The sequence below is a fragment of the Phyllostomus discolor genome, chromosome 1, assembly GCF_004126475.2.
Source record: "Phyllostomus discolor isolate MPI-MPIP mPhyDis1 chromosome 1, mPhyDis1.pri.v3, whole genome shotgun sequence".
Taxonomy (NCBI): domain Eukaryota; kingdom Metazoa; phylum Chordata; class Mammalia; order Chiroptera; family Phyllostomidae; genus Phyllostomus; species Phyllostomus discolor.
In genome coordinates, this window is record NC_040903.2 from 168672669 (window position 1) to 168916461 (window position 243793).

General features: G+C 44.7%; 1 protein-coding gene, 1 non-coding gene and 1 pseudogene across 2 annotated transcripts; 2 read left to right on the forward strand and 1 right to left on the reverse strand.

Annotated features, from left to right (window-relative positions):
- The first annotated feature begins 99305 nt into the window (after positions 1-99305).
- LOC114493601 lies at positions 99306-99412 on the forward strand. Its single transcript, XR_003684233.1, has one exon. It is a non-coding gene; the product is annotated as a U6 spliceosomal RNA (small nuclear RNA).
- A 20952-nt stretch (positions 99413-120364) lies between these two features.
- On the forward strand, positions 120365-243150 carry LIPC (lipase C, hepatic type). The gene is made up of 10 exons (XM_028507032.2): positions 120365-120470; positions 120682-120814; positions 217243-217430; positions 220461-220643; positions 221191-221308; positions 223537-223770; positions 226103-226348; positions 236435-236552; positions 238124-238342; positions 242986-243150. The coding sequence occupies exons 2-10, from the start codon at positions 120730-120732 to the stop codon at positions 243095-243097; spliced, it is 1503 nt and encodes a 500-aa protein (XP_028362833.1). The 5' UTR covers positions 120365-120470; positions 120682-120729; the 3' UTR covers positions 243098-243150.
- Positions 201423-202973, reverse strand: LOC114491505 (annotated as a pseudogene).
- Positions 243151-243793: the final 643 nt, after the last annotated feature.

Sequence of the window (243793 nt, forward strand, 5' to 3'; positions counted from 1 at the left end):
CTGTGTTTGCTCCCCACTCCCCCAGCTCTCCTCTCTAAATACTAAATACAACTGCACAATGAACGTCTTCTGTGACCTCCTCTTACCCTAGAATGAGGGTTGCTCGAATTAGAACAAAATTTCTTCAGAAAATACTACTTTGTAAAAGTCTCGGGTGAAAAAAATCTTCTGCCATTGCATCTGCAGAGGTCTTGGTTGCAAGAAGCAGACTCCAAGGCCAGGAAAACCAGGCCTGCACAGGGCAAAATTCGAGGGGAAAAAGCCAAGCCCAAGACCCCTGCCTGTCCCCACCCCACAAACATACCCTTAGGTTATGGCTTTTTTTCAGAGACTGCCTGTGGGGCCATCACCACCAGCAGGGTTCTCACCTGGCTGCAGCATCACCAAGAATTCCTCAGCTGATGAAACGTCCTCTGTGTGTCACGTCATTGAGAGTTCTGGGTGTGGGCACCCAGTGAGCTGAGCCTCGGTCCCCAGTCCATTCTCTAGCTGCCAGGAGCTTCTTGAAAGGGAACCCGAGCCTCACATTTCAATGACACTTACACAGGGAAGGGTTCTCCCCCATCGCAGAGAGAATTCAGCGCCAGGAAGCAGAACAAGCAGGAGCTGTCTACCCTAGTGGATTTCTGTAGGCTTCCTGATACCTACCTGTGCCCATCTCTCCTTACCCTTCCCTCACTGCTCTGCCCCCACCCCTTGTGCTCCCACCTTAAACCATTGCACCTCTTTGGTGCAACCAAAAAAATATTCACCCCTCTCCAAAAAAACACCACAATCCTGGCTTCTTTGAAAGTCCTGATTCTACTCTTAACCTCTGTCACATCCCCACCAGCAACCAGATGACCCTTTTAAAGCCTACACTTGATCTTATCACACCAGTGCCTGAGCCCCCCAACGGCTCCCATGTCACTCAGAGAGAAAGCAGAATCTTCACAATGGCCGTGGGGACCCTTTATTATCCTCCTCTCCACCTGCTTGATCCGGACTCCCATCCTGCGCCCTCTCATTCTGCTCCAGCACCTGCCCCTCCCTGCTTCTCACAGACACCTGCTTGTTTACTCCTCCTTCCCTTAGATTAACACGTAACTTGTTCCTTGTACAAATAGTCTTCTCTCTGACTCCCCCTCAGTAAAATAGCACCCATAATTCTCTCCCACCCCATACCACACTTAATTTTTCTTTACATTATTACAGCCAGTGGCATTCTCTGTGGGCATTTGTTTATTGTCCATCTATCTTCTACTAGAATATGAACCGCATGAGTCAGGGCTTTGTTTTCTTGTCATGGCCTCCCCTGAGCCTAGCTCAGGGCCTGGTGGAGGGTAGATACTCAGGAAGCATTAGCTCTCACTGAACTGGGAGGTGAAGAAGGCTCTGCTGACAATAAAGGGCAAGGGGAGGTGTCTTTGATTGACGAGGAGCGTGGATGGGGTTTGTGAAGTGGAGAGAGTTCTCCAGGAAAGGAGAGGTTTGTCCTGACCATGATGAATTCATGGCTGAGGCTGGAGATCATGTCACAGGGCAAGGACCTGTGGGAGAGTCATCGTTTTTCTTTCCAGCCCCACTCAGCCACCGAGAGGCAGGTGCAGAGAAGCAAGGTTACATTTTCCAGCGATAGGGGTTGAGTGGTCTGCATAGGGCACAGGGGAAGGAGGAAGGAAATTGAAATTCACCAGCAAAAAAGTATTGAGGGAATGGGCTTTGGACTCTAGCTGCATCAGGAGAGACAGAAAGACAAGTGGCCCAGAACACAGATGCCTGCCAGCAGGTGAGGGATGGCATGCTGTCCGATGGAGGCTAATGGATGGAACCATGCAGCAGGGTTGCTCCTGCGGAGTGGACAGCCAGGTCAGCAGGCTGTGAGGAATGGGTGAGTTAACAGGCAGGGACGGGAGGGAGGGAGGGCACATCGAGCCTGAGATCTCGGTGAATCAGTCTTGGGTGATGTGAGTGGCCAAGCTAAGGAGAAGCAGATGGACAATAGGGTGTGATCTTTCTGAATTTTTTAGGAACTATAAGCCTTTTGGTGGCCAGAATACTGTTTCATTTTTTATTATTGTTACATATAATCTAAGCTGAAATGATTAATTTCCCAATGATACCTGAAGATTCTTTTTATTATCAAATCACTCAGGTATTGATATATGAGAGGATCTAATGTAAAACATGTTGACTATAGTTAATAACATTGTATTGTATAACTGAAATTTGCTAAGAGAGTAGAACTTAAATATTCTCACCAAAAATGATAAGTATGCCAGGTGATGGATATGTTTATTAACTAGATGGGAGGACCCTTTCACAATGTATATGTATATCAAATCACCATGACATATGTGTTTTTTATATCTTATAATTCTGTCAATTATACCTCAATAAAGTTAAAGTTTAAAATATATAGATATTTTAACAAAATGCTTTAAATTTTTATTCTAATTATGTTCCTTTTCCCAAGACCGAAACTAGACCTGACTCCTTTGAGTAGAACCATTGGCAGGATACTGGGCAGCTCTGGACTGATGGAAAAGCTGAGAAGCCAGACTCAGAAGCCAGAGAGGTGGGCAGCAGGGAATGCACCCAGGAAGCCGAACATGGTGTGATGCCATCCTATTAGCAGTTGTTAACAGGGCAGCAAAGATGATCCAGTGAAGGGTTGAATCTCTCCACAGTGGCTACAGCCATCTTGTACGACCCACTACATTTCTGTTGCCTACAAAATCTGTGTCAAGGCCACGAACCCGGCCTGCCAGGTCCTCCACCATCTGGTGGCAGCCTACTCTACATTCTCACCTCCCATAGGTCTGTGCTCCCTCTTTTGTACATCTTGTCCTGCTGCAGTCCTCACCAATCCCCAAACAAACCACGGCCTCATGCTCCAAAGCCTTGGCACAGGGGCTGTTCCCCTGTCTTAAAATGCCTTTCCCTCCTCTAGTACCTTAATCAAGCTAATCAGCTCCTATACACACTTCATGGCCCTGCTAAACGTGACCTCTTGTGTGAAGCCTGTCCCTGTCCTCCAGGTGCATTCCGTTCCCATGGCACCCAGGTAATATCTCTAGGACAGCCCTGATTATGTTGTTTTTAAATTATCTGTTTTCATGTCTGTATCTTTCCTGGACTGTTACCTAGCAGATGGTAAAGGTCCATGTCTAACTAATCTTAATTAGTTAATTAATTGGGTTACTCTAATTAAACTAAAGGGTAGGGCCTACTTATTTGCCCCAATGCAGAATACAGTGCCTTGCACAACTGCATGGTTAATAAATGTTGAATAAACAACTTAAGTAATTAATAAAGACGAAGGAAGCTGGAAATTATCTCACAATAACACTTCATGGATTCCTCTACCCTCAGGCATGATCTACTGAAATCAGCTTCATTTTTTCCTTAAATATAAATATAAACCTTTGAGCAGACATAATGCTTCATCTTATCCACTTGACGAAATGTTTATATGCTTAATATAAATTCTTTCTAGTGCATTTTACCAATTCTTTTCAATTCTCCAATCAGCAGATAGAGCAAAGCCCTTCATCACCACTCCTACGACAACCTTACTACACACAAAAGTAGGGAGGGGCAAGCGCCCTGGACCAGCCTGTCGAGTCTTCATTAGTCTGCTTGGGCTACCATAACAATACTGCAGACTGGGCAGCTTAAACAATAATGATTTATTTTCTCACATTTCTGGAAGCTGGAATGTTAAGATCAACATGTCACTAGAGTTGGCTTCCTCCGAGGCCTCTCTCTTTGGCTTGCAGATGGCCGTCTTCTTGCTGCCTCTTCACACCGTTGTCCAGGTGTGCATGCCCGTGTGCACCGAGGCCTTTCCCAGTGTCCTACTCTCCTTTTTTGTAAGGGCCTGAGTCAGATTGGATTGGGGCCCACCCTGATGTCCTTATTTTAACTTAATTGCATTTTTGAAGGCCTTATCTCCAAATATAGTCACATTCTGAGGTTCTGAGCATTAAGTTTTCAAGGTAGGAACTTTGGGGGGGGGGGCAGGGAAGAGATGCAATCCAGCCCATGACACCTTCCCAGCAAGCATTCTGTCTCAGATAGTAAAGACAAATGACAACTTGCTTGTAGAAAACCTTGGGACACCTCCCCAATTCAGTCTTTCATCCATTCTCATTCCACCAATATTTAACGAGAGCCATTCATGTAATGGCATGGTCTATATAAGACCAACAGAGTGATACTTTCAAAATGCATGTCTGGTTATATCTCCCTTCAGACAGCAACTACTGAATGTCTTCCTGTGCCCTTAGGAAGATTCCCTAATCCTTGTGTGTTTTACAAGACCTGATTCCAACACCTGATTCTGCTTGTCGGCACAGCTGCGATTTCCTCATGTGCCTTTTGCTCCTGCTAAACTACTTGAATATAACTGTTCTCCAAATAAATTATGCTAAGTTACTCCTAACTGTATGATTCCAGGAAAATAATGTGCTTATTCAACAAAGATTTAATTATCACCTCCTTTCTGAAGTTGTGCCATAGGCCCTGGAGCACATAACAAAATCCCATCCTCAAAGATGTCTTCATATGGAGGAAATGTCACAAGTAAACAAAACTTACAATACCTACATAAAAGTACAATTGTAGTCTAGATGTGTGAGAAAAATGTGTCAGAATCTCGGAGGAGCATCCCTTTAAATTTACAGAGTGTTCGTTTGTCTGGTAAAGTAATGTGCCCACCTCCAAAATTAGGCCAAGTTATAGTGCAGCCTCTATGTTGTGTTCATACACTGCTGAAATGAACCAGGAATGTGGTGCTAGTTATTAAGGATGAGATAAGTGATGTCTTACATAACTAATGAAGTGAAAATTGATTGCACACCCACCGAAATATGCAGAGTCCTCGGGTGGAAATGAAAATCCCTCTTGCTAGGGTGAATCTGTCTCCAGAGTGTTTTCAAGCTGCACACGTGAAAGGCACATGGGACAGCCACTGCGCCCGCCCTTCCGCCAGCCCGAGGCGTTCTAGCTCACTAACCACCTGAAATTCGCAGCCAGGGCCTGCTGATGCACAACGACAGAATCATGCAATTGATTGGTGGTGAGGGTTATTTTATTTACGTTTAAAACCTTATAGCATGGCTCTCAAGAAGTTACCAGATCCAGAAAGTTGTAAAAGAAAACTAAGGAGCGAATAAGAACAGGCATTGTTAAGCTGCCAGAATAATGTAGAATGAAACCCCCAAACCCACTTAGCAATGCTAGTGTCACATGCGCCTCTTTGGTCTAGTGCACCAGTGAGTTCTCAGTCAGAAAGGGAAATTCCAAGTGATTATAACAAAGAGAGAACATTAAAAAATATAGTAAGCAATGAGCAGTGACCCAACTGGGTGAGGTAATATTGGTGCCAGATTCCAAGGAGGTCGGGTTTGAATACCATGTGGAAACAGGAAAGGAGTCCTTGAGTGCACCTGAGGTAGCAAGTGGGAAGCAAACCCCTGCATGAAGCCAGGGATCTCAAAAGGCCGCACCTTCAGAGAAAGGTAGACTAACAATAATGAGACCACAGGCACACAGATCAAGAATGTGTGTCTTCACTTACATTCTGGGTAAGGAAGACAGTCAATCCCGATGGGGCATTTATCAATAGGTGATCATTGCTTCTCAGTTACAATTTCACCTCTGTACCTGGTCTGTGACAATGGATTGGACACAAGTTTCTTCACAGTAAGTGTGATGCAATGCTTTGTCAGCAGAGGGCGCTAGAGTGACACTGCAGTAGAAGGGGGGCTTCTATTCCTGGTTCCTGTGTGCTGGGTTTGGCTTTTTCTTGCTCTTGTTGCATGTTTGGTCAGCAGTATGGGTGTATAGGGACATCCAGTTCTTCACAGTCCCTCAGGGACCTCAAGGCCCAGACCAGGCCTGGCGACCACCTTTCCAATGGCCCTCCTGACACAGATACCATATGCTCCAGACTTCATGCCTGCAAAGGCATCCCAGTTCCTGTGGGCACCCACATGACAGCCTTGGCGTGACTGCACCCCAGGGAGTTGTTTTCTGCCTGCCCAACAACTGTGGATTTGCTCAAGTCTGGGCAGCCCAGTAAGCTAGGGAAGCTTACTTGAGAGCTCCTTCCTGTGAAGGAAGCTGAATCATCTCTTCACGTCTGAACCCCAGGCTCGGGGAAGGCCCCCGCTCCAAGTTTCTCCTTCCTTTCAGCATTGTCTTCATACCTTTTCAGTTACTCTCTTATCATAGCTTAATCATTTCCTTAAGCTGACCTATTCAAACTCCTGTGTAGTTTCTGTCTCCTGATCAGACCCAGGTGAGTATAACTGAGAACTCAAACGCCCCAGCCTGTGCCTTATGAAGAGTTCACCTTCACATTACCTAGCGTGAGTAAACACAAAAACATAGTGAAGGAAAATTTCCTCGGCTGAGCGTGCACGGCATTCCCACAGAAAAAGCAGGCTGAATGTGAATTCAGAATCCAAAATCTTAACACTCACAAAGAAGTAATGCTTCATGAAAAAGTGTCATCAAACATAATACTTACGGGACTTAGAACTACAATAACTTCTAATAATAAAACAACTTAAAAGAAAAGATTATAAATATGCTTAAAAGAAAATTGGCAATTTAGAAGAAATTACCTTAAATGTAAAGGGACTAAACAATTCGATTAAAAGACGAAGGTGATATAATCTTTTTTATTTCCTCATTTGGGTAGCGTTTATATGAATATACTCATTCTATCAACATTTATGTAGGTATCCATTTATGATTATTCACTTTTATGAATGTACATACATTTATAATACATATGTACATTTATACATAATTTGTAGGTAAAAGAAACTGGAAATGTTTTAGAAAGAAATCACAACAAAAGACTATATCAAAGCTTTTGGGCTATAGATAAAGCAGTACTAATAGAGAGGAAATGTATTACTTTAAATCAGCAATTTTCAACCAGTGAGCCACAAGAACTTTTATGCAATACCTGACTATTTAGTCAGGGGCACTGACCTCTTTTCCCTTGGATTGTCAGGTAAAAAAAAAAAAAATTACAACACAACAATAGCCAGTGGCGTGAAGAAATCAAAATTATATCTATTTCTTGTCAGATCAGCAAAAAATATATATTTTTGGTGTGCTGCAGAATTTTTGTAATTAGTTTATATGTGCCATGAGATGAAAAAGGTTGAAAATCACTACTTCAAGTAATTATATTAATAAAGAAAAATCAATGAGCTAAGAAATTAGACAAAGAAAAGAGTAAATTCAAAAAAACATAGAAGGAAGGAGATGATGAGGTTAGGAAAAACATGCCTGAGAAATTGAGAATATTAATAGCTTCCTGTGTTAATGTGCCCTTGCCTTCATGGATAGTCCATCTGCGCAAGTAGGACACCTGAGCCTTGAAAGGGCTTTTGTCCTGAGGGCTTCTGTTCATCTGAGCAAACTTAGACTTCAACTTTGGTAGCCTCATTAGGTGAGAAAAAAAGAAGTCACGGCTCAGGGTTCACCCTGAAACGGGGAATCTAATAGGAAGCCCTGTTCCATACCAAGCTGGTCCCCAGAGACCACACACTTCGGGTAAGGTTAACCCAACCCCAGGGCACTACCATGAGGGCTGCCTGGGTGCTGAGGGCAGCTGGTGTTCAACTTACCTCCCTAGTCCTCCTGTCCTTCAAGTCGGGCCTGATAGTTCTTGATGACCTTGTCATTTCAATAACACTTTTATTAGATTTTAAAAAATAGTTCAAGAAAAATTATATATCAAATTATATATATAAACTATATATATATAAACTATATATAGTTTATACTATATATAGTTTATACTATATATACTATATATAGTTTATACTATACTATATATACTATATAGTTTATATATATATAGTTTAGATAGCATTTAGATGTATTTAGCACAAAGAAGGGTTTGATTCCTAGCCCAGTGTTATCTGAAACCAAACCTCTACATGTGGTAAAACTATAAATAAACATCTATCTGGGGGTTACACACCCCAACTTAAGGATAATGGTTACCTCTGGGGTGGAAGGTAGGAAAAAAAGAAATGGAGATGGGCCTGTAGCTTTACTTGTAATGTTTTGTGTCTTAAAAAAAAGATCTGAAACAAATTTGCAAAAAAAGTACCTTTGTTAAATTCTGGGAGTAGGTGGCAGCAGATATTGATGGACTGCTTACCCAATATCCATGCTCTCTTATCACTGGGACCCTGATTTTGAAACCAGAGAGAAACTTGTTAGCTAAGCATTGGCCTTAGGCTTTCTTGTCTGCTTCCAGGGTGTGGATTTGAAGACTAAGAGGAACAGAGCCTTTAGATTCTGAAAGGAAGCGCATGCCCCCAAGCTGTCACCTCTCTGCACGTACTTAAGTCTTAATGCTCTAAAAGTGTTCGGGCCACCATACCGAAGGGGTCTGGGTGCTGGGCAGCTGGGACGACGACAACTATCTATGGCTGAAGTGCATGTGCTGAAAGAAAGTTGTTTTTTTATCCTAGAGATTCCCTTAACCACTGTTTTTCTACAGTATTGAAGTATACAAATACCACTAGTGGAAAAATCTTACTTTTGCAGACAGTTTTAAAAGTGTATTTCTAAATGTTCGTGTCAAATGAATGCATAGGTATTATTACCGACTGAAGAGTACACTGCTCAGAATGGGGGCTTGTTAGACATTAAGTCAGTTAAACATTAAAAGCAGAAAAGAGAAACCGTTAAACTTATTTTTAAGAAGGCTTTTTTAATGACGTCCATGTGAGTGACCCATTGCCTCTGTGAATAAGAGTTATTAATATTATAAAAATCCAAAGATCATTCCAAGGCAAAGTGTTACTTTATAATATCACTTATTTAAACAAGCTACCTTAAATCATAAATATGTAGACATTGACCTCTATAAACAATAAGCTAGATTACATTTGAGAAAAGCCTTGAAAACCTTTGTAATTACTTTCTGAAAGTGTTCAGCATTTTTTTTTCATTATTTTGAAGCTTATTAACTAAACAGCAATTTTGTTTTCCTTAGAACTCAGGTTGACATTTATATTTATTTTTAATCTGTCTTTTCGGTGTGCAATCAAAATCATTGAACAGTGTATTTAAGTCTAGGGTATGAAAGAACCGTTCTGGTTTGTGGTTCAGAACAATGCGTAAACACACACTGGTCTCCTCTTTCTCCAGAGACTACATTAACGGGAAACTAAAGGAATACAAAAGGACAGAGTCAATGATAGAGAGAATCGAAGGGACTAGGGATAGACAAGAGATCTCGATGTATTTTGCAAGACGAACAGGGGTGAGGACTTTCACTTCTGGGTGAGCTGAATACTCTGAAGGGCTCTGCTGCTAAACACTGAGTCTGGCAGAAATGACAACAAACATGGCTTTAAATGCAATATTGAGATCACAGTAAAGAGAAATCTCTAACAGTCAAAAAAAGACAAATAGAGGAGGAGGTGAGGGAGAGAAAAAGGGAGGGGAGGAATCAAAGAAAAAAGATAAATGGTCCACACACAAAGGGGAGCAGTCACAGTACAAGGCAGGTTCATCCTTCACGCAGCGTATGTGTTCCTGAACCATCAAGCTATGAAATGTTGTGTAATAAAAACCCCAGGACATATAGTAAAGCTAGGACTGGGGAAAGCATTGCAAACCTGTAAGGTCTCATAAAAATTACTGGAATACAATAATAAAAGTAAAGAAATACATAATGCTACTAACACTTCAGTTTTCTAATAAACAAATGTGATAGTAGTCATAGACAAAACATATGTTTGCTTGCTGCGCTGCAACGTCGTAGCCTCTGGGTTGTGGAGAAGAGCTTGAAGGAAGGACAACATGCTTAGGCTGAAATTCTGTGGCACCAGAAGTGGTGTCCGTTTTTCTTTGTTGAAAAGACTCATTTTTTTCTTTCTGTTTTTCTGTCTTTTGCTGTGACTTAAAACAGAAACCCTACTGTGGTTGTGTCCCCTTTTCATAAAGAAACGGTAAAGGCAGCTTCAGACAGGGCCAGACACAGGGTGCCATCCCAGTGCTCCGAGCCCTGGAGCCCTTAGCTCCAACCCCAGCAAAGGCTCCCCAGGCAGCACAGATGGTAAGTAACTGTGATGCACCCGCCTCTCCCTTCTCTGTGCTCTTTCACGGTGCTGTCTCTGATGGAATGCAGTGCGGACCCCTGTGTTTCTTGGACAGCTCATGTCCACATGTTTCTTTGAAATTTATAATTCTAAGCTTCTCCTTAATACCTCGTTTTGTTTGCTGCTTGGATTCATATAACCAGAGTGTTTACTTGTGTTTGGAATGCAGTTTTAAATATTTATATGAAGAAGAATATACAAGTTTTAGAGGTGCAATACATGTTCCTAGGTTATACGGGTAAACTGAGGAAAGAGAAAAGTCGAAGGGTGTGTGTGTCTGTGTGTGCTGCATGGTCTTTCTCGAGGCAGTGTTCAACAGAGGGACTTTTTAAAATCTGATATTGGGCTCAAACACAAAGCATAGTCAAATTGTGGATAGGCAAACAATTTCTAGTTTGGGTGATTTAATTCCTTTGCTTAATTATTGTAAATATGTAAATTTGCCCATTACAGACAAAACTGAAGAGACTGTAATGATGTAAACACCAAGGTTGTCCCAGAGGCAAACGTTGATAACAGCTCTGCTATCTGAAGATGAGCCCTTTGGGCTTGGCAAAGTACAGGAGCTCAATCTGCGATTCATTCATTGGCTAAGACCCTTAAAGGTGCATGAAGTATTCTTGGCTGTGAGTCTAGGTCCTGGAGGAGACAAATGTCCAGTCCCTCTGGATGATATTAACCAAATTTAGGCTCTCAGGATTCCCACAAGCCAATCTCCTGCATGAACATACAGACATAAATTATAAACAAAGTATTAACAAATCAAATCCTATGATATATAAAAGGACCATACGTCACAAACAAGTAGGAATTATTCTAGCAATTCGAGGGTGGTTTGATATTTGTGAATTGGTTCATGTAATTCACCATAGTAACAACAAAAAAGGTATAAGAAAGCATATGAGAATCACATTAGCAAATTAGGAATAAAGGTAAACTTCCTTAATCTGATCATATAAAAATCTACAGCAAACATGTTACTTCATGGTGAAATCATGAGAGCATTTCCCTGGAGATGGGGAATGAAACAAGGATGCCCTCTGTTTTTACTTTCATTTAACATTGTGCGGGTTCTAGCCGATGCAGTAAGGCAAGAAAAGAAATCATAAGGATTGAGAAAAAAGAAATCATACTATTGTACTCATAGGTGATATGGTTGTGTATGTAAAAACCTTAAAACATCAAAGATAAAAGGTAATTTCAGAAATATTAAGTACATTTAGCAAGGTCCTTAGATCCAAAGTCAACATACATAAAACACTGATCTTTTATATGTCAGAATACACAAATAGAATATGAAATATTTTAATTGATGGCACTATAAGAGCATAAAAAATTCAAGCCATCAGGGAAATGCAAATGAAAACACAATACCACACCTCTACCCACCACCCGAATGGTCGGAACAGAAAAGTCGGGTGATAGAAAGTGATGACAGAGATGAGGGGCAAGAGTGGCTCTCCCACACTGCGGGCAGGAGTGCGGCTCTGTACAACTGCTTGGGAAAACTGTTTGGCACCACCTTGCACAGCTGAACATCTATGTGTCCTGTGACCTAGTGATTCTACATCTAGGCATATACACAATTAAAGTGTGCGCTTTAGTTCACAAAAAAATGTGTAATATTGCTTATTACAGTGCTGTTCCAGTGTCCAAATATTGGAAAGACTGTTAAGTGTTCATCAACATTATCCAAGACTGGATAAGTAGAGTGTGATATTTTCATACAATAAAATACTACAGAGAAACAAGAAGAAATCAAATATTAGTACATCACCAACAGGGATAAACCTCACTAACATAATGTTGAGCAAAGAAATCCAGATACAATAGAGGACCTACTAAATAGTTATATTCATATAAAGTTGAAGAGCAGGCTAAAGTTATCTATAGTGCTAGAAGTCAGGATAAAGGGTGCATCTGGTACAAGGTGGTAAGTGAGAGGGAGAACGGGGGACTTCTGGGTGGTGATAAAGTTAATTCTACTTCTAGATAGAGGTGCTGGTTACAGAGGTGTGTTCACTTGGTGAAAACTTACAAATTGTATATTTATAATTTCTGTACTTTGAGGAGTATAACTAAACTTCAATGAAAAGTTGCTGTTTTGGTTTGGGGTTGTTTTTTTGTCTTGAAAGAAAAGGTAGAGCCTAAGCCCTGGCTGGCGTAGCTCAGTGGATTGAGCGTGGGCTGCGAACCAAAGTGTCACAGGTTCAATTCCCAGTCAGGGTACATGCCTGGGTTGCAGGTCATGACCCCCAGCAACTGCACATTGATGTTTCTCTTTCTCTCTCTTTCTCCCTCCCTTCCCTCTCTAAAAATAAATAAATAAAATCTTAAAAAAAAAAAAAAAAGAAAAGGTAGAGCCTAAAGAAACTGGGAAGGGGAAGGGGATGATTGAGGCAGGAAGAAGGGAGGAAGCAATAATGTTTTTGTCTTAAAAAGTGAAGGAGTCAATAGATATTATTCATGGAACAAGTTATTTAGGTTTAACTATTTTGAGGCTGCAAAGCTGATGAAAAGAGAAACCATGACTAGTGATAAAATTACAAAATGGGAGTGTGTAGTAGAAGGGGGCGAAGGAATGAACTAACCCCTTATTTGTCATAGCAGGAAATTAATGGACAATGCTGAAACTAGACAGACTAAGTTTCTCAAAACAACAACCATTTGTCATAATACCATGGATTTGCTGGGCAGTTCCTCAGCTGATTTTGCTTGGGCTCACCCATGGGCTGCATTCCCCTGGAAAGATGGCTGGGCTGAACCTTGGTAACCCTGGCTGTCAATTGGGCTACTTCAGTTCTCCATGTGGTCTCTCACTCTTCTGCACACTGGGCCAGCTTCCTTAAGTGACAGTCTCAGGACAGCATTCCAAAAAGTCCAAGGCAGAAGCTGTAAGACCTACCAAGGCCTCCTCTCAGAGTTTGCAAAATGTCACTTCTGCCCATGCTACAGGTCAAAAGAAGTTCCAGGGCCAATCCAGATTCAAGGGGTGGGGCAGCCAACTCTGCCTCTTGGCGGAAGGAGCTGCAAGGTCACGTAGCAAAGGGGATAGGAGGAATTTGTGGCCATATTTGCCAGCTACTACCATCAGCCCTGTGCTTGCAATTATCTATATTTTTCTCACATGAAAAGGAAACAAAAACAGAAAGTTAAAACTGATTGTCTCTGGAAAGTAGAACAGGAGGTAAGGAAGAATGGGAAGCAGGGTTTTTGTTTTGTTTTGTTTTGTTTTGTTTTGTTTTGTTCTCCTTTGCCCGTACATGTTATTCTTTTTAAACACATGCATTTCTAGTGTTATATAAGGTATAGTATGTATGAATCCCTTGTACTGAACAGAAAAACCGAAAAGGCAGTTTCCTCTATCTTCATTTCATAAACCCTGAGCGACATTCACTGAACATGGATTTTAGGCTCTGTAAGATCATCAAACAACTCAGGAGCAGCATTCTTCAGTTGTGCCCTGTCTGCCCCATGGGACTAGTGATTCAATTTAAAAATGGGATTGTATATGTGACACATGCTTCTTAAACTGTAAATATTTTATCGCTCACTATATATTATCCATTGCTGCTATTTCTGTGTTGTACTCAGTACTATATTAAGCTGTGTAGGGGCCACAGAAGAGCCAGAGAGTAAGGTTCCTGCTAGCAAGAAATTAGCAGTCTAGGTGAGGATGCAGGATGGCACTCACAAACCAATTATAGTACATTATGCTCAACCGGAGAGGCCCATGCAGACAGGGACAATTACTCTCTGTTCATTGCAGCCTCATCAGGACCCGGCAGATAATAAGACCTTGATAAATATGCATCAGTGAAGGGACGGATCAATTACCTGGCAGCCCATATATCAGAGCCTGGGCACTGGACCCATTGTGAGTGTTGGAGGCATCTAAGAAGCCACGAGAAGAAGAGCTGGTTGTACTTGGTCAGCCAAGGCACCAAGACTGGGCTTTATTTCCAGTTAGGATATGGCAAAGTCACAGTGCCACAACAGGAGAAGATGCATATTCAAGCCCAGAAGGGCCCAGGGCAAGAACCCAGGAAAGGTGGAAAGGAGTTCAAAGCAGCTTGAGTGGAGGTGGAGAGGTGGCATGAGGACTATGGGGTCTCCCTGAGCACCCACCTTCTGCATCTGGAGCAGCTTGGAAGACGGAGGAAGTAGGGGGTAAGTGGAGTGAGCAGGATGGAGTGGTGAGGGACAGGATGCATGGGCACCTGAGAAGCAAGCAAATCCCACCACCCAATAGGCCACAGGGCAGCCCCAGGCACAAGGGCTGCTGTCTCTCTGTAAAGAAAAACTCCCGGCCCCTGCCATTTCCTTACACTTTTATTCAGGACCCAGTCCATACAGGAATCATCCAGGAAAACAAATTGGACATTCTCCCACTCATGAGGACATTAGAGCCTTTTAGGGTAGGAAAGTCCCCACTTACATGAACAGCTAAAGGCCAGGAGCATCCCAGAATGGTGGAAGGCCAGCATTGAGCTCAGGCACACTTGGGTTTCTCTCCTGCTTCCTGCACTCATAGCTTGAAATGTTGAAGCAAGTTAACCTTTTCTAGCCTCAGTTTTGTCATCTGAGACCAGCTCCTGCCTCCCAGATTGTGAGGATGAAATGAGGTCCTCAGGTAAATCTCTCAGAGGGTGCCTGGCTCTCCATGAGCCTTCATATTGTTAGAGAGAGACCCAGCTGTCAGACCAGGGAGGTTGGGTGGAGGTGCTGACTTTTGATCTGGGCTTGGAAATGAGGAGAATTTAGGTACTCAGAAATGGGTAGGCCTCAAAGCAGAAAAACTGTGAAGAGAGCTGAGAAGATTTCCTTTTGACTGTCTGCAAAAGGCACAAGAGCTACGCCTGGAAGGGCAGACAGGGCAAGAACCTAGACCTTGCTCTGGAGTCAATAGAGAGCCATGCAGGATTTTAGCAGGGAAGTGATGGGGGCAGAGGTGGCCGAGGGGCAAGAGGCTGGTGCAGATGGAGTAGATAGAGAGAGGGCAGACATGTGGTGCCTTTCACATAGATCCACTCTGACACATTCTGGGAAAGACCTGAGGTTCAAATGTAATTGTTAGGACTTTATCTCTTTCACAACTGGCTTCAAAGTGGAGAAGATTGGGTGACAAGAGACAAGATAAAAGGCCACGTTAATGATTGGAGAGTTAACGTGGTTTGGGAAAAACATCGATACACCTCATCTAATCATTCACTAGGAAAGCGTCTGCAACTCTGACTCATTCGTCAGAGTCCAGGCATGGGGAAAATGAAAAATGGATGTCTCTCTAGATCTCCCTCAAAACTCTTTAGGGTCCTATTGCCCTATTAACACCACCCCTTCCCTCAATTGCCCAGACCCATGGCCACACCCATGGCCACACCCACTGCCTCCACGTATGCTGTGGGGTAGACCTTTTAAGTCCCTACTACTGTGGGACCTTGGGCAGGTCACTTAACTTGGTCGCCTGAGTCAATTGAAATAAAAGTGAATCCTTAATCCTTCAGCCATGGACTCACTACCTACAAGCTTTAGTCTCTTCCTCCAGCGCAGAGGGAAAGCTGTTGAAATCCTGCAGGCATTGGGCCGGGAGTCCCTGCTTGACCCTGACCTTGAGAACTGCTGAGTGTTTGTTCGGAGAGCTCCTGCGCTTGCCCGTCAGACTGATCCAGATACACAGACCCTGTTTGCTCACAACAGCAAAGACATGTCCCAATCTGTGAGCACATCTGAACTTGCAATAAGCCTAGAGGCAGCACTGGGGTAAATGTTCCAGAGACTTGCAGGTGTTCTCAGTCCAAATTATTATTTTTTTCCTGAAGAAATTAGGTGAAGTATTAACATTGGTAAAGCAATTCCCAAATGAAATCTGCGTCAGTGCCTCTTTCTGCTGGTTTTGAAGTAAAACAGATTTATATAATGTTATTTTGCTTTTGGATCTGGCAATGATCTAATAAGAATGTTATTGTCAGTTGATATGTCTCCACTGAATATTAAGCTGTCTATATCTTGTGTGTGAGTATAAAAATGGACCATCTCATGCTTTCTCATTGGGAATACAAGGTCCATGACAACTATTATTTTCGCTACATCTAATTTGATTAGGTGTAGTGAATTTTGCATCTCCGTGTTAAAGAAGTGTGCCTATTCAGTAATAAATGCAAATGTTGTAAGACTATGGAACTCAAGTTCTTCCCACATGAAACACTAAAGAATGAACAAGTGCATTAGAGGCAGCATTTAAATAGAATATATGAGGTCTGTCTGGAAAAAGTCCAGCCGTTGTTAATATAATGAGACCAGCTTAAATGACATCGATATAACCTGGCAGCCAAGGAGAGTGGGCTGGAATGTGCATGTGTGAACAATGATGACTTTGCTATACTAGTCAGTGAGGGCAGTAAATGTTGTTGAGTGAGCTTACATACTGTGTGGCCATCGTACTTAAAATGACTGAGCAAGTAGAGCAATGAATCTGCATGAAATTTTGCGTTAAGCTTGAACATTCCTCCATGGAAACTATTTGGATGATTCAGAAGGTTGAGCTATGGGCAACTGGTGATTGGCAGCTTCATCATGACAATGCATCCACTCGTGCACCACATCTCATGCAGGGATTTTTGGCAGAACATCAAATCACCCAGGTGACTCAGCTGCCCTACAGCCCAGATTTGGTGTCCTGTGACTTCTGGCTTTTCCCAAAACTGAAATCACCTTTGAAAGGGAAGAGATTTCAGAACTTTGATGCGATTCAGGAAATACGACAGGGCAGCTGTTGGCAATTGGGAGAACAGTGTGAGTTCCCAAGGTGCCTACTTTGAAGGGGACTTAAGTATCATTATCCTATGTACAATGTTTCTTGTATCTTGTATCTTCTTCAATAAATGTCTCTATTTTCATATTACATGGCTGGATACCTTCTGGACAGACCTCATATTCTTACCTTTTCAATCTCTTGGCTCAGGTAAAGATCTTCATAAAAATTGAAAATAATAAATATATGTATTTTAAAACATCTATGAGTAATCTATACTAGTCTTTCTTCTATCTAGTCTGAACATGTAAAGTTCCACCTGCTAGCATTAAGAATAACTTTGAGAGCAGCCTTGCAGTTACTTTCAAACCATTCAGGTCTTCCTCCTCATCATAATCACCTCATAATAATCACAGTTCTTTCTTGCCCAGAACTAGGCTGACTCATGTATTTGAGTAGAAAGGAACTGTATTGGAAGCACATCAGAAAGCCAGAAGAATCAACAGCAATACCTATAAGAAAAACAACAGCATGAAAAAAATGAAAAACAACATAAAACTAAAAGAAAATTTGATTTGAGGAAATAGAGATAACTCAAGAAATAAAAAGTATCAAACCACAAGCAAGCAAGAACACTGACAATCAGACAAAACCATCTAGTATCTAGTGGGAAATATAAAAACCTAGGGGGAACCACGTGGCTGTGGGTGCTCCCTTTGCCACGCTTCTTAGAAAACTGGAAAGCAAGATGTAGCAGCGATGCAGAGCTCTCTCTTAGTAGTTTGGAAGACTGCAAGAGAAACCTCGCAGGGAAGGAAAGGGGTGAAAGGACTGTCGCTGGTGGGCCATGAGAAGGCGCTACATGGGTTTGGATTAAGAACTAGAGATCCAGGCCGCAACATAGCTGATGGTGCTGGGAACCGCGGGAGGCCTGCCTGCCAAGCAGGAATTACTGGGAAGAACCAGGGGCTACCTGAGCCACAGACTTCTATTTTTTTTTTCCTGAGGTATGGTACCCTAGACTGGGCAAAAGTGGGGAAGGAAAAACTGTGTGTGTTTGTGAATGTCTTAAGAGACTTTGGAATTTTAACGAAGATGTTAAGTTTGTATAACTTTTAAATAAATAGTTCTTTTCCTTTTCATCCCCCCAAAATATATATATTATACACGTGTGTTTTATGTACAATATATATTAGTTACAATAACATAACTAATATTTACATAAGTTCAGGATTTTGTCTTATGTTATTGTTCATATATATAGTTATGTTATTCTTTAGGAAGAGTCAAAATACAAGAAGGTTTAAAATGATAAAAATATAGTTTAAAAATTTAATAGCAGGGCTAAAGATAAAGTATAAGTAAGGCTTTTACATTAGAAACTAAAACACAACTAAATAATAAATATAACAGAAAAGATGAGATGTAGAAATAACGTATCCGTCAATCCAGGAGGTCATGCTCCAATTAATAGGTATTACAGAAAAGTGAAGAAAATGGAGAGAAGGCACTTATTAAAAATAATGGGAAAAAATTTTCCAAATGAAAGTTATGTCACCAGAGAATGGCTTTGCCCAGTACAATAAAATTTCCAAAAGATTCACAACTGAACACATGATATCAAGAGTGAGAAAAATAAAAAGCTCCTGTGGTACAGGGTCGGAGCAGAACACCTACCTACAAAGGACAAGAAACAAGCTGACTTCTCGTAAGCAGTACTGAATTTCAGAGAAAAAAATGATTTGGAGATAAAATTGTATACCCATCCAAGCTATCAATCAAATTCGAATGATCCAAATAAAGACATTTTCAGACAAACAACGCCTCAATACTTCTGACTTACTTAAGAAGTTCCTTACAGATGTACTTTAGCAAAAATGAATTAGAATGACCCAGAAAGAGAAAGATGTGGGATGCAGGAAACAGTGGATCCAACCTGGCAAGGTTGTATAGAAAAATCTCAGAAGAACAGTTCTACCAAAGAAAGCAGCAGGTCCAAACCTGAGGAAGGAAGAGCACATAAGACCAGGAGAAAAACAGAGCCTGTCCCAGAGCTGCTGTGTCTGAAAGACTCCCTAAACCTGAGGCTGTAATGAAGGCACATTCTTGTGTGGCACAAAGGAAAGAAAGAAGGAAGGGAGGGAGGAGGAAAGATAATGGTGAGAAATGTCAGAAAGGCCTAGGGTATATGAAAAAGTAGTAATCCAAATACAAAGCAAAGTAACATGTGACATAATTTTAAACAAATGATAGAATGAAAGAAACCAAAAAGCATGTGACCTTGAAAGTATTGTGCCTCGCTGTCCCTTTCAAGTAGCCCGTAGCTGCTGATTTTGGACCCTGAGAGAAGGACATGTACTCCTAGCATATTGTCCTCCCTTGTGGCAGGCAATCCTTAACTGATTATAACAACACAAATGCTTTTATGGGGGGTTTTAACTTTTTAACTCGGCAATAGAGAAAGCAGGGAAGCCATTACTACAGTGATAGAACTGAATGCAAATCTTATGAATATGGACAACATAAAAGCAAAGGTGTAGCTGACCAAAGGGGGTTAGAGCAATTCAAAGGCTGGCTTACAGCCTCCATAAAATGAAATTGCTAAGGAGGAACCCCAAACAGTCACACCAACATGAAATGCCCAAATCCTAAATTTCATAAATTCAGGAAATTTATTCAAATCAAAGTGTATTTTAGAGAATTGGGCTGCACCTCACAGGGGGAGGAGATGAAAGACAGTGATAACTATGGGAGGGGGTAAAATGCCAACGGAATGTGATAGAACAAGAAATGGAAATGTGAGCGTAGTATTTAAAGTTAAAAATGTCAGCAATTGAGGAATTTTTAGAGAACACGGTCACTATCAAACACCAGGAACAGAAGACGTAGGACAAGCACAGGGCCTTTTGACCCAGAGCCTCATCTTGTTATCATACCAGGAGTCAGGGGAATGTCCTAGAGCTGATGGAATCATAAGAGAGTGATACAAATTTATTAGTTTGCATTATGGAATAAAGCACAGAAGAATGAAAAAGGGAAACAGCTAATACAGGTTGCCTTAGGAGAATGGAACTAGGGCTTAGGAAAGGCAGACCAGGAGAATGTTGCTTTTCTGTACAAGTGTATTTTTGCTATTTATTTTTTACAAAGTGCAATTAGGTCAAAAATGTGTTGAGGTGTGTGTGTGTGTGTGTGTGTGTGTGGTGTGTTTTCCTTACAGGCAGGGACCATACCTTAGCCATCTTTGTTTCCCTGGACCTCTCCTCTAACAGGTTTGTCCCAGTAGTTGGCACAATAGCAATGGAAGAGCAAATATAATTGGAAAACTGTCTATTTGTTAAGCACCTACCAGGCCCCGGGCGCTCTGCCAAGTGCCTCACCTAAACACTGTTATTCTTCACAAAACCATGTAAAGTAAATGCTTTATCTTCCCAACAAGAAATGGATGTAAAGGAGTTCAAAACAAGAACTTGTGCAAGAACACACCACTGGTTGATGGCAGCATTTGAACCTAGGATGTGAAAACCAGCAGTGTTTAAATCTAAGTCTGATGGTCTCTAAGACCTTGGGCTTTATTTTTTTTAACTAAATCAGTATTTGAATGAATGATTGTGAATAAATGAATGCTTGCAAAACTTAAAAGAAATGTCAGTTATGTCGTTCCGTGCCTCAAAGCATACCAGGTCATCTTGTGGCAAGTATCACCATCTAGATCCGAGAAGCTTTAGACTCATTATTCCTGAAATAACTTGAAGAAGCTATTGTGAAGAATAAATAAGGTCTGGAGGAAGCCAGAGGCAAAATTTAGAGGCACAAATGTAAGCGGAGAGGTTTTCTCTGGTAACAAAACAAATTGAAATAATCCAGGATGAAGGAACAGTGGGGAGTAAGTATACATTGAATCAACCTGAACATTTTCAGCTTTAGGGACTAAAATTATATTTCCACACAGATATAAATAGTTTATGCATTAGGGCTTCATGCAAAATTAGTTTGCCTAATTGTCTGTGTCTTTGAGCCCAAAGAAGGTCACACAGATGCAAGAGCGTGCCCTGCCTCAGAGCACAGCTCTGGTCCCTATGTATTTTTGATGATTTAACTCTGTCTGTGAAAAGGTGATGTGCACCCTTATATATGGATCTATAAATTATATTCTGATATAATGGACTAAATTGTGCATTACAACACACACGCGAAAATTAAAAATGTAAAAGTATGAAATAAATGCAGCATGTAATGACAAGTCCTACTCTTTCTGCTCACCCTCCAATGAGGAGTCTTGTACAACACTAGCTATACTTTACTTAACACAACTCCCCCCGCCACCCCCCGCCAGCCAGGGGCATGGATTACCAGACACTGAGCAAGTAGCCATGGAGAACAAGTTGTGTGTAAAAGAAAACAAAAATATTATAATTAGAGCCAGCACTTATTAAGTAATTTCCTTGTGCCAGGCATCATTGAAAGCATTTTGTGTGTATTATCTTATTTAATCCTTACAACAACACTGGGGGCCGGTTGTACTATTAACCCTGTTTTACAAAAGATGAGACTGAGGCACTGAAAGATAAATAACTTCCCTGAGGTCATACAGCTGTTAAGTGTTAGATTCAGACTACCTCTTCAAATTATTTTATTTCAGAATAATGTTTAATTTACAGAAAATTTGCAAAGATAGTACCCAGAGTTCCCACACACCATCATACAGCTTTCTCCATTGTTAATACCCTCTGTAATCTTGGTACATCTGGCAAAACTAAAAAACCAACATTGGTACATTACCATTAATTAAACTCCAGGCTTAATTTGGGTTTCACCAGTTTTCCCACTAATACCCTCTTTCTGCTAGAGAATCAGTTCCCGGTCCATCCAGAAGTGGTCTCTCTTCCAGTACTGTGCTTCACTCAGGGTTCAACCAGTCACAACAGGATGTGAAGATAAATACATCTGTGGCATTCCTTCACCCATAGCTGACTGTCTTCTTCCTGAGTCTACACATCCTCTTCACGCTATGCATGTTTTTCTCTGTGTCCAAATTTCACCCTCTACAAGGACATGGTCATAGTGGATTAGGGGCCACCATCAAGGCCTCATTTCCACTTAATTACCTCCAAAGATTCCATTTCTAAAAAAGGTCACATTAATAGGTTCTAAGAGTGAGAACTCCAACATCTTTGAGGGAAGGGGTCACAATTCAATCCATAACAGGACACGTCTGAAATCCACATGGCAGGCCACAGGGAAGGGCAGAATCTCTTTCACGTCAGAGAAGCCTCAGCTCTGCTCTAGGGTTTTTCAACAGGTTAAATCAGGCCCAGCCAGATTATCTAGGATGAATTTTTCATCTAAAGTAAACTGATTATACACAACCAAATCAAAGTTACAACTAAAATATAGAACAACCATCACTCAGAAGTGTCAGAGATAGAGTTGAATGGAAGTCTGACAACTATGGCATTAGAGGAATCATATCCATCCATCCCCATAACTTCTGGTTGCAAAAACCAGGGGGGACTGAGCCAGTGGAAGAAACTTCTCATGTTTCAAGCAGTTCCTCTTCAAGAACCCAGATGGATTTGTTTAGACTCACTCCCTCTGAGCTCCAGCACCCGGGTAGCAGATTGAAAGGCACCAGTGGCATACAGGGAGAAACTGAAGTGTCTAGCATCAAGACAAGAGCCGGAAGAGAGCTTTCTCCCAGAGAGAAAGGCAAGCAAAAGCCATTGTCTCTTTTCTGAATTCTCCCCCACAGAGCCACAGAGCCAGAAGGCTGGTGCCATATCTGAGACTCCCTCAACCTGGCTAACACTGTTTGCCCCACCCTGGAGATCCCCAGAGACTCTGCGCCACCCAACTTATGGGCCCACCCAAGCTGTTTTTCCATAAAAATGGCTGGTCTTGGCTCGTGCTTAACAACTTCCTAAATCCTCTCAAACAATCAACTGCCAGCCTCAGTGAGCTCCCTGCCCCCATGTCCCTTGCTAAGTAGCCCCAGGCATGGCACTAGCAGCAGTCAGTCTACATTCACAGCTTGGCTTTGCCTTGGAATCTCCAAGCCCAGCACAAGTAGTAGCCATTTCAGGTTGCTTTATAGCTCAGGCAGGGTGACCCTGGGTAAAACACAGGTGGGGGCTGACCTTGGCCTGCACCATGCAGGAAACCCCAGGGTCTGCACACCCAGTGGACAACTACAGACCATGCCAGAGCACCACCACCCTGCCCCTGCCCAGCTGATCCTCCATGGAGGGTGGAGGTTGGTGGTCAGTGGTCACAGCCATCCTTGCAGCTGACTGGCCTGGATAAATCCCTCCCATTGATCTGCCAATAGTAATCAAGGCTCAACTACAACAGGAGGGTGTACTCAGCCCACATGAAGGGCACACCTTGAGTACCCAGCTTGGATGATAAAGGAGGCTGTGCCACTGGACCCTATAGGACACCTACTATATTAGGCCACACTACCAAGACATGGAGTCAAAGCAACTCTACCTAATACAGAGAAACAAACACAGGGAGGCTGCCAAAATGAGTATACAAAGAAACATGGCCCAAATGAAAGAACAGATCAAAACTTCAGAAAAAGAAGCAAACAAAATGGAGATAAGCAATCTGTCAGATACAGAGTTCAAAACACGGGTTATAAGGATGCTCTAGGAACTTAATGAGTACCTCAGCAGCATAAAAAAGATCCAGTCAGAAATGAAACATACACTAATTGAAATAAAGAACAATTTACAGTGAAACAACAGTAGAGTGGATGAAGCCAAGAATCAAACTGATGATTTGGAACATAAGAATGCAAAAAACAACCAATAAGAACAACAAGAAGAGGAAGGAATCCAAAAATAATGAGTATAATGTAAGCAGCCTTTGGGACAGCTTCAAGTGGTTCAACATTTGCATCATAGGGGTTTCAGAAGGAGAAGAAAAAGAGAAGAAATGGGAAATCTATTTCAAAATGTACTGAAAGAAAACTTCCCTAATTTGGTGAAGGCAATAGACATGCTAGTCCAGGAAGCGCAGAGAGTCCCAAACAACATGAGTGCAAAGGGGCCACTCTGAGACACATCATAATTAAAGAGCCAAAGGTTAAAGATAAAGATGGAATCTTAAAAGCAACAAAAGAAAAGCAGTTAGTTACCTACAGAGGTGTTCCCATAAGACTGTCAGTTGATTTCTCAAAAGAAACTTTGCAGGCTAGAAGGGACTGGCAAGAAATATTCAAAGTCTTGAAAAGCAGCGACCTACAGCCAAGATTGCTCTACATAGCAAAGCCATCATTTAGAATTGAAGGGTGGACAAAGAGCTTCCCAGATAAGAAAAAATTAAGGAGTTCATCATCACAAAACACTTATTATATGAAATGTTAAAGGGACTTATTTAAGAAAAAGGAGAAGATCAAAACTATGAACAATAAAGTGACAAAAATACATATCTATCAACAACTGGGCCAAGAAACAAGAGGAACAGAGACAGAATCATGGATACAGAGAGCATTTTGATGGTTGCTAGATGGGAGGGGGACACAGGGGAATGGGTGAAGAGGTGAGGGGATTAAGAAGAACATGTAGGTAGTCAGAGAATAGTCATGGGGATGTAAAGTACAGCATAGGAAATGGAGTAGCCAAAGAACTGACATGCACAACCATGGACATGAACAATGGTATGAGGATTACCGAGGGAGTGGGGAATGCTGGGTGGAAGTGGACAAAGTGGGAAATAATTGGGACAACTGTAATAGCATAATCAATAAAATATAGTTTAAAAAAAAAGAAGAAAAGAACTAAAAATAAAAAATAAACTGATTATGGACTTTAATCACATCTCGAGAATACCTTCACAACCACATTTAGATTAGTGATTGGTTGAATAATGAGGCATGGCAGCCTAGCCAGAGTGGCACATAAAACTGATGGTGATGCATTGTAATAGATTCACCTACTACAGTCTGCATTCCACAGGATGCCTTGTGAGGGCAGAGAATAGCCACCCAAACCCAGCAACTTCTATAAATATGGACATCAACTGGCAAATCTTAAACATGTGCTCACCAATGCCAGAAATGCTCCACATGTCTATCCCCTTTAACCCTCAGAGGAGCCCTGTGAGTTAAGGTCTCCAGCCTCACCTGACAGAGGAAAGAGGGGAAGGGGCCTGTGGTGGCAGAGTCAGGATCTGAATGAAGGCAGGTCTGCTGGCCCCAAAACTCTGGGGCCCCAAACCTTCACCTCAATGCTGCAGTGCCTCCCTGAGCCCCAAATGAGTCTTTTCAAACATAACCAAGAAACACTCCAGGGGAATGGTTAAGCATTTTCAAGTCATATGATTTTCATTTACCAAAAATGGTTTCTTTTATTATTTCAGTGTGTCAACAGTTCCCTTTGCCATTGTTTTCCATTCTTTTTATTGTGGAAAAATACACATCACATAAAATTTACTCTCTTAACCATTTTTAAAAGTATGGTTTCCGTTGTCTTTTGAGGTTAAACAGGCATAGGTCCTCTACAAAGGCCTGGTGCTCCTTTAAAATCAGGTAGTTTATTATTCAGGCTGTGATAACACTCTCCCTGGCTAATCACAGAAAGGAAAGAGCCGGAATAAGAAACAGGCAAAGAGCAATAGGCTTTGCGAGGCGATGTTGCCAGAGGTCCAGTCTGCCAGGGCTGTGTCTGCAATGAAAGCAGGTCCAGTGGCCAGAGGGGCAGCTCTTAGCTGCGTGGCAGAGATTGAGGATCCAAGAGGGCCTAAGCAAACCTCTGCAAGGTTTTGTCAAGATATAGTATAGGTACCATACAATTTTCTCATCCTACCTTCCTGATCTTTCAATTGCTATCAAGTTCTCAACTGAAGATCTTGATAATCAACCAAAGGAAAGCACAAACAATCTCTGGTTGGATGTGGATCACTTCAATAACAGTTAGGGAAAACCAGTCCCCACCCCCTTCAACCCCCACAGGCAACAAACAATCATCAGTCCAGAAGCCTCACTGTGAAGCAGCCTGGTAATCCCCAGCAAGGGCCGAGACCCCGGCCGGGTTACATGTTATACCTCTCACTTATTTACACATGTTTGAACAGAAAGGAACTATTTTTTAGAAAGGAACACAAGATGGTTTCCCTAAAATAGCTGCAGAGACAGGATGATAGGGTCTCAGGGCAGTGAAAGGAGCCCCCAGATGCACAGCTGCCCACCTGCAGCTCTCACCTGCTCCTCTGCAGCTCACCTGTAGCTCTGCTCGGCAGGTCAGAGCCAGACATCAAGAAACAGGCAAAACTTACAGGAAAGAAGGAACAATTTTACCATCCCTGAAATCTGTCCAGTCTGCTCCATTTGCCCACACAACCTACCCCCTGCATGGATAAGACCTAATGCTTTGCCCTTCTTGAGACCCACAGTTACTGCTCAAAGACCACTGGGAACAGCAGTGACCTAAATGGACCCCAGACACCCTTCAGCATCTTCGAAAAATCCTCTTCTGCTTTCCAGCCAGAATCTCAGAGCTGCCTGAAAAGGGCAGAATTAAACTTCCCTTATCTGCTGAAGGAGGTAGCCTGGAGTCAAGGGTGTTACAATGTGAGGCTAATTACTGTAGCCTTTTAATATTCTCTCTCTGACGCCCTCCTGGGAAGGATAAAATAAAACGCTGCATAGTAATAGGAGAAATGAACGGTAGACTGGGAACCTTCAGTAGCTGCGTGACCTTGGACAGAGTAGTTGACCCAGACTTGCAATCTCATTAACACAACGGGAGACAGAGAGAGAACAGTCCCCTTTGTTTTCCTTGCCAGGGTGAGGAGGATCGGGCTGGAGCCACCGTGTGTGGCGTGTCGGTTCATCGCAGAGGGCGAGCCTACCCAGGGAGTTGGCGCTGCCTTTTTTGGAGACTCAACACTGGCTGTTCAGCCTGGGGTTCTCCGTTAGATTTCCCCACAATTTTTGTTCAGCTGACAGTTCAGACTTATTTGCCCAAGGTTTTGTTTTGTTTTAATTGTGAACTGTTTCATACACACAGAAGGGTATTGTGGACACTGGTGCAGTCACCATTCGGGAACAGAAATGGAATCTTACCATACCTTAGCATTCCCGTGTGCCCCGTCCAGACGGCCCCTCCCCCTTCCCGCGGAGCTGACCGTACTAGCTGATTTTTGCGTGAATGGTTCTCTCTCACTGTTTTTTTTTTTTATCACCCATGAGGGTGCCTCTAAAAATATATGGATTAATTTTGTTTTTGACATTTATATCAGTGCAGTCATACTGTTATGAGGTCATCTGTGACTTGCTTCTTGTGTTCAATTTCATGTTTTTAAGATTTCTTCACGTTATTGAGGGCAGCCATGTATAGTTCATTCGTTTTCACTGCTATATCATATTTTTCCATACATTGAATTGAATAGACCACAATTTACACATTCATTCTACTGCGGATGGGCATTGGGTTGTTCCTAGTGTGGAGGCACTAAGGACATGGCAACTATGAATGTTCTTTCCTGTGTGTTCTTTTCCTGTGTGAGTGTTCTTTCCTGTGTGGCACGTGTGTAGAAGCGCTTCTTCAGGCGGGAGTGGAATTGCGGGTCACAGAGTGGGTGGATGTTCAGGTTTACTAGATAATACGAGGTAATGCTACCCTATTTTTCAAAGTGTTTGATCAATTTCTGGTTCCACTCGCAGTAAGAGTTCCTCATGCACTCTTACCAACACTGTAAATCACCAAATTTGTTGTTTTTGCCAGTTTTTTTAATTAATTTTCAACCCCTTGGTTAATAATGGTTTTGGCATCTTTTCATATGATTATGAGTAAAGTGTGTATTCCTCTTCTGTAAAATACCTGTTTATGTTTTTGCCCCTATATTCTACTGAGCCATTTGTTTTGTCCTTTTCGCTTCATAAAAATTGTTCTATATTCCAAGGTTTTGTATGGTTATATATTGCAAATATCTCTCTCCATTTGTATCATCTGTTCATTCTCTAAAAGGTAACTTAAGATTTAAAACAAAAGTTCCTAATGTACCATAGTTGAATTTGCAGTGATTTACACAGAAGTTTTGGTCTGTAGCAGGGACAGTCCTACCTAAGGCCTGCTGCTGCTGCTTCTAGATTGTTCGGCTGTCCTCAGCCCTTGGAGTTTATGTATCAGTTTAAGAATCTGCTTGTCATATTCTGCCAAAAAAAAAAGCCCTCTACTGAGATTTTACTAAATTTAGTAAAAGAGAGGAATATACATATCTATAATATTATCTTTTCGTTCAAAAATGTGGTAAATATGGTGTATGTTTACATGATTTTATGACAAATTTAAAGTCTTTAAGTTTTAGAGCTTTATCTACAAAGATTTACATCTTTTATAAACTTATTACTAAGCACTTTATATTTTTTATTGCTAAAGTAAATGGTATATTGTAAAATTACATTTTTAAAACTAATTGCCTCTGGTGTGTGGAAATACAACTGATTTTTATATTAATTTTATATGCAGGCATCTTGCTAAATTCTTATTAACTCTAATAATCCATATAGAGATTATTTTTGGATTTCTACATCTGCCATTAATGACGGTTTTGTTTGTTTCTTCCTAATTCATATACCTTCACTTCTTTTTCTTGTTGTACTCTCCTAGCTACAGCCTCCAATACATTGTCGAGTAGGAATATTGGAAGTGGGCATCTTTATCTTATTCCTTGAATTTAAGTTTTTGACTGTAATAATGATGCTTATTATAGGTTTTCAGACTAATGAATATCTCTTCTCTTCCTAGTTTGCTTTAGCTGCATTTCAGAATTTTAAAAATACAGTGTTTTTGTCATATTTATTTCTATGTATTTTTTAATTTTCATTATATTTTCTTTGATCTATGAGTTGTTTAAAGCGTGTTTTTCATCTTCCAATGTATCAGGTCTTTTTCATTCTACTTTTGGTTATTGATTTCTAACTTAATTACATTTGAAATGTATTCACAGAAAACTCCATTTGTGCTTAAAAAGAAGCAATAATCTCCAACTGCATGGTGCATTTTATCAAGTTTATTAATGTGTTCTTTGAATCTCCTATCGTCTGACTGATTTTCATCTGCTAACTTACAAATCACTGAGCGAACTGTGTTACAATCTCAGGAGCCCAGAGCACATGTCTGTCTTCCCTTGCGATGCTGTTGTTTCTAGTGTATTTTGAGAACATAAATATGACCTTATAAGTTGAGAATTGTTATATATTTGGGTGGTCTCTTTATCATTCATAAAGCTGTTTGCCTTAAAGTCTTTTTTTCTGATATTAATATATCCTCCAGCTTTCTTTTGATTAGTATTTGCCTTTTGTATCTTTTGTCATCCCTTAACTTTCAATATTTCCACAATATTATGTTTGAAGTATGTCTCTTATAAATAGCATATGCTACATTATAGTTCTTTATTCAGGATATTGATTTTTGTCTATTACTTGGGGAGTTTAGTTCTGTTATATTTATACTATGTTTCAATTTATTTCTTCCATCCTATTATGTGTTTTACATTTGTCTCACTTTTCCTGTTCTCCCACACCTCACTGATTGTAAATTAAGTGAGGTTTGCTGTTGTTTGTATTTTATTATTTCCCACACCCCCACTGGATTCTATTTGTTGGGAAGTTATATTTTCCATGTCTTTTCTGTTTGTGGTGGCCCTAAAAATTTTAAGAGGCATTTTTAATTATCTAAAATAAATATCTTTAACCTCCTGAAAAATTCAAGGTTCTTAATTTTATTTTCAATTTCAATTATACACCTCACCTAATCCAATGCTTTTTTTCTTATATTTTACTGCAAATATGATTTCATCTCTGGAAAATTTGACATTATTATCACATTATGAAATTTTGACATTATTATCATGTTATAATTTATTTAGATTTCAGTCAAGGTTTTTTCAGATTTATCCACACGTTTATAACACATTGGCTCACCATTCCTTTTTATATCTCTGGTCTTCCCTGTTGGACCATTTTCTCCTTCCTGAAGTATATCATGTAGAATTTTATTTAGTGGGGACCATCTAGTGATAAATTATCTGTTTTATTTATTTCTCTTATTTGAAATATCTTTACTTTGCTCTAATTTTTGAAAAATCATGTGGCTGGATATAAAATTTTGTTACCAATTATTTTCTCTTGGCACATTAAAGATATTCCATTGTCCTCTGACTTCTGTTATTATGGATGAGAAGTTAGCATTTTTTTATAAGATCCATTTCTCTTGGCACATTAAAGATATTCCATTGTCCTCTGACTTCTGTTATTATGGATGAGAAGTTGGCATTTTTTTATAAGATCCATTTTTCTTCTTTAGCTGCTTTTAAGATCCTCTTTTTTGTTTATTCCATAATTAATGTAATCTAATCTAGTATGTTTCCTTTTATTCATCCTCCTTTGGATTTATTGAAGATTAGTCTCTGATAGTTCTGAAAAATTGTCAACCTTTATCTGTTAGAATAGAACTGCCTCCCCATATGACTGAAACTTTTCACTTAGTCCTCTTTTTTCATATTTTGTAACTTCTCAAATTTAGATCCATGATCATATAATTGCATCCAACTTGATTATTTTTTCTAACTATATACAATTTTCTGGTTACTCCACTCATTAAGGTTTTTGTTGGTTTGTTTTCTTGTTTGCTTGTTTTTAATTCTTACTAGAGGACAGGTTCACTGACTTTTAGAGAGAAGGGAAGGGGGAGAGAAAAAATCAATGTGAGAGGGAACATCCATAGGTTGCCTCCTGTATGACCTGGGATCGAACCCACAATGTAGGTATTTGCTTCACCAGAAATTGAACCAGTGACCTATCAGTGTACAGGATGATGCTCCAACCAATGGAGCCACACTGGCCAGGGCAAGGTTTTAATTTTAATTTTCACTTTTTGAAGTTATGTTTGGTTGGCACTTTTCAAGCCTACCTGCTCTCTGTTCAAATTTTCACACTTCTCTCTTATATCTTTAAAATAATTTGTATTGCAGCTTATCTGGTTGGAGCATCATTCCTTACACCAAAAGGTTGTAGTTTCAACTCTTGGTTAGGACACATACGGTAGGCAGCCAATAGATGTTTCTCTCTCACATCCATCTCTCTATCTTTCTCTCTCCCTCTCTTCCCCTGCCCTATCCCCTTTCTCTTTCTCAAATCAATGAACATATTTTTGGGTGAGGATTTTAAAAATATTTTACTTCCAGTGTTCAGAAATTTTAGTATCTGGGGCTCTTGTGGATCTGTATCTACTATGAGTTTATTTATTTGCTTTTCTCAATCATAATGCTTTGTTTTCTTCTGTGTTTTGTTATTTTTGACTAAAAGCTGTTCATTTTCCTTGGAAATGAGCTGGGTTGCAGCAGGATTCTTCTAGAATGTATTTGCATTTATGCAGCTGTGAGCACTTAGTACCAAACTGAGAACACTTAAAATTTTCATGCTTAGATACTTAAGACCACACATGTGGCATGAGTTTGAACTGCAAACATAAGGAGACTCAACTGCTTGCCAAGCCAAAGTGTCAGAGTTGACAAAACAAGTTTTCTTGCTTCTCTTTACCATAAAACATGTGTTCTTTGAGATCTCAGCTTTATTTAAAGATCTTTTATGAGGTACCTCCACCTTACTCAAGCCCTGGACTTAAAGTCCTGTCTGCCATTCCTATACAATCTCTAAGGAAGTAGCCCCAGGCTCCAGTATTTGGCAGAAATGGTCAGGGTAAAAGCAAGTATTGGTATATTTTTACCTCCCAGAGTTCTTGATTTTAGCTTGTTTGGGAGCTGAGATTTCTTATTCCTTCTTAGCTCAGAGGTGCATTTCTATAGATTTCAAAATATTCTTTATCCAATATTTCAGTTGTTTTGGATGGGAAAATTGTTCTGGTTATCTAATCCACTCTATTGCTGGAAACAGAAATGATCAAGTCGGTTTATTTTTAGCAAAGGCTAATTTCCAGATCACTCTGCACCTGTGAACCTGAACCAATTTGCATGAATGTGCCTTCCTTATCTAGCTACAAAGAATTTCCAAAGAGGATAACCAGTGGACTTCTATTGGAGAAAAATAAGCAGCATGTCTGTCTACCTGTCCCAGAGACTCTCAGAAATGACAACCCTAACTTGCAGTTGAAAGGAACATGTCAAATTACCACTATAAAAATAGCTTATGTTCAATAGGGCAAACACTGAGCATATTATATATATTACCCCAGTTTCTACAACAGCTCTCTGAGGTATGTATCATTGTTAATTCCATTTTACAGATAAGGAAACTGAAGCTAAAAATGGTTAAGTAATTTACCCAAAAAGTGCGGTGGAAGTTGGAGGCAGCTGGGCTCCAGAGCATCCACTCCTAGTCTCTTCATCACTCTGTCTTGGTTAGAAGATAAGCCATCAGTGAATGACAAACTGCCTGAGAAAAACAGTCCCATCTGAGACTGTTCAGGGGAGATTATTACTCTTGCACCATGGTCTTAACCTGAGAAACCCATCAGAAGCACTCAGGGAAGGGCTTTCAAAGTACACTCGGCACCTCCCAAGAAGAGATTCTAATTTAGTCGGTCTTGGGCGGGGCCCCAACATCTTTGTCTGTCTGTCAAGGCTCCCCAGGCAGTTCTGGAGAGCCCTTTTGGAGAGGACCGCACCTCTGTGGGTTACCCAGGGCTGCCACACTGCATAGCTTCCTCCCTTCCTTTGTTCACATGTTAGAGCACGTTACCAGGTCTCAGCTTCTGAGAAAACTGGGCATTGGGCAAGAGAAAAGTTGTCATCTCACTAGTCACCATCTGCATGTCCTCGGGCAATTCACCTCCCTACAACGGAGCCTCGGGTTCTTTCTGTGTAAAACGAGTCTGATTTAGTGCTAACATTTAAGATTCTCAGGTTTCTGAGCGGCCATTGAATAAGCCAACTCTCTTTTGGATCCGCACAGTGTATCAGCAGGTCAGAACTGGGAGGAGGGCAGCTCCGGCTTCATTTAGGCATGAGTGTTATTTAAGGATTTCACACATCCATCACTCCATATACATGGATATTTGAGAGTGAGAGCTATCACAGGATGCTGCGACTGAAACAATGCTGAATGGGCCCTAACACAGAGGACCCTCGCTGAAAGCCCATGATTTCTCTTTCCTAGTTAAGTGCTTTAAAAAGGCAAAAAGTACAATTTAATTAGGGAAGAGGCACTAAGGGACAAAGTCCTAAAAAAAGAAGGGGAGGCTCAGACTGAGAATGCCACCCACCTCCACACACACACCCCACCCTTCTGTCAAGGCTGCTGAAGCCATCTGGACAGAAAGAAGCTGCTTTTAAGGAATTTGACTTTGTTGGGCCTGCACACAACATTCCCACACATATTCCTTGGCAACCAAGCACCTGACTTCTCTGGACCAACATGGCAACAAGCTCTCCCTCCCTGGCTGATATTGGCCCCTAGTTTGCATCATCAACTTAGTCCTTCCACTCGGCACTCTTAGTGTGACTCCAGACTATAATGACTGTCCCCCTAGCCCCCACCCCCAGGGCTGAGCAGGGGTATCATCCTCAGTACTTTCTGCCATGTGCTTTGTAGGGCTTCACGGTTCTGCTCTGTTGGCTCATAGTACCCCCAATCCTTAGAAGACAGAGCAGAAGTCACTCCATGTGTAGTTAGAAAGGTGCCAGAATGCACTGAATTTTCTGAGGACCTCTGACCAACCATGGGCCCTGATTCATGACTCAGCCTCATCCATTTCTGGTGGGGCCCCCTTGAGAGGTGACCTGGCTTCCCCACAGCCACTGGCCTGTCTCTAGATCCTCAACTAGCCTGGCCCTGTCTCCTAGACACCCCAGGCTCCTGTGGCTGCCTCTGTAAAGCTCTGGTAAGGCCTCAGGCAGGTCATCAGTTCCTACGGGGAGAGGTTAGGCCTGTATTCTGCTTCTCTCACAGCAGTGGTTCTAAACCCCATAGGTTTCTTAGGCCTCTGGGCAGGGGCTGGGGGGAGTGTGGTGAGAGAATGGAGGCCAAGAGCACCTGGTGTTGTATCAAAGAAGCTAATGTGCCAGTGCATTAGCTGGAGCATCCTAAGGGCGCACTGCTCCTCGGCTGTTTTTCAGTGTACAAAGAAGTGCTGTGGCAGATTTTTCAGATACCATGTGAAGTATTCTACATATATTCTCCATGAATTCTAATTAAGTTCCTGCAGGGTAGCTACTATTATTATCACAATATTATAGATAAAGAAGCAGAAATTCAGAGAGGTTAGGTAACTTGTTCAATGTTGCACAGCCAGTAGCAGAGTCTGAATTAAAATACAAATGAGTCTCACTTCAAAACCCAGACTCTTTCCACTGTTCAGCCTCTCCTATTTCCCCTACAAAACAGCAAAATTCTCAAAGCATTTGTTTCTTAAAGTGACTAATAAAGCAATATTTTAAAAAAGGATTAATGAGAGCTATGAGGGGGGAAAAGTCAAATGCCAATCACAATTAATGTGGTTATTGTATTGAACATAGAACTGTAGTCTGGTCTCTTGAAAGCGTAAAGAGGGACATAAAATGGTAAAATTCGTCTTCCTGGGCCCCCCCTTTCTGACGGCTCCACTACTCCTGCTTCCACCTGTACCTCTTTACCAAAAGGCTCCATACCTGATGCTGGATCCCCACCCAGGGTAGCATCCTGTGCCCTGCCCTGTCCCCATTCCCTCAGCCTGCCATCAGCGATAATTTCTTCCTGCATTCTGTGCATGCATAAAAGTCAGAGAATAAATCATGTGCAATGAAGTACTGATCTGGGCCGCACAGCCAATTACAGATCCAGGCAGAGTACAGTGAAGGGCAGAGTCTGAGGTTTAGACAAGAAGGGCAGTGGGCATGTCTCCAATGGCCGAAGCAGCTCCCATGGGCAACGAGGGTATACGAAGAAAACTGAGAACAGAAGTATCTTTGGGGACCCTGCATATTAAACCACAGAGTTTTCTGTGTGCTCTGCCACTGGTTGGGTTGTACATTCACTTAACAAGTCAGTACCAGGTCAAGCAAGTTTTTCTAAATAAGCCTGAAAGATCAGGACTGCTTCCCTGAACACTGTATCCATTTCCTGCTCTCCCGGTGTGCATCTACTGAAAGCCTAGGGTAGGTCAACCTGTGCTTCCCGATCCCGGAGCTGGCAGCTGTTCTGAGACGGAGCAGTCACACGTGCATCAGGCGTTTACCGCAGACCAGATGGCCTTGTCTCCCACGACCATGCAGCACCATTTCACAAAGGTACCAGGTCCTATTGAGTTCACTTGCCTTTGGTCTTTTGATTTTTCAGGAACAAATTCAGAGGAAGTATTTTCTGGTAGCAGCGCTGGAGTGATGAAGGCAGCCAGCTCTCATGGTGTATCAGTCAGGGTTCTGCGGAGAAACAGAACCAACAGAGGCAGAGCTTCTGGACCTGCCACTGCCCCGACGTTACTGTGACTCAGCCACCACCTCACAGTCTCTTCTACTCCCAATGCACATTCTTTCTGTACATTCAGCTCAAAATTTTTGAGAAAATTGTATTGATTAAGGCCATTTTTTCATACCAGCCCACATTAAGGCCACATGGGGATTGTTGTTCTAGAGTCAGGTGATCTCTCAGCAGCTCAGGCAGGGCTTTGCCTGTGCAAAGACCAGCTGAGGGCTCCGTCTCAGGGCGGAGGGCTGCAGGCCAAGGACATGAGGCTCGACGAGAAGGTGAAATGCTGCAGGCTGAAGATTGCACACCTGCAGCTCGTCCTTCCATCTTCACAGCTCCAGCCCACCGTGTCCTAATCATCCAGGCACTGGAGCACGCAGAGCTGCTCACAGCGCACCTGCTCTCAGCAAGGGGACAGCCAAAGACATTGTCCTGTGTGCAGCGGCTACTGCATGTTTCTCAGCATCAAGCCCATGATCTCTTGCTGACACTTGCTCCTCCCGTGTTTCTTCTGCAACCCTTTCTCGGGGTTAGTTCTCATCACTCTGCAAACCAGGCGCACATGGTGACTGAAACCATAACTAACACACCTGATGTGATGGAAGGGAAACGGAACATTCTTAATCTAGCAATAGCTAAAATAATGACAGCTATCTTGTTTTTTTAAAATGAGGAGTGGCGGGATAGAATGTAATTGCTCCATTTTCAGATACTTGAGCAGAAAGAGGAAAATAAACCTGAAAAAATGTCAGGATCGTGCCCTTAATCCTAAAACTGGTCCTAAGGCTGTACCTGACATTCATAGCTCTCATCCCCCTCTCTCCCAGCTTCCCTTTGTTTCTCGCCCAATGAGGTGACTCTGACTTTTGCTGTCAGGAAACCTTGTGGCTGCCAGTAATGGAAAATACAGCTAACAGTGGTTTAAATAAGTAGGAATTCATTTTTCTCACATGGCGAGAAGTAGAAAGCAATCTACGGTGTTGATTTAGCTAGAATCCCCAGTCACATCTCTGTTTTACTCCCACCCTTTGCCTCATGATCACGGGATGCCACCGTGGGCTCCTGGCCACGTTCAAGGCAGGAAGACTAGAGAGTGATCGACAGTGACCACACCTGGACTTTTATCAGCAAAGCTTCCCTGGGAGCAAGCTTCCCCTTCTGTCTAGGCCAGAACTTTGTCAACTGACCACTTCAGTCTACATTGGAGGCTGTGAAGTCAAATATCTGGCATACAGAAAGGAATGTCATTACTGGCTTCAACCAAACGTAATTCCTTCCCTAGGTCATGGCAGATTACCTTCCTCCAAACAAGACGAGCAAGAAAGAGATGGAGAAAAGGCTGGGAGGTTGGTTCCTGTGTGATACAGTCACAGTTTTCTGCTGACTTCTCTAGTCCCTTGCAACCTCTCGATAGTAGCACCTTCCCTAGATAATCAATGTCAAGCCCTGTAGCCCCAGCACTTATCAAATAGCCAGAGGCAGTCCTAGTTCTCTAGAATTTTTTTTATTACAAAGCCTTTTTTTTAAAGATTCTATCTATTTATTTTTAGACAAAGGGGAAGGGAGGGAGAAAGAGAGGGAGAGAAACATTAGTGTGTGGTTGCCTCTCATACACCCTCTACTGGGGACCTGCAACTTAGGCATGTGCCTTGTCTGGGAATTGAACCAGCGACCCTTTGGTTCACAGGCTGATGCTCAATCCACTGCCCACACCAGCCAGGGCTAGTTCGGTAGAATTTTGATCATGTCCCTCAGTAGAAGTTTCTTTCTCTCCACTGAAGTTAAACTCCCAGACCAGCAGAGTACAGTCTCAGTGGTAAGAATGCCTCATGAGACATAAGTATGTGAATTCACAGTTGCTTTTCTCATTGTATCTTTTCTCTGCTGGTTTGTTGCCAAACAGGAGTTATATAAGTGTCTGTGAAATGAGAACCTTTTTGTGTTAAGCCTGGTTCTGCTTCTGACTCTGCAACCTTGGAGAAACCAGCTCCCCACTCACGACCTCAGCTGCATGCTCCGTGAGATCAGCAGGGTGGACTAGATACAGCGGTCCCCAACCTTTTTGGCACCGTGGTCCAGTGTCATGGAAGACAATTTTTCCCAGGCAGGGGTGGGGAAGTGCGGGGCAGGACAGGAGGCAGAGTTCAGGCACTAATGCAAGGGAAGCTTTGCCTGCTCACCTGCTGCTCACCTCCCACTGTTGCTGCGCGCCTGATTCCTAACAGGCCGTGGACCAGTGCCAGTCAAAACCCTGGGGCTTGGCAACCCCTGGAGGTCCTGAAGGTCCCTTCCAGCTTGCAACATTTTCCACTAATTTGTTAGGATCTTGCAATACTAAAATCCAGTGATTCTGGCTTTCAGTGTGAACTTTCTTGCTCTTCTTAGTTTGCTTTCATTTCAGACCCTGAAGATAGACACTTTCTCATTTCCCCTAAAGGAAATAGGCTTCTCTCAAGATTAATGATCTCAAATGTTATAGTAGCACATAAAAGACTCCCAGAGGTCTGTGGTATTAGTCACAACTTCGATTTTCAAAAATAAAAAGAAAGGAAAAGAGGAGTTTGATTCAAAAAATCTTAAATCCCCCAAGAGAAATTGAGACTGTCTGGCTATTATTGGGCCTTTCACCTTGTAGGCTAATTGGAAGTTCATCAAAAGTATCACAAGGTTCTAACAGAATTCATAAATGCCAAAGTTCATCTAGATACACATGGTGCAAAAATGATGGTGTACCATACAAAGTAAATCTTCATTTAAATAATAAATGCCAAGGCTATTGAAGAGTTTTTTTAAGTAATTGGGTTTTTACGTCTTTTTTTTTGCACTCAATATTTTGTATTGGTTTCAGGAATACAGCATAGTGGTTAGACAATCACATGCTTTATAAAGTGTTCCCCCCCCCCAAGAATATTTCAAGTACCCCCCTGGCACCACACATAGTCATTAGAATATCACTGACTACATTCCCTGTGCTGTACTTCACACCCCCATGACTATTCCGTAACTACCCATTAGTACACAGTCCTTTCACCTTTCTCACCCAGGCCCGAACCCCCTCTCCTCAGGCACCAATCAGTCTCTTCTCTGTGTAAGTCTGTTTTTATTTTGTTAGTTTATTTTGTTCTTTAGAGTCCACATATAAGTGAAATCATACAGTATTTGTCTTTCGCTGTCTGCCCTAGTCTGCTTAGCCTAATACCCTCTAGGTCCATTCATGCTTTCACAAATGGTAAAATTTCATTTTTGTTTAAGGTAAAGCAATATTCCATTGTATACATGTACTACCACTTTTTTCATCCACTAGTCCGTTGATGGACACTTGGGTGCTTCCATATCTGGACTGTTGTAAATAACACTGCAATGAACATAGGGGTACATATATTCTTTTGAATTAGAGTCTTGGGTTTCTTCGGATATATACCCAGAAGTGGAATCTCTGTGTCATAAGGCAATTCCATTTTTAATTTTTTGAGAAACATCCACACTATTTTCCATAGTGCCTGCACCGACCTGCATTCCCACCAACGGTGCACCTTTTCTCCATGTGCTTGCCAACATTTGTTGTTTACTGATTTATTGATGATCACTTTTCTGACAGGTACGAGGTGATATCCAATTCTGGTTTTAATTTGCATTTCTCTGATAATTAGTGATATTGAGCATCTTCTCATATGTCTATTGGCCATGTGTAGGTCCTCTTTGCAGAAGTGTTTCTTCAGGTCCTCTGCCTACTTTTTAATTTGCTTGAGTTTGTGTGTGTGTGGCGGGGGGGGGGGGGGTTGTTGTTGTTGTTGTTGAGTCATCTGAGTTCTTTATAAAGTTTGGATATTAACCTCTAATCAGATGTGTCATTAAAAAAACTTTTTAGTTTGATGTAGTCCCATTTGTTTATTTCTTCTTTTGTTACCCTTAACCAAGGAGTTACATCAGTAAAAATGTTGCTAAGAGAAATGTCAGAGACTTTACTGCCTATGTTTTCTTCTAGGAATTTTATGATTTCAAGTCTTACATTTAAATCTTTAATCCATTTTGAGTTTACTCTTGTCAGAAGGTGGTGTAGAAAAAAGAAGTTTTCTTTTTTTTTTTTCATCTATCTGTCCTATTTTCCCAACACCATTTATTGAATAGACTGTCTTTACCCCATTGTATGTTTTTGCCTCCTTTGTCATAGATTAATTGACCATATAGGTGTGGGTTTATTTCTGGGCTTTCTATTCTGTTCCATTGATCTAAGTGTTTTTATGATAGTACCGTGCTGTTTTGATTACTGTGGCCTTGAGTATTGTTTGATATCAGGTAGCATGATACCTCCAAATTTTTTCTTTTTTCTTTTTTAAAGATTGCTGTTATTATTCAGGGTCTAGACAAAATCTTGGATTATTTGTTCTAGGCCTGTAAAAAACACCATTAGTATTTTGATAGACATTGTGTGGCATCTGTACATTGCTGTGAGTGGGATGGACATTTCAACAATGTTAATTCTCCCTGTCTGTGAGCACAGCATGTGCTTTTATTTATTTTTATCTTCCTTGTATGTCTTTCCTTTTTACCCACAAATGATTACATGGTGTGCTGCAAAGAACAGTAAGCTGGAAGTCAAATTATCAAACACCATGGACCGCATTAACTGTGTGACCCTAGCCAAGTCTTTTCACATCCTTTAGCTTTAAAATAGAAATGATACCAATTAACACTCAGGGCTTTGGTGAGAGTAAAATCACACCAGAAGAAATGTGATAATACTCAAGATTTATAGGCCATAAAAATAATCTAATTTAAAGATGCTATGAGTTCATAGGAACATAATGAAAAAATAATGGTTTCTAAAATATATGATTTGTAGTTCATAATTTGGTTTGAGATTCAGAAGGTCTCCCACATCTGAGACTTTTGTAGATATATTTGCCTAAATCCAAAGCAACTAAACCAAGCTTTCTGGAAGCCGAAGACCAGAAGAAGTGTCCATGCCCTGGCCAGGTGGCTCAGCCGGCTGGGCCATCGTCCTGCACACCAAGTCTGTCTGCTCCTCAGGTCCTGGGCTCAGCACTGGTCAGAGTGCCTACGGGAGGCAACCATTTAATGTTTGTTTCTCTCTCTCCTTCCTCTCTAAAGTCAATAAACATATCCTTGGGTGAGCATTTTTTAAAAAGAAGAAGAAAAAAGTGTCCATAGAATTAAAACAACTTGCCAGTGGCTTGGATGAAGTTTCTCTCATTGTCCATTCAGGAATGCACACAGAGAATTGTAATCCACGATCAGCAGTAGTCTTATTACAAGTGAAGTGTTTCAGGGTTTATTCCTTCTGTTGTTCTTCAATATGCTTACGTATCATGGAAAAGAGCAATTCGGCAGAACCACTCCAGAGAGGCCCACTTAGTGGGGGCAAGCTCAGGGGGGCTGCTTCCTCTGGGAAAATGGGAAAGCAACAATTCTTAAATTTGGGGGGGCAGGTGGGGTGTTGAGATTCCCTTCAAGAACCTGAAGAAAGCTACGCAATGTCTCCCTGGGAGGAAACGGATACTTCACACAATCACATAAAATGCTGCATAGGATTTCAGTTTCCACACCATGGGCCCCTGTCTCAGACTTGCCAGAAGGCCTAACCCAGAGGAATGGGTGGAGGGCACGCCCTTCGGACCACCCTTCATAAATGGTTTTCTCAGCTGGGCTCTGGAAAAGATGAGGCAGCCATGACTTTCATGTCATGTTCTCAACAAGAAGCTGAAGCAGCTGCTACTCTACAGTGATGTCATGAACACAGGACCTCGTCATGGCATCTCAGGCTCATCGAATTCCTGCAATTAAAATCCACGCCTCCTTAGTTCACCTCATGCCAGCTAGTTTTGAAGAGGCATCATCTTAAATAACCCACACTCATTTATAGATGACTAATGGCCCCACACCCTCCCAGGGATATTTCCATTTCAAAAAGTGGCTCAGTATTTATCCAAATGGAGACATTTCAGTACAAGTGGCAAAAGAAAATAAAAACTCCAGAAGAAAAAGAAAAGGAAAATAATTAGCAAGCACCTCTTACATGTCAAGCACTGCCTGGATTCATTCGATTTTCCCACAAGCTGATGAATTGGGTATTATTGTCCATTTTTTTTTACCAAAAAAGAAGCCAATGACCAAAGGACAAAATAACTTAATGTCACAGAGCAGGGTTGTCAACTTGTGTGCACTTTGGAATCACCCAAGGACCTTTAATCCCATCACAGAGACTGAAGCCTGCACTTCAGTATTTTTAAAAGATCCTTAGGGATTCCATTAATGTGGAGAGTTGGGGAACCACTGTCAGAGAGTAGATAGTGGAGATGTTAATTGATCCAGTTCTTTCTTACTATTGCAGCAGATATTCCACTGGGACACATCATGTGGTCATTCCAGTTGTACAATTTTGCACTAGCTTGATATCAGTTGGTATCCAGCTGCTAACTCAAGCCCCTATCCTCCCACATCATGCCCCTCCCTTGACTTGGCCCCCTGGTCCCTCCCACCCCACAGCTGGAGTCTCTGACTGGCTCTCCAGTGCTGGAAATGTTGTTAAAAACCTTGGAGATCATCCCTGGCAGTGTATTTGCTTTTTGTTATTATATTTTATTGATTGTGCTATTACAATTGTCCTGATTTTTCCCACTTTGCCCCCCTCCACCCAAGCACCACCCACTCCCTCAGATAATCCACACACCATTATTCATGTACATGGGTCATGAGTATAAGTGCTTCGGCTACTCCATTTCCTATGCTGTACTTGACATCCCCCTGGCTATTCTGTAACTACCTATTTGTACTTCTCAGTCCCCTCACCTCTTCACCCATTCCCTTACGCACCCCTCCCATCTGGCAACCATCATAAAGTTCTCTGTATCCATGATTCTGTTTCTGTTCTTCCTGTTTGCTTAGTTTGTTTTTTAGATTCAATCGTTGATAGATATGTATTTTTGCCATATTAATGTTTATAGCTTTGATCTTCTTTTTCTTAAATAAGTCCCTTTAACATTTTCATATAATAAGTGTTTGGTGATGATGAACTCCTTTAGTTTTTTCTTGCCTGGGAAGCTCTTTATCTGCCCTTTGATTCTAAATGATGGCTTTGCCAGGTAGAGCAATCTTGGCTGTAGGCCCCTGCTTTTCATGACTGCGAATATTTCTTGCCAACCCTTTCTAGCCTACAAAGTTTCTTTTTGGAAATCAACTGACAGTCTTATGGGAACTCCTTTGTAGGTAAGTAACTGCTTTCCTCTTGCTGCTTTGAAAACTCTCTTTATCTTTAATCTTTAGCATTTTAATCATGATGTGTCTTAGAGTGGGCTTCTTTGCACCCATGTTGTTTGGGACTCTCTCTGCTTCCTGGACTTGCATGTCTATTTCCTTTACCAAATTACAGAAGTTTTCTTTCATTATTTTTTTAAAATAGATTTCCATTTTTTTGCCCTTTCTCTTCTCCTTCCGGCACCCCTATGATGCGACTATTAGAGCACTTGGAGCCATCACAGAGGCTGCTTATACTATCCTCCTTTTGTTTGGGTTCTTTTTTCTTCTTGTTGTTCTTATTGGTTGTTTTTTGCATCCTTATGTTCCAAATCACCGATTTCATTCTTGGCTTCATCCACTCTACTGTTGTTTCACTGTAAATTGTTCTTCATTTCAATTAATGTACGCTTCATTTAGGCTGGATCTTTTTTATGCTGCTGAGGTCCTCCCTTATCTCCTCGAGCATCCTTATAACCAGTGGCTTGAACTCTGTATCTGATAGATTGCTATGTCCATTTCATTTAGCTTTTTTTTTCTGAAGTTTTGATCTGTTCTTTCATTTGGGCCATTTTTCTTTGTCTTCTTGATTTGGCAGCCTCTCTGTGTTTGTTTCTATATATTAAGTAGAGCTGCTTTGACTCTGTGTAGTGTGGTCTGATGTAGTCATGTAGGGTCCAGTGGCCCAGCTTCCCCTATCACCCAAGACAGGCACTCAAGGTGCACTCTTCATATGGGCTGAGTACACCCTCCTCTTGTAGTTAAGACTTGGTTGCTGTTGGCAGATAATGGGAGAGATTTACCCAAGCCAGTCAGCTGCAATGATTGGCTGTCACCACTTACTACGAACCTCTGCCCTCCGTAGAGGATCAGCTATGCAGGAGCAGGGTGGTGGTACTCTGACATGGTCTGTAGCTGTCCACTAGGTAGGCTGGCCCTGTGGTTTCCAGCCTGGATGGATATGGTTTCTTTAACTCTGTAGTTGTTAGACTTCCATTCAACTCAATTTCTGAAGGTTCTGAGCGATGGTTGTTCTATATTTTAGTTGTAATTTTGATGTGGTTGTGCAAAGAAGTGAGGCTTGTCATCCCTGGCCATTTCAATGCTCATTCCCCTTTTCACAATATCTTTGCACATGGGGCAAAGTCAGAAAGAAAATTTGGGGCAAATAGCTTTGTGGGTATATGTTATACAAAACTGAAAACCTCTGGCCCATGGCTGTCCACCATACTGACACTAACTGGAAAGACCAACAGCAATTTGGGATCTTGGCTCAGTTTTTGCAGAGACAACTAAGGATTTGAGGTCAAAACATGTTTTGTTACCAAATCTACAAAGTCCATAATAAGATGGACTCCTTGAGTTGTCCAGAGAGCAGGAGATACTAAGAAAGAAGTAGAAAGAAAAAAAATACTCAAGAAATGATCTCATATTTTCTGCTTTTCAGTCAACACCATCATCTTCCAGTAATTTTCCAAATGACTAACACACAGGGAGAGAGGAGAAGTATCTGCTGTATGGTCTCTGGCCTTGTAAAGAACATGAGGCTGTTACTCTGGCCCCATACATGAAAATCTACCAGAAAGGTGATGTAGACATCAAGGGAATGGGCATTGCTCAAAAAGGAATGCCCCACAGCTGTTACCATGGCAAAAGAGGAAGAGTCTACAAATGGCACCCAGCATGCAGTGGGCATTGCTGTGAACAAACAAGGACAAGATTCTTGCCGAGGGAATTAGTGTACATATTGATAGCTTCCTGAAACGTGTGAAGGAAAATGGTCAGAAAAAGAAGGAAGCCAAAGAGAAAGGTATCTGAATTCAGCTGAAGCATCAGCCTACTCCACCCAGAGAAGCACACTGTGTAGGGACCAATGGAGAGAAGCCTGAGATGCTGAAACCCATTCTCTGTGAATTCATGGCATGATAAGTGTGAAAATAAATAAACAAATAACCTCTGTACTGAAAGAAAGAAAATAAGAACAGGAATGATCTCACACTTCCCAGCAAACTACATTTTCCTGTGACAAAAAGAGCAGGCCAAACAAGTCTTACATTTGAGCAAGCAACTCCTGTCCTTTGGGGGGCAAAGAGCAGGGGTGTGCAGCTTTCCATCATTAACCAGAGTAAACCACATTAAAAGGGACAGACAACATGCAAGGATACACTGGAAGCATCTGACCTCTGTAAGCATCTGCTCAGAGATAGTAAATACGGAAAATGAACGCACCATGCTTCACTATTTGTTCAATCTCTCTCATAATTAACTGGAAGAAGAATTTAAGTAGTGATAAAGATCTTTATCTTATCTAAGGCACCTCATCTCTCTGTGGATCCCCAGCTTTATTGCCTGTAGAAAGTCCCTTCTTCCTTTAACAAACATTGGTTGAGCAGCTAAGGCTTTTGAGGAACTCTGCTGGGAGCTAGGGTGGAATGCCTGACTGAGTAAGATGCAATGTCGGCCCCTTCCACCCAGGAGACACGCAAACAAATAATTATAATGCACTCTGGTAAAAGCTGTAACCAATGCCCCATGGAAGGTGCGAGGGAGCTTGGATCTCAGAATGATTAGTTCAGCTGCTGAGTCTGGAAAGACCTCCTGAGGCGGCAGTATCTGAAATGATATTACAGATGGATGGGTCCAGATGATCCCTACTGTTTATTTCAACTCTGTCCTCAGAGTCTATAAAAGAAGAGAGAGCACAGTAGAGACACACACTGGGTGCAGTCCTGAATTGCTCATGAAGAATCGTTAAAGGCTCAGACCAAGGGTTGGAGACTCCTTATGCATTGCTGAAGCCCAAGACAGTGACCTGTTCATATCTGCCAGGTCTTGAAAAGTGTCAGACTAGGGTATGGCTTGGAGATGAAAGAATTTTGGCCTTAAACAAGAAAATGGTGGATATCTTTACTAGATGAGTCATGCATTTCCCAGCAGCCTCAGATTCCCTGAAATTTCCCTTGGGGATTTTCAGATGCACTGATGAATTCTTTCAAATGACATCGTTTTCTAACATGCTTGCTTAGCATTCCAGTAAGGAAAACTGGGCTTAGTCCTTCACATTGAAGGTTTGGTTGGGTTTCATGTCTTCACCTCCCTCCCTCTGCTTCTTTTTATGGGGTGGCTTGGAGTGGTGATTTAAAATAAAATTTAACAGGAAACTCCTAAAATTCCTAAACAGAGGTTTTGGGGATAAAAACCCTGACAACCTTCTGGAAGTGTAAGTGGAGTAACTAAACACTCTTCCATTAAAAAAAACAAACAAACAAAAAAAAACCCTCTCTCAAGGCCCACTCACTGTCTGGGAGCTGAAGGGAAGGCAGGGAAGGGGAGGAGAGAAAGGTGTTGGAAGTAAACCTAACCTAAGCACAGGCTTTGGCAGATGAGATAGAAGTGGATTTGCCAATTCTGACTCCTCTTATTCTCATGCAACCATCACTGCAGGTAGGAGCTCCTTCCATAAGCTCAGTTGGCATGTTTATCTCTTTATGGAGCATCTATACAACCCAGGAACTGGAGACAAGGAATCAGAATATGAACCAGAAGGACAAGGTTCTCAAAGGAGCTTGCACTCTATTTACAGACGTGTACATTGACTTTCAAAGTCTTGAACAGAGCACAGGGGACAGTGCTGAGTGGGAAGTAGCCAGGCCCAACTTCTGATTAGAATCTGGCACTAGGTGTGCCAGGGTCACAAGTAAATTCTGTGTCTGAGCACGGACAGAGCTAGGGAATCCTGCCAGGTCTTGGGCAAGGAGAGTCTGAGGAAGAACAAGGTGTTTGGGACCAGCTCTCTGACCAGTTCCCTGGGACTGCCCTCCCCTCCGGGGCCATGGTCATCCAAGCTCCCAGGAAGCACCCTCTGCCACCCGGACACATAGGTATCTACTGTGTTACACTGAGGACAGTGAGCCTGAGGGAAGGTGATTTGATGAGTTAAAACCTTCCTAAGGAAAAACAGCACTCAGGAGGAAGTCAAGACATCTGGGTTCTGGTCCCAATTTTGTCACCCTATCGCCAGGACTGACTAGCTTGGCCTCAGTTTCCTCACCTGTAACACCAGGGCCTGGGGGGTACTGTCCCTCAGGAGCCCTTCTCGCCCTCATCTCAGGCTCTCACTTAAAGCCAGGTGACAGTGATGGCTTCCCAGGACCCCAGCCCCAGAAAAGGCCACAAGTGCCATGACTGAGAGAAGAGAGTCTTCCTGTCCCTGAGAGGAATGTCCGTGCTATAAACTAGTAAGTGGCAGTCTGGTGTACAGCCTCTGTGTTCTTGGGCCTGCCAGTTTAGGGTCCCTGGCAAGAGAGAGCAAATATCTCCAGGATGGTGCTGCCCTGAGTCCTCCCGCACACTCCTTATTTAGTTCACTTTCTTCTCTTTTTTACCTAAGATGTACTTGCCAAGCACTAATAGAGGCCCTCCTGGCCCAGAGCTGACAGCCAGCTGAGCTGGGGACAAGGACATTGTTATGGGTTGAACTGTATCCCCCCTCAACTTCAGGAGTTGAAGTCTAACCCAGGATACTCACAACATGACCTTTTTTAGGAGACAGGGTGGAAGCAGAGGCAACTAGCTAAGATGAGGTCAGTAGGGTGAGCCCTAATCTCACATGACTGGTGTCCTTAAAAGAAGGGTTAATAAAAGGGTGTGATCACAGGCACACAGGAAGAATGCCATGTGAGGAGACACAGGCAGAAGACAGCCATCAGCGAGCCAAGGAGAGAGGCGCACCTGGGCCACATTCTTCCCCACGGCCCGCAGAAAGAACCAACCTTGCTGACACCCTGGTTTTGGACTTCCAGCCTCCAGGACTGTGAGGCAGTAGATACCCATTGTCAAAGCCCCCCGGTTTCCAGTGCTTCACTACAGCATCCCTAGGAGACTAACAAAGATGCGCACACAAAGCTGTCAAGCCCAAGGCAAGGCAAGGCCCCACTGAGGATTGAGCTGGTAAAACAAACACTAACCCATTTAAAATTCAGACAGTTTTTTATGTACAGAGACCATTAAAGGAGGAGTAGTCAAAGGCACCAGCAACCTGTGGCCACTGGTGGGGTGACACCAGATCAGAAGGGGGCCAGGTGCCTGAAACACCAGTGCTGGGATGCCTGTTGCTGAGGGGGCAGCCTCCTGGCAGCCACGTCCTCAGAGCCCAGGTGGAAAGCTCCATACGTCCTCAGAATCTGGGAGGTGATGAGGAGCTGTCTCAAGACAGCCTTCTTGTAAACAGGGCAACAAGCAAGATGTGCCCCTGTGGCAGCTCCTCAAGGTGTCCCACATTCTCCTGTACTGGGAGGATCACGAAGCGTTCTGCCAAGACTCGGATCAAAAGTGATTTAAGCCTCAAGTGCATCGCCTGCACAGCTACATACAGGGTCTCCAGAGCGCCCTCAGAGCCATTCCCCTGCAGCAACACTTCGAGGTGTCAGAAAGGAGGCTGCATAGAAGCTCCTCAAAGGGAGGAGCTTTTACTAAGTGACTTTTTTTAATGCTTGGAATCGGGCGGGTACAACATGCCAACTAGAAAACCAACTTAAATATAAAAGTCACAGACATAATGCTGAACAAAAGAAGCCAGACACAGAAGAGTTTACTTTATGAGCCCATTTATAGAAGGTTCTAGAACAGACAAAATATATCTAAGGAGAAAAAAATGAAAAATAGAGGTTGCCTTTTGCAGGAAAGGTAGTAACTGAAAAGGGTCATCAGGGGAACTTTCTAGTGAGACAGTGACATTCTATATTGTGATGCGGTGTGAGGTGTGTGGGTATTATTCATTGTCAAGGTTGTACGGTCAAGATTGGTGCACTTTAGTGTATGTAAATTTTACCTTAAAATTGTGTAAATAGCCCTGGCTGGCGTAGCTCAGTGGATTGAGCTCGAGCTGCAAACCAAAGTGTCACAGGTTCAATTCCCAGTCAGGCCACATACCTGGGTTGCAGGCCACGGCCCTCAGCAACTGCACATTGATGTTTCTCTCTCTCTCTCTTTCTCCCTCCCTTCCCTCTCTAAAAATAAATAAATAAAATCTTTTAAAAAATTGTGTAAAGAAGATAATAACCATCAACCAAAGATAATATATTAACACTTCTTTGACTATCTTATGGCCTTTTTTCTTGCAAAGCATATGTATTTGAGACCATACTAATTTTTAACTTTTTTAATTGATATAAAAAGACATTTTCTCACACCATCAAAATGTCTTCGTGTCATTTTTAAGTAACTGCCTGGAATCACATCGTTCAGGTGTACCATAATTGGGGTTGCTTTGGCAATAATACATAACACTGTGATTAACGTATGTGCCCACACATCTTTGTCTACGTTTCTGATTCTCTCTCCAGGAGATTCCTGGAAGAGAAATTACTGGGTAAAGAGTATGCACATTTAAGCTTTTAAATACCTGTTACCACATGCTTTTCTGATCAGTGCGGAGAAGTGTGTTTTCTCCGACACGCTCACCAGCCCTGAGTAGTGACATAACCTTAACCTTGCAGCAGGGAGAAAACTGTATTTCATTGTCAGGATTTGCATATCTGTGATTACTGGTACCTCACCATTTTCCCATACATTTGTAAGCCGTTTCTCTTTCTTTATCTCTGAAATGTCTGTTCATGGTCCCTACCCACTTTCCTATATTGGTTGTTCAAAGAGTAGAAACCCTTTAAAGACTAAGGCTATTAACTCTTTCTCTACCACACCTGTGATATACACTTATTACTAGTTGACTTTTAATTAAGAGAAAGGAGTGTTAACTTGCCTTTAACATACATCCATCTGGTAAGAATCATAGCCTTCATCTTCTTTGTCAGTCGGTATTCCCATACATCATAACTCCCCCGCTGTGGCACATTCTAGTCGGGCCAGCCAGTGAGCAGAGGCCTGGGAGCGAGAGAGCAGGAAGAAAAGAGACAGGCCATCATGACAGACGTTTACCCAAACTGAATCGCCTTCAGCGGGGTGGTGTTATGGACTCCTCATGCATGTGGAAAATAAAAACGTCACCACCTCTAGAGGGTGATGTACTGGTTGGCTACAGACAAGTGCTAAGTGCTAAGATTGATAACGTCTGACATTTATACAAACTCTGGAGGACAGATTGTATCGTGAAACACCCACCTGTGCAAATGGCACTAAGCTCTCCAGGCACCAAGGTGCCAAGAGTACCAGGTGGAAGCATGACGATCACTGTGGTCCGCATGTGTGGGCACACCGTGGCCTGGGAGCTATCAGATCAAACCCAGATGGCACCACAGGGAAAGTGGAAGGGCGACTGCCAGGGTCTGGGAGGAGGGGGAGGGGGAAGAGGGTGGAATGCCCTTTTGGACATACTGAGTTGGAGATGCCTGCAAAGTCCAAGTACAAAGGGTAGATCGGTAGTTAAAAATATAGATCTAGAGCTAATAAGAGTCTTTCAAGCAGCACATGTTACCACAAAGTATGGGGCAAAATGAGGATGATCCAGACTCCTCCTTGGCTTAGCCAAGAGCTAGTTGCCTTTCTAAGAGTTCATTGCATTCCATCTGGCTGCTAAATGATCCCATTTCTCTTCGTCTATTGACCTTAAGAATAAACAGTTCATTAGCTCAGAGGAGATTCAGACTCGTGGAATCAGTAAATGAAAAGGGGCCAGAGTTCCTCTGGTCTGTACCTGGTACCCTCAGTCCAGGAGCCCCCTCCACAGCAACCCAGATGAATACCACCTTCGGCATGAACACTTCTCAAGCTGGACAATTCTTCCCCCCTACCTCACAGCCCCTCTGCTACTGAACAGACCCAAGCAACACTCCCCCGGGCTAATGCAGAGCAAGTATTTTCCGTTCTCAGGACTATAGCTGTGTCTTTCCTCAGAACTTTAGGGACAGCCATGACAGACATAACCATTCATTTTCATATAATAGTTTGTTATTTTTATATTATAGTCAATATACAATATTATATTAGTTTTACAGATGTGAAACATAATGATTAGATATTTATAACTCACCAAGTGATCACTCCAATAAGCCTACTACCCATCTGATGCCATACATAATTATTACAACATTATTGACTATATTCCCTGTGCTGTACTTTATATCCCCATGACTGTTTTCATAACTGGCAATTTGTACATATTAATCTCTTCCCCTTTTTCACCCAGCCCCCAACCCCCTCCCATCTGGCAACCATCAAAATGTTCTTTGTGTCTATGAGTTTGTTGCTCTTTTGCTCTTTCACTTATTTTGTGTTTTAGATTCCACATATAAGTGAGATCATATGGTATTTGTCTTTCTCTGTCTGATTTATTTCACGAAGCATAATTCCCCCTAGGTCCACCCCTTTGTCACAGATGGCAAGATTTCATTCCATTGGATGTGTAGCACATCTTCCTTACCCATTCATCTATTGACAGACACTTCTGTTGCTGCCATATCTTGCCTGTTGTAAGTAATGCTGTGAGGAACACAGGGGTGCATGCAGACATAACCATCCTGGATCCTCCAAAGACTGAGGTGTCTGTTTGGTGAGCTAGGCAGGGCTCTCCCTCAACTTTCTTTTCCCATACAATTTCCATGAGTTGTTCTGGTTAAAACAAAAGAGCTTGCCCACCTCCCCTAGACAAATTGAGTAAGAAAAAAAGATAAGCACCAATTCTGTCCACGTGCTTCTTGCTAGCGATTCTGAAGACAGGTGTGACTCAGGAGGAGGCCAGCTTGTCTGAGGAGAGATGGAGGGGCACCTGTTCCTCTGCCCCTCACCGCTAAAGTAGGCCAGGGAGTTCATTGAAACTATTTTTGTTCTTCTAAATTCCTCACTTGCCATTTCATTTCTTTGGAAACCACATGTGAATTTCTCCCAATCAGAAAGTCACTTCCTGTTTGCCAGGCAGCATTCCAGGAGATAAAATAGTGAATGAAACAAAGTGTCTGACCCTATGAAGCTGATGTTCTACAGGAGAAGACAACAATAAACTAATAGTTAAACGATAAAATGTCATGGTCTGACACACACTATAAATGAAAACAGAGCACTGTAAGGAACAAAAGGTGATAAAGCTGTTACTTCGGAGAAGGGGAGGACAGAAGGCCTGGGAGGTGACCTTGGAGCAGAGATGAGAGAAGAGGTGCTGATCCCTCCTGGGGAATATCTGGGCAAAGTGTTCTAAGATGAAAGAATTGCAAGAAATCCCTGATCGGTGTGCAACTGGGATCAACTAGAATGAGTTTCAGTGGACATTTCATAGATGAAAATACTGTTTTTCAATTAGAGTTGACATACAAGATTATATTAGTTTCAAGTATATGATATAGTGATTAGACATTTCTATAACTTACCAAGTGATCACCTGATAGGTCTAGTACCTAGATGAAAATATTTTCCATCCAAATTTGTCAATAGCTGAAAAAATACAACATGACATTATCTTCCTTTGAAGTCTCTTTTCTCTTTCTAATCAGTACACCTTTTATTTTCAATTTAATTTTATTGACTATGCTATTACAGTTGTTCCAACTTTTCCCTCTTTGCCCCTCTCTGCCCATACCCCTCACTTTCTGAGACAATCACCATACCAGATGGAGGGGCACCTGTTCCTCTCCATGTCCATGGCTCACGTGTATAAGTTCTTTGGCTACTCCATTTCTTATGTGTACTTTACAATCCCATGGCTATTCTGTAAGTACCTATTTGTACTTCTTAATCCCCTCACCTCTTTACCCATTACCCCACACCCCCATCCCATCTGGTAACCATCAAAATGCTCTCCATACCCATGATTCTGTCTCTGTTCTTCTTGTTTACTTAGTTTGTTTTTTAGATTCAATTGTTAATAGATATGTATTTTTGTCATATTATTGTTCATAGTTTGATCTTCTTTTTCTTAAGGAAGCCCCTTCAACATTTCATATGTTTGGTGGTAATGAAGTCTTTTAGATTTTTTCTTGTCTGGGAAGCCCTTTATCTGCCCTTCAATTCTAAATGATGGCTTTGCTGGTTAGAGCCATGTTGGCTGTAGGTCCCTGCTTTTCACGACTTTCAATATTTCTTGCCAGTCCCTTCTAGCCTACAAAGTTTCTTTTGAGAAATCAGCAGACAGTCTTATGGGAACTCCCCTGTAGGTAACTAACTGCTTTTCTCTTGTTGCTTTTAAGATTCTCTCTTTATCTTTAACCTTTGGCATTTTAATTATGATGTGTCTTGGAGTGGTCCTTTTTGTATCTTTATTGTTTGGGACTCTGTGCTTCCTGGACTTGCATGTCTATTTCCTTCACCAAATTAAGGAAGTTTTCTTTCATTATTTTTTCAAATAGATTTCCCATTTCTTGCTCTTTCTTTTCTTTTCTGGCACCCCTATGATGTGAATGTTGGGCTGCTTGAAGTTGTCCCACAATCTTTCTACACTGCCCTTGTTATTTTCTATTCTTTTTCCTTCCTGTTGTCCTGATTGGTTGTTTTTTGCTTCCTTATGTTCTAAATCATTGATTTGATTCTCAGCTTCATCCACTTTACTGTTGTTTCCCTGTAAATTGTTCTTTATTTCAATTAGTGTATTCTTCGTTTCTGACTGGATCTTTTTTATGCTATTGAGCATCCTTGAGTTCAATATAACCAGTTCCTTGAGCATCCTTATAAACAGTGTTTTGAACTCTGTACCCGATAGATTGCTATGTCCATTTCATTTAGGTTTTTTCCTGGAGTTTTGATCTGTTCTCTCATTTGGGCCATGTTTATTTGTCTCCTCATTTTGTCAGTCTCCCTGTGTTTGTTTATGTGTATTAGGTAAGTTGCTATGACTCCCTGTCTTGGTAGCATGACCTAATATAGTAGGTATCTTATAGGGTCCAGTGGCACAGCCTCTCCTATCACACGAGCTGGGTACTTGCGGTGTGCCATTTGTGTGGACTGAGTACACCCTCCTTTTGTAGTTGAGACTTGGTTGATGTTGGCAGGTCAATGGTAGGGATTTACCTAGGCCAGTCAGTTGCAAGGACTGGCTGTGACCACTGACCACCAACTTCCACCCTCAGTGCAGATCACCTGTGCAGGGACAGGTTGGTGGTGCTCTGACAAGGTCTGTAGCTGTCCACTGAGTATGCAGGGCCTGGGTTTCCCTGTGTGGTATAGGCCAAGGTCAGCCCTCACCTGTGTTTTGCTCAGGGCCACCCTTCCTGAGCTATAAAGCATCTGAGATGGCTGCTACTTGTGCTGGGCTAGAGATTCCTAAGCAAGCCAAGCTGTGAGTGTAGGCTGGCTGCTGCTAGTGCCAAGCTTGGGTTACTATCAAGAGTTATGTGTGCTTCTGGCTCACTGAGGCTGGCTGTTACTTGTTTGAAAGGATTTAGGAAGTTGTGATGCATGAACCAAGACCAACCATTTATATGGAAAAGCCACTGTTGACAGCTGTAAATTAGGTGGGATGGAGCCTCAGGGGATCTCCAGGGTGGGACAGTGTTAGCCAGGTTGATGGAGTCTCAGATACGGCACCAGCCTGCCTGCTCTGTGGCTCTGTGGGTAGAAAATTCAGAAAAGGGTCAAAGTCTTCTGCCCACCTCTCTGGGCAAAAGCTGTTCTTCCAGCTCTCATTTTGGTGCCAGACATTTCAGTTTCTCCTTGTATGCCACTGGTGTCTTTCATGCTGCTACCCCAGTGCTGGAGCTCAGAGGGAGTGAGTCTGAATAAGTCTGTGTGTGGGTATTTTAAGAGGAACTGCTTAGGACTCCAAAAGTGTCTTCCACTGACTCAATCCCTACTTGATTTTGCGGCCAGGAGTAATGGAGAGTTATCTTCCTGGCACTAGAACTCTGGGACAGGAGTCCTGGTGTGGGTCTGAGACTCTTCGCTCCTGAGATATCCCTCCTGAATTTTTATCCACTGCACATGGATGTGGGACCAGTCCCTTCCACTCCCCCACCCCTCCTACCAGTCTGGATGGATGTGGTTTATTTAGACTTTGTCAAACTTCCATTCAGCTCAATTCCTGATGGTTCTGATTGATGGTTGTTCTATAATTTAGTTGTAATTTTGATGTGGTTGTGCAAGGAGTCAAGCTGTGTTTACCTATGAGAAGTCTTTACCATTCCTCACCTGGTTTCCAGTAGGTGGGACCATTGGTATATGAATAAAGCGATCAAACGATCTTACTTTGTGGAGAGCTTCCTCACATGTTATCCTTTTTGATCATCACAGCAAGCCCGCAAGGTAAATATTATAATTCAGAACAATGCTACAGAGGAGGAAGTGAGGCTGTGAGAAGTGAAGTTTCAGAGCATGGCAGAGCCAAGTCTAATAGCATCTGATGTCCTGACCTTGGTCTGGACCAAGGTCATCAGTATGCACAAGTACCCCGTATCTAAAGGAAGTTGTCAGGATTTTTTTTTTAATTGAAACACATGGTATGGAAAAAGTATAAGAACACCTGGACTTGTAAATAGAACTTTAAATCAGCACAATATCAAAGATCAATATCTCTGTGGTGGTATGGCAGCGCACCACACAGCTCTCCTGCAAGAGGGCCTGCCAGGAGAACAGAGTGGTCTGACAGCCCCAGTTAGTGCCCTGTGGGCCCCCCAACCCTGTTGCTGTCAAGGCCACACTCTCCCCAGGTGCCCCAGGGCAGTGGCTGAGCACAGCGGTGGAGTGCAGTGCTGGCTGATGCTGCTCGACACGAGCTGGCTCCAACAGGCGATCTCAAGGCTCTGTTGGCCTTTTCTACCCAGTTCTTCTGTGCACCTCCCTTTTCACAGGTGTCAGACCGGCAGTGGGGTCTGAAGGCCCTCCCTGCCCTCTCCTTCCCTTCCTTTTTTTCCCTCATAGACATTTCTCCCAATAAACTTCTTGTACATTCAAGCTCATCTTTGCATCTGCCCCTGAGGATCCACACTGACCGTTTCTAATCTAAATAGTTTTATTTTACTTCTTTACAGAAGGACTATATTACTGCTTTATTATTTCTTTGTCTGTCTGGACTTGAAAAATCAAAAGAAAAATAAAAAATGTTTTTTTCTCACCTATTCATATTGAATTTTTGGCCTCATTAACAGCCCATTAAAACAAAAACATATAGGAAAATTCTAGAATTTTACTAGGATTAACTGAGGTGAGGTTCTGGCCTGAGTTCTGGCAAGAGCCTTTTATCTTAGTAGTTTCCAATCTGCTTTCGAGGGTCCTTGTCTAAGGTGAGCACACAGCCGCTTTGTCCCCCAGGTGTGAATTCCAAGCTCAGACTGATCAGAGTGGCTGATGCATATTCAAAAGTATCCAAGTGGTTCTAGAAGGTCGCTGGGAGCGCTGAAGGCAGACATACGTGTCTGAAGTAGCGCTGTCCAACCGAAACATGATGGGAGCCCCACATGTCAGTTCAAACTTTCCAGGGACCGCCATGGAAAAGGACAAAGTAAAATTAGTTTCAATTATACGTTTTATTTAACTTAATACATCCAAAATGTTATCATATCAACACATGATCATATGTAAACATTATAGATGAGCTAGTTTACACTTTTTTTTTCATTTGTCCAGAAAACTTACATTTTAAGCACTCAGTAGGCACGTGGGGCAGATGGCTGCTGTATGGGACAGTGCAGGTCTGGGACTCCCCCGTCTCAGAAGTAATGTTTGTATGTGGAGCAACTCAGAGGCTGTTTTTCTCAGTGCCCCCTGCATTATTTCCAGATCCTCAACCACCCCACCCCCGTTTTGGAATTTGTCAAAGCATCATCCCAGGAGATTTATGTTCAAGACTTTTTTGCTTTTGCTGGAAAATAGAAAATATTCGTTTTGAAATAAAATAGTCCTGGGATTGAGATATCAGCTTCCATAATTATTTTAAATAAATCTTTGTAGCTAGGCAATCAAGTGTGCGGAAAAAAAATGAGGTTATTTCCTTCCCTAAAACATAACATGTTTGATTCTGGCTGGAGCTGCTAGATTTCTTCGACCCCCACCCCAAAGTCCCCCAAGTGCAATTCGGCCACTTCGTCTCCTAGTTTACAACCCAGCAGTGACCACCGATCATTCCTTTACCACTATAAAAAAGCACTATCATGCTCCAATTTTTAAAAACTGAAAACACGATTTAATGCTGACTTCGCAGGAGGTAAATATGTATTTGCCTATGCATTTGCTCACTTAATATTCAACTTTACATTATCATCCCCATTTTACAGTTTAAAGAAAGGGAGTTGCAGAAAGCTAAGTAACCAGCTCAATGCCTCATTGCTAAGTTCAGCCTCCCTTTAAAAGTTGGGAGAAAAAGCATCTGGGATGAGGCTCCTGGCTGCCCCTTCACTTCAGTCAAGGTGGCTCCACATTTATCTGTGTCACTTACTGACTCTTCATGTAAAATTTGGTTGGAAGAAAGTGTTCGAGCATTTGTTTTACTTTAAGGCTTTGACGACTTTGATTCCCTTGCTTCTCAAAGTGGTAGACTTAACACAGGCATTGCCTGAGAGATGGTTGGAGATGCAGGTCTCAGGCCCAGGTGATTGACGCACACAGTGAAATTTAAGAAGCAGTGGGCAACCTGGGGCTTTTAGCCCCATGAAGTTTCCCTGTGAATCTCTCTCTATCGCGCGCTCTCTCTCTCTCTCTCTCTCTCTCTCTCCTCACACACACACACACACACACACTCAGTGTGCTTTAATGAGTAATTGGCACATCATGAAACCATAGCCAAACTTTGGCACATGAGAAACACTCACAAGTCAGGGATGCAGCCCTGAGCATGTCCTTTGGGCAGCTGTGACCCACGTGGATCTCGATGATCCTGAGTTCCAGCCCCAGCACTTCCCTCCCTCCCCCGCTACTGTGGCCATGCCTGCTGGATCCCCAGAAGCACTGCCCTTGCAGCAGATGCTTCGCTGATGTGAGCTAGGCTTCGTGTTTAACGGAATGGGCCCTGGAGCCAAACAAAGTGGATTTAGCTCCCAAATATGCCACGCTCTGCTCTGTGACCTCGGGAGAGTTTCTGAATCTCTTAGTGCCTCTGTAGCCTCATCCAAAAAATGGGAATAATAATAGAACATACATAAAAGGCTGTTTTAATGCTTAAATGAGTTAATACGGGTAAGACATTTAGAATAGCTCTTGACACATAGCACTATTATATAAGTAATATAAAAATCAGTCAATCTCTGCATATTTAAAAATTTTTTAATATAATGCTAGTAAAATACAGCATTTTTGGTAAACAGTTTCCTGTCCCTGAAAGTTTTATCTGCTAAAGTGAAAGGGCAATTGAGAGTTTTATCTGCTGTATGTGGCCTATAAGAGGTGTTTGAAATATGTTTGCCGAGTGACTGAGTGCATGAATAAGTGGATAATCAGTCAGAGTAGGACGATGTGACGTCCACAGAAGCTCAGAACTCAGCCATCTCCTTCAGGTGTTGGCGTGTCCAGTCCTTCCTGCGTGCGTAGCATGGCTGCATTTTGCTATCTGTTTTTTCCCTCCTGGATGTTCACCTCAGAGCCTTTTAAGAATGATTTGAGCGTAACCTCACTAAAGGCTTTTCGTAATTGAAGATTTGAAACCTATAGTGAGCAAAGCTATCAACACAAGCAAAAACAAACAAATAAAGCTACGCTTTTGTATTTAGTATTTATATAAGGTCAGGAGATTGGAATGCAGAATGAAGCAAGAAGAAAAATATTTTAAATATGTCAAAAACAAGGCTGTGGACATTTTGCAGGAACCCTAGTGTCACTTCCTTAAAAGGAGCGTTCAGTGTTCCTCCTATTCCTTCTGTAGATGGCTCTGGTCCAACTCCACCTTCAAGTCCCCCCAGTGGGTCCGTGACGGCCAAGGTCAGGGGAATCCCTCTTCTGCATACTGTCTCAGGTGTTGGAGAACATGCACCTTGCCTGGTTCCAGGAATCTGAGGTCAGGTACAATTTGGAGCAGGAATGGGGGGAATATTCTCTTCTTTGTGTGTACAACCCTTCTGAACCACATCTTGGGGAAAGTTCTCCATGAGAAAGAAGTGGTGGTCCCTGATCCCGGCCTCTGCATTTCCTGAGAAAGTGCAGAGTAGATGATCCCTCACAAATGAGGTGAGGACTTATTGCTGAGAACCAAGGGAAGACTGAGCAAGGGACTGAGCAGGGCTGAAATTTTTAATTCTATTTGTTGGAAGCATGACTGTCTCTAGCAGGAAAAATGGTGGCCGTGTCTGGGGTCCGTCCAGGGAGAGTGCAGAGGCTTCCTGGAACTCACATCTGAGAACCCGTGGAGGGGCTCTCTGGCCCTGGCCCTCCCTGTGATGCCAGAAAACAATGATAATGCAACATACCCCTGAGTTGAAAAGAACAAGAAAGACCACTATCTTCTGTATCAAACTCTGTGATGATATCATAAACTCTATGGTAAACCTTATGCTGGTGAACATGGCCCAGAGAAGACCAAAGTTCTTGAAGAGACACCGGGTGCAGCTTCCGTGAATTCTGTAGGCAGAGTGGTTGGGAGCATACTTAGTGCTGGCCAAGAGGCAGTCTCCATTTGAATCAGGGACAAGCACTGTGTCATCTTTCTTTAAATTAAGCCCAGGCCTTCTGTCTGTTGGAGGCTCTACAACACAAGCGAGGCAATGGACCAGGATGAGGCAAGAAGAGGTCGGCTGGGTTGGTTTCAAATGAGATCAACGTTACTAATGACTCAGGATAAAGTGGCAGGTGCTAAAGCAAAAACAACGGTGATCATCAAAGGGGATACCACTCCAAGCATTGTTTCCTTCCTCTAAAATGTTTTTGTTTAATTCTGTATAAAAATGGTGTAACTACAGCCAGAGCTACCTTCCTAATGTTGATGAGTTGGGCTTTTGGAACCAAAGGGAACTTTCTCATCACAGGGAGGAGAAAGTGAAGCCACAGCAGGGAGTGCCGGCACCAGGCTCTGGCAGCACCCTGTGCCCGTCCCAGCCTCTGCTCCAGACCTCCGCAAGCTCCAGGGCCAAAGTCTGGGGTGATGGAGCCCTTTGTTTTGGCAGAGAGAGCAAGGTGTTTTGGTTTTTTAAAACTTTTTTCTTATTAATTTGTTATCAATAAAGTGATTCACGCTCATTAATAGTAATAACTGAAGCAAACGTTGATATACATCCTTCCTTAAACACAGAGGGAAGGTAGGTTTATTTCCCGGAAAGTACGATTATCTACACATGCTACTTTGTGACTTGCGTTTTCCATTCAACACATACGATGAGCATTCCTCCAGGTCATGGGTATCAATGTAGTTATTTTAAATAGCTGTCCATAGGACATACCTTATTCCATTGTTTCCAGTTTAATAGATATTCAAATTACTTTCTGGTGCTTTTTGGTTTATTTGTTTGACTTTTGTTTGGGCTACTGCATGCATTCTGCATTAAATACCTTTGTAGATGTGGTCTTACAAACGGGTCTTTTGTATCTGAAGGAAACATGTACCAAAAAGCCATTGCTTGAAAATGGGGATGTGTTCTTTTAAGAATAAATATGACCAAGTTACTTTCCAATTTTAGAACTCTACCTGCCCAAATGCAAAAATATGAAAAGGTCAGTCTTGCCATGTCTTCACCAGCAGTCTCTTTTTATTGTGACTTTTGCTGTTTTCTAAAGAATATGCATTCAGGGAAAATAGTAGACTGTGTTACCTCTTGACCTCAGCCCTCATCGCATCAGATCCCAGGGTTGTTATCCTTCTGTCGGAACCCACAGAGCACATGGCACCAAGAGTGAAGCCTGTGTAAACTGTAGACTGTGCGTGGTTTCCAGGCGGCCATGTAGGTCTGCTGACTGCAGCAAGTGCACTGCTGATGGGGGCCTTGCTGATGGGACGGGCTAGGCACGGGGGCTGCTGGAGGTGTGTGGGAAACCTCTATACCTTCTCCTCAGTTTTGCTGTGGACCTAAAACTTCTTTTAAAGAAATAAACTCTCTTTTTAATAAAGAGCCACTTGAGTACAAATTTTGTGGTGGACACTGTGATACACCCCACAGATCCTTCTTCAGGACTAAAGGCCTCTTCCCTCAGCTGCTGGGAGTGACACAGAGGACAGCCCTCCCCAGGCAGATGCTCAGGAATTGCCCCAGCTGAACGAAGAGTCCCTTCCCCAAGGTCGTGTCACAGTCCTGGTTGATACAGAGGCGTAAATTCCCAGCTCTCTTATCTCCACTCGGGACAGTTCTGAAGGGCCATCCATCTTTAAAACTGCCCGCTGGGTTACCGATGCAGCTTCCCTTGCGACTCCATGGCAGCGAGACCTCTCTCTGCTGCATCCTGCTCCCAACCCAATCCAAGGGCATTCCCAATAAACGCCCCACGTGCTGGTCTCTGTCTCAGAGTCTGCTTCCCAGAGATCCCGGACAGGCGCTACGCATTTTAAAAGTAAATGCCATATGATTTCACCCATATGTGGAATCTAATGAACAAGCCGAACTAACAAGCAAAATAGAGGAAGAGAGACTCATAGACAGAGAGCAGGATGACAGCTATGGGGGGGAGGATAGGGGATGGAGGGATTGAGTGAAAAGGAAAAAGGACTCATGGACACGGACCACAGTGTGGTGACTGAGGGGGCAGGGGGTTAGAAGGGCACTAAATGGTAATGGAAAAAATACAATACAAACAAATTAACTTTAAAAAATAAAAAATAAATAAAACTTGTTACCTCCAAAAAAATAATAAGGTTACATACAATATTCAGAGCTTCTCACAGAATGTATAACATAAAGATCTTTTGATTCTGGAGGACAGATTCCCCATGTGACACCTCCCACAGACGAGCAACCCACCCACCCCCACACACATGCCAATCATTCTACCTTCCCAAGGATCATGAAGGAAAGCTGGAGAACTCCTTTTAGGTTTTGCCCATTATTGAGTAAAACTGGTTATCACTTTGTTCTTTTAACTGGCATTTCCTCCACTAATGAGGGTGAGGACACTTGCAGGTGTTTATCAGCCAGGCGGTTCCCTCCCCTGTGAGTTATCTATTCGTATACTTTTGCCCATTTTTCTTTCTGTTTCTCCTGTCTTTTTCATGATCATTGGTAATAAGTTTGGGGGTATATGTTGCCTGGCTTGATTTATGTTACTTTCATTACTTTGAGAGGTAGCATTTTATGTGTTGATTTTTGAGGGGGTATTTTAGTTTTGGTTTTTAAAATCCATATACACAGAAACACATAAGGAAGAAAGTCACTGCCTTAGTCCGTTTGGGCTGCTATGACAAAATGCCACAGACAGGGTGGCTTACAAACAACAGAAATGTATTCTCCCGGCTCCGCCAGGGCAATTCAAGACCAAGGCACCAGCAGATGTGGCAAACGGGGAGGCCTGCTTCCTGCTTGCCAGACAGCAGGCCTTTTGCTGTCTGTCTCCTAACAGGGCCTAAGAGGCAAGGGATCTCTCGGCAGTGCTGTTTATGAGGGTTTCAGGACCTTAGCACCTCCCTAAGGCCTCCTCTTCAGACACCATCACATGGAGGATGAAGTTCCAACGCCTGAATTGAGGGCAGGAGGTGGTGCAGAGCAACACAGACATTCAGTCTGTGGCAGTAACCATTACTGAAAACTTCTCCTCTTAGAGACATCAATTTGAAAATTTTCATTTTCCCATGTAATTTTTCCATGCCCACTTCTCATGATGGAGATAATCTTATATCAGATTTCATCTATAGTTTTGAATTCTTGTTTCATCATATAATATTATATCCTAAGCATTTTCCTGGGTTGCTAAAAGTCTTAATAAACGTCATTTAAATGGCTGCCTAGTAGTTTATCAACTGGATAAGCCATCACTTGATGTAATCCCTTCAATAGTGTTGGACGTGCGGGTCATTCCCATTTCTCACTATTCCAGAGAACACTCCGCTGGGCTTTCCATGCAGAAACACCTGTTTGTATTTCAGATTATTTTCTAAATACACTCTCAAGAGTGGAACTGAGAGCTTAAAAGTAACAGCATTGAAAGGATCTCGTTATAGATCTTGGTTTGTTTTTGAGGAGTCATTTACAAACCCATGTTTTACATCTGACAAGAAATGCAGTAGCCTTCATGGGGGATCCTCCCGGGGGAGACGTTCCAAGACCCCAGCCGACGCCTGAAACCTCAGATAGTTGTGAACTCTCCGTATGCTCTGTGTTTTTCCTATATGTACCTACCTATAACAAAGTTAAAGTTGTAAATTAGAGACAGTAAGTGATTAACAACAATAATAAAATAGGACAATTATAACAATACGCTGTAATAGAAGTTATGTGGATGTGGCCTCTCTCTTTCAAAATATCCTACTGTGCTGTACTCACCTTTTCAATGAAAGGAAGCACTTCATGACTTTTCTTTGGCACATCCGAGTCGCCAGCATCACTACTCTTGCAATCTGAGGCTGTTGTGAAGTAAAATAAGGGTGAGCACAGTGATACTGAAACAGCTGATCTGATAGCCCAGACAATTACTAAGTGACTAACGGGCAAGGCCGAATACAGCGTGGACGTGCTTGACAAAGGGGTGACTCATGTTCCCGGCAGGAGGGAGCAGGATGGCGAGAAATTTCATCACACGACTCAGAGCAGCATGCAATTTAAAACTCATGAGTTGTTTATTTCTGGAATTTTCCTTTTAATGTTATGGGATGTAACTGAAACCGCGGAAGGTGAAACCATGGACAAGGGGGCACTACTACTGCAGTGAAAACGTCACACGCCAGCTCAGGCCACGCCAGCATCACGGTTCCAGACAGTTATCTGGGTGCTCCATTCTATTAGGAAACATTTATTACACCTGCTGCTCACAGGTGACTCTTTTAGGCACTAGAAGGATGTGGATAACATGGACCAGGATCCTGCTATCAAAGGGCAATGGGTGTAGGAGAAAGAGGAACAATAATTGATTATGACACGAGAAAGTGTGAAACTAATCTTCAGCAAACTGTAAGTCAGCGTGTCGGGGGGGAGTGGTGAAACAATGCTTCCAGGAAGATAAGTTGTTATATTATGGCCTCATAAATGCTCTATAGAACAAGGGGAGCAAAGGGAGCCTTCACAGCATCAATACTGAAGGTATATCATTGCCAGGCTAAGATTTAAAATGTGGTTTTAGGATTTTTCATAATAACATAGGTTTACAGTTTTTACAGCTTTGCTTCTGTGACCTGCTGTTGGTCATCACTACCGTTTCCTGGATACCAGGTCCCCAGCATGCAGCCTCCACGTTTTTCCTACAGAGTTTCACCTCACTGCAGCCCGCTCCACACTGTGGGCTTGAAGCCTACACCGTGTCTTCAAGGCAAAGAGTGCATTACTCAGTGGTGTAAGCTATGGGCTGCTTACCCCCAGGAGACTCTGGTAGGGGACGAGAGACCCACCAGACTGGCTTCCAACAGAGCATGCTTTTTCCATTGCTCAGAAGGTAAAGGGACCCCAGACACACAACCCAACTTGAATCCCCTGGAGGCAGTGTGGTGGGATGGCCCTGGAGTCGCGAGTTATGGACTGGACCTTTGCTTTCCCCACGTAGCCTCCATCGGACCTGGACAACCTATTTAAACCTCTCACCTGTCTTTCCTCAGCTCTGCCACACAGCCCAAAGTGATCCCGAGGAGACAAAAGATGAGGGACATGAAAGCATTTAAAAACAGGGAATTGTCTTTGAAGTATCAGCATCTATTATGTTTTTAAAATTCTAAATAAAAGCTTTTGTAGTTCCTCCTCTCTGAACAAACTTTGATGTCTGTGGGAGATGAGAAGTGAAGGAGGCATCAATTTATTCTTTGTTAATTTGTGAAAGGCGTGCCTTAAAGCCATGTGACAGAAGAGCCCTCTCTCTGGCCTTGTTACATCACTGGAGAGGCAGACCTTCACTTGCTGAGAGCACATTTCTAGTGTTCCTGGGTTTGGAAAGTTAGAGGGGCTCTTGTAGAGGGCTAGGTGGGAAAGCTTCTTCGGGGTTTACAAGCTGACACAGGTTCTACCCCATGACCTGCAGACCTCTGAGCCCTCAGGAGTTACCTTGCCCTCTGTCACTGATGAAGGGGGCCCTTGGGCAGCAGATTCTAGAACAATGCGGGGAAATTCAACCAGGCTCCTGGACAAATAAAGTTCAAAAGATATTCTAACAGAGATTTGCAGAGAAGCAGTTCTATTTTATAAGCCTATTTAAAAAAAAAAACCTGCAGAATTGCTTTTTATCCAACTTCAGCTGAAAGGAGAAAATATACTACTCCTTTAAGAGCTTACCTGCAAAGTAAGGGAAGCTTACCCTGGGCGTTGAGTTAGGCACACCTGGAGGCCAACCCAAAGGGGCTACCCCTTCATTCAGAGATGCTCAGGGAAGACAGAAATAACTGGACCACACTCCCTGCCACCTATCTCCCCTCACCCTTGCCAGCCAGTCAAGTAACAGCCCTGAGGAACAAGACAAGGCATCTTGGACCTCTCACCCCCAAATTTCCATCCTCACTGGCACCCCCACATGGGCAAACAGTCCCTGTGCCAGGCTGACAAGGTACTGCACAGGAGTGGCTACTTCTACGGTCCATTCACTGGCTTCCCCTGCCCACGTGCAAGGGCCCTCCACTGCCCCCAGCGATACCTCAAGGCACTGCCTCCTCAGGAGCAAAGCCCAGCTCCTCACGCCTGATGGCTCCCGCTGACTGCCACCAGCCGCTGCGCAGAGTCACCCCCAGCTCTGCTCTCCCCTCAGGCTTCCATCCCGTCACTGTTCCCTAAGGATCTTTTCCACCCTCTGCTCTGAGATCCCCACACCTGCCTGTGCTTCACAGAGATTCGGGAAATTCCCGGGACACCCTAGTTACAGCTCAGTTCCCCTTTTGTGAGTCCTCGGCCCCATGGGAAACATGTGGAAGTTTGCCTGCACTGCCACCCAGAAGTGGGGAGGGTCAGTGCAAGCCCAAAGGAGAGGCCCCCTGAATAGAAGCCCTTGCTTGATGGACAACAATAACCATAAGAGTAAGAGCTACCATTTTCTGAGACACTTTCCTGTTTGTCCATATCCAGCATCTCCTCGATTCCTCAACATCGCTGGGTGAGAAAGATAAGCAGGTGCACTAGCTCCACTTGCCAAGACACGGAATGGAAAGCTGGCAGAGGCTGAGTGAGTGGCTGCAGCAGAACCCACAGCCTGGGAGCTGTTGATACTTGAGGCCTCTCGGCTTTAGCAGCGGAGAGCTAACTCCAGCGGGAGCAGGGAGCCTCACTGGAATCAGGGTCTATATCAGTATTCACTTTACTATCCACACTCACACGTGTCCATCTCGGTCTTGGCGTCAGTATCAGTGCATTACAGGGACCAATGGTGGGTGTACTCACAGCTGGAAATTCCAGTGCTGGCACGTCTTGCCTTCTGTTCTGCATGAAGACTGGAGGTTGCTTGGACAGCAGCAGCAAATGCCAAGGCTCTTGAGTTCTGTCTAACCAGGGACAGGAATGAGATGGCAGTTCCTGGATCCGACAGAAGAGAAATCACACAGGTTAAGTTTTAAGCACAGCCCCCAAATCCTACACATGGAGGCAGGGCTACAGCAAGGTACGTAGTAGGAAATTCTGCTGGAAATAAGGGCGCAGAGCAAGTTCTGAATATTATAGTTAAATAAGGGATTTGCCCTGCAAAAATGAGTCACCACTGGGGTTCTAGGGGCTCTCTTAGATCCAGGACCTAGGGCCGGGATTCTTTCCCTTGCCCAACACACACCACATTGCACTTACACTCACACACCACATGCACACACTACACTCACACTCTGTGCAGAGCCTCTGGCAGCCTGCTGCTCCGAGCACCCTCGTGGAGCAGAGTCAGGCTTGTTGGCTTAGCCAGGGTGAGTGTGAGGCTGGCTTCATGGATGTCAGCCTCAGGGTGGCTGGCGAGACTTCTGTTCCTCACGGAGATTCTACATCACCTGAACACTTCTCTGTGAGAAGAAACCAAAGCCTGGGCCTTCCCAAAGCATCAACGGGTGCTCTTGACAGCATCTTTTTATGGTCACATCCTAACGTACAGAGGCCTTTTGTGGGTAACAGGACCCACGTGCCTGAGTCACCTTCAGTATCGACTGCTTTTCCAGGAAGAGCCAGCACCTTCTCTCATCTCACGTCATCAGCACACAGTGGGAGGACTGGGAGGACACAGCAGAGACTTTGCATCTCTGGAATGTTCCACCACAGGAAGCAGTGCAAAGCCATGGGTTTCCTCTTTTCATGTTATTTCATGACAAAAAAGAAAGCACCTACCCCGGGGAGCTAGCTCAGAAAAGAATGCACATTCCCCTCCATTAGCATCCCTTTGATCTACTGGTCGGCCCAGGGAGGCACCCTGAGCTCCACGGTGGGTGGGCCCCAGTCCTTTCCAATTCATCATCTTCCTTCCTGCTTTGTGGGCAGTGATTCTCACACCTGCCTGGAAACCAGGTAAACGGCTGGGCCAACGTGCAAGGTTAAAGTGAAGCATCAGCTAAACCTTTAATGTTAGAAATGCAAGCTTCTCATGCTTATATTTGGCACCATTGGAAAGAATACTAGCCCTTTCCCACTGCAAGATGCCCGAGAGAGCTCATCTACCCTCACCGTGTCTGAGGGAATGTAGGGCTCAGTTTCTCCAAGTGCGATCCTCTGACCTGCTGCTCCAGAATCACCTGCGAGGGGGATTCCTCGGGTCCTTCCCCAGATTTTCTGAGTCAAGATTTGTAGAGGAAAGACCTAGGGACCTGCATTTCAAACAGTCTCTGCGGGAGATCACGGATCTGATAATGTCCTAGAAGCACAGCTGGCTCCCGCTGCTCTGAGATCAACAGCAATAACAACAACAACTACAACATGGACGACAGGTGAATCTGAGCAACCCCAGGGACTCGCGCAGGGGCTTAGCTAAAGCTGGCTGAGCGGGTTTGAACAAACCAGGAGAGAACTCTCTATCTCCAGCCACAGAACCAGCAAAGATCCCCCCTTTCTGACAAGGCCATTCCCTCAACCTGGAAGCCCACTGACCCACAGATGTCCCCTGCACTTTTATCCCTATAATATGGCAAGGTCTGTCCATGGTATGAACTGTCCTGGTAGGCCCAGCCTAAACATGCTTCTCATTGTATTAATTCCACAAACATCTATTGAAGAAACTCTGGGCCAGACGCTGTGCTAGGTACTAGTGATAAGATGATGAAAAAAAAAAGGCATAGCACCCAAATGTGGGTCTCCATGTAGAAGAGACTGAGAACTCACTCCTCTCTCCTGAGGATTAGAGAGTACATGGGACAGCCTGCAGATCTGGCCAAAACAAGAATTGCTCCCTCCCAGGCAGGAGGTAAAAAAGGAAAGAGCCTCTCTCCAGAGTTGCTTTGAAGGGGACATCAGGGAACATGTCCTTAAGATAGCCCTAAAAATGTGTCTCTTGACCTTCTGTGTCATGTCAACCTCACATAGGAAGTTGCATAAGGAATGGCTGATGGTTTGAAAGCTCAAATGTGCCCACTTTCCTGATGGTCTGGCAGCCACGGAGCAGACATCTTGAGACACAATCTCTTACCGTGCATATTTCTCAGTATTCAGGGCAGGTCCAACCCAGAACTCTGCACAGGCCTTGGGCAATGTCATGGCAACCCCTAGGCCATGCACACACACACACATCCATACATGTCTGATGAAGGGCTCCTGCACATTCCCCCCCATCACGCCTCTTCCCAGCCCCATGTCCCAGCTGGTTTAGTTAGGTTTCTGTCTAGAGTGCCTGCTCTGGCAGCGTGCCCTGAGGTGTGGGCTCTGCTGGTGCCCCTCTCTAGGGTCTGGAGTCCTGGCTCTGAACCGCCGATTGGGGCCTGCTCCCTAGGTGACTCTGGCCCTACCTGCCTTCCTGGTGCCCGCCAAGGCCCTAGCTAGTGATGAGAGCAAGGGCTTTGGAGTCAGGCAGGCCTGAGCTGCAATCCCAAGTCCACCACTTCCTCACTGTGTTACTTTGGACAATTTCCTTAATCTCTCTCAGCCCCGATTTCCATATCTGGAACATGAGAAAAATAAGACCTACCTTACAGGTTACGTTGTGGACTAGTGATAACCTTCATAAGCAGCAAGCTCCATGTCTGCCTAGCAGGTGCTTATAATGGTGGCTATTGCTATCTGTGTGCCCTCGGTCCTCCCAAGGACCCACTCATTTAGCCAAATACTTGTTGAGCACCTACTCTGTGCCAGTCCCTGAAAAGAAAATGTGAACAGGATAAAATCCCTGCCCTCGTGGAACTCAGATCCATAACAAGGGGTAGAGTGCCCATGTGAGTTGCCAGGGCTGCCATAAAAGCACTACAGCCTGGATGGCTTAAGCAATGGGAAATGCTCTGGAGATCACAAGGCCAAGCTCAAGGCATCAGTGGGATTGGCTCCTTCTGGGGGCTGTCCCACACATCACCCTAGCTTCTGGTGGTTTGCTGGCAATATCTGATGCTCTTTGCATTGTAGATGCATCACCCCAATTTCTGCCTCCACCTCCAGATGGTGTTCTCCCTGTGTCTAACTGTTTCCTTTTTCTAAGGACCCCAGTCATTCTGGATTAAGGCCCACCCCAATGATGTCATTATAACTTGATTACTTCTGTAAAGACTCTATTTCTCAATAAGGTCACATTCTGAGGTACTGGGTTGAGGAATTCAACTTATCTTTTCCTGGGGGAATACAATTCGACTCACAACAGTGCCTCTTTCCATCCACTCACTCAGCCTCATTTGATTTCTGAGTCTAATTGATTCCACACAGGCCTCTTTCCATCCAGTTTAATTTAGAATCAGGTGCACCCAGCGCGTGCAGTGTTCTCAAAGGCTACCTCCAAGAGCCATCCTGTCTCTCTCCTCTCTGCCCTCAAAAAAGTAAATGACCTTGACATTGACCTTCCCCTGTCTCAAAATAAGGACTGTTTTGAGACAGGTCATAGCCCTAACTCCCTTTCCCAGGGCTCCGACTCCAGCCCCCTGTCCAACAAACATGATGCCTGATACAAGCTCTTTTGCATATGGTTGTCTCATAAAAATGGAGAAAGCATCTCTTTGTGAGATTGCCTGTCTCCTGCAGCTTAAGTTGGAAGAATGTTTACTGATTTCACCCTGGGGAATCATAACCATCTTGGAGCGCCTGTTAACAGTCAATCCATAATACCATTCATTTTTAGTATCTGAAATTACAAAGTGTTCCCCCCCAGGATTCACCTCCGGTGGTTAACAGACTGATGGGTTCAGATTTCCTTGTCTCAGGCCTCAGAGTGACAACGTGATTGGTTCTGGTTTGCTCCCTTAAAAAGCAAAACAAAACAAAGAAAACCCAGCATCTCTTGATATGGAAAATGCAGAAGGGACCAGACAGAAAGATTCCTGAACATGAACTTGAGGTGCATTTAAAATACAGACACCTGGAACCTGCCCACGCCCCCTGACCTACTGAAAATCAGTCTTAATAGTAAAAGGAGAGAATCTGCATTTTTAAAGAACTCAAAGGAGACAGTGAAGCACAGCTGGGTTTAGAAAGACCTTGTTATAGAACCAAGATGAATTATGCCAAATCCCACATGAGTCTCTGGGGCCCCTCCCTCCCGGCTCCCAGCCCTGCTGCTCTCTGTCCCAGGGGGCTGCGCAATCACCCCCAGACCCTGGAGCAAAGGGGAAGGAAGGGAGGGAAGGGCAGAGGCAGGATTCCTTACTTTGTCCAGAAAGCTAGCCACAGGGGCTGAAATCAAAAGCCAGTCACCCTCAGGTAGGAGATCTCAGTCATGCTAAGGGATTGCCATCACCAAAGCCATGGCTCACTGGCCCTCTGTCCACTCTGGCTGCAGCAGCCAATCATCATCCAGAAGCCAGACCCGAGTCCACCACACTTCTGCCCATGTCCGTAAACTGCCGAGAAGAAGCTAAGGGTGCAGGTCTGGGGTGGTGAGGTCTTTCATGAATCTGGGTCCATATCATACATAGTAGGAAGGTATCAACTGCTCCCAGCAGCAGGGGCTGCCAGCCAAGTTGGCCCAGGGGAAACCATTGCCAGGCAGATACTGTGAACAGACTCTTTGAGATGAACCAACCTGGCCCAAACCGCAGGGGAGAGGGTAGCGAGTCTGTCTGCAAGAAGCTCTCAAGGCACTCCTACCGGGATCTTGTCAGGTTCCCCGGGAAGCTGCCCTGGCTCCTCGCCCCAAGGATCAAATGCTACAGCTGAGCTTACTCTTTCCCCACCCCACATGTGGACAGTGTTGGTAGGGTAAGTGGCTGCCTACCTGCTGTGATTTCATCCAACTGCCCAGCAAGCACCGAACGTTGGAGTCTGTGCCCACCTCCGTGCCTAGCAGGCCCACAGACCTCTACCTTGTCCCTACAATTTGTGAATCTCACAGTTAGAAAAGACCCTTGTTATGACGTCAGTCTTATCTCTCTGGAAGAGAAGGCACAGGGCATCTCTGTTGGTCATTGACACCTCACTTCAAGTATCTGCTTTTTTTCAGAGTCACTTTTGATTTGTGGAAGGAAAAGAAAATGCCTGCTCAACTTTCAAGACAAGGTTCCAATGTGTCAACAGAGGTTAATTTTTTCCTGGCGTGAAAACGGCACCTTAACTTTCTAGAACTTGTTTCTATTGTCTGAACTCTGTTTTCGGGGGGTTGTCTTCATAACATCCCTTTAACCTAAGCATGGAAAGCAAGTGTCATCTCCCTCAACAACTTAAAAAAAAACATGAAGTGTTTGTCATGTTTAAGAGAATCTGACACTTCTTATTTTTACTTTTGGCTAAAAAGGATGAAAAAATTTTAAGTTCATAAAAGGCTGTGGCATGTTTAAAGGAACTTGATTTACTATAATTATACATTTATTGGAAACAAAAGTAATCTAAATGCTTAAGGGAGTTTTACTTATTAGTGTTGTAAGGATACCATGCAGGCATTTGAAGTATTCAAAAGTGAACATATTAAACTTAAAAATGCAGTTGAAAGCCCTGGGTGGTACGCCAGCTCAGTGGATTGAGCGCAGACTGCGAACCAAAGTGTCGCAGGTTCGATTCCCAGCCAGGGTGCATGCCTGGGTTGCAGGCCATAACCCCCAGCAACCACACATTGATGTTTCTCTCTCTCTATCTCCCTCCCTTCCCTCTCTAAAAATAAATAAATAAATAAAATCTTTAAAGAAATGCAGTTGAAGATATTTAAGAGAATGTAGTTAACTAAGTTTGTAAATGGGACTAATATTAATATGTGCCCATGAGTTAACTGAAAATCAGTGAACAAGTGAAAGTATGTACTTTTTTAAAGAATCATTAGCCCTGGTCAGTGTGGCTCAACTGGTTGGAATGTCATCCCATAAACTGAAAGATCATGAGTTCAATTCCCGGTCAGGGCACATGCCCTGGTTGCAGGATCTGTCCCCAGTCAGGCACATATGAAGCAACCAATCAATCTTTCTTTCTTACATTGATGCTTTTCTCCCTCTCTATCTCTTCCTCCCTTCCCCTCTCTCTCTAAAGTCAGTAAGCATATCCTCAGGTGAGGATTAAAAAAAAGAATCATTAGATATATAAATAAAAAGATTTGAAAGTTGACTTGAATGGCATAAAGAAAACTAGCCTTTTGCATTTTGAGCTTGGATGTCTAACTAGGCATCTCACACACATTCCAAGTGGAGCTGCTACTTCCCCATAGCCTCCCCAGCCAAATAAATGCCAATTTTATTTTTCCAGTTGCACAGGCCAAAAAAACCTTAGTCATCCTCAACTCTTCTCTTTCACTCACAGCAATCCAAGGAAAATCTTCATGCCTTTACCTTCAGAAGACATTCAGAGTCCAACCATGTCTTCAGGCCTTGCCTGCTAAACCCTGCCCTAGCCACCATCCTCTCTCTGTTGGATTATTGCAAATACCTTTTTCCAGCTCCTCAGCCTCCTCTAATCTGTTCTCAACTCAGCAGCCAGGGAGATCCTGTTAAAACAGAGTCAGGTCATGTTACTCGTCTGCTCAGAACTCTCAGGATATAAGCCAGAGTCTTCACAGTGGTCCGCAGGGCCCAGTGCAAGACGGCCACCCCTACCCCACCCCCACACACACACCCGTTTCTCTGCGATCTCACCTCGCCATGGGCTCTTCTCACCCACCAGCCCCAGCCTCGTCCACCTCTGGGCCTTGGCTGAATAGTTTGACTTGAATAGACTAAATACTCATTTAAGACTATGTAATTATATAAACACCCTTCTTCCCACATAACCAGCCTACTGCAAGAAAAAAAAAATGTTCAACAATTTTGTGCTGGTTGTCTCTTTATATTTTCTTAATACAATTTTAGAATCAAAAAGAGCCTGCTGTCCTCCATGCCAGTCAAACAGGAGGGGGCATCAGAAACGAGGAGTCAAAACAAACCATCTGCGTTAGTAGCATCGGACAGAAGGTTTGTGGGGGGGAGTGTCGCAAGCATAGTACAGGGTGGCTGTGCCCATCTCCCCACAAAGCCTGAGCCTCGGCTCCACCTCAGCTGCTTCCTGTGCTCAGACAATAGGAATTTCTGGAAATATTAGTCATTTCCCCAGACAGGCATGTGCATTTCTCTAGGGAAAGAATCTGCCGGTTACACCAACTTCTCAAAGGGGTCAGCAAACATTGAGGATTCTTGCTCCAGAATCAGCCATTTGTCTATAAATATTTTTACTTGGATTTGAGATTATACCTACAGAGACCACATTTGAATGAGTTTTAAAAATTGTGGAGAAAAATTAGTGTATGATGATTGTGATCCATTGTTTCATTTTTAAAATAATTTTTCTGGGCTGATCTAACTGTGGTCCAAACTTTCTTAGAATATTAGCTTTTCACTTGCAGCAAAGTTATTCAAATTTTTGCATAGAACAAAGTCTTCCCATAAAGTTCTAGTAACATAGACCTGGTCTTGACCCCTAGGAAAACTGAACTATTTACTGACTTATTTCTATGTCCTTGTTCATAAAACCATGGCAACATGTCTTCCTTTTCCTCCTCCCTCCCTCAGGTATTTACTGAGTCTCTACTATGTTCTAGTCTCAGTGATGAATGAGACAGTATTCCTGCCCTTAAGATGCTCAGTATAATGGAAGGGAGAGATGTAAATAAACAAAGATAAAATGTGATAACTGCTCTCGCAGAGATACACAGGTGCAGAGCGGTGTGGTGGTTAAGAACATGGGCTGAGGCTGGACTACTTGGGTTCAAATTCTGCCTCCTTCTCCATCGAGCCACTAACCTTGCACAGGTGCAAGTAACTGAGCTCCATTCCCTCCACGAAGATGGAGATGAGGAGAGTGCAGACGTTACAAGGCCCTATGAGGATGAAGTGGGACAATGCACGGAGGTGCTTGGACGACGGCACTGGGCACATGGGTGGGAAGAGCTCTCCAGCTCTTCCGTGCTTAGTTGTCGGGCAATGGAAGCACAAACAAGGTGACTAAATGGAACAATTTCCCCCAAAGGGGCCTGGGATGGCTTCTCACAGGAGGTGATGAAAGATGAATCCTTTTCCAGGAAGGAAAGAGGAGATGGGCATTCCATAGCAGGAGTGAATAACCAACTACCCTGGGGGTGCAGAGGAGAATGGACTGGAACGGTAAGAATCTGAAGGTGGGGAGATGAGTTACAATGCTGTCAGGCACTCAGGTGAGAAATGAGAGAAGCCTAGAGGCAAAGGGAAGGGGAGGAAGCCAGAGCTCCAGAAGTAGACCTGCTGCCCTACCTGGTGGAGGTAAGGAGAGGCCAGGACAGAAAGCAAGCATCTGTGTTTAGAGCCTTCAGGACTCTGGGCCTCCTTCCCAAGCTCTCTGGCCCTTGGCTGGTAAAGACGTAAAAGTAAATCCTTCCCCAAGGAAAGGGACTTCCAGAGCAGACGGTCAGATTCACGAGGTCCCTGAGAGTGACTCCTGGAGCCAAGAGAGAAAACGAAGCCTGCCCAAACACAAGGGGGCTTCTGGGAGAGCAAAGGCAGCCCCTGCAGGCCCATGATGCAAGATCCAGGGTCTCTCTCAGGACACTTGCTCAGGGTTGGCGAGCATTTGTCCGACAGAGATAAAACTGAGTTCCTGGCCCAGACAAAGAGGTACTAATAAATCATAAAGAAAAAAGACATAACTCCCCCAGCCCTACCCCTTGGCTTTTGCTCTTAGGTCCTCAACAAACCAGACCTTAGGATGTTTACAGCCAGGATATCTAAGCCAGGGGCTGTATTCTCCATTGTCTCTTCCCAGCCTTTCTCAGCCCACCACGACCTTCTCCGGTTGCTCACAACGATCTATCACTCAATCCCATCATGCATGATGGGGGAGTGTTGTGTGTTTGTTGTTTTTGTAAATCTGTATAACAACAAACATGAAATAGCAGATACCAAACCTTTAGATCTACATCTCCCTGCTGTTGTCACTGCTACTACAACTGTAAGTGACAGACACACAAAACTGCAAACATCTGAACACTGTTCCTCCCAGTAGGGAGGAACCACCCTTCAGACTGAAACAAGACTTCCTCCGCAATTTTCGTTTGTTCTTGAGATGCCCAGTCTGAGAGTTCTGAGACTAAGTGACATAAAGATACAGCTTTTTCTGCAAAGACTGTGGCTGCCCAGCGACTGCAGAGTCAGGCTGTGGTTCCTCCTCTCTGTCTCAGCCTGTCCCCTCCACTCAAGACAGAGGGGCCCTGGCTGCCCCGAGAGCAGGCGCCCCACCGTTTCCTGCTGTAAATCTCCGAGACTATTTTTACTCAAATTTACCGACTCTGGCCCTGCCTTCTGGGTTTCCTTCTTCCTATGAATAGTTTTAAAAAACAAACCAAAGCCAAACAAACAAAATGCAAAAACACTAGAGATTTACACAGTCCAAAGAAGGGGTGGGACAATGTAAACAAACAAACAGAACAGAAACAGACTCACAGACTTAGAGAACAGACGGGTGGTTGCCAGAGGGGAGAGGGGCTGGGGGACTGGGTGCAGAAGGTGAAGGGACTGAGAAGTACAGATTGGTAGTTACCAAACAATCACGGGGATGTAAAGGACAGCATAGGGAATATAGTCAATAATATTGTAATAACTATGTGTGGTGCCAGGTGGGCACTTGACATATCAGGGGAACCACTGTGTAAAGTATATTATTGTCCAACCACTGTGCACCAGAAACTGATACAAAATAACACTGAATGTGAAAAAAAAGAAACAAACACATAAAGAAGGGATGGGCCACATAACCCCCATTTCCACTCTGAGCTCTGGTGTCTGGTCAGTCCATCTCGCCAGCATCTCTTGCTGCCATTTGGAGAAACTGTTGCACACAGTCCTTGGAACTTGGAGGAGGAGCCCACACTGCACAGAAGGACGCTGCAGCTCAGGCTCCCAGCTCCCAGCTCTGAGTGCTCAGAGGTTTCTGCCCCCAGCACACCCATGGGGCAAGGAGCCACTGCCCAGCCTGAAAAGGCAGAAATTCTCACTGCTCTCCCACTTTCACCTTCTGCTTTCTTTCCCCAAGGACTCACTCTTCTTTTCCATCTGGGAAACTCAAAGGGCCTTATCACAACCTCCCTCTCAAACGGGTTTTTCCTCAGTAGATCCATCAGCCCACCTCTTAAAAATGGGTTTAGTAATGGCCTCAAGGGGGTTGGTTTATCTTAGTCAGCTCAAGCTGCCATAACAAAACATCACAGACTGGGTGGCTTAAATAACAGAAGTTATTTCTCTAGAGGCTGGAAAGTCCAAGATCAAGGTGCCAGCAGATTCAGTTCGTGGTGAGGGCCCACCATCTGGCTTGCAGGCGGCCACCTTCTCGCCGTGTGCTCACACAGAGAGAGACAGAGAGCTCTGGTCTCTCCTCCTCTTCTTGTACAGGCGCTATTATCCCATTGTTGACGGCCCACACCCATAAACTCACTCAAGCCTAATTACCTCCCCAAAGCCCTACCTTCAAATACCATTGCATTGGGGGTCAGGGCTTCAACATATGATTGAAGGGGAATGAAGCACTCAGTCCATTACAGCATCTGAAATGAAAACGGTCTGGTCCTCTTTCCCCTTGGGGAAGGAGCTTCTGCAAAACTAAACGACTCCTTTTCCTCCAAATCTGACATGATTGATTTGCAGGGGCTTCCCTCTGTGGAACAAACAAATGGGAAACACACACGAACACGAGTTACGAACACGAGTTACGAACACACACGAACACGAGTTTTCAGCAGGATGAACTGCTGCTCATCATGATAAGCTGTATAGTGATCGGGCCCAAGGGCCTGGTTTTTCTTCCACATTTTCTGCCCAGATGACTATCCCCAGTCACGGTAGAGAAGTGCGGTAGAAGATCCCACAGAAAGGAAAATATGTGCAAACTCTGCCTGTGTTTTCATAGAGGTTGAATTCCAGTGAGGACAGGGGTTTAAATATCCCTCTACCCACCCCCACCAATGCTCTAACCCCCACTACATCTCTGCCAATGGTTACCTGGCTTATTAGAGAAAACTCCAGCCCCAGACTACTTGCTGCTTCTTGCTGGCTTGTTTATTTGCTTGCCTACTTCAGAAAGCACACACACACTTTTAGAAGGTCATTAAGTAGCAGACAAAGCCTGGGCTTTGGTGTTAAACAGACATAAAAATCCCAGCTCTGCCTCTTTCTGTCTGGATTGAGAGAAATGTATTAACATTTTTGAGCTTTAATGTTGTGATCTGCTAAAAAAAAAAAAAATGGAGGGGTGGTAGGAGGGCAGTAATAACTACTTCCTGGAGTCTTCTGGGAATTTGTTAGATAACAAAGTGTCCATTATAGAGTAGGTATCAATCAATGCTAGTTCCTTTCCTACTTCCTCATCACATTCCCTTCTAGCCTTTCATCCAATAGGGATAACTTGACTGGTCATATGGGTTAATACAGAAACACTGTGGCCAGCATACCATTGACAAAAGCATTACAAGGCACAATAAAAGAGTCTTTATATTGAAAAGAGAGGCCCTCGCCAGGCAAGTACACTCATAAACCCGTGATAATTACTGTCCTCACTTGATTGCAAATCTTCCAAGGCGTGGCTCTTGTCTCACATCCCCCAAAGAACCTACCATAGGTGCTTAAGTTGGGAGAAACTTAAGAATATTTCTAAGTTGAATTATGTTGTCTTTTCTGTAAATTCTCCTTCAGAAATGTAGAGATCATGACAGAAGTACAAATAATATTTGGACGTCTGTTATTTTTGGATCGTCTGCATCTCTGTAGGGAGGCGGAGCCTTGTTCCTGCATGTAAACAGTCAGAAAGAAATGTCACATCTCCAAGACTGGCTCTGTTGCATGAATGAATAACTAGGTGTTAAGTGCTAATCAAACCTCTGTAAAATTTCATTACGTGTATGATTAAATACATTTCTCTTTTTAGGAGACTAGAGTATTTGAAAAGTTTATTTTGAGTCACCCCTATTTTCCTAGTGCCTAGCAAGTTACTCATGAGTTGGGAGACAGACGGGGGAAATTGTGGATTCCTGAGTTTCTATTCTACTTTGAGAATATTTCTGAAAAATGTAATGAAAGCAGAATTTAGGATTATACTTAAAGATCTAATATATGAATTATATACCTAAAATAATTTAAATACCCACATTATAACTTAAATTTTAATACTATATTCTGTACGGTTTGTTGAGTTACTGTGTAAGGTATGGTCATAACATAAGTTACTTTGAAATCATAGACAGAAGTCATCCTCTCTGAATGAATAATACAAATCAACATATACTAATGAGCTTAACCACTGCAGAAATAACCCTTCCCCAGAGATAATTTGTAAATGGTTGCTCTTATAAACATAAGAAAACCTAAATCCAATTAAGGTAATTAAAATAGGGCTTTTGAGAACTAGTTACAAAGAAGGAGAATGTTAGAAGAAAGGTGGTCTCTGTTCTTGTGCAGCTCTCAGCGCTCCGTATTACCGACTCGTATCTGTGTGCCCCTCCCCCCCAAACTGTACCCTCCACGAGAACAGGGCCCTTTCTTCTTCAGCACAGCATCCCCAGCTCCCAGCCGAGACCCCAACACACCATGCGTGGTTTTGAGAAGAGTCTAGCTGTCCCCTCTTGTCCCCTCCAGATTCTAAACCACTTGGGAATAGCCCGCCAGAGAATCGGTACATCAGCTTTCTTAGTGCTAAAGCTGGAAAGCCTAAACAGTTCTCACAATTTCCTCCTGCGATGAGACACTGGAGCAGGGAGAACTTGGTGTCCGGGACCGACCCTCTTTACATGGAGGAGGCAGTGAGGCTAGGAATGTGTGTGTGTGTGTGTGTGTGTGTGTGTGTGTGTGTGTGTAACCTGTAGGAAATCAAGGCCTCTTACTGTCAGAAACTGTGGAGGGTCTGAGGTTTACCCTACTTGCAAGCTAATAGGCTGGCTTCTAAATTTTCATGGATGCTGGCAAGAAGAGGTGAGACTCCTGGATCAGAGGTGAAGAACTTTGTTACAACAGTTGTAACAGCCAGAGTGTCAGCCTGGTGTTCACACCAGTTTCCTCTGCCCCCCCGCCAGGGCCCAGACACACCTGCACGTGCAGAGGACTGTGTGGCAGGAGAGTACTTCTGAGCATGCGTGATCCACCACTCTTTCTCCAGGTTTCTCACTGCAGGTGCAACCCTGAGTGGTGGCCTGGGCGAAGGGCAGCCAGGGTCCGAATTCCTGGCGTACACAGGAAGAACGTATAGAGATGCCCAGGGCCCGTAGCAGATTTGCCCCTTTCTCGCCAATCAAATCAGGTTCCCCTTCCCATGGAAGCAGAAGAGGAGGGTGAAGAGAGCATGGTGTTATTTCAACACTTCTCTCTTCTGGGGAACAGAGTAGTGGTCCCCTTAGGGGAACACTATTCAACTTCTACTCACAACCTGCTGGCTTAACAAGCAGGTCAACAGGTTGGTGGCTTCAGATAATCCTCCTCCTACATTTATCAGGATATATCTGAATCCACAACTGTTCCTTTGTATTACCCTTTGGAACAAACCATGGGCAGTTCAGATACTTCCACTGTGACAGTGAGTTGTAGGTCAGCTTGGCTAGGCTATGGCAGCCGGTTATTTAATCAAACACTAATGTAGGTGTTGCTGTGACGGTATTTTGTAGATGTGGTTAACATCTAAAATCAGTTGTCTTTAAGTAAAGAAGATTGCCCCAATAATGTGTGTATGTGTGTGGGGGGGGGGGGGGGCGGGGCGGGGGTGCTCATCCAATCATCTGCAAGGCCTAAAGAGCAAACCTGAAGTTTCCCTGAGGAAGAAGAAATTCCCTCACAAGACTGCAACCTTAGTTCCTGCCTGAGAGTTCCCAGCCTCCCAGCCTCCCAGCCTGTCGTACAGACTTCAGACTTACCAGCCCCTACGATGCTTGAGAAAATTCCTTGAATATATCCTACTGGTTCTGTTTCTCTGGAGAACCCTGACTGAAATACACACACATCAGAAATAGGTCAGAAGAGATAGTAATTAAATAAACTGATATCGCTGCTGCATCTTGCTCACCACACAACCTTGACATTGCTTCCTCAGGGCCTCCAGGCTCTGGATACCCAGCGAACTCAGGCCTGAGCAGTCCAGCTGCTGCGAGATAACAGGCTGGTGCCCTTGCTCTACGGTCTGTATTCTTTGAACCCAAATATCAGAGCACGTGGCCTGAAGATAGAGATGTACTCACCAAGAAAAGAAAGGAAAGAATATTTGAAACCAGGTCTGCCCTAAAAAATCTGGGACAGACAATTGCTGTATTTATACATCATACAGGTTTGCTTCACTCCAATCAGTAGACTGTTCCAGATAAACTCAAACCGCACCTCACAAAGCCCAGCTTCTGCACACCACAAGACTGAGGATCTCACAATTATTCAACAAATATCCACTGAATATGTGGCAGGCCAGCCACCGATCTTGGCATTTCACGTAAAAAGAAGGCACTATTTCTCTCACCAGTAATTCACAGCCTCTGGGACAGAGGAGCAATTAAGGAAGTGATTACAAAACTCAACAGTTGGGCCCTGGCAATGCCAGACCCCAGGTACCTCCCAAGGCTGCACCACCCAGCTCCAGAGGCCCCTACAAGGGGCCCCCTTCTGTACCATTTTGTCCTTTTTTAAATTTAACAAAGGTTCTCTGTGGAGTCCAAAGTAACTAAATTCTTCTCTAGGCAGCTCAGAGCCACCTCAGCCTCCCATGTCCGTGGCTCTCAGTCAGCTGAGGAGAAGCCACGGGCACAAGGCCCGCCCCAAAGGCAGCCATTCCCAGTCTGCCAGGCCCTGTGCCCTGCTCAGGCAGGCCCCGCGGCCACCAGCAGCCGTCCCAGGCCTCTGGGTCCAGGGCCCCATTCCTTTCGGGCTGTAATTATCTCTCCTAACTGGATCCCCTTACCCCAACCAGCCACTGGTGAATAAACGCTGCTTTCCCAGAGTCTGGTTCAGCCTAAGAGTCCAGGGAAATAGGGAAGGAGTCGAAGGGAAACAGGAAAGGATTTAAAGAGACTGTACAGATGAGCAAAGCTTGTAGCAAAGGAATAAAAACACTAACCTGCTGAAGGAAGAGCCTTAGTTTGCATACTATCAGCTCCCAACAAGCAGCATGATTTTTGGGCAAACGACTCAACCTCTCCGACCCTCAGTTTCCTCTTCTGTGACAGTGTTGACCTGACAGAGATAAAATGAGATGTTACAGAGCACTCAGCAGAGTGGCTGGCAGACAGTGGACATTCCATATAATTTTACTGTTATTATAATTTTTACATCACTGCTCCTGACCTGCAATTCCTCACCTATAAAACGAGGGGTTGAATCACATGCACCCCAACTCCCTTCAAGTCCAAAATTCTGTGCCTTATCGCAATAAGGCAGAAATCAACTCTTTTTACATCAACTCCACTTAACACAGGACAGTGGGTGAGGAGAGCAGAGGTGCTGGAGCCTGACCTTGAACTGTGTCTCAGCAGCACCCAGGTCAGCTCCAGTGCCCAGTACAGGGCGATACTGTCACTGATTGTAGCAGAAAGGCTTCTGTCCCTGGTTCCGCCCTGCCCAGTCTGACCTGTGCCTTGCCCCCTGCTGAAGGCCAAGCTAACATTAAATCCCACTGCTCAGCTCATACTGTATTGCTATTGATTGCCACGTTGAGTCTTCGATTAGCTTTCATGCATTCCATATTCAGCCATGTAGAGCTTGCTGAAATCAGTAGACACAGTCACCTCTCAATTCCCTGCAGGCTTTCAAATGTTTTCAGGACTGTGAATTTCTTAGAGAATTGAACAAAATTTTCCTCAACAACTGGTGGCTTTCACTGCAACTGACATTGAACAAGTAAAGAAAGGAGGCTCAAAAAGTTCTGCCTGCAAAGAATATAAATTACTAATGTTCAATTTCAATGAGTTATTTCAGCAATAAAACTGTTTGGGGAAAGACAGAAGAATTGTGTCTCTTAATCTTACTCTCCCAGAATTCTGTTATTAAATGTGTGCAGGGCAACAGCGGATTATAGATTCACTTGAAGAATCATTTAATTCCTCAAAACCATCAGGACTCAAGTGGAATTTGAAAGTGGAATTGGACAGAAGATTTGTTGCTCACTAGTTAGTCGGTAGAGCTGAGCCATATGGGTGATTTTTCTCTCATTAACAAATCTTTCAATACTTGAAAAGTAATAACTTCTTAAGAATTACACTTATCTGGGACAAACAGGATAGGAAACTACAATTTTTCTTACTTCATATTCCACATACCTCTCCTTTTCCAGTAAATAAATCTCCCACCTTTTCTGATAAAGTTTGCTTCAATTTCTCTCTGCCCCTCCCCTCAAAAAGAAAATCACAAGTTTAGCTAAAAATTAGACTGCAGGCACTAAATTGTTCCCATTGACTCCTCGGTCTTCGTGCTGACTCCTAAGTAGACTATGAGATCCTCAGCAGCAGAAACACCAGCAGAAGCTTTTCTTGAGTCCTCCCACATGCCCAGAACACTGGTCCTCAACCAGGGCAATGCTGCAGTGTCTGGGCACATTTTTATTGTCACAACAAGACTGTGGCAGGTGCTGCTGGCATCAAGTAGATAGAGGCCAGGATGCTGCTAAACATCCAATGCACTGGACAGCCCCTGCAACAAAGAACTATCTCACCTGTGTTAGTCAACATTCTCCAGAGAAACAGGCCGATAATGATAGCACTTACATGTATTTATATTTTATTTTATTATTTTATAATATTTCTAATTATTATGATATACAAAGAGATTTAGCATAAAGTATTGGCTCACACTCTTATGGAGGCCAGCAAGTCCAGATCCCACAGAGCCCATGTCCCAGTGCAAGTATGAAGGCTGGCAGGCCACTATAGACCCAGGAAAAGCTGACTGATGTCCCAGTTCAAAGGCCAGCATGCAAGAGGATTCTCTCTTACTCAGGGAAGGATAAGCCTTTTGTTCTGTTCAGGCCTTTAACTGATTGGTTGAGGCCCACCCACATTAGGGAAGGGAATCTGCTTTACTCAAAATTCACTAATTTAAGTCTTAATCTATTCCAAAAATACTCTCAAAAAAGACCCAGAATTATGTTTGACCAAATATCGGGGCACCCTGTGGCCCAGTCAAACTGACACAGAAAATTTATCATCATACCACCCAAAATGTTCATGGTGGTAGGGTTAGCAGGCCTGATCTAAAGTTATTGTAAGTTCATGATAAATGCCTGAAAATGCTTGTTGTTGGAAGACAACTGGCTTGTGCTCACATTAACACACAGGAGAGCTCAAAGTGGGCTGGAACAGCCAGGGAATTTACAGAGGAGCCGGGCTAGGTAGAAACTTGTAACTTCCTTGGTCAAATGTAGGCAGGCCCTTGGGTGGGCAGGCGGAACAGGAGACATTCCAGAATGAGACAAGCCACATAAGCACGCAAGGGGTCTGAGAGAACTGCACCTCACTGGCTAAAAACCCTAAAGAAACCCTTGAGCCCTGGGTGCTGTGGCTCAGTGGATTAAGTGCCAACCTGGGAACCAAAGGGTCGCTGGTTCTATTCCCAGGCAGGGCACATGCCTGGGTTGCAGGCCAGGTCCCCAGTAGGAGGCACACGAGAGGCAACCACACATTACTGTTTTTCTCCCTTTCTTTCTCCTTTCCCCTCTCTCTAAAAATAAAATAAATAAAATCTTAAAAAAAGAAACCCTTGAGATTATGGACATCTCAGTAGACAGAACCTAGTATCAAATTTGAGTGAACGATGTGGTTTTGTTTCTAAAACAACTGAATTTGTGTGTTTTAGGGGAAAAGAGTAGGAAAAAACGTATCTTTAGCAACGTTTATGTTCATATAAAAAGCATCACTAATTTATATCAGCACGTTATACAGATGAAGAAACTGAGACATGGAGACATTAACCATAAAGTTTGGAAATTTTGGCTTTATAATTTGGTAAATTTGCTTACTTACATCTTTTGATATGAGTCGGTTGTTCCTAGAGACAATGCCATTGATGCACAGTATCACGTGGTGTTTCTAGCAAGGTCTCAGGAGCCAGAGCATGTGGGCTCAGACTGCATCTCCATCTTGTAGCTTTGCGGCCTTGGGCGAGGGGCTGAACTTGTGAGTATTAAGTTAGCTCAGCTCATCAGTGTAAAGCAGGCAGAATAGGGCCAAGGACAAAGAATATGCTCAATCATGTTGGTTGTTATTATCACCATCCTTTCTAGTGATGGTTGCTTAAGCCCAGCCTACAAGGTTGTGCTGGATTTTCACCCTAACAGGCTGCCTCAAATCACCTCGTGGTGGCAAAACGGAAGAGGCCCTGGCAAGTCCCCTTCCGGACCTCCTCAGCTCCTTTCAGCAAGGATACTTTCACAGATCTCTGAAAACCCAGTGATTTCAATGGCACTGTTTGAGCTAAAAACATATTCTCCTGAAGCTTCCTTATTAGGCCTGTAGTTTGGACAAGCACTCAGTAAAGCAAGCACATGCCAGCTACTGCTTTGAGTAGCCCCCTGAGACACGATCTCCCTAGAGGTTGTGGACCTGAGGGAGATAGGGGTGCAAGGAGGGGTAGAAAAGGGGCTGGGCACCAGGACAAGCTGGAGTTTCTGAGACATAGCATCAGGCTGCAGAGGGCAGAGACCCTTACACATCCCCAGCAATCAGCACCTTTACACACAACTTTTGTGTCCAATTTTTAAGTGGTGGGGGTAGGAGGGTCGGTATTCACCATCAAAGACACTGCCTCTCTGGCTTTTGATGTCTCCTCGAATGGGGAGGGATCCAGAAGACAGTCACCAAGCTGGTGAGGGGGTTGGAGGCTGTGCCCATGGAAGGACTGTACAGACTGAACCTAGAGAGAAGACACTGATTGGGCCATGGTGGCTGCCTTCGAATAGCTGCAGGGCCAACGGTGTGGATGGTAATTCAGTGACAAGGTAGGAGCCAGTTGCAAGAAGCAGGTTTCAGTGCCATGTACTGGAAGTCTTTCCACTACTCCGAATAATCTCAACATGCAATTCACTGTCAATGGGCAGTGAGCTCCTGGATACTAGAGTTATGGGAGCAGAGGCTGAATGATCATTTTCTATCAATTTAGTAACAATGATTTCAAATTTTAAAGTGATTTCCAATGGTATAGTTCCCAGATTTAAGTTTACATCGTCTATTTGGATGTGAGGTTTACAGCTTGCTTATTTTCTCTACCTTCCTCAAGCTTGATTTTATTTTAGTGATAGAAAAAAAGTGTCCGTCTCCAAGGCCAGCTCTTGCTGATTGTTGCTGGCTGCCTGGAACACTGTGTTAAAAAGGTTTCCAAGGCTGTATATGACAGATTGGTAACATGTGCTAAGGACAAAGGAAAGAAGCCAAGGAGGTCCATTTCTTACTCCTATTGTTTATGCAATAGCTATCATATGCAGTAAGGATAGTATTTTTCAATAGTTTACATCTAATTTCCCTTCTCGACAAGTGCAAACTTTCCCTCCCCACATTTCCTCTCCCCCATGGAAGGCAGGACTCAGGTATATTGCCTGAGGGAGGGCGGTGGGTGGATGCGTTTGCAATGAAGAGTCCATGGGGTGGGGCAGAAGAAAGACAGGACGACAAAGAGCAATTCCCAACAGGTGGGAGGGAAAGGAAAGCCCTCCCTGGGAGGAAGTGGAGAATCCTGAAAAGGATGAACCTGAGAAGGAGAGGCTGAACCCAGAGCAAGATCCACCCCACCTTCGGGTTGGAATTCCACAGGAAACCACGTTGTGTTGCACCTGTGCCACCACGGTGCAACCACAGCAGGGTAGAAATATGGATGTGGGGTGTTCAGGAAGAGAGGGGTCCAGACCCAGGGCCCTTGAACATATCTGCTCACATATGATGTACGAGATGTCCAAAGTTCTCACCTTTACCTGGCGAGGGATAGAGAAAGACTCACAGTTGAGAACACCAGCCCCACCTTGGCTGACCATGGTGAGAGGTCGGGTGACAGACGGAGCGTGTGGCTGATATTCGGGAGATCCAGAAGGCCAGTGAGGCCTGAGATGGGGTCAAGTCAGTAAGGGGGAACACCAAGCCCTGAAGATGCCCAACTGCACCTGTCAACTGCAGATGCACAGGGACAGAGGTTGGGGCCAGCACAAGTCCCACTGGAGGTCAGAGGGAACAGAGAAAGAAACAGAGCGCTCAGATGAGGAGCCGCTCCCTGCAGCCTGGGAGAACTGGGAGCTTCCCCTGCACAAAGGCTCTGGGGAATGGGGAAGGGAGGGGACAACATCCCAAAGCTCTGACCACTATCCTGAGCCTTAAGTTGACCAATTGCCCCAAACGCCCTTTTAACTCAGAAAAAAACTGAGTTCCCTTTAATTGGCAAGTGTTTGTCATGGCGTAAGTAGGGCATGGTCAAGAAAAGTGGAGCTGCTCTTTCCAAATCGGACTGTGCCCATCTCAGCATCCCCACTGTCTCCTTTGCCCAAACACCCACTGTGAGGGCACATGCAACCAATCCCAAGAGCCCGACAGGAGCAGCTACAGCAAGAGGTCTGGAAGGCTTCTCATGAACAGAAGGAAAGAAATAGCACTAAAAGGATGAAGTGTGCCAAAGTATTGGTAACGTAGTAGGGAAAAAAGGAGAAGTCCACCTGAAGGGTAACCACAAGGAGCACAGCTGACCGTGGCTCAGGGAGCGGGCCCTTCGCATCCCCACCGCCCCCAGGCATGGCCTGGAGACCGGCAGGCAGCACCCGCAGCCAGTCAGGAACCCAGAATCGCAAGCCACACCCTGGACCCACTGCACCTATTGCCCCCAGCTTTACTGAGACAGAATTGATACAAGGTTAGTTAACACATCTTTCCGCTCACATAATTACCATTTTGTTGTTGATACGAGGAAAACACTTCAGATTTATGCTCCTAGCAACTTTCGAGTATGTGATACAGTATTATTAGCTATATTCACAATGCTGTTCATTACATTCCTGAACTGACTCCTCTTAGAACTGGAAGTCTCTGTTGTTTGCCCAAGGTCTTCCTGTCTCTTCCACCCCCTACCATCTACTCTCTGCTTCTATGACCTCAGCTTGTTTAGATTGCACATATATGTCAGGTCATTTAGTATTTGTCTCTCTCTGTCCCTACTCTATCTTAATATGATCCCAGGAAATCTGTGTGCACATTCAAGTTTGAGAGTGATGCTGCTATACGTGATTCAACACAACCAATTCCACACAGAAATTCTGTGCATTAAAGAATAGTCTCCCCATTTTGCAGAGGAACAAACTGAGGCCCACTCAAGTTCATATATTGAGTAAATGATAGACCCAAGATACCTACCCAAGAAACCTGACCCCAGAAGCCACCCTCTTCTCTGTACCCCAAACTTGGACTCCTCTACTGGTTTGCAGCTAGTCAAACATGTGCTTGTGCTTGTGTGACACACGCCTAGAATGCTTGGAATGATATGTGGAGACAGAACAGCGACAACAGTTCCTTTTTGAATACGTTTGCCAAAATAAAGCACCAGATATTCACGATTCAACCCATGTCCAGGATTCTGTGTGACCAAGAGTCCCTGGTATTTTAAGCTTTGGGACAATTTATAGCTATCATGTCTACATTGTTCTGCTTGTTCTAAATCTGCCCTGCATGTGTCCCTTTCAAAAATAGTTCTTTTAGTTGATAAACCCCTGTTTTCAAATGCAAATGTGTTTTGAAATATGTCCGTTCAATCACTCCTCCCTCAAACTCATACTGCAGATGAATTACTCCAGAGGAATCCTTAGTGAAGCACGGAGCACTGTCAAGCATAATCCTGTGGTGCTTTTCATCTAAAAAGGTGACTAACAGCTTGCATAAGCTTATAACCAGACTTAAAGCTGAAAATCCCTGTGGAGTTTGCAAAGGGCACTGAGACAGCAAGCCCAACCTGGGAAACATAAATGTCTGCGCAGGCTGACTTATCCACCAGTCACGCAGCCAGTCTGATTTAGAGCTGCTGTTACTCATTTCAGCTTCACAGCCTCTATTTTCCTGACAGTGAGATGAAAAAGCCTTCTTCCCTCTGTTAAGAAAAATAAAAATGGCTCCTCTCTAACAAACGTTAATTAGGCCATGCAATGTGGTGAAAAGAGGTTTGAAGTGAGATGAAACCCATGCACTGCTACCTGGTAGCTAGTGAGTAATTACAAACATGACATTTGGAAAAAATGAATGAAATCTAGCCTTGGGTCTGGAGCTCACCAGCAAGGTGACTTTGGGGAATTCACTCTCCTCTCCAGGTTCATTTTCTTTGGCCTCAATGATTTCCTAAGACTCCCAGCTCTACAGCTTCAAATTTTAAATCAGACCTTAATTATGTGCTAAGTAAAGCTTAATTTGAAGGATGACATACTGACAGAGATAGTTAAGAAGTTGACAAGGCGGCATAGAAACTACTCATTGCAGGATATGGGAATACAAAATGTTGTTTATACTCGTTAAAGCCATGTAAGATTCTGTGTGCTCTGGAACAGAAGCCAAAAGGAAAGAGCGAGAAAAGGAAACAGTGAGATCATGGGTAGGGGAAGATTCCCTGTATTTCAATTGCCATTAATTTGCTGTTTATCTGTTGTTGAAGATCGTAACCTTTGGGGAAGCATCTCGTCCTGTGCAATGGAAGGACTGCTTGTCTGGTAGTTTGCTGTCATTCATTTTTTTCCACTCCCAGGGTGATGGTAGGTAGGTTGGTCTCTTTTCTGGTTAGGGACTGTGTCATCACAGCTCAGTATTGCTTCCAAAGTGGTCCCACACCTGTGCCTGGGAGCATGGCCTTCTCAGCCCAAACGTACATTCACAGATTCCGCTCTTACTTTCCCCTTGGTGCTCACTGGGAGAGAACAGATATTAAAATGACAGTCCAATCAGTCATAGCCGTTAGGTGGGAAGGGATCTGAAAGTTCGCACTGTCCTTCCACTGAGTCTATTTGGAATGTCTGTCTGGCTCATAAAGAAGCCTTGAGTATAGAATTGCACACCTGGAACCTATATAATTTTGTTAACCAATGTAAAGAGAGAGAGAGAGAGAGAAGCCTTTCACTGCCCATCCTTGACCCATAACCAAGGGCCCCAACAGCCAGTTTGGACATGTCTCTGCTCCAACCATGGTAATATTCGACTGGACCAGTGCTGCACACCTGACCCCAGATGGCCAATTGGAGCCTCTTCCCCAGAAACTGAGACTAAGAAAGAGAAATGTTAAAGGGACTTATCTAAAAAACAGACAAAGATCAAAAACTATGAACAATAAAATGGCAACAAACCCGTAACTATCAACAACTGAACCTAAAAAATAAAAACTAACAACTAGAACAGGAACAGAATCACAGAAATGGAGATCGCATGGAGGGTTATCAGTGGGGAGGGGGAAGAGGAGAATGGAGGTGAGAAAGGTACAGGGACTAAGAAACATACATGGTAGGTATAAAATAGACGGGGGAGGTTAAGAATAGTATACGAAATAGGGAAGCCAAAGAACTTATGTACAAGCCACGGCATGAACAAAGAGACGGGGGAATGCTGGAGTACAGGGGTGGGCGGATGGTTGGAGAAGAGGTCGGGGAGATAAATGGGAGAAAAAATTGGGACAACTGTAACAGAATACTCAATAAAATATACTTAAAAATAAAAATGAATAAAATATTTTTTCAAGAGTTGGTCTCTCTTAAGATGGCTAAATTGAAAGCACGTCACCTTAGGTGCTGTGGGACAGACATTTCCGATCACCCACCTGAACTATAAAAGCAGAGAAAGCTCATACCAGGTGTAGGGTGTCAGTGAGGAAAAACCGAGTCTGGATGCCTTTTTGCTTCCTGTTCCCGGCCCTTCCTCAGGGATGCTGCAGCCTGGCCTTGGGTTCTGTGCAAGAGTGGGAATCCTTAAATTAAGTACCCTTTCAGCTTAAGCGAAGGCAAGTACCGTGATTACTGTTATTTGCAACCAAAACTGTCCCAGTACAGTCTCCCTCCCTCAGTGTATCTATGGGAACTTCCCAGCGTGCCATACAGGTCCCTGTGTGACCTGTGACCTGGCCTTGCCTAGGGCACCACCTTCTCACCCACTGGCATCTCAGCCACCTCGGGCCTCAGCTGGTAGTACCCACACACCCTGCTGCCTTTTGTCCCTCTGGGCTTTGCCCGTTGCTCTGCCTGAAGTGCCCACCAGGCCCCTGAGCTCCCTCGGCACAAGCACAGGCAGGGAGAAAGCCTGGCTGCAGGGATCTGCCTCCTTCCTGCCTTTCAGCTTTGCATATGATTAAAGCTCTCAGTCACAGGCCGCCCCAGACGCTGGGCACTGTCAGAACTGCGCTTGCCAGAACAGACTTTGAGCTTCCGGAGAGCAGGCCCTCCCCCAGGGAGGCCAAGGGAGACAGTCTTGTCCTTGCAGCCTGAGACTAAGTTATTCTCACAGGTTTTGCTACAGTTTTTATTTCTAAGGATTTCCTGGGCATCCAGGTTAAAGGCTGGCCGTGTCCAGCATCCCCACAGTGTTCACGAGGAACCAACACCGTGGTGAAAAAAGTAGATCTGGGGAGGTGTTTGCACTAAAGGTCACAATAATTTAGAAAAGAGGGCTCCTTGGAACATGCCTGGGGAGAGATATACCTCCTTCCCCCAGGTTTCCTGTGTAACAGCCGATGTGCACGTTTCCATCCTCCCTAATTGAAAGGAAGGCAAACAATGATTGTTCGAATTATATAGGTCATATACAGGGTCTCAAAAAAGCCATCTAAGTAGGTGGTATTATCACCCCTGATTTACAGATAGGCAAGTTGAAGTATCAATAGAAAGGTTAAGCACCTTGCTAAGTACCCGACGAGAGGCAAGCAGCCAGAGTGGCTCAGGAGGACAAAAACGCCTGGTTTGAAGCGTTCAGTTCTGCTGCTACAGCAGTGAAATCGTCTAGCTGTGATTAGTAAGGATGTCTCCATGCCCTAATTGCTCATAATGATCAGTTTTATATTTTCCAGATATTGCTGTGCAATACAGGCCTTCATAAACACTGGTTAAGTTACCATAATCTCATGGATGGCTGTCCTATCATGGAATACAGCACCCCATTACCGTGATGCAGAAGGGGTTTACTCAGTAACATAAAAAGCCTCTTACCTTTGCATTAAGTGGGGGTAAATGCAAGTTACAAAGTGGCGTGATTTGTGATTTAATTCCTTATGTATTAGCTCCAACTAGTTATTAGATAGGTGCGCAGGCAGATGACAGAAAGATGAATAGATATAAATATACAAATATATGTAAAGACAGAACAAGAGAGCAGACAAAATATTAACTGACTGTGCATTGGAAGGGGAGGTTATAGCGATGCTTAATTTTCTTATTTTTGCTTCTATATTTTTCTAAATTTTCTCTGATGAATCTGCTATATCTTATGATAATGAAAGTAAAGCTCTTTTAAAAATCCTTATGTAATATTTTAATTCACTTTACTCATGGATACATGATTTTCCTCAGAGTCAAGTGTTTAATTTCCAATGTGTCTACCCTTTTTATTTTACCTGTTCAGAGAGGACGTCTTCATAATGTAAGAGAAAGGTCCCTGCCCCTGAAATGGTGTCTACTGATCATAATGAACAATGCTGATGACACGGGTTTGTTATTCCAGACCGTTACTGTACTGTGGTGCCCTTGGGGAATAGTATCCAAGGGCTGCAGCACACTTTGCCCCTCACTAAATGACCCAGTTTGCTGTGTTTTTAGTTCTAGGGTCTGCTTTGAATAGTTTCAAATGTCTTGGGGCATTCTTCCCTGTCTGTCAGTGTGTGTCTGTTACACACCTCCCCTCCCTTCTAATCTGCAGCTTCCAGTAGAGCGAATCCGTGGAGATCACTGAGTGTAAAGTAGGAGTCAGTATTTTCAGAGTGAGGCTCAAAGAAGCCTTCTGATGAGGGAGGCCCCGGCTTCCTTGCATTTCGGCTGCACATGGCCTTTGTTGGCTCGCCTTCTGGTTCCTGTGTGTTTTCTAAAGTGGCGAGGATTCTGGAGAGCGGAGTTCTGCATATGTGAAGTGGGAGTGTTTCTGATAACAAATAGCTACTCAATTAAGAAATAGCATGACTAATTCTCGGACGTCTCGCTCCAAAAGAAGGAGGCTGCAGATGGCAAGAACATAGCCAACTGGGGTCCCTTCTACCTCCACCAAAGTGAGGTTATTTAGGTTCACCATCTGGTTATTAGATTCGCCAGATGGCAAGCCTGAGTAACTGCTCAGAAAAAGAGTCACTGGCCAATCCATTACCCTAGCACAGTTGATACCGTGAACTTAACATGGGACGCACATACTAGTACATAATAAGGGTAATGAGGCATCACAGAGCCATCATAAAGGCAGCCATCTGGGCTTGTATCAGGCAACAGTGGGCACGGTGGCCGTGAGAGAAACCCAACTCAGTTTTGTGCAGCAGGGGTGAGGGTGAAGCGCGGGGGCGGGGGAGGCAGGATGTGGGGCCTGTGCCCCCTATACGCCTGTGCCCCCATGTGCTGTTGTCCCCGATATTAACATACTGTGCTCTCATCTTTGGGATGTTTTTGATACCTGTCCAAGCTCACCTAGCTCTCAGGTGCTCTTTGCTGTTATTTTTAATTTTGATGAGAAAGTAATGGTATTTTTACACCAATGCAGGAAAAATAGAACTGTGACTAGAGGTGGATTTGAATACTTTGACAGTTCTAGTCCAACACTGACAGTTACACTAATGGCTTTCCTTTGGGAAGTGGCATGTATGTCTGAGCTGGGGGTGTCGGGGGAGGGTTCGTGCCCTCTGGCTCTCCTCTAGAACAGGCTTGTGACAGAAAAGCTCCAGCTGGTCCCACGGGGGCTGACACACATAGGACCTGGGCACCCCAGAGAGTAAGGCCCAGAAAGAAGAGCAGGTAAGCCAGGCCACGCACAGTCAGGCATTTTAAGTTACATGGGGGCAGGGGCCACTTTTTGTCATGGTTCATAGCCCCTCCTCTTCCCCCTGAGCACCCCACACTGCCCCACACCAGGGCTGACCAAATCAGACAGTCCATTTACGTTTGTGGAGTCAGTTCATTTATTGAGCAAATGTTTACTAGCTGCAGACAGTAGGAAAACTGGGGGAGAGAGCACAAAGATTCCTTACAACTGCATGTGAATCTACAATGATTTCAAAATAAAAAGTTGAATTAAAAATTAAATTAGAAAACTTGAGTATGTCTAAAGGAGAGTAGCTAAGCAGACACAAAGGAAGAGATCCAGAAATGTTTAAAAAGAGAGAGAGGCGAACATTGGACATTGTCACTTGGAAAGGGGCCTAAATGTGAGCTGTCGTGTCTGAGGACAGACTCGGGTGAACTGCTGTGGAGGAGGAGCCCACGCTGGTGGGTGGGTGAGGTGAGGAAGCACACGTGTCCAGCACAGAGGCTGCCCCCCTGGGGCAGGGGCCCCGCACCCACGGGCTGCAGGATCTGGGGGCCACCCGTTAGGCACCTTCTGGGTTTCCTCCCAACTCGAGGGATGTCTGAGATGCTGACCTATTTTCAAAAGCATCTTTCTTCACTGGCTCGTTTTTCCTTCCAAAATGACCTGTGATTGTAAGTTGGGATGATCTAGGTCTTTAGCCCAGCTCCTCGGAAGCTGAGTACTTTTTCCGAGTAAACTTCTGAGCCGTTGGCTAGGGTGGGGGATCTCTTGTGACCCAGGCTAAGAGCTGTCACCATCCTACCTCTGTAAAAGCCCTTCCTCCTCAAGGTCATGCCTGTAACTCTCACCATCGCCCTGAGGGTAGAGATGTGGCCCCTTTACAAGTGACTTTACAACTTTATACTCAAGCCCACGACTTCCAACTCATGGCTTTGCCTCCTTAGCATCAAGATGCTCTCCCTCTCTGCATCCAGAATGTGTTCTCCCATCATTGGCCCCTCACTTCCCCATGCCATGCTCATCAGCGTTACACCAGCTGCGTCTTAGCACTTAAATATTATGTTCATGTTACTCATTAAGTCATCCAGACTGGAGTGACTCCAACCTTACTAGCCTGATGCCTTTACCTCCCGAGCACTGGACCGTCTTTTCTGTCTTACTCAAGTATAATTCCTCTCAGGGGGAAACCTGAAACAAGACTTTTCATGTGCCAAGCTTCCGGCCCTCAGTGGTGTTTCTGCATGTTTCACATCCAGTGTGGCATGGAGCGCAGTGCGTCTAAAACCAGAGAGAGCTCAGTGTCAGAGAATCCGCAGCCAGCAGCGGTCCTGGGAGTCCAGCAGGAGAGGCCGAGAGCCAGTGAGACCCAGCAGTGGAGGCACACAGTCTGAGTCTGGATGTGGAGGTGGGGGAGCAGATAATGTTACGGGGGCAGGAGGGTTGGACAAGCTTGAAGGAAGCAAATCGTTTCCTGATTGATCTGGCATAGGGAAGTTTTAAATAACCAATTGTGACTGTCTCCTCTTGCTCTACAATGACTTAAAGGCGCCACCTGTCACCTGGCGGATGCCTGAGTCAGCAGCCTGGGACTGCACGGGGAGCCAGCCTGCCTTGGACACAACTCTGTTGATTGGAGCCAAAGCATCTCACACCACAGTGATAGGTTAAAGTCACCAGATGTCTTCACACCTTAAATCATAGAGAAAGTCAGATGGGAGGAATAATTGACAGTGTCCTTGATCAAAACAGACACCTCAGCACAGCATATTTAGTGGAAAACACAAGGAAAACAAGAGCTGAATTCTCTATCCAGGCTGCAGAGCCTAAGACATCTCTGCCAAGAAAAGAGCATTTAATAAAATCCCTGAAGTTATGTCTGAAGTAGGTGCCACATGGAACAATTAGTCAGAGAGCAGCGCACCCCCCCCAAGCCCTCAGTGCAGGGCCCGCAACCCTCACATCGGTGGCAGGCACAGCATGGCAGCCCAACTAATACTTATTGAGCATGCTTACCATGTGCCAGGCACCAGGCTAGGCTTGGACATGATGCCAGGGCTGCCCTTTAAAATGTCCAAAGTAACTTACAAACACAACCAAATCTGCTCCTCATAAAACCAAGTGACACAAGGTGTTGTTATCCCCACTTTGAAGATGAATAAACTGAGGCTCACCAAGGTTAGATGAAAGGTCCAAGGTCATTATGACTAGTATTTAGTACATAGCATAGATTAATGACCACATATATTTTTCTGCATTAGGAAAGAATCTCAGGGAACGCTTGCCCAAAATGTTCAATGTACCCTGAACATTTTGGACCCTTTCCTACCTGTGCCAAAAGCCTGATCCTCAACCTGTGCACTCACTCAAACACATATGTCTCTCTGCTCCTCAGGACAGGTAATGTATCAGTAAGCATACATTCAGCTTCAAGCAACAGAAAGCCCAGCTGAAAGTGACGTAATCAACAGAGACAATTGATAAAGGTGAGGGGAATATAGTCAGTATTGTGATACGTCAGCATGTCGACAGATGATTACTAGACTTACCGTGGTGACCCCATTGTAAAGTGTATCTCAAACCACCCTATTTTACAACTGAAACTAATATGACATTGTATGCCAACTATACATAAGTTTTTTTTTAAAATTTTATTATGACTACATTTCTCATGCCAATTTTTAACAGGTTTGTTTCTATCAGGCCAAAGGAAAGGACAAGGGTTCAGGGAAAGAAGAGCCCACCTCCCAGAGCTCACGCAGAGCGGGCATTAACACTGCGCACGGTCTTCACAGTAAGTCTTTGCAGGGCTTGGCCTGTCTTTCTGAAGAGAAATCACACGTCCACTCCTGTGCAGAGATGCCTCATTGCCATCCCTTTCAATGCATTGTTTTCTGTTCCACTTCCGCAAACCCAACTCAGACTGCCTGTGTTTTTTATTTCGACTGGATTCCCTTGCTTTTTTTCCTTCCACCCAGAAGTCCAAAACCCCCAGTCAGACATCTGTAAGGAGTGTACATGTGTTTGCACAAACTCGTGGCGCTCCTTAGGAACTACAAATTATCGGCCAGAAACAGATTGAGGCCTTTCAGAATTTCTTACTTTCATTGCGGCGTGTGTTTACATTTTATTTTAAGTGCTTTCAAGCCCATTCTCTTGAAGTACCTTGCCTTACTAGGAGCCCTGACCGTTTGTTCTCATTGCCTCCTTCATTCAGAAGAACCATCAATCAGTTTCTGAAACAAGGCAGCTTTTGTGCAGAATCAAAAGCTACCACATCACAGCTGATGGCAAGAGAATGCAATGGGCATTGTTGTTTGTACACAGGCCTTCATCTCTTTGAGAAGTTCCTCTGTTTGAAATGAATGAGGCAGACAAGAGTGGTGGCTTCAAAAGCAACTATCCTCCAGGCTTTTCTTGTTGAAAGTCCCATGCAGCACTGTTACTAGAAAGTAAAAACAATAAATAAAAGGCGAAGCTGAGGCAGACTACAGTTTTCCTATACGAGAGACACACACCTGGCCTCAACCAGGCTGTGTGGCTGGACGCTTGCCTTTACTTTATAGAAATAGGTTTGCAAGGTTAACATGAAAGAAGCTGTTTATTTTTACCCAGTGATTATGCATAAAAATTACATAAACTTCCCTCACCAACAGCCCAGCCCAGAAGTATGACAGGCTCACCTTTTTGCTGGTACCTCTTAAGTGTGTTACTGCTGGTTGGAGTAGAGCTGCCATCATTACTGTTGCCATGGGTACAGCTTCTGGACCAGGGGACTGGCTGAACCTTGGCCCAGGTCTTCCACCCGGCTACCATCCCTCTGCAACAAGAGGCCTCCTTGTTTCTTGATCCATTTTGTATCTGGCTGGAATATTGGAGAGCACATAGTTTTCTGTGATAATTCATGTGCCTCTGTAGAGTGTTAATGACCCTAATGTTGATGAGGGCCTAAAGTCTTGGGTTAGTGGAAAAGTTAAAACAAGGGTCAGGACTCATAGACATGATCACCCTAATAATTGGCTTGAGGGTCATCACCTCCAACTTTTGTCTGCAGAGGGTTCGGAGTGATGGCTTGAGAGTTCAGAGCCAAACACCTGGCCCATGACTGGGGAGTGAGAAGGACAATACAACATGTATTTGACGTGTCACCTCATTCATGAATTCACCTTCTTTTTCCCACCCTCTCTTCCCTACCTAAATTTTCTTTTTAATATGTCTTGCATCATTTGTGTCTTTTTTGTTTTTAGGGAAAAAAATTAACTGTTGTTATTTTCTAAGTATATTTTATTGATTATGCTATTACAGTTGTCCCATTTTTTTCTCTCTTTTATTCCCCTCTGACCTGCACCCCCCTCCCACCAGCACTGTCTCTCACCCTTAGTTCATGTCCATGGGTCATACATACAAGTTCTTTGGCTTCTCCATTTCCTATTCTGTTCTTAACCTCCCTCTGTCTATTTTGTGCCTACCATTTATGCTTCTTATTCCCTGTACCTTTCCCCCCATTCTCCCCTCCCTCCCCACTGATAACCCTCCATGTGATCTCTATTTCTGTGATCCTGTTCCTGTTCTAGTTGTTTGCTTAGTTTGTTTGTTTAGCTTTTTTTTTTAGATTCAGTTGTTGATAGTTATGAGTTTGTTGTCATTTTACTGTTCATAGTTTTGATCTTCTTCTTTTCCTTAGATAAGTCCCTTTAACATTTCATATCATAAGGGCTGGGTGATGATGAACTCCTTTAACTTAACCTTCTCTGGGAAGCATTTTATCTGCCCTTCCATTCTAAATGATAGCTTTGCTGGATAGAGCAATCTTAGATGTAGGTCCTTGCCTTTCATGACTTGGAATACTTCTTTCCAGCCCCTTCTTGCCTACAAGGTCTCTTTTGAGGAATCAGCTGATAGTCTTATGGGAACTCCTCTGTAGGTAACCATCTCCTTTCCTCTTGCTGCTTTTAAGATTCTCTCCTTATCTTTCATCTTGGCTAAATGTAATTATGATATGCTTTGGTGTGTACTTCCTTGGGTCCAATTTCTTTGGGACTCTCTGAGTTTCCTGGACTTCCTGGAAGTCTATTTCCTTTGCCAGATTGGGGAAGTTCTCCTTCATCATATGTTCAAATAAGTTTTCAATTTCTTACTCTTTCTCTTCTCCTTCTGGCTCCCCTATGAGTTGGATGCTGGAACATTTAAAGTTGTCCCAGAGGTTCCTAAGCCTCTCCTCATTTTTTTTGAATTCTTGTTTCTTCATACTGTTCTGGTTGAATGTTTATTTCTTCCTTCTGCTCCAAATCATTGATTTAATTCCCAGTTTCCTTCCCTTCACTGTTGGTTCCCTGTATATTTTCTTTATTTCACTTTGCATAGTCTTCACTGTTTCCTCCATTTTGAGACCATACTCAACCATTTCTGTGAGCATCCTGATTACCAGTGCTTTGAACTCTGCATCTGATAAGTTGGCTGTCTCTTCATTGTTTATTTCTATCTTTGGAGCTTTGATTTGTTCTTTTATTTGGGCCATATTTCTTTGTCTTGGTGCATATTGTAACATTACATTGTAAGGGGTGGAGGCTTAGGTATTCACTACCATGGGGCGACCCACTTGGCTGCATTGTGATGCTGTATGTGGGGGAGGGGTCTGAGAGAGAACAATGCCACTTGCTTGATTCTCTGCCAGCTTTCAGTCACTTTACCCGCTATCCACAAGCAAATTGGGCCCTTCTGGTGCTGATTTCCGTGTAGGTGGGCTTGTGCACATTCTATGACTCTGGGGGTCTCTCCAGTCAACTCTCCTGTGAGGCTGGGAGTTTCTCCTGCTGCTGCAACCCCCACAGATTTTTACAGTCAGAGGTTTTGAGGCTTTATTTCCCCATGGTGGAGCCCTGGGTTGCATGGTCTGTCTTGCCTCCCAGTTGTTCCTCCCAGTTTATCTGCACACAAGTGCTGGTCCTCCAGCCACCACCCTGCCATGTGTCCTCTCTGCCCTGACTGCCCGTCTCCACCCCTCATACCAGTCTGGATGGATGCTTCTTCTTTAACTCCTTGGTTGTTGGACTTCCATACAGTTCAATATTCTGGCAGTTCTGGTTATTTTTTGTTTTAAAATTTGTTGTTGTCCTTCTTTTGGTTGTCCAAGGAGGCAAAGTGTATCTACCTACGCCTCCACCTTCTGTTTGTATCTTTTTAAAAAGTTGCCTTAAAGCCTTTTGAAGCAAGAATAAAGAGAAAGTATAAATATATTCCTCAGAAATCCATTGCATTCTTGCCATTAGGATGGGGTTTCCCATCCTAAAGAAAAGCACAAATGCTTTTTTTCCCACGAAGGAAAAACTGCATAATGCAAATCACCTAAAACATTTTTGTATGAGAATCTAAATGGAATAATGTAAATGTATATTTTCTGTTGAAGAAAAATGTATATTTATACATGGTGCTTGCATTAGCAGCACATATACTAAAATTGAAACTATATGGAGAAGATCAGCATGGTCTCTGTTAAGGGACAACACACAAACTCATGAAATGTTTCAAATGTTCAGATGTTCGTCAAAGAGTATGAATTCCCATCTATACGATTTGCAGACCTAATGTGTACAGCATGGAAACTGCAGGCAGCAATACTGTGTTATATACCTGGTTTTTAAGACAGTAGGTCTGAAATGTTATCACAATACACAAAAAAATTACATATGTGAAGAAATGAAGGGGTTAACAAAACTTATTGTAGTAATCATTTTGCAAAATATACATGTATATATATCATATTGTACAACTTAAATTTACAAATATTATATGATTGGGTTCAAGAAAACTGGGGTTTCTGGCACAAGGGAGGAATAAGAACATGGCACTCCTGACCTCAGCAAGCCCCATAAATAATTAGGGGACTGCTATGTGAAGTCCATCTGGGCAGACCTCTTCAGAAGCCTGTGGTGGGTCATGTGGTCACACCATACCACCAGGGAGAGGCTTAGAATCCCAGTTTCTTGCACACAGCAGAATCTTTACAAATACATGCTGAATAAATGGTAAAGATATGTTAAAAAGTATAGCTACATGCTAAATCAGTTCATGGATAATCCTCAAATTAATCTAGATAGAGATGATTTAGCAGCACCAAAAGTGGATGCCATAAAGGGCTTTAGTCCTGTTAAACCTCTCAACATACTTTGAGGTAAAAGTTTTTATCTTCACTTTTTTTTCAGATTCAGTTAGGAAAGGTTAAATAATTTGTGCAAGACTACATAAGTAGTAAGTGAAAGACCAATTTAAGCCTAGAGTTGTCTAATTCTAAAAACAGACTATTCCCTCATTCTCTTCCAATATTTCCCCAAACATTTCTAATGTTAAGGACTCAATCTGAGGTCCCATCCTAGACTCACTGTATCTGAATGCCCAGGGAGAGACTCAGAAGCATATGTTTAACAAGAGATAAAATGATGATTATTATTAGAGGAGTTTAAGAAAACCACTCTATTGCATCAGGTGGGGACCCATATCTCCCTCTCAGTGATCAAAGAGAAGCCATCAGAGATTTGAAGCGATCAACTAAAAATAAGTCATGTCATTCTGGAATTCATCCCATTATAATATATTACAGATAACAATATTTATTCTTCAGTTTGGTGATATAGCATAGTCTGATTTAAGGTTATCTGGATTCTAAAACTCCAAGACCATTTTAGAAAGTTAAAAATGGGCCATAGTTTAAACCTCAGACTTTTCAGCTTTCCTCTCTGCCCCTCTTAGGTCCTTAGGAGCAGAAGTGAGTGAGAATTCTGTTTCACTCCCCAGCAGCTTCCCTGGAGCAGAGGTTCCAGTCGTGCAGGGCCTGGAGGATCACTGGAAGGGGAACCATGGGCTGAGAGTCAGTCCTCATGCCTGGTTGCCCACCAGATGTCTTTCATTGGATGAGCAAGTTACCCAATCCAGGAAGTAGAAAATTTCAGCAGCGCTTGATTTGTTTTTCTTAGTTTCAGGTTTTCCCATGCCTGCTGAGCCAGCTAAGCCTGCAGCTTTAGTACCCATCATGACAGCAAACAACTTATTTTACAACCTAAATGCTTAATTAACTAAATGGAAAGCAAGGCAGTGACTCCTGCCATGGCTGGATTTAAGTCAAGCTGTGAAACTCCACAATGTGGCGGGAAGTAGAGACGGAGGAGCTGAACTGAAACCTGAGGGGTGTGGACCAGAGCTTCTCAGCAGTTTTATTGTAAGTTATTCCCATTATCGCAGAGAGAAATCTGAGACATGGTTAGAGAAAATGTGGAGCTGATTACCCCCATTCTGAGCAAAGGTCTTTGTTTTAAGGAACTTGCTTTATATACTATTGCCAAGAAATGTTTTGAATGATATTTCCAAGCATGATTTCTATAATACTAAATAATGACAACTACCTTTTTACAAATAATAGTTTAGTATGCTTCTATTCTTCGGTGTTCTTTATCTCATTTGCTTATCATAATAACTCTATTAGGGTGGTGCTCTTACTAACGGAATTTTAGAGATGAGGAAACAGATAACTTCCTCAGTGAAGTGACGTAACTGGCAGACAGTCTAGTCAGGAGCTGAGGGGTCATCGCACATCACTAGACCATCTGCATCCCAGTGGAATCAGTGCTTTTAGACCACTCATTTTTCCAAAGACAAATTCTAATATCAATTAAAACATAAGACCCAATGATATGTTCATTGCTTAAAAATAGGTATCTACAACAAAAAAAAAACGCTAAAAATAAAAAATTTTTATTGTGGAAACTCATACAACCACAAGAAAAACCTTCATAAAGTTGGTAAAGTTGATATCATATAAAAGAGATTTTAAAGCCAAAAAGGCTGAGGGAGGGTGCAAAGAGGCTCTTGATTATAATAAACAAAAATGTATGAAATCAACAGTGAAAAGACATGGGTTGCCAAAGTTAGAAATGTGAAGAGAAATAGAATAAATAAATTTAAAAACAATTGAAATGGGAAGTGTTATTCATTATCAGGCAAAGACAAAAATTAGACAATCTTAAAAATAAAATAGATTTAGAAGATATTGAAGATGTGACAAAAATAGATACAAATTTGAAAAATAACAGGTTATAAATGCAATTAATATAAATTATGAATATAATTAATAAGAAGCAGTAGACATTATTCAGCTCAATAACACATAGACTATCCATCTTTTTCAATGCACAGGACATTGGTACATATATACCAACTCTCAAATAAGGCACCAAAAGTGACTCGAGAAGAAAACTATATAAATATACTTTCCCACCACAATGCAATAAAACTAAGTGTTAATAGTATGAGTGAAAACCTGAAAGGAGCCCTGGGCAAACAGTGATCTAATCCACAGGCTCGGAGGCAGGCAGCCCCGGGTTCCGATTGTAGCTCCATCCCTTACCGCTGTGTGACCTAGGCAATTGATTGACCTCTCTCTGAACCTTGGATTCTTCACCTAAAAATGTAGCTCTACTTTGCAAAGTTGTTATAAATATCAACTATAAAGTATGTAAAATAATATAATACTAAGACTTAAAAGAAGGCCAAAACCACAAATCATGCGATAAGAAACCACGTCTATAATGTATACTCATATTTTATTTAATAGACAAAAAGTTCTGATTTTTGTTGATTGAAAGCAAAAGTCTAGAAAATATACACCTAAATACTAATAGTGGTTATCTCTATGCACTGAGGTATCTGGTGATTTTTGTTACTTTGCCTTATTTTTCTACTATGAGTATATAATAAGTATACAGTAAAACAATAATAAATGTGAAAACACATATAAACTTCTTTAGAACATAATATAAAAATATAAATATTAATATACTGAGTGTCCTATAGGTGGTGGTTGCTATAAATAAGTAACTGTTTCAGTTGTCGCCACTGTCATCATTGTTATTACAGATCCTAAAATACTCTCAGTCTCGCTTTCTTTCTGTGTGTGTGTGTGTGTGTGTTTGTGTATGATACACAGTATATATACGTGTTAAAAATAAATATACAACCCTGGCTGGTGTGGCTCAATGGATTGAACGTGAGCTTGTGAACCAAAGGGTCGCTGGTTCGGTTCCCAGTCAGGGCACATGCCTGAGTTGCAGGATAGGTCCCCAGTGAGGAGCATGTGAGAGAAAAACACACATTGATGTCTCTCTCCCTCTCTTTCTCCTTCCCTTCCCCTCTTTTTAAAAATAACTAAATAAAATCTTTTAAAAACATAAAATAAATATAAATATACATTTAAATTGATTTTAATTTAAATTGGTTATAAAGTTAAATATAAATTATACAAACATTTATATAAATATATAGTATAGTATATATAAAACACAACATTGGGATACCTGATAATTTAAATATGAACTGTGGAATTAGATGATCATATCAATATAAACTCTTCCAATTTTCATAACTGTTAAATTTCCTGATTTTTATAAGAGAAATTATCTTAGGAAATATACATTGAAGTATTTAGGTAGGTAGGTATGTATATCTGCAACTTATTCTCAACAATTCAGAAAAAAATTCATGGAAAGAGAGAGAATGAGTGATGCAATAATCAGGGAAAACTAGAAACACACAAACTATAACCAGATGGTGATTCTGGGTAAAGGCTGTACAAGAGTTCTCCATACTAGTTTTTTAATGTATTTGTCATTTTAAAATAATATAAAAATGAGCATTTACAACCACCAGAAACACATAAATGGGTGACAACTTCTAACAACAGCAACAAAAATTATCCTAAGCAACAGAGCTAAGTAGGAAATAAAGAACATGATAATTACTTTGGAATATTATAAAATTGAAAACACCACCTATTAAAAGTGAGGAGTGTGTGAACAAATCAGGGCCTAAAGGTAAAGATGTAGATGCATTTTAGAAATATGAAATAAGTAAACTAAGTGCTTGATTTAAAATCTTATAAAAAGAAGAGAACCAACATAAGGGAAAATAATAAAGATGAAGAACAGAAATAAATAAACTGGAAAACAGAAAGTCAGTGGCCATAAATAAATTTAAATACTCATTTTCTGAGAAGATTACAAGATATATTAAACCCCTTGTAAATATAATAAATAAATGAAATAGTATAAATCAACAAAATTAAAAACCAGACTGGTAATTTAACAATTGATATAAAGGATTTTAAAGCATAAGTGATTATGATGCACAATTTATGATAATCAATTCAAAATATTTAGCCAAATGGGCAATATAAAATATAAACTATCAAGCTGGCAAAACAAGATGTAGAAAACATGAACAATATGATGAAGGAGAAGAAAGAAATTGAGAAAGTTATTAAAGAAATACCTCATCTACCAAACAAATATGATGTAAACAAATTTACTGAATATTTCCATGTATTCAAGAAACAAATGTTTTCATATCATGTAATCAGTTCCAAATAATGAAAAAAAACAAGACATGATACCCAGTTGGTCCTGAGAGTTAAGTATTATGCTTGTCCACAAATCTGTGAAAAATACCACACACGCACACAACCCCCTTAGGATGGCAAAGGTACACACGTGCCAATTCCAATAAAGCTGGTTTAAAACATTATAACCTGGCTCTGGCACACAGTAGATTTTCCAAAAACTAGTTTTTGGATAAATTAATGAATAAATGTATGGGTGTATGAACAAAGAAATTAATGTAGTCAACTAGCAATGTCTACTAAGGGCCTGAGAACAAGAGTGTCTTATCCACACCATCCATTTGCTAACTTTTATTAATTACTTTATCTAAGTCAGGCCCAATAAACATACGCAGAAAAATCATTTCAAATGAGCTTGAATGCAGCTGGAATAAGAGTGTGTGGTGACCAATGAAGATAACTTCTAAGAAAGCTGGAAGATTATGACCAATTACAGAACACCTTTTAAAAAGAACTGCCAATGGGAGCGGGTAATTCTTAAAAGGAAAATTGAAGAAATGAAGACACAAAGGATTTAAGTGTGACAGAATATCCCAAAATGTGCCACTTTAGCATAAGGATGACTTTGAGCTAAAAAGCACTAGAATACCTTAAAGAAGGTATTCTAATCTCCCCTTTTCTTCCAAAAACAGAAGATAAAAATTAATTCCCATGTGAAAGATACCCTCCCAGTACTGGGGCAGGGCTTGGGGGTGGGAGGAGGAAGAATCATTCTTCAGTGAAGAATAAAAGCTGAAAGAATTCTGTACAAACAGAACTTGTTAAAATAATTCTTGTCTTCCTTTACCCTCCCTACATCGTTTAGTTACTTTTCCACAATTTTCTCTTTGTTCGACCTAGTATAAAAGCATGTAGGTTTTGGCATTTCTTTGGGTCTTCATTTCCTTAAGAGGTCTCCCATGTCATACAAAACATATCAATTTGTATGCTTTTCTCCTGTTAGTCTGTCTTATGTCAGTTTAGTTCTCAGTCCCAGCCAAAAAAGCCCTAAGAGGTGAAGTTTTGCCTTCTCTGTAAGACTGTTCTTGACAGAAAAGACTGATGAATCTGACTGCATGAAAATGTAAAGCTCTGCTCAACAGGAAACAGACAAAATGCAAACTGAGAGAGGATATTTGCAACAGATGGAATCATACGGAATTAAAATCAGTAAGAAAAACATTCATGAAATAATAGAAAGATGGGCAAAATATCAGAAACGAGCAATTCATAGTAGAGGAAATTTGACGGACCAATGGCATACCAGTAATTAAAGAGATAAATATTAAGACAATGTGATGCCATTTTGCATCCATTAAACAGGTGAAAGAGAAATAATCTGACACTATCAGGCACTGGTGACAATGTGGAAGAACTAGAGGAACATTCACATTTTGATGAGGACGTGCTCACTGATATAACCATTTTAGAGGAAAAATTGTCAACATCTAGGAACACTGAAAAGACATATATGTTACAACCCAGCAATTTCTCTTCTAAAAATAAACTCTAGAAGTTCTCACTTGTGGACAATGCCAGTGCATTGCAACATTGTTTGTAATAGCAAAAAACAAACAAACAAACAAACAAGTAAGCCACACAAATAATCAATAGGAACAAATTGTGATATATTCTCACAAAGGGATCATTTACAGCAGTCTCATCAATAGAGATAAACCTTTAAAATATAAGGCTGAGTAGAAAAAAACAAGTTGCAGGTAAGTAGAGTAAAAAACAAAGGGTAAATATCCAAAATAATGCTATATGTGTTATAGCTCCACACGCACGATGCAAACACAGACACAGATGGGAATGAGAGGCACCAAACTCAGGGTGGGGTTGCCTCCAAAGAGGGAAAATGTGTGATTGTGTTGGAAACAGGTATATACAGGTATACAGGTATTCTATTTCTTAACAAAAATAGGAAACATATATGGCAAAATTTTAGGATTTGATGGACCTGAGTAGTGGGAGGCAATATAAATATTCATTACACTGTGTATCTGAAATCATTAAAAGTTTTTTAAATGAGCACTTCAATTTTAAAATATATTTAAAAATACAAAAATATATAAACTAATATATAAGACATAAAACCTCATTAATAAGTAATTTATAAAAGAGAAAATAGATTTTAAATAGGAGTGGTGGTAATTCAACGTTAACTCACTAGTAAAAGTAAAATAAAATTAAGTATACATATACCATTTTGGCTTATCAATGGAAGATAAAATTGCAAAAATGTTAATAGCTAATGTAACATGGGGAGTGGGAGAAAGGGGAGAGCACATCTATTCATGGTTGATGGGAGCTTAAAATGATAGAAATTTACTTAATTTGGTAATATATGTAAAAAGGCAAGTTTATTTATTTAGTTAGTTAGGTAGGTAGTTATAACCTTTACCCCAGCAATTCTACTTTAAGAAATTTAAGCAAAGAGCCCTGGCTGGTATGGCTCAGTGGGCTGAGTGTGGGCTGCAAACCAAAGGGTCACCGGTTTGATTCCCAGTTGGGGCACATGCCTGGGTTGCAGGCCAGGTCCCCAGTAGGGGCCACTTGAGAGTCAACCACACATTGATGTTTCTCTCCCTCTCTTTCTCCCTCCCTTCCCCTCTCTCTAAAAATAAAAAAATAAAATCTTTAAAAAAAGGAAATTTAAGCAAAGAAAATTATCAGAAATATGCACCAAGATTTATGCTTGAGTGTGTTTATAGCAGCATTGTTCATAATGGTGATATCTTAGATTTATTAAAGTTAATAAAAAATAGGGAATTAAATCAATTGTGGTCCCTCTGTAAACATAATACTCTAAAGCTATTTTGAATAATATTTTAAAAGAGTAATGCCACTGAAATATATCCTTAATACATTGTTAAGACAGGTTATTAAAGAGTTTGTGTAGTATGTTTGATTGTATTTTTTAAAAATAAATATATAGCACTGACCGGGTGGCTCAGTTGATTGGAGCGCCATCCTGTACATCAAAAGTTGTGGGTTCTGTCCCGGTGGGGGCACGTGTGGGAGGCAGCCGACCCATGTTTGTCTCTCTCTATGAATCAATGAACATATCCTCGGGTGAGGATTTTTTTTTAATTTTAAATATATGGGCAGGAAAAATAATCTGGAGGTATCCACATCAAAATCTCAACAGTGGTTATCTGAGTGGTAAAATCATGGATATTCTTCAACATGTTTTTTTTATTTTAATTAAATTTATTGAGGTAACATTAGTTAATGTGGGTTTTTTCTTTTACTCTTCTTTTTCTTATTTTTGTTAATAAACAAGTATTGATTTTATCATAGAAAAGTTATTAAAAAGAAAACATTCACCAAAATAAGCTTTGGTTGATTAAAAATTTAAATATAAAATCTAATTATGGAGGAACTGGCAAAGGATTGAAAAAAAAGGTGTTTACACCTCTCTGAGAGAATTATAACTTTCTTTTGGCTTTGAAACAATTGAAGTGATTACACCATAAAATTTGCACTACTAAAGAGATCTTAAAAGAGGGAAAATATTTCTATCAAACATTACAAAAAAGATCTATCATAAATAGCTAATTTGAATTTGTACAATAAATGTCAAGATTCCAGAAGATAAATAGGTAAAAGACAGAACCATTCCCCTAAGAGAAATAAATTAGTAGACAAACAGAGTGGGAAAATGTTAATTCTCTCTAAAAATCAGAGACATGTAAATGAAGCAGCCTGAAGACAATCTACATATTCTAAAAGAACAAAAAAAAACCAGTTGAATGCTAATATCCAATGCTGGTGAAGCTGCCCAGATATTGACTCATGCATTCATTTACAACCATATCACTCCCACCCTTTAGGCAGAAATGTTACTGTTAAGAATTTATTCTTAAGAAATAATTTGGCAAAAGCAGAATAGTCCCTCCTCATCTCTTTGACTTCTAAACGTTGGAACGCCCCGGGCTCAGCCCTTCAGCACTGCTTCTTTTCCACCCACATGCACTGTTTGGAAGATCTCACCTATGAACCCAGACCTCGCCCCTCAGGAGTCCCCAGGGAGAAAGCAGACCAGAAGAGAGATTTTCCTCTCTCCTGGGGTCAGAGGTGAGGATGGGGGTGAGGTGGATCTTGAGGGCAGTTCAAAGGCTCTGAACTCAGTCGAAGGAGCAATGAAGACAAGAGGAGTCGGCCAAGAGTGTCAGAGAGACACCTAAAGTGAGCTGTATCATAAAATTAATCTCTTACGCCAGCCAAACATCCCAGGCTTTATCTGCTAGGGAGTATCTGTGAGGTTTCCAAGGATTCCCTAACTGCAGTAGTCCTCAGCTCACCTGCAGACCACCAGGTCTCAGCTGCCCTCACCACCCCCACCCCCAGCTTCCAGAGTCTAAGGGAATTATTTTGGTGAGGCAGTCCACTCACGTATTGGCCTCCTCACTGAAGCCTGTCACCCACCTAGAGTGGGTACCCCAGCACTCCCTCCACGCCTCCTGGGACAGCTCTGCCTGCTGGGAGCCACCCAGGCCCCTGTGGTGACAGTCAGGCCAGTCCTGTTCTGAGGTCAGGAAGCAGAATTGCTAGGGACCCTCAAGTCTCTCACACCCTCTCTGTTCCACGTTCATCATCCACTAAGAGTCCCAGTCTGGGGTGTCTCCTTCATGTGGGTCCTTGTTTTGCTCAAGAACGCTTGCACATTGACCATATTTCAGTCTCATGATCTCATGAGGTCTGTATCACAGGTTTCATCATCCCCATTGTTTAGAGGTTAAGGTTCACCGAAGGCAGAGTTGGGCTCAAACCCTGCACCTTTTGTCCTCAAATCCATGTCTCTCTCTGTGGCACTAAGTTTGGCCAAGACTGGGTCTCACCAAACATGTTAACAGCCTACCACTTCCTTCCTTGTTTATACATTAACTGGGGAAAATGGACAAGGGAAGTCATTTTTTTAACAAGGGCTAAGACAAGCAGTTTTGTTCCAGAGATGATATGAGTGCAGAAGGAGTCTCCAGAGGCAGGGAGCCCTCTGGAGATCTGTGTTCTCGTACCGACTCCAAGATCCCAATTACACGCCTGACCACTGAGATCTCATCACCGTTGTTCCCTAAGGCATCAAAAGGAGAGTTCGCTCTCCCAAGAGCTCCCCAGGAGTCCTCTGGTAGCCTGACATATTAGGTGATCAGAGTGGAGCTGTGGAGTAAAAAATGGCTCCCCCCAGGGTGTCACTCCAGTGGCCATACATTTATTTAAAAGAAGCCTAAACACAGCAATATTTTTGTCCTTCGCTCCCTGAACTTTGCCTAGAAGTAAATAAAGCTGGCATGAACAGAACAAACTCTTGCTTCTCCCCTGCAGAATGCATACGGTCAGCTCAGGAAAGGGGAAGAATGCCTGTGGGGTTCCCCTGAATAATTGACAGTTTTTCAGGGCACAAGAACTGAAACTGGGGCTGATGGGGTCAACTCCATGCAGGCGTCCTGCCCCGGATCCACGCAGGAATTCCTCTTTGAGGTGGAAGAGATCCCCCTCCACTAGGCTGAAAGGGAAAAGGCAAACTTCCTGAGAGCCCGTTTGCACCAGCTACCCTGGGCAGGGTTATGTGGACCATTTTCTCTAGTGTTCAGTACACTCTGCCCACCAGCAGCACACAGACTCTCTGGCCCTCAGACCTGGACCCTGGGGTCTGAGGAGTGTCACTACAGATAGACTCATCACCAAGTTCCCAGTCCTGACTCTCAGTCACCTCTCCAGGCCACCCCCTGAAAGGAACCCCTCAGAGGGCCTTTCCCACCCTAGAGCCTGTTTTCTCAGGCCTGCAAAAAGGAACCACATTTTAAATTTAAACTCAGGGTTAGATGGTCCAAGACAGGTAATGGGGAAGGAAGGAAGAAAGGAAGGAAGGAAGGAAGGAAGGAAGGAAGGAAGGAAGGAAGGAAGGAAGGAAGGAAGGAAGGGAGGGAGGGAGGATAATATTTTGGGGTAGGGGTGCTTTGTTTTTCAACTAGAAAGGAATATATAACAATTTATACAGTTAATTTCAAAATCAAGAACAGGAAACTTAGACTTATCTATACCTTAAAAAAAAAACACTATTGTAGGGGAGGAAAACTTTTCTCTTCTTCCTTTCTAGGTTCTTTAGCTGGCCTAATAATTAAATTGACATAAGACAGAGTAAGGAAGAAAAACAAATTTAATGTTATATGAATAGGAGCCCCACAAAGAACACCTGAGAGGCTCCCAGCAGGTTGGTCAATTGGGGCTTATATACCATCCTGAGTAAAGGGGAGGTAAGAACGTGGGACCTTAGAAGAGAGGAAAACAAGTCACAGGAAGATGGAAAGGGCAAATGTTTGATAAACAAATGTTTGCAGATAAGTCCTTTTGGTGTAAAAATTTATCTCTGGTGATAGCTCTCTTCCTGGCATTAGGTCCCTATCTAAATTTGTTCAGGTAGTTAAGGGCCAGGTAAAAGACTCTTCTTGAGTCTATTGGGCCTTGATTGTCTTTTAGTTCCAAATAATCCACATGCCAAAGCAGCAATTTCTGGGATAGCCTGCCCCAACCCCATTACTATAAATAGTTCCCCTACTCTTCATTATAGTTAGTTAAGTGGGCAGAGAAAAAGAGGAGGAACATGTAAGGAGAAATAAAAAGCACAAAAGATTATAATCAATAAAAATAATAATAGCTGACATGTAATGTGCTAAGCACAGTTGGTGTATTTCCTCATTTATTCTCCCCTCAGATCCTACGAAGTAAATACCCCTGTTTTAGAGTGGGGAAACTGAGGCACAAAGATTTTAAATAATTTGTCCACTATAGAGCTAAAAAGAGAGAAGCCAGCCTGGAAATCTAGTTCTGTTATCAAAGAATCCATGCAGGAGACAGAGATACTAAAAGAGAGTCTTTCCTTGGGAAGGAACCTTACCCTATTATCTTTAGAATTCTGTAGCTAACTACTTTTCTTTATCATTTCTTAACAATAAGAATTAGAGCAGAAATTCTGTGCTTCAGTGGAAAACTAGCATTGTCTGACACACAGCACTGCCTCCTGAGTTATCGGATGCTAGCGTTCATTGCCCTTGAGGCATTTTACAACTCTGTACTTTGCAGGTAACTAATAGCAAGGCAAAATGCAAATTCTGTCCTGTCCTGTAGAGGCTGGATTGACTTCCCTTTCACACTGTGGAAGGAGGTATTTGTGTTCTCATTTGCACATTTTAACATTCCCTTACTCATATAAATTTGTGGAAGTTTTTGGCCTCTCCTTTGAACTGGTTATAACACTCTTACCAACTTCTTTAGTAATGAGTTAAATAAAATACTACGTGTTTATTTTTATATCTGAATGACAGTCATGACTTTACCTTTTTAAATATATTATCTTTTTTAAAGATTTTATTTATTTATTTTTAGAGAAGGAAGAGAGGGAGAAAGACAGAGAGAGAGAAACATCAATGTACAGTTGGTGGGGCCTGTGGCCTGCAACCCAGGCATGTGCCCTGACTGGGAATGGAACCTGCAATGCTTTGGTTTGCAGCCCGCGCTCAATCCATGCTATGCCAGCCAGGTTAAATATAATTATCTTTTAATAGAATTATCAAATCATATCAAAACATCTCATTGGTGCTTTCTGGAGGACCCTGGGCATGATCTAACCCAAATGGTTTCCAGAGAAACTGGGTGACTGAAGATGGTGTATAAATTGGGTCTTTCACAGCATAGTCTCACTTGGCAATTTCTTGTCAAATATTGTGTTTGGTTTATGACAAAGTTTGATGGGCAAAGGTTTCAGTCCCCTTGTCTTGGCTGGCCTTTTTTTTTTACTGTTGATCAGGGAAAATCAATGTGTATGTAAATTCTACCCTCCCATAATACCTCCACGATGCGTATCTTCTGCTGTGTGTCACGGGCTGTTTCAAGCTATCTCCACAAAATAGCTGAGAAATAGTTTCAGAATATCTGTTTTGAAATAATAATAATAAACATATGATCTATGCCATTATCTGCAATGCAGGAGCACAACTCAGTGGCATTTTTTAAACACTAGACACACAAAGACCTCGCAGCCAATTCCTACCTCCCTTGGCACAACTAATTTTTGTTGTATGGGCTTTGAGTCAAATAAACATAATTCAAATCCTTTTTCATCTCTTGGTAGAATGTGGGTTTGAGCAACTCAGTAACTTCCCTAAGCCTTGGTTTTCTTTTCTGTACATAGGGAATAATCATACCTGACTCGCAGTGTCGCCAGATTGGTTCCAAACCAGGGCAGACCCTGCCCCAGCACAGTCCGAGACCTCCAGGCTCTTGACTCATGCAGGAAAAAATTCAAGAGCAAGTCCAAGTGAGTATGAAAGCAAGTCGTGTTTTTTTTTAGGTAGGAAAAGAAAGAGGCCAGACTTGGGTTCCTGGAGATAGAATCAGGGGGTAAGCCCGGGACTGGCTGCTGCCACCTACTGCTCCCCTGGCTGCAAGTCTCACAGGGTGCCACTGTGAAAGAAGTGAAAGTACACGTCCGTGGATGCAGGTGGACTTACAGGATAGTCGCACACTGGTTCAGTCAGTTCTTGGGATTTTATGTGTTCCCCATGTTGGGTTGTTCCTGAACACTGTGGTGTCCAATTCTGTGTCTGTCTTCTGGTTGGGAGCAGGTCTTGTTTCTAACATGGGTCATTCCAGAAGTGTCACGGTATCCATCCTCCTTGGCCCCCCTTCCACCTGTGGTGCCAATTTTCATTATAATGATGGTATAATGAGCTTTGGGGTAATTTTTTAGTCAATTTTTTCTTTGTCTTGGATTGATCTGGTTTCAGCCAGTTTTTGGTGTTGCCTTCTGCAACCTCCACAGGAATGTCCTGCCATAAACTGTTTCCCCTTGATCATGTGTGGAGGTGGGGGCTCTGGCAAGAGGACCTACAGGCTTACGGACTTGTGTTATCCATTTCTACTTCCGCATTTCTCTTGAGAGCTTTCCTAACTTTTTTCCATCCTGCCTCAACAGGATTGTTCCTGTTTCAGTGAGATCATATGGAGAGTTTGGGATCTTTGGGATTATGCCCCTGAACTGTTAACCTTTGACTTCTGGGCTTTCGTAGGAATCAATGAGTAACCACGTCAATAAGATATCCTGTCAGTGGAAAAATGATGAGTCATCAGCAGCACTTGAAGCAGATCTTTGGGAGCTACACTTGATTTCTTGCAGCCAAGGAACTTCATTAGTTAACCCCAGAAAACTTTTGTGAGATGAGTTATGTGACATGGTGTGAATACCAGCTGCTATCGAGAGGCTTGGGCCATTTCAATCTCAGCAATGCTCCAGCCCTGCCTGATACCCAGGATGAGGATGGTGACCTTGGGTATTCCATAGTCAGAAACACTAGAACCCAGCAAGAGAGCCAGCATGCTGATGGCCCACCTGCCCAAACTCTGTTCTTGGTTTACTGCAATCAGCCAATTTAGTTTGTGGCTTGATTGATCTCTTTGAGGACCCTAGCATGATCACTTCTCAACAAGTCTAACCAACACCCCAAGCAGCTGGATAATGCAAACACAGAATCTAGTCTATGTCCACCCTCTTTCTTATAGAGTAGAAAACTCTTAGAAAACTTTAAGGATACAAAATATTCAATGTCTATTTGGTTGTCCAAAACCAACTTAAAATTTTACTTCCTTTTGTTTCCAAACATAATGCAAAGAAAAAAGTCTTCCATTCTTTTGGGACTACTAAAATCACAAAATGCATTATTGGTTCCAGAGTAGCTAGTCACAAAAAAAAGATTGCTCTAGTCTGTGGGGATTGTTTATTTGTTGGTTTGGTGTTTTCAGTTGTTCCACAAACCACCAGCTGAAATTCTGATGGGATATGTAAATGGGCCAGCACAGAGCAGAAACTATAAAAATGAGTATAGAACAAGATCTCAGCTTTTCACTCCATAGGTACTTGGCTTTTTACTTTAGACTTGGGGAATAAGAGAGCAATAGAGCTTAGAGGGACTTCATAGCCCTTATATCCAGTATACCCAATATACATTGATTAAACATATGACTTTGGACAAGGACTCTCCAAACCTCAATTTTCTTACCTGTAAAAGTAATTCCTAACTCACTTGTTACAAAAATCAAATGAGCTTTCATTGTGCCAAAAGTTATAAGTGCTTTCTTTGTGATCCTGTTTAGTCCTCTCAATTCCATTTTACAGATGAGAAAACTGAGGCAGGGAGAGGTTATATAACTAGCTCAAGTTCACACAATCAGTGATACAGAGCTGATACAAAAGGCAATCTGCAAAGGTTTATCAATGAGGTGTGATGATCTTGAATGAATAAATACCTACTTGGAATGCTTGAAACACTTCATTCTTTCTATCTAAAACATCATCCACAGCCTTGTTTTAAACTTTCACTTGTGTACAGGTCTTTAAAAATATAGATAAGGGAAAGGTTAAACTCCAGGCCAACCCCTTTCCAGATGAGGACATGTTTGAAGCTAAGTTGAACTAAGGAAGTGTCCCGACTTGTTTTGTCATATGCACACACAGATCGATTTGTGACTCAATAACAACTTGGTCATTTTCCTAATAGCAGCCTTGCCCCAAGGAGAAATAAGAGGCAGTAGTTGTTTTGTAATAACAACGATCCTGAAAACTTTATAAATTTTATCTTGCAAGTGGAGGAGGATTGAGATGTAGGAGAGAAAGCCCAGTACAGTCCCAGGGAAGCAGATACGTAGAGATTCAGGATTTGTGGTTGAGAAAACCGACCCTGGGCTCAAGTGGTCCTCATTTCCCCTCTCTCAGCCTTTTACTAGTGAGATATGATTTTTCTCTCAGTTTTTAGTCTCTGAAATTCTCAGCTGTAAAATTATGGAAATAATAATGCCAATCAAAAAATTATTGTTTTGATTACTCTTTTTTCAGCACTCCAGCCCAAGGCTGCTCTTCTCAGGAATCTCTAGTTTCCGAGGATGAAAGCAAACAAATCTGGTTTCAAATATAAAACTTTGTTCCTCTCATCAGTGAACTTCACCTTGATCTCTGGCTTCTCCTTTCCTGGGACTTGCTCTCTTTACCTTTGTAAAATATTTACTTCTTTTCTCCTGATTAACTTTCTTATCACCATTACACTAAAAGAAAAGGTTACATTCAGGTCATCAAATGCCAGTCTCTTGAAATCTCTATTTCTTTAAGAAGCTCTTCAAAGTAAAAGAGAACAAAAATTGGACAATTTTTAAGAATCTAACTATAATACCAGGATTATTTTGGACTGAATATTGAAGATGAGAGAAACCAGTGGGCAGTGCTACCATGGGCAATGCTGATACCTCTGCTGGGGGCTCCAGGCTCTCTCAGGCCTGCCTCCTTTCCAGCCCTGGAGAAATGAAGGGTCCTCCATAAACTACTGGGCTTTCTTTGGTGTGGAAATGACAAAAGATCTCACTAATGGGTCTATTGACTGTTCCAAAGTATTGGTGGAGTCAACCAAGCTGCAGTCAAGTCATGAAGACTTGGGGGCATTCTATTCCTCCATGGCAGAGCCTTCGCGCCTTTTTAATGGAGTGCCCTTATCAGTGTAAAAACATTGTGAGTGTCCCTCCCAAATATAGGGATATTTATTTGCTTATAAACTATATAGTACTAATGTATTGCATATTATATACAAATTATGAACATTATAAACACACAAACAAAATTTTCCAAGGTGATGTCTTAGTCTGTTTGGGCAGCTGTGTGCTTATAAACAACAGAAATTTCTTTCTCAAGGCTCTGGTGTCTGATGAGGGCCTCATGAATGGCCATGTTCTCATTGTTACTAAGTGGAGGAAAGGGCAAGTGCTCTTTGTGGGGTCCCTTTTATAAGGGTACTAATCCCATTCATGAGGGTTCTGCTCTCATGACCTTATCATGTCCCAAAGTTCCCACTTTGGGGAACCATCACCTTGGGGCTTATGATTCAATATATGAATTTTGGAGGAGACACAAGCATTTAGCCTATAGCTAGTGACAAAGGAAAATCTATTGTTTTCTTTTCATATCCCAATAGATCTCTCAAGCACCGCTCTGAGGCAATGGTTCTCAAACTTCAGGTGACTAAAACAACCTAGAGAACTTGTTTAAAATGAAGGTTCTCCAGGCCCCAACCCTGGAAGTTTTTATTCAGTTGTTCTTGGGATAGGCCCATAGCTCCTCCTTTTTCTGCACTCTTAGCTGACTCCAATTCCAATGCTCAGTAAGATTTTGGAACCACTGGTCCAGATCCTTCTGTTTTCCTAAACTTTTCATTTTCTGCTTAAATTTGATCACTGTGGTCCTGTTGTTATCTACCACCTGGACACCCTCTTGATCCCCAAGGTGAGTTAAAAACAATAAAAATAATTATTGTAGCTGCCATTTATTATTCCCTCCTTGCCAGAATTGCTAAGGGCTTTACCTCTTTAAGTTGTGTCCTTTTGATGCATGGGTCACCGGCCAGCAGTGATCACGGAATGCTGCGGATGGCTCGATGAAACGCGAGAAAAATCATGCACAGAGACAGACTAGTTTCTGTGGAGAAGTAGGGATGCAATGGCAACCCCCTCTAGTGCGGAGCGCGTCGATTTACCGTCCAAACCTGCTTTTATTGGGCTCGTTTTGCATAGTAATTCAGGTAAAGCACAGTACTCATTAGGGGGAAATAAGGAACAATAGATAACAAAGAACTCTGCCAGTCTATTTTGAGTCGGGGTCAAAGAGCTGTAAGACTTTGAGGAACAAACTAACTTCCTCCTTGGACCCTTCTCATTTAACTGAGAACATTCTAAACAAAGAAGGTTTCACAGTAATTTACATGTTCTTTCTTAGGCCTGATCACCTGGGGAATCCGCCCTTTTCAGCACAGAGCTGCACCACCCTGTCATTGTTTCAGGCTTAGGTGGAGCAAGGGAACTAAGGCAACCAAGAGATAAGTAGATTCTCTCCCAGACGATGAGAACTCAGGCTATGTCAAAGCCGAGGAGCGAGGGTCCATCACCCCCTTTTGCTGGAGCCCCCAAGTCCTTCTTTTGGGGGGCCTCCTATGTGATCGTGCCTGTCTTAGGTCGTTCCCCCCTTGGGGAATCTTACCCATCTTTGGTTAACCAACCAAGCTTTGGGGTTCAGTTATGAATGAAGCAGTGCTCCTGCCAGGGAGATAAGCTTTTGTCTCTTTGCTGGCTTATGGTTCCAAGGGCGTTCCCTTAGCCTTAGCCCAGGTGGAGGTTACAAGTTCTGATACCAGGCAGGGCGGTTCCCAACATCCTTTAACCTAACCAGGTAGCTATTATTAGTCCCATTATACAGATGGAGAAAAGTCAATTTCAGAACATGAATGTCTTGCCTAGGTCACCCAGTTAGTAAGTGATAGGCCAGGCATTTGAACCTAGATCTGTCTTATTTCAAAGCCTGGACTCCTGACCACTAAGCCTATTTTCTCCAAAATAAGTCAATATAATTCATTGAATCTCTGCTCTGTGAACCAAGCATTTGGCTGGGCACTTCACATGCAAATCTTTAATTCTCAGGATATACCTGAAGTTATGGAGGTGTGAATCTCAGTTCACAAATCTTGTGAGTGAGATTTTCTTTAACCCATCTGAACTACAAGCCCAAACTCCTTTTCAAACCCTCCTGGATTTTTCTCTCCACCCCTGCCCCCCGTTATGCCATAGTTCTGGATCAGACACAATAATCAGGCCTGGGGGGCAGGAGGGAGTGAGCACCTGGTCTTCTGTCATCAGTCCCCACAGGTGGCCACTGAGGGGCCTGTCCTGCCCATCGACATGGCCTGCTGGCACTGGAGGCTCACTGCTGCTTCCACCCCATGCAAGGCACAGGGGCATCTTTTGTCCACCTGCCAACACACACATGGTCATTTCCTCTCTGGTTCTTACCAACTTCTAGCAGAGTTCCTGGGAAGCACAGGACTGTCCCCTCTGTGCTCACGGACAAATCTCCCCCTCTGCCACCCACTTGCAAAGCCCAAGAGACTCTCTTTCTAGTGATGGGAAGGTGTTTAGCCATTTGCTTGCCTTTTTTGGTTAAATTTACTTGCCCTAGTTTCTAAGTTTTAAGAAGACAAAAGATTTGTAGACTTCTCTCTAATTTATCCTTCTTAAGTGAGAGGGAGAACAAAGGAGATGAGAGAAAAATACTATCAAGTTGATAGCTCAAAATACTGTTTCCAGCTCACACTATCCCATTTTACAGGTGAGGAGATGGACCTCACTGAAGTTAAATAGCATTTTGCACCCTATTAGATGGTAGGCCCAGGGTGCTGGAGGCACTCGGATGCACTGTGTCTTCGTGAGTTAATCCGCAGGGGAGGGCGGGGATCCTGGCACTACCCAGAGGATATGAGATGGGCCCAAGGGAGAGGAGGCCAAGGTGCATAGTCAGCTGATTTTAGGTTCCAGGTTCCTGGGAAATAAGAAGTGAAATGTAACCTTCAGATCCTGCTTAACTGTGCAGGGTAGGACAGAGCCAGCCAGAGAGCCAGGGCAGAAACCTTTGCTCAGAAATTGTGCATCTTAGTGGGTGGTCCCCAAGCTGCAGCCCTCTGGGAGGCGGTGCAGCCACAAGACAGCACGGTGTTAGGATTTGGCCTAGGGCCAATCTGCCCCAACCTGCTGCTGGCTTCAGAGCATCCTGTCAGCTTCATGTGGGCAATGATCACCGACCCATCTAACTGCCTATCCAACATTTCCATTTGGATGTCTGAGAAACATATCAAATTCCACATGGTCAGAACTGAATTCCTAATCTTCTCCCCAAAACCCGCTCCACTCACTGCCTTCCCCATATCAGCTTGTATCAATCCCATTGTCCCATTGCTCAAGCCAAAATCCTTGAAGTCATCCTCCACTTTTCTTTTTCTCCCACATCCCACATCCCACATCCCAATAGTCAGGAAATCCTACTGCACTTACCTTCAGCCTATATCCAGTACCCACCCACTACTCCCCAATTCCACTGTTACCGCGCTGAACCAAAACACCCTCACCTCTTGCTGGATCACTGCAATAGCCTCCTAACAGATCTCTCTACGTGCATCCTCGATCACTAGTAATCTGTTTCTCATTTTGCAAACCAGAATGATCTCTTTAAAATATAATACAAGTCAGGTCAAGCTTCTGCTCAGAATGGTTCCCATGTTTCATAGTGTAAAAGCCAGAGTCTTTACAATGACATTTCCCTAACCACTGGTCTCGTCGCTGTTCCTGGAACATACCAGGCATGTTTCTACCTCAAGGCATTTGCGCAGGATGCACTGACCGTTCCAGCTGCCTGGACTCTCTTCCCCAAGATGTCCACAGAGGCAACTCACTAAAACTCAAACTTCAACTTCCAAACAAGGTTCACCCTGACCATTCTGTTTAAAATCACTACCTTCTCCCACCCCCTTAACTCTGATATATTTCTTTTTCCATAGTTCTCATTGCATCCTACCAATCTACATACACCTCTTATTTATTATGTATATTGTCTATAATTTGACTCCTTCCACCCAGAACAGTACATAAGCTTCACAAGGACTGGAATCTTGGTCCGTTTTGTTTGCGTGTATATCCAAAGTGCCTAGAACAGTGCCTGACATACAGGAGGTATGCAAAAAAAAAAAAAATGTTGAACAAATTAATAAAGTTAAAATCAAACTAAAGACTCAAGGACTATTATAAGAGTCACACATAGTGACATTCCCCCTGCCTGGTTTTGCCTAGTGCCCTCACTTCTCAGTCCTCTTCACAGCTGGAGCATGAATTAGCACAGAGGAGTACAGATGTGATTACTCTAGGGCTATCTCTCTGCAGGGTCTCAGCAAAAGCATCCAGTTCTGCCTCTTTGCTCCTTCTTACACTGAGGTTAGAGGTTTTCCACCCCTTTCAGTATTTTTTAGAAATACTGCTCCACCCCTCTTTGGCCACGGGTACCAGCAAGTTTGCTGAATTCAACAGAAAACACAGCATCTGGGAGTTCTCCACACAGCAAAGCCCTTTGCTTTTTCTTTGGGCCTAACCTGCAATTTAAAATACCACAGCCATGGGCCTGCAACCCCTTTGCAGTCCTGTCAGGGGAATTTAGGCAACAGTGTAGGAGCCACCTACCCTGACCTTTGACAGGGTTTCCAAACACAGCACGTTAACGTTAAATTGACTAATTTGGAACTGTGACTTTGGCCTAAGAAGGTAAGATTACATGGACAGATGTTTTATTTTCAACATGTATCAGGATAAAAAACGCTTTTTTAAATCAACGTTCTTATTTGTAATAGACATACTTAGATTTGGGTTGGGGGTAGGCAAGGAATGTCTGAACAGTAGGTAACATATTTAAAGGTTAATTATTAATGGGCAGCCTTTCTTGGCAAATTGTCAATAGTCAATCTGGTCTCTTTAGCTTCAGAAATTAGCAAGAAGACCTCGGACCCCGAGTGAGGCAGGAGAAATGGAAAGTCCCCTTTGTGTCTCCATTTTCTTGCTTTTGAGCATCTTTATCCAATCAAGTGCCCATGGACAAAGCCTTGGACTAGGTAAGAGCCTGCCTTTTCTCTGGAGATGGGCATGGATTTATGTTTTTAATGTGCGTCACAGAAAGTCCAAGTGTTTTTGACTGTGTGAGACAGAGCTTGCTTCACAGCATACTCAGTGGCATCACAGGTCACAGGGACATGTAGCATTTTGTAACAACTGAAATTTTAAGAAACCACTTTGGGAGTAGAATTCTTCTAAAAGCTCTTGCAGCTGGCATTGAAGTCTCTTTGCTTCTCTGATTCAGAAATAGTCATGCTTAAGACTTCGTCAGTGGAGAATAATCTGAAAGAGTTTCCGATCTGCCTGAGAGGTAATTTGGCATCTAATTTGCAATTGGGAAGCACAGCTTGCAATGAAATGCTCCGTCTTGCTGAGGTTGTCTAATTGCTAGCTCTCTCTGAAGAGAAAGGAATTTGCAGAGTCCTGCTTCTGGTCAGGTCTAAAGCACAAATATCATTACACAAACTTCTAGACTTTATTGTTTTTGCCAAAGTTTTATCCTGAGTCTGAGGAATCCACCAGCATTCATGCCTGTCTGGTCTGTGAATTCACAAAATAGATTGATGTCCAGAGATCCAAATGCCTGGCCAGGTAGATGGGTTCCAGGTTCCTAAACAGTGCATAGGATCAATATATAATAGATGTGAAGTGAACTGAACAATGTGGTCAAATAAGACTGACATTTGAGACTTTGTTTTTGCACTGCTTACTGATTAGGAGCTAGTAATCCTAAAGTAGAGGCTTAGATTTTTCTTTCCTCAAAGACTGTGCTTGGGGGGAGCTCCAAACACTTTGAGAATCAGGAATCTACTAACCAGGATGTACCTGAAAATTCCAGAACCCTTTTTTTCTCCTTTGAGAAACAGGGGTGTTCTTTGTATTGTATTTAATTACTATTCTGTATCCTAGGTCAGTTCATAATTTATTTTTAATTATTATCATCCCCTGAGCATGCTGTGTGCCAAGCACTATGCTAATTATTTTGCATACACACCTCATTTACAAAGCTATCTCCAAAAGTGATGATAATAATTTAGAGTCATACAGGCAAAATTGCTAATGGTTTTTATTCCCTGGGTTCACAGGTATTTTGCTGAAGGGACTGTCCTGAACTTTGGTTCAGAATGTTGTTTTGTTTGTTTATTTCTTCATTGAAATATAACATAAATAGGAAAGTGCCTATATCATAAAGTGCTTAATAAATTGTCACAGTCTGAACCCACATCCCAGAAGCCTCTTCTGTGCGCCCCTGGAGACTTAACATGCATTATTTTGCCTTTTTTGTTAATGTAAGCCTACAGTACGTCCTCTTTCGCTTCTGGCTTCTTTCACCAACTTTATGTTCATCTCTGCAGCTGTGTGTGCTGGTTACTCATTCCTTTCTGGTCGCTGTAGAATTCCATTGTGTGAAAAACCACCCTCTGTTTATCTATTCTGCTGTGGATTGGCCCAGACTGGTTTTCAGAGGTGACTTCGGGACTAGAAGCCGTCAGTGCCTGAGTGGAGGTCGAAGGGCAGTTGTCCGCCATCCACCCCACCCCCCACCCGCCAGCTGCTGGGTACTGTCCAGAATTCCCTCAACAAACCCCATGCTGGTCTGCTACTGCTTTCCCAGGACCTGATTTGTCCAAAAGCTGGGGAAAGTGGCCACAATTACCACAATTAGCAGGAGGATTCCTTAGGAAAAAATATCAGGGTCAAGAGGCCTCTCATTGCTTTCAGAGCAGAATCTCTTGGCAGAATTCTTTCTGCAAGGAGTGAGCCAGATCTGTGAGCGTGAGGCTGGTGCCTATCTCCTTGTGTGCTGCAGGGCAGCAAGCATCCCTTGTCAACTAGGATCTATAGTGTGGTCTCAGCTGGGGGCAAAATCACTCCGAGGGGACATTGGGCAATGTCCAAAGACATTTTTGGTTACCACAACCAGAGAGAGACCACTACTGTCATGTAGTGGTTAGAGGCTAGGGATGCTGCTAAACATCCTACAATGCACAGGAGAGCCCCCACAAACCATAAGCTATTAGGGGCAAAATGCTGAGGTTGAGAAACCCTGGTCTACACCAAACTTCAACTGTCACTAGCCATGGGCCAGAAAGAACTCCTTCAATGATCCTGTAACTGTTGGAGGATCCAGCCTACTTCTGTTTTTATTATTGTTAATGACATTACTAATGGACCCAATAATGAACTGTGTACCCAGTATGTGACAGAGCTGCACACACATTCTATCCCACTTCCACAATATGGTCAAGTAAGCCAGAAGTGAACCAACCTGGCCCCATAGCATCAGGCCAGAGCAGGCAGAGACCCCTGGAAGTTAAAGTGTCAGACTGAGGCTCCAAGCTTCTCCCTCTGCTGTGCTCACACCCACTGATTTGACAGCCAGCAGTCCCTAGAAACCCTTCCGCTCAATTCCTCTCCCAGGAGGATTCGGACAGTTGTTCCTGCTTGTCTACGGGGAACAGGTTATGGGGAGCCTCCTGAAACTCCCAGGACACACAGCTGCCATAAACCTCATCTCCAGAAGTCACTGCGTGAAGTCCAGCCCCAGCACTGATGTTGCCATCAGAGCCAACACTGCTTCAAATGGAAGTAGCTGCTCTTACATCTCCCCAGCCCCCACCTTCCAGGTATTCAGTCCACTGCCTACAGGTGTCAATCCCAGCTATAGCTGCCAAATCCCACAAGCAGCTGAAGCCCATTTATTGAATCACTCTTGTCCAACCACCTGCCATATATAAGGCTGGGCCGTAACACACTGGCTTTTAAACCTTCTGGTTTCAGGACACCATTACATCCTTAAAAACTATTTAGAACTTCAAAGAGTTGTTTGTTTGTTTGTTTGTTTGTTTGTTTAATGGAATGGAGCTATCAATATTCACCATGAGAGACTAAAACAGAATTTTTTTTATTTTATTTTATTCTTTTGTTTTTATTTCTTTAAATATGTATGGGTGCTTTATTCAGATGCCAGTGATCTGAGAAAACAGTGGGGTGTGTACCCTCAAAAACTGTCTTAAGATCTCACCTCAAGCCAACCTTTTTATAGGGAGAAGGAACGGGTAGGTAAGGGGTTCGGAAAAAGGTTAATCAGGTAAGAGTTGCAGTAGTGTGGGGATTTTCCTAGTACTTCTTTATCTGCTGATCAGCAGTTCCTTATGTGTGTTGTGAAGTTCCCTCCCTGGGACCTGAGGGCTCCGATACCGGTTCCCTTGCTTGTAGACCCCTCGGGACACAAAGGGTGAATTGCTTGTCCACCTCAGGGAGTCAGGACAGGATTCCAGTTCCTGGAATAACAGCTTTCCACGTGCGTTAATCACTTAGGCCTATAAACTATAACTGAAGCTAAAATCTTTAACTCTTGAGTCCCCTATCAGTCCCAGTGCTATTTCTGTTCTTGACACAAAGATAATTTCAGAAAATACTACTAAACATAGACATCCCCATGAGTTTTTCTCTCTCTTCCCCGTCTGTTGTCACAGTCCCTTGGCATTCTAAGAGAATTCACCCCAGCATCTCACAGTACCTTAGCTGTTCAGCTGCTCCCACTCTGGTAGGTGATTTCTTATTGCTGGGAGTGAAGAAAATGGAAGGATATGTGGCACTCCCTGATTGTCATAATTGTAGCATCTGGTGGTTGAAAGCAGAAAACAACAATTAGAGAGAAAATTCTTTCGTCTGCTGGAGAAGACAATAGAAATGGCAGATTTAGCTGCTGACACTTGGCACTTTGTTAGAGAAATCTTTTCAGAGCTCCTTCCCTGATCTTCCCAGGATCAGGGTCAGGTGTTTCTGTGCCCACATCCAGGTTTCTGTCAGGAGTCCTGCAATGGTCAGATACCCCTTCTGTGCCCATGAATTCTCACAAATCACAGGCCAGCAACCTGCAGGGCCCCAGTGGAGCTTCTCAGGTAGGAGAGAACATCATGATACCATTCTTCTTTTTTTTTTTAATAAATGTGTACTATACCTTTTTTCATTACTATTTAGTCTCCTTATACTCTCTCCCCCGAGCAATCCCCACACTGTAATCCCTGTCTATGACTGCTCTATGACCAACTAATCAGCTGTTAAGCTGATCCGCTGGTAATCTAATCAATCAGCAGTCGGGCTTAAGCACCATAGGTGGGGCAGAGTAATTCTTGTAGGTGGGGGCTATTGCTTCCTCTCAGGCTGATGCCATTCATAAACGAGTGCTCTACCCAAGAGACATAGCCTCTGTAGTATGGGGATGACTAGCACATGGATCCTGGCAGCTGTTCCCTCAGTTCTGTCCCCAGAGCCACCAACCCCAGACTCTCTTCAAATGTCTCTAGTCCACCCTGCCCTCCCTTTGCTGGCACCCAGGGTAAGTGGCTGCAAATAAAATTTTGTGCTTTGGCCCTTTAAGAGGCTCTTTGCGTCTCCAGCCATCTCTCCCCGGCCGACAGAACCACTGCTGCCGCTGCTGCTGCTGCTTTCACAGATGGATGTTATTTGGGTTCCTTTCTGGCTCTGGTGGTGTAGGCTGGGGAGCCCAACTTGGGGTTTAGACCCCACACTTCTCAGAGGGAATCCCCTCACCCAGCACTGAAATATCCCTCCAGAACTTCAGCTTCCTCCCACAGGAGCCCAGCCACCCCTCTTGCGTCTCCTCCACACTCCCTACCAGTCACTCCCATCTGTCGTGGTGACGGGTTCTCTTCTGTCTGTCCACTTCTTCTGTCTGTTCATGGTTATAAAGCTTCTCTCCCGCTAGTGTTCAGTTGGTTATTCAAGATGATTTGTTTACAATTTAGTTGTAATTCCAGATTGGTCCTGGGAAGAGGTTAGTGTAGTTTCCACTTCTCCACCACCTTGGATCTTCCACATTTTTTAAATATTAATTCCTTTAAAAATAATAACAGATTCATCACATATTAACATATATAACATGGTATTATGAGAAATAACTTGTACTTTTCAAAGAACAACAAAGAAAAGGTGAGTCAGAAGAGCAACACTTTTTTATCAAGAAATTTCTTTAATGTCTGCTTAATGGAAGACAGCTTAATGGGTCTGTTTCTGTATTCACTATGTTGTGATACGTTGCTTTGTTTGAAGTACATGAAGAACATCGGCCTCACATAGGAAAAGGGAGGGCCACCCGGCAGATCCTGGTGAGGCCAAGGCCCACATTTAACCGCTGTTCATCAATTCACACAGCAAAGACTGTACATCAGTGGACCACACAGCGGCCCCTGTCCTTTAGGGGCCCAGCGTCAGATCAGGGGTCAGGAGGTGGGAGCCATCTGCCCTGCAAGCCGGCAGTAAGGGGACCATCGCCCAGAGAGGATGTCGTACAATGATAGAACTAGATAAAAGTTGATCTTTCTTTCATTATCACAATTCCAACCAACGTCAGGGATAAAAATAAAGCTCCTCACCTCCAAAATACATTTTTGGTCAACATTGTAAATAACTGCTGTGGTTTCTGTTGGGTTTCATTAACCTCTAAGTAAACTTCAAATGATTACATCTTATTATCTTTTAATAAATAAGATGTTCTCCACCATAGCTAATTTCGAGAACCCCCAGTGAGTCAGTTGACCCCTGACACTCACAGCTTCAGTGGCGTGTGCTCATGGCATGAGGAAATGTGCAATGACTCAGAGTCTGCCCTACTCACTTGGGTCATCTTCTGTCTCCAACTCTGTGGCCCTTACTGTATGTTTCTGCATTTAAACAAAGTGAAAAAATGATACCACGGTGATAGTAAAGACAAAAAACAGAACCTAGAACTTCAATTCTGTTATCCTATGTGACCATTTAGGGTTTTTGTGTTTAACATTTAAAAGAGTAAAACAAATTTTACAGTGAACTGTGAGGTATAATATTTAGTTTGGTAAGTAAAAGTTTTAGTTCTTATAGGAAGTACTTTTTAATACACTTGAGTATCTTTAAAGTTGAAATGTATTCTTTTTAAAATTGTTCATTGATGTAAAACTAAAGAACAAATCAAGGAAATAGTGATTCTTATTTTTGCACGAGTATTACTGAAAATAATTTTGCCTCACAGAGCAGAGGGGTAGTAAAACAATCCATTCCGGGTTTCAAATACATGAAGTACACCACTGAGTCCAATAAAGGAGATAAGACATATATATAAAATTTCCTCAGCTAGAATAGGGAATGTGATGAGTATCACTAGAGAGAAGTATGATGCACTGAGTGTGTGTGTCCCCCAAAAATGTATACGTTGACATCTTAACCCCTAATATGACGGTATCATGAGGTGGACCCTTTGGCAAGTAATTTGATCATGAGGTGGAAACTGCATGAATGGCATTAGCACCCTTATAAAAGGGACCCCCAGAGGGCTTGCTCTCTCTCCACCATGTGAGGACACCTGGGTCATCACCAGAATCTGACCATGCTGGCACCCTGACCTCAGCCTTCCAGACTCCATTTTTGTGAGAAATAAATTTCTGTTGGCTCTAAGCGACCCAGTCTAGGGTACTTCGTTACAGCAGCCAAACTAAGACAGGGAGCAGGAAGAGATGCCAAGAGTTCACTTGCAAGTGTGGGTGAGGGGAAGGCTTTGGGGACGAGGCAGCATTTGCACAGGGTCTTGTAGGATGGAATCTGGACAAAAGAGAGCACGTCTTTCCTTGTGCATAAGCAAAGGCACAGAGTCAATAAAGTGCACATGTTTTTCAAGCCCAAATGCCTTCCGAAAATAGGCCTTCGGGAAAGAAGAAAAGGGGAAAAGGAAGGTACTGAAAGAAACACTGGGTCACAAATGCAACAAAACTGGAAACTATCTGAATGCTCAACAATAGACCATCAAGGCTGGAGGGGCCAGCTGGCTACTAAGTCCGCCTTTAAACAAGCTTTGCTTCGAATACCTACCAGTAAAAGTTCCAAGAAAATTTTGGGGATGACAATGGTGGGATTCGGAAGTAAAAGGCTTCATGCTGGCCTATAGGCACTCATCGTTCAATGCTGGTGATCCTGACCCAGCACAGGGGTGGGTTTGAGAGTCTAGATGTCTTCTGGGATGGCGCCCAAGGCTGTGTGTGTGCAGTTGGAGTGAGGGAGAGAGGTCAAAGCTTTTGGCAAATTATCACCGGGACCTGTGACCTTTGTACTTAAATAACAATAAGGCTCATAGCTTTATAAATAATTATCAGGAAATTTTATATGTGATAAGGTTGGGAAAAAACAGGACTAAATAACCTACCTATTGAATCATAACTAAAAAACTATATACTTGTATATTGCTAGGAATTCAAAGTACATTTAAAGATATATATATATATATATTTAAAGATATATAAAGACTTTTAAAGCTGTGGAGCATGCTTTTTGTTAAATTTTTAAATGTAAAAGAAAAAATTTAAATTAAAAATGATAGACCCTGATTATCTGCAGCTAAGTTGGTCCTGGACCTGTCGTCCCTAGAAGACCACTGGAAAAGAGACCTTGCACTATCCCTTAAGACCTGCCACCTCCACCCATCCTCATAGGCACAGCCAGGCCCAGAATTGTTCCCCCAGTAGGGCCTGCGAATTCCTGATGGGAATGCCTCCACATCTGCGGGTGTCATTCAGGAGTGACATTGGAGGTGGCATCCAGAAGTAGAACTCTTTCACCTGAGAGTGTACCCGAAACTGTGATCAGCAGAAGGCCAGCCCTCAGCATTCCAGTGAAATCCTACCTGTCCTCTGCTAGACTTCCTGGGCCTACCCACTGGGCGGGTCAGGGGCCCTCCCGAGGGTGTCATACCCGGACAGGGCAAGCCAGAAGTGGGAGGGCAGCAGCCGGTCTTCCACCCTGCTTGCCCTTCACAAGGGACTCAGGACTTCAGCCCATAGTCTTTCATTTTGGGCCAGGGAATAGTCCATTTTTTCAGAGAATACCTGAGAGGGCTGGTTGTTGAAGGAATCGGGCCTGTAAACTGACTGGAACACATGAGTCACCAAGTGACCCAGCCATGAGTCAACTGTCCAGTGCCAAATCCCTACTTACCACCTTCTCTCTGCCCTGTTTTCCATCCCAGCTGCCACTGCGCTGCAAGGTATGCTGGGTCCTCACAGGCAAGTCAGCAGGGAGAGGGGAGGAGAGGAGGACCTGGGCCACAGGCTTGCAGGTTTTAGGCACAGTTCACAAAACAGGGCTAAGCAGTCCCAGTTACCTTCTCCAAGGGCACTTGACCACCCCTGACCTCAGCCTACGGTGTCCCTCCTACCCATGGGGTCCAGACAGGTCAGGGGGCACAGCAACCAGTTCTCATTTCCAGGAAGGTGGCTATATGCTGGTTCCAAGAAGGGCAACCCTTTCAGAGTGGGGCACTCACAGCCAGAGATTGGGGCCAGCCCAATAAGGAAAGGGGCTGCCCAGGGGCAGGCAGAACATCTGGGCCCTGCCAAGCAGGCTGGGCGTCACAGCCAGACTTCAGTCCATGCGTGAAAGCCAGAGCAATGAGTAGGAGCCCAGCCAGTCCTGTAGAGAGTAGGGTTGCCAAGCTAAGGTGGGCAGCGGGTAGCAGGGGCTCACACTCCAGTTGTTCCCGCCAAATGTGCTTCTGAAGAGAAGGTGTAATTCTTAGATATAGCCACAAGGTAGCACACCGACGTCCCAGCTGCTTCAAGGTTTTAGGAGAGGATTTCAGTTTGGGGGAACCCAGGGATCTGGAAGACCCTGGAAAACTCAGGACTGTTGGCTAACCTTCCTTTCCTCTCAGTTCATGACTACTTCCAGAAACACTCATAGTTTCATTTTTCCACAGTGGGCTTGGGAGGATGGTGGGGAGCGGAGGATAAACAGGAGATCAAATGCATTGACAGGGAGGCCTCCTTGCCTGTGTATGGCATTTTTACCTCCACATGTACAAGTTCACATTCAGGGGCCTGGTGAAGTGTTGTGGGGCCATTTAAAATGGATCTTATGAAACTATAAAAGCAGTGTGCCTAAGTGCGTGGGTCCTATGATTACAACTCTGAAAATATGTGTGTTGAGAACAAAATACTAGAAGAAAATGTACAAAAATGTTGATGTTTTCGTTGAGTTTATATCTGATTTTTTATCTCCTCCAAATTTTATCTAATGTTACAGTATGTTTAAAGTATATTTGCTTTAGTGATTTGAAAAATTAAAAACAAATTTGTGACAAAATGATACAATGAAGAGATTTGACTAGAGATTCTCAAACTTTAATGTGCATCAGAAGCTTATTCAAATAAAGTAATTTTATTAAAATTTACTTATTTGTAAAATAAGTAAATTTTATTAAAATAAGGTTTCTGGGCCAAGCCTGCAGAGTTTTTAATTCAGTGGGCTTGGGTAGATACAGGAATGAGCATTTCTAACAAGTTCCCAAGTACTGCTGGAGGTCTGAGGGCCACACCTTGATAACCACTAAAAAAAGCAAAATTAGGTAGTTAATGGAAAAACTTGAACTCTGGTTTCCTGACTTCCAGGCTTAGGACTCTTCCCACAGAAGCGAGGCACACCTCCAGGGCAGCCCTGGCTCCAAGCCTGAGTCTCCCACTGGGGGTAGGGGAGGAGTAACAACAACTATTGATCCTGTATAGTGAGTGACCTCCCTCAGGGGTAGCTGTAGCCCAAATAATATAACACCCAAAGATACTGTGACAATTTGTTTCTCTAAAATAAAATGTCATCATGCTGCAAAGAAAATGATTTCTTGAAATGAAAAAAGTTCCCAAGCTGTAAGTGGCAGAAAAACACTAGTTGCAATAACTAATTAGGCATCCACACCGAACCACTCCTTGACAGGCCTGGAAACAGCATCAGGAAAATTCTTTTCACATGAGCTGGGCATTACCAGAAGCTGGGCAGAGCCTGGGATCCTCAGTTGACCAGGACTGGCCTTTCTGTGATTGCAAAACACTTTCCAGTGACAAATGTTCCCGCTTCTTCATCCCAAGTGAAGCCAAAATACTGAAAACAATATAGTGCTTTGTACCGAAGCATAACAAGATCAGCAGCAAAAAATTACGGCATTTATTAACCACCTACTATGTAGCAGGCTCCATGGTCAGTACAAGCATGTGTCCTTGAGGATACAAAAGTGAAAAAGCACACTTCCATTCATCAAGGACCTACTCAACCATGGGGTCCTGGGCCCCCTGCAGCGTGTGTGTGTGTGTGTGTGTGTGTGTTGGGGGGGGGATCAGAAATTGGCAGTGGCACAGTCTCAACATAATGTGATAAGTGAACACTCAGGTATAAAACATTACATATTCCACATTCATCCAGTGTATTCATTTGCTGGAGCTACCGTAACAAAGGTCCACGGAGTGGGTCAAACAAAAGAAATGTACTTTCTCACAATTCTGGAGGGTTAGAAGCCTGAGATCAAGGTGTTGTTAGGGTTGAGTTCTTCTGAGGCTTCTCTCCTGCTTATGGATAGCCATCTTCCCTTTACCTTCACACCGACGGCCCTCTGTGTCCGTCAGCATCCTAACCTCCCCTGCTTACAAGGACTCCAGTTATACAGGATTCCAGCCTAACCCCAACGATCTCTTTATAGACCCTGTCTCCAAAGGTGGTCACACTCTGGTGTACTGAGGGTTAGCACTTCAACTCATGACCCGTCGGGGGAGGGAGAGCAGAGATGGCAAACTCTGCCCATCACATCCAGCAAAGACTTTCAAGACCCTGCCCTGACCAGGGCCAGGCACTGGGGAACCTGTGGACCCCACAGACACATCATTGTTCTATTTGAGCTTTAGCAACTCCACAAGGTCTTGAGAATTAAAAAGAGAGGCCTATCCATATGCAGGAGAGTAGAGTGAGTAGTAAAGTCTGCATGCTCTGAACCAGGCCCAAACAGAGGCCTTTGCTGTGGGGGTGCAGGAAGCCACAGGCCAGCCAAAGGGCATGGGAGCCAGCTGGCAACTAGTGGTGGAGGGGCTCAGCCTCTTTCAACAGCGAGATTAAGACTTTCTGGCAGCACAAGCAATAACGGGCAGGAGACCAAGAAGGAGCCATTTATCTGGCTCATGCTGCCGGTAAGTGATAAAAACGCCCTCTGGCCAGGCGCCTGAAGGAATGATGCTCTTCCCAGGCAGGTGCCCTGTGTGAGCCCACGCAAAGCACTCTCTGGCCTTGAGAGGTGATCTTCCCACACAGGCTGTCTTTAACCAGGCCACTGCCTAGTCTCATCCTACCCTCAGCCAAGGAGGAAGGGCCAAGGTCAGCTTCCATCTTTGCCTGCTGGCCTGCCTCCGCTCCTGTCACCCCTTGCAGAGCCCAAAACAAGGAGTCATAGTCGTGCCCAAGGACTCCTTACACCAGAGACTCCCGAGGGAGGCTCTGGGTGATGAAAGAGAACTGGATTTGGAGTCTAAAAACCTGGGCCTTAGTCCCCACTGCATCACTTACCAGCAGGGGGCCCTGGGCAACGCACCGAGGTCTCCAGGCCTCTGCTAGGAAATGGGGTGATCATTAGAGGCCTGCACAAAGTTGTTCTGAGTGTGAATGGAGGTCACAAATGCGGATGCACTTTGCAACTATGCATTGCTGGCCGTGAAACAGACATTTGCAAGCATCTCCTTTTTATTAAGTCTTCCTCCCATTGTAACACTCACCCGCTTGTAATTTTCCTGGTATTTTCCCACTCTTTATTTAGAAAGTGTTCAAGTGCAGAAAAAAGTTGAAAGGATGGTATGATGAATTATCACATTCCCTCCAGATAGACTTAATAATTGTTACCATGTTAGTATATTGGCTTTATCTCTCTATATATGTATGTCTATTTGTATGTGTATTGCAGAGCCATTTGATTTCTCTGCATTTCTGTCTCTGTTATACATGAATATATAAATACAGCAGTGGTGCACTGCTTAACAAGAAGGAGAAGTTCTGAGAAATGTGTCATGAGGTGACTTTGTCATTGTGGGAACATCACAGAGTGCACTTACACAGACCTGGGTGGCCTAGCCTAAACCATACCTGGGCTATATGGTGTAGGTATTGCTCCCAGGCTACAACCTACATAGCAAAACAGTGGGAGAGCAAATCCAGCACATGAGAAAATGATGCGATCCAGAGATGTAGTAAACACAGGATGTATGAGGCTGCTGCTAGTGGAACATGGCATACTATTTTATAGCAAACTTTTTGTATAACTGGAAAGAGTACATTCTAAAATAATGAAAAAGTATGGTATATTGAATACATAAACTCATAACAGTCATTTGTTATCATTACCAAATATTATGTACTATACATAATTGAATATGTTACACTCTTATGTGACTGGCAGCATAGTAGGTGTGTTTACATCAGCATAACCGCAAACACATGAGCAACCATTGCACTATGACCTTATGACCGTAATAGCGTCACTAGGCAATAGGAACCCTTCAGCTCTGTTAGACTCTTTTGGGACAATCACCATATAAGCAGTCTGTCCTTGACAAGAACATCAATGTACAACACATGGCTGTGTATGCATCTCAGCCCATCTCTTTCATGTAGATACGAGCCACTGCCCCAAACACTTGGGGACCTCTTTTCCATACCCCTTGGCTTATCGTTGTTTATCTGTTTTTAATTATCAGCACGCTCTCTCCCCACTAGATTACGAGAACCTCATGTCAGGAACGAGTCTTAGTCACCACTGTGTACCAAGGACCCATACAGGCCTGGCATGGAGTAGGCACGTGGCAAATTGCCATTGAGGATATGCCTCTTTACCGAAGGGCTAAGTGACATGCACTTTTTTTTTAAGTAAGTGAGATTTAAGTCATTTTATTTGGCAAAGTCCATACCCCAGCTGGAGATAACAAAAACATCCCAGGGGTATGAAAGAACCAGCTCAGGTCCTGCCCACCTTCCCCATCTCAAAACACGGGGACTCTGGCAGCACCTGCAGCTCCTGACTAAAGGCTGCATCCGACTTTGGGGAGATAGCTATGAATTTGCCAGGGAGAAGTGCTCTCCAGACCACAGTCTCCTCTGGAAAACCCACCCATACACACAGAATCGGCTCGGTTCCCATTATGGATCTTACGGAAGTGATTCTGAGTCCTTTGGGTTTCCATGAAACCAGAAACTACTTCTAGACTAACGAGAGTAGGAAGAGCAGATGTATTCCATGCTGGTGCGATGTTCTTGCCTATAAATTTCCCACAATGCTCGCTAACTTAATAGGAGTTTTGTAAACTTTGATGCTTTATAAAGCAGAGCTTCTTAAACTTCAACATGCATACACGTCACCTGGGGGAGCGTAGTAAAACAAACATTTTGTTTCAGTACATCTGGGACAGGCTCCAAGATCTTGCATTTCTAACAAGCATCCAGGTCATTCATGCCAATGCAGCTGGTCCCCAAACCACACTTTGAGAAGCAAAATCCTAAGAAACTCCAAACAACTCCCCATTTATGCAATGGACTAGTAACGAGTACCTACTACTAGACATAAGGCAGTGTGCTCGCACTGGAGGAACAGGAACATGGGAAGAAATATGCAGACAAATGAGATGCCACTCTTTGCCTCAAGTGCAGCAGGCTATGCCTAATTACTATGTCTAGCATTCTCTGCTCAATTCCTACAACAACCTATAACCTGTAAAGTGTATACTGTTCTTCTCATTTTACCATGAGGATCCTGGGGTATGTACAGTCTAATTGTCTAAACTAGTAAAAGGTTGCACCGAGATCTGAAGTGAAGCCGGACGCCAAGGCCTGAGTTTACCCGTACACACCTTCCAAAAACCTGGTCCTGAAGCAGGTCTCATGTCAGGTCCTCAGACTCGATGGCAGAAGGACTGGTCTGGACTGGATAGCAGCACTGGGGGAGGGCAGTGGAGTGGTACCAGGTGGGAGGTTCTAAATAATCCCCAGAGAGAGGAACTAGGACCCAGCCGGTTGCACAGGCTGGGTCTTGTGCCTGTCCCCTAGGGTCTCTGCCTGTTTCAGGTGGCACCGTGGTGGCTCTAACACTGCCCACACTAGCAAACTGTAGCCAGGAATTATGGACCCAACTTTGTCATCAAAAGGCTATGTGACTTTGGATAAATCATCATCCTCACTTGGACAAGGATTGAGAGCTCTTTAAGTCCTTTCCTCTCTGACAAAAGCTTTCTAAGCTCTCTCCCAGCTTTCCCCTCAGGCCAGAGTGAACACGTCTTCGTTAGATTCCCTCTTGGGGTCCTCTGGTCCCAGCTTCTTAGCTCAAGACCAGGAGTTTTTGGAGCTCACACTGTGTCTTCCTCTTTTCTGTCCTGACTTCACACACATATACTGGGCACGTACGCTGCCCAGACTCTGCACACAGGCCTGAGGCTGCAAAGGCAATTGCATGCACTCCCTCCCTCAGGGAGGAGATCCAAAGTAGACCAAAGGTGTTGAATGGGATGGCCCTGGCTCGGGCCCCAGGAATGTGGTGGCGAGCACTTCACTACACATAGGTGGGGTAGTCAGGGCTACAGGGCAGCTTCCCTAAAGGCCAGGGCTTCCCTGGAATATTCCACTTCATCTCCCAGAAACCCTAGGAGGTGAGAGCCATTATTGTCCCCATTTTAAAGATGAGAAAACTGAGGCTTACAGAGGTCAAGTGACTCGTCCAAAGTCACGTAGTAAGGATTAAATGAAATAATGTATGTAGAAACACTTAGCAGTGCCCAGCAAGTAGTATATAAATAATGGGAACTAAAATGCCTTTTTAAATGTCAGAACAGGGAGCAGGAGCCCGTCATCCTCACTATCAGACACAACAAACTGACCAGTTGGAGAAAGACCTTTTGTCTCCCCTGAAGGACAAAGTCTGGGCTTGGAACTGGTAATGAGAAATGAGAATGAGAATGAGAAAACAAACGGCTGAGGAAAGAAGCAAAAGAATCCTTGTGAGCGGCTTGGCAGGCCCCAGAGCCCACGGGAGGGGCAGTTCTGACGGGCAGACCCAGTGAGTCAGGCTGGGGGAGGCTCGGGGTGGCAGTAGCAGCCTCAGGGTCCTTTGTCCTTGCTAGATGGCTGCACACCCCGGACTCAGCTGCTCCAGGTTCCAGCTATCATGCTCCCCATCAGGGGAATGGGGTGCCCTGAAGCGTGTTGGAGGCCATCACTTAGTGCTTAACTCCGAGTCATTGGGCTGTATTTCCAAGGATGCTCGCTCAGATCCACAACAGATGTAAATCTTACGCCTTCTCATTCGATGGCTTGGAATTAAAATGCTGCCCAACATTTCCTCCCAAAGAAATTAAGATTTATGGGTCACTGTCAATATCAACACATGTTGGCCATTATTTGAAAGTCTCCTCGCTAGTCAGGACTGACTGCTATTTACTTTAAAAGATAAATGCGCCTTATAATCTATGCGAGTTCCTGGGAGGAGTGGGTTTTTAAGTGCATTTGTTTCTTCTCTTAGAGAATTCTTTATTCCACTTAATTCTGTTGTGCCTGGTACTGTCAGCCCCACGTGGGCCCCACCCCTTGGGCACCCCAACGTCTCTGAGACTCTGGGACAGAAACAAGAGGAGCCAGTCTCCTTGGTCCAGGTGCCAATGTGGCAAGACGGAGAGACTTAGCACCTTAGTAGCAAAATTTCCCATCTTACAGGCTGAAGCCACTAAAACATAATCTGGGGCCAGAGTGGAGGAGCTTGCTTGAGGAGCCACTGGTGGGACCCTCTTGAACACTTCTGGCTTCTGTGTTGCTGAGTGGGGTATGGAAACTGAGGCAGGAGCTGAATCACTTGGGTCAGTGGTTTTCAAACTTGAGCCTGCATCAGAATTGCCAGGAGAATTTGTTCAAACACTGATTTCTGGATCAGACTTCTCCAGACTTCCTGACCCAGTAGACCAAGCCCAGGAATTTGCCGTTCTAATGAGGCCCCAGGTGATGCTCATTGTGATGCTGGTTCTGGGGCCCAACTCACAGTGAGTGAAGTACTAGAGGCCATGCAGGGGGAGGTGAGGCTGCTGGCAATTGTTGGCACTCTGAAAAAAAAAATAGCAACATCTAAAGAGAAACTTTTATTAATTTTTGCTGGGAATATATGATTTAAATCTTTAATAGAATATTTAGTATTTCATTTAATAAGCTGTAAACTTGGATCTATCTTGGAAATGTATTCAAGGGCTAATGGGTCTGGGACCACCCAGGCCATCCACTGGTGATCGGTTATACCTGGATTACTAAGAAGGTTGTGGACTGGTTACTGGGATGTTTTGGTAACTTTATTGGATGACAGTTGTAAGGAGATTCCAGTGTTTATAACAGTCTGTCTGTGGCACTGGTTCACACACGATTGTCCCTGAGAGATTTTGCTGATGGTCGTCAGTGTGTGCAGGTGAAACTGTGACCAGGACAATGAAGGGGCACAGCTTCTGAGTGACCAGAAGGTCATTGCAGGCAGGGGATAGCTTTTTCTTTGCACCAGAGACCTTACATTGTAAGCCAGAAGGCTGCACTGGCTCCAGGAAACGTGCTAGAAAGAGTCACTGTGGCCCAAAGCTGGACTGCCCCAAGCCCTCCCCATCGAAGCCCAGTGGACTCAGCAAGTCGTCACTTGGGATTTGTTACTTGCGGGTGAGCATCCCCAGAGCCCCGGCCCCGATTCTCACAGTGGTGGGAGCACAGTGGGGATGGAGAAAAATCAACACATTTTGAGATGGGAAAAGGTAGACGAGAATACCCAATAAAGGTGTTAGTTGGGGCCCCTGGTCTCAAAGAAAGAAATCCAACTCAAACTAACTTAAGCCAAAAGGGGAATTTATTTACTCACATAACAGGGGTGTGAAAATAAAGCCCTTGGGTGCAGCTGGATCTATGCCTCTAGTAAAGGCACCGTGTCTCTCAACCCGCTCTGAACACTGCCCACCCTCTCCCTTTCTCCTCCTCTCTTTTCCTCCCTTCACGATGGCACTTGGGAGTCCCAGATGCCCTTAGTCCTTACAGCTCAAAATTCCAGAGAGACTATGATACCTTATCACATATCTCTTGCAAACCTTCCGGAAAGGACTCTGCTTGACCAGGTGCTCACCCCTAAATAGATGACAGTGGCCCAGAGGATGGGATCTCTGATTGGCCTGGTTTGGGAACCATGCCTCCCCCTTGAGTAGGATCAGCTCTACCCAAACCTGACCTCACAGGATCCCCATGGGAGCAGTGTCTCCTCTGGGGAGGTGATGCAGGCCAGACTACAGAGGCCTTGAGAGGGGAGGCAAGGATGGCTCCAGCATACAGGGGTAAGCAGGCTGCTGCCCATGCACCCTTGGCTGCACACTGGGCCACTGCTCAGAGGTGTGCGGTAGCAGCACATCTACCTGGGCAGAGCTGACCTCAAGAGCATAGGTGAAAGCCTGGTGACCTTACAGGCTCCACCCTTCTTAGGACAATGGGGTTTCCACTAGTTCTTTACCACACAGGAGTACTGATGTAACTTTCAAGCATTGTTCCCTAAGGGGAAAATAGATGGGTGAAATAAATAAAGTCAGCATTTTTTATTGGCTTCCTAGGAAGTTCAGAGGCCTATTTTCAAGGCTGTGTTAACGACACCCTCCAGTTACGCTCTAATCTATACCCCAGGGACTCTCCAACTGTATGCCCAGAGCAGCGGCACTAACATCACCTGGGACCTTGCTAGAAATGCAATTCTCTGTCGAGCCCCAGACCTGCTGAATCAGAAACTGGGTGTGGAGCCAATCATCTGCTTTAACAGGCCCTGCGGGTGCTTCTGATCGTGCTCAAGTTTGAAAACCAATGCTCTATGCATGTAATGGATTCAATTCACCTCGTCCAAACGGACTATCTGCCATAAAAACTAAGACTTCTATTACAGGTTTATTGGCCTGTCTAAATGTAAGATATACACTTGAAATGGTTTTGTATTTCTCTCATCCTTGCCTTCAACCATGTACTATCAAGTTATACTTTTTTACCCTTTAATGGCATCTTGGGCAAACTTCTTAACTTTTGGTCAGTTCTAATGTTAAAAGTCTTTTTTACCTTACTTCCTCTAAGGCTGCTGCCTTATATCTGATTTGACATTCTTTTTTTTTTTTTTTTTTCCTTCACAAGCAGATTCAAGGAGGAGATGGGATTTTCAGTGTGGAGGGAAGAGTCCTACTCTTTCACTTCTCTTCCCACTGGGGCACTGTGGGGTGGGGTGGGAGAGCAGGCCTGGTTCTGGGGCTGATCCCCTCATGCAGGGCCTACCCTCTCTGGGGGAGCTGGTAGTGGGGTACAGGTAGGGGACACAGAGATCCTAACTGCTTGTTGGCTGTCTGGCCTCACTCTGGGCCCATGTGCTGCTGGTGGCTTTGGCTGTGTGCTGGTCCTGTGTGTGTGGCTTTCGGAGGGCCTCTCAGTGTGACCTCAGTCCACCTATCACCGAGAAGGACAACTGTAGCCCCTTTGGCTTCTCCAGAGGTCCATGTTTCTCCCACTCCATCCTCCTTTACAGAGCCTCAGAAATCACCAGTCTTTCCTAGGCCTCTGAGGGCTGAAGGGGACCGAGGTCACGGAGGATCCCACCCCTCGGATATACTGTCCCCTAGTCCCTTCTCCTCCTTGGCTGGGCCTCCTGTCTTCACATTCATGCAAACTCCTATGGACACATGTCAGACTCTCCCCAAAACTCCATCACCGTATCCCCCCCACCAAATGGGGCCCCAACATCCCAGCAAGCATCCAGCCTGGAACAAGACAACTGCTGCCTCCTGCAGGCACCTTCACCCTGCAGTCTCCATAAACGACTCTGGTAGATGCCCCCAACTTGACCTCAAGATGAGTCACATGGGAAGGGCACAGTAAATTCTTTTCCCGCTTACTCCTACCTCCCTTCTCCCACTTGTTCCCAACATGCCCCAGGGCAGGGTGGTGATGGTAACTGGACCTGCATTCTTGGGAGCCCAGGAGTTGGGGGTATCTGGCCCCATATGCAGACAGCTGTCTTCAGAGAATATGGGCTACTTCACACCTGGTGTTTCCAGAATAGGTTCTCATGCCAGTCCTGTTCACTTGTCCTATTTTGTCACATGTTTTCATACAGATTATCTCAGTTGACATCACAATGATCCTGTGAGGCATTTAACCTACAAGGAAACAGGCTCAGAGGGGTTAAGTGACAAGCCCAAGGTCACACAGCCTAATGGTAACGTGGAATAGAAACCCCACCTTGCAGCTCCTGGGCACCTGCTCTCTCCCTACTGTTTCATGCAAATATATCAGCAATGCTTATCTACAGCAGCTCTAGGCAAACTTAGAGCAATTAGCTAGTAAAACACCTTGTTTCCAAGGCTATTGAGCAGTTGACTGTGGAGGGTTTAGGGTGTGGGGTTTCCTTGGAGAAAACACCAACTGGTTCACATCGTGGGTTCTGACCATTGTCTTCCCAGGCCAAGGCCACACGACCCCAGAAACCTTGAGCTGACTTCAGTCAGCTAGCCCCTTCTGGGGGTGGGAGGTGGGGATATAAGTTAGTACTTGCAAAGCAGAAAGCTGGGCATAAGCTGACAGAACTTACTAGCTGGCAGATACCAGCTAGTACCCTGTGCACTAGCCGCATAGAACCCAGCCCAGGTCATACAAGGTCAGAGCACCATCTGGGCTGCATAGATGGCTCTGCCCAGGATGACTCATTTCCCCACATGGTGGGTGGAGGTTCATGGTTATTCTCCATAGTGGCCCAAGTACACGGCAATTTTCTAGTCAACAGATGGGGTCAGCACCCCGGTCACACACAAAAGGCTTCTTTCTTTAAGTTTAAGATTTATGACCAGCATGAGACACTCGCATGCCCTTGTCCTGGGCAGAATTTCCCCCAGGGCTGGGGTTCAGTGGGAGCCACCCAGATGGGCTAGGATCCTATTTCCCAACAAAAGATCAAAGCCTTCATCCTTGACAGAGCCAGTTGTTAAATTTTCAAGAATTTTGCAAGCTGATTAAGTATAGCCATTATTTAAAAATTAATTTATAAAACCTTACAATTAAATATGTTAAAAACACAGTAGTAAATTTTCAAAACTCTGTTCCTAATTATTTTACTACATTTTACTGTTATATCTGTTTTTTAAGATTATTGTCATTTATTGACATTTATGGTGGAAATACTATATAATGATGAACTATAGCACATCCCTTCCCAACTCCCATTAGTAACGTTACCGCAATAGCTTAATAACGTCCATGATGATTGTATTTACACATGAAAATTGTTGTACACTACAAATTTATTGTACATGAATAAAATTAATCAGGAGTTGATTTATTGTTTTGTTGACTATGTAGAGAAAAGATCAGCAAAACTTTTCTATAAAGAGTAAGATAGCAAATATTTTTTCTGTTTGTTTGTCATACGGTCCCTGTTGCAATCACTCAGGTCTGCCATTGCAGCACAAAAGCAGCTACAGACAATAGATAAACAAATTGACACAGCTGTGTTCCAATAAAACTTTATTTACAAAAACAGGTGGTGAGCCAAATTTGGCAGGCCATAAGTTGCCAGACCCTGGTCTAAACTTCAGAAAGCCATGGAGAAAATGTCAATAATGAAGATTACACTCAAAACTGTATTGCATCTGTAGTTGTTCTGATTATAAATAGCACAAGAAATTGAGGAATTATTTTTCTAGGATTCAAAAACTATTATAGGATACAGCAAAGAAGTAGCTCATGTCATTGGTAAATGATCGAAGTTCTGATACATATCCCCATCATTATTTTTGTCTTACTCTTTAATGCAAATGAAAATGTCAACCAACATTCATATCAGAACTATATATGTTTGTTATTTGAGACAATGGGTTGGCTAATGATATAAAAGTTCAGTAAAATCACCAATAGCATTCTATGAAGATCAATTGCTATATAAGGTTGACAATAAAGAGTACTGGATATTTTATTTTTTCATTGTGTAATATACATTTTTGGTATTAATAAAATACTTAATAACCTTATATGTATGTGTATATATATTTGTATATGTACGTGTATATATGCATACATTTTTCCAGGGGGCCAGTTGTTAGATATTTCTCATCACAGCACTGCCTGAGGGGCATCTACATAAAGAGAGACCTAACTGTCCAGAGCAGCACACATAAGGACCAGAGACACGGTCCAGAGCACAGTGCCAGGGATGGAGGGACAATCAGGAGAGCCCTTCAAGATGCCCTGGAAGGCCGCATGGAGGACACAGGGCCCCAGGGAACCATAGGGCTAAAAGTGAATGGAAAGCGGCTGCACTTCAGGCAGGTAAAGAGCACGGGCCAATGAGTGGAGGTTGGAATGCCCTGCCTTGGTCAGGGCTACCGAGAGAAGAGGGTCAGCACTGGGAAGCAGCGGGAGATAAAGTGGGGCTAGATCCATTTAATGACATGGACACATGCCATGAGGCTGAGCAAAAAGAAAAGCAGGTAGCAAAATTTGTGCCTTCATGCTAAGGATTAATAAAAAGTACATTAGAAGAAAATGCACTTAAATGAAAATAGCTCTGGGTGATAGGATTATAGCTGACTTTATTCTTTTCCTGTTTTCCTGAAGTGTCGTGTATTACTTTGATAACCATGAAAAAAATAAGGTTTTCTCATATGAAGGGCATAAAGCAGGCAGCCCTAGAGCACTGGGCTAAGCCTGCAGCCACAGCCAGGGCCAGGACACATCTAGCCTGACGCAGCTAAGAGGCTCTGGAGAGAGGTCCTGAGGAGAGGTGCAGTGGAGACTGGGGGTGATCCCCCTGTCCTGGGAGGATTGCAGGAGCACGTGGGTAACCACCACTGACGCCCACCCCCGCCAAGTCCCATGGGCCTCAAGTAGCCCCGCCCACACAGGAGATCTGCTCCCACCCTTAGCTTCAGGTAGATGTCTTCTATTTTCTTCCCCATGTCCTAGTGTGCACATGTTTCCCCTCCACACTCACAAAGGCAGAACAAATTGGGAAAAACAAGAGACCCTCTGACTTTTCAGGGCTTCACCATTGCTATTTTCCCAAATGAGGAAGTATGCTTTTTAAAAGATGCACCTGATTCATACAATCAGAAAATTGGAAAGGATCCTGGAGACCATCTAATAAGGTCACTTCTTTTACTAATAAGGTCAGCCAGCATACCCAAAAGCACAGAGCAAGGTGGAAACTCATCTCCAGCAAAAATGACCCCCAGGGCCCGGCCTCTCATTCCTCAGCAGCCGAGTCCTGTCCGATGTGCCCAGGGATGCGCTGCCGAATGAGGCAGGCTGAGCAGCACCCCCAGAATCAGAGCACAGCATATTTTCACGTTTCCTAAAGCTTATCCGTGGACAGCAGAAATGCCTACAAGTCACCTAGCTTATTATACGCCCCTTGCTTCTCCAGGGCAGAGCAGCAGGACTGGTGTTTTCTCCCCCTCTGAAAACCACACTTCTGGAATAGTGTCCTCAGGGCGCACCCTGCCGTGTTGCGTGACTTCCTTACTTCTCCTTCAAGCCTTCGTATAGTGAAGGCCTTGCCATTTTGTGATCAATCACCTTCATTGTTATTATCTTTAGTTGCCAAGCCAGCCAGGTAGTCCCATTTGGTAATCAAAAGGGTGAAAAACACTGGCTTGATCATTTTCTCCATGTAAATTTGACCAAACTGTATACAAGGTGAGGATCCTTATCTTGCACCTAAATAGCTGGCAGCCTCTGTGATCCACACGATTCTTTTCCTCTCCTTCCTGGGCCGATGCCCATGTCTTCATCCCACTACTGATGCTGGCTCTTTGGGTATTTTTTGCACGTCTCTCTGTGTATATGCCATGTTGTTAGTCTTAAATTACATGCTCCTGGAGTACCAGGGACATATCAGTTTATGCTTCTTCTGATCAGGAGCATCTGTGGATATAGTACTAAGAAATACACTTTCATGACCTGGGTAATGACAAAAATTAAATGGCAAAAGTCCTTGCTGTCCCCAGTAGCTGGAGAGCTTTAAAAAAAAATAAGCACCTATTTCAGTTTTTTACTCCTACAGGGATGGGAAATTCTGGAGAAAAAATTGTGTCCATATATCTTGTGCCAAGCCTCTTCAAAGAAAAAATAAAATTTTAAATGGGGTCATCAGGAAGAGCTTACTAAATGTGACGCTCACAAACTGGCCTTTGAAGTCGGGTAATGAACATCCACAGGCAAGGTCGGCCTATGCTATGGTTGCGCCAACAGCTGAGCGCCCGCCCCCACCACCACATCCCTCCACCTCATGCAAGTATAGCCTGACCCAGGTGGATGGAAAGGAACAGCAAGGACAACGGGAACTGCCCTTTGTATTGGTGCACATGTTATTGTGATCATTTACAGCAGAGATGGTCCTCATTCCTGTCCTTTTTTCAAAACATCTAGAATGATACCTTCCAAAGAAGAAGTCTCATTTGAGGTTTCCCACCTCTAAACCCTCTGCCTTGGATGCTTTCAGTTGCAGATCTGCTTTCCAGCAGAGCCAAATAACACTCCAGGTTTCCTTTCCCCAGGGGAAAAGCTCGGAAACCAATTTCCTGTGCCCAAGATCTTCCCAGTAGAATCTGAGTCATCCTCATGCCCCAGGAATTATATACCAAGTACCACCTATTTCTGTCTCATACCACTCCTGTCCCTTGTCCCTGACCCTGGTGTCCCTATAAAATAGGGTTCGGCACCTTCTGAAAAGAGCCCTTAGCCAACTATGTCTCTGGTCTTTAGGAGAAGGTTTAAGTTGTGCATTAGGTCGTCAGCCCAAAGGCCTGCCATCAATAACAATGCTGAGGTCCTGACACCCATGGCTTTATCACCTTTCTAATGAGTATTTTGAAAAATAAAGGAAAAAATCATAGGATATAGAGAAAGCTATAAATCTCCCTTTGACTATGGAAGCAATACAGGGAGAGATGGGACACTCACTTCATGTATTCTAGATGAGATGTGTGTTTTCTAGTTCTGCTGGGACAAAAACAGCTCTTAGCCACTGAAAGTCAATGGCCTGGTGGACCTGAGGTGGGGCTGGCCTCTCTCAGCACAAGAAGACCACCTGGAAAGTCTAGTCAATATCCAGTGCCCAACCTTTGACCTTTCCCAGTGAGTGAGTAGGAAGTGACACAGAAGTGTCTCCTTAGAGACCTTGCTTTGGAGCGTGCTCAGGGAGGGGCAGATATTTGTGGGCGAGGCTGTGTTTTAGTCCTTTGCCAAATCTGAGTGAAACCACTGTGGTAAAACTTTTGGGGAACTGCTTCATTATGTTTTTTCCTTTGGGGGTGACTTTTAGAGAGTTAACAAAAAATACATGCACTCATAAATCGAATAAGAGCTAAAATGGCATAGTCCCAGGCTTGGTCCTGGTTTTCAGGAGAGAAGCAGTTTCTGGAGGAAGTTCTGTGCATGCTGAGAAAGGGGAAAAATATACAAGATGGGAGTTCACCAGCAAACAGGTGCTTTATATTCCCTTGAGTCACATATTTTTATGTTTATGAGAAAACAAATAAGCATTTCCTTAAATTGGCCGTGGCCTGAAGTGAGGCAGAAAACCAGCCCTGGGCTCTGTGTACCGCCTGCAGCTGTCACAGGAAGGAACTGGATAATCCACACCCACTTCCCAAGGACGCCTGGACTGGAACAGATTCCAGCTCCATTTAGCCTTCAGGGAGGGTCGGAGTTAACACACAGCCTCACAGGTCTGTGCACGTACAGGGCTTCCTCCTGGGTGTGAGGCCCTTAGGTGGCCCCGGGCACGGCCCCTGGGCTCTTCTGAAATCAGAACAATAGTCAGATGTGGGTGTTGCTGGCCTGCTCCTGACAAGAACTGACCCCTCCTTTTTTCCTAAGAAGGGAGAGTCACTCTTGGGGTTCCTCCTGAGGGCTCCCACGCAAGGCTTCACGGGTCTGGCCTGTCTGCTTCCAAACCCACTAGTGGAGACCTGAGGACGGTGCTGTGGGGACTGCTCTGGGAGTCCTTTCCGATCCTGATGAGTGCCACCCAAGCCTGCTCCAAACCCCTCAGCCCCCGGAGCCTTGGCCCCACAGTCTGGCTGCTCTGTCTTCAAGGACATTCAAAACACAGTTCTGAACTAAGGTTCTGGCCCTTCCCTGGAGTTCTAGGTCTGAATGCGAAGCAGTGAGCTAGGGGCTTTGGAGAATTCAGGAGGTAGAGAACAGCTCATGGGGAAAGGGGGTGCTGAGCTGTCGTGGTGACAGGGGGTGGTGTATAAATGGAAAAGAGAGGAAGGACTGAATGGGAGACAGTGTGGAAAGCAAACAGTCCTGGTGGGCTCCTGGGGGCACCTGGCCAGAGAGGAGAGGCTTCAACATTCCCGAGCCCCATCCTGTGTACCAGACGCCCTACCAAGCCCTCCATTTAGGTTACAGTCCCATGTGCCACCCTCACTCCCCTCCTGCAGGACTTGTTATAACATCTCAGGGAGTGGGAAACTCAGGATAGTTACCTTTCTTGTTCAAGGTCACTCAGCTAGTCAGGGGCAGGGCTGGGTGGCAGACTCAAAGGGACTGACTGCACAGCTGTGCAGGTCCATTCCCACCTGCTACCTTGTCTCCCAGCCAGGAAATAATCGGGCCCCAGAATGGGAAACTCAGCGTGTTAAAGGGGAAGCCGGAGTCAGGAGACACAAGGCCCTGGGCCACACAGCTTTAGAGTATGGCCTGGTTGCTTAGCCTCTCTGGCCCTCAGTTTTCTCATCTGTAAGGGGGGAAAGGCCAGACTGTAACAGGCCAGGTTGGTGCTTCTCAGAAACAGGGAGTATCGAGGCTTTTGAGCAAAGGACAGGAATATGATGCTAAGGGGGCTCTGTTTGGGACCTGTCCACAAGCAGGTCACAGAGGAAGAAAGCCAGCCAGCAAAATCAGCATCAAAGCCAGCAGAACCCTAAATGTCAGGTGAAGAGGGGAGGGCTCGGGGGGAGGGGGTGAGGCGGTCTCTGTGGAAAAAGAGAGGTCAAAGCAAGACACAAGAAACACTTCAAAGGAAAAACTCAGAGCATTCAGAGATGGACTGGAATAATGACAGCAATAAAAGCTAACATTTCCGGAGGGCTGTGGCAGTTAACCCACCACTCGCCCAACCACCAATCCTCGTAACAGCCCACTGCCTGATAGTCATCAACACCAGTGCTGAGCAAACTGAAGCCTAGAGAAGCAAAGGAACTCGCCCCCATCACAGAGCTGGTAGATGGCAGAGTCGGGATTTGAACTCAGGCTGTCTCAGTGCCTTTCATTCACATTGACCTTCTTAGGATGTTTCTTCCTCTCCCTGGTCCAAATTCCCTTCAAACTCCAGATTCCAGCTCCCCCTTCAAACTTGCATGCCCCGCTCTGTCCACCCCTCCCCACTACCGGCCACTGTTTTCCCCACGGTCCGCACCTGCTCCTGGAAGTCCTGAAGTGTGTCGTGCTCCCCTGTTCCCTCTCCTACCCATCTGACATCCACACCGCCTCCAAGCCGCAGCCAAATGCCACCCCTCTGGCCCCAGAGGTGGGCTCACCCTTCTCTTTGCGTCCATCATCTCTTTACCTGTCTCCCAGAGGTATCACACTGGATTTATTATATTTTCATCTGATTATATTTCCACCTTCCCTGGTGGATTGTGAGCACTGTGAAAGCAGAAGGAAGCCAGCCTTAGTCCGGCCTGTGCACAGGTCATGGCACATAGTGGGCGCCAGACAAATGTTGGTGCATCAATTAACACAACTGGTGGGTGGAATGAAGGAAAGAATCCAAGTCCAGGCAAGAGGGTCCTCGGGCACCAACCCCATCCCACTAAACACGATCGTGTATACCATCTATCATGAAGACATTTTTCTGTCCTTTTAAATGTTTTTTTATTGATTGATTTTAGAGAAAGAGGAAGGGAGGGAGAAAGAAAAATCAACTCATTGGTCCACTTATCCATGCATACATTGGTTGATTCTTGCATGTGCACTGACTGGGAATCAAACCCGCAACCTTGGCATATGGGGATGATACTCTAACCAACTGAGCTACCTGGTCAGATTTTTGTCTCCATCTTCAATAGTTGGTACCAATGTTCCACTTTCCGCCTTGTCTGTAATCCATCTCATTGGTTTACACACCCCCCACACACACTTCTTCCCTGATTGGACCCTAGATCAAAGCCAAAGAAATAAATGTCTGTCCGCTGCACTGTTCCCACTAAGACAAATTAATTCTAAGCACAAGAGGAGTGAACTCTGGCAGGGCAGGAATGGGCCAGCTGAACAGAAGCCAGCACCTCTAAGGTGAGGTGCCAAGGAGCAGGGTAATTACCAATTTGCTTTCCTTACCTGCATGGCAGCTCTTGGCTTCCTCCTCTGATGTGAGAAGGGCACAGCCCTGGCTCAGAGGCTGCTGCAGAGCATCCTCCCTCCCAGGCAGTCCTGATGGGAACCTACGGGCTAAACTCTGGCCTCTGTAGGCCCAGACAGAGAGAGCAGGCCTACAGAACCTCTCCAAGGCCCAGCCCAGCTCTGCCCCTCTGCCGGGCTCTGCCTGCTGAGACAGGTCAGCAGGGTTATTCTTGGTACTCATTAGACCTTGCAAAAATTCTTGAATCATTCCTATATTCCCAGGTGGCTCCCAGCATGCTGCAGACTCATCCTTCCTTTCCAAGTCCTTGTACAAGAATCCAAGAAGTTGACTCCAACTCTTCTTTCTAGCAGGGACCCTACTAGAGTGGGACTGGGAGCCTCTGGGTGTCACACAGAGTGGAAGCCAGGGGCCAGTTCCCAGGGACAGATGAGATACACTTGCAAAGAGCCTCCCTAACTTGCCACTTTGTCCTTGACTTCTGTGGACCACTAGGGTGAGAGGCAATCATGTGTCATTCCCTCCAGGGTCCCGACAGCCCCTCAGCGAGAATGCTGGCAGGGCCGGCTGTCTGGGTTCCAGTTCTGATGGGCTCTGTGCCCCCAGGACAGGGCTCGGCCCCTCTGAACACTCATCTCTAGTACCAGTCCTGCCTCTTTAGTGGAGTGATCACATGTGTGTAGACTCTGAGGTCCAAAGAAGTATGTCAGTGTGACTCAGGGTCACAGAAAGCTCTGTGTTCTCACTACCCTCAAGCAGACAGTTTGGAGAGCAGGACACACTCCTGTTCCTCACCCCCCACAGCAGATTGTCGGAACAGCTGCAAAGAGCTGGTTCCTCCTGCTGCCTGCAGGGCGCTTTACCCATGAGTCAAGGAGCAGAGGACAGACTCCTAGGCTGTGGTTCCTGCTGGTCCCACAGCAGGTGCCCCCATGGGGTCATCTCAGACAAGGGATTGGGGGACCAAGGGAAGAAGAGAAGGGAAGTGCCAAGTGCCTAGGGCTAGCCCCTCTCAACCAAAACAAAAAAAAAAATCCAGGTAATAGGTGAGGGGCTGTAGCAATGATATAATTTTTTAATAACTGATGAGGCCTAGTGCCAGTCTATGTTATGTGTGGGGAGGGAGAAAAGTATGGAAAATTGGTAGTTTCTAACCTAGTGAAAACCTCTGGACTGGCCCAGAAACATCATCTCCTCACCCACCCCACACCCCTTACATCCTTGCTTATTACAATTACACATGTGTGCGCACGCACGCACACACACACACACACCACAATGTCCCAGGGACCTGACCTTCATCCCAAAGTTCTTTACCATTTCTCCCTGGGTCAGCAACTCTCCTCCTCTCACTGGGAAAGAGAGAAAAACCCATCAGGTCTCTGCTCTACCTCGAGAGTGAGCCCGTGTTCATGTCCTCCCGTCCCCTCGCCCCAGCTCTGCTCCTGCCCTCCCCCTTGGCAACCCGCATTGGGTACTTCCCAGCTTTTCCAGTTTTCCATCACGCCCTTGGGAATCCTCACTGTCATGCTCACATGGGGGAAAATTAAATAAAGGGACTGATTATCTTTGAACATTAGATTTCACAGTACATCTTGCATGACTCTCAAATATGGGGTCAATACAAATAAAATCATCTCAACTGCCTGATATTAAACACTTCAGAGCCAAAGAGTAAAAAGCTTTTTGAGTGATAGTTACATCCATACAAGAGTCACAATGACAGGTTTCAGAGATGAAAGTAATGGATCAGAAAATAGAACACTAGCGAAAACACAGATGAAAGGCATATAACCCCTTTTGAAATCCAAAGCTTTCATTTGGGGGAAAAAATGCCAGAAGCACTGTTTTGTATTAAAATAGATCATGATGAAAGGAACACACACTTGCCAACTACTTGAGTTTTCATCCGTTATATACATGTTCCTTTCTGTCTTTAAGTACCTGGGCCTTGGTTGTGACTTAGTTTTGTTAGGCTGGTCATGCCACAATGTAAGTACTAGGGACCCCAGTGGGTGGGTGGTGCCACCTGAGCGAATGAATGAGGCTCCGAAGAGCTAACTCCCCATCCACGTAGTGAGCCAAGGCAGATACCAGCCCGCTTGCCCACCCAACTAGAACTCAACGGGGCTTCACTGAAATAGCACATAGTGGCAAACACTTAGCTAGTATGAATAAAGCATTTTACTTAGAGCGAGATTTAAAGGCATCTGAACATTAAGCATCTGAAACACTGTTATTTATTGCTATGCACTACAGTCAAAGCCAGTCCTTGAGTACTCTCAAATTTGAGTAAAATGTAGTTCTTTAATTCATCTTCATCCTTCTTGGGGTCAGTCCTTCCCAGGCTTCTTATTTTTCTAGAACTTTCAGGAGCTTTACCAGACATCAAAACAGGTGAGCCTTTCTTCTACTTTATCTTTAAAGACCAAATAAAAGAATATTACCGTTAGTGGTTTGCACAAGAGTAAAGAAAAGCCCTATTACTGCAGTCCTATCACTTCTCTGGGCATTTGGAGTTTCTGTATCTTACCCCACCAGGGACTAAGGGAATGACAGGATTCAACTTCAGAAGGTTCTAGAAGTCCCCCACACTCTTCACGATGGACTTTATTAGATACCTAGATTTCACGAAAGGTAGGCTAAGGCTTTCCATCTCGTGTACAATGCATTCTCTAGTTAGTTAGGACCTTGAACAAGCCTCTTAGCTCTCTGGGCCTAGTTTTCTCACCTATAAAATTAAAGAGATCAACAGACCACATAATTCCCATGGCCCCTTTAAGCGCTAAGGATCTAGGGTAATTTTAAATACTTTGTCAGCTATCTTGACCAAACTAACATCACAGGTAAGAAATAGGTTGCAAAGACCAAAATTCTTCCCTAGCTTATACCCATTATGTCAGAGCCAGCCACTTTATGTGTTCTTTGGGTTACTTGTTCCTAAACACATCATGACCTTGTCCACACTGAAGGTCATCTTCTGTTTTTCATTCACATGGCCCCATTCCATCATCACCATCAGCTGAGTATTTTACCTCCTAGAATTCATATAGATTCTTTCCTCTCTTTTCATATCATAAAAACATTGCATTGATGTTTGCTTCTCTCTTTTCCTCTCTCCCTTGCCCTCTCTCTCAAAGCCATGGGGGGGAAAGACTGCTGTATGGCAGTTATTGCAATTACTAAGTCACTTTCCAAATCTCTTCATTTACAAAATCATTCCAATGTTTTTGAATGCCTTCATTCTAATGAATGACAAATTACAGTTTTCAAAGCACTTTTCAGACATCCATTGCCTTATCTGACTCCTGACAACAATCCCATTTTTTAATATAGTAATTTGTTACACAAATTTCTTCCTACTCATGTATAATAGTTTTTTTCCCCAATAAACATGGGCATAAAATTTTATCAAATCCTTTCTGATATTTTTTGTTCATTCACTGTATTCCTACCCAAATGCTTGCTTACCTGGGAAAAGAAATCTAGTAGACCAATGAAACAGGAGGGCCCAACACCCAGAGGGCCATTGGAACTAAGAGCTGAAACAGCCTTCAGTGACCACCTGTCCCACTCATACCTGACCGCAGGGTCTTGTACCCAGGATCTAAAATGTACTCATCCACCAGGAGCTTCCTGGTTTGAGGTGCAGACCCTTTGATTGTAGGCTCGTATCTCTGCAAGCTCTCTGGGGTCACTCCTGAGCTCACAGATTCTGATTTGCCCTTACAGGGTCCCACTTGGTAGACTTTCCCGGTCCCCTCGCTGTGAGCACTTTTCTTCCTTGCTTCAGATCTGTCCTTTCCCCAAGATGGTGGCTTGGACTTAATGAACTGGTGGCAGCATTTGTGATCTGCTGCCAGGCTTTCTGGGAGGAAGTTTCCTGGGCTTTCGGCAGGCTTTTAAGAGCCCTCTGGTCTTCTGCTGGCTTTTGCTGTGCTCCTTTTTCTACTAATTAATGTATGCGTCATTATCAAAAGTGGCCTGTTCTCAGAGTAACTGAGTGACTGATGTGTTCTGTTGTGTTTTCTCCTGGAAACTTTCTTATCTGCCCAGGGTGGAATTAATTGGGGTTTGCTCACTGTTGTAAAATGATTTGATACATCAAATTCTGCTCAGATTCTGAGGAAAACCATGGCTAAAGGTTGTTTGGTCAGTCTCAGGGTTCACAAGGTTTCCCACTGAGGGCTAGGGATGACAGCTCAGCAGTGGATCTTGGACTCTGGGGTTAGCCAGAACCACCCCTCTCACAATTGTCTCAGCAAAGTATTAAAGCTAAACTTCAGTCTGTGAGCCTGTCATATATGAATAATAGGACCTACTTCATAGAAATGTAGAGGAAATTAACTGAAATAATGCATGGAAAATACTTGGTACCTGGTGAGTACCCAATAAGAGATGACTGATTATCCCACTCAACTTTTGCAGATAGAGCAGCTCATTTTATCCCAGATTATGAAAGAAGACACTGGGCTCAGAGAGGTTGCCTGGCTCACCCAATGCCACACAGCATACACATGAGCCATGGCAAAGACCTGAATCCAGGTCCTCTGCCTCCTAGATTTGCACTTTCCACTTTTCCAGCAACGCGTCTCAGAACTAAGACCCGTGTCAGGAACAAAGTGTGCTCCCAGACCCACAGCATCCACAGCAGCTGGGAATTTGTCAGACTTGTCAGTTTTGGAGTCCCAGACCCAGTGAATCAGAAACTCTGGGGATGGGGCCCAGCACTCCAGGTTTCAGCAAGCCCTGCAGGGTACTTGGAGGTGTGCTCCAGTTTGAGAACCACTGCTCTGTGGAACAATCATTTCTCCCTTGCTCTCACTCCTGAGATGAGTGGTCCTCAAATCCAAGCGTGATCCCCAACATGAGTTAATCTTTCCATCCCTGTGACATCATCCTCACATGGGATTTGTGATTCATACCTGCTGGCACTATTGAACTGTGGACTTGTTCTCACCCCTTGATGTGGATTAGAATCATCTAGGGGACTTTTAAAATAACACAAAGACCCACCCTAAACCAGCTGGCATTCAGCTGTAAAGATATAACCTGGATCGAAAAGCAGGCAACTACAGAGCTGCCTTCTATGGACTCCATGGAACTCTGCTAGGCTGGGAATGTTTTTGCCTTACTAAGGTTTGTGTGCTTTATAATCCACTTCCGATAAATTGGTTCCTTTCCTTCCTGTGAACCTTGGAGCCTCTGATTGGTCAAGTCCTCTACCTGCTAGCATTCATACAGAGTACGTACTCAATACATCTCAGCTTTGCTGCCTCTCTCCACACCCTAGGATTATCCTTCTTGATCTTAAAAAGCAATGACAAGGTATGATAAATGTTAAATGTTGACTCACTATAGTTTTTCTTTTCCTTCTAATAACTTAGAAGGGATGAGGAAAAATAGTTTTCTGAGCATGTTACAGAATTAAGGAGACTAAGCTTATCCTCTAACCTACCAGGGTCACAACCACACACCGAGTATTGGTCACCAGTAAAAACACGGCCCATGAATTCTATTACTTAACAAATAAAGCTCCTATGGAAGAAGCAAGAAAAGAACAGAGGAAATAGCATGTGCTCCGCCCCCAGTAAGCTCCCGAGGGAACAGAGTCATTGGTGGTCACTGAACCCTGCACAGACCACGGGGAAGAACGTGGGGAAGAACCAAGGGGTAGGTGGGCAGACCCAGGTTTTAAGGGGCCTGAAGCCCCATATAGTTTGGGTTGGGAGGGGAGGTTCACTTTAAGAAAAAGAATACAGAGAATAAGCATAGGGTAGGTAGAAAATAGACAGGAGGAAGGCAAGCATAGTATGGGAAATGTAGAAGCTAAAGAACTTGTGGCATATGGACATGAACTAAAGGTGGGCAATGTGGGTGGGAGAGGGTGTGCATGGTGGAGGGGAGTGAAGAGGAGAAATAAGACAACTGCAATAGCATAATCAATAAAATATATTTTAAAAAATAGAAAATAAAGAAAAAGAATACAAAATTATAAATATCAAATTAAGTGTGAAAGTACAAAAGTTGCCTTGCAAGTGAGGCTTAAGTTTAAATTTCATTTGCTACAGAGTAAATTTACTTCCACCTGGACTCTATCTTTTCTATGTTGTTCTGGGTGGTTATTTTTTAATTGATCACCCTGCCCAAAGCTAGATGACCTTCCATCATCTTCTTGAAATATGTCCTTGAATTTTAAAAGACTCTGTAAATAGGAAGTTTGTTCATAAAAGAGGGCGTTTTCACATGTACAAACACAAAAACCAACTTTTAATTCATTTTTGTTAGGTAGTATATTCACATAGTTGATTGTTCAAAAGGTGCAAAGGGAATACAGTGGTAAGTCTGAGTTTCTTTCATAAACTTTTAAAATAAAATGCATGTTGATAAAATGCATTTTTCTATTACTATAGTGATACTTGCTTAATACAGAATTTTTAAAAACAAAAATACAGACTCTATTTAATCCTGTCATCCAAAGCTGGAACTTAAAATCTTTTCAAATACCTTCCAAATATGAGTAGATAAAGGGGAAGGCTTGTCCTTTCGTCTTGCCTGCCTGTCATCTTCCTAATACCTAATACCACGCTAATCTTTCAAGCAATGGGTGAGAAGTGGGCTTCCATAAAGAAAGGTGGAAAGAACTGAAGCATGGTCGCAATTTGTGGGGGAAATTATACACCTCTGAAATTTATGGGGGCCTCAAATGATCTAAGAATCTCAGACAAAGATGGTAAGAGGCTTTCAGCTGAAGTAACAATTCCAGGCCCTTGGGGGTAACTGCTGTGGGGAGGAGTGCAGGATGGTGCCAGCCCCACAGAGGGGAAGGCTGAGGCCCATGTCGGGGCCACAGGACGGGGAAGGACAACCTGAGCGTCATGCACACACCAGCGTGCTCTAGGAGTGTGCTAAACAGTGAACAGAGATTTGTCTGAAAGAACCATCCAGCGTCAGTGCTCCAAAAATGTGAATCCACTGAATGAATGAATTAAACCAAACAGAAATGCATGGCTATCCAATCCTCCTTGTGTAGAGTGACTTAGAGAGGGGAGGGCCTGAAGGTCCTTCACCTGCCTCTCCCTCTCGCCCAGTTAAAGCTGTCCCTCTTTGGTAACGCTCCCTCCCCTGGTCAGACCTCATGCCCTATCCCTCTTCTGAACACCCCCTGGGCTCCCCTCTTCTGACTCTTGCCATCTCCCCAGTAAAGCTTGCCAGGAGCAGGGACCCTGTGCCTTGCGCAGTGTCTCTGCACAAGCTGTCCGCTTTTCACACTTGCCAAATGTAATTAAGCTCTTGGAGGTGGTGCAGGTGTCAGGCCGCACTCCTCACCCCTCAGACATTTACTGAGAACCTTCTCTGCCCTGTGTATTCAGATTTGGAGAAGATCTGGCCCATTCGCTCCAGGGGCTCATGGTCTGAGAGGGAAGTAAAGCACGCACATAGTTATAATTAAGTAAGAAATTATAAATGCTATAAATTTAAAATGCAATTATAATAACATCATTATAATTATTTAAATTAGAAATAATAAGAGTAAAGGAGTGCCAGGTATGCTGCTAAGCATTTTACTGGCATACTGTATTTCCTATAACCTTTCCAATGGCCCTGCGAGGTTTACTAATATTATCCTCCTTTTACACATAAACTGAAGCTTAGAGCATTTAAGTCACTCATGGAGCTAGTCCATGGAGAAGCCTTGATTCAAACCCAGTGTGTCTATGTTGTTTTAGGAGGGGGAAGGGTCATTTCAGTTTGGGTTTAACTAAGAAAGGTGCATGGTTTGGGTAACTGAAACCACCACCCTCCAACACTGGCAGAGGGAGGCTGGATAGTGAGAGAGGGAGAGGACAGCAGCCAGAAGAAATATTCACTGCAGTCCCAACTACTCGGATCCAACGTCTCAACCAGAGGTGTCCCCACCCCACATGGCCTCTGAGTGCTAGGTGTCAGCTCAGCACAGAGAAGGCTGCTGGGAGCACGCAGTTCCTGCATTCCTGTGCTCAGGCTGCTGGGCTGGGCCTTATGTGACCAGGGAAGGAGGTAGGGGAAACGGATGAGAAATCAGAGATCTGCCACAGAGTTGGAGATGAGCTACGGGAAATGCTTTTGTCTAAAAATATGCCATTTCTGAAAGGAAAACAGTCATTAGAGGGTGTGAGAAGCCCCCGTGGTGAGGAAAGCAAAACAGTTAGACTCACTGGGAGGCCAATGGAACAACAGAGAAGCCCATTACCCACCCACTTCCTGTGCGACTAGCGAGACTTTAGGAGGATGAAAGGCAAGCAGACAAAATGACAACCCACAGACAGAACTCCAGGGGACAGCAGCCAAGAGGTAGGAGGAGAAGAAACTGTTCCACTTAATATTTCTCTCCCATTGCAGCTCATTCAGCTATAGATTTAGCTAAAATTTCCTGTGTACTTACTATATGCCAGGCACAGTGAGGGGCTTTGCGAACATCATCTCCGGCAATCCTTTAAATACGGAGAAAGTGGGCTGTGAGTCTTAGAAGTGAGGTGACCCGTCCACAGTCACAGAGCTGGTAAGAGACAAAGGCGGGACTCCATCCTAGGTTCCCTAACCCTGAATCTCTTGCCCATTCCAATGTACCAAGCTGCTTTCAATAAGATGAAGTGTCCTGACCATCCCACCCATCCAAACTATGCAGGGCCAGTCACTCCCATTCTCCTGGTGGACCTCAGCAGTTCTACATTCTTTATCTTGTGTTGAAGCACATTTTTTTTCAATTACAATTGACATTCAATATTATTTTGTGTTAGTTTCAGGTGTACAACATAGTGGTTAGACAATCATGTACTTTAGAAAGTGGTCCCCCCAATATTTCAAGTACCCACCTAGCATGACACATAGTTATTACAATATTATTGACTATATTGGCTATGCTGTACTTTACATCCCCACGAATATTTTGTAACTACCAACCTGTACTCCCCAATCCCCTCATCTTTTTCACCCCAACCACCCTCCCTCTGGCAACCACCCATCTAACCTCTGCATCCATGAGTATGCTTCTGTTTCATTTGTTCATTTATTTTGCTGTTTAGATTCCACATGTAAGTGGAATCACATGATTCCATCTTTTTTATTAATGACTCATTGTCAGCTAAAACAGGTTGTAGCAACCCCAGAGCCCCCTTCTGACCCAGGAATGGTGTACTCTTGCAGTGGGAAGGCAACATCCAAGCCCTCTGATCCAAAGTCCTTCTACATCAGTCATGAAACACCTGTCCTTCCTCTGCTGAAAGTTCCAGGCATTGGTGCAGGGGAGTTGGGACCCTAGGTCAAGGGGCATCTTGACCTTTAGAGAGCAATAAAGAGAGCTTTACATGCATTTCTCATTCCACCCGCCCCCACCCTTGACATGGATGATGTGTCACTGTTTTGTAGGAGACAAAGCAAAGTCTCCCGCATATTGAGCCCAGATTTAGCTCCTTCGACTGTCATTCACGTGCCAGAGTTTGGCCTTCGGGAACACAAGACGATAGCCCCCTCCATGAAGATACGAAGGGCCACTGTGAGGGTGACAGCTTTCTTGGTCCCTCTCAGTCCCCCCCACCCACGATAAACACCCTCAGGTCCCTCCACTCTCCTCTAAGCACAGAGTTGTCATCCCTTCGTGGACACAAAGTTGCTCCCACACTGGGACAGCCAGAACTGGCCAGTGAGTCCCCTGGCCACCCCCACAAGTGTGAGGGAACAGCTTCCAGGGACTCAGAGCCTCAGCCCAGTTGCCAAAGCAGAGGGGTGCCCATCTCCATCTACTGAACTGCCCATGCTGAGCAAACTAATGATTTCTCAAAGGCCACCTCCAATGGCTCCTTCTCATCCTTTCCCTCCTTAGACCTTCCCCAAGTCAGAGCACTGAAAGTCACCGTGGATTTCTCTCTCTCCCCTGCCCACCACACTGGCCAGTCACTTAGTCCAACTGACCCTCACTCTGCATGTCTCTCACCACCCCTCGCCCCTACAACCCCATTACTGCTGTCCTCTTCACACCCTTACCACCTCTTCCTTGCGTTTCTGCTCTAGGCCTTTAGCTGATCACCCTCTCCCTTCCATCCTTCACCCTGCAATCCTAGTGATCTTCTGAAGGGACCAATGTAATCATGACTCCTTCCTGCTTAACATCTATCAAGAGCTCCTGAAGGAGCTTCAGAGAAAATGCAACTTAGCCTGGCCACCAAGGCCCCCCACCATCTGCCCCTGCTGCTTGCTGACCACCTCCAGTGACCTGCAGCTTCCTGAATATGCCCTCCTTCCCCTCCTCTGCCCACCAAATTCCTGCCCTTCCTTCAAGACCCAACTCAAGTATCTTCTCTCCCTCACATCTTCCCTGACCTTCCTGCTCTCAAGACAGAGGTCATTGTCCCCCTCTCATTCCCACGACCACACCTCACACTCACTCCACTGAAGCACTCCTGAAACTACATTGTAACTACAGGTTCACACATCTGTCTCCACCAGTAAACAACTGAACTGTGAGGAGGTGGCTTCTGTGCTGGGCTTTGAGCAGTGAATGGATCTGCACCAAAGGGAGACGTGGAATGGCCACGTGAGCTAAGTCCTGGCATTTGGCCCCCAGGGAAGCAGCAGCCCAGGACAAGGCCCCAGCCTGGGTGGGTTTAACTGTACAAGACATTATTTAACAATAGGCACCGCTCTGAGTACATTCCGTGTTCCAGGAACTATGTGAAGCTCTTTGCCTGCATTATGTCACTTGAAAGGATTGAGTGAGTTAATCTGTATGAAGTAATTAGCACAGTGCCTGACACAGGGTAAGCATGGAACAAATGTTCATGATAAAAGTGACAGATCACTTAGGGGGCACTTCTTATGCCAGGCAGTGTGCCAAGCCCATCCCAGGCATTGTCTCACTTCTCACAACAAACCTGGGAAGAGAGTATACTTATTTGTCCCCATTTACAAGAAAAGATATTGAGTCTTCTCAGCTGAGCTAAGTGATCAGCACAGAAGTAATGGCCCTGGATTTCCAGCCCAGATCATCTGCTCTGGCGTCCAGGTTCTCCGAGTCTCCAGTACAGCAGAGTGCCAGCTGGTGCCCAGAGCTCGCTGGGGAAGAAAGCAAACCGGGTTCTTTCAGGACAGAGCCTAATGAGATATCCAGGAGAAACACGTGGCACTAGGAGGCTTCTTTTTCTGTCCCACTTAGTTTAATATCACATTTTACATACCCTCCTCCACGGGACACAATTCATAGGAAGTGATTAGACAAGTTCCTCTTGATTTTTTCTGTGTGCCAAGTAATGATGCCTTCCTTCTGGGCTAGCATCATGATATAAGTTGGAATCAGTCTCCTCCTTCACACAGCTCAGTAAACTCAGACCCAGTTATAGTGATCACAAGAGCTAAGACACAGGGGTCAGTCCTTCAGCCAGTCTGGGTTTCATTCATTTGGCTGCATACCAAATGACAATGGCACAGTGCCCTTGGTGCTATGAAGTACCAGCTCTGCCAGGTGCTAGCTCTGTGACATCTCAGACAAGTCAGTTAGCCTCTCTGAGCCTCAGTGTTTTAACCTATGGAACAAGGCTGAGAAGTTCCTGTTGTAGGGTGGTGGTCAGAATCAAATGGATGATGCATGCCCCCACATTTGGGGATCTATAAAATGTTCTCCAACTGCTGTCTGTTAGCAATTAGCTCAGACAAAATTCATTGGGCCTTGAACTCTATAGCCTCTCCATTTCTATTGAATTGCACCATGTTCAAGGTTCTTCCTGCACCCCAACATCAACTAGGCTCATTCTAACTCAATCCATGCCAATCAAGGGCAGGGTTGTCTCAGAACAATCAGTCCTACGCCATGGTGGTGTCATGCTGGGTTCCCAGTCAGGTAGTGTTTGCCAAGCTCAGAGTGGGAGCCTCACCCCCATGCCCAGGCTCCTTCACATTTTCCTTTCAAAGATATTTTCCCTTCAATTGTAGTCCACAGGTGCTGGATGATGAAGCCAGCAGGTTGCCTATAGAGTTTCTTCCAGGGAAAAAAGGGCTCAGCCATCTCTTAATTTATTTTTTTAAAAAATCCACCTTGATTTTCTCTGCCAAGATATATCTTTGGGTGGGTAAGATGCTTCTGAGTCTCTATGAACCTTGTCATCACTGAATAAAGAAGTAAAAGAAGGAAGCAGGGGTAGGAGAACCACATGGTTCATCCACAGCAGGCCGGGCTCCTGGGACCGAACTAGAAAGGGCTGGGTGAGAGGAGATGCAGTAGGGCTTGCAAACATTTCATGGGCCAAAGAGCCTTTGAAATCTAGTAACTTGGGGGGAAATATTCACTATGTCATCTTAAGGGGCACAAAATTCCACTCAAAGGAAAATTAAAAGATTCAAATATCACTGCTAATTCATCTCCCTTTAAGCCTATAGAAGGTGTATCTCCATTTACCCTGGCTGTCCCTGTTGGAAGCTCCCACAGAATTTTAAAAATGGATGATGTGAATGTTAGAAAAAGCCTGGGTTTTCTACTAGCTTTAATTTAGGGAATGTATTGCCATGTAGTGATTGAATTTTTTATGAGAAAATACTTGATCTCCAGGGGACCCAGGCCTCATGCAAAGATTTTCACCATGCCACTTCCCCTTGACCCGTGAGGACTGGCCTGATTCTTTAAGATAATTTGAATCATATGACAGTCTTCACAGATCCACATGTTTATTCATGATCTGATGCACCTACCTTTCCACTTTCTTCTCACTTCCCATCACTCCGATCAGAGGGACACGCACCCTGTACCCGTACCCACCTTATTCCTTCCTGCCCACGTTTAAGCTTTCCGCTTATACCCCCAAAGGTCCTCCTCCTCCCAACAGCTCAGTGTACCCAAGCCTGGCCCATCCTAAAGCCATCTCTGATAACTTCAACTACCACCTACTCTGACTCCAAGCTAGAAGTAACAACTGAACTCCAAGGAGAAACAATAATGACAATTATTATTATTACAGCTTAATTTTCTTGAGCTGAGTGCCAGGCACTTTCCAAGCTCTCACTCATTTACTGCTCTACCAACCCCTTCATGAAGGTGTAATTGTGATTTATCCCCATCTCCCAGGGGAGAAAACTAGGACTTAGGGAGGTTATGCAAATTGTCCAAGTTCATGTAGTTGGTAAGTGTAGGAGTCAAGAGCAGAACTCAGGGTGTAGATCTAAGTCCATGGCATGTTGCCTCTCCCAAGGACATTGCATTCATCCTGGCCCACTTCCCACCTTGCACTAGAATTACTGTGCACTTGTTTTGTAATCTTTTCAGGATTATAATTCAGTGGGCAAAGACCATGCATGATTCTTCATACTTCCAACAGCACTAAGCTCTCAGGTATAAAGGAATGAATAAATTAATGAGAAAAGGTACATCAGATTAGAGAGTTAAGGCACCTTTCATAAGCATTAAAAAGATGTCATGTCAGTAAACAATCATTAAGCACCAACCATGTGGCCCACATTCTCGTGGGCTCTGGCCCCAGAGCCGAAGCAAAGGTCCACTGGACTCTTTGATGTTCCACAAATTCCTCCTTTCCAACCTTTAAGACCCAGTTGTCTTTTGAGAACTGATTCTCAGTCTCCTAGCAGCTTCTCTCCTCATTACTGCTTGGCAAACAATGTGATTTATGCATGAGACACACACATTAAGATGCAATGTACTTATTCCAACTGTCATAACTACTAAATTGAATTGAATGGCAATCCACTGATAGTTCAACCTCTGCAGAAAAAAGAAATCAGCCCCCCAAATAATCAAGTCAACGATACTTTAGAGACATCTCTGGAAACAGCTGTACAAACAGCAGGAAAGGTGAAGTCATGACTGTCATTTATTAACATACAGAGTGTTGGTGTTCAGCGCCGACACGAAGGCCACAGAAATGTGAAGCTAATTTTTCCAAACAGAATTTCTAACAAATACCTTTGATTGTCCCTTTGTCTCTATCCTTCACTAAAGATAGGCAATTAGCTGCATTTGCAATATTACAAGCAAATGAAATTGGGTCTCTGCCCAGCCCGCCTACAAAGGACTTCTACAGTAATAAAAATAATCAATTGAATTCTTCATTTTCTGCTGGGTCCATGTGATTTCCTTAATAAAGTCAATGCAGATTGTAATTTGCAGGAAAAAATAAATACCAATTGCATGAGGCGTGAAATTTCAGTCCACAGAAATGTCATCCTTTTTTTATAGAATTTTGTTACAAGGGCACATGGCTTGCACAACTGCAATAGGCCTCAGATCTGGTGCCCAATTTTTTCTTTCACAGAACGACCTATATTTTGTCTCCCAAATGTGTCTTCTGTGTTTCTCCTTTTGTACCTTTGCTCTTCAGCAGTTAGCAAGGGAAAGCAGCACAAATAAGATCAGAAGTCCAACGTTAAATTCCCAGCTTGGCCATTCACTAGCTGAATGACCTTGGGCAAGTCATTTAACCTCCATGGGCCTCCATTTGTTTATCTCTAAAATGAGGCACATGCATATGAAATTGCCTAGAATGCCTAAGTTCCAAGGCTCCTAGGACAGTGCCTGCCCACAGTAGGAATGCAGAACATGTTGCATGACCAAATGAATGAATGAATATCTCACAGAGTATCTGCCATGTGGTCAGCACAAATTGTTGCTTAAAAACTAAAAATCTATCCCCCCACCTCAACACCCACCTTCTTCCTTTTGGCCCAGCAAAATCTTACCCATTCCTAACATCAAATTCTGCCTCCTTTAAAAAGTCTTCCAACGACCACACCAGCTAAAAGTGATCTGACTTCCCCAATAACAACTCCTTTGTTGTCCATAGCCTCAGTTAGAACCCGAGCTCATGATCTTGTATTATTGCTTCTCATCTCATAAGGGATTTCTTAGTTTCCCACAAGCTTTTTGGGCACAGGTCCAGAGTCTTTGATTCCTGAGATTCCTATACCCCCTGGGAAAGTGCATGGCACACCATGAATGCTCCATAAATATCCACAGATTGACTGACGTGGAGAAAGCCAAGGCCCCGTGCAGAGGGAGTAGTGCCCACGGAGTTCCTGCCCTGCCCTTCAGAGGCCACAGCACCAACCCTTACAGCTCTCAGTTGAGCACACTCTGTCCCTAAAGGCGTCTCTTCCATGGAACGTTCACTCTACTTTGCAAAAACCTTTCCCATTTCTGAGAAACCTCAAGCTGGAAGGGAGACAGCATGGCACTAGCTCTCAAATTTTAAACTCCACATGTATTTTTTAACAATTAATGACACGCTGAAATCCTTTGAGCCAACGACTGTACTTCTAAATATTTATCTTACAGATTGACCTGCACGTGTATGGAAAGACATATTAAGAATATTCATTGTTGGGTTATCTATAGTAGCAAAGACTGGAAATAATTTAAATGACAGTAACAGGGAACTGGATAAATAAATCATGGGATATCCATGTAGAAGAAGACTACGCAGCCTTAAAAATGAGTGGTAGATCTGTACATACTGGTGTGGAATATTCTTCAAGACATATTAAGTGAAAAATCAAGATGCCACCCATGTGACTGGCCTAATCTAACTTACATCAAAAGAGGACATGTACACACGTGCGCTTGTATGTGCAGAAAGTGTTTCTCGGACAGTGGCTATGTCTGACAGTGGAGGAGGGGACAGGATGGCCTGGGGCCGGAAGCAGGGGGAGACTTATCCCTGTGCTTTGTATTCCCATTTGTACAAACAAAATTCTTTAGCAAGTACATGTGTTATCTTTCTCTTCTTTTCCTTTTTTGAATTTTATTTTTAACAAGGTAATGCAGTCACATGTATAAACTTACAAAAGATGCAAAATGGTATGGCAAAAAGTATCCCTCCTAGAGCAACCCCCAGCCTCCCAATGTCTGCCACCGAGGAAACTACCTTTCTTCCGTCCCCTTTTAGAGGTAGTCTGTGCAATGCGGGCATGCTCTTTAGAAATAACCATAATAAAGTGAACTGGGGAGAAGCTTCTGTAGACCTCATCTCACCTCCCCAGCCAGTGCTCTATCCCACTCTTCCCGACACAGTCAAGTCAGCCTTTGGACAGGCTTGTCTACTTGTGTGGAGTCGTAGAAAGAACTTCCTCAGGCTTTACACTCAGGCAGACCCGAGTCTTCAATAAGTTACCTACCCTCTCTGGGCCTCATTATGTAATGTATAAAATGGGCACGAGTACCTATCTCTTAGGCTGTCAGGATAAGAAACAGTTCATGAAAAGCAGAGGGTCACTTAGCAAGTGCATGGTGCAGCTGTGGCACCAGAGCTCTGGGCCCACTTCCCTCCCCTGCTCTGGCCCGTTCACACAGAGCAGGGTTCCTGCAGGCAGCAGGAGACCACGAGACTCCTGGACATCCCCTCCCACCCCCTGATAAGTACATCATGTGTTTCTGAGGCAATATTCTGTGGTAAACGTCCATAGCAAGTGGAAAACTTTGTGGTGGGTGTTATGCTAATGGTCAATAACCAGTCCTTCCCCCTGGTTTGGGGACTTCTGAAAGGGTTCAGGATTAAAAATCAGGAAATCTCTCTGGGACACCTGACCTTACCACTAACTGGGCCTCCTTGAGTGATTCCCTTCTCATTGGGGTCTTGCACAGATTGGGTGCATGTTTTCTCAGACCCTGGCCAGCCTTATAATCTCATGTCAGTAGCTCATGTTAGGGAAGCCCTTCACTCCTGGGATGGTAGCTGGGTGGGTCTCTAGGAGGTGAGTGTGATTTCCAACCCAAACTCTGATCACCCAACTTACAAAATGATGTGGGTATAGAACAAACATTTACTACATGCTTCAAAGCTAACCAACTGAATCCTTCAAAAAGGGAGCAAATATTTTAAATTATCTTTAATTCATTTTATCATTACTGAAATGCATTGCAAATCTAGAGGTTCAGATATAATACTCCCTCCAGGTTACTAAAGATTAAGAAGTGATCACTGGTAACAAATTTGGTAGAACACAAAGTGGTAATTGGGGAGTGTGGTCTATGATTCCGTCCAACTCCAGGGGACCTGATCTGACATTTGACAAGTAAGCAGCTGACACATTGGCACTGCCATTTAGAGAGAGTCCTATGGTCCTGAAGACAGAAGAGAATTTTACACCTGGCAGGGGTTTCCCAGAAGCACCACAAACACACACACACACACACACACACACACATGCATGCACCACCGGAGCGTGGGTAAGGTGGAAGGGGGCCCTGTTGTCCCTTCCTGTGTTTCTCTAACTGCCATGTCACCATTCAGCATTCATACTCCACTCCCAAAAATAAACCACAGGTATAAAGCAGAAAGATGGCTTGCCACCTATTTTTTAAGTAAATCTGGGGAGTGAAAGAGCACAGCTAGCTGCCTCCAAGAATACCACGCTCATTGAATAAAACCTTCTCTTAGCAAGTTGTCCTAAATCAATTTTTTTAAATGAGTCCTCTTTTTTTCCTACACAGTATTGATAATTTAATAGCTCTTCAAAAATTGCTATAAAAGCAAGAAAACTGAGTATTTTCTAATTTATTCTCTGGGATATTTATCTGTTATTCAATTATCTTAATTCCCTCCATACTTAAGGGGGCATTTTTAAGTGACATTCCCAGCCACTCCAGATCACTCCTCGAATCTTATTGTATGTTTTAAAATTGATGTCCCCCATGGCTTTCTTCCTGGGAACAGAGCTGTTTGGGAAGATTTCTATGGAAATTTTGGGTGAAGCTATAGTGGTGTTGCATCTAGCCAAGAAGGTAGGCCACTGAAACCCCAGAGGATCAGGCATCCAACCCTGCCTTCTGCCTGTCCTTCTAACAGCACAAGCAGTTAAGCATGCAGGCATGCCCCTAGGATCTGGTTCTGTCCTTGGCATTTCAACTCTTCTTTATTTCATATTATTCCTTCCAACTCTTGTGTATGGTAGTTCGCTGGGCACCTTCCTGGGCACCAACATACAGAGAGATGCCTAAGTCATAGTCCTTGCCCTCAAAAGGAATTTACAATCAAAAGGAGGAGGAGGCAAGTACACTTGGCAAAATGCAACTAATAGATGCTACTCCTAAGATGTGAGCAAAATGTCCAGGGATGATTCATTTTATTTATGTAAGAAATGCTTATGTATCACTTACTATGGACCAAGCATGGTGCTAGTAAGACCTTAACCCTCATAACTCAATGAAACGGGTGCTATTATTATCCCTTTGTACTGATGGGGAAACTGGAGGCACAGGGTGGGTAAGTAGCTTGCCCAATGTCACACAGTAAGTAAGAGTTGCTGCCAGGTCCTGAACCCAGGCATTCTGGCTCCTGAGCTTATGTTCCTACCTCTCAAAACACCCTCTCCCCCTCATTCAAAGATACTTGAATAAAATCAGCTGCAAATGGGGTACACTGAGACTTCTACAGAACACAGTAAGGAAGTGACATTTCCACTAAACTGACTGATGAACAGGAGTTAACTGGGCTAACAGGGAGGAAGTGGGTTTCAAGTTAAGGTTCCTGGCAGGGAAGGAGTGAGATGTGTTCTGGGGACTGATTAGCACACAAAGCAGCACACACCAGGAACCCCTCAGTCCCAGCAAACTGAAACAGCTGGTCATCGTGTACCCAGCCTAGGGAGATGTGGAAGGGATGCTCCAAGTGAGACTGACCCAAAGACTAGGACCTGTCCAGGCACATAAAAGGGAGAGAGAGGAGGAGTCAGGCAGAGGGATGGAGGTTGTCTCCTTTATTTCAATTTTATCCACTCCCACCCCATCCAAGGGATTATGCACTCTCTTCTGGCTGCTGCCTCCCCATGGGTCTCCTGGCTTCCACTCTTGCCCCCTCCCGTCCATTCTAGACACCAGCAGCCAGAGTCATCATCGGATGATGCAAAGTTGATGCTGTCATTCCTCTACCCACCTGTGCATACACCTTTCGATAGATTCTTATTTCTGGAGAACCAGCCACATGACAACCCTTGGCCTGTAGAAAGTGTATTGAATGATATGATCCCTGCCCACCTTTCAGCCACCCCTTGAGCTGCTTCCCTCCTTCCTCTCCACCCTCCTGCCAAGGTGGCTTTGGTTGCTAAATCAGGCAGGTCTGTGTAAACCAGGACTACTTAGGCACCGGGATTGCTTCAACTTACTACAAGACCAGCAAATGTCTAAATTGTCTTGTATTCATTCATTGGTTCCCTCCTCCATTCTCTCCTCTAAAGTAGATGTGACTCCTCAAGATAAGATCTTGGGCCTTGTACACCCCCAGGCCCTTGACACCTGGGAATTGTGTGCAGTCAGTTCCGTGGGATGAAGGTATGATATGAGCACAGGCTCACAGTAAGTGTGGGAGAGGATGGCTCCTACCACCCAGCAGTCAAGAAGCAAAATCTGTGGCCTGAGAAAGATGGAACCCAGGCCCACAGAAGCCAAAGAACTGGCTTTGCTTTTTTTTTTTTATTTGTTTCATTTGTCAGCTGGAAGCTTGGGATATATTTAACGGAACCCCTTCTTAGATGCATTTAACTTGAAAGAATTCAACTATAGGTGCTTGGAAAACAAACCCCGCAGTGAGCAACACGAGAGAGGGAACTAACAATAGGTAGTAAACCTGGGGACAGTTCCACTCACCAGGCCACGTGGTGAGCATGTGTCCACAGTGGGGGTGAAGTGAGAGATGGGACGCACTGTCCTCCTGCATCTCCCTCATCCTGGGAGTATCTTGCTGCTCTGGGTGTGACACTAAGGTACAGAGACACATGTTACACAACCTGGCCCCTGAACTTAAGGAAATTCCTTCATCTGATGGTCAACTGGGGAAGTCCGATGAACACCATACTTTGTGAGTGATGAAGAGATTTTCAAGGGTGTTCCAACTGCACATTTTCACTTGAGTCCCAGCAGTTAAGTGACCTTAAATCTATAAATGACTTAACCTGCAGAACTTCGATTTCCCTCTTGTGTAAATGGGGCTGAGGGTAATAATAGCTGCATCTCGCCTGCTTGCTGTGAGGATAAAACGAAAAGAACGTGTGTACAACACTTTGGAGAGTGCCTGGGACATACAGGGAGTGCTCAATAAGCAGTAGCTATTGCTTTTAGGTAATAGTATTGTTGTTATTTGGCACTCAAAGTTTTAAAAGTGAAAAAAAACACTGTATAGTCAATCTGTGCATTCCACCATGTTCCTGAAGCAAAGACAGTCCCTTGATAAATAGCTTCCAGGTGATTTGTCATTTAAAACTGACTGCATTTTCATTTCTCAATTATCAGTCCTATTTTTTCCTACCTGATGGTTCTTGATCCAGAACAGTGTGGCCCAAACTGGCTAATTATAGCATTTCCATTGCACATGGGGTCATTCACAGGAGCTGGGACTGAAATCCACACGCAATTAGCATACTTAACAGGATTTTCTTCCCCACCCACTACTCCCCCAGTGCCTCTAACACATTAAGTTGATCACAACAGTTATTTTTAGGAAATTCAGCTAAGATATTTGTGGGGTCTGGGGTACTCTTGTGCCTGCTATAGATGCATCATGAAACCTTGTTTCCAGGAGCATTGTGTGAGGGGTGGCATGGAGGCGGGGAGACCAGGAAGGCCAAGCTGTGCCCCCAAGTAGCTTTGTGGCCTGGGGAAGGTTGTTCTGAAACTCTGGTCCTCAGTTTTCCTCATCGGTGCACTAAGGAAGTTAGGCTACTTGATCTCTAAGGTTCCTTCTAACTCAGGAATTGGATGGTTCTCGGAGACCAGTGCCCGCAGTGGGATTGGTCACTGAATTACACATAGCGACCCCTATGCCTCAGTTCCTTTATCTCTGTCTCAAATCCAACAGCTATTTATCAAATCCTGATTAGGTGCTGGGCACTGTGCTAGGTGTTTGCAACAGTGTCTTTCATATCTGTCCCATCTTGGCAACTTGTAAGAATATCTCGTTTTTGGTTAGGATCCTTGGAAGGAAAATATTCCAAGTTCCATTGCCTTCTGGTCTCTTCCTGGAATCATCAGGGGCTGCCTCTCGGACCTGTTCCAACCTCTGAAATACAGCAAAGTGAAGCCCAGACTTGGGCCTTCAGCACAAAGGGACCAGGTCTGGGAAGAAAGAGAAGTTCCAGGACTAAAATAATCATAAGTCCTGACCAGGTTGCTCAGTTGGTTGGAGCATTGTCCCATACACCAAAAGGTTCCAGGTTCAATCCTCTGTCTAAGTTGCAGGTTGAATCCCCAGTCAGGATGTGCATGGGTTAGGGGTGGGGCACCCAATCAATGTTTCTCACATCAATGTCTCTCACTTTCTCTTTCTCTCTCTCTCTCTCTCAAATCATTAAACATATCCTCAGATAAGGATTTCTAAAAAAGGAAGAAAGAAATCCTGGAATTTTTTTTTTTTTTTGGCCTTTCACTATCCAGTGAGTACAGATGAGCAAGCCTCTTCCCCTTAATAATTCCTTTTAACAATACCTGGAGACCCCCCCTGTGAGGGCCACACCTGGTGTCTTCTGTCAACCAAGAGATAAATTCCCCAATTAAATCTTACTAGGAGAGGAAAAGAGAATTTAGGAGTCCTAGTTTGACCACCTGAGAAAGGACCTTAATCATGACTTCTGGCCTTTTGCAAAATGCATGTGGCCTTGATGACTGCTTGATAAAGCTGAGTGTGCATTTGAAAGTGCACTGTAAACTATAAAAGCAATAACTGTGGTCCCCCTTGGCCTTCTTCTGCTCTGTGACAGTATAGAACTGACCCTACAAATACATTGAAGGGATGGTCATCTCCAGACAATTTGAAGGACACCAGAAAGTGTCACCTGCCCCAAAATATCATCCCTGTGGCCTGAAATTCAACTGTTTGTGATTCATTCAAGTACCCTATTAAATAGCTTTGCCAGCTGTGACCTACCTGCTTATTTTATGAACAAAAATTATATTCACTGGGACCTTGCCATTTGTAATACTTCCTTTTTACCCCAAACCAATATGCAAAATAGGGATTATGACTCATACATTTTTTAAATGGGAAGGTGAGCTTTGGAGAGTTTAGAAAACAGGTGAATGGCCCCCTGAGTGATGGGGCCAGGACCTCACGTGGGTGGGTTTAGGAAGGCGGCAGGCCAGGGTAACACACAGGACAGCTGCCAGGGGCACAAGGCCTGTGGGAGTCCTGCACTAGCCCCAACCAAGTGCAGCCCACTGGGCTAGCCCAGTGCCCCCAAATGCCTGGGTCACCTCCACGAAGACAACTGGAATTTCTGCCAGAAAAGAAAGAAAGAATGTTGATGCTGTTTATTTTCTGAAACAGCATATCGCCTCCAGCTAATCTAGAAATATTGTTTACAGGGCTCTCAAATGCCCCTTTGTAGCTGAGTGGGTGGATAGGCATCGTGACTATTTGGCACTGCTGCTCCTCTGAGAGCCGGCACTGCTCACTGGATAATTACTCTGTTGTCTTCTCACCTCTGGAGAAAATGCGAGATGCCCTTCTTCCGAATCTGGCCCATCACGCTAGCAACACTTGTATTTTTAGAAGCTGTTTTTCCCTAATAGTTTCACAACCTCTAATCTGCCACTCTCCAGATGAATATAAATTAAAACACAACAATGAACAAGGAAGAAATATTTTCTGCCATCCTAATCTCCAACTCTCTGAACCCAGGGCCAGGAGTGGGTGGAGCCCCTGATTTGTCTCCAAAGCAATGGGGAGAGGAAGACAGCCAGGAGAAGTGGTACCTGGTGGCTTCCGGCTCTGATGAATGGCTGCCAACCAGTTATTAGGGAGGGGAAAAGCACTTGCAAAAACTTCAGGTCCCTGAGCACCCGGAGCTGGGAAGAGTAGAGGATTATAATTACGCGCAGGTGGAAGCCTGACCGCAGCTCACCTGCTAAGGACGGAGTGATCCGGTGACATAGCTGGGAAGGAACAGAGTTCACAGGGGGTTGTGTTTCTAAGCTGCAGCCTTGAAGTCACTCTCAAATTTATCCCCTAAAATTGGAAGATGAAGGAACAAAAGCGCCCTTTAAGACCAGTAACAGGAGCCCTGTTGGAAGGGAGGGCCACCCAGGCCTTTGCCACTCACATCATGGCCACAGGAGGACAGACATCCTGTCTGCAGAGCCCAAGAAAGCCCCAAAGCTGGAAGCTTAGCAGGTGGCATTTCAAGAGATGACAGCACCCTTCCTCCGTGCACAAAAGAAGAACAATAGTGGCTTAGTGCAACATGGCATTGCCATAGCACGGTTGGAGTGTAGGGGTTTGCACCAGACAACCACAGGTTCTATTCCTGACTCTAACTCCTACCGGCTGTGTCCTCTTGGGCAAGTCACTTAGCTTCTCTGGGCCTGTTTCCTGGCCTGCCAAGTGGGAGTAATTATACTGCTATCTTGGCTGTGTAGTTCAAGAGACAAAACTAATGTGAAGTGCCTGGCAGACTACCGGGAACATAAGAGGTGCCAGGGTTAGTTTAGTCTATTCTTCTCTACCTCTCCCCACCCACCCTGCACCAGCGAGCAAATTCCCAGTGGTTCCTACATATCTCTGCTAAACACTGGTTACGGTTCTATAACCAGGCATTAGGCAGTAACAGCTCCACAGTTGTGCCACCTTTGCCCCATCATTCACTGTGATTCAACTTCTCAGTCAAGAATCAGAGATCCAAGCTTTAGCAGGAGCCTGACCAGGGACACACAGCACTGTCCTTTCCCCTCGTCCTGGGACTGAGCACAGACTGTCATCACAGAGGGCTGGGCAGTACAGGACTGTGTCCCAGTGCAAGCTCAGTGGGCCAGAAACGCTGCCTGCCACATGACTCCAGGGTGGTCTTCGGGGGTGCCAACAGATCTGAGCCCAGGCTGCCTCTCTGCCCACACTTTCACACGTGACCTGGAGCTGGGAGCCCGCTCTCAGCTCAGTAATGTCGCTGCATTACTGACCGAGTCGGATACCTTGACATGGTACCAGCAAGTAACAGAGCATCCATTGTTCAGCCTTCCCAGCCCCAGGGAGGGACTGTGCCTGCCAAGTTTGGAGGTACCACCCAGACTCTGGCAGCAGAGTGAGGCTCCCTGGCCCTTCCTCCCAGAAACAGCCACCCTCACCCACGTGGCCTGGAGCCCACTTCGATCTCAGTTCTCGCAAGACCCTCCAGTCTGTCTGCTCTGCTGTTTGTGAAGGGAGGGGGTGGGAGGGGAGGTCAGGCATGTGGACGAAACCTAAACTGTGCTCCCTGCTCAGGACCAGAGAGACTTTCTAAATATTATTATTACGTAGCTGCAATATACTAATATTACTATAATTAGCTAATGCTACTGGAGTTAATGCTACTATTAGAATCTATAATAAAATATACAATTTGCTGTCATAGCTAACCTTTATACCTACTATATGGCAAGTCTGTGCTAAGCATTATCTCACTCTAAACCACCCAGAAATGTGTGAGGTAGGAACTTCTGTTCCATCCCATTTTAGAGATGAGGACAATCCAGAGAGGCTAAATTATGTGCCCAAGACCTCACACAGTCTGTAAGAGCCCAAATTCTCACTCAGGCATCTGACCTCGATCCTGCACCGCTCAGCTCTGTCAGTGTGGACACCCAAACCCACAAGCTGGTTGTGCTGGGGGCAAGTTCTAAAGACCAAATGTCATAGCCTCCGAAATTTGCTCTGCCCCACAAAGGTCACTCTGCCCCACTCGGTGGCTAAAAGCCCTCTGGGTGTGCTCCTTTGTTGAACGCTTTCCACCCTTCTTCAATGCAAATACCCTCTGGATAAGATCAAAATCCACAGTCAGAGGCCTTGGTAGGACTTTACGAGGCCTCTTCTTCCAGAGGCAGCTGAAAGCAGGAGAGAGGGGCTCTCAGCAATCTGCAATATCACATCAGAGTTTCTTTTTCCCCCTTGGGTGCCTATCATTTCTCAAGCTTTTCCATCCTCCCAATGATTCAGAAATTTCATGCCGTCATAGAAAAAAAGATTTAATAAACTTATACAGAGGATATTTTCCATCCCCCCTTCCCCTCCCACAATATCCCACATCCTCTTCGGACCTAAAGCACCCCCTAACCTGATAAGAGATTGTTTTGGAAAATAAACTTCACATGATTAGGAAACTCACATGAACCACAAAGCAAGGAGGTCCTGTCTGCTGGCCACCTCCTCCCCAGAAGCTCCCCCACAGCCTGCCTACTCTCAGCTTGTTTGGACGAGCATCTGGGGTTATAGGATCCAGAGGGTCATTCTGAGCTGCTCGACTCTAACTCTGCAAACATTGTGTCGCAAAACTGGAGCATCGTGGGAAGCGAAGGAAAGCAGACAAGCAATAAACACTCATATGTATCGGACCTATATTTGAGTCTCGCCCAACGTGCACACCTCAGGTGCTATGGTTCTCAGTTTTAAAAAATATATGGCCACATATAAATGGCTCACTATAACAATTAAAAAGATGCTCTTTAAGTTGTGACTTCATCCCCCAGAGCATCTTCCTGGTAAGAGGCCTGTGAAGACGGTCACCATTACCCCAGTGAAATTTTTCCTTCCGACAAACGCCAGACAGGAGAGGTTTTGAGAGATGGGGTGGGGCTCTGGAGGAGGCCCTCTAACCTCGCAGTGCAGACGGCATATCTATAATCTCTTACTCTGGAACAAATCCCTCCAAACCTAGCATCTTAAAATGACAAACATTTACTGTCTCAAGTTAATTAGGGTCAGACACCCGGAAGCAGCTTAGGTGGGTGGTTCTAACTCAGGGTCTTTTCTAAGATTGTGAGTCAGCAGGGCTGCCGTCACCTCCAGACTCGAATGGGACTCCAGGATCACTTACTGGGGTGATTGGCAGGCTGGGGTCCTTGCTGGCTGCTGGACCAAAGTTTTGGTTCCCTGCCATGGGGGCCTCTCCACAGTCCTTCTCAGCACATGGCAGCTATCTCCCCCACAGGAGAGAGATCAGGGAAAGGGAGAGGGAGAATCCAGGACAGAAGACCCAGTCTTTTACAGCCTAACCCCAGCTGTGCCATCTCATCACTTCTGTATGTTACTGGTCACATGGACCAACCCTGGTGCCATGTGGGAGGGAACCACACAGGCTGTAAATACTAGGAGGTGGGGACCTTCGGTGTCTTCTCGGACTCTGGCTACCCCAGGAGGATGCAGAGCATAACGAGGTCCACAAGTGGAGGCATGTAGATTATAACCACATGCCCCTGGACCTGTCGGTTAACCTCACTCAACCTCGTTTTCACTTGTATAAAATGAGGGTAATAGAGTTTCCAGAGATCAGCAATGTCCATGGCAGCACAATGAAGTGCTCTGCCAGGCGGTGTTATTTCGGTTGTTATTAGCAGTAGCTGTGGCACACGGTTCTGGGGACTCCTGCTCTGCTGAGCGTTCAGGCCCGGCCCACACGTATAAATCAGTGCCAGTGTGCATTTCAGATTGCCAATACCCAAAGTCAGATAATGAAGTGCTGCAAAATCCAGCTTGGCAGGACCACTTTAATGATGTGTTAGAGCTGATTTATAATTAGCCTTTCACCTGAATGCAAACAGGGAGCCTGAACTTCTTGCTGGTTGTTGCTTGGAAATGATCTATTCTTCTTATTTAAATGTCCTCCTTCGTCCAATTTACTTAGCAGCCCCAGTTTTCCTATTTAATAGACAATATGAAAGTAAGCATCAATCCAGCACTGTCTGAAATTTATAGGACACCACCCAGTGCTGGCATCCTCAGTCCCGAATGAGACCCAACCAACTATCCCTCCCCTCCCCTGCCCCTTGCCCTGCCCTAAAGGCTCTTAATACAAGGTCTGGTTTAACTCGGGACAGTTAGGACACTGAGAACATTCTCACTAGGAAATGCTTCTTTCTAGAACCCCCACAGTGCTGATCAGAAAACAACAGCACCGCACGGGAGTCAGGGGACGAGAGTGCTCGTCCTGGCTCCTACCCTCATCTGTGGTGTAGCCTCTGCAGGTCACTGCACTGCTGGGAGCAATTTAGGTCTGCTTGTCAGAGATGCAGTTATTCTTCCAGTTACTCACTGAGCACTTCTGAGCCTTCTCTAAAGGCTCCCATCCCTCTCCTCCCCCCACCAAAAGCAAAATACAGGCAACCTTCTGAGATACTCCTCGTAGTTCTGTTTCTCTCCCTGTGGGATTTCTCCTTCAGAACACCGGCAGGACTCACCTGTGTGTGTCACACGCTGGGCGTAGCACCAGCATGACTTCGTGCTGGTAATCCAGCCTCATCTTCACAACTACCATAGCTAATCCTCACTGAGCTCTTGCTACATGCCAGGAGCTGTTCTACCTCATTGAACCTTCACAACAGCCCTTAGGTTCTAACTATCATCATGTCCTTTTCACAGATGAGGAAACTGGCTCTCAGAGAAGGTAAGCAACCTATCAAAAGTCACCTAGCCTGGGTGAGACAGAACCAGGGTGCAAACAGAGGTAGTCTAGGACCTGGGCAGCTCTCTTGAGACTTCTTTCTCCACTGAGAATGTAAACTTCTTTGTCACGGGCCCTATTTCTTTTACACACTCAGCATCTGCAAGTATTTGCTGGTTGATTACAGGTTTCTGTCCTGGGCACTTTAAGTATATGGTGAAGCATAAACTCTATTCCTACCTTTCCAGATCACATGATTCAATATGTTATAACAGACAAATCCAAATTTTCATAGACTCACAGGATTTAGGAGGAGTTTTATCCCAGCTCTCATTTTGCAAATAAGAAAAGCCTGAGAGATTAAGTGAGTTGCTTCTAACCAGAGTTCCCTGTGGCAGAGCTGAAGGAGGAGCTCTGCCCCATCGGGAGTCCAGTCTGGAGCAGGCTTTTCAAAGTGGTCTGCACCCGGGGTAACTTTGCCCCTTCACCCTCAGGGATATCTGGCAATGTCTGGGGACATTTTTGGTTGTCACAACTGGGGAAGTGAGTGGAGGCCAGCGAAGCTGCTCAACACCCTGCAGCACACAAGACAGTCCCCTCAGCAAAGAATTACCTGGCCCCAAATGTCAATAGTTCTGAGGCTGAGAACCCCTTGCTATGGGACTCACCCATTCCCCATGAGGCTCTGGCTCCTATTTATTTACTTGTAGTCATCTACAGTCAGACACCGTGTCATATTCATCCTTGGTTCCAGTGCCCACCCAAGTACTTGGCATGGAGTAAAGGCTCACTGAATGAGAGAGTGAGGAAGGAACAGGGAAAGCAGGCAGGGGAAAATGGAGAATACAACAGAAAAAGAAATCAGGGTTTTCCTGGTGGACAAAGAAAATCAAATGCTATAAATCACGACTGCTGTTCATAAAAGAGAAGACTATTGACTGTTTGAAATCAATTTTTGCATATCCTTCCTGGGAGAAGACTTACCCTGAATGCCTTCATTATGTTTCAGCATAAATTAAACCAATACTAGCCAAGTGCATTAAGGAGAGAACCCAGCCCTGCTACAGAAATTACCCCGTATTAAAGTAAGTCCTGACTGATGGATGTGATGGAGCCAGTGAGGTACAAATGCACTGCCCTCTTTAAAAATAACTGGTTCCTTCAGGGTGTCCATCGGGAAAACTGTAGTCGTTACAGCTGCCACTGGGGAAGACATAATAGACAGCTCTCATTCCAAGGCAGCCGAGCTGCAGAGAAGGGCTGGCCAGTGGGCCGTGAATCCAAATTGGCCACCGACCAAATGACAAATGGCACCCCTATCAGGCCTGGCAGGTGATGCTCTCCCCCCACCACCACCACCACCACCTCCACCCCCTCACCACCCTCTGCAGTGGGACAATGTGTCAGCAGCTGCTAATGTTAAGGAACTGATGGGGAAGGAGGAAGTCAGCCTGTGGCTCCTGGGCAAGGAGACGGGGTCTCTGAGCCCAGATACCTTCTTGGGAAATGCAGCTCCTGCCCTTTGTGGCAAATAAGGCTCTATGACCAGCCAGAGGAGAACAGCGTTTCTCTGTGCTCTCATGATGGTAGGGTGAGCTCCCATAAAATACCTTGAAACCATCAGATGGAAGTGTCCTCACTCATTCCTTCTTCCCTTGCTCTGTGAATCTCCCTTGTGCCCAGCCCAAGGGGTACCCCCTTTCTTCTCCATAGGTGTGCCTCTTGCCAAACCCAAATAACACCTCCCACAGGATGCTTTTCCCAGGCTCCTCGTCAGAGCAACACTCTCTCCACTCCATGTCCTGACTGCAGAAGTGCCTCCATCACAGGGGCTGGGCAGACCCTGCCCCTTCACACCCCGGCGGGCAGCAGCTCAGCCCTGCCTGGCTGCCATCTGTTCTGCCACCACTTGCAGCGCCATCACCATGCCCTGGGTCCTCTCCTGCGCTGACTTGCCATGGAACCAATGGAACTTAGGTTTTAAGACCCCTCACCTGTACAAGCCCCTTCCAAAGCTGCCTATCTAATTATGTGTTCCTGGGTGTGTATTCCTTTCCTTACAGAGGACCCCAAATTGTATCTATGATTCAAGCCTCACAGAACCTGACTCTTCCTGCCCACAGTGATCTGCCTCCATAAAACCCTGCATGCCTTTTACACAAAGGTGCTTAGTTAGGTCTGAAAGATTGACAAGAATGGATCCTGTGATTACAATTAACTAGGAATGAGTGGGTAACAGGACAGGGAAGAGTTGTGTTTCCCTCAGCTGGGCTTTAATAATTCTTCTATCATGCAACCAAAGAGAACCAATGGCATCCTCCATCAGCTAGTCCAATGGTTCTCAAATTCCATCTCCTGTTAATCAGCCACACCCTTGTTTTATATACTGCATGCATATCTGCTTTATAATAAAAATAGTAAGAATTTTTGCTCCCCCTCAAGAACCACTTTTCCGCCCCTTGAGGGCAATGTCACCCCTGCTGAGAATGCATGGACTCAAAGTGGTTCTCAAAGTATCTATAATCCTCCAGCCAGGAGCAGCAGCACCTGAGAACTTGATATAAATGCAAATTTTCCATCCTTCCTGGGACCTACTGAACCAGATATTCAGAAGTGGGCTCAGCGGCCTTTTTAATAAGTCCTCCAGGAGATTCTGGTGTCTCCGGAAAGATTCCACTTCTCACTGAGGCCCCAGATCTGGCTGCCCAGCCCATGAGCCACCTGGCTACCCTGGCCCCAAAGCTATCTTCCTGTTGGACAGGTTAGACTTTCATAGCTGCACAGCCCTGGCCTGAGCAAGGATGAGTAACACGTGTTCCAGGTCAGTTATGTTCTGGGGTAAACAGGATGTTCCTGGCTAAGGTATTCTAGGCAGCAGCCCTTCTCAACCGAGGTGGATGTCATGGTCATGGGTTAGGGAGGTCTGATTTGGTACCAGAGATGCAGAAGTAGGATCCAGCTGGAGCAGGGAGAGGAGACTATTGCTGAGACAAGGTGATTGGACCTGAGAGACAGGGCAAGGGGCCAGCTGTAGATCCAACCAAAACTTGGGGATCCCTAGATCCCCCGACAGTCCCTTAGGCAGTGAAGAAGAATGGATAGAACATGGGTTTGGGGTATCAGTTCTTCCTCATGCAAATTGTAGCAAGCTTCCTCTGTTGCTGTCTGTGTCATTGACTGTGGCCGAGTGAGATGTGAGCACCAGCGGATCATGGGGTTGATGGTGTTGGGAGGGGCACTACTTCTAGTCCCTTCATCATCACGCTTGCTCTCCTCTGAACTTGCTCTGGAGGCTTCATGATGTCATTGTCACTTAACCAGCATAGAATTGAACAGGGTGATCACTTCCCTTTTCCAAAACACATGCTTCTAACCATACAGGCACCAGTCACATGATGACTGGAAGAAGAGACTGTACAGCAGTTACTTCTGTTGAAAATTAGAATCAGATAAATCCATGAGTCTTTCCACACAGGCTGCTACAAAGCCATGATGGTTCATGGTCTTTTTTGAAGCAGTTGGGTTTAGGTTCCAAGTGTAACTCTGTTAAATTTTATCTTTTCTCCCAGTTTCTCTCTCTTTGGGAAACTTTGGATTTTGTTTCTGCTGTCGCTTATAGATTCTTGACATCAAAAATTTGATGAATCTTTAAGCTATTATGCAAATCAAGGATAAAATCGCTAAGACAAAGCCAAGGATTGGACCGTAAGTCAAAACACAGAAAGCCTCCATTTAAGGACCCACCAGTGCATTCACTGGTACTTTGGGTGCCTTAGTCCAGTTAGCTATCCCTCAACCTAACCCTTCTGCAGCCAGTCCGTATTTCTCCCATCTTTCCACAAAGACATTGAGAAACCTTATCAGATACGCTGCTCAGGGCCTTCTCTCCTTTTCCATCCTTCACCCCTCACCTACCAGCCTCTGGGCCCTATTGATTCTACCTAGGAATGCCTCCTGCAGGTCTCCCTCCTGTACATCTACAGCTGCACCTCACCAGGGCTGTACTGCCTCGCCTCGGCCACTTCAGTAGCTTCCTGATTGGTCTTCTCATCTTAATACCTAGACTCACTTTGGAGAAGATGGGAGACAGCTCAGCATCTGTATGTTCAAACGTACCCACCTTGTCCCGGGATGATCACTACCTGGAAGTCACTCTTACTACTTTTTATGCCTTAAGTGTTTAATTTCTTTCAAGTCTACACTTTAGTGTTTCTTTGGTGATGATAGATCTTCTCCCACATGACAAAGAGTTTAAAAACATTTTTAATTTTTTAACATCTTCGTCAGTGAACAAAGAAATCAAAGTTAGTGACAGGAGGTGGGGAGGGAGAAGGAAGGGACCTTAGTCAGCTTTGGCTCTTCTAGAAACGTTCGTCTGTGCCGGTTGAACTGGGATGTGGCAGCTCATTGGATCTAATCACAAGAAGGAAGGGCACATTAAATTGCCATGCCTATATTTACCAGATTTTAACAATGCCATTTTTAAAACTCTCCGCAGAAGCCATTTTCCTCATGAGAAAATTACTGTACACAGATTATTTAGAATAAACAAACCCAAAATTTCTTTCTTAGTTTTAATCAATTCGACTGGTTTTTAAATGGTGCTTCTGAGTACGGACATCAGCACCTCTTGGAGACTCTGGCTCTCCACCCTTCAGGAATTTTCTGTAGCCTGAATTTAGATAGGGGATTCCACAAATGGAAAAACAAACCGGACACCTGTTATGTCTCGTGGAGTTAGGGGGTGTCAGTAAAATCCCAGCTCAGCCACAGTCCCAAGTAGGCTGGAATTTAATGGGACCCTTGGGATGTGTGGGCCAAGACAGAGGCTGTAGCTGAAGATGCTCAAGGCTGGACCTAAGGCCTGGCTAGGCAACTGAAGACCAAGGTCAGGAGTCGGAACCTTGCATGGACCTTAGTGACAATACAGCGCCTGGAATGGACAAGAAGGGGCTGAGGCACCACATCTTGTCATCCTCTCTTTCTCGGCTGTCCTCTGATTCCCCCTCCCAGTCAGATACCCACCCGCCCTTCCCTCCTTGAATGCCCCACAGCGCCGCCTGCGCCCGTCTGTTTCTGCACTCCCGCGCGGCTCTTTATGCACGGGACCCACCACCCAGCAGACTGGCTGCAGGCCCCTGGGCAACAGCGTCTGACTAACTCATCTATGCATGCTGAACAGTCCCTGGCACATAGTAGGTGCTAAGTGCATATTCCATTAAACAAAAGAAATGTCTGTGGTGCATGATTACTCAGTTCCTGCACTCGGGTTTATAAATTTTGTGTTCAGTTCACATAAATTTCTCTCTTTTGCAAAAACATTGTCATTTAGCCTGCCATCACTCTTGCTTTGGGCTCACAAATGTCAAACTGGGTAGCTCCAAGTCACTAATGTGTGGGCACTAGGGTATAATGTTTCAAAATTAGAAGTAAATTTTCTAAAACTAAGACTAAAGAAAAGGTATAAAATGAGTAGAGTATGTTCATTCATCCACTACACACTCAATAAGCAACTTTTGGGGCATTCCCACATGCTGAACAGCATATTGGGCTTTGAGGGTGTGAAAATGAATCAGCCATGATTACCACCACCCCAGAAACCCTCAGCCGCTAGAACTTCCCTAGTCAGTGGACACGCATTTAATGAGCCCATGCGGTGCTGAGCGTTTCACTTGGCCTTTTTTCTTTTAGACAAACACTTCCGTCCTATATGCCAGGCACCATTGAAGATGGTATATAAACATTATAAATCACCTATGTAGACACTCACAAACATTAGCTAATACCTTTACAACAACTCTATGAGGTATGGACAAATAATCGTCACAGATGCCCTCACAACTGAACCGGGACAATGCCACTAGCCCTGTGACACAAACGAGGGAACTGAGGCTCAGAAAAGGGAACTGATTCACCCAGAGTCACGCAGCCTGTTAATCAGTAGAATAAAGGTTTTATTCTTTTTCCTGAGATAAGAGAACTAGGTGTGTCCCTTAAACCCTGGTCAGAATCTGTCACGGGGGACCTATTGTCAGTTTGGAGGCTGGAGGAGGAAGGCCAAGGCTGAGGTTGGAGACTGGAAGGAGGGGTCAGGAGAGGTGGCTTGTGACAGGACTGCAGGGCAGCGCAGGCCCTTGGGTAACGGGGCCCCTGGAGACACTGCCGAGGCATCTTTGCCAGGACCACCAAACACCACTGTTCTTTCTGCCAGAAAGCCACCCACTGACAGCATCAGATCCCTAAGGCCCGTCCAGTGCCCGGACACCCTGGTGGTCCCAGGGTCTCAATGCCAGAGAGCTGTGCAAGCTGTCGTCCTCTGGCTCATAAGGCCTGCTGTGCTTCTGGTGACAAAGAAATGAGCTCCCAGTTCTCGTGTGGCACTGGGGTCACCAAGCACAGCTAGAGAAAGAATAGGACTCACATGGTCAACCAACTTCAGTCTTATCAACTCCAAAACCTGAGTCACAAAGCAGCTGGGGTAACTGGTGGGGCAAGGAGAATAAAAATCCCTGGATCCTAGGCATCAGAGGTCCCCACTTTTCTGGGGCATCTGAAATCTCACGTGACAGCACTAGAAGAGGCCAACAGTCCTCGGCAGGGGCTGAAGGGGCAGGGAGGCCGCTGTGAGAGCTCACTCGCCGGTGCTAGGCTAGAGGCGGGGTGGGGAGCAGGCGCACAGGCCCCTGCACGGACCGGACCGAAGCCTCTGCTGCACGTGGTCCCAGCCCCACCACTCACTAGTCGTGGGGCCTCAGGCAAGTTGCATCGTCCCTGAGCCCCAGTTTTCTCATCTTTAAAAGGTGGAATAATAAAAGGTCGATGTGCTTCACAGGGTTGACACGAGGATTAAATAATTAAATATACAAAATACTGTTTAGAACAGGGCTCAGCACACAGTAAGTGCTCGGTAGTTACTGCTGTTGGCCAATGGGTCAAGGTCCCTCTGCAGGGAGATGAGCATCTCATGAGCACAAAGCCTCCTCAGATGATCTAATTGGCTGCTAGCAGAATGTTCCTCCCTTCATTGTACCAATGTTTCCTTCATGCCCTACCCAGCCCCATACCAGGCCTTCTTTGCCTAAATATCCCTTCACCTGGTCCTTAGGTGACATTGTTTCTAGTCCCCTCACCCTTAGGTCACTCTCTTTGGAATAAGCTCAAGTTGCTAAATGTCCATCTCTAAAGCCCGAGTTCTCACCCAAACCAACATTCCAAGGCTAAAGCCATCACCGCCATCACTGACTCTCCACTTCCATTCCTGGGACAACAGGTTGTGTTCTCAGGGCTGGAGCCACCAGTCGGCCCCAGGGAGGCCCGCACTGAGCAGCCCCTCGAGCTCCCAGCTCACAGGAAATGGCTGCTGCCTCCTTGGGTGGTCCTCCTGGGCCTGCAATACAGAAATCTGACTGCTTGGAGTCTCCTCCTCACCCAGCCAACCTGGAGAGACTCCCATAAAGGGAACAGAAGTCACCTTGGCCACAGTCTTCCTCCCTTGACTCTGTCCTCACAGAATGCACCCTGCCGAGGCTGCATTTGGACCCCTTATAGTGCCCGTCTGCCCTGCTCTGGTCTCACACAAACACCTGTGTGGGACTCCTCCCCCAGCACCTGAGCCTTAAGCTGGGCTCTCTTTAGCTCAGGAGAGGAGAGGCTGTCCTGGAGGAAGGTGGCCACACTGCCCATGGCATCATTGGTTGGGGACAGGATGTTGTTTTGCTGCCTTCACAGATCTGTAAAACCACAGCTATGCTGGAGCCCACAGACAGAAGCCACACCCAGGCTGCATGGAAGGGCACATGGGCCTCAGTTCCCCTCCATGACTGGAAGGGCACGTTCCCACAGAAGATACTCGGCCAGCTGTTCCAAGGATGGGCCCTTCGGCAGTGAGGGGCTGAGGAGGGGGCCCAGACACCCGTGTCCATTGTCCCTTCCTCCCTAGTCAGCTCTGCAACAATTCAAAATCCAGACCCCTAGCTTCTGAGAAATCCATGTGGGCAGCAATGTTTTCTTTCTCCAAATGATCTATCTGATAAGAGGCCCCTCCAAATAAAGCCCTAGTGTTCTCCCCGGAGACACAGGCTCAAATTGTGTTCTGCTCAAAGCTGGGTCCGTTTCCCAACTCCCAAGCCCTGCTGGCTCCCCCCCACCCCCACCCCCAGCGAGGGAAGAGGCCACAGGTGCGCAGGGCCAACCAGGCAAACACCAGCGTGTTTACCTGCCCTGATAGGCTCAGAAACGAAATTGGTTTTTACAGTGGCTAAGCTCTCTGGAATTGCTTCTTTCTTTTTATCAGGCATCTTTCTAACAACAAAAAAAGTCTTTCCTTGTTCTCTGTCTTCAAAAAAAAAATGAAACTAATATAAGCCAAAGTGACTTGACTTAGCTCATTACTAAACTTATAAATGGAATATCATCGTTCACTTGCATGCAGATTGTGGGACACATCTGTGTGGAATCATTTCTTTGAATCAGGGCTCCCTGCCACCCCCCAAAATGTATGGGTACTGCCTTACTTGGATAACCAAAAGAATTCACTAAAGTGGACCCTCCTGAAATACAAAGAGGACAAACTTCAGCCTCTGTAACTCCAGAGTGCAGGAAAGGCAATTTGCCAGTAACTTTAAAATGCAGATTCCACCAGGCACTGCTACCCTATCATCAAATTAAGCTGGTCACATCCAAAGGAATTAGTCCAGCCCCGTTCCTTTCACGACAATGACCTGCACACAGGTCTCAGAGAGTTCACTAGTCCACAGCAGACATTCTGGGGGTGGGGAGAGCCTTCGCACTCAGGCTTTATAAGATAGTAAATGCCTTTCCTAGCTCTTCGCCTTTCTTGTAGGCCCATTCCCAGCCCCTTTATTAACAAATCCATTAACATGGGAACAGTTGGGTGCATCCACTTTGCTCTAAAATAAAGCTGCGTTCATCCCCAAATGCAGTGCTGAGGCCTGAGGGAGTCTTTAAGGCTGAAGTTGTTTCCCATAAGGATCTTATTAGTCTGGGCTTCTTGGACACCTGTTTCTTCCCATTCCTTCTTGCACCCTGTCCAGCTCCGTATGTGAAGAGCCATTTAATGTGCCCTGACCTTGATTGAAGAACCGTGCGGTTTTATTATAGCCCCTCACTCTTGCTACATCTCCTCACTGTTCTTCCATGCACCTGCCTTTCTTTCCTCCCTGCTCCTCACCTACCTCCCTTTTGGGTGCAGGTGTAGCTGGTGCTCTTTCTCTGGCCACATCCAGTACATTTACGTCCAGTCCTATATCAGAGCACTTTGTGAGGAACTCTTGGCCACTGCTAAAAGGACCAAAGAAGAGAAACGTGCCAAGTGAACTACGATAAAGAGGATGTGCTAGAATGGTTGGGCCTCGTTATCAGAATCCTCTCGTCATTACAGTACCCAAATCACACGTTCTCCTCAGTGCTCTCTGGGAAATACACTGCCCACTGCCAGTGGTTGAGATAGAACAGATCCCATCAAATTCAATGCTCCAACTTCTCTCCAGATGATGTGCCATATTCTCCATTCTAATTTCAGCGCTGGCCCAAGTCTTCCCGGATGTCCATCATCTGCTATTAAGTGTTCCTTAAATCCCAGGTTTTCTGAGTCAGTGTGAAGTGGTTGGAAATGCAATGGCTGTAAAATCAAGAAGACACAGATTCAAATCCTGGAGAAGCCACCTGCTAGCTATGGGCAAGTGACTCTCTCTGAATCTCAGTTTCCCCATTTTCAAAGTGAGCAATGCCTCTGCCATCTAATTCGAGGGTTCGTGTGAGGATTAAATAAGCACACTAGCCTAATAGACGTCCAATAACTATATATACTCTCCTTGAAAACTCATGTCCCATCATCACTGGCTCAGCCCTAGGTTTCTCATGCCATTCTAAAGCATGACAGCCAGGCCATTACTGGCCAGTTCTTCACCAGCCAGGACATTCCACATAGTCCGAGTGCTTTGCCACAGCATTCACAGGGACACGACTGTCTCCGGTACTCCCCAGCTTACACTGCTTGGTCACAAATAGTCACTCCAGGGACTAGTACCAGTGATAGCCCATCTGTGTTTGGAAACCGACATGAAGGATTCAAAAGTACTTCTTCAAAGTACAATGATGAGAATTCTATCAATGGGCATCTACCATTTTATCTACCAATCAAAATTTTAGTCTTTGTAATTCAGGGGTATCAAACTCGTTTCACTGGGGGCCACATCAGCCTTGTGGTTGCCTTCAAAGGGCCGAATGCAATTTTAGGACTGTATAAATGTAACTGCTCCTTAACTAGGGGCAAGGAGCTATACATTCAGCCCTCTGAAGGCAACCGCAAGGCTGATGTGGCCCCTGGAGAAAATGAGTTTGACACCCCTGTTGTAATTGGTACTACCAATTAAATGAATTCAGAACAAAGGAGTTCTTAAAAATAGCAGAAACTATTTATATACTATTATACTTCTGTAAGGCGTCAGTTTCACAGTTAACAAAAATGTGCAAGTATGCAATTATATTAATTCCTCATTCATCTGATACATATTTATTGAGTACTTTCTGTATGCCAACATTGTGTAGGTGCTAGGCATGCGGTGGTAGACAAAACTGACAAGGACTCCGCTTCCCGGCAGAGGAAACGGATACTTTATTTCATTAAGTCTCAGGCACACATCTTTTCATATTTAAAATGTCTGTTCAATTGGAATATATCTTATAAATGCTGTGGGCGAGGCTGTGCTGTAAGGTTGCTCAGAAGTGCTCATACTGTCATCACTTCAGCTTAGTTATAGGCATTGTCAGGACTACATGGGTCAAGCTTAATAGCCAGTTAAAGTGTTTTCCAAAAGACTAATCTATAATTTGTATGCAGAAAGGCATAGGATGTGGTAAGGCATAAATGTGATATTTATCATTGGAGAAATGACTGCCATCCAATCATTTCTTACAAAGTAACAAACTAGCGTTTATGGAAAGATAATCACAATGTATGAAGTTGTGCTTTCCTGTAGCATGTGCGAAAGAATTGCCCATCACATTCCAAGCAAAGCAAATAACAGTAGGAGAAACTGCCAACTCTTAAAATAGATGAAAGAAATCTCAAAGCAATGAAAGGATGCCGTGACCGATTTCTGCACGACACAGGACTGTTATCAAGGCATCACGTCACAGTTTAATTTGTAGCTTTATTTTGTCCTTTTTAGTGGTACATAACACAGCGTTTCATACTAGCCAGGGCATGTGAGATTCAATGAAGTACTATAATAAACAAGTAAGCAAAACCTCCAATCACGACAGGTCCTGACGTGAAACACTCATCAAGACGCTGTGATAGGAATAACAGAGCAATCTAATTTACGTAGGGAGGTCAAGAAAGGCTCCCTGAGGAGGTGAGGTCGGGAAGAAGTCAGCCCTACACAGAACCAGCAGAACATTCCGGGCGAAAGAAACTGCTGGTGCAAAGGCCCTGAGGATGGGAGGAGTTCCTGTGCTTGAGGGGGACTTTTATCGCTGCTCACAAAGTCCTGCTTAGAAGTCATAACAACAGCAGGAGGCCACAAGCCAATCCAACACGTAGCTAACCTGACACATAATCAACATTATAATTCAAGGAATTTGAAAACTTTAAAAATATTACATCTCATAGTATACCTTATCCTGATGTATATGTGGCATCTAATATTTTGGTAAAGGAAATGCCCATTGGCAGCACCACCCACAAAGAAATTCAGCAGTAAACAACCATGGGGAGAAAAACGAAAGCCTAATTCAGGTGAGGCAAACCCCACTTCCCTGACCGCTTAGCATGAGCATGTTATTCTCCTGTGCCCTTGCCTGGGTGTCCTTGGCAGCCATACATTATGCAGAAATAGGCAGTTTGGGTCTGGAGACTCACAAGGTTTTAGAAGCAAATTAGCCTCAAAGTTACCAGTATATTAATGAGTAAACTAGTTAATTTCCCACAGCAAAATGGTCTGCTATACTGGCTCCTTGCATTCAGACACCTAGATTGCCCCTCTGGGACTCTGCTGGAATCAGACAGGTCTGAGTTTAAATACTTGTTCTCCCACTGACTGGTCACAGGACGTTGAGTAGGTCTCTGAGCCCCGACTCCTCCATCTGTTAAAGTGGGGTCCTAATACCTCCCATTCAGTCCTCCCAATAAGGGAACTGAATGGGCACTTTATTCTATCTCTGTCTTTTTTTTTTTTTTTTTTTTTTTAGAGAAGGAAAGGGAGGGAGAGACAAGGAGAGAAACATTGATCAACTGCCTTCCATATGAGCCCCCCAACTGAGGACTGGACCCTCAACCCATCCAACCAGTGACATTTTGGTTTGCTGGATGACACCCAACCAACTGAGCCACGCCGCTGGGCAATCTTTGTCTTCTAACCGGGGCCTGCCTCGGAGACACAGCACAGACAAGCAGTGCGGGGGATAGGCACACTCTCTTCGGCTCACAACCATCTGTAGCTGTCTAGCCAGAGGCCTGGCTGGCATATTTAATGTTCCCCCCCAGCCAAATAACCAGCCAGCCAAGCAGGCCGACGATGTGCCCACGGCATGTGGGTACCAACCCAAGCTGTGAGAGACATCTGGGGAGCAGAACAGGAGCCTGCCATTGAACCACCAGTGCGTGCTGCTTCCCCAGGCCCAGCCATGCCTCCTCTGTGGTTTGGGCAGGCTTTTCCATAGCAGAGGGAACAGTTTTCATAAGAAAGATTGTCTCTTTTCCAGTAGCATTCTCATAGAGAAGGATGACATTCTCACACATTTCCCTGAATCTTCTCACTGTCCCAACTGTAGAAAATTTCCATTAGCTTCTTTAATCTACAAGTTTACAAAATAATAGAAAACTGAACCCTCCATATGCCAGGCACTGTGCTAAGGATTTTATTAACTTCTTATTTAATACAAAGCACTAATATAAAAGTGTGAGCACTAACTTTGTCTGTCTTATTACCTGTTTTATTCCTAATAGCTAGCCTAACACAGAGTAAGCTCTTTTAAAAAAAGAAAAGAATATACCAATGAATCAAAGAACAATCAAAGGTGACATTAGTAGAATGCTAGACACATAGGTAGCACTCAATAAGTAACAGCTTTTCCCACTGTTTTCCAACTTGACTCTGCCTCAGCAATACATCTGGACACGTCTGTAGAATGCAAGGACCTCGCTCAGTTTGGCGCTATTACTCACTTCCTAGATGAGGAAGTGGAGGCTCTGAGGAGGTTACATGGTTTGGCAAAGTCACAAGGTCACTGGGTGACCATTCCTGGGACTGTGTCTCCTTTACTAGACACCTCCAAGTCTGCGGAGATGACGATGCTAAGAGCATCTATGAGACAGATAGATGCCTTCATTTATGTCCTCTCATTCAGTTTCTGATGACCTGTACCAGGCAGGTCCAAACTCAGAGGCCCAAAGGCAGCTGTCCTGAAACTCAGCAAAAGTTTGGGTTAGGTTTTTTGGTTTGTATTATTTTGCTTTTTAAGACAGAAAGGGCCATCCAAGTCAGAGGTAGGGATGGATGTAAAAAATGAGGACGGGGCCCTGGACCCAGGTGAGACGTTAGGAAGAAAGGTGAATGACCTGAGGAGGCCAAGTCAGCCAGACTGCCTGGAAAAGGCCACACGGTGACTTCTTGAGATCCAAGAGTCTTCTAAGAGGGCAGATGGAGCCTTGGACCTGTCCCACACTCTTAAAGTGGAGTTGGAGCCTGAGCAGATGCACATGGCCAGAGTGAGTTACAAGCCATGGGCTACAGACAAGGGCAGGGGTGACAGGCTAGTCGTGGCCCCATCCTCAGGGAGCTCACAATCCACGTGAGCAAGCGAGCAAGGCCGTGGAAGGGTGAGGCTCATTCCAACAACCTGCACCAGACCCCTTTTGTGCGAAAGTCCGATCTTTCACCTCCATTAAACTAAGCAAAACAAAAACACCAACCAAAAAAACAAAAGGTCCAAAAGAAAAAATACATTAAAAAAAAACACAGAAGAGAAAAAAGAAATGCCTCCAAATCAGTTTCACCCCAAAGGACACCCAACCTTTCCACGGCGTCCCGCCACTGAGGAAGTCGATTGTCCACAGCCCACCGCCCCTGAATCCCACTCCACGCAGTCTGGAATCAAGGAGTTCACTTAGTGGAAGCGTAGGATATTTCGATTTCTCTAAAATTCCCCATTCCTTTCTGCCGAGAGGCTGTGTTGAAAGATGGCATTCCCTTGAAGTGAACCTGCAGCCTGCCCCATTACCGAAGCTCCGCTCAGAACACATTTTTAGATCAGCCCTGTTCCACACACTCGCTCCAAGGATAAACCAGGGAAAAGTCTGCACCAGCTCAAACCTCTCTGAGCGCTTTGATGATCAGAAACAAGTAAAAATATTAGAACGAATGTGATTAATCCAAATATTCTCAACAACCTTCAAAGAAAACCACTCCTCTGGGCTCCTGGGAGCACAGCTCAGGCGGAGCTGGCCCCTTTGGCCCAAATTTCTATTAGCCAGGCCAACCCCTCCAAACAAACAGACCTCAGAACAATGGGGAGAAATCAAAGGTGAGGTGAGGAAACGGAAGAGGAAGCAGGCAAATGAAAGAAAGGGAGGGGGCATTGGAAACCAGATGTAATTGGCATGTGCCTCATTTTATTTTATATTTTTAAAAAAGGATGAGGTGCTCAAAGGACACAGCCCCCTCCAAGAAGCCCCCTGAGTTCACCCACACGCAGCTGAGATGTCTGGAGAGACCACAAAGCAGCGGCGTCTCCATCCTGTCTCCGCTCACAGTGACCGAGGACTGTCCTCGCCACATGCAGCTGCCTGTCTCCTGGGTGTGGTAGGACAGGCATTTCCGTTTCCAGACCTCAGAGCTGTTTGCTGTCAGATAAACAAACATCTCCTCATCTTTTGCCAACTTTGCACGGCCAAAAGCCATAATGCTGAATTAGTAGCATTTCAATCACTTCTGTGACAAGCTGGTGGCAGGCTGGAATATGATGAGTGGAGCAATTAGCTTTTGTTACAGGATTGGGGCAGGAGGAGAGAATAATAGCAGAGTGGTACAGTAATAATCGTCATCATAATGGCCCTCATTTACATAAAATTTTTAATTGCCATGACCACAAAATGAGCAAGAGCACCTGTTCGTAGTGAGACAGACCAGGGACAGAAGTCCAGTTCCTCTGCTTTCTACTGGTGTGACCCCCAGGAACTTGCTGAATCTTTCTGAACCTCAGTGTTCCATCCATTAGAGGTTAAGAATGATCTCTACTTCATCATTGTTTAGAGGCTTGAATGCAATAATGTCTGTAAGGCATTCGCACATTAGAAGTAATACTAGCAGTGGTAGCATTGGTATTATAAGTAGTATTTCCTACTATTTCTACTCATATTATGTACTATTTCATTTTACCTTTATGTCACTTAGGAGAATTTTAACCCTATTTGGTTGAAAGTGAAACAGAGACCCAAGAAAGTTTAGATGTCTCTCCCAGTCAATATGAGAAGTAAAGGTGAAACAAGAAAAAACTGTGTGTTACTTTCTTATTGCATCTGCAACAAATTACTACAAAATTAATGGTTTAAGACAACACAGATTATTACCTTATGGTTCTGAAAGTCCAAAGTCCTAAATTCAAGGCATTAGCAGGGTTTTGGTTCCTTCTGAAGACTCTGAAGAGATCATTCATTTCCTTGCCTTGTTCACATTCTAGAAGCTGCCTGCATTCCTTGGTTCATGGCCCCTACCTTCACCTTCAAGTCAGGAGCGTAGCATCTTCCCATCTTACTCTCTCACTCTGCTGCCTCTCCGTTACAAGGACCCGTGTGATTGTATTGGGCCCACCTACAGAACGCAGGATAATCTCCCTTCCACAATATCCTCAATTTAATCACACCTGCAAAGTCCCTTTTGCCACATAAGGTAACAAACATATTCACAGGTTCTGGAGACTGGCGTGGCGTGTAGGCACCTTGGTGCGGGTGGATCATTATTCAGCCAACAACAGACCGAATCCTGTCCTGCAGAATGTAACTATTTGGGTTTGTTCATTTGCTGTTGTTTTTGTTTTGCTTTCAACTCTTGCATTTATTTATTCAGCAAATACCGTGTGCAGAGCACATGTATAATTTATAACCTGCTCCTCTCTGGATATAACTGCCTCGGAATCAAGCTTCGTTAGCGAGAAATGAAGGCGGTCTGCACATATATTTCCTAAAATGTCACTGAAGCCCAGACTTTAGAAGTGAAAAGGACCTTGGGAGACCATTAGCCAATCCTCTTATTTTACGAAGGGGCAAACTCTGACCCAGGGGGATAATATGACATCCCCAATGTCAGATGGGGATTTTGTGGGAGACTGAGGGCCTGAATTAGAACCGAATGGCAGGGAGCAAACTGAGGGGTATTTTGGAGATAAAAATCAGTAGGATTTCATAACCAGCTGAGGATGGGGTTACAGAGATGGAGGAAGCAAAGCCGCCCAAAGTTTGTAGCTTGAGAGCATCACTGACTGAGCTGAGAATACAGGGCAGAGACGGCACATTCCCTAGGAAAAACAATATACTTAATGTTTCTGGAACTTGCACCCCTCTGGCAGGACTGTCTTAGTTAGCATCAGTGTGAAGTTTCCATTACTCTTTCCCTTCTCTTCATATTGCCTCGTAAGTGTGGGCATGAGGCTGTATCTTCATCTGATCATCGCTTATTTTTAACTTAATAAACTTTATTTTCAGAGCACTTTTAGGTTACGGCAAAACTGAGCAGGAAGTATGGAGAGCACCCATACACTCCTTGTCCCCACAAGCACACAACCTTCTCCACTGTCCACCTCCCCCACCAGAGGTCAGTTGCTGACCTTCGATGGTCAGTTGCTGCCATCAAAGACCCTGTACTGACACATCATTAGCACACAAAGTCCGTGCTCTGTACTAGGGTTCACTCTTGGTATTGTACATCCTGTGGGCTTTGACAGATGTATAATGCCGTCTCCACCATTACAGTATCATACAGAGCCGAGTCACTGCCCGTGAATCTCCCTGTGCTCTGCCGCCTACTCACGGTTCCCTTCCCCAGCCCACAGCTTTGCTGTCTGCACTTGGTCTTTCCTACTCACACTAAAGCCAGGCCTTGGAGGTGAAATTGTGTCCTAACACCGACCAACGTACATTTGACCCCAAGGCAATGGGGTTGACTGTGTACCTCTGTGTGAACTTTAAAGATGTTGCTTCACTGTCCTCTGCTTGCACGGTTTCCAAAGAGATGTCTGTTAAATTTTCTTATCTGTGTTCCTTTGTTTGTAATATAGTTTTCAACTCTGGCTGCTTTTAAGATTTTTCTCCCTATCACTGGTTTTAAGCAACTTGCTTATTCTATACCTTAGTCATTTTTCAATGTTTCTTATGCTCGGCGGTTCATTGAGCTTCTCGGACCTTTGTGTTCCCATCAGATTTAGGCATTTTTCTGACATTATTTCTCTAAGCATTTTTTTCTGTTTCCTCCCTCTTTGTTCTCCTTTGGAATCCACAATTATACGAATATGAGGTTGCTTAAAATTGCCCTACAGCTCCGTAATGCTCTGTTCATTTGTTTTCAGTCTTTTCTCTGTGTGTGTTTTGTTTTGGATGGTTTCTATTGCTATGCCTTCGAGTTTGCTAATCTTTTGCTCTGCAATGTCTAAGCCATTGTTAACCCCACACGATGTATTGTCCATCTCAGACATCGTTTTCTCAGTCTCTAGAGGTTCAATTTCGATTTTTCAGAATCTTCCGTGTTTCTTCTCACCACACTGACATTTTCTTCTATCTTTGTAAACATATGGAATATAGCTATGACAGCTGTTTTAATATTACTGTTACTATTTTTCTGTATCATTTCTAGATTGGTTTCAATTGATTGATTTTTATTCTCATTATGAGTTATATATTCCTGCTTATTGGCATGCCTGGTAATTTTTAATTAGATATAAGACAGTGTGAATTTCATCTTGTTGTTGTTGCATATTCTTGTATTACCCTACATACTCTTTAGCTTTATTCTGAGATGCAGTTAAATTACTGCAGAAGAGTTTGATCTGTTGAGGCTCGCTTTAAAACTTTGTTCAGTGGGCCCGGAGCAACATCTAGTCCAGGGCTTATGTGCCCCACTCCTGAGGCGATAATCTTCTGAGTATTCTAGCCAACCCCTATGTTCATAAGGTCTTTTCATCCTGTGGGAGGGAGCGCAAACTCTTCCCTGCCAGGCACTCACATGGGGCTCATCTCTGGCCATCCTCTCCTGGGCCTCATGCAGGTGCCTCACGCAGATGCCTCACATGCCTGTGCTAGTCTCTGTCACCCCGAGGCCCAAAGGGACCCTCTGCAGATCTCTGGAGACCTCTCCTCTCTGGCTCTCTTCTCCATAAGCTCAGGCTGCCTTGAAGTTCAATGCTGGACTCCGTCTCCCCCTCTCCTGGCAGGGCCTGTGGGCTGGAAATGCTCCAGGCTGCAAACTGGGGCAAAGGCAGAGCTCTCCCCACTTGTTTCCCCTCTCAAGTTCACTCTCCCATGCTGCTGACTGCCCCGTGTTTGACAACTGTTGCTTCATGTATTTTGTCAGGTCGTTTAAGGCAAGGAGATAAGTCTGAATACTCTTATTCCGTCTTGACTGAAAGCAGAAGTCCTTTGCTATCCACTTTTGGATACTAGAATTTGGGGTGTCTTGCTGGAAAGAAATAAACCCACCCCAGCCCTGTATTGAGATTCCAAACAGCCTGGCTTATGTTATTGTTAATTATAATACAATGCCAAAATACCCAGGTCCCACACTCATTACCACACTAAGTCTCTCTTCCACATCAGATTCGAATAGAACTATTTACTGCAAAGTCTCCCTGGTTTTAATAAACACCTAACATTTCGCTGGCATGAGCTTTGCACAGCACCAGGCCTCTGCCCTCTGGCACGCAGAGAGTCCCACCCCTCGCCACACCACGTGGCCGGCCCAGCACAGTAAGCTGAGCACTATTCCGTCAGAGGAGCCTGATCCCCCACCCCGGAGCACCCATAGCCCTCGGCCTCTCAGGTGACAAAACCAAACCCAGGATTCAGCACTATAAATAGCTTGCTCTTTTGAAGTGCATCCCTTTGAGGGTCTCACAAGAACTTAAACAGGAATTTCTGGACTGCGAGCCCCTGTGCTGACACGTGCAGCCACAGAGAGCAGCAGGGATGTTTGAAGCCCTGCCCACAGTTTCAGGAAACCCCTTTGTGTGTGAGCTCCTTTCCCACAGTAACGTGAGAACATGAGGCCGTGACCCCGGCACAGGACACAAGCAAACAGAAACCCTGCTGGAAATATTCTTGCACTGACGTGAGACACAAAAACACCCCTCTAAGTTTGATTTGCTGTCACGGTCAAATGAAATAATAGCTTGACAGCATGTCAAAGCGATTCCACGACATTCTCACTTGATCCTGACAACAAGCCTGTGGTAGGAGAAGCGGGTGGCATAGTTCACAGTGGAAGATGAGGGAAGGGAACTTCACAGAGGTGAAGTATTTGAACAAGGTCAGATGGCTAGTCAGTGACAGGGTGGGGCCGTGAGCTTCTAGGGATCTTCTAGCTCTAGCTCAAGAGCTCTTGCCATTCTGCCCTGCTTCTTCTCTGCCTGTGTCAGGAAAAAGAACGACCTCCAGATTCTGTGTTGACCCTGGGTTGACTCAGGCTTCCTGATGGGGGCACCATTGATGGTTTGAGATGGATAATTCTTGGAGGAGGGGGTGCAGGCTGTCCTTTTTCTCTGCAGGATGTTCAGCAGCATGCCTGGCCCCCACACACTAGATGCCAGCAGCACCCACTCCCCCAGTCTTGACAACCAAAAATGCTTCTAAATGCTACCATATTATCAAATACCCCCAGTGGGGAAGTGGAATACAGGGGTAAAAATTGCCCCCCTATTTGAAAACCACTGCCCTAAATGATGACCGAGAATGCTGCCCCATGTTGGAGGAGGTGGCAGTGACAACGTTTGTTCCACAAAACACGTGCAAAAGAGGAACTTGTGCTTATGTCAATGAGTCTGGGACCCCGGGACTCGGAGAGAGGGACTGAGAACTAGACAGCGCCTGGGAGCTATCGAAAAGGTTGTCTTTTTGGCCATCTCCTGAACTTAACCTTTTGTGTTCTCATGGCACCCCTCCAGGCTCAATCAACTCAGCATAACCCAAACTACTTTCCAAGGAAACATTTCTAGAAGGTAGCATGGAGCCCGGTAGCCTGAGGAGAGACAGGATAGCATAACGACTGAGATGTAGGCTCTGCGTGTGCAGAAACGCGGAGCCTCACATGCGGCTGACTGAGAGGAGCCAGGCACAAAAGCGCATGTGCTGCATGAGTCCACTTACGTGAAGTTCCAGAACAGGCAAAGCCACTCCCTGGTGATGGAGGGGAGTGTGGCAGTTACATCTCCTGTGGCATTGCCGGGAGACAGTTACAAAGACACCTTCTGGGAATGGCAATGTCCCGTGTCTCGCTCGGGGTGGTAGCTACACTGAATGTAAACATATGTAGCTTAAAACTCTTGGAGCAATACTTTCAAGACTTGTGCACCTTCCTGTGCATGAATTGTACTTAACATAAATTAATAAGTTGTGTTGCCTTTTTTCAAAAAAGAATGTTAACTCTGGAACCAAGCTGCTTGGGTTTGAGGTAGCCATCTTTGGCTACCTCAGAGCGTTTTATGAGAAGTTAGTGAACAGCATGGGGCACAGGCATGCATAACGAGTATTAGCATCGTTACAATTAAAGAGACCACCCTTCTAACCAGCCAGGCCAAGTGGAGGATTAAGAGAGGTGCTTCTGAACTCCTCCGGTGTCCCCTCGACCCTGCTCCACCCCATCACTGCACTGGATACAGAGAGGTGCACATGGTAGGTACACCAGCCCCTCCTCTGCAGCAATCACGACAGACATGTCTCCATTGTTCTCGCTCTTCTTACTTCCTCCAGAGTTCCCTCAGGAGACTTGCTGAGAAGCTGCCGCTATTTGCAGAATGCTTCATCAATAAACTGAATATTCACAGGACACGGCAGTTGTGATTAGACAGTTTGTTTTACTGCAGACCAGGCTATTGTATCTTATGAGATATTCTTGGCAGAAGCAGCTCATGCTCCTTGCATATGCTTCTTTACTTTCCAAAGCCAGGCAGAACTGCAGTGAGACAGATGAAAAGGGGAGCGGCTGGATTGCTCCCTACATTTCCCCCACCCGTTTCTCAGTGGGTTGGCCTCCGCATCTTTGCTGCTATTTGTTCTTGCTATGTTTTATTCTTCTCTTTGGAATTTGGCTGAGTCAGAAGGAAATAAGCAAATGCAAGAATGAGTCAAAAGAACATTCAATGGTGGGTCAGAACCGGGTTCTAGGTCCAGTAGCCAGGTTTAATTGACTAGCCTATGGTTTAACTTGGTTGCACCACAGTTTTTGTTTTGATTTGTTTTGTTTTAATCTGTTCAATGAGTGATTGGCCTAGATTTGTGGGTTTTGAACATATGTCAGCCACAGAAGCCCTCCTCCAAACAGAATCTCAAGCAGAAAATGTTGTTTGGGTTGAAATGGGTACGGGCAGCCAGGAGCCTGCCTTCACTTCGGCATCTCTTCCCTGCCCTCACAGTGGCCCCCAAGTACCTCTGCTGGGCTCTGGGGCTTCATATCCTAGCAGCACAGTTTGGAAACTGTTAAATTCGCCTATTTAAAAAAATCATTTCCCAGCCAGCTAAAATATTTCTGTATACTTTTTATACTTTTTTTTTAATTCTTATTCATTGATTTGAGAGTGTGTGTATGTGTGTGTGTGTGAGAGAGAGAGAGAGGGAGAGAGAGAGAGAGAGAGAGAGAGAGAGAGAGGGAGAGAGAGAGAGAGAGATTTGTTGTTCCACTTATGTATGCATTCATTGGTTGCTTTCTGGATGTGCCCCAACCAGGGACTGAACCCGCCACCTCGGCATATCAGGATAACACTCTAACCAACTGAACTACCCAGCCAAGACTTCATTCCATAAATTTTAATTGACAGACCCTCTGTACTTTAAGAAAACCCATAAGTAAATTCTTACATGACATATATCTTCATGGAAAAAAGACTGCAAGGAAATAGAACAAAAAGGCCAAGAGTGTGGTCATGTCCAGGTGATGGGCTACCACAACATAACTGCAGCAGGATGTTGCTGGGTTCTCACTTTTCTGCATCACCACCTGTCACAGCCATCTGAAAAGATCCCGCGAAGATTCCAGGCCTGACTCCCACACACAGAGCTCTGCCTTCATTAGAGCAGCCGGCCCAGCCTTCAGGACACCAAGACACAAAGATGTGGGTGAAGTCAACTCCACACAATACAGGCACAGTGGAAAGCTGTCCTCAAACAGGATTCCCTCAAGTGTGTCCCATAGGGTATTAGTCCCAGAAATGCTCGGTCACAAAATGGGAATTTGGGAGATGGCCAGGGGAAGCCTACTCCAAAGTAACTGAGTGTGAGAAGCTTGCATTTCCATTGCCCCTGCTAGACAGTAAGTACACAGTAAGTCGTAAGCATTTTAACGTCTCTGGTCATCAGGAAGCCTGGTTAATGTTCCTTAATACAACATTTCTCAAATTGATTTGACTACAAAATTCTTTTTTCCCCATGACCCCTATTAATATCTCAACAAACAGGTCAGGATTGAAGATAGCTTCAGAAAGGCAATTCTTAAACCCTGAGTTGTAAGTCTTGAAATAAATGAGGAGTTACAGAAGAGGAAGGGAAGGGAGGGAAAGAGACTGGTTTGAGGTCTGGAGGACTTTGCAACAGGACAAAATGACCACCCATGATTCCAAAGAATGTCCAGAACTTTCTTCCTGTCTCATTCCTAGTAGACAGAGGCAGGGATTGCTGTGTTAGTGGTCCAACAGCCCAAGACCACCAGAAGAGGACTCTGGAAATTATAAGTGCAAGGTCCCTGACTGTGCACTTTACTGTCTGTCAGTATCAGCTCACTGGGACAAACCTTTCCCTAGGAAGAGCAGGAAAACAAAATGACCCTGCTGATTCAGTTCCCCAAGTAACCCACACCTGTGCCAGCCTTGCGCAGGTCCAGGGGCCAGGACCATGGGGATGCATAAGTCAGGTTTAGCAGACAGCCTCGTCTGAAGTCAGCAAAGGGACAAAGAGCCCCTCCTTCAGGTGCACACAGGAGCCTGGGAGCTTATAGAAGAGCACCCGGTCTGAGCAGTTGTCAGAAGTTTCCTATAGCCTCATGAAGCACACATTCTCATTGCTTCCAGGTAGAGGGCTGAGGTGTAGGAAGGCGGGAGAGAAGTGTCAGAGAGAACTGCAAGAGTGAAATTGTGGAAGCAAGAGAGAGAGGGGTGGCCTGGGACCTCCCAATGTCTCCAACTGGAGCAGAGTGTTTGGCAGGATGGGAAGGGTGTGGACGTAGAGGGTAGCACAAAAATATCCTGCCCGGAAGTAAGCAGTCGAGCTGGTTACTGCCATAGTGATTTGCAGTTGCTGATACGGAGGGGAAGAAAGAGGAGGGAGCAGGGGGAGATGACTCAGGAGGTTGAGCAAGTGACTAGATAGAGAGAAACGTGGGAGCAGATTGAGAAAGTCAGTAAATCTGGATGCAGGAAGGAGGTGGAAAGACAAGTTCAGCCCTTGACAAGTTAAACAGGTTATATAAGAAGTCCGATAATTAATGATGATGATAGTGATGACGATCATGATGACGGTGATGATAACAAAGATGACTGTGCACTCTCTCCTCCCTCTTTCTCTCCTGGCTGTGGGAGTTGTGCAGGGAAGTGGCCGAAGGGCAATAATCATAAGAGAGAGTTGTTGTATCCTCTCTAGAGAGCACTTTGGGGAGGGTAGACCTGATGCAAATTTCTCCATCCATCTCTGGCACCCTCCACCCATTCATCCTTCTGCAGAAGACAGACTGGGCTGGTCCACCTGGTCCTACCCCACCAACCCTGGAAGTCCAGTGGTCCATAATCAGGGTCTCTTCTCACCACTCTCCTCCCTCCCCTTGGCTCACCAAAGACTGGCCCTACTAGCCCTACACCAGCCCCTAGTGGGGTGATTCCACCCTCCTTTTTCTAGCAGATCACAGTCCAGAGTGGTTACCACCTCCACTCCTCCACCCCCAGTTTCTAAGTAGCCTGGGTGAGCCACCTCCCTGCAGAAGCAGAGAATCAGCACCACTGCATACTGAACAGGGCGGTGCAGAAAACAGATCACTGAGGCACCCTCCTCTAAAGATGCATTATCTTCAGGGTAGATGTTGAATTCTAGTAACACATTCCCTGGGGTATTTTCAAAACCAGACACAGTGGAGCCTTGTTCCAGCCTTGCTATGGGCCAATGCCCAGGCTCCCCTCCAGCCTCCAACCAGTTCTGGCCGCCGCCCCTACTGGGGTCGGGCAGGTACCATGTAATAGGCCAGGACTGCAGTCTCTGTGCTGTGGGCAGCGAGCTCTGCTCACTCCAACTGCAGGCCCCTGCCTGCCCACTTCTGTTTTGGTATGCTCCTGCTCCTTCTCACTGGCCTCTCTGAACGTTGCTTTTCTTCTGCCAAGACCATGGGTGTTGGCACGTCCCAGCCTCATCTTCCTTGATCTCTTGGTTCTTTGTCATGTACCGAGCCCACCTCCCTGCCACCCAGATCTGGAAGGGTGAGCAGGAGCTGCCTGTTTTAAGACTTCCCAATTTCTACCAAAGAGCCCCGGCACAGCTTAGCTGCCAGCGTGAACTGTGAGTTCCCAGAGATGCCGATGGCACTTCTCAACATTCGTCACTTTTGACACATCTAAAATATCCTCGCTCCCAACACTCCGTAAGCACCAGCCCAGATGGTCTGGCTGCTGGGGAGGCGTCGGTCTCTGAAAGGCCTCTGAGAGGCCCTGGGCAGAAGCTTCCTGACTGAGAAGCTCTCGCTTTTCTCTCTCCCCCTCTACCCCCTCTAAAGCTAAGGCAGCCAAGTGGGCACCTCACTGCCCAGCTTCCAAGCTCTAAGCCAGATCCTTTTTATAGAATTCCTCACACGCTGGCTCCCCGTGGCTCCAAGCACTTTCCCATCTGCCAGGCGCAGCTCTGTCCTAGCGGAAGCTGCCTGCTTGGGAGGTTCCCTGTGGAATCACCTCTATTCTTTAAGGTGACTGAGGACCCCATGGGAAGGAGCTTGCCCCTCTGACCTATTCAACAGCTGCAGTGAAGGGCGCCTAGGGCGAAGCTCCGGGAAAGCAAATATGCATGGGTTCACCGCTGGGCACCTAATCCTGCGCTGCTGCCAGATATATCAGTTTTGATGCCAATATCATTGTGGGATTTTTTTTTAAGAATTAGCACTGCTTCACATTTTATTTCATCATACATTCTTACAGAACTAGGTTCACTTTTCCAGTTTCATAGAAAAATAACTATTCCAGCCACTATTTATTTAACTGCCTAGTCTTTAAGACCAATCAGTAGATTCCCTGGAAAGATGAATAAGCCTCATGACTAACTCATTCTTAAAATTCTTTTTTTAAAGATTTTATTTATTTATTTTTAGAGAGGGAAGGGAGGGAGAAAGAGAGAGAGAGAGAAACATCCATGTGTGGTTGCTGGTGGCCATGGCCTGCAACCCAGGCATGTGCCCTGACTGGGAATTGAACCTGCGACACTTTGGTTCACAGCTTGCATTCAATCCACTCATTTTCTTAAAATTCTTTAAGACAAAGAAATAACTTTTTTTTTTACTCCCAAGGCACAGAATTTCAACAGCAGCAGCCAACACAGGGTTTTAGCAGCTTAACTTTACCCCCAAAATAAAGCTTTGTATAAACCAGTGATTTTACTACAAAAACCCTGTCCTGGAGAGAGAGGAGCCATGAGACGTCACCGCAACACTTGGAATGACGATGTCATAAACGTGCCACTTCCAACAGGTAGCCTGTGAGGATACTCCACGTAAGAAGTGGTTACTTTTCTGTCTATCCTTTACACAGTTAAAAAATATATATTTTATTTAAAATTCCCCTTACATTTAAGTCTATAAAATTTCAAAAATGCCTTGTACCCCCAAAAAAAACCACTTAAAAAAAAAGACCATGCTAACAACACTTATAATTCAGATAAGTATATGTTTTTATAACATCTAAGACTGCAAGGGTTTTTATATTCCGCGGCTCTTGAGTTTAAGATGACCTCCGTCTCCTTCACTTACAAAACGGTTTCTGACCCTTGCAGGACAAAGATCTCTGAGTTGTTTAGAAATTATTCCAGCCTGAAAACATTCCTCTACAAATTACCCAAGCACGGAGTATGAATATGGGACATCCAGATTAATGTCCAGAACTTTATTATAAATTTTCTCATAACCTCTTTTCATTTGGTCTACATTAATTGTAGAAGATTTCCAAAAGGATTTTAATAAATCCGAAATCATCTTATGTGTACTTTCTCCAGTTGACTCCGAAACCATTAAATGGCTTTATATACAAACTCATGGTGAAAAGGAGGTGCTTCCAGTCCCTTCCAGGCAATATTCAGCTTCCCATTTGTCTCCAGACAGTAAACACTCTCTCAGCAGCATGTCAATCTCTTTGACGAAGTGATTAATAGATCTGCCTGCCCCAGAGCCCCTCACGCTACCTGTACACTTGCCACCTTTAGACACACTCGGGAGCACAGCAGCCCTGTCCAGAGCAGCGCTAGCCTGTACACAATCTACAGTTCCTTTGTGCCTGGCAGTATAGGTATTACAAACAGAATGCCATCTCCAACAGCTCTAATGGCCAGCTGGCCCACCCACTGTGGTGCTTAGCATCCAATGCTAAGTCAGGTTGATTGTACAACAATTAATCAAACGGTTTTTCGACATCGGTTGTGCTCATTACTGCTCCACAGAGGTTAGAAAGAAACTTAGATGTCATTTCTCTATGATTAGCCTTTCCCTCCAATGCCAAGGACACTACCAACACTGGTACTCTTCATTTCACCAAGATATAAATCTCTTAGCATTTCTGCAACATCATTGGTATGTCCACGCTCAAAATATTCTGCATGATCGGTGTTCAAGTCTCCTCAACTGTGATTTCATCTAAAGTTAAAGCTGCAGTTTCATAAACAAGTTCTTCTGGTCATCATCATAGTTAGGATCTTTCACATCCACCTCCTCCGCATCCTGCACCACCTTACTTCAGTTAGTCCCTGTCCTTTCCCAGATCTGGATCACCTGTCTAGCAGCCTTCCCTTTGGACTGGTTGGTACAGTTACTCCACTTCTAATGGCTTCACTTCCATTATCACTGCTTTAATCACCTCTGCCAGAATCCTGGCATGGGATTTTCTTTGGCCGCATTTTTGCCTTGACATTAATTCTCATTTTGTTAAGGAAGGATGCTGAAATCCAATTTCTATTGATCTCATTCTTTATGTCCCCAGTCCCAACATTTTATGCATTACCAGAAAAGAGTGACTTAAGCTATCAGGATCTGTAGGGTTTACATTCAGTATCTGCTCATTTTCTACATCCATTATTCCTTAATTTCACTTGCACTGATTAAATTACCAAATGGAGTCTTCCTCTGGGATCTATTTTTGACCCTGATCCGCTGACTTGACCATGCTACTCAGCCCCTGCCACTGCCTCAGTGTGTCTCTGGCCTCTCCCTCTGTTTTTGTTTTGTTCTATCTACCTAGTAGAGGGGGGCAGAGGGCAGCCCAAGAGGCTGGTGTTTATTGGATGAGGCCAGGAGGTCAGCTGGCCAATCATAGCAGTGGAGGTAGAGCTGATTACTATAGGTTTGTAATATAGTTTAAAATCAGAATGTGTGATGCCTCCAGTTTTGTTTTTTCTCAAGCTTGCTTTGGCTATCCAGGGTCTTTGTGGTTCTATACAAATTTTAGGGGGGTTTTTTCTATTTCTGTGAAAAATGCTATTGGAATTTTGGTAAGGATTGTATTAAACAATGAGATTGTTTTCTTTATTTCTTTTTCAGATAGTCTATTGTTTGGTGTATACAAATACAACTGATTTTTATGTGTTGATTTTGTATCCTGAAACTTGACTGGTTAGGTCTAACAGTTTTTTGGTGGAGTTTCTAGGATTTCCTATATACAAGATTATGTTATCAGCTAACAGAGACCATTTTACTGCTTCCTTTCCAACTTGGATGCCTTTCTTCTTTTTCTTACCTAATGCTCTTGCTACAACTTCCAATGCTATGTTGCAAAAGAGTGGAGAGAGTGGGCACCTTTGTCTTGTTTCTGATCTTATAGAGGAAAATATCACTGAGTATGATGTTAGCTGTGGGTCTGTCTTACATGTCCTTTATTGTGTTGAGGTATGTTCCTTCTATACCCAATTTGTTGAGAGTTTTTATCATAAAAGGATGTTGACTTTTGTCAAATGTTTTCCTGAGTATGTTGAGGTGATAATATACATGATATTTTCTTTCTATTAATGTGGTATACCAACTGATTTGTGTATATTGAACCATTCTTGCATCCCAGGTATAAATCTCACTGATCAGAGTATATGGTCCTTTTAATACATTATTGAATTTGATTTGCTATTATGTTGTTGAGAATTTTTGTATCTATATTCATCAGGGATATCCAATGCTTATCTTCTTAACAACAAGAAGTTATTCTCAGAATGATCTTCCACTTTGGGATAATGCAGATTCTCAGGCCTCACCAGACCTACTGAATCAGCTGCTCTGGGGATCTTAAGCACATGACTATAGGAGAATTACTGTCCTCAAGTTCAGAAGATTAGGTAGAACACAAAGGATTCTGGAAAGGAAGCACTAATTCAGCAGTGGCTTAAGGGCAGAACCCTGGCTGGGTGTGTTTTGCAGTCATAGATTTATTTCCCCATTGACCTGTAGCCTGGTTTGGCTCCTGGAACTGCCTAGTTTGAATGGCATGGCTGGAGCCCCACCTGGTAATGGTAGTAATGGGACCCAGCCTAGTAGTCTCCAGAGCTGCCACATGAAGTCAATAGACTTCTACTGCCCAAAAGAGCCTGGACAAATTGGAGAGGAAAGGCTGAAATCCTGACTCCAAAGAGGGGCCTCTTCTTGGCACAAAGGCACAATGCTCTTGCCAAAACATGAAATGTACTGCCTGAAGGAGGTACACAGAATTCACAGAAAGGTCCTAAATAGGCTGGCAAAGAACTTGGTAGATGAGTACCAAAAAGTATCTGGAAGAAACTACGTTGGGTCAAGATATGAAATGGAAGAGATCATAGGTAAGTGCTAAAGGACAGAGAAGTGAGGTGTTGAATGCCAAGCTCCATGGCAGACACTTCACCGAGTTTCATCCAGTTCTCACAATCACCCCAGGAGATGTATATTCACATTTGCAATTTAAGAGAAGGAAACTGAAGCTCCCAGGTTAAGAGAGCTTCCCAAGGTCACACAGCTAATAACTGGTAAAGTTATTAATTAATAACTGATAGATCAAATACAGAGCCAACTGGTTCCAAAGTCAGTGCCCTTTCCAATAGACTATCCTGTCTCCACCATGGCTTTCCATAGTGCCCCAGAAATTACTGAGGTACACGTCCACAGTTTGAAAGGGGCAGAGAGCACTGCCCCCAGACCCACACAGTGAAGGGAGAACATGGGTCCAAAAGAATTTCTTAGGTAGAATAGAACAGGATAAAAGCACATGCCCAGAAAAGTTTTGCAGCCTCAGAACCTGGATGTATGGCTAGTAAGATAGAGAAATGGCATTCAGGTCATGGTTTTATTTTTGTAGCCAGCTGTTGGCCTTAGGCCAGACACTGGACCCCTTCTTATTTCTTCATCAGGAAATGAACATGAAGAAAATAGGAACAGCTGTGCTGTAGACCCCAGGACCTGGAGAGTCTCAAAGGAGATGAGGGTAACAAATGTCTCAGGAAAATAGACTATAGCCATGACCTCAAGCTCTGTGTATCTTGTGGTGACATATTGATCACATATGGGCTCATCTTCTCCCATATTCCATAGTCCTTCCTTCTTATCAGGACCAGTCTTTGATTTGGAATCCCTAAGATTATCTGGGAAACTGGTGACACTACTCACCAATGTGGTAATCTGGCTGCCTTCACACCAGCCACTGTATGGCTAAGTAGGTGCCTCTACTATTATTCAGCCATTGAAACACTTACTGGACTTCCAGTCAAGGTAAAGGTGGAGGTAAACATGGCTCAGCTCCTCACACAACCACAGCAAAAATTACAACTGAACGACAAAACAGCTATCACCCAGAATCATCAGAATATTGAGCTGTTTGGAAGTCCGACAACAAAGAAATTAAGGAAGTCACATCATCCAGATGGGTAGGAGGGGCAGAGATGTTGAGACGCACAGAGCAGAGAGGACACAGGCACAGATCCAGAATGCGCAGCCCCACACCAATGTGTGGTAGATAAATATTGGAAGGGACACCCCAGGAGCAAGGGATCCCAGCCCCACACCAGACCACCCAGCCCAGTGTTCCAGTGCCAGGAAAATAAGTCCCCATAATTTCTGGCTGTAAAATCCAGTGGGGGTTAGGGTAGCAGAAGAAACTGTGGAAATTTCAGGACTCTCCTCTTAAAGGGCCCACAAGGGACTTAGGACTTACACAGACTCACTCCCTCAGAGCTCCAGCACCTAGGCAGCAGCTAGAAGGGCACCAGTGGCATATGGGGAGACATCAAGGTGTCTGGCATCAGGGCAAGTGCCAGAGGACAGCTTCTTCATAGACAAAATGCCAGAGGCCAGGCAGAGGCTTTGTCCCCTTTCTGAGCACCCCCTCACACAGAGCCACAGAGCAGTGACACCATATCAGAGCTTCCATCAACCTAGTCCACACAGGTTTTCCCACCATGACAATTACCTAAGGCTCTACCCCATCCAACTTACATGTGCATTTTTCTACAATGGGGCACATTAGTAAGACAGGGAGTCAAAGCAGCTCTACATAGAAACAAACAAAGGGAAGCTGCCAAAATGAGGAGACAAAAAAAATATGGCCCAAATGAAACAGCAGATCAAACCTCCAGAAAAAGAACTAAACAAAATGGAGATAAGCAATCTATCAGATGCAGAGTTCAAAACACTAGTTATTAGGATACTCAAGGAACTCATTGGGTACTTCAATAGCATTAAAAAGATGCAGGCAGAAATGAAGTTTACACTAAGTGAAATAAAGAAAAATTTGCAGGGAAGCAACAGTACAGTGGATAAAGTCAAAAAGCAAATCAATGATTTGGAACAGAAGTAAAAAACATTCAATCAGAACAGCAAGAAGAAAAAAGAATCCAAAAAAAAAAAAAAAAACGGAATAGGTTAAGGAGCCTCTTGGAAACTTTTAATGTACCAACGTTTGAATCATAGGGATGCTGTAAGGAGAAGAAAAAGGGCAATAAATTGAAAACTTATTTAAAAAAATAATGAAATAAAACTTCCCTAATTTGGTAAAGGAAATAGACACGCAAGTCCAGGAAGCACAGAGAATCCCAAACAATACGGATTCAAAGAGGACCACACCAAAAAAAATCATAATTAAAATGCCAAAGATTAAAAATAAAGACAGAATCTTCAAAGCAGCAAGAGAAAAGCAGATAGTAACCTACAAAGGAGTTCCCATAAAACTGTCAGTGTCAAAATAAACTTTGTAGCCTAAACTGGACTGGCAAGACATATTCAAAGTAATGAAGCAATGACCTACAACCTAGGTTACTCTATCCAGCAAAACTATCATTTAGAATCAAATGGCAGATAAAGTGCTTCCCAGATAAGGTAAAGTTAAAGAAGTTCATCTTCTCCAAGGCATTATCATATGAAATGTTAAAGGGACTTATTTAAGAAAAAGAAGAAGATAAAAACTATGAACATTAAAATGGCAACAACTTCACAACTATCAACAATTGAATCTAAAGAACAATCTAAGCAAAGAAGCAGCACAGAAACAGAATCATAGATATGCAGATCATTTGGAACATTATCAATTGCAAGTGGGAAGGGGAGAATGTGAGAAAATGTGCAGGGATTAAGAACTGCACATTGGTAGCTGCAGAACAGACAGGGGAATATTAGGAACAGTATAGGAAATGGAGTAGCCAAAGACCTATATGCATGACCCATGGACTAAGGCGGGGATTGTTGGAGGAAATTTGTGGTACTGGAGAGGGGGCCAAACTGGGGAAAAACTGAAACAATTGTAATAACATAATCAATAAAATATATTTTAAAAGAGAAACACCAAGAGGTATAATAATTGTCTATTTACTTGCCTCCACCATATGACCATGATCTTCTTGAAAGCAAGTAAACAAAAAAGTGCTCCTCATTTACTCTTGCTGTATCTACAATATTAAGCATGATCCTAGCACATAGTAGGTGCTCACTAAATGTGTGGTGGAATGGACAAATGAATACATGAATGAATGGGTTCATGGTGGGCCCTCAGTCTCTAATATGGACAGTCTAAGAGCAGCCAAGGACCTGTGCATTCAGCCCCAGGCCACAACACAGGGAAGCCCCAGGAACACTCAGGTGTTGGTCGGTCAGGAATATTTCCTTGAGTCAAATGGAAGTCTGACAACTATGTAATTAAAGAAACCATATCCATCCTGATTGGTAAGGGGGTAGAGATATGAAATGAACTGGTCCCACATGCATGTGTGATGGGTAAAAGTCCAGGAGAGACATCTTAGCAGCAAAAAGTCCCAGTCCCACACCAGGCCCCTCAGCCAAGGGTTCTGTGCCAGGAAGATAAGTCCCCATAACTTCTGGCTGCAAACACCAGTGGAGATTGAGTTGGTGGAAGAAACTTCTCAAGTCTCAAGCAGTTCCTCTTAAAAAACCCACACACAGACTCACTCAGACTCACTCCCTCTGAGCTCCACCAACAGGGTAGCAGCTTGAAAGGCACCAATGGCATACAGGGATAAACTGAAGTATCTGGCATCAAGGTGGGAGCTGGGGAATAGCTTTCTCCCAGACAGAAACGTGGGCAGAGGCCATTGTCCCTTTTCTGAACCTTCCCCACAGAGCCGGAAGGCAGGTGCCAGATCTGAGACTGTATCACCATTTGCCATGCCCTAGAGATCCCCTGAGGCTCCATCCCACCTAACTTACAGCTGTTAACAGTGGTTTTTCCATATGAATGGCTGGTCTTGGCTCATGCTTCACAACTTCCTAAGTCCTTTCAAACAAGCAACAGCCAGCCTCAGTGAGCCAATAGCCCTAATACCTCTTGCTAAGTGGCCTCAACATGGCATTAGCAGCAGCCAGCCTAGATTCATTTCTTGGCTTCACCTGGGAATCTCTAAACCCAGCAAAGTAGCAGCCATCTCGGACTGCTTTACAGTTCCAGCAGGGTGGCCCCAGGCAAAACAAAGGTTGGGACTGACCTTGGCCTACACCACCTTAAAAACTCCAGAGCCTGCACACCCAGTGGACAGCTACAGATCACATTGGAGCAACACCACCCTGCCTCTGCACAGCTGACCCTCCATGGAGGTCAAGGGTTTGTGGTTAATGGTCACAGTCAATCCGTGCAACTGACTGACCTGGCTAAATCTCTTCCATGGACTTGCCAACAGCAACCATATCTCAACTACAAAAGGAGCGTGTACTCAGCCCACACAAAGGGCACACTTCAAGTACCCAGCAACTGTAATAGAAGTCACTGGACCCTACAGGACACCTACTAGATTTGGCCATGCTGCGAAGACAGGGAGTCATAGCAGCTTACCTAATACATAGAAACAAACACAGGGAGGCTGACAAAGTGAGGAGACAAAAAAATATGGCCCAGATCAAAGAACAGATCAAAACTCCAGAAAAAAAAAAAATTAAACAAAATGGAGATACACAATCTATCAGATGCAGAGTGCAAAACACTGGTTATAAGGATGTGGCAGGAACTTAGTGAGGACCTCAGCAGCATAAAAAAGATCCAGTCAGATGAAGGATTCACTAATTGAAATAAAGAACAATTTACAGGGAAACAACAGTAGAGTGAATGAAACTAAAAATCAAATCAATGATTTGGAACATAAGGAAGAAAAAAACCAACCAACTGGAACAACAAGAAGTAAAAAGAATCCCCCCAAAATGAGGATATTGTAAGCAGCCTCTGGGACAACTTCAAGAGGTCCAACATTTGCCTCATAAGGGTGCCAGAAGGAGAAGAGAAAGGGCAAGAAACTGGAAATCTATTTGAAAAAATGATGAAAAAAATTTCCCTAATTTGGTGAAAGAAATAGACATGCAAGTCCAGGGAGCACAGAAAGTCCCAAACAAAATGGATGCAAAGAGGCCCACTACAAGACGCATCATAATTAAAATGTCAAAGGTTAAAGACAAAGAGAATCTTCAAAGCAGCAAGAGAAAAGCAGTTAGTTACCTACAGGGGAGTTCCCATAAGACTGCCATTGGATTTCTCAAAAGAAACTATACAGGCTAGAAGGGATTGGTAAGACATATTCAAAGTCATGAAAAACAGAGACTTACAGCCAAGATTGTTCTACCCAGCAAAGCTATCATTTAGAATTGAAGGGCAAATAAACAGCTTCCCAGACAAGAAAAAAAACTAAAGGAGTTCATCATCACCAAACCAGTATTCTATGAAATGTTAAAGGGACTTTTTAAAGAAAAAGATCGAAACTATGAACAATAAAATAGCAATAAATACATACCTATCAACAAATGAATCTAAAAAACAAACTAAGCAAATAGAAGAACAGAGACAGAATCATGGACACAGAATGCATTTTGATGGTTGCCAGATGGAAGGGGAGTGTGGGGGAATGGGTGAAGAGGTGATGAGATTAAGTGCTAATAGGTAGTTACAGAATAGCCATGGGGATGTAAAGTACAATGTAGGAAATGGAGTAGCCAAAGAACTTATACATATGACTCATGGACATGAACAATGATTTGGGGATTGCCTGAGGGAGTGGGGGATGCTTGGTGGAGAGGGGCAAAAGGGAAAAAAATTAGGATAACTTTAATAACGTAATCAATAAATATAATTTAAGAAAAAAGAAAATGATGTCTAGCTGGTTTGGAAGAAAAGCCAGGCCTAGAACCCTCATCCAGCTTACTCAAGGACTCAAGGACATCTCACTGTATCACTATGGGGGTCTCAGAGCCAGCTGGTCCAAACTCCTCATCTTCCAGTTGAAGAAACTGAGGGCTAGAAAGTTAAATGACTTGCTGAAAGTCAACCAGGATAAGTTAACAAGAAACTAGGAGCTCACAGAGATCTGCCAACACACAATCACGTCTAATCCACCAATAGCTAAATATGAAATACTTCTAAGCACCTGAAGGCACATTGTCTCTGCAAGCAGGTACAGCAGACCCAAACAATAATGTGCTCAGCTGCTTGCCTCATGTGACAGGCCTTCACTTCAGGCTCTGCGCTCTCCTTTAAGTCAACACATAAATGCAATCAAATGCAATTCAATACAGTCACACTCTGGATCAGTGATTTTCAACTTTTCTCATCTCATGGCACAATAAACTAATTACTAAAATTCTAAGACACACAAAAAATGTTATAATTTTTGCCAGCAATGTGACAAAAATAGGTATAATTTTGATTTATTTACAAAAAAAATAGTAATTACCTACACCTCTTGTTCCAGAATGACTGTTTAAAAAATCAGGTGCCTATATTTGTGTATAAGGATTTCTGTTACCAAGAATTAACCAATCAGACACAAGCTTATCATGCGACATAACCAATAAGATGCTATTGACCTATTATATGACCTATATATTTACAGTTCAAGACAGGGCATTCACACCAGATGGGAATTGTTTAGTTGGCTGTTGTCATTTTTTTTGTATTTGACAGTCTAAGGGATGAGATCAGTGCCCCTGACTAAATAGTTGGGTATTGCATGTTTTGAAAACTCTTGCAGCCCACATGCTGAAAACTGCTGCTCTAGACCAGGGGAGTGCAATTGTGAAAAGACCCATTTCAATGACCTCGTGGTCCGCAAGCCTCCTCTGGGGTGCCGAGTGTCTGAAAGGAGGTTTATGGGTCTGTCCCAGTGGGTGACTTTAACTTCCTGGACTGCAAAGGGGCCGCTCTTGGCATGAGGCTCCATTCAATTACTTCCTGTGACCTTGGCCAAGACATTTACACTCTCCGAGACCCAGTTTTCTTTTGGGATAACCTACTGCTAGGTTATGAGGACCAAACAAAGTGAGGAATTCTGAGTTACTAGCAAAAAGTAACAGCCACATGAACCTGCCTGACCAACGCCACCTGCTCCCCAGCACCCCATCATCACCTTTCATGAGAACTTTTGGGTCTTACAGGTTCTCTGGGTCAGTATTAATTGTGGCTGACACCTTGTGAGGGACTTAGTGGTTGGATTGCCAACTCCCATGTCAGCAAAATAGCCTCACCATTTAACCAAGTAATTCCATGCCAGGTAATTCATCCTGGTGGAAATAATTCTCTGAAAGGAAAGCTGTGTGTGAAGTCCATCGCAGCTCTTTTTATGAAGGTGAAAACTTAGAAACATACTGCTTGTCTCAGAGAGGGAAATGGAATCATAAATTACAAAACATCCCCTCCGTGGAATATTACTCAGCCTTTAAAAATGATGAGTATGAACACTAGGAATATGGAGAGATTTTTACGATATAATGTGAAATGAAAAAAGCAAAAAACAATTATAGTTGCACAGTTACATGAAAAATATATTTGCTTCTAGATACAGAAAAGAAACACAGGAAAATAGCCAATCCATTAAGATGATGAGAATGCAAGTATATTTTTTAACATTTTATTTTCTGGTATTACTCCGCTTTTGTGCGCCACCTACATTTTTAAAAGAATAAGGAAGAAAATCTGATACTTCCTTCAGATACAATTTAGCTGAAGGCAAGTTTCATTTGTGGAAGAATACCTGGTTATAGATCCAGAACTGGTGGTACCAGGAAGAATGAACCTGTAATCCTAGAAATTCTGAAGTCAGTGCTGCTCGCGTACAAATTGTGAGCCTGACTACAGCAGTCAGGGGCGGGGCCATGGCTCTGTTCACCTCAGGTTCGTTTCACCCGGAGCAGAGGGCGTGGCTTGGAGGGCTCTTAGGCTAATCATGAAATTACAGTCTTCCAGAGGATCTCTCCCTCTAGTCCCAGGCCGGGGGATATTTTCAGCAGTTCAGGTTAACAAAAGGAAACCACGCACGCACACACACGTTAGCAATTCATATCACGAATGTGAAGATATTTCACACACAGCTCTGTGAGGGGCATGTTAATACCTGCGCTTGCTGTCTTATGCATGTGTGTCCCCAGCAGCAGCCAGTACACGGGAGGCGCTTGACAAACGAACCGAGAGAAGCACCCAGCCCAGGCATCACAGGCAGAAGCCAGGTCCTGACTCCTACTGGAGCCTCTGCTGCCGGGTCTTTGGTTCCCGCCTGTGCCAGCTCATTCATTGCCTGCAGTCACCCACCTAATGATGTCCCTGCCCCAAAGAAAATGAAATCATTTGTTCTTGTATGAACTATTAGGACCCCTCAGACCTGAGGGCTGACTTAAGAAGAGAGAAATCATTGCTGCAAGGAACTGAATATTAGAAACATAATGGCTGCACCTGCTGCTTCTGATCTGAGGAGGCTTTGCTGCCTCTGGATCTTGCTGTCATGTAGAGGGAACACGAAGCCTCCCCCACCTGTCACCTTGCTTCCAGGTGACAGGGACTGACTCCCTCGAAGGACTTGACCACTTACCTTAGTTAATATTCTCCCTCTCAAAAACACCTCCTATCCTCCAGATTCTTTTTTTTTAATTGAATTTATTGGTGTGACATTGGTTAATGAAATTGTATAGATTTCAGGTGTACAGTTCTATAATACATCATCTGCATATTCTATCTTGTGTTTACCACCCCAAGTTAAGCCTCCTTCCATATCTCCAGATTTTTATCATTGCTGTGTCTTTATCTCTTCTGAAGACATGAGAAAATGATGATTTCAGAAGACGTGCCTGGAGAAGGAGCTGCTCCTACTGAATACAAGTGCAACAAATTCCCTGCCTCGTAATGGAATCCCTAGGATTTCTCACAGCTCACTCACAGAGTTGTTGTGAGGCTTGAACCAGCTAATAGAGTTAATGCAAATAAGACTGTTATAAAAGGGCCTGGCACAGGATGAACACTCAATAAATATTAGCTTACAAGGTGCTGAAAATCAATTTAGATATATATGCATATAAAAAGAGAAATAAATAAGACCAGAACTAAGGAGCTAGTGATTCTACTTTTAGAAATCTGTATGAAGGAAATACTCATAGGCTCAGGTAAAGATTTATGTATAAAAATGGTCATCAGAGCATTGTTTGTAATAGAAAAAAATAAAAAAGAAACCCAGAAACAACCCAAATGTCCAACAATAATGGAACAAGTAAGCAACTATGCCACTTTTCAAAAGCATGTTTTTGAAGAATGTTATGCTCTAAGAAATTATCGTGACAGGTGAAGAGGGACACAAAACCATTGATATAATAGAGTCTCAATTGTAGACATTCCAAATAAATATCAGACTATCACGGAGGCTCAGACACGCAGGCTCTAGAGCCCCACTCCTTCCACTCCAAGTGTGACCTGAAGTGACCCCTGCCTCCCTCAGTCACTGGATGACTGGTAGATCACAGTGAAGAGCCTCTCAGAGAGTTACTGTGACTTAAGCGCTGTTTGACACTGTGGCCACGGCTTTCATGAGGACTGCAGACCACTCTCAGAGTCAACCACATGAAACCTGCTACTTCATAGGGATGATGTTCAAGACAATGGTCCCTGTCTCACCTGGTGACTTCTTTTTACAGTACCCCATAAGGAAGCTCTCTCAGACTTCATGGCCAGGAAAGTGTGGGCAACGGGACACATGAATCCTATTACTGCTCCTATTTCTGTTTTTTGTTTGTTCTTGAGAACAAAATCTGTGGCCCACCTCCCGCAGCCTTAGAGGATCACACACTATGTATGTTAGAGTGCAAATCTATGAATGTTTCCGTCTTCATTGTTTTACTGACTTAATTTCTTCTACCACGAATTTCTGTTAACTCCTTAAAGTCGAAAATGTTCTTCCATGTCACACCCATCACCAGTTCCTATTCTCCCAACTTAAACCAAAGAAAACACATATAAGACAGAATTGGTCCTGTGAGGGCAACTGGGATACAGTTTCACAGATCAAAAGTGCAAGATGCTGGGTGCTCCAATCTGTACTTACTTTAACCACATGGCCCTCCATAGCTGCTAATTATGTGCCAGGCACTGTTCTGAGCTCTTCACAGATGTCATCCTAGTCAATCCTTATAACAACTTGCTGAGACAGGTACTATTTCCATCCCCATTTATTTTCCTGGAGTCCTCTTAGCATTCCAGTCAGCTATGCTAAAACGAAGATGTAGCTATTCAGCCACCCAATAAAAGAAAGTTGGTTACATTCAGCACCAATGCATAAATGGATGACAAATCAAGTGTCAGCCTTTGATCTGAGGCCTGGATCCCACAGATTCCACTCTGATCACTGAGCATTTACTGAGCACCCACCAGCGCTGACCCTCCATGAATCCACAGCCTGGTGGAGGAAACACCACACACCTAAGCAAACAGATCACCAGGCCACATAACAAGGACATGAGGATCAGAGAGGGGGCAACAAGAGAAAGTAATGACCTCTGGCAGATGAGAAGGCTTCCTGGAGAAGGCGATGTCTGAGATCCATTTTCATGGATGGACCAGAGTTTGTGGGGAGCAGCAGAGATGGGGGAGGAAGACAGATTTCGAGGTACAGGGCTGAGTGGCATTTGGGGGACCTCTTGGCAGTGGGGGGCAGCTGGAGAACATAGATGGGGGGGAGTTGCAGAATGAGGGACTATCATTTAGGTGGTGACTTTGGCTTCAATACCAAGAAGCTTAAAGTCACACAAGGATCTAATAGTCATTTCTGTTCTAGAAAGATTCTTGAGCAGCCATGCAAAGGAGGATGGCAAGACCACACATAGGCTGTTGTGAAAAACCAAGCAAGAAACAGTGTGCGCATGAACTAGGGCCCTGGCATCTAGGGGTATGTGGGAGCCCGCAGCTTCAGGCTATTTGGCAGGCAGGTACAGGAGGTCAAGGTGACACTCCTGCTTCTCACTTAGCGGGAGGGCAGAGCGCGCCATGAAATGGGGAGCACAGACTGGGAGCACATTTGCAGGGCCAAGGGCTAGCTCAGATAGTCTGGGCAGAAGAAATCTTTATTATCTCAGAGGAGTTATTCAGATTCTCACTCACATCTCCTTTTAATAAAATATGATGCATTTCATTCTGTCATCATAGTGAAAGAGCATGGCCCTTTGCTTGGAATTAATAACCTTCTGAATTAACAACCTTTGGGTAGGAAAATTGGTTTCATTAATACTTCCCCTTGTACTTGGTAGGTTCATCATCTCTCGGTCCTGCCATGCCCTGAAACCAAGAGCCCAAGACTCATCATTTGAGAAGCTGAATGACTTGGTACTCAGAAAGAATGATCGGGCTCTTTAGTAATTTGGCCTAATTTAGTTCATAGACAAAAAAAATGCTTGTATAGCCTTGTGTCCACCCCTCAGCTGTCGGGGAGGGAGGACAATTGGCCTGATTCCTAATCTTGGCAGAAAAGATGTCAGCTGTCTTGGGGTGCTTCAACTCTGGAAACCGGTGCCTCCTGGGGCGTCACCCAGCTCCTGAGCAGAGGTGTGTGTGTGTTCAGCCAACACAACGGCCCAAGCAGCTGTTGGGCTGCCTCACAGAGTTGGGTGACTGACCACTCCCATCCTAAAGTGGCTCAGGAGCAGGGTGGGGCTCCCCCCAAAAAGAGGCTAGAGGGCCTTTCAGAAAAACAAAAACAGGTGAAATCTTAAAAGCAATCTTTCTCTCCCTACTGCACCCCCACGCAGTCTTTGAAAGACTCCAAATGGATATTCCTTTATCTTTTTCTGCTGAAAACCCTTTGGCCACTGCCTGTCATAGACTATAAAGTCCAGACCCCTCAGCATCCCAGTGCCCTACACCCTCTGGACACCCAGGCCCCTCTCCTGCCTCCTTATGCCCACACAGTCCCATGCCTCTGAGCCCTTACTCCACTGTTCCCTCAGCCCGGAAACACCAAGTCCCTCGCACACCCACCCACTACCCACACACACACACATACAAGCCCTCATTCGTCCTTCAAGGCCACAATTAGCATCACTTTCCATGAAAAGTTCTCCCTGAATGACATGCCCCATCACACAAAATTCACCACTCCCTTTATAATCCTCCCCACTCCACCCATACCTGGTCCATCCCAGGCCACATTATATAATGTGTCTGCCAGTGATGAGTTAAGCTACATGCAAGAATGCATAGTCAGCTAACTGAGATGCTCTATTCCATAGGGACATAGGGAATTGCAGTCTAGAGACATGGGTTCAAATCCTGACTTAATCACTTACTGGCATTGTGATTTTGGGTGAAATTTTTATCCTCTGTCCCTATTGCCTCTTTCCTATTCCTACTGCCCTCGAGTTATCTAGTGTCTGGCTGGCTGGCCCTACAGTCACCAGGATGGCAGGGGGAAGATGGCCTTCTCCACCTCTGTGCTGGGTCCTCCTAGGTCACCCTCCATCATCTCCCAGGAGAGAATGGCCACTCTCCCTGAAATGTTCTTTGGGGTTTCCCGAAGCTACGACTCACAACTACGTCCATCACCTCACCGGAACCCTGTGGGCTGGTGTTCTCCACAACCTTCGGGTTGCCCCAGAGCTGGCAGAGGCGGAACAGACGCCAGTTTAAGCACTGTCCAATCTTCTATTCCAGAGCCATTAGGAAGAAGATCTCGAGCTGTTGAAGAAAATGAAACGTTGCAGGAGACGAAGACAAGATTTCTGCTCTTCGAAAGGGGAAGCAACGAGCCCTGTCAAATCGGGCTCCACCGTCCAGGCTCGCTGCAGCAGTGCGGCTTCAACTCCTCGCTGCCGCTGGTGATGATCATCCACGGGTGGTCGGTAGGAAACGCCGGCACGGCCTTTTTCTCTCTGCTTTTCCGTTTTCCTTTTTTTGTCCCTTGTGTGTTCAATTTTAATGAAAAGATGGGGAGCTGGTCATAACGACGTCATGCATACTATTTGCAAAGCACGTTCTAATTTTCCAAGTGCTTCCCCACACATTAGCTCATTGAGTATCTCAATTCCATGAGTAAGCAGGGAGGGGAAAGTATCATTATCTCCACACTGCAGATAATAAAATGTGACTCAAAGAGGTCGCACAGCACGTGAGGGCGCGTAGGGTCTGCAGCCCATGCAGGGGAAGCTGCATGTGTCACAGGAGGAGTCAGGAAGCCAGAGATGTCATCTCTCCATGAAATGTTGTGTCTGTCAGTGTTAAATTCAGCTGCAAATAACAGAAACCCATCTAGCAGTGGTTCAAACAAGTCAGAATTTATTTCCATTTCCCACAATAGTCAGAGATATGTAATCTAAAACTAGACAAATGGCTTTGGTCAATGAAATCCTCAAAGACCCAGCTCATTTCCAGCTCACTACTCTCCCATCCTTAGATGTAGGCCTCATCCTCCTAGTCCAAGGGGGCAGCTATAGCACTAGCCATCACATCTTCATTCCAGGTAGTAAATGCTATATGCAAAGGAGTCAAAGAGCAAAGAGTTTTTTAACAACTTTAGTGATATATAATTCACATATCATATAATTCATCCATTTAAGGTGTATAATTCAATGGCTTTGCTATAAAAGAGAGGTTTTTTTTTTTTTTTAATTAGCCTCCCAGAAGCGTCTGTGAAATACTTCCAGTAACATCCATTGGCCATACATAAATAGAAAGGTAGCTGAGACATGTGTAGCCTCTTAGAGCAAGTATAGCCTTTTAGTGATGCTAAACATTCTATTTCCATGGAAGAAGGGGGTAGAGAATATTGTGGGCAATAATTGAAGTCAAACTAAGTGAAGCTTTATCTCCAAGAGGAAATTCTGACTCCTGGTTAGCAGCCCACCCATGATTTGAAGCTAAGTTCACAATATGAAACTTCCAGGATTTGGGAATCTATTCCATGACTTGGAAACCTTTCCCTGCCATCTAGTTGGAAATACTCCTGAAACCCCCTTCTATTCTACCCTAGAGAGCAAAATGGGCCCATCTACCCACACACCACTCCTTCGACAAGTATTCTCCAAGGGCCCGCTATGCGCAGGCTCACAGCCTCCCATGAACAAAACAGACCCTGCCTGGCCGTGAGAGGTAGTAGGGAGTCACATGACGCCTCGTGAGTGTAGTCACAAGGCGGGGTGCCTTCTATAGTCATCCTAGAATAGCACAGGGGCTCCTGCAGCCTGCCAGCAGTTCCCCCTCAGAATTTAAAAGGGTCCCACCCTAGAGAAATGGGAGCTGGCAGTGAAGGTGGTGGGGGCCTTTTCTACCCCTAGAGAAGGGGCCTAACATACATTGAAGCCCTACTGGAGCAAGGCCCTTGGCATTACATATCGGCCCATTTAATCCCACTCTCCCTGCCTCCCACTGTCCTCGCCTCACCCCTACTCCCCCTGCTTCCCCTCACCCTCCCTGCCTCCAGCAATACCCAAGTGTTTGTGGCTCCTTCCATGCACCATGGGATTTTTCTCCTCTTGGCCTTGGCTTTGGCTCAGGCTGTGCTTTCTACCTAGTGTCCTTTCCCCTCTTCCTCTTTAGGACAGTATTCATTACATATTAGGTGCTCCAAAAATACTTGTTAACTGAAATAATGACAGAAGAAATATCTTGTTTCTTCAAATGCAACATGAAGATAGCAGGGTCCTTTTACCAGAATGAGCTCTTCATTCTCAAATTCCTGTCCAGACTGAAATACAGCTACCATTATCAGTAATAATAATAACACAACTGCAAATAATAACTAACATCTGCTGAGTGCTTACTATGTTGCAGGCAATGTTCTAAGTACTTTGCATCCATTAACTGATCTCATCCTTACAACAGTCCTGGAAGGAGGGCCCTATTCTGATCCCCATTTTCCACATGAGAAAACTAGGGCACAGAGATGTTAGATCACTTGCTTAAGGTCACTCAGCTAGCAACTGGGAGAGTCTGGATTTGAACCCAAGCTGCTACAGCCACACAGAAGGCCCTGGGGAAACATTTATTAAATAAATGGATCTTACCCTGGATAACATGTCAAGGCATCAGCTTTGCTCTTCACCTTGGTGGGCTAGTCTTCAACCACACCTGCCTTTTCTCCTCTCCCCAGACATACCATACAGTCCCTTTGTCATTCTGTGCCTCTGCCCATGCTCTTCCTTCTGCCTGGGATGCCCTAGACACCCCGAGCCCACAACCAGCACCACATTCACCTGCCCACCCTATGCTTAATCCTATTTCTCTTTTACGACACAGCATAAATGTGTTTGCCCTGTGAACCCATCAGAAGTGCCCTGTAAACATTTATTGTGCTCCTACTATGTTCTAGCTCATGGAGCTGGTCACTCTGAAGCAAGCCCAGCACAGTGAGGGAGAGGAGAAGAAACGCAGTGGGTTTCAGAAGTGTGGTGGAGCAGGCCTCCAGGAGGAGCTGGCCCAAGAGCTGACCTTCCAAGGAGAGGTCGGGGTTCAGTGACTGATTTACACAGGTGTTTCCATTGATCTAAGGCTTGGAAAGTCCTAAAATAGGGAAATGCTAAGACAACGGTTCTCAGTTAGGGGCTGGGGGGTGTAGCTCCTAGAAATTATTTGGCAAAGCCAGGAGGATTTTTGGTTTTTCATAACAGGGGCAGGGGGTGGCTGCTGGCATCTCCTGGTGGAGGCCACAGATGCTGCTACGTCTCCCACAATGCACAGGACAGCCCCCACAGTGAACAGGGATCTGGTCCAGATGTTAATAGTGCTGAGGTTGGGAAATCCTTTAGAGAAAGGATCCAGTGTTAACCAAGAGTTGGAGAAAATGAAAAAGGTGAATAGGGAAAAAGAGGAAATGACTGCAAAGCTCCCTCCGTCCCCTCCCGGTGAAGCTGACCACCCTGTGGGCCTACCCTCAGCTGGACGGCTTTCTGGAAAGCTGGATCTGGCAGATGGTGACCGCGCTGAAGTCTCAGCTGGCCCAGCCAGTGAACGTGGCGCTGGCAGACTGGATCACCCTAGCCCGAAACCACTACGCCACCGCTGTCCAAAACACCCGCCTCGTGGGACAGGAGGTCGCAGCTTTTATCCGGTGGCTAGAGGTAAGACCTGCCCCAACCTCCCTTCCTCTCCTTTCCTCTAAGACCAAGTGAATTCAGCTGGTCTCCAACAGCAGCCCAGACAGAAGAACCACGCCTGCTAAGCTCACAGGAATGGAAGGGCCTGAGACGGTGACCAGGCCCCAGGGCTCTCTCAGCTGCCTCACTTGCACCTGTCTTTTGAAGGAATCATCTTCCCCCCACCACCCATCCACTAGTCCTTTTATGTTCACCCCTTGGATGTGCTACAGGATCTGTGTACCCTGTAAACCAGCAATCCCCACACAGAAGCTACCGACAGGATTGCTCCAACAGGACATTCATACCCACGAGAAGACAGGCAGGCGGGAGGCATAATCATTAGGCAGGGTCCCAGGTCTCTGAGCCTGAAAGGAGAGATGACAGAGTCTACAAGGTAAGAAGCCAGTTTGGGTCTGGAGTACGAATGAAGCACCTCATTTGCGATCAGGCGCCGAGAACAGGGTGGGACCCACAAAGGCTTTTGTCGGGGCAGCTCTTCTCCTGCAACCACGTTATCGCTGTCTTCCAGGAGTCTGTTCCGTTTTCTCGAAGCAATGTTCATCTAATTGGGTACAGCCTGGGTGCACACGTCTCAGGATTTGCTGGCAGTTACATTGGCGGAAAGCACAAGATTGGGAGAATTACAGGTAACGATGCCTGATAACTAACCACTGTAATCTCACAGATGCATCTGGCCACGGAGCAAGGACCTGCTTTTCCAACAGTCTCCTAATGAACACACCCCCAGCTTCTTTCGTGCTGGGTCGGTGTCCAGGGAGGGCTTGTAGCACTGTGGGAAACACAAGCACTGTCACAGACTGCTGCCTAAGAGAACTCAGAAATCGCAGCCTCCACTCCTCACACAGACGCCTCTCATAGTCAGGCCCTATAGGATCTAAGAAGTAGATTTTTCTGTACACTTTTGTAGCAGGAAGTTTATTTTTCAATTTATAATTTAAAAAACCCAGCATGAGCAAGTTAAAGAGTCACAGCCCTAAGTATGCTGTAACAGCAGCCACGTTTGTGCCTCAGTTTCCGCATTTGTGAAACACACGGGTCTTACTCAGGGGCCCCCTTTGTGTTGAGGGAGAGAGCTCTGCACCAAAAACCTCACCCCACACTCTACACCAACTCAGAAATGGCCCTGGGTACCCAGGAAGAGATAAAGACATACCAGAAGGCCTCTCCTCCAGGTGTCTCTGACCCCAACCGCACCCCCGTGCTGCCCCAGAGTGACATGAGGAAAAACACACCTGACAAGATGGTTCCCCAACCAAGTCCCCACAATGGCCCAGGCGAGGCCCTTTGCAGTGCAGGTCCCCGGAGCTCCAGCTTCTCCTCCAGCAGTTCCCTTCCTCTAGCTCTAGGCTTCAGTGACACCAGATTTTCCTCCACTTCACAAAGATGCCGTGGCCTCCTGTGCTTCTGGGCCTTCGCATGTACTGTTCCCTGTGCCTGGAACATCTTTCTGCCACTCACTCACCAGCTCTCATCTACCCTCAAACTCCTACTCATCCTGCAAGACCCAGCAGGCTAAAACAATGTTTCACAGGCTAAAACAATCCAAAGGAAATTTAAGATGAATGGCATTGCTATGACCTTTTATTTTTATCAAGTAAGAACAGTTTTGGCAACTATTAAATACCATCTATTGTTATCATTACTTCATAAAAGAAGATATTTATTTTAATATGAAAAAAGATAGGGATAATGGCAGGTATTTAAACCAAGTAACTTTGTCATTATGAAAATCCTTTTTTTTTCATCTTGCTGGTGACTGAGGAGGCCTGGTCCCCAGACCAGTAACTCTGTCCCCGCCACTGTGACGTAATGCCCAAGGGCCTGGGTGTAAGTAGACCTTCCCCAGAAGGCCCAGGAGACCCATCAGCGAGGAATCAGGACTTGAGACTGATCAGAATCGCAGAGGCCAGATCAAGCCCAGGACCATCTCCTCTATGACTAGTACCCTGGGCCCCATCCAGCATTATTATCCAGGCCCACATGTCAGAGACAGCAGGATGGCTAATTACTCTGTTGTCCTCTTGTACTCAGCCTGATGAAGAAAGGAACATAAATCACACCGAGACATTCTTCATTTATAACTGTGCTGAGGACTGGAGAACAGGCACTCCCGTGGCCTCCTGTCAGTCCTTCCGCCCCCCTAGGGGATGAAAGGCAGGGCTGATGTGGGGCATCAAAGGGCCCTCCCGAGAAGGTAAAGGAAGAAAGGGAAAAAACCTTGAGTGCATAGATGCTCCCCAACTCCCACCAGCCAGGAGCTGCCAGTCGCCTCATGCAAACACATCTGTCACTTTAGGACCGGAGCTTTGAGCGGTGCTATTTGCTCTCAGTATCTTCTCTACCAGGGACCAGGGACGTGCCAAGGCTGTTCTGGACCATCCCATGAAATGACATTAGTGTAGGAGAAAAGCCAGCTTGTTTAGGGAAGTTATAGGCAACATTCTGGCAAATAACTTCTTTTTTCATGAGTAGGTTAAAACTACTTACAATAAGCACAGTGGGTTTTTTGCATGCAAACAGATGCTCTTGAAAGTAGCTTGAGAGGTACTTAAAATTGATTTGCTTAAATAAATCAAGCACTGCCTCATAACCTTATTTCTATCACTGCATATTTCCTGCAGACCTCTTTTCCCCATAGATAATGCCCAGCCTGTGTTCAATTTTCAGCACCATGAATTACTGTGGTTTCACTGCAAAAAAGGTTGTGGCAAGATTTGCTACAGAAAGATTATGCCCTAGGATTTTCTTCTTCCTGCTAGCCCATGAATGTGTAACAACATGAATAAGCTAAAAAGAGCATTTCTCCTCCCCTCTTCTTGTTCCCACCTAAACCATGCCCTTGCTTTCCTGTTAGGGCTGGATGCCGCGGGCCCTCTGTTTGAAGGAAATTCCCCCAGCGACCGTCTTTCACCAGATGACGCCAATTTCGTGGACGCCATTCACACCTTTACCTGGGAGCACATTGGCCTGAGCGTGGGCATCAAACAGCCCATAGCACATTATGACTTCTACCCCAACGGAGGTGCCTTCCAGCCTGGCTGCCACCTCCTAGAGTTCTACAAACACATTAGCAAGCATGGCCTAAATGGTAAGGAAGAAGACATGGCCAAGAGCACTGGCCTATACCCCAAACCTTGCATGAGGCCTCTGCATCCCATGCAATCTATCAGCTCTGTGGCTTCCAGGAAGAGTTTGGCAAGGATGGGAGCCCGGGGTGTATGCTCACCAAGTCCATTCAGAGAGAGGGCTTGTGGGAGTGGGTAATGGCTGGTGTTCCCCCTGCAGGGCACTCCTCCTATCAGACAGAGGTCCTTGGAGCTTAAGCTCTGAGGATGCACTGAGGGCACCACCAGGAGTCCCCACCTCTTACCCCCACTCAGTGCAAAGCCTCTCTGGGGATAGTAGTCCTTCTGAGAGTTGAGTCCCGATGCCTATGTTTCGTCCGCCTTCTCCAGAAGGCACTTCAGAGGGAGCTTCATCACTCAGGCAGCTTCCACTTCTCAGCTCACACAAGGACCCACTTACTAGATTATAGCTTCTTGATACTTGGCCTCACAAGAGTGTGAAAATTCTTCCACCTCTGTGAAGTTTATTCAGCTGATCCTCCAGGACAGTACTGAGATTCTTTCAACTCGAAGTTCAGCTCTAAACATGTCCGCGTGACTTCCTGTAGCTCAGGGCAAAACCTGGACATGGCATCAGTTGGGCCATGATCCCACTTTTCTCTCAAATCCGAAACAGTAACATGTGCACTGATAACATGCACAGGGTTAAAAAACAAAACTTAAAAAAGCAACTACCATAGCCTCCAAAGACATCCCAAATTTCTCATTATTATAAGATATCATCCCAATTAAACCATGCCAGCTCACAGTAAGCCATTGGAGACCCCCACAGCTGCATACCGGTCTCACACCAATCATCCAAAATCGAGCTGAGAACACACTCTCTTGTGATTGCATCGCCCTCATCACCCCTCCTATATCAGGATGCCCTTCACATTCGACATGATCTCATTTTGGCTGGACTCCCAGCCTTCCAGCCACCCACGCCTGAGAGAACCCTCTGGGAACGTCCCCTATCACTTCTTACATCTCCCTGGGGTCATCGCGCCTCCAGTCACCAGCAGTTCTGGCTGCCTGTCCCCAGCCTGCCTCTCAGACCCACACCTCCCAACGCTCAGCACAGACCTCTAGGATGCCACTAGTTGCCTGGCAAATGCATCTCTGAGCAATGAGTGCAATTTGCTTTTTTGGTGCTAAACTTCAAAGTGATGGATCCAAGTATATTCACTGAGTATATTCACATCCTGGGTGTGGTTTTTCTCAGTTTTCTTCACCCTTATGTTGGCAAGTGATTCTGGGGTGGCTCTCACAACCAGAGCTAAACGAAAGGCAACTTGATAACCGTTCTACCACCCTCAGGACTGGGGTGAGGCTAGGTGAGGCCGAGTGAGTCAGTGAGTGTCTTTGAAGCCCCATTTCCTCACTTGTAACAGCTGCCTCAGCGCAGGACGAAGAGGCAGGGAGCAGGTGAGTGAAGGCAGAGTACCTGCCTCATGGTACGTGCTCGGTAAATGCAGCCACGAGTGACCAAGAGCTAAGGTGACCGATGTTGGGGGAAGAGTTTTTGACAAAGTTACCTGTGCTCTACCTTCACATTCTGCAGTTTCCATGTCTCATGGTGGTTTTTCAACATTCTCTGTGAATCATTTACTAGATTAGGTTAATGTTTGGAGAGGAAGAAGTAAAGGAAGGAAGAAAAGGAAAGAAAGAGAGAAAAGAAAGGAAGAAATGTAGCTGAACCTCCTAAGCTTGCTGGAGGGGTTAGGACCATTCAGACGTGGTCACTGGGCTGTGTTCTTCCAGAAGCCCGTCCCATGCCGGTTTTACAGGCCAGCTACCCCAGGGACACAACAGCTGCTTTGGGACAGAAGGTAGACATTGTCAGAGGGGCCTCAGCTCTCGGCTCAGTGGCTGTGCCCCCAGTGCCCCAGCCCGGGTGTCCCTGGCTTCACTAAGAAAAGAGGTATTCCACACAAGCCTTTGTCAGCTAACTCATTTGTGAATTTTTAACCATTTGAGCAAGAATTTTTCTAAAAGGAATTACACTACCCTGCTTTCTTAGTAATTTCATAGTTTCTTAGTGCCTTGAGGTTCCCTTTAAAACACCTACCGCAGCCTGCTGTGGTTGCATGGTGCGACTATGCCACTGCACCAAGTGACCGAGAGGAGTCTACTCTCCCCGAAGTCTTCAGTCACCTGTTACACACACCGTTGTCAGTGGATCGACCTCAGCAGCCCCACCCATCTGTCCCAACATGCTGCTAGTCTGCACTGTGAAACAAGGTGATTCTTTGAACAGAACGTTTAATTCTTTGGCTTAAAGGTTGATAATGTCCTTCTTGCCCTGTGTTCCAGCTATCCCTCAGACCATAAAATGTGCCCACGAGCGATCGGTACACCTCTTCATGGACTCCTTGCTGCACGCCGACCAGCAGAGCACGGCCTACCTGTGCAGCAGCATGGACCGCTTCAGCCAGGGCCTGTGCCTGAGCTGCAAGAAGGGCCGCTGCAACACGCTGGGCTACCACACCCGTCAGGAGAGGCAAAGCAAGAAGAGCAAGAAGCTCTTTCTGGTGACTCGAGCCCAATCTCCCTTCAAAGGTGAGTGCAGGTAGCCTGGAGCCTTCACCAAGGACAGGAAATAGCGCCCTGTCTGAAGGGTCAGAAGTTCCCTGGAGTCTTTTCCTGGAATGACCTCAGGCTCTATTTTACTGTTTCTGAAACTGCATAGATTCCACACAGTGATATTGACAAGGTCTTTCTTTTCCCAAGAATGTGGCCACCATGCTGCCAAATGCTAAAAGAAAAGCCTCACTACTTTCTGAAACAATCCTTGGGTTGGCCTCTCTTCATCCATTTGCATGGTCCCCTGAACAGTTACCTCAACCACCCAGGTCTCTCTGTTATGGAGACCTGGAGGTGTCTCTAAACCTAGACTACAGCCCGATGCCTTCATCTGCTCCCGACCCCCATGGAAAAACAGTTCCAGGCTACATTTGCGGCTCCTCATTTTCCCGAAAGTTTCAATCAGCTGAGCATACAGGATATCATTGCCTGGTCGAGGCCTTTCCAAGATGCTTTTCGGCTTCTACTGTTTCCCCATCAGATCCTCACCTCGGGCAAAAACAGAGCCCCTGCCGCCCTCTGGGTTGAACAGGAGGTCAGAGAAAGAGCTGTGCTCATGTCTTGGGCTGAAGTCAGCAAAGAAATATTCCACTGAAGCCCAAATCTTCCTGCAGGGAACCAGGGGGCATCTTTGCCATTAACATTTCTGCCTAATCCTTAAAACAGCTCCTGAGTGATTTGGCATCTTTCCTAGCACGTGCTCATCTGCACTGGGAGGAACCCATGTCATGCTGTTTCATTATTACCATGCAAGCCCTCGTACCTGCAGAAGGTGTATGCATCGCCACCACCACTGTCCATTTGCACAGTGTTTCATACAAAACATTAGATGCAGCCATTTATTTCTGGTGGTTCCCACACAGCCAAGCATGGTTAGCCAGGCTGGTTACTGTCCCACTTTTAAAAGAGAGCAAAACTCGGATGAAGTGACCTGCCCACACTCCAGGCTGTGGGCAGGTACATCCGACTCCCAGTCCAGTGTTCCTCTTTACTATCAGGCTCCCAAGTTCAAGCTCCCAGGAGACTTATTTTTTAGGTTCAGAGTCCTCTGTTTATCTGAGCCTTTGCCCTCCAGCCCGATTTCCCTTCCCTGAGCCCAGGCTGCCCAGGAACACAATAGCTTCTGAGAGTGCTTGGAATGAGGGCAGGATCTTTCCCACCTGGAGGACCAGAGGGTCCCCTATGCTGCTGGGAGTATCAAGAGCAGGTGAGGGAATCGGGAAGGCCTCCCGCTTCGGTGGGCTCCCCCACCACAGGCTGCCAATTAGACACTCACTCATCTGGGTTAGCAGCTCCTCTTTTAACTGGCAAAGCCGCCTGGAGTGATTAAGCTTCTCAGATAATCACATTTCCCTGGATCTACTTTAATCCCGGACTGTTAGCATTTCGAGAGACTGTTCACCCCTGCCAGTTTCACAGACAGGGAAACCGAGGCCCAGAGGGAGGAAATCATTTGTCCAGGATCACAAAGTGGGTTCTTAGCAGAGCCAGCATTTAGACCCACGACTCCAACCAACTAGCCGAGTGATTGTTGTTGGCCCAGCAGCCTGCCCCGGCCTGTTTGTGGAGTGAAGGAGGCAGGAGAAGAGAGGGGGTGGGTTGCTTTCCACTTGAGATCAACTGGGAAGAAGGGTTATATTTCACCTTCCAGGTCTGGGTTGTGCATTTGAAGTGAGGGGCTTGATCCAGACTTAGGGCTTAGAGAGGGAGGGCCGTGGGGAGGAAAAAGAGTGTCAATAGAAGGGAGAGGTGGAAGAAAGAGCAGTAGGCACAATCCCGGCTGAGTTCCTCCCTTTTGCTCAGGCCCCACCCCCACTCTGCCCCGGGTGCCTGACCTCCCCCTGCTGCTGGTGGGAGCTCCCTTCCTATTAGAGAGACTGCAGAATCACATCAGCTACCAACACTGATGTGACCACTTATTCGTTTCTTCTTCAAACATTAATTGAGCCAGAGTAGGCAGAGTCCCTACCTCTGCAGGGTTGGGGGAGACTGGCCCTAGCCATTTGGTATGTACTCAGTGCTGTCCTGGAAAGACAGGCCATGAAGCCCTTGGAGAAAACACTTGGGTCTCTTTATTCCCAACTACCCACCTTGATGAGAACTGGACCCACAGGGCCCAGTGATGATGGAGGTAGGCCTATAAGGCAGGACAGCCTAAACCTGGTCAGAACCCAAACCTGCAGCCAGGCACCAAGGTTTCAGTGATACACCGCCCCCCTCGAGGCCTCCCGATTCTCCCCAGGTCTGCTTCAGTCCTTCCAGTGAGCCAAGCCCAATCCGTCTGCTCACTGGTGGCAAGGAGCAGCCCTGCGGTCACACCAAGTGGTCCTGGAAATGGCTGGGAATTACACTCAGGTGAGACTCCACCTGTTTGGAAGCAGCTGCTCACAGGGATGCTGCAATCCGTATGATGCTATGTCATCCAATATGATAGCTGTTAACCATATGTGGCTATTTAAATTATTTAAACTGAATGAAATCAAAAATTTAAGTCCTCCGTCACACTAGCCAGCTTTCAAGCACTCAAATACACGGTTGTTGTGTCAGGGAGCACAGAAATAGATCTCCGTCGCCGCAGAAAGTTCTTTGGATGCTGCTGGCAGGAAGCCTTTAATTTAAGCCACCATAACTACACCCTTCTCTACCCATCACGGTCAAGGTCATCTCCCCCTGGGGCCCCCAGAGCCTGTTTCGCTGGCCACCTCCCGTATGTGATAAATATGCATCAGCTCATAAAAGAACAGACTTGCCCAACCCTGGTTCCACAGAACCCACAATCTGTGTTTTTCAAGGACATCTGATTGTACTATATATTTTAGTGCAGGGCCTGGCCGGGCAAGACATAAATCACCTCCCAGTTGTAGTTTCATAAAGGATGACTAACCTGGCCCTTGTTCCTCTGGCTCCCAAGATATTTTGACAAAACCATCAAAGGATCTATTCTCTACAACCGTCTGCCAGAACCGGGTAAACACTGGGAGAATACAGCCATAGCAGAGGAGAACTGGAAAACAGTCCCTGAGTGAAACAAGGCAGTTTATTGCCCATTTCCATTCTCATTCTCTCAGGAGGAACCTTTAGCAGTTTGGGAGGCAGTTTTTTTAAGCGGGGTGGGATGGAAACGCATCCATATTAAGTTAAATTCTGCTTAGCAAGTGCCTTATCTAATTGGTCCCGGGAGCTGTCAGATGAGGCAGGGGGCGAAGGGGAAGGAAGTGGCCCCTGGAGCTGTGGTCAATTATCCCCTTTAGTATTTAATCCTCACAGCACCCGAGAAATCATGGTGGACAGGGACAGAGACAGTGGGGCAGCAGTGGGAGAGGGAGGATTGATTCATTTTCCAATAAAAAATTAAGATTCAAAGAAGTTCAGTCTTCCCAAAGTTACACCATTTGTGAGTAACAAACTCACTGTCTGACCGAGGTCTCTGATTTTCATGGCCCTTGCTCCTTTGTGGCCTTCTCCACCCCCATCCCTCTCTCTCCTCTTTTGCCTCTCCCCCTCCCTCCCTTTCTCTCCTCAGCCAGCAGTGGGACCTTGCTTCTGTTGCCACTCCAGCTGGTAAGAGCACTCTTCTTCTGGTCAGTGAGATGACCAGCCGGACTGTGTCCTGTGGAGTCTGTGTGTCTTTGGCTTTTCTCAGCTACTTCTTTGGAAGGTTTTCACTGACTTCCAGAGAGAGATCCAGAAGAAACAATACTTATAGGAGAGGGTGTACAGGCTTGGGATTGGGACAAAGAGTGTCCAGAATTGGGCTTTGCCGCCAACCACACATGTGACCTTGACCTAGTGACAGAACCTACCTGGGCCACAAAGGGATTGTGTATGGATGGGCATGGGGTGACCCACTAAGACCGGCCCCCATGGGTGGGGCTCAGAACCATATAGGTATAAAGGGAACAGGGGTCCCAAGGTTAACACCTTCCAGAACCCATCACTTTTACGAATGCCATCGCATCGCATACTCACACCTATCTGTGGGGGAACACTTAACACCCATTTTTGAAAGAAGGAAACTAAGCTTCAGAGAGGCAGTGTGCACTCTCCACCCTGCCACAGTAGGTGGCAGAGTTGGGCTCCAACCTAGGGTCCTGTCCCTCAACAGAGAACTCATCACCCCCTCCACATGAACCCCCACAGCACCAGCGGTGGGCAGCAGGGCAGCAACCAGCACAGCACTCTTTACCACTCACACTCACACACTTGCACACATGCATACTCCCCTGTTTCCACCCCTAGCAGAAGGGGCAGCTACCCACAGAAGGGGCAAGCAACTGATCTTGTAGCTTTGGGGATCACATAAGTGGGGGGTTACTGTTAAGGCCAAAGGTAGGCACCAACCTAAGTACACATGCGCACATGCACACGCTAACAAAACCCCTTTCCTCCCTCCTTCGTGCCTGCTCTGAGCTCGTTCCAGCAGCCCCTCCCCACACCCTGCAGCCCGGCTGCCTCGGGCAGCGGGTGGTGGTGGGGTGCCTTCTGCGCTGTACCACCCCTAGGGCTCTCAGTCCTGGGATGGGCAGCCTGCTCCTGGGTTAGAGGCATTTCAGACCTGGAGCAAGCCCTTGGTGCTGCAAGAAAGCACACGAGATCCCATTCTTACCATCCCCACCAGAGAAAATCGATACGTGGGAAAAAAATGGCCTCTTTGATGTTTGCAAAGGGAGTCGTAATATCTCCCAGAGCCCATACCTAATGATTCAGAATCATTTTTTCCAGGAAAGTAAAATAAATAAATAAAAATAAAAATGTTCTCTCTTTATGAATTTCACAACCTAGTGCTCACGGTGGCTGCCTTGTGAAAATTAACTTCAGCTGTTTTTTCTTAAGTGGCACCAGTGGGCTTCACACAGGAGTGGGGCCCAGGACTCGTAGCGCTTCTGGTCCCGGGCGGAGTCTGGGGAGCAGAATTTCAGAGGCCTCGCCTCCCTGCTGTAGGTGCAGTTGGCCTGATCTCATTCAGGGTTAATTAATCAGTTCATGTTTTCCATCTGTAAGACCTGAAATAGTTTCTCCTGCCTGCACTGAGGCGTGTGTTGTCCTGGCCTCTTTGCACTCACAGGATCAAAGGCATTTTCCCTAAATCATTTTTTAAGTCCTTATTAAGCACGTCATAAAGTAAGATGAGTAAAATTAAGCTTTTTTCCTTAATTTTTGTAACAGTATCATTGTCCTGGAAGAGGGGTTGGGTAGCGATAATAAGCAAATTGTCTTATTTTCCCAAGAAAAAAATATTAAAAAATTCAAAATAAGAAGAAATAATTAGTTCTCAGTATGGAAGGCCCTTTCCTTTTAAAAAATATCAGTGGCAAAGCTTCTCCAAAACAGTGACTTTCCCGGAGTGGGTAGCATGGGGTCCCCCGTGCTATCAACGTGCTGAGGGCTCTGCAGCCGCGCCCCTGCGCGTGCGCACACAAGGGTGCTCCCACTCCCACAACCTCGGTCCCCGGTCCCCGCGCTGCAGTCCGTGCACCTTCTGTGAGCTCACTCAGGACTCTTACAGCTCACGCATCATTGGCAGCTCTGACTTTCCCGCACAGGTCTCCCCCAGGGAGACACTGGGTTAAGGAGGAGGAACACAGAACTCTCCTTCATGGGATGTGAGAGCTAAAGGAACCTTCGCTGTCATCTAAGCAGATCCAAGTTTTATACAAGCAATCGTAGCCGCAGCGTCTGAGACGTGGGGATCAATCTCCTCCTACAGGCAATTTAAGAACAAAGGAAGACAGAAACCCATCTCCAGGACAGAGACAGGAAACATTTATCCCGGCTCAGGGGCTAACAGTCAGGGGACTGGTGGGAAGCACCTGAAGCTGTGATGGCCCAGGACAGGTGTCCATGGTGGGGAGCGGCAGGCACTTGGTGCTGGTGGCTTCAATTGAGCAGGTTTTGACCACAGCTTTTCTTCGGGGGCTGTCTGCCATTTGTGTTCTAAGGGCGGATTTGGCTTACAGAACCAGAGCACCAGCAGACAGTGGGAAGGGCCTTTTAGAATCAGAGAGACACCACATTTGAAATTCTGCTCCACTTCTAACTATCTGGGTAACCTTGAACCAGCCTCCAAGTCTCGGCCTCCTTTCTGTAATTTACCAGGATGGTTGACACCCTATCTGTCTAGGTTTCAGCAGAAAACAGAGCTCCATTGGCCTGGGTCAGCAAAAGAGAGTGCGCAGGCCTCCTTATGCTTGGCAGGCAGTATTAAAGAAACCAGCGTAGAGTGTCAGTGCACCCCAAATCTGACAACAGCCCAGGAAGATCGAGGGAATAGCCCGGGAGAGTGGGAGCTGTGGAGGCGTGGGGTGCAGTTACTGTGTTGTCAGGTTCCAAAGCAGGCAGGAGCAGAGAAGAAACACACTGGCCTCTCTTTGATCTCCTGCGGGTGCCTCCCCAGAGGTCACTCTCAACCAGAAACCACTCTGCAAGGCAGCCAGGCAGTGCTGTCTATGGGGCCACATCCTGGGGTTCAGAGCTGGGTGGAGAGTGGGTGGAGATAGCAAGGGTAAGTGTAGAAAACACAGGCTAACCAGCATGTTGTCTGTATTTAGTCTTGTTATGAGGACAAAAATAATGTATGTAAAACACTTAGCAGGTAATCTAATGCATAGTAGGATCTCAACAAGTGGAAGCTGTTTCCTCATTAGTGCTATTCACACACAGGCCTTTATTGTGGCAGGAGTCCTGCCTTGCTTTCACACAAAGAGCCCCTGCCGCAGTCCCTAGATGCCCTGTGTGTGCTGTGACCTGTGACCAGTGAACTCAGCATTAACACGACCAGGACTGCCCTCAGGGAGATAAGACCTGGACACCAGGGCCCACGAGGCAGAGGGTGACCAGTGTCACACAAGACTTTCCAGCTGCAAGCTCCTCCAAGGCCAAGACCACAGCTCTGGTTCTCTCGTTTTCTTTCTGAATACTTTTTAAAGCTTTTCTTTTTCCAGTGAGATCCTAATTAGAATACATGCTTATTGTAGAAAATGTTGAACTTGTGGAAAAGCATAGAGAAGAAAATAAAAATTCCCTGTCTACCCTCTCCAGAGATAAGCACTCAACATTTTTGTGAATGCTCCTCCTATTCATTCTGTTTTATCGTCAGTCTCATATTACACGTACAATTTAATAGCCTGGTTGTTGTTTGGGGTGCTCCCCCCACTTCTTTTATAAGTGTTGAAACTGTTCCAAAAGTATCTTTTAATGAGCTCATAAGAGTAAATCACATGACTGGGAATCTGAGCTTGGAATCAGCCGACTCACGTCTAATTGCAGCTTGCCAGGTCTTCGCCAGGACTTACCTTCAGCTTCTTCGTGGGCGAAGTGATGCGGGAGGGAGAATGAAGCAAGCCTCTTATGGAGTTGTTGCAAAGAGAAATGAAGTAGCCATTTATGTGGAACCATTAGCTCAGTGTCTGGGACAGAGTAAATAAAGAGCTAAATGGTGGCTATTGCAATTGTCATTAATAGTCCATTGTCATTCCTCCATTTGTGAATATTTAGGATGTTTCTGATTTATTTTTAACTAAGTAATTCTGTTAGGAGATGTTTGAATTTAAGTCTTCTTTCCACACTTCAGCTTTTTCCCTAGGGAATGTAAAGCGATTGGTCTCAGGTTTCAACATGTTAAAGTAGTTCAATTTCTGGAGGCAGGTGGCCTGGGCCAACCTGCCAGCCGTGCTGCTTATGGCCTGTGAGGTCCCAGAGAACTCACTTAACCCCTCTGTGCTTCAGTTACCCTGCTCTCAAAGGTCATCATGTAAGGATTGAAGGAGAAAACAGATGAAAAACACTTGGCACAGTTAAAATAAATATTAGCAAACATTATTATCATGCATATTTCCAGTTACACTTTTACTTGTTTATCCCTGACAGCTTTTAGCACTGGGCTGAGCACCAGTAGACTTCCAGTTAATGCATATTAAACTGGGTTAAAATTCATTGTTAGCAGTGCTCCTCGGGTACTCTGAAAGATGTCCTGCCTCCTCCCTAGGAGGTTACCTGAGTTCAGTTCATCTCAGCCTGTCCACATCATACCCCCCTGCCTCAACAGATGCCTGCAGCCTGTATCTTTGGAAAGACTTTTCGTTTGGCCTTAGTTCAACTTATAATACTGTTCTCTTGTAACAGTTTCCCAGACACGCCTTAAATAGTGTAAGACCTCTCCAGAGGCTCTGAGACTGTAAGCCAGAGTCCCTGTTCACCACGACCACCCAAAGGGTTAGGGGCCCTTCTTGGTACTTGACCCACAGCCCTTATTTCTTACCCACAGTCTCACAGTCCTGAAACTATCAGACTACTTTATTCTGAGCTGGAAGATTTAAGCACCTATTATGTACAGATCACTGGAGTAAATCTACCACAAAACCCAAATGGGAAGATCGGTTTATGCCAAAGGGTAGGTTTGTATAAATACCCAGAAGCCCAGCAATGCAGGTACACCCTGCAGATGGGGTGTTGGCAACGCACCATCAGCCACAGCTGCTAGGTGTGTGTGTAGCTACCAGCCTCCAGTGGAAATGCACCGTGTAGGAATTAGTAGAATGATTCATGAGGGTGAGGAATTTCCACATGCTGGGTGCACGAAATGGATGACCAAGTGGCTAGTTCTATATTCTGTGCTTCCCAGTGGGGATTCTCATATAACAAAGCTTGATACACAGGCTTTGACTCCTCAGAGGTGATTTTCCATCTTGCTAAATGTTAATACGTATCCTAATACTGCTAAGCAGACTGTCAGGTCATTCATCCCACATATGTTTAGTAAGTAACTACTATGTGCAAAGCACGGTATCAGCACAAGTGGGTTAGTCACAATCTAGAACAGAAAAGGCAAGTACACAGCAAGCATACCATAAATCCCTCATCCTTTGCCCAAGACAGACTCTAACTAGTCTTCCAAGAGCCTGGACATGGTCTCAGAGCCCAGTGAGAACATAGGCCCTAGGGGGTCCTTTCAATCACATTGACATGCCATATTACACCTGTCTGCAATCTTGCAGCTAAAACACTGCAGGCACTTAGGGAACGTGGACACAGCAGGAAAAAGAAGTCTGAGGAGCTCTCAGCCAACTTGGAATGAGGTGGCGGAATTGTGAAGACAGCCCCACACCTGGTCGGTGTAGCAATGCAGGCCAAGCCAAGGTCAAACCAAGGCCATGTTAGGAACCTTGGCAATAGGTCCACGCTAAGAGCACAGGTGCTGCTATGTGACCTTGAGCTAGTCACTTCACCTCTCTAAGCCCATTTTCTGGGGTATAAAATGAAGATGATAATTACACCACCTACCTCATAGAGTTGTTACGAAACGTTAATGAGATGGAGCACTGTGAAGTACCTAACAATACCTGTCTACTGGTAAAAATTTGTTTTTATTAATGAAATATAGACTATATTCAGGTGAAGAAGAATAAAATAAATTTTCCTCTTTCAAACAACCCAGTTGGAGGACCTAGTGGACATTTGGTAAAATAGAAAACTTTCAGGCCCAAGTACTAGAACTCAAGTTACCTTATTTCCATTGGGAAAATGTGCTCACTGAATCCCTAGAGCGAGTTCCCAGGACCAGCCGCGGGCATGGAGCTGTGGTCATTAGGGCATGTCTCAGCCGGCGTTCTGCCTCGCCCCAACACTGGCCCCATCCAACAGAGGCAAAAGGAAAAATGGTAGTGTGTCCTCTTGCCTTTGTCTGGTGCCTAAAAGGCGTATATCCTTTGATTTATGAAGGGGGACCCCTACAAAACACATGGAACGGTCCGACAGAACTGCATCCAGAGATTGGCAATGGCAGATATTCTGTACTCCTGTCCTACCTTCTTCTGTCGGATGATTCTCGTTAGTATTATTTTACAAACACAAAGTCCTCTGTAGACATTTAGAAAGTACAGAGAAGGAAAGAGAAGAAAAAACATTCATAATTCCATCGCCCAGGGAGGGAGGGGGAAGTTGGGGTATCTATCCATCCAGACTTATGCCTCTGCACTTTTAAATTTTAAAAATGCGATTTTTAATTTAAACATTTTCTGCTTAAATTCTCTTCCTCTCTCCCTCTCCTCTCCTCCCCCCTCCCAGTGTACCATTATCAGTTCAAGGTCCAGTTCCTCAACCAAATTGAGAAGCCAGTGGAACCTACGTTTACCATGTCACTCCTGGGAACAGAAAAGGAAATGCAGAAAATTCCCATCACGCTGTGAGTATGAGGAGCGACTCTGTGCATGGAGAGGACAGGCTTAATTTTCTCACCGGGACTGGATGGACTCTGTACTTTTCGATGGTCAAGCCAGATACAACGTACTCTTCTCCGCCCATTAGGACTGCCCCAAACACCCTATCAGAAGAGACACCCACCCAAGCCCAACACCTTGTCATCCCTTCTTGGCCTCACACAGTCCCACCAATTACTTTATGTTGGTGCCACTTGCATCTGTGATGGGCCCTCTGCCCTGTGGACTGAGTGGAGAGAGAAGCCAGAGGTGGCCCAGTCCTGCCCACAGTGCAGGAGGTAGATCCAAGCAGGGAGGAGTGGTGAGGGCCAGAGCAGGTGTCCACAGGAAGGCCCCGAGTGCCTCTCCAGTGCGTGCTGACAAGTAGCCCAGAAATAAAACTGGTATCACTCAACTTGGCACCAGTTTCCCATCCCAATCAGCCTGCACTGCCAGCCCTTCCCATCTGTCCCCCGTCCTGTTACACACCTGCTCACAGCACAAGCAGTGGCCTCACACCTCCCTCAGAGGCTCCCCAGCCTCGCTGGTCAGAAAAGGCCCATCAGCTGCTTTTTCTCAGCCTCTCCCCTCCCAGTGTACGCTCTCCTTGGGAAGTGACACTGGTCCTTCGCTCACTCCAGGGACAGCCCTCAGCTTCCGAAAATTGCCCCCAGGCTTTGATCCCCGCTAATCACCCTGCTTCTGTCATTCAGAAAGTATTTGTTGGTGCTCTGCCCTAGCGGCAGAGAGGATTTTACCCTTAGGATGCGCCCAGGCTAGCAGGGCGGGGGCATTCCTGTGATCCTCTGGAATGTTCTGCGGGAAGAGCTATGATGAGGCACGCAAAGAAACTCTCCATCCACCTGTCTCACCCTAAACCTAACATCACCTATGCACTGTCCCAATCTCTCTCTGGGGGATTGTTCTAAAAAGAGTGGAAAAGGCATCTAGGTGGTCTCAGTGTTGGGGTATTTTTAATGTCGTGGCAATCAGTGAGTAAAGCTGATAATGATACCTATGAATATGCACTTAAATCTCGCTGTAATTTGTACATCCTTTTAATATATGGTTTTTTATGACTGTCGTGCTGTGTTGTTTTAATAGAAGTTTCTATTTGTATGGGGAGAAACAAAGCCTTAAGGGGAAGAAGAGTGTGGTGTTAATCAAACCCGAGCAAGCTGGGCTGCGCAGAGGCCACCGCCCGAGCCCCACGGTCTCATCGGGGACAGTTTTCCCATTTATTGACATAGAAACTAGGAAGCCTGAGCTAAACAAAGTCAACTAGATTTTTTATTCTGGGATTCTCAGAGCCTCTTACATATCCTAGCCCAGAAACTAGTATGATTTTCCCAATATTAGTGATCTAGAAAACCCCTTTTTATCCTGGTGTGTCTAGTGCTCTCTCTACGAACAACCTGCCCTCCTCGGGTTTGAGAAGCACGGCAGAAACAACCATCCCAAGTCACACATGCAAACCTAACACACCCTGACTGCGTCTAAGCGTCACTTTGCTGTTACAAAGAAACTGACTGTGCCTGGTTTCCTTTGTGTTTTCAAGGGACGAAGGAATTACTAGTAATAAAACCTACTCCTTTCTTATCACATTGGATTCGGATATTGGCGAGCTGGTCATGATCAAATTCAAGTGGGAAAACAGTGCAGTATGGGCCAACGTGTGGAACACGGTCCAGACCATCATCCCATGGGGCAGCAGACCCCACTACTCAGGCCTCGTTTTGAAGACAATCCGCGTCAAAGCAGGAGAAACTCAGGAAAAGTGAGTGCCAATTCAACTTCCTCCTAACAGCTATTAAGCATCTACATGTGCCAGCACTTTTATAATTCCATGCTTGTATTTATATGAAGTGGGCATTATTATGTCCTAATATTGGAGTATAGACACAGGGAAGTGAAATGTCCATCACAAGTTCACTCAGCCATAAGTGGGAGGATGGAGCTCTGCATCCGGGGCTTCTGAGTCCCAGCCTTGCCTCTTCCCACTGTCTGTGTTTAGTAACCTCCTGCCTCTGGAGTTTGAGAAGAATCTCCCTAGCCCAATACAAGGACCATGCTTTGAGAGACAAGGACCCAGATTCGATATTTTTGTTGTTGTTGTTGTTGTTTACTCAAAGGCATGCTTTTAACAGATCGCAATCTCAAAATCTCACTCTGTAATGGCACTTTTCAAATCTTTGCATGCCAAAGAATCGCTGGGAAGCTTATTAGATATGCATAATTCCCGGGCTCACCTGCGGAGTTGCTGATTCACCATGGTCTGTAGAGGGACCAGGGACACACATTTGTTACTAAGAGCCCTAGAAAATTCTGACGTGGACCAGTGGGTTACTTTTAAGAAATGCTGCTCTGTGTGATTTAATTTCTGCCTTGGCCACAAGGTCCTCTGGGACAATAAAGGGCTAGGGAGCGGGTAGAAGATAAAGGAAAGGAAGATCTTCCAGCTGCTACTTCAGTCTGTTCAGCAGAGCAAAGGGATGCCAGGCATATTTTGCCATGGCAACCACACTTGCCTATAGTTCTGCAGGTCTCCATGAAAAGAGAAGTCTCTCCTCCCCAGACCTTTTCCTGTCTCTTCCCCCGTGGTCAGGACACTGGTCTCTCCTCTCCCACATCCTTTGTTGGGCAGCTTATTTCTCTCGTTGGCTTGTCCCCAGCAGAGATGGAAAACAGCAGGCCTCTCACCCTGAACCACACGCCTCCCTCACAACCCCCACCCCTGCCCCAGGTTTCACTGCCTAGAGGGGGCCCAGGGCAGATTTATGCCCCCTGAGTCCCTTCCACAACTGCACTCTGAGAGTGTATCTTCCTGGGATACAAAATCCTGGCAACCACAAAGAGCATAGTCTGTATTCTGCCAACAGATTTCTCCACATGATCAACTCGGAAAATTAAACTGCTTCTCTCCTCCTCTATGCTTAGCTATTCTTGAATGACCATTTGGCCCTTCAGATCAGCTCTTCCTCTGAGAACCACCCCTCCCGCATGCCGTCGTCAGCTAGATAATAATTCCTCCAGTGTAGTGGCTGTTCACCATGACAATTCTATGTGACTTGACCTCAGAGGCTGTATACAAGACAACCCTACCTTCTCCACTGGTGCTTACCCACATGGTTCTCAAGAATGAAGGAAGGGAGGGGAAGGAGCAACACTTACTGAGCTCCCACAGCACAGCAGGGCATTACACAGTGCTCCAGTGTGGACATCCCATGGAGTCTTCCAAGTGACCCTCTGAAATGGGTAATATTGTCTGTGCCAGCTTGGAACCTAAGGCTCACAGAAATTACACAACTTGGGGACTTTGCTAATAATTGTCCAAGCCCAGATCTGACTTGGGTTTGTCTAATTCATGGCTCATTTTTTGCCTGTGCACTGTTTCCAATAGGTCCTTCCTCCGTTATTCTTGGCCCCATTAATCTGATCTTCTTTAGTGTAAACCAGCAGAGTTGCAGTGCTGGACATTAACATGCATACACATCAAACCCTTCTTCACAGCCGTCAGAGGTACATGCACAAAAGAGGGGAGGGGCTGTGGGACCTAGAGTGTTTTCAATGGGTAAGTACTCAGTGCTCCTATGTATCTTCAGTACCAGATACCACTGGGGGAGACCACCCCCAAAAATCTGAGTTGTGGTGTTGGCATAAATGAAAGCAAGAGGCATTGATGTTATTCAGAATGTGCTCCATCCCAGGACTTCTCCAGCCTAATGTACACACAGATCACCTGCGAATCGAGTTAAAATGCCCTTCTGCTTTAGTAGGTCTGGGGCGGGGCTTTTCCAGCAAGCTCCCTGGTGCTGCTGATGCTGCTGGTCTGTGGACCACACTTCAACTAGCAAGGGTTTAGCACTGCACAGCGTAGGAATTTTGGAGAAAACACACCAGTTCAGGGTGGTGCTATTGGGGCTGTGCTGCCACAGGCTTCAGGAGGCCAGGAGGCATTCCCAGAGAGACAGGAAGCAAGCAAAGCAGGACATAAGCAAGATCTAATGGCCTCTGTGGCAGCCAGTCCTAAACTCTAGTTCTGACTTCACACCTATGTGGAATAAATAAGTAGAATAATTCAGACCATAATTGCACCTCTATGAGACTCAACTCTTCAGTAATAAATGGGAATTATATTAACGTATCTCATGAGACTAATAACAATTACCAATTTTTAATTACCTTCTACAAACCAAAGTCCCAGAGCCAAGACGCAAACTCTTAACCTCGTACTCTTAATCTCTGCCGACTATCAGGGGGGACACAGTGGTTACATCATTTGCTCTGTGACTCCACGGGGTTTGTTTTCTCTCCCAAAGGCACAAAGTTAGGGACAACAGTGTTTGTCGTGGGGTGAAGGGAAGGACAGACAATATTAGCCCTACTGGAGGACATAAAAAGCAACTGGCTAAAAGTAATGAGATGTTCAATTTCCACAGTAATCAGGTAATTCAAAACAAAAATCAATGAAATCATCTTTGGTCACCCATTAGCTTGTCAGGAATTCAGAGGCAGAGAACATCCAGAGTTGGTATAGGTTGGTGCAGGTGTGCAAAGTGGGCACTCTCATCCACTAGTGGTGGGGGTGAGCGTTACGGAGCTTCTGCAGGGGAATTTCACTCAACCGCTAGCACGTGGTGAGCACCTACCTCATGCCAGGCACTGTTGTGGGCACCATACACACAGCAGCGAACAGAGGAGACAAAGGCCTTGGTCTCGTGGGCTTACATTATCAAAATTTTATGTGTGCATGACATATATGGCCAAGAATATAACATGACACAGAGTTTTCCAGGTGTCTATCCTGGAAAACATGAATGATGTTCATAGAGGATAGACATGCACAGAAAGTTTCCTGTGGTGCTCTTTGGAAATAGTAAACCACTGGGGAAGCCTCAGTGCCCACAGGACATGGCTGAATGCATCGTGCTCTGTGTGCACAATGGGGCATCCTGCAGCAGGGGGGTTGACATGACAAATGTTATTTGGTGACAAGGAAAATTCTCAGGGAAATACCTGCAAAATATCTATGTTTGCATATGAATATTGACAGATGTGTGAACATCCTGGAAAGACGGAAGCAGGGAGGCAAGCAACGCTGGAGAAGGGGGTGGAAAAGAGGCTCATTCATATGTGGCTTTATTCTTTACTATTTCAATTTTTCAAGAATGCACTTATAAATCACTCAACACTTTTATTTCAGCCTCATTGAAGTGTATTTAACAATAAAATTGTAAAATAGATACAGCGTACATCACTGTGATTCAATACACAGGGCAGGGCAAAAGTAGGTTTACAGCTGTGTGTGTGCAAAACAGTTCATCCTTGTGTTATTAGTTATTAATTATTGTATTATTTATTTGCATTACCACCGTAAACCTACTTTTGCCCAATCATGTACAAATACATTGTGAAAGGATTCCTCCAGTCTGGTTAACGAACACATTCATCACCCATTTATCATTTTTGTTGTTTTGAGAACACTTACATTTACTCTGTTAGCAAACTTCATTGATACCATAGAGCGTCACCAGTGATAGTTACTATGGTTTACATTATTAGTTCATCAGACCTTATTCATTCTAGAGCTGAAAGCGTATACCCTTTCACCATCCTTGCCCTGGCCCCCTTCCCCCAGCACCTGGGAACCACTTTTCTATGATTTTTCTAGGATTCGTCTGGCTTAGACATGAATTTAAAAAGTCTGATTTAGTAAAGACTTGACCTCGGATGCAATTCAGAGAAAGGAAACCACAAACTAGAATTCTCTGTGACTATTGCTAATTTTTCTCTAATGGAGGCAGTTGAAGTCAGTGACACAATACAGCCCCGTGGGCCAAGCTACTGGTCAAGGCAGTCTAGCCGCTGGTCTCCACGAGAGACCCGAGACGAGTGCGATGTCCTCTTCGGCAGGACAGTGTCTGCACTGCTATGAGGAAGGGGCAAGGCTTACACGACTGGGCTAGGCAGAGGCTGGTGACAGTGGCCTCCCGCCCAGGGACCTGTAAGAACGGCTTTAACAAATCGGAGCTCGTACACAGAAGGAAGGCTGGTAGTAAAGCCCGCCTGAGCGCAACAGTGGAAGAGACCGCCAGTGTTTGCCCTGGAGCCAGGGCGGAGTCTGGAAAGGGACGCCCGTTACCCTCAAATCTCTGAGGAGCGGCTATGAAGGAGGACAAAGGAGGGCGGCCCCCAGGACCCCAGTTCTTCCAGAACTGACCCCACTCCGGAGCAGAGCCCCAGGAAGGCTTCCACTGGTTGCTTTCACTGAAGTTATGAAAATGGCTGCAAACGTAGAACCTAATTCTTATAAAAGACATCGTATGTGTTATATCAAATGAGTATTTGACAAAGGATGAGAAGCTTCAATAAGTTCCATGTAAAACTTAATGGTGTGTTTGTTTTATGTTTTCTATTCAGAATGGTATTCTGCCCGGAAAACATGAATGACCTACAACTGCACCCAACCCAGGAGAAAACCTTTGTGAGATGTTATATAAACTCTAAAAACCTGAAGAGAAAGAACAGATGAGTTTTAATGAAGATCCAGTGTAAAAAAATAAATGATCTTATTCCTTATCTGGAGTGGCTGCCTTATTGGGAAACCAGTTATGTAAAAGAATCTTGCGTAAAGTTTAGACTTCAAGGGGGAGTATGTTTCACTACTCTTAAGTTTTTCATAACTATATTATGTAACTTTATTCAAATATTAATGCAACCAAATATTTTCCAATTTTAACTCTGATTAAATTGTAATATATGCAAATAAGTACAAATTGTAAGAGCCATTTTAGATCTGTTGTTCTAATTTAAAATGTCTTTCTCAATTAAGTCAAATTTCCCGTATTTCTTTGCCAGTTTATTCTGATCCGTTTTTGAACCACGCTGGAAAGATACGTCTTTATTACATAACCAGTGCTTCAATAAAGTGAAATTAATCACTAGTTATCCCAGTTTTCCTCTTCTACTAATGCTTGCCAAAAAAGCTAGTGGAACACCTGGGAAATCTTAAAGAGTTAGTTAGGTATCAGATCTCAAACCATCCAATATGTGAAATAATGATGTTAGATCTGCAAATTCCGTCACAGAGCATGTGAAGGAAACACTAGGTGTGGCAGTCCCTCGGACACGTGTTTCCGGTGGCTCAGAGGGGAGGAGCAGCTGTGACCGTGCCACCACCTGCCCTGGCCTGGCCTAGGCTCGGCTCCACGCAGCTCTTTGTTCACAT

Coding starts and splice junctions, on each gene's coding strand:
- LIPC (XM_028507032.2), top strand. CDS start 120,730: ATGGAAAGTCCCCTTTGTGTCTCCATTTTCTTGCTTTTGAGCATCTTT. Junction 120,815..217,242: donor TGGACAAAGCCTTGGACTAG/GTAAGAGCCTGC, acceptor CTTCTATTCCAG/AGCCATTAGGAAGAAGATCT. Junction 221,309..223,536: donor CAAGATTGGGAGAATTACAG/GTAACGATGCCT, acceptor CTTTCCTGTTAG/GGCTGGATGCCGCGGGCCCT.